The following is a 288358-nucleotide window of genomic DNA, read 5'->3' on the forward strand; positions in this document are numbered from 1 at the left end:
ACAAGTTTACATAGTGTCGTGATGAACTTGGCGGAGTCAGTGTTAATGTCCCTGAACAAGACTCGGTAACCCTAAACCTTCTGGGCCTTCCCAAGAGCTCGCACAACTATCAAGATTTGGTGAATGGGAGGGAGAAACTACCGAGTTGGGAGCACGATTAAATAAGGTGGAATACTAGATATGGGACTTCATCCAAGGGCGAGGATGAAGAAAAAATCGTATTGAATAGAAAGGAAAGGAATGGAAAAGGGAAGAAATCACAATCCAAACCAGAATTCAATCAAGGGGGAAAGAAGAAATATCTGTAAAAAGTAAATGCTTCCATTGTCCTGAATTCAAGCACTATGCCATGAAGTGTCCACACAAGAAGGAAAACAAGAATACCTTAGGAGGAGCAGTAGGTGAAGCTTTGGATTCACAGTTCGAGCTTGACTTTACCCTCATTGCATGCATGGCCAGCACAGTGATGGGGAGCGTGTGGTACTTGGACTCAGGTGCATTGTTCCACATGAAAGGCAATAGATATTTTTTCAGTGACCTGGAGGAGAAATATTTGTAGATGCACATCGATATGGGGGATGAAGAAAGGTGTAGTGCGACTAGGATTGGTATAGTCACCTTTCAGAGGGAGTCGAGCTCCCCCCTCAGGATCAAGGATGTCATGTTCATTCCGGGCCTAAAGAAAAATCTCGTCTCTATTGCATTTTTGGAAGAATATGATTACGATGTGATCTTCAACAAAGGAAAGGCATTCTTGAGACACATAGCCATGGGATAGGTGAAGTAGATCAGGGTTTGTGCGAAGAACATGTACAAGCTAGATGTGGAGGATTGTGTTGCATTAAGGTAAAAGGAGGAGAAGGTGCAGAGCTGCAATGTTAGTGAACTTTGGCATAGAAGACTTGGTCATTTGCATCATGGCGCTTTGAAGATCATGCAATAGATAACCATGGGTCTCCCCAAAGGAGCACTTGAGAAACATGATGTATGCAAAGAATGTACTTTGGGGAAGTACACAAAATCCATATTCCATGAGCGGGACATCAACGTACATGCATTCATTGAAAAGACTCCACTTTGATGTCTATGGACCTTTCTTGACAGCCTCCATTGCCAAGCACACATATTTTGTCATTTTTATTGATGAATTCTCATGGAAGTGTTGGATCTTCTTCATACGGAAGAAGGATGAGACATTCTCCAAGATCATATAATTCAAGGTACTTGTTGAGAAAGAAATGAGCAATAAGGTGAAGGCTCTCATGAGTGATAATGGAGGTGTGTATGTGCCAAATGAATTTAAAAAAAATTGTGCAAAATAATGCATTCGATGAGAGTTGACATCACCCCACAAGCCACAACATAATAGGGTGGCTAAGATAAAGAATCATAACATTGTGGGAGCAGCGAGGGCGATGCTATCAAGGCCTACCTCTGCATTTGTGGGCCAAGGCATGAAACACAACAATCTATTTGCAAAATGAGAGTCCTCATCGGATTCTGGGCATGATTACACCAAAGGAGGCTTTCTTGGGGAGAAAGTCAGATATGTCGCACTTCAGGATTTTTGGAACCTTTTTTTACTACCATGTCTCCAAAGAATCAAGGAAGTAGCTAGAGTCGATAAAAGAATTGGGGGTATTTGTGGGTTACATAGAAACTCCCTAGAACTACCGTGTGTACTTATCATCCATCTGAATGAAATTTGTGTGAAGGGATGTTAAATATGAAGAAGATTAATCCCTATGATGCTCTCTTTAGAGGGAGCTTTATATTCCACCAAAAGAGGAGCTTTTAGCTCCAAAGCAGGAACCTCAAGAAGTTGTGGAGTAGCCACAAGTTGAGCATCAGAGAGTGGAGACAACCACTCAATCAGAACCATCCAGAGAAGGAAGGAAAAGGAAAAGGGAAGCTAAGAGACGCGTGCAGGATGCGAAGGAGAATTTGGGCGCTCCTTCAAATCATCGCAGATAGAGAAGGTCACCATATTGGTACACTAGTTACATGGCTCTAATAACTGAGCTTGTTGATACTATGCCATCCTCTTTCAAGGAAGAAATAGAGCAACATGTGTGGGTTGATGCAATGGTGGAGGAATACAAATCCATTGTAAAGAACAATGTTGGGAAGTGGTACCAAGACCAACAAATAAATCAATTGTGGGTTTGAGATGGATCTTCAAGGTAAATCATGAAATATATGGAAGCATAGAAAAGTACAAGGCCATATTTGTGGCCAAGGGGTACTCTCAAGTTGAGAGGATTGACTACAAGTAGACCTTTGCTCCTGTAGTAAAGTACTCATCCATTAGATCAATTATTTCTCTGGTTGCATATATGGGGTGGAAGATCCACCACATGGATGTAAAAACAACATTCCTCAATGGAGTTATTGAGGAGGAGGTGTATATCGACCAACCAGAAGTCTGTGAGACTTTTGATCAGGATTCTCATGTGTGCAAACTCAAGCGAGCATTGTATGGTATAAAGAAAGCACCCCGTGCTTGGTACACTAGGATCAATAGCTATCTCAACAATGCAAACCTCCATCATATCTTGGTAGAAGGTAAATTGTTTATTATTGTCTTATATTTTGATGACTTAATTTTAACTAGTGATGAACAGTTGATCAAATCTTGCAAAGAGAACCTCGCAAGAGAGTTTGAAATGAAGGACATGGGTCTCATGCACTAATTCCTTAGATTTGAAGTATGGAAAGGTGATGGGAATTGTTTGTCTCTCATGGAAAGTATGTCAACGAGATACTTCAGAGGATGCTACTATTTATCGGCAGTTGGTGGGTTCACTAATATATCTTGTGAACACACAACTAGATATGTGCTATGCAGTAAACAAGTTGATTTAATCTATGTTTAGGCCAACCAAATTATTTTGGAGGGTAGCTAAGCATGTTCTACAGTACCTTAGAGGCACTACCCAATTTGGACTATGGTACATACAAACAAAGGGAGTGAAGTTATGTGGCTTCATAGACGCAGATTGGGCAGGGAGTCCATCATACCAAAAGAGTACATTAGGTGGACTTTTTAGTGTTGGGTCCACAACGGTTTCTTGGTATAGCAGGAAGCAAATATTTGTGGCACTCATCTCGACAGAAGCAAAATACATGGCTTCCAGTCAAGCATCATGTGAGGCGGTCTGGATGAGTAAGTTACTTGTTGGATTGTTTGGTGAGATGATGGATCTAACTATGATCTACTATGATAATCATAGTTTCATCAAGATCTCTGAAAATCCTGTTTTTCACGATCGATCCAAGAATATAGATATCTGGTATCTCCATTTATGGGACTGTGTGCAGAGACAGATAATGTTGTTGGAGTACATTCTGACAGAGGAACAAGATGTTGATATTTTAACAAAGGCCTTATCAAGAGGGAAGTTCGAGTTCCACAAGTGCAGGATAGGGGTGGTTGATAAGCTCTTTATTGCTGAGAGGGAGTGTTAAAAATTGCAACAAAAAATTCTCAATTTGATTTTTCCTTGATTAAACTAAGAAAATTTGAATTTCCTCATTAATAGAAAACCTGGATGATGTTAAATTGTGTGACATGGCTTGTGCTACAAATTAGCAATCACACATGCAAAAATTAACTCTATCTCCTCCAACTCGAATTTACTAAGTAAACTAGGTGACAAATCAAGGTCAGTTATCTCAAGTTGTTTTCAGTTAAACTAGTTCCAACTTTTGGAGGAACTACTGGAAGGTCAGTTAAGCAGTGGGACTTCAGTCAAACTCAGTGATCATCCAGTAAATTTATCAATCAGCCCAAAATAGCCATTGCATGCATAGAAATCGAGTTACCCAATTGAGGTGGATATTCCCAGGCAGTGTAACATTAGTTGTAGACTAGTCTTGAGTGTACAAGTGTTGCATGCAGTCAAATGATCAACCTAAGGAATTGCACAATTCAATTAGAGGAATTTCCTAAATAATAGGGTTTAATTCCTCAAGGAAATAGGAGCTCAAAATGAGGCAAAATTTGACTAAGTCTCGGTCAGAGGCCTTCAGTGAGTAAAGAGATAGGTTGTGCACTTACAGGGTGAGCTCAGTGAGCAAAGCAATTGAAATACATCTCTATTCATTTGATTAATGCAACTAGGCATTGGGGTTTTTAGCAGTTTGATTTCCCTGGGAAAAATAATATTTTCATGTGTGTTATTTCTTCTTGCATGTCTGAGATTTTTGTTCTAAATTGTGAATTTATGTCCGCAAAGCAGTAGTGTAGGTTTGTGTCTTGTGATTTTGATTAAAACTTCATGAGCAGTTGCAAATCTATAACCTAATTTCTACAAAAACCAACCCAGGTGGTCAATCTTTGAGCTGGCACCCATTTTGACTTACCTAACACCCCAACCACAAGCACAACAAGGAAATATTATGATTATAGGCCTCCAACTGCACGCATCGGCTTGCTTCCATGTAGATATGACCTAGTGTCCCCATTTCTGTTCTAGCAGTCCCAAGATCTGAGCCATTTTTCTAGAATAACCTTCAGATCACTGCCCAAAACTTCCTGTAACTTTCCAAAATAATATTTAACATGATGGAAATGCTAAGCATTCAAAATTGAAACCATAACTTGACCTCGACTGCCGAGAACACACTAGACATTTTGTCAAACATATGGTAAACATGTGAGTTACAAGTCATGAATGCATATATGATCTTAAATCTTTGAAATTCAACTGAGAATCACAAAGAAGGTATAATTCTCTCTCAAGTATCTGCCCCAACACTTATTAGCCCATGCATTCATCAACCATTCAATTACTATTAAATCATGAACAAGAGCGAGCCATAACTAGAGCACATCATAGAACCATGCTTCTAACCATAATATTAATCATGACAAAATAATCATCAAATCAACATAATAAAAAGTATAAGTACTCATAGAGTACATTAGGAAAATATATCTTATTAACTTATGCAAAAGCCAACCAAGACCATAGATTGGGATGAACCAAATATTTCTTTCAACCAATTACCCTAGTGTCATATTCCAAGCATGAATGTGGGATCTCATGGGATAAAAAAAGACATAATCAACCAGGGACTCCAGATGTTAAACCACCTCCACACTCAAGTTATCGTGATCTCACGTAAACCAGTCCCGAGATCACAAAACCAAACCAAGATTAGATGCTTCAGGATTTCTTCACCATACCTTGAGGAATTTTCCTGTCTCCACCCACCCGTCGAGGGTTTCCTGGAGAAAACCATCTCCACCCCCAACCCTTGGGAATTTTCTTAAGACCACCTCACCCAGTTCCAAAACCTTTTAGCCATCCGAAGCTCAACCAACAATGAATCCCATCACACCATGGTTATCTAGGAAAAGGAAAGGCAAGACTGTAACCTCTATAAAACTAGGCAAAACCCATGCCAATGACAACAAATGAACTAAATAAACATATGCATGTACCATGCTTTTTCACCTGAGCTAGGAAATCACACATGCAACCTGTTACCTGCAAAATCCTCCTGCTGAAGCTGCTGATCCAACCTTATCCTTACTTCCCTTTACTTTTCCTTTTCTTTCCTTTGCTTGTCCTTTGCTTTCTTTCTCCTCTTGGAGTTCTCTCTTTCTCAAAACTAATCCAAAGCAAAAACTTACCAAAAGTTGTGAACTGGTTCTCTGATGCCTTTTTATCATTAATGTCTCCTTTTTCTTCATTTTCCTTCTAATTTCCTTAACATGCAAACTTTTGTCTCTTCACCTCCCTTTTCTCCTATTTTCCTTTATTTCTCATAAATAAATGCCAACTATTTCCTCTTTGCTTTTTCCAATTTCCATAGCCATTATTAAACCACAAGTGATGCCCACTATAGTGTGTTGCCCAACATTCAGCTTGGAATATGTGTCCCGTGACCTTGGTATTATTTTGCCTATACTATACTTTATTACATGAAACTTTAACCCGGTGTTGTTGCACATAATAATGTGGAAAAATCATAATATGAAGATGTATCTTTTCGTCTTCATATAATACCATTTGATTTTGTTTTTCAAACTTGGGTGACCAAATTCCACATTTTTTTAAGATGGATGAAGTTTAGAATGTTTGGGATGCTTGAATTTGGCCTATATTACATTGGATCAAGATTAGGGGTTGACCCCTGAAATATTTTTTTCAAAACTTTGGTTGTTAAGTCCAAGTCCTTTATTTATCGAAATCTAGAAACCTAGAAATATGGAACTTCTTTAAATTACATTTTTTGAAAAACTGCATCTTGATAATAGAAAGGCAGACTATGTGGGGAACAAATGGGGGTCCATGTAGCAATCCCAACCCTTATAGGTGAGCAATAACTAATGTGACATGTTTTTGCAACATGATGATGTGGCAAGTTGATGTGACATGTTGATGTGGCAAGGAGAACAAATCAAGATGATGTGGTACGTTTTTGTGGCGGTATGACATGGAAAAATTCCAATGTGGCATCTTATGTGGTGTCTATCGTGGCGGGTGACATGTAGAATGGGTGTTTGGAAATCATAGAATTTGGGAAAAGGCCCTTTTAGGTTTTCCAGATGTCGGATATTTTGAATATCCAAAAATCTAGATATTAACATGTGTTCGTGTGTCATTGATGAGATGGCCACAAAAGATGTTATCATTGACATGGAAGGCTAGATGGTAGTTATCATGGAGATGACTAATGGATGTTCCAAATCCAGAATCTAGAAATCCTACATTTTGGTTTAGTCAGACTTTTTGGTTTTTCTATGTAGTAGATTATCTAGATACCTTTGGATTCAAATTTAAGAAATTGACCCGTTGATCAAAGCGGGTACCCAAAAATACTTAATTTCTTTTATTTGGTATTTTTAGAAACATCTAGATTTGGATTTGAATCAATTAACTAAGTGCCTCACATGGATATAAAATCTAGAAAAATTAGAGAATGATCATAAGAGCAAGTAAATGCAAAACCGAGATCCATATATGACTTGCAAAGCTTAGGTTTATAGCTTGCAGATGTGGCACAAAGAAATTATGACACATGGACATGACTACCACATGTCAATTATACAAATATTGGCATGACACAAAATGAAAAACCTTCAAAGGGCCAAAAATTTTTGTCCATAGCTTAGAATGTGATAAAAATTATATTGTTGGAAAGCCCTCGATAAGAAAAAGATGTGGTTGACCTCAAAAGGGAGGTTTGAGATGGTTGAAAGAGGAAGAAGTTTGATATTGATATTTCCTTAAGGTAGCCTAGAGGCTTGAGGATACAACACAAAAATGAGTCTTTGGTAAAGGAATTATGAATAATCTTATATATTTTCCTCTCATTATCTTAATTTATCTTTCTAATTTTGCATATAAATGGGGTATGTTATACTCACCATCTTAATGGGTACAAAATCCATTGAAACACTCTAGGACACATTCAGGTTTTTAATGAAGCCTCAAGCTCTAAAGTTTAGGAAATTGAAACCCAGTTCTAGTGCCTTTCTCGAGTAATTGTTCCTAGGTGGCTAACAAGATAGAATTGGTCCTAGCTTTAGTCCAGCAAGTGTTTGAATGCTTAGGGATATATTTTTCATTTTAGTCCTTACCAAAACTCTTTTTTGACGTTATGATTTCAACGATTTTCAAGAGGGTAGATAAATGGGTTTATCTACCTTTATCCTTGGCAATGAGATTCCAAATCTACTCAAAATTATTTGAACTCCTATCTAGTATTCATCATGTTGCATCCCTTCCCATTGGCCTACTAGTGACTAGAGAAGCTCTTGTGAGACTTCCATTAAGGTTGCTTGCATGGAAAAGTGTTTTTCACTAAGTTAAGTGGAATCTATGTTGCATCCCCAAAGAATGGGGAGGATTATGAATGACTAGCTCTTCTTGCCAACCCATGGTCTATGTCCTAAGTGAATTATCATAACAATGGATGGAAACAAAAAATAGAAGGTTCTATTATGTAATTGTAATCATCAAGGAGCCTCATTAGGAGAAAACACTTGTCAAATATCAATTTCTAATCCATGTTACTTACTCCTATGAAAGGTTCATATCTAGGGTGTTTTTGTGGCCTAGACCACTTGGAAAGCATAAGAAGTCATTAAAGAGTAGCTAAGTTGGAAAGGGGAATCCATTTGCACTAGCCTTTCCTTCATTTAACATTGCCTTTGGTGGTTACCCTTGGTTCTTTTTAAAGGAAAACCCTTAACAAAGTCCTTGTGGTTTTCAATAAAGCAAATTTTCAATAAAGCCATATGTTGTGCTAAATACATGTATGACAACAAGGTTCACTCCCAAAATCCTTGGCTAGTTCTTATAGTTGAATTTAGGCTCATGAAATTTAACAAAGCTATAATTGAAAAAGTGACTTTATTATGGATGACCTATTTTTGAAGTTGGGTATTAGTAACCTAACATTAATGTGCAAGCATTGGAAATGGAATGGCTCTAAGTTTTTTAAGAAATACACAATATGAGCATAGATGGCTTCATCCTCGACATAGATTGAGGATGAAATCACCTTCAATCATAGAGCCTACAGATGATAACACCTTGGATCACATAGTCACAATGAATTGCAAGTGTGATAAGTATAACTTTGTGTATATTTATAATAATTTTTAAATTATTAAATTTGCATTTATTTTGGTAAATAAAAATATCAAAATTCATATTTCTTCATAATATATTTATGAGTATGAGAGATACATTTGTTATCAATAGTCATGACAAGGTTTGGGGTTATTTTTGTAACTCTTTCTTAAAATTAAAATTTACACTTATAAACTTTAGAAGGTATCAAATCTACATTGGTTTAAATAACTTTTCGAGTAAAAAGCAGGAAAAAAAATTACGAACTTTGATGGAAAGTAAGCCAAAGTAAAAAGATTATCACCACCTACTTAAAACAACCAATAAAATCCCTTTGATTAAAAAGTCTATTTCTACTTTTTTAAATTTTTAATAAAAAAAATATCTCAATTTTTTAATAAATATTATAAATTTTAATTAAAATTAAATTTTATTTAAAAAATATTATATCAATAAAATTATATATATAATTAAATTTCCTTAATCACGATTTCTCCGCATCATAGATAGAGAGTCTGAACCATGAGAATTTGTAAAAAAAAAAAGCAAATCCATAGCAAACAAAATATCATAAAAAATAAAAGATTCAAAGCATGGGAACTTTTTTTTATATTCCTAAACTTTATGAGTGCCTTTAGACTTTTTGGTCTTTTATTACTTTAATACTTTTCCGTGCCTTTTAATCTTATTCGGTCGCTATATGTCACGGATCGATAAAGAAAAAAAAATTAAATGTTAACGACTTTGAAGCCAATGTTGTGGAGATTCTTACGTTATCTTAAATAACAATGTTATTTATTTTTTTTTTTTATAAAAAAAATTGAATTGTAAAAAATATAAAATGAAGAGGTTGATGATTTCATAAATTATTTTTAGTTTGGCCGATATTAAAATATTATACTATATATAAAATAAAGTTAATTGAAATTAATTATAGAATATAGTATTTCAATTTTATTTATTATAAAAAGGTGTTTTAAAAATTAATAATATTAAATAAGTTATTTTAGTTTATAAAAGATTTTTGGGCGAAGATCACATGAGACATGCGTTTCGAACTAAATTTAGTGATATTTTTATTAAATTAGACGGATTATATAGTAGTTATTACCTCTTATTTAGTTTAACGAAATAAAAAAATAACAAAGATAAAGATTTCATCATAAAAATAAAACAACTAATGAAATCTTTGCCATCACCAAAAATTAAGGAATATAATTAACTAACTAGTTGTTTTTAGGGAAACTTTTTGGAAGCATTTTCGTGGGTTTTTCCGGTGGAATTTCTTTAAAATATGACAAGAATTTATTGAAATCACAAGTTTGATGGGTAATTCATGCACAATCGAAGCACCTTGGGGGTTTTCAGTGTGTTGAATCCATATATACAATCAAAAAACTAGTTTAAATAACACAAATCAAGATTTCACCTCAATTTTTTTCACCGAATTTCAACACTGGAAAGTCCAAAAAATCGCACTATTGTTTATATTAAAATAAATATATCTATATGTGTGTGTTTTAGTATTATTTATATAAATTTATTAAAATATGTTTTTAATATAATAATAAGTCACCTTAAATTGAAAATATTGTAATTCATAAAAATAGAAATAATAGAAAAAGAAAAAGAAAAAGAAAAAATAAAAAAGAAATAAAACTAAAAACAAAAAATTAGTAACTAGTAGAAATCGAAGTTACTAAACAACTCATAATGAGACCTCAACCAGTCACCTTACAAATAAATGAATTTCAATAATAATAAAAAATAATAAAAATTGAATTCCTAATGTTAAACTATGGATAAGCCTCATAAATTTTTGGTCAAAGACAAACTAATACCCAGTCAAAGGCAAAACCATGAGTGACACTTATAATAATAATAAGTTAATGAAGTATATATGGTAAATCTCATTAGCACAACCAGTTGAGGATGAGTCTTGTCAACAAGGCCACCAAGGATCAAACCTCACAGGGTGGTTGTGTCTTGTATTAGGGGGAGGAGACATGCTAACAAAATCAAATCAGCCCATTCTTCAAGCTAGAAATCAAGCCTAAAAATCATGACAACAAAAAAATGAAATATATATAAAAATAATAGAAAAAAAAAATTGATTAATTTATTTTATATTCCTTCTTTTGAGAATACATATGACAATTTCATTTTTCCATTATAAAAGAATCTTTTTCCATTTCAAGATGAACCAAGAAGGTGGAAGGAGGACTAATTTTCTTGGATTTCTATATAAGGTTGGTAAACCCTAGTTGTTGTAAAGTTTTGGTGGAACTTATTTCAACCTTAAAGGCTTTGCTTTCCTCAAACCTCATGGTATTTTAACTAACTTGCACAACGGGGCCCACTTAACCAAAGACAAAAAAATTTATGCGTTTTGATAAGAAAGGACATGGTCTTCAATGTTGATGTGTCATTAATTAACAAAATTCACGTGTCATTAACTAACAATATCCATGTATGGATGGATGATTTACCGTTGGTATGGTTTAGTAATATTTTAAGCAGATCACGTGTTGATTGATAAATGTTTTTAAAAGATGAAAAAATAAATAAAAATTATTAAAAAAATAAAAAATTTGACTTTATAATTTTTTTTTAATATTTTATATATATATATATTTAGGTGGGAAAATTTATTATAATTTAGTTGTCAAATTAGCATTGAGGACCACTATCTTTAAGTGTTATTCGTGAATGCGGGTTGATTTATCACTAATATTTAAGGAAAATCACGTCAATGGAATAACCCGGTGACTCATCACCAATATTCAAGGAAAACCAAGCCACCTGGTATTACTTGCTAGTGGTCCATAAGCGGGCAGGTTTTTGCTCCTGCCCAATGTCTCTAGGCCTTGGGCCTTAAACTTTTTCATAACCTTCGTAATTTATATATACATTTCAAACACATTATTTGGTTGGTCAATTTTGGGTAAATGTTGAAACTAGAATTTTAAAAAAATGGGCAGAAATTTTGGGTTAAAAAAGTTCAGCGGAAATTTTAGGAAATCAGAGTCAAAATTTTAAATGTTTTAATAGTTGTTGAATTGAGGCTTCTGTGATCCATATCAATTTTATGAGAAATCCTTCGACCTAAACTAATGTAAAACATATTTTATGAGAAATATGTTTTAAAAGTGTTTGATGTACTGAATTTAACAAAAATAAAATTGAACACTTATATTATTAATTTTTTTTTAAATGAACATTTTATAGAATAAAAACAAATACGCCAAATTTTCCACAGTTTATTGTGTCTTCATGAATAATTCAATGTAAAACCATGTTTATTAATAAATCCCTTTCACTCTTTAATAAAACGCCTTTTTAGATTTTAGAATATAATATAATAATGTATTTTTGCTTTTGACTTTGTCAAATAACTAGTTAAGCTCTCTCAAAATTTAACTTTTTCTAACAGATTTATCCTTTTCTTACAAATTAAAGGAGTTTGATGAGAGGACGTGATTGTACGAACAATAACGTGGGGAGTATAGTATAACGATATCGATTTGTAGAATTGAATGGATAGTGGTATAGGAGTTGTATATGATGCGATTTTTTGGAGATTTCGGTGATGGAATCCGGCGGAAGAAATCGAGATTAAATCATGATTTGTTGCAGTTAAAAAACCATTTTAACTGCATATTTGGATTCAGCACCCTGAAAAACCCCTGGGACGCTTTGATTGTGCAGAAACTAGCTATCAAACTTGCGATTCCAATAAATTGCTACCGGATTTTCACCGGAAAAACCCGGTGGAAAAACTTTCAAAAAGTCTAGACAACTGCAGTGGTATAAAGTAGAATATTTTGAAGTTTTTTTGGATTTTTTTTTTAAATAATTTTTTTATTATATGATAAGTTTTTATTATTTAAAAATGTGTTTTTAAATGTATAAATAGATTTATAGTTATTAAAATTTTTTAGGGTATTTAAATTGTGGAAAGTTTATTGTGATTTTAACAAATTTTTATCAAAAATATATTTTAAAAAGTGTAAAACAAATAGACTAGGTGAAAATATAACAAAAGTTCACCACAATTAAGAAAAAAAAACTAAAATCAGAAGTCCAAAGTAAAAAAGCTAAAAATATCAAAATTAAAAATCCCAAAAAAATAAAAAGGTAATAAAAATAAAAAATAAAAAATAAAAAACTTATGGTGAATGATTGATATATATATATATATATATATATATTTACCTATTAGATGATGTAAGATATTTAGCAAATATTTTTTAACCAACTAATCAAAAAATAGATGAATTAAAAAAAAATCATTAATATAAAACTTTGAAGTGTTGTGTAAAATATTTAGTTAATGCACAAATTATTGGAAAGTCAAAGGCAATTTTACTACTATATATTTCTTCTTAGACTAGGTATAACAATGATTTTAAAATAATAAGGAAAATAACGCTTTATATTTTTATTATTCAATAAAGATTTTAAAAACAATGAAATGTTATTTTTCAAGTATAAAGAAATATGTTGAGTGAAACAGGAGCTCTCATCTAAGCAATTGCTATGGTGTGCCTTATAAGGTATCTAAAAAGAATTGAGCAAATGGGAGTAGGTAGATGGTCCAAAGTTATCTTCAATGAAGGCATGAGCGAAAGAAAGAAATCATGGATGAGACAAAGCAAAAATGGATGCAAAAATGGAATATTTACGTAAATGCATGTCCCACAAATAGCAGGAGTTAAAGAATTTTGTTATGGAGAAGTTATGTAAGCATATATGGGGAAAAGAGTTGGTTAGAAAGAAGAAGTATTATGTTCAAGAATTCAACCCCACTTGTTATCTCGAACAAAAAGAGTACATTGGAGTTAGCATTCCGTACTGAGTAAAGATTTTTATTGCTCAATTAAGAGCTAACTCACATCAACTTCGATGTGAAAAGGGATGATGGAAGAGACCTAAAGAAGGTTGGGAAGAATGGGTGTGTACTTTTTGCACTTTTGGGGCAATGGAATCGGAAAAGCATTCCATTTTAGAATGTGATGCTATCACAGACATCAGGGACACTTATGATAGTATGTTAGCATCAATTCCTTGGCATTGTCTTTTCAGTGAGGGGACTGTTAGAAGGTTGGGTCAGCTCATCATAAATTTGAGTAAGAAAATGATTGAATCGCAAAAGGAAAAAAAAAGGAGGTTGGTAGTCCCATAGACTATTTTTATTCTAGTGGACGTTAAAATATCATTCATTCATTAATAAAATTAAATTATTTTGTAAAATATTTGTTTGTGATGGAGATTTGATGTTACAAAAAACATTTGAAAGAATGTGGTAATTGGATGTAGCTTGGGTAACTGGGAGAAATGTTATTATCCTTCCCAATTGGTTTGAATTTTGGCAGGTGACATGTTGAGCTCATAATGAGTATATCCTTGTAATGGCTCTACGCCTTCTCATCCAAGAGGCCCTTGAGTATTGAAACATGTATATTTCTTTATAAGATATAAAGATATTTCTATAGGAAAAAACATTTGCGAAAATGTTTTGTTAATAAATTCAAATTTTAGCAAGCATAAAAATGTAAATAAAGTGTTATTATTACTAATAATATAGATATTTTTTTCCTTAGAACTAGATTTTGATGGATATAAATTGTATTTTAAGAAAAATCATAATTGTGTGTGAGAGAGAGATGCTAAATAGGTTTAATTTGGGAGGAATGATTCTTATCATCTCCATCTAGATTCATTTTTTGCAAGTGACATGTTAAGCTCTTGACTAGTATATTGGCATAATGGTTGAGATCATGTGCCTACTTGTAAGAATTTATAGCTACAAATCTAAACGGGAGTTAGAGTATATACACCTCCATAGACTTTACTAGTCACATTATGCAGAGGCGGGTCACTTGCCTCTCAAACAAGGAGGCCTCATAGGTGTCTAGCTTCCCAATGGTCTTAAAATTAGATTATTAGGGGGTCTCGTACATAGCCTCTCAAACAAGGAGATCCCATAGGTGTCTAGCTTCATGATGGTCTTAAAATTACATTATTAGGGGGCCTCAAACAAGGAGGACTCATAGGTGTCTAGCTTCGCAATGGTCTTAAAATTAGATTATTAGGGGGTCTCATACACAACCTCTCAAACAAGGAGATCTCATAGGTGTCTAGCTTCACGATGGTCTTAAAATTAGATTATTAGAGGGTCTCATACACCAATTTGGTGTCTAGCTTGACAATGGCCTTAAAATTAGATTATTATTTTATTATGAATGACTTTGAGTCCTATTGTTAACTAACCTTGTATCTTAAAGATTTTAGGATCTACGCGAATTGATATCTCAAAAATAGGAGGAAGTGCTCAAGGATTTTCCTCATGCAAGATGAATAATAATAAGAATATGACTTAGATTATTATATCAATAACATAAATTCAAAGTTTAATAAGCATAAAAATTTAAATGTGTGTGTGTGTGTTATTATTTTCATTATAGTTGAGTTAAGAAATTACGTACATAACAACCACATGCTTGTAGTTTTTTGCCAAAAAATGGAGAATTAAAAGTCATACAAAAGAATTTACACATTGCCCACAAAAGAGAATTAAGTTTTGATACTAATCCATAGGATAACCAGGGCAGGTACATAATCCCACAAAACAATACCATCCAAAAGTATATGTATTCAATAGTCTATAAATACCGATAGAGACCATGCATCATTCATAAACCAAACTAAGACTAAGTATAACATCATACAAAGAAAGAAATTGATATCACCCTAAGGAATTGGACACCTATATGTGAACAACATTAGTGTTTGGGCTAGCTGGACTATGGTGCTTTTTGCAGGTGAGGTGCACTTCTAGGTGGATGAGATGAGTCTTCATGGTCATGATGTGAGTGCAAGTGCTTGAATTCTGGATGAATTCTCTTGAGCGTAGAAGCCATCTGAGAGCTCAACTCTCCTCTGCGCCGCATTACTCTGCCAATTAGGGTCTTGGTATGCTAGTAAAGTTAAATTGCTTGAAGGTATTGATTTTGTCTTCCCCTTATGTGACCCACATTTGGAATCCAACCCATAGTAGCTACATTGACATCTGAATCAAAGAGGGAATGATGCTCTTGCATAATTTCTTCTTTACTAGAGTGAATTTTCACCTTAATATAGGGGGAAGTGTTTGTGTTAAAGCTCTTATTCGCTTGCTTGGCTTGAGCAGTCATGCGAGAGTCTATTTCCATAGATCTAGAGATCCCTTTAGCCCCTCAACTTTCAATTCCTCTTCTAAGTATCATTCTATGTTGTAACATAGTATAATGAAAATTCCAAAAACTATGAAATATTATTATTCTCAATAATATAGATCCAAATTTAAATTTTTATAAATTTAAAATAATAGAAAAATAATTAAAACTATTAAGTAAGATCCAAATTGACAAATTTCACCCAACTACAACATTCCATAAACTTTATTTCATTAAAAAAAACACTAACTTAAATTTAAAATTAAGATATTCAAAACATGGAAAACATCTCTATCATTAAAAATACTCTATTCTAACTGGCCATAATAAAGTATATATTCTGACTGATGAAAAAAAAAATCATCTTGATCCTTCTTTACTACCACAAAAATTACCATCCTATCCAGTAACCTAAAAACAAACTTTAACAAATGTAAAGGGTTTATGTATACCCCTTGATAGCCTTTAGAGGCAATCTTAGCCCATTATGATGTGAATGCCACTATTATAACAACCCACTTGCGTAAAGCATCAAATTTCTGCATAACATTCGATGTCAAAGCGTTATATTTCTGCATAACGGTAGGTATCAATTCTAAAGGGGTTTGGTATGGATCCGCTACTTAACAAGTGGAGAAGGGAGAGTATCACGAGCGAAGTTATGGTTTAACAATAAAGTATAAAATTTGAAGAACATGTACTACTCGCAACTAAAGCTTTTGCCATAACCAAATAGATTGGTTAAAGTTAAGTCATTTTATTAATTATTAAACATTTTATATTAATTTATAGGAGTTTACATTCAGAGTATGAGTATGAGTGTATTATTTTTAAATATCATATAAAATATGTGTATAAACAATATATGTGTTTTAATCTGTTACATTATGATGTGAGTAGACTTTAAAATGATCACTTATGGATTCTAGTTATAGATTTAGCAAGGTTTTTAAAAGATAACCACCATATCATATTGTACACAAATTACAAAATATAAAATAACAAACAAAAAGTATTTTGTCCAGAATATTAAAAAATCTCCTAACAATTATTAGGACATCTTCTTCATATTCTTCAATGTAGATAATTCCTGGTTGTATCTCCAATCCCTTCTTAGACAGATCATCCTCCTCATGATTGATCTCCCTATAGATATGCACAAAGGAAATAAAACTGAAGGAATTAACAAGAGCATGGACCCTGTCCTTCAAATGTTCCAAAGAGGAGGCATTTAAAGCACCCTGCTTATTTGCCCATTCTACCACAACCTTTGAATCCCCAAGACATTAAGAGAAGTCGACCTCACATTCTTAGTAAAAGTTAATGTTCCCCAAAGTGCAATTAGCTCGGCTTTCGAATTTGTGCCTCTTCCTCCACCCCAACACAATTTAAAATAATGAGTTCTCTCAAGGAAGATTAGGCCACCGCATCAGGAAGATGAGGCATTTTATCTTATATATCTATTAATGTACATAATGAATCGGTAGAATTGGTAATTAGGATTGTGATATGACTTATAGATATATTAATATGGTCTAGTAATATAACATACATGTATATTAATATGTTATCTCACGTGGCATATATGGTTAATTGGAAGTTTGAACCAATGATGTTATAAGGAATCTTTTAATAATGCACCTTATTGCCAACTAATTCACACCATGGGGGCTTAAGAGAAAGGACACGGGGGGTGGGTTTTGATCCCTTTATGTATGCACAGGTCACGAGATCATGTAAGATTATTTCTCTAGGTGAAACCATACATTCGACCACTAACTCAAGGTGCCTCCATGGCTTCAAGCAACGATCTCATTGGAATTGAACCTTGCCAAACAATGAAAAACTCATCGCTTTCAACCATTGGATCCAGCCCCTTTGGGCCCTCAAAAATAAGTACATGGAGACAATCTTTGATCCACTTATGTGTGTACATGTCATGAGACCATTTTAATATAGTCTCTTTGGGTGCAACCACACATTCAACCACTACCTCAAGGTGCCTTCATGACTTCAAGGCTAAGTTTTCACAAAAATTGAACCTTGTTCAATTATGAAAAACTCCTCATTTTTCAGTATTCAATTTAACCCCTTAAATATTTATTAATTTTATATTGATTTGTTTCTCGAAGAAAAAATTGCAACTTTCTATTAAATAAAAACTTACATTCAGTACATGCATCAAGTGCATTCAACCACTATCCCAAAGGACCATATAAAGAAAAGAACACAATACATACCATGAATCAGGATGATGGTTTAAAACTCAACAACTCATGGAAATAGTTATTAAAGAAAATAAACAATAGTCATAATGAGTTGAATTAAATAAAATGCTCCAGCATATGGCTATTAATAGCTCCAAACACATCATGCTTAAATCATATCAATAGTGATTGTGATCCCTTGATGATGGACTCACATTGAAGTCTGAAACGCTGGGTTAAAAAGCATAAACATGTTTTTTCCACTTTTATCTTAAATAATCTCACATGTATGGACTCTCTCTTTCACGGTATCAAGTCTCACCATGGAAATGACTCTATGGATAATGTAATACAATTTGAGAAGTTAAGACTATCTAGAGCTAGATACCACTCAAATTCTGTGTTCCTAAAACATTGTAGGGATGAAAATCTGACAGCAAAATTTGCTAAGTTTTTCCATCCTCTCTGACACAATCGTAATATCCCTATCTTCAAAAAACTCAGTGAAACCCTAATAAGAAATTAAATTAAAACAACAAGATTTTGATTGCTCAAAACATCTCAAAAGCTATTAAAATTACATCTTCAACTATCATCGACCCTAAGATTCAACTTTTGGCAGATTTTGGACGCACATGCATTCACCAAGGCCAATAGATGGATGGGTGTTCACATAAAAAAGAAAGAAAATAAAATAATGAATTTAAAACACAGGAAGTATGGTATGCAAGCAACAACCAAACGTAATAAGGATAATACGCAGGTAATTTCCAGCTCTATCAATCGTAGCATCAATGAGCATAGTACGCAAGTCTTGAAAAGAATGGATACCAAGGAAACATCATCAACAAAGTCATACATCAAGCTACAAACAATAAGAAAACAAAAAAATCTATAGACATCCCTAAAATTACCCTACCTTACATCAAAGGTACCATTGATAAAATAGCCAAAATTCTTAATAAATATAACATCAACGTTGCTTTCACCCCCCCAAACACCATAAGGAAAATGATTGACTCTGTCAAGGATTCAATTGACCCAAAACAACACAAAGGAGTATATGTCATTTCATGCTCATGCGACAAAGAATACATAGGTGAAACTGGAAGGTCAGTGGTCATCAGACTAAAAAGAACACATGGCAGACATCCTAAGATATAGGACATCAAAATCGGACCTAACATAACATGCATGCTCCTCCTCTCACTATATTTGCATGGAGAACGCTAAACTCATTTAGAAAGAAGATCACTATCTAAAAAGAAGAATAAAAGAAGTTATAGAAATAGAGAAACGAAAAAATACCATGAATCGGGACGATGGTTTAAACTCAAAAACTCATGGAAACCATTATTAAAGAAAATATGCAATAGTCATAATGAGCTGACTTAAATCAAATCCTCCAACATATTACTATTAATAGCTCCAAACACATCATGTTTAAAGCATCTCAATAGTGATTGTGACCCCCTAATGATGGACTCACATTGAAGTATGAAATGTTGGGATAAAAAGCATAAACAAGTTTTTTCAACTTTTATCTTAAATAATCTCACTTGTATGGACTCTCTCTTTCACAAGATCAAGCCGATCAACAAAGATATCAACCAATTGTTAGTAATCAAATTGAAAAGCTAGATTTGATTCTTAGTTCCCAAATGGCTTAAGACATCAAATTCATCATGGTTCTACCTTAATATATACAATTTTTATCTTTTTACATTCATAAGACATGATAAATATCATATATCTTAAGTTGTTCATGTTTCTGATCAATACCATCATGTTGACAAAGGAAAATGACTTGACAACAATCAAGGGGTTCTCTCCAATATGAGGTCCCAATTAGACCTCCCATCATTTGGAATAAAAGACCAATACAAATTATGGGTTGGTAATAATTCTTGGTTTTGAGTGAGTGTTGTGAGATGTGCATGATTGTCACAATGGTGAGCTACAATTATGGAGCTAGCAATTATTTGAAATGCAGAAATGAGGTTATTCTAACCTATCTAAAGGGAAAGAAAAGAAAATGGAAGTAGCAAGCATAAAACAACAAAGATGTATAATCAAGGAAACAATTAGCTAATATCTTGAACAACACTATATGCTTAACTTATTAGAACCAAAAAAAAAAAAAAAATATTCAAATCCTAAACGAATAAGTAATCAGCATAGAAATCAATAGAATTGAAACCACAAGCAAGAAATTACAAAGCAATTCATAGATTAGTCCAAGAACTAGCAGTAATACATATCATGAGTACATACATAGATAAAATGCTTAAGAGTAGTTAGAAACATGAGCACCATGCATGTGAAGTGAAACTTTAGTAGTGGCCTTCAAGGATTCTCTATATTAACTAGCCAAAGAAATACATAACCACTAGATTCCAATCTCTAGTCTACAAATTATATCAACAAAACTTAAAAAATTGCAACATATTTTACAAATATTTTTACAACATTTATAGATTCACTTTGGGGAAAACATTTATGGATTCTGTCAATCACTGCCTCCTATGACTATAATGCTTCTATAAGGTATGTTATAACTCTTTCACTTTCCAAGATTTAAAAATATGATAAAAGGGAAAATATTTTGAAGCTTTCAGGAATGAGGTTGACCTATGTTACACTCTATTTGGATCTCTAATTGAAAACATCACAATGTCTTGGAGTTATACCACCTAGACTTCATAGTGTGAAGTAATCATTTTGTCTCTTCTGGATAGCTAGATTTCCATGCCTATGTGGTATTTTTTTGTACCTTGGGATAACATTAATACATCCTTCTTCAATGAAACCATGGTGAGTTCAAGGAAATGGGATACTTAATAAGATTTTTAGGTTTTCTCTAAAAGTTATATCAATAAAGATATTGGAGGACAACTTCTTTACTTTTAAAAATCTCTTCAAATTCATGGCTCATTTCTTTACTTGGTTTGGCTTCCCATCCTGTATTCTGAATGATGGAAATTATTAATTTTGTTGATGTGTGTCATTATTCCATTTGATTTGCAACATACAATTTTTCTTATAACTAAGGGTTTCACTCCTATGTTAGCTCCCAAAGTGGTCGTTGAAGGCTTGGTTTCAAGGCATGGATACCTATTCAAAAATAACAGGTTATAGTGGTGAGGAAACAATAAAACTGGCAAATTAAACATAGGGCGCATTCTTAACCATAATAGTTAATATATTCGAAACATTGACCTGGATGGCTATGTATTTTCTTATGGAGGGTTTTATTTTAGGGTTTTTGGGTAAGGGAACACTTGTTAATGTTCCCATTCTTGAAGAGATATAGTTGGTCAAGATTCATTCGAATAGATGAGAAAACTTGTTAGTGTGTGCATTCTTGAAGACATATAGTTGGTCAAGATTCATTCCAATAGATGAGCTAAGAACATTGAGATGCCTTTGTGGCATGAAACCCTAGGGGCTATAGTGAGGGGAAACCCGAGACAATTAAGAATGATCGTATCTAAATTTTGTTGGGGCCATGATAATAGGGATTTCATGAGTTTTTAGTTGCATGAATTCATCCTCTCTTTTTATTTGACTTTCACCCTCAATTAGGTCATTGTTACAAAAGGAAGGCCTAAGAAAAGGCATCACAAGTGAGAGAAAAACCTAAGGGAATTATCTTGAATCAATCTTGGAGCTCAAGGAGGTGTTATAGCACTATGTTGATGCTCAGTGCTACACTACAGAGGCATGACTAGAACACAAATTTAAGAAAAGAGTGGAATTTTGACCCTATAATGTTGTGAAGGAGGGAAAGGGGGAGCTATAACATAGTGAATATGGTTAAGGGAGAACTATATTGTAGCCTTATGGCTTATTTTCGTGCTATAACACTGTGAGGATGTCTGGTATAGCAATACAATAGTTGGAAGAGGAAAAATTTGGGGTAAAGACACCCAAAAAAGGCTTGTTTTGAAGTTGTAGTGTTGTAATAAGGGTTAGTGATGTGTTATAGTGTTGGAAAAAGGGTTAGTACTATGTTAAAAAAAGTCCAAAAGCACCAAAAGGTTCAATAAAACTCAATTTAGAACATTCCCTAAGGATTACCTTAGTATGCTAAAAGTTAGAGGGTGTCTTTGTGTTGTTGGACAATCCAAAAAGCCTTAGTTAAACTCATAATTTTTCCTCCATTATTTTAAGTCATTTAAGGGTTGATTATGACTCAAAATTGTTGGGTAGGCTGGGAAATATGACTACTTATTTGAATAGGTGGGTCCCCTAAATTCCCTCAAGGGCTAAGGCAATGAGAGGAATTGAGGAGGGTTGTTGTAGAAGCTACAACAATTGGTGAAACAATGACAAGACCTTGAACCTTTCATATGTATGGGAATATATTCTAGATCACGTAATTAATGTTCCTATAAGATGTATTGTTCTTTCCACAAAGGTACCACTATGGAGAATTGTGGGATGTTGAGTTACATGACTTCCCTTTTCTTGATTTCAATTGCAGCCTAGGGAAAAAACATAAAAGAAACACTCGTAACATGGGCCTACCTCTTCACTTTGGACTCAGATGTTTCAGAGACAATAATCCTTCAAAAGATGAAAAGCTCAAGTAATTAAGAATTAGTTTTTAGTGTTGCCCCATTACCAACATACATCCATAGCCAAAATGGAGTCACTAGAAATCACAAGCATCGCTTCGCTGCCATTGAACGTCTATCTTCCCGATGGAGTCACCATAAATCACAAGAATCACTTCACTACTAGTGAGAATCCATAGACCCAAAAAATATGCTTGTATGTCCGAGCTTCTCAAAAAAATATTATCAAGATTTTTCACCTTTTATTTTCTATTATAGATATTTATTTGTTATACTCTTTTCTCTTTATCTTTTTTTATAGGACCCATTAGCCACAAGGTAGATGAGTGGATCCTGAATGACAATCGACATGATTTCTTTATCAACTATAAAAGATTGCTTGCTATTGAAATGTCTCATTTGCATCATTCGAGGTGAGGCCATCGTTGAGATATTTTATGATACTCGAGGCTCTTCAACCAAATTAGGAGTTAGATCAGGGTACTCTTAGAATTTCCACTACTCACAGAGTGTTCCCCATCTGGTAGTGATTGTATTATCCATAGGCATAATTGTGAATATGATAATTTTTGAAACGGTCTCAAGAATCACACACAAATCCACGGTCTAACATGTTCTCTTCCTTAAAGAAATAGTTGGGTAAAAATATTGCCTATCAGGTAACTACATGGATTTCATCATCAAAACATAATTTATTTTTGTACAAGGAAAAAAGGAACAAGGTTGATTGGGAATAATAGAAATCACAGGAATAAAAGGCATAAATTAAACCTTAAAATGAAAGCAATAAGGCAAGTTTATTATATAAAGATAATAACAATTTTCATTTTCATGCAGGATAAATTTTCAGAATAGGATTAACCACATGGATAAGTTTAGTCATTGCTAACCTTCCTCTCACCAGTGTAAGTGTTAAGCCAAATTTGGTGTGACTACTATTCATTGAGGTAGATGACTTGGTGTTCTAAGTAGAAGTTGTAGATTGCTTAATATTTTGAGAGGAACTAGAATATACCTTGGAAGTGGACTTAGTAACCTTGACAATAGTCTACGGGGGTAGCTCCTGTCTAAGTAAAGGCATGCCTTTGGTAGGTGAGTGATTATCATGTGCTAGAACTTTACTACAAATTTTTTAATTCATTAGGGTTATCAGTGCCCTATGTTTCTCCCACTAAAATTTCCTCAATTTTTTAGGTATATGTATCCATTACCCAATACCACAGGAACATGGCTAACCCTTTAGTTGTTCCTTATTCTATTGTACTAGGTTCAACTTCAGTGTTAACGTATTGTGGACATGCCTTTTAAGAATTGTTGGCCTAATGATACGAGCATAATTTATAACAGCCCTGTGATCCAGGTGGATATTGGTGGCCACTCGCCTATTCCACCTACATCCCCCAGTCATTTTCATCTCTTTCCTTGTTCATTTCAGCATTTACTATTTTTAGTAGTTTTTCAGAACCTGAACTTCTAGAGTAGTTTTTCCCCCCTAAAAGATGTTTTTTTGGGGTCTGCAACAGGCCCGTAGTTGTAGGAAAGAGTTTGTGGTGAAAACTGTAGTACTCAGAGATACATTTCCAACAAGGTATCGTACGCGCCAAATGGAGATAATATGACCAAGTTACAACCCCAGGAAGTTGGCTTCCCAACTAACCCCAACAGGGCCCACAAAATCTTGGTGTTACATCTCTTAGGGTTAGGGTTTTGGTTGTTTAGGGATTTCTCATGTTTTCCAATAATAAATAGGCCCTTGATCCTCATTGTAACACAATTCAGAGGCATGTAGCTGCCACATCTCTTCTTAGAGATAAGCTACCATTGCTCGAGCTATCTTATTTCCATTCTGTTTGTAAGCATAGTTCAATATTTTTCTATTAATGAAATGAAGTGTTTTTTTGATGCATATTTGTGATTATGATTATATATGTAACTTGTTGCATTCCTGTTTAAGTTTGGATTAATGGTATTAGAGCGGTCTGCTCTTTCTCTATTTTTCTTTGCATGTCCCCAAAGAGGTCATGGTATAAGGATTAGGGCTTGATCTGGTTGAACCATTGCAAGATCAACCTCAAAAAACTCGACGAAATCCCATGGCAGAAGAAAATAAAGACATGGGGGCAAGAGATCCTTTCAAAATGTTGCTTGTGGAAGCCCTCGAGCGACAGAGGAACGCAATGATGGATAGCTTTGCCCAGATCCTTCAATGGATACCCACAGGTGATGCATCTTCATCCAACATCCACTCTAGAGGCACCACTCCTTTAAAGGTACAAGTTAACTTCGATATTCCCATATTCGAAGGTTTGATAGATGCATATGCCATAGATAAATGGTTAAATCTATTGGAAGGATATTTTTCAGTCCATGACTTTTCCAATCGGGAAAAGATTACCATTTCACTTCTTATAGCCACCCCACATGTCAAGGATTGGTGGGAAACCTACTGTGAACAAAAGGACGAGAGTGAACCCTCATTTTTTTCAGCCTCACCCACTTGGAATCCTTTCCAAGACACCATCAAGGAACAATATTACCCTATCGGGAGCTATGAAGACAAAAACATAAAATGGACCATGTTATGGCAGGGAAGGGACCAAGATGTGCTAGAGTTCACAAATACTTTCCACACCCTTTGCACGAAGCTAGGTATCAAGGATATTGAGTGGCATTTGGTGCTCAAGTACCACAGTTGTCTACACAAGTAAATCCAAGAAAAGATGGAGTTCTTGGACATTTCCTCGCTCAGCATGGCGTATCGGTATGCTTTCAAGATTGATCGTAAGCTTATAAAGAAGAAGCGAGACTTTGGATTTGCGAATCCAAAGCAAGGAAAAGGCACCCCCAAGCCATAGAAAAAATGACCAAGCTAAGATGGTGCTACCCAGGACATCCCGCTGAAGCCGCAAGAAAAGAACAACACCCTGAAGACGAAGGACATGGGAAAATGGTTTGAGTCCCATAAGAGCTCCACTCATAATACAAGTGAGTGTCAGGCCAAGCAGTCATTGGTGGCCGAGTTGAAGGCTTTTGAATCAGGCACAGGTTTCGAATTTGAATCAGAACCCGATAAGGGAACTGGTAAATGGAAGCAGATCATTGACGTGGAGCCCAGTGCCACCATGGCCACCACCAAGATCTAGAATATTGAGCCTAAATATCTAGAGGAGTGGGAACGCCTCTTCCACTCTCAGATGTGGGTGAAGGGTTCTCTGTTGTAGTTCATTTTCGACAGCGGGAGCCAAAAAACCCTAATTTCAGCAGATGTCATGAAGTGGCTGGGCCTAAATACAATATCACATCCACAACCATACACCATCAGGTGGCTTCACCAAGGATGAGATCTTCATGTCAGCTAGCAGTGTCACCTTCCCTACAACATCAAGCCCTTCATGGATGAGGTATTGTGTGACATTGCTCCTCTTAAAGTTTGTGATGTATTGTTAGGAAAACCATACTTGTTGAAGTGAAATGTTGTATATGAGTCTAGACCTCGCTCTGTGATGATTACTTTGGCTAATAAGTTGTACAAGATACCAGAGGTAGCCCCACATACCGCCATCTCTTTGATCACTACAAAGCAATGCAGTAATATCATTTCCCAGACTAGGAAATTTGTTTTCCTTATGATTCGGCCCCAAGGCAAGAAGAAGGTTGTTTCCATGGCTTCTAGGTAGGGCTCCTCTGCACAGTAGCAGTAGATGGACAAAGTCGTGGAGGAGTAAAAGGATATTTTCGCCTTAACCACAAGGGTACCTCTGCATTGTCATGTCAAAAACTCCATCGATCTGGCCCTGGGCGCACCGCTGCCCAACGGACTGATCTATCGATGCCCTATTCTAGAGAATTATGAGATCAAGAGGTAGATTCAGGAACTATTGCAAAAAGGGAAAATCAATCCAAGTTGATCACCTTCAGGGAGCCTGATTGTATTAGTATAGAAGAAGGATGGGACTTGGAGGCTTTGTATTGACTATCGGGCATTGAACAAGATCACTATCCAAAATATGTACCCAATCCTGTGGATTGATGACCTTCTGGACCAGCTCAAGGGGGCCAAATATTTCAGCAAGATTGACTTGAAGTCAGGTTATCACCCGAACCCTCTGATGTGTGAAAGACTGCCTTCAAATCCAAGAAGGGCCTTTTTGAATGGTTGGTCATACCATTCGGATTGATGAATGCCCCTACAACCTTCATGAGACTGATGGGAGACATCTTGCGAACCTTCACCAATGAATTTGTGGTGGTGAATTTAGATGACATCTTAATCTTCAACCATAGTTGGGAAGAGCACCTCCACCATATTCGATAGGTCCTTCAAAACCTGTGCCAACACAAGTTGTGTGCTAACTTGGAGAAATGCACCTTTGGCCTTACCCGTGTTCAATATATGGGGTACATCATTGATTAGAAGGGTGTACATGTGGACCCATCCAAGATATAAGTCATTCAGGATTGGCTAGCCCCAATTACTCTAACAGAGCTTCGCATGTTTTTGGGTCTTGCCAATTTCTACTGTAGGATCGTGTTGGGGTTCTCTCATTACACTTGGCCTTTAAGTCAAGTCACCAAGGGCGGAGTGAAAGAAAAGATTTTTTGGTCATAAACCCAACAACAAGAGTTCCCCATGTTGAAGAATCGCCTTTGTTATGCACTAGTGCTCACATTACCAGACCTGCAACAACCATTTGAGATTCAGACAGACGCCTCTGACTATTCTATTAGCGCGGTTCTTGCTAAGCATGGGCGTCCAGTGGCTTACCACAGTGAGACACTTCAGACACAGTCTGAAAGTACCCCACTTATGACAAATAAATGTATTCATTGTGTAGGCTTGCTTTCAAAGGAAGCATTACATTCTACGGAAGGAAACGGTCATCCACACAAACCACCGACCTCTATAGTTCATACAGACACAAGGGAAGTTGCAGAACGATCACCATCAGAAATGGTCCACCTATTTTCAACAATTCCATTTGAACATTAAGTATAAGAAGGGAAGCACCAATAATATTGTTGATTGCCTCAGCTGACCACTGGTCATGGCGCTGATCACTGTGCTCGACTCTTGTGGGCACGAGATATCAGGGTGGCTGCATCTTTACAAGAGTGATCCATGTTGGCATTATGATGCATGTGTTGTACTTGATGGAAACCCTCTCATAGAAGAACATCTCACTTATGTATAACTGGATGAATCTTCAGAAGAGATATCAGATGTGACTGATGGAGGATAGCTCAAAGGAATCAGATGATAGTTCTAAGTGTAACAAGTATCAGATGTGACTGATGGAGGACAGCTCAAAGGAATCAGATGATAGTTCTAAGTGTAACAAGTTAGCTTTGCCATCAAGTCCAAAGGGGGAGATTGTTGGCATTATGAGATAAGTGTTGTCCTTGATGGCAAACCACACTGATGACAAATCATAGTGCAGAAGGTCAGCAGCAAGGAATTGATGATCAGACTATAAGAAGAAGAGAAAATTCATATACGCAGGTTCATTAAGCCCAAGTCGCGTATACACGCTGGTTCGCTATATACCAAGTCGCGTATACGCAGGTTCGCTATATACCAAGTAGGGTATACACGCAGGTTAATGAACGGAAAAGAGCGTACGTGTCGGAAAGCTTACTTTTGGTCTGTGGTAGTTAGTCCTCGGTACTTGAGCCTATGTTTTTGGACCAAAGTATCTCGACAGACGTGTTGATCCCTAGTATTGAGTTGATGGTATTGTTTTACTATGGTTTTGGACCGTGGTATTATGAAAGGACTAAACCTATATAAGGAGAAGATCATTAGGCCAAAGTGTGTGAGTGAGAAATGAATATCTAATGAAGTGTGAGATCCAAATGCTGGTTATGGGTTGGTGATCTGAACCATGGTTTCACTCATGTGGAGGATGATGAACTATAGAACGGGATCTCAAGGCTTGGAATGATTATCTTCATATGGTTTGACTGTGGATAGACTAGATCTATTGACGCATGTTTATTATTATGATCTGGGTATGTTTTGATGTCTGATATAGCTGCGGAATTATAAGTTAGGATTTGCAGATCTGTATGCAGGTTGTCTTTGGCAAAAGAGCGTATACACGCAGGTTGGGTTTGTCCAAGTAGCGTATACAATGTGAAGTATGATATTTGAAGATGAAGTTGGATCTGGTTATTGTTATGTTGTCTATGTTGTTGACAGGGTTTCAGTGATTCAGTATTGGGTGATTCAGAGATTGATGATGCAGGTTGTTTTATGGATCCAGTATGAAAATGTATGAAACGTGGTCTCGGGAAGATCGTAGAGTTTAGTAGGCTGGCGCCTACGTACTGGTAAACATATCAGCCAGTACAAGAGCCAGGGGGTTGTAGCTCCCTTCCAGGAGCAGCTGGAGAACGAGTAAAGGTTGGAGCATTCTGTAGGCAGGCACCTACGTACTAGTAAATGGATCGGCTAGTACAAGAGCTAAGAGGGTTGTAGCCCTCTGCAGGTTGTAGCCTGCGTGCTGGTAAAGGACTGCACCAGTACATTGTAAAAGAAGTTTCTTATTAAAGGAAGATAGAAACAAATTGCAGCAGGTGGTTTCACCCACATTGGGTTTCCACCTTATATCATGGTGTTCATGTGTGTGGATTTTGTGTGATGATCTGTTCTGTTATACTGCACCTGTTTACTGTTAATATGGTTAATAATGTTTTGATGCATTTACTGAAGATAAGCTAACTGAATCATAAGATTTCTGGATATACGCTAGTTGCTTTAGACACAGTAGCGTATACACGCGGGTTCACTTAACTGAAGTAGCGTATATGTTTCTGATTATGGAAATGAAAAAGTTTGATTGATCTGATAATACTGATTCACCCCCCCCCCCCTCTCAGTATTATTTCCAACAATTGGTATCAGAGCCAGGTTCTTTGATAGAAGCTTGATCGCTTGAAGGAGATCCGTGGAACAATGGGAAAGAAGCTTAAGAAGAAAGCTCATAAGAAGAAGAAGACATCTCAGAAGGACTATGACAGTGGGAGAATCGATTGGGGATTAGGTATAAGAAGCTCTTCAGATTCAGAATCAGACTCAGAATCATTATCAGGTATGAATGTGTTATCCTCTGATGTTCCAGCTATATTTCCTTGTGAAAGAGATGGAAGTGATAGTGAAACTACTGAACTTGCTTTTATGGGTGAGCAAGAAAAGTATCAAATAGAGGCAGTATTTAGAAGGCTTACAGACAAAATTAAAGATCAACAAGATCTATTGAACAAAAGGGAATGTGCTTTCAAAGAAGAAGTTACCAAACTAAAAGCTCAATCAGAGGAAGGAAACAAGGTAAGAAAGTTACTCAAGGACAAGGAAAATCAATGTCAAAAGTTGCAGGGTGAAGTGACATCATTAAGAGATGAAGTCAACAAAAGAAGCACAACCATCAAGAAACTCAGAGATAGATCCAGTTACTATGAAAGTCTTGAAGCCACGATCCGCTCGCTAAAGAAAGATTTTGAAGAATCAAAGAAGCAGAATAAAGATCTACTCCAAGCTATTGAAAAACAGGTAAACGAAGATATCAGCTTAAAATCTCAACTAGAATGTGCCTCCCGAGTTCGTCAAATGCAGCAGGATCTGAATGAAGAACAAGAAAAGGAGATTCTCAAACTAAGGGAACAAATGGAAGAAGGAAGGAAAGCTGAAGAAGATTTGAAAAAGCAATCTCTTGAAAAGGAAGAACAGCTTCAGGTTGAGGTAAATATCTTGAAAGGTAAACTAGAAGAAAAGGATAAGCTTTTACGATTTCAAGATAGTTCTAAAGTCTTGGATGATATTCTTAGTAGTCAAAGGTCTCCTGCTATAAAGACTGGTCTTGGTTTCCATGAATCTGTTGAAGGTGAATCTAGTTCACAAGGTGAGGCAAGGAACTTTAAAGAGAAATCTAAAATGATCATCAAGGAAATAAGAGGTCAACCCCATCAACATTCAAGGAAAGAGATTCCTCATAGAAAATCTTTCACTCTTCCTATGAATAATGTTGAATGTTATGTATGTCATAACCTTGGACATGTTGCAGCTAGATGTAGAAGAAGAAGAGTTCAAGACCATCATACAAAAAGATCATCACATTCAAGGTACTTTAATGGATATTGCTTTGCTTGCAATATGTTTGGTCACAAAGCTGCTGATTGCTACAGGAGAAATATGAAACATGTAAGATGTTATGCATGTAACAAGCTTGGACATATAGCAAAGGAATGCAGGAACAAAGCACGGACTTCACACCAAAAGGAGAAAACAACATCACACTTGAAGATATGGAAGAAGAAGGAAGTACAGACAGAAAGATGTGGCACAACACAAAATACTCAGGTTCAGCACAACACAGACATAATAAACTCAGAGGGAGCTGAAGGTGTAAAACTTCAGTGTCCTGAAACTCATACGCAAGTTTCATAAATGGAAGTCGCGTATATACGCGAGTTATACACTGCAAAGTCGCGTATATGTCAGTCTGTGGAAAAGCAGTGGGGACAGGCTCAGAAAAGGGGTCTGATATGATTCAATCCAGTATCTGCTCTATTGGTTAACAGTTACAGTCTGCTGAGAATGTCTTGAAATGTCTTGATACTTGTAAGATGCTAGAAGTGTTTTAATCCTAACTTGATGATGATGATGTCTTGATGCTTACTACTGATGTATGCATGTTCAGATCTAACAGCAAACAGATGGCACAGGTTGAGGGGGAGAATATGCCCTTAATATTGCATTGTTGGCATTATGGTTGATAGTCCTTGGTGATGATGCTTATATGGCTAAATGATATATCTCGCTATGATATGGTTATGAGTTGTCCATGATATGATTCTTGTGGTTACATAGTTGATGTTCAGATCAGATTTATGGTTGATTCTTTGATAATGCATATATGGTGCTTACATAGTGATCTTCATAAGGATAAGGAGAAGTACAAAGCTTGAATACACATCTTCCTCACTTGATGATGAGTCACTCTTATGCTATTGTCATCATATGCATAAAGATCATACAGTTATGATGCAGGCACTCATGTGGATAAGGATTGTTGCTGTTGATGATATCAAGAAGTTTTGTCAAAAGAGCTTGAGCTCAAGATACATAGTGCTGATACATGGATGACTACTCAAAAGTTGCCTTGTTGGAGACATGATGATGAGTTCTTATCTATATGATGATAGGTTGATACTTACATATGATGGTTGATGCAGATGTTCCCAAGTAATGATACTTGGAGCATGTAGATCTTGACGTTGATGTAATGACTATAGTGGTGTCACATATAATGTGAATGATTTCATGATGATGTTTAAAAGGAGGAGTTGACTTCTATGTTCAGACATACATTGTTGCAGGACATTTACAGGTTGCTGATATGGAAATAGTTGTACGCGAGTTTCATAAGGCCTATCCGCGTATATACGCTTGTTTATGTGGATGCAGACGCGTATATGGAGTTTTGAAGGAAATCAGCAGGGACAGATGTTGGTTGCAGAGAGTCTGATATGGGTCTGACAGAGACCATCTGGCACAGGTTCAGGGGGAGCTGATAATCTTCCAATGATGCATTGTTGGCATTATCTTAGAAGCTTTTGGTTCTAGTTCACATTTGTTGTTGGTTTCAGGTGGAACAAAGGCGAAAGGAGAACAGAAGGATCTCTTGGTTGCTGCTCTGAATGGTGATTGACAGATGCTGCCAATATCAGTTATTGGTGACATTCATAAGTCTTGCTCTAGATATTTCGTCTCTATGACATATATCTCTTTTGTGGTATCTCTTTCATGGTGTCAAGGTCATGTAACGGCCTATTTTGGTTTCCCCACTATGCCTGGGATGATTGATGCAATGTGATTGGTTGTCATATGTAAACTTTTGATGTATCCCCACTTGGTTGGGTGGATGAGTCAATTTTTTTGTATATCCTCACTTAGTTGAGAGATGGATGTATGTATGAGTCTTTGGTGATAGGAAGGTATTTTATGATGTATAGAGTTATGTTCTTCTTTAAGAACATCTTTTGCAGATCTTGCCTACAGTCAGGAAGAGCATGAACAGCACACTTCAGCAGTACAGAGACTCGACATGTACTCAGGGGGAGCATGGACAGATTGGTACACTTTGGCATATACAAAGGGGGAGATCATTCAAAGATTTTAACAGATACTCAGGGGGAGTATGGACAACGAAATGTTCAGCAAAGGAAGAGAACATCTTGGTCCACCCTTTGCCCTTGATGTCAAAGGGGGAGAGTGATTTGGTGTAGTTGCCATCAAGTCCAAAGGGGGAGATTGTTGGCATTATGATGCATGTGTTGTACTTGATGGCAACCCTCTCATAGAAGAACATCTCACTTATGTATAACTGGATGAATCTTCAGAAGAGATATCAGATGTGACTGATGGAGGATAGCTCAAAGGAATCATATGATAGTTCTAAGTGTAACAAGTATAAGATGTGACTGATGGAGGACAGCTCAAAGGAATCAGATGATAGTTCTAAGTGTAACAAGTTAGCTTTGCCATCAAGTCCAAAGGGGGAGATTGTTGGCATTATGAGATAAGTGTTGTCCTTGATGGCAAACCACACTGATGACAAATCATAGTGCAGAAGGTCAGCAGCAAGGAATTGATGATCAGACTATAAGAAGAAGAGAAAATTCATATACGCAGGTTCATTAAGCCCAAGTCGCGTATACACGCTGGTTCGCTATATACCAAGTCGCTTATACGCAGGTTCGCTATATACCAAGTAGGGTATACATGCAGGTTAATGAACGGAAAAAAAGCGTACGTGTCGGAAAGCTTACTTTTGGTCCGTGGTAGTTAGTCCTCGGTACTTGAGCCTATGTTTTTGGACCAAAGTATCTCGACAGATGTGTTGATCCCTATTATTGAGTTGATGGTATTATTTTACTATGGTTTTGGACCGTGGTATTATGAAAGGACTAAACCTATATAAGGAGAAGATCATTAGGCCAAAGTGTGTGAGTGAGAAATGAATATCTGATGAAGTGTGAGATCCAAATGCTGGTTATGGGTTGGTGATCTGAACCATGGTTTCACTCATGTGGAGGATGATGAACTATAGAACGGGATCTCAAGGCTTGGAATGATTATCTTCATATGGTTTGACTGTGGATAGACTAGATCTATTGACGCATGTTTATTATTATGATCTGGGTATGTTTTGATGTCTGATATAGCTGCGGAATTATAAGTTAGGATTTGCAGATCTGTACGCAGGTTGTCTTTGGCAAAAGAGCGTATACACGCAGGTTGGGTTTGTCCAAGTAGCGTATACAATGTGAAGTATGATATTTGAAGATGAAGTTGGATCTGGTTATTGTTATGTTGTCTATGTTGTTGACAGGGTTTCAGTGATTCAGTATTGGGTGATTCAGAGATTGATGATGCAGGTTGTTTTATGGATCCAGTATGAAAATGTATGAAACGTGGTCTCGGGAAGATCGTAGAGTTCAGTAGGCTGGCGCCTACGTACTGGTAAACATATCAGCCAGTACAAGAGCCAGGGGGTTGTAGCTCCCTTCCAGGAGCAGCTGGAGAACGAGTAAAGGTTGGAGCATTCTGTAGGCAGGCACCTACGTACTAGTAAATGGATCGACTAGTACAAGAGCTAAGAGGGTTGTAGCCCTCTGCAGGTTGTAGCCTGCGTGCTGGTAAAGGACTGCACCAGTACATTGTAAAAGAAGTTTCTTATTAAAGGAAGATAGAAACAAATTGCAGCAGGTGGTTTTCACCCACATTGGGTTTCCACCTTATATCATGGTGTTCATGTGTGTGGCTTTTGTGTGATGATCTGTTCTGTTATACTGCACCTGTTTACTGTTAATATGGTTAATAATGTTCTGATGCATTTACTGAAGATAAGCTAACTGAATCATAAGATTTCTGGATATACGCTAGTTGCTTTAGACACAGTAGCGTATACACGCGGGTTCACTTAACTGAAGTAGCGTATATGTTTCTGATTATGGAAATGAAAAAGTTTGATTGATCTGATAATACTGATTCACCCCCCCCCCCCCCCACCCCCTCTCAGTATTATTTTCAACAATCCAAAATTCGACAGCATGTACCAGACACTCCTGGAAGGGAAGCAAGTTCCAAATTTTACTGTGTTCCTTCAAGTGAGCTTGCCAAGATGATTTTGGAGGCACACTGCAGTCGGGTCGTTGGACATTTCAAAGTAGAGAAAATAGTGGTAGTATTGTAGAAGTATTTTTATTGGCTGAAACTTCGTCAGGATGTTGGGAAATACATTAGATATTGCATTTCCCATGCCATTACCAAACCAACCATAAAGAAGAAAGGCCTATATACTCCTCTACCTACTCATAGTCAGCCTTGGGAATCTGTCTCCATGGATTACATGTTGGGCCTTCCTTCTACTAAGCACAACAATGATTTCATTTTCGTGGTCGTCAACAGATTCTCTAAGATGGACATCATGCCACGCTGCAAGAAGAGTATCACAACAGAGGACACTACTAAGCTCTTCTTTGAGCGAGTATGGGTACACTTTGGTATCCCACATTCCATTGTCTTAGATCAGGACAACAAATTCCTGAGTGCATTTTGGTCAAGTCTCTGGTTGATGCTGGATACAAAACTTACTAAGTCCACGACTTTCCATCCCCAAACTAATGGTCAAACAGAGGTTGTAAGTAGGACGATCGTACACATTATGTGCATGTACAACTTGAAGAATCCACGCATGTGGGATGAAATTCTCCCCTATGTCCAACACAGCTACAACATAGCTCTTCACGGCTCAATGGGCCACAAACCCTTTCAGGTAGGGGTTGGGATTTCAGCCATTATGCCCCATTGATGTGGCCATACCATTTGCAGCCACTCAGGTAGATTTGGTTCACGTTCAGTCCAAAGCAGAAAGGGCTAATAACTTCATTGAGCGCATTCAACACATCCTCCAGTAGGTCCATGATATATTGGATAGAGCCAATGCTAAGTAAAATCAGTGCCATGATTGGCATCGAGTGTCGCACAAGTTCTAGGTGGGCGAAAAGGCTTGGCTACATTTGCAGAAGGATCACCTTGATGGACCTCACCACAAGCTTCACCTGCTCCGATATGGGCCATACACCATCACCAAGGCCGTCGATGACAATGCCTTTGAGCTCAGCATCCTATTGTTCCTTGATATGCACCCAATGTTCAATGTAGATCACCTTCGACCATACTTTCCACCATTGTTGGACACATCTGACATTGCAGAACAATGCACACCAACAGAGCTCAACCTGGACTGCATGGAACAAGCCACAATTGATTAGATCGTGGACACACATATCAAGAACACTCACCAGTAGAGGATACAACTATATCAAGTTGTCAAAGCAAGCCAACTCCTTCACCAGGGCAAGTGGTTCACCAGGGACCAGGTTCAACAAAAGTTTCCTCACCTCATGGAGGCTCTGCACGAAATGGGGACCATTGCTTCCTAAGGGGGGAGGAATGAACCAAGTGGATATTGGTGGCCACCCGCCTATTCAACCTAGACCCCCCAGTTAGTTTGATTTGTTTCCTTGTTCATTTCGACATTTACTTTTTAGCAGTTTTTCGGGTCCTGAATTTCCGGAGCAGTTTTGACCCCCTAAACGACGTTTTTTGGGGTCCGCGGCAAGTCTATAATCATAGGAAAAATCCTATGGAGAAACATGTAGTACTTAGAGAGACCTTTACAACAAGGTATCATACGCACCAAACGGAGATAATATGACCAAGTTACGACCCCGGGAAGTTGACTACCCAACTAACCCCAACAGGGCCCACAAACTCTTGGTGTTACATCTCCTGGAGTTAGGGTTTTGGTTTTTTAGGGTTTTCTCATGTTTTCCAATACTAAATAGGCCCTTGAGCCTCATTTTAACACAACTCATAGGCATGTAGTTGCCACATATCTTCTCAGAGATAAGCTACCATTGCCTGAGCTATCTTATTTCCATTTTGTTTGTAAGCATAATTCAATATTTTTCTATTAATGAAATGAAGTGTTTTTTGTTGCATCTCTGTGTTTATGATTATATCTGTAAGTTGTTGCGTTCCTGTTTAAGTTCGGATCACCCCAGGTTAATACATATATATATATATATATATATATATATATATATATATATATATATATCTATATATATCTATATATAGATATATATATATATATATATCCATATCTATATATAAAGTTAATAAAGTCAAAATAATAACCAAGGTCATGGCACACTTATTTCAAGTTAAATGTTGGGTAAAACATCCTAGTGTGGGTGTTCATTTAGTTTATTATGGATAAGGAAATTGGCAAGGCAATGACAAAGGATTTGGAAAGGTACGAGGCATTAATTGGAATTTTATTTTTGAAAATAAAGGAAATTAGGAGAAAAGGAAGGTGAAAGGTCACATGTTTCATGTGAGGAGGAAATTGAAGGAAAAATAATGGAAATTGAAGAAAATAGAGGCCTCATTAATAAAAAATCTTATGAAGATGAATTCACAACCTTTTTCCAGTTTTAGCATGGATCTCTCTCTCTCATACTCTTGGACACAGAGTATTCTTGGAGCACTCTAGCATTAGAGAAAGGCAAAGGAAGGACAAGAAAGCAAAGGGAAGAAAATATCAAGCAAGGAAGAATGGGATCAAGTAGCTACAATGGGATTAATTGCAGGTATCGAGGTGCATGTATGATTTACTTGCTAGTTTTGGCATGCATGTACATGCATGTGTATATTTGGTTCTCTTGTTGTCATTGGCATGGGTTTTGCTAGGTGTGACAATGGTTTTCAGCCTTTCCTTGCTTGGATAGTCATGGTGTGATGGGGTTTCTCTTATTTGGTTGAAATGGATTTCTGGATGGTTTCAAAATTGAGTGGGGTCATCTCAAGGGAGAAACACAAGGCCTAGGAATCCATGGACTAGTGAAGGTGGGATTGCGGTAAATATTGATTGTGTATACCCTTATTAGTCCTAAGAATCATCGACCGGTGAATGGTGGAATATACAGTAAATCCTAGAGGGTGGAGATGGAAAAATTCCTCATGGTTTAGGTGGAGAGATCCGGAGGCATCCATGCTTGTATAGGCCTAGTGATCATTGGACTGGTATATGGTGGGATTACGGTAAATCCTGGTAGTGTATGTTTCTTGTTTGTGCCTAGGAATCCCTTGGAGAGATTGCGGTAAAGTCTAGTTGTACAAATGAGGGCTTGGGCCTAGGAATCCCTTGGAGGATTATGGTAAAGCATGATGAATCCCTGGTTGTTTTGTTGTAAGTGCCATATTCAGGCTTGGAATATGGCATGGGGGTGACTGGCTAAAAAAAAGATTTGGTTCAACCCAATCTATGGTCGGGTGGTACGTGGAAGTCCCTAACTTGGTTGCATTGTGCATATGTTAATAAGATCTATTTTCCTCTTGCATATTATGTGTAAATGCGTTTGTTATTATGTGGTTATAATAAATGTTCTATCATTGTTATTTTGTTAGTTATATGCTAGTTATAAGCATGGTTTATAACAAACTTGAGTTATGGCTCTCATCATTTTTTGTTTCATAAATTAAATGTCAGTGAATGTATGACCTAATAGATGATCATACAGCTACTATGAAAGGCATCATACCTTCTTGATGATTCTCAGATAAGTATGAAGTCCCTATGCTCAGATGTGTTTATATGACCTGTAGATTACATGTTCATGATGTGTTTGACAGAATGTTTGTCATGGCTAAGACTTGTTAGGTCAGATCATTGTTCAAGTTTTGAATTAGAGGCCTTGTCATCTTATTATTTATCATTTCTGGAAGTTTCATCAATTTCTGGGCAAAAGGATGAGTCCTGGCCCTGAAAAGTGTCTCATAATTCAGGGTCGAGGCGACATAACTTCCTAAAAAAGGCCACAATCACATGGAGGTCTTGTTGTGGGAGTGAATGGAGGGTCTTAGTTGCATGGAGGGCTTGTCATGGGAGTGAATGGGGGTCTATTCTAGTCAAGAAGCAATTTCTCTCAGGGGTTGGAGACTTTGAGGGGTTGGTTGGCTCCTAAAGGTTTTGTAGCTCATGTGGAAGGTCAGTTTGGTTTTGGTTTGTCGATTCCACTTCCTTAAGTGTACTTGTGTAGTTGAATCATATCATAGTAACTCTTCGTCACATGTTTAACCCAGCAGACCAGTTAGCTTAGGTAAATGTGGGAGGAGGGTGTTACAGAGTGGTATTAGAGCATGTTTCACCCCTTGGACTGGATGGGGGGAATATGATTTTCATGCATACATTTTAGTTACATATGTGTTCTTTATACATGTAGTCTATGTGCTTATTGTGTATGCATGGTGATGGTCATTGTTGCGGTTGTGTCACCATGTGGAAGATGATGGTGATTGTTGTTAGATGTGGTCGTTATGAGTGCATGTTGTTTATGAATTTGTTATGCATGTCAATGTTGATATGTCATTATGCATGCATTGTCATGGTAATGGTATAGTCATGAATGGTAACTAGATGATGATTCAAATGATGTTTATACACTGATATGAATATGATTATACATATTATACATGTATTGTGCTAATATGGTTGATCTTGTAGAAGAGATATCCTCCCTGAACTATACTAAGGTATGTTGGTTATGTTTATATTTTGGTTTAGCTGAGATGATATACTTGCAGGAAGAAGATCAAAGATGACTAGAAAGATGGTGGAATATAGGTCACGAGACTCTCCCTATATATCCGATGAGAAACATGTTGATAGGTACTCTCCTAATATAGCAAACACTTTGAGAAGTTTGAAGGAAAAAATAATAAGTTGAAAAGCAGATAATGACATAATCATTTAGGTACAAGAGAAACAAGAGAAGGTCAATGCAGTTAAATAATGAATCCATACAGGTGAGGATGGTTTTAGATAGAGGAGGAATGACCTGTTATAGAGTTTTGTGAACCCAACGTTTCGGACTGCCAAGTGAGTCCATCATCAGGGGATGCGACAATAGATGTTCTTCAACCTTAATGACGTATCCATGAGCTATGTTTAGGGTATATGTATATATATATATATATATATAGGTTATTAAGGAATGATGTGAGAAATTAGGTCGGCCATTTTTTTATTTTTTAATTAATTTATTATTATTATTTTTTATTTTTTTATTATCATATATTATTATTTCTATTAATATTATTATTATTATTAATTAATTAATTATTTTTAATTTATTATTTAATTAATTGATTTATATATTATTGTGTTTAATTAGCTAATTATTAAGTTAGATAGGTAGATTAATTAATTAATTTAATAAATAGGTTAAAGGGATAAATAGATTAATTAATTAGTTTTATATTTTATAGGTTTAATTATTATGTTTACTAATTTATTCATATCTATATATATATATATATATATATATATATATATATATATATAATTATTTTGAATAATGATTTGCTTAATTTATTAATGTGTTTAAATTAATTAATTAATTATTTATTTGTTTTATTTATTTATTTGGTACTGAACATGAGCCTTGTAAGGCTACTGATACTAGAAATTTCTTGACCCAAACGGACCAACAGGATTTTGGACATGTTGGTAATGGACATTGTTTGATCTAGCAGGACCAACAGGGTTTTGAATAACACCAGAAGAAGGTTGGTTCACCCCAACCATGTGAGCATGCAAGCTACTCACATTAGTTGTGCTTGACACCATAAAGACATTCGAATTCTGCCCCCCAAGTGGTGGCACAACTTGTGCACTTACTGGAGGGACCGAAGGACTGATAGAGGTAAGACTCGAGACCGTTGGTTGCACTGGACAGGTGAGTTGGAATGATGAGACAAGAGGGTTCATAATGGTGGGCTGCACCAGTACTGAAGTAACTACAAATATCAGCGTTTGTTGGGGGGTCAGATTCAGAATGAATGGACACGTGGTAAGCATGGCTCCAGACTCCCAAACAGGATTATGATAAAGTGAAGAGGCATTAGGTGTACTTGAGACCAGTTGTGCTAAAATCGCATAATTAGGAGGTAAGTTTCAATAAACACTGATGGGAATGCTTCCCGTGTAGGGGAAAACTTCCGGAGGAAATTGATGTTCTTCCTCTTCAACATTGTGTGGAGTGGAAACCTCTGAGTGACCTGGAGAGGAGACTAGAAATTCGCCTTCGGGTTCCATGGGTGGAAACAAGCGACGACGAATGACCGAAGATGTGCGAGGGGATAATTCCAAAGGAATACCCAATTGATTGTATGGATGTTGCGGTGATATCACAACACGGTCGAACACAGAATTCAAAGGATAAACAACCAGTCCAAGCTGATCATCAGGGGTCAGCTGACTCTCGGGAGTCTGGATAGGATTATCCAAAGATTCCGAGCCAATATCAGAAAGTGACCCAGTATCTGAGGGAGGTGGAGGACGAGATGAAAAAGGTTGAATGCTCAGAACAATTCCAAGTTCAACACCTTGGTCCTCAAGTGACTGCGGTAATTCAGGAAATGGCTCCTCAAACAATCTTTCAGACAGAGGAGAGGAAGAGGAACTAGGTGAACTAGATGGTTCAGCCATGATGGCTTTGCCTCAAATAACAGGAACAAAGAGATAAATTCCAAGGCTTTAAATATACTTTAAAAGGAATACTCACAATTTGGTCTAGAAAAGACTAACAGGGATGTTATGAGATCGTGGGCAACAATTTTTTAAGATGCATAAACAAACTGGTGCTCTTTCATGTTTTAAGAGTCGAGAAAGAAGCAAAGGTGACTCTATCACTTTCGATTTGAAATGAGCTCGAAAGGACAAGTGGTCGGATGATCTTTTAATCTTAATGAGTCAAAAAGATCAAATGACTACTCAGGATGATCTAGGTAAAAAGGATTACCAGGTAACCATGAACTACAGAATACTCCCGGTGAACCAAGAAATATGGGCAGGCAATCTCCCTGAATGATGTGTTCTATGTATCACGTTTACAACACAGCAGAATTGACTTCCTATGGATAAAGGATTGCAGCCTAGTGGGGTCTCCCTTTATATACTCGACGGTATGGGGAGCACAAATCCGTACTAGCATTGTCTAGTGTCGAAGCAAACGACAGCTGCTAGGTTTAAAGACGTCGAAATACGTCTCTAGCCTAGACCTTCTAGATGTGATCGTTAGGTTTCAAATGCACCTTAGGTTAATTGAATTCATTTTAAAGTTTATCTTGAATTATATCTCGGTTTTCGGGCCTTAGCGATGTGACTCGAAAAATCCTGTATGCAACTAAATGATATGCAACTAAATGAGACAAGACTCTTTCAATTCGATGAATTGTTTACACTAGAGAGGGTAGGAAACACAATCAAATGTAGACAACCAAGCAACTGAAAGCAAAATGACTTTTTCACTATTTCACTTTTTGAAAACAAAATAATGAAAAAACTCTTCCCAATTCCTATTTTCCTAACAAGTGAACTTCAAGCAATCCTTTCAAAGGTAAAGAGAATTCTTTTTCTTTTCAAATGCAAATGCAACTCTAGTCTTAAATGATGCTAACTAACGTAACACATTGATGCAGCAAACTATAATTGTGTACTTTTTGTGAAGTGACAAAAATGATTTTTTTGTAAAACACTTCAATGAAAAAGTTTTTGAGACAATCAATCCTAAAACCGATGAAAAGACACAAAAATAAATTCTTCCAAACTAATGATGCAATGACTCTACCAAAAACAATACAAGCAACGTGATTTATGCCAGAAAAGAGAATTTAAACAATCAAATGAAACTTTTCAAACTTGAATGATGGAGATCAAAGCAATAAGAGGACTACAAACGAAATGCAAGGAGTAAATTCACCAACAACTTGACTCACTGAGTTCACAATCAGCGGGATGGATGACAACCTAGATGTCCTAGAGCCACTAACCATCCAAAGACTCAAAAAATCAAGCAAAATAAGGTAAACCAACAAGCACATAAACCAAGCCAAATAAAGCTTTCTAGTTAGGGAGAAATATCCTAAAACAAGCTAAGAAGCAGAAATCAAGAGAGCAAGGCACACTAGTTGAGATCTGGGGTAAACCCTAATCTCTACCTACAGGTATTGGCGTGATTGCCTAACTGACAACAAGTGCCAGAGGGGGGTCGATGCGATTGCCTAACTGACAACGAGTGCCAGAGGGGGGTCGGCATGACTATTTGTGAGAAACTTGATCCGATTGGCATGAATATTTTAGAAAAAACCACGCTAGCCGAGGATTCAAAGGAAAAAAAAAATCCTCAGGTAAAAACTAGACTTGCTATTGTAAATTTTAGACTCAGAGCAGTAAACCAGGCAAAGCAGAGAACACTAGAGGGAAATGGTGATACTAGAAAAGTTCACACAAAACCGTGAAATTACAATCAATCAAACAGAAATATTGGATCCCCAGCAGAGTCGCCAATTTGTGATGCAGGTAAATTCTAAGTGTGGACACAAACAATTCCTCTAGCCCAAGAGAGCGGGTGTAGTCACAAACAAGCAATCTATGGAAGATTTCCTTAGGCTAGAATCAATTAAGAGGGCCTACCTCTTAGAATACTATTCTGCTTGGTGATGATCTTGCTTCCTCACTCCATCTGTCTTTCGTTTCCTTCCTTCACACACTTGAAACAAGAAAACAACAATAGACAACAAACGTAATAGCATACAATATTGTATTCAACCTACTTAATAGGTCAAGAAACATTAAGCCATAAATATGTGAGATGACATTTCATGTAGGGAATCAATCAATAGTTGCATCTATATTAGTTCAAGAAGATAATATAAGATAAGATAATTATATTTATGTCCAACTAATGACCACAAAGTAGGTCAAAGGGACTGTTGAGTACACTGATGTATATACAAAGCGGGAAAACCAAACGGTCCCCTATAAAAGATACAATGCATGAAGTAAATAAAAGATACAATGCATGAAGTAAATCAACATCTGGCCCTAGCGTAGAAGATCCAAGAGCTAATAGTTCTGAGGATCAAACCCATCTCTCCTAACATCTGAGGTTGAATGAATAACACTGAAGAAACTCAACAAACTTTGTTGGCCCGATGAAGAGCCGATGGCAAGTGTAGACTATCCACTAAATCGTATCCTCGGGGGGGTTCACACGCTACTGAATGATAGAGGACCTAGTCTGTCTCCCAAGAACGGATCTGAGATGGAACTGCTATTGAGATCTCGTGTAGCAGGGCGAGGTCCCACTAATCCTCACTGATCTGGAGTCTGGATACGTATTGGTATCAATCGATCTCTTAGTGCCTCTGTCTGAAGGTAGTAGCCTAAAAAATGTTGTGATCCTCTGTGTGGGGTCTGGTTTGATTACAACCGATGTCTTGATATCGTTGTTCTCCTCCGACATATCCGGGTTCCCACACTTTTGCTAGAAATTCATGGACAACCCCAACAATAGAGATTTTAAGGCCTCTTTCCCTCTAGTCTCAAATCACACCCAATCACACTATTATCCCTCAAACATACACTAGAAAACTTCAGAATATAGATGTTTTGTTGATTATTCTAACTCCAAACTAAAAACTACAACTAGGACTCGCTTTTGCTTGGGAAAAAGAGAGGTTTTTATAGCTTGGATGGATGGGAGACGGTTCTTCTTCTCATGGGAGAAGGCCTTATCTCTTGGATTAGTTCCATCTTAATAGGGGAAAGGAGCCCAAACTGACCTTCTCAACTCCATCCAGCCTAACCATTTACCAAACTTTCGTTACGAAGCTTCTAGAGCTAGAAGCTTCAGCTCCATATTTAAAAAACTTTCCAAAAGAGGATTGGTGCAACTAAGAAAGGGCTCATTCGATCCAACCAGCGCTAGGGACAGTTGTAAACCCTGCATATCAGCGTGAGGAGGACATGGGTCATTAGCACCGGTCTTTTAAACTGGGATAAACAAAAGATTTTTGGGAAATGGTGCAAAAGGGAATTGTTATGCTCATGAAGACGGACACAATGGGAGTTTCTTCATGATAAGGAAGCATGTCGGGTACACTATAGAGGTCCTCTAGGATCATGGAATGGGGAGTACAGGGACAGTGACAAAATGATGTGTAACAAGGCCCTAGAATCTTGGCCCCCTATGTGGTCATATGTACACCACGTGATCGAAATTTTTGGGACATGAGGCTTAAAAGGTAAACTAATCATCCTACAATTTTGCTCGTCGGGTGAGATTGTAGGCCAGATTCGCACGCCAGTTCCGGGTTTGGGGCGCTCAAGCCAGGTTTGGGCTGAATTGGAGGATGATTAGCTGGGTAATGGAACAAAAACTGGAAACATGCATAACTTACTCAATTTTTGGCCAAATGAGGTGTAGAAAGAACCAAAATTGGGGTTTTTGATAGTGTTGGATCCATTGGAGACATCAATTTTTCTATTTGAGCTATGTAAAGGCATGTAAACAAACTTTTGATAACTTAATGAAAGAGGCCATGCATTGAAAGCTGGACTAGGAGATGTAGCCCATGAGAGGGGTGAACTCCTTTATCATGTTTTGTGTTATGTGTTTCAAATATACTTATTTTGTCTCTGTTTGGATGTAATTTGTGGTTAAATTCACTTGTTTTATGTGTTTAGTAAATTGATACTCTACCCAAAACACATATAATTTTCACTTGCAAAATTGTTTAAAATCTTCAAGTTTACATATTCAGATCATTTTGGTATTAGAGAAATAGGTTATTGTTAAGGTTTTATTTGTTTTCAAGTGTTTTTTTGATGCTTACAAGTTTGAAGCTCAAAATAGGAGAAGTAGAACATGTGGAGCCAAGATCTAAAATTGTGTCAAGGAGAACAAACACACCTCAAGCTTCAATAGTCATGGCACATGAAGAAGGTCCTGAAGGGATGTTTGAAGATGAAAGAACTTTCATAAAATCATTCTTTGAGATGTCTAAAATCATTAAGGTTCTTTACGAGGAGAGAAATGCAAGGTTGTATGGAGAGAGCTCAAAGCCTCCAAAAGGAGATGGAGGAAAAGGAGACAAACCTCCAAAAGGGAATGGAGGGAATGGTGACAAACCACCACCTTCACCTCCATCATCTTCATCCTCATCTTCTACTTCTTCTACCCTTTCACAAAAACAAACAACTCCAAATTCTCCAAAGGGACATGGTCAAACTCCTTTGTTAAAGCTTAATATTAAGTTTGAATTTCCTATGTACAATGGGGAGGTAGATGCTGAGAAATTAGATAATTGGATTTGTCAGATTGAAGTGTATTGCAGGATACAAAAAATCACGGATGATGAGACCAAAATTCAACTTGCTTCTCTTAGATTGGAAGGTGCAACACTTATTTGGTGGAAAGCCAAAACTCAAGAAGACATGAAGAAATATGGTAAGGTTTTATCCTCTTGGAATGATTTTGTTGTTGCAATAAGAAGGCGGTTTTATCCAACATACATGCAAAAAGCTATTATGGATTGGAAAAACTTTAGGCAAGCTAAGGGGCAAAATGTGTAATCTTATACTCAAGAATTTAGGAAAAGAGATTTGATTTTGGGTATAGATTTGTCCTCTCAATATACTTTTCTCAAATCCATCAGAGGATTGCATAGTTATTTGAGACATGTTTAACCCTACAAAACTAGATGAAGTTTGTGTATAGGCAACTCATTTAGAGGCAAGAGGGAAAAATGTTTCTCAAGAAACTAGTGAGAGGTCATTCAAGTTTGGAGAAAAAGAAAAAGGGAAATTTTAAAGGCAAAGATAAGAAGAATTCTACAATCATGTGGTGTTTAGAGAGATGAAATATGTTATTAAACATGAAGTCCTACCAAAGTAACCTGAGAGGATAGAGTTTTAGCTAAAGGAGGAAGAATCAGACTCTACAACAAAACAAGAATCAGAAGATGAAGAGCCACAAACTCCATCTGTGAGAAGATAAATTCGAGAAAGAAGGCAACCAGAAATGTATAGTCCATATGCTTTTTGTTTAGATTTTTCTTTATCTATTACTGATTATGATCCCAGAACAATTAGGGAGGTAGTAGATTCAAAGGATGGCAAACTCTGGAAAGAAGCCATGGTTGATGAAATGGTATCTTTGGATAAAAATGAGGTTTGGGATATGGTGGACTTTGTTGACACCTAATCCGAAACGGATGAGGTGAAGCTGGACAGTCATCTAGAAGATGAACTGATCCGTTGTGTATATGTATAAATAAATAATTGTCTAATGAATAAATCAGTCAGTTCTGTCTTGCGCTCATTAAATTGCTGGAGTTACCCTGGCCTGACATGGTATCAGAGCTCAGGTCCCAGTCCCTAAAATAGTAGTAACTCCTGTCCTGCTCTGGCGTGATTCCCTGGCTCTGCCTCTGCCTGAATTCGCTGCGCTCTCTGACTGCCAGAGACTGCGCCTTTGGAGACTGCGCCCTCTGGCCATGAGTAACTGATGTACGTTGATGCGTTTTGAGCGTTGATGCGTTTTTGAGCCTGATGCGTTCATGTATTCCCTGGAACGCTGCGTTGAAGCTCTGCTGTCGAACCATGACTGCGTTTTTTAATGGTAACTGCAATGGTGGCTGCGTTGAAAACTGAGGTATCGTTTTTTTAATGGTGACTATGGTATGCTAAGAACTGTGGTTTATTACTGCGTATGGTAGAACAGTTGCTGCGTTGGGTTTATTACTCTACCCCCATCTCACCTGAAATATGACTGTGTATTGCTGCGTTTTTATTATTCGCTCGGTTTTATTGTAAGAATCTTGAATTAAAGGGCTTTCGGGAAGGGAATCGGGGTCTGATGGCGCCCACCGGTTCCTCACATGGTTTTTGAAGTTCACTGCGGCCACCTGTCTAACTTGTTCATCCACCGAAGCCTCCGAAAGAAGCTGCAGAATGGTGATACCATAGCCGGGCCGATCAGACGCCTGCTTCAGAAGCTCTTCTGCATGGCCGAGACTTGTTTTCTCTCGATGGGCAGGGGAGGGTAAAGCCTTATCGTCTCATTTGTTTCAGTTCCTAAACATAACTGCACGCTCATTAATTTTTTTATGTTAACCTGGCCCGAAAGTTGGGATCATGAGGAAAAACTGATGCAATCATCCTGCCTATTCGGTGTCCAAGCCGCGTAGTGAAATTATTTAGTATAAGCTCTGGTTGATGGCTTGTTGGGTTACCATGATTCCTTATATCCTTGCGCAAAACAAGACTAGAGAGATTAAAATGGGCTGTGGGACCATCCGGCAAATTGATAAATAGCATTCCATTTGGCTCCCTGCGATTTGTATGGACAACAACAATAAAGGTGAAATCTTGATTTTTGGCATATTCCACAATCTTTTTTAATTCAAAGGTTCCTCGCTTGTAATAATGCGCATTTGGAATAACAGACAATAGCTCCTCAATAAGTTGGTTTCCTCTAGTGCACCGAAAGCGTGAGGTTGTGATCAGAATTTTTGGTGTTTGTACACGGCTGAAATATGCACTAAATTCATCAGAGCATTGTCAAATATCTGAGCAGAGTATTGTCATCAGTATATACAAATGTTTATACATAATATCTGTTTGATTGGTATATGAGCAAATGTTTATACACAATATCTATTTGATTGGTATATGAGCAGAGTATTGTCATCAGCATATGTAAGCGTTGTATTTTTTATGAGTTGCCGATTTGGCAGCACGAGCTTTTAAATATTACACAACCTCTTTTTGATTGAGCAGTTTTATGCGATGATAACAGTTTTTGGTTGAGCAGTTTTGGGTCTAAAGCATCTGTTGTATTACATGATATATATTGATATATTGAAGTGATATATTAATACATTGAAGTGATGCCTTGCACATTTTTTTTTTCAAAACAATAGTATTGCAGTGATGAAATGCTGATATTTTTTTAGCAAATATTAGAGGGATTTGAAGGCTGTGGCATAAGGATTTTTTTTTCTCAGCAGAAATTTTTTCTATCAACAGAAGTTTTTTTTTTTTATCAGCAGAGATATTTTGTTACAGTATGCATTCAAGAGAAAGAAGAAGATATTTCAGAGGCAGGGGGGGCAGACGCCCTCTAGAAAAAAAGGCAGACTTACATTGCATTCGCTGCAAACAAAAAGGATCTCATGATGCTTCTACATGCAAGCTACCATGGGAAAAGATTGAGCAGAGAAGAAATCAGCAGAAAGGTAAAACTGATGACTCAGACAAAGGTAAAGCACCTGAATCCGCTCACTATATTGAGGCACAATGTAACATTGGAGTAAATGAAGATCTGTTTAATGCTTCACTTACTTCTTCGAAAAATGACTGGTTGCTTGATTCAGGAGCAACCTGTCATATGACTAATAGGAAAGATTTTTTTGAAGATTTCACTGATAATGTTGATGGAGCAGTATACTTTGCAGATCAGTCAAAAATCAAGCCATCAGGGCTTGGCACAGTCAGGCTTAAATTGCCTGGTCTTCCAGACTTTCTTCTGGATCATGTTCTATATCTCTCACAGCTCAAGAGAAACTTGCTGTCCCTGGTCCACATCCGCCAGCAAGGTCACTCCATTCATATGTTTGATGGAAAGCTTGAGGTAAGAAAGGCATCTGACCATTCACTTGTCATGAGGGGTATAGAAGAAGAAAGACTTCTTAAACTGCAAGGAACCTCTGCTCATGCACAACATTTTTCATATATTTCTCATCATGATGAAGGTACACTTCCATCAAGTTTATTATGGCATGCTAGATTTGGACATTTAAACTATGATAGTCTCCGCTTGTTGAAGAAAAATGGTGTTGCTGGTTTGCCTACAATTCCTAGAAAACATAAACAATGTGATGCTTGCATTCTAGGAAAGCATAGCAAACAGTCCTTTCATGATTCACATTCAAGAGCACATAGGAAGCTTGAACTTATTCATTCAGATTTATGTGGTCCAATGCCTGTTCCTTCTGCAAATGGAAATAAATATATCATGACATTTATTGATGATTACACCAGAATGTGTTGGGTTTACTTATTGAAGAACAAATCTGATGCTTTTCAAACATTCAAGAATTTTCATAAGTGGATTGAAAATGATGCACAATATCATATTGGGTCTATTCGCACTGATAATGGAAAAGAATATACATCAAATGAATTTGAACACTATCTTCGCCAACATGGGATTAAACATCAAACAACTGTGCCTTATAATCCTCAACAGAATGGTGTAGCTGAAAGAATGAACAGAACAATTTTGAATATGGTACGATCCATGCTTTTCTTCAAAAATGTAAAGACAATGTTTTGGGCTGATGCTGTTCTATGTGCTGCATATATAAAGAATAGATGTCCATCTAGTGCTATAAGAAACAAGACTCCTTATGAATTGTGGTATGGACATGTTCCTTCGGTAAAACATCTCAGGATATTTGGTTCCACCTGTTATGCTTTAATACCAAAGGTACATAGAAACAAACTTGGTGCTAGAAGTCGTAAGTGTATCTTCCTGGGGTATTCAAACACATCTAAAGCATACCGCCTTTATGATGAAGTAAATAAGAAGTTTGTTTTATCTAGAGATGTCATTTTTCTTGAATCATCCAAATCTGACAGTGTTGTTGAGCGACAACTTGATCGCTTGGATAGATTCACAAAACCGAAATCATTCCAAGAGTTTGATAATCAGATTCCACATCTTGAAGGGGGGATTCCTATACTAGATCAACATGTGGAATCTCCTTCTGAAGAACAATCTCCCCTGCATGACACTCCAACAACGGATGATGCTTTAAGTGATGTAATTGATAGAATTGGGAGACTCAATCTTGATTCAGACCCAACTCAATCAACAGAACAGCCTGGACCATCTCAGAAAGGTCCCCCAAAGTGGCTGACAAAGACACTTGAAAGTGTTCATCCTGATGAAATTGGAAAAACAGGAACCAGAAATACAAACCGACAAGATGGAGGTGATGTAGATAACTCTAATTCACCTGTTGATATGGATGTTACTTATGATTGTGAATTGAACTTGTCTACAGATTTTGAACCAACTTCCTTCAAAGAAGCTGCTTCTCATGATGAATGGAAAGAAGTGATGCAGAAGGAGTATGATGCCCTCATAAAGAATGGCACTTGGAAGCTGGTTGATCCTCCATTTGGAACCAAACCAATTGGCTGCAAGTGGGTCTACAAGAACAAGTACAAAGCTGATGGCTCACTTGACAAGCACAAAGCTAGGCTTGTGGCGAAAGGTTTTGCACAGAAGGAAGGGGTTGATTATGAGGAAACTTTTGCTCCCACAGCAAAATGGGCCACCATCCGGACACTCTTTGCACTAGCTGCTCAGAACGGTTGGAAAGTCCATCAAATGGATGTAAAAACTGCATTCTTGAATGGAGATCTAAAAGAGAATGTTTTTATGTCCCAACCTGAAGGATTTGCTGTGAAAGGACATGAACACAAAGTATGCAAACTTGTGAAGTCCTTGTATGGCCTCAAACAAGCACCACGAGCCTGGTATGAAAAACTAACTGAGCATCTTCTGAAACTCAACTTCAATCATTTTGATCTTGATGATGCAACTTTATTTGTCAAGAAAGTTGGCAAAACAGTTGTATATCTTGTGGTATATGTAGATGATCTTTTAATGACAGGGAACAATGAAAGCTATATTGCATCCATAAAGAAAGAATTAGGAATTTTTTTTGAAATGACTGATTTGGGCTATGTTCATTACTATCTTGGCATTGAAGTAACCCAACATCCAAAGTCCATATTTCTTTCTCAAAAGAAATACATTGGAGATTTGTTATACAGATTTGGCATGACAGAGTGCAATCCCCTTTCTACTCCAATGGAACAAAACTTGAAGCTCACATCTACTGAAGGAAAGGAATTTGAGGATGCAACAAAGTATAGACAGCTTGTAGGAAGTCTCATCTACCTCACTACTACCGGACCAGACATTTCATTTGCTGTTGGAATCCTCTTCAGGTTTATGAAAAGGCCTTGTGAGGGACATTGGTCTGCTGCAAAAAGAGTTCTAAGGTACTTGAAGGGAACTCAAGACCTTGGAATCAAGTATACACAGGTGGACGACTTCAACTTGATTGGATACTCTGATTCAGACTTCGATGGAGACAAAGAAACTGGGGTATCTACTTCAGGATATGCTATGAGTCTTGGATCGGGAGCTGTCTCCTGGAGATCACGCAAACAATCAGAACCAGCAGATTCCACAACAGAAGCAGAAGATGTGGCAGCAGCTGAAGCAACGAAAGAAATTGTGTGGCTCAGGAAAATTCTTGAAGATTTGCAGGTAAAACAAATACAATCAACTCCACTCATGATTGATAACACCTCTGCAATAAAATTGGCCAAGAACCCAAAGTTCCATGATCGTACTAAGCACATCAATACTAAATATCATCTGATCCGACATCATGTTGAGGCCAAAACAATCCATCTCCGTCATTGTTCCACAAACGAGCAAATTGCAGACATCTTCACCAAAGCGCTTGGAAGAGAAAAGCTTGAAAGATTCAGAACGATACTTGGACTCACCAACATCCCTTCAGATTAAGGGGGGGAATGTTGACACCTAATCCGAAACGGATGAGGTGAAGTTGGACAGTCATCTAGAAGATGAACTGATCCGTTGTGTATATGTATAAATAAATAATTGTCTAATGAATAAATCAGTCAGTTCTGTCTTGTGCTCATTAAATTGCTGGAGTTACCCTGGCCTGACAGACTTGTTGGCTGGAAGGAAACCCATTGGAAGAAAATGGGTGTTTAAGAAGAAGATGAATGCAAAAGGCAAGGCGGAGAAACATAAAGCTCGATTGGTAGCACAAGGTTATTCCTAGGTGCTAGCAATTGATTTTGGTGATATTTTTTCTCCTGTTGCCAAGGTAGCTTCTATTAGATTACTTTTATCTATTGTTATTGCGTTTTATTTTGAGCTAGAACAAATGGATGTGAAGACAACATCTCTTCACAAGGATCTATAAGAAGAGATCTATATGAAGCAACCTGAAGGATTTGCGATGAAGGGAAAGAAATAACAGATATGAAGCTTAAAAAATTCTTTGTATGGTTTAAAATAGTCACCAAGGACGTGGTATCATAAATTTGATACATATATACGGATACTTGGCTTCACTAGAAGCAAAGCGGATCACTATGTGTATTTTAAATTAATTGGTGACCATGTTATTTATCTGGTCTTGTATGTGGATGATATGTTGCTGATTGGAAATGACAAAGAAGTTATCCAGGATTTGAAGGCCCAATTGTCTTCTAAATTCGACATGAAGGATCTTGGTGTTGCAAACTATATTTTGGGCATGGAAATTAAATGAGATCGGACAAAGAAGAGGCTCTGGTTAAACCAAAGGAAGTATGTCGAGACAATACTATAGAGGTTTAATATGCAGGATAGCAAAAAGGTGAAGGTTCCTATTCCTGTAGGTGTAAACTTATCTATTGAACAGTGTCCCAAGACACAAGAAGAGGAAGAGTACATGTCCATTTTTCCATAAGCAAGTGTAGTCAGGAGCTTGATGTATGAAATGGTCTATACTAGACCAGACAATGCACATGCAGTGGGATTATCGAGCAGGTTTATGTCAAAACTGGGGAAGGAGCATTGGACAATAGTGAAGCGGGTTTTTAGTTATTTGTGTGGTACTAATGATTATGGTTTGTGTTACCAAGGAAGACCAGGATTGGACACAATTTTGAACATCCATAGCTTTGTTGATGCAAACTGGGCTGGAGATTTGGATCGGAGAATATCTACAAGTGGGTATGTGTTTAACCTATTTGGAGGTGTAGTCATTTGGATGAGAAAGAGACAGTCTGTAGTGGTACTTTCAACTACAGAGGTAGAATACATGACAGCCATTCATGTAAGCAAGGAAGCAGTTTGGTTGTAGAGATTGTGTTCAATTATGGGTTAGTATAGCGAGCTATAAGGATAGATTGTGTTAGCCAAAGTGCAATTTTCTTATCAAAGAACCTTGGTTATCAATCAAAGACAAAGAAAATTGATTTTCAGTGTCACTTTGTGAGGGATATGGTTGAGGACAAAAGGTGTTGCTAGTAAAGGCGAACACTTTGAAGAATTTTTCAAATGCATTGATGAAGTCTGTGAGCACTGAGAAGTTTTCATGGTGTAGATAAGCAATGGACGTTGCAGGGCTAAACTAATGACTATGCTCTCCTGTGACCCCTTGTGTGGGAAAGAAAACAATCGGCGGGAGAATGTTAGGTGTGTGTTATATTCTTTCCACGACTAGTCGCATAGAGGGGGAGATAGCCCCCCATGTTTCTTGCAATGGGCGTAGCAGGGAGGAGGTAGACCCCTTGTATGGGGTCCAAGGCAGTGCCTTGAGAAATTTATTTTGGACCCTATATTAGGTGGGCGGACCTACATATGGTTTTGTGCATGGATTTTGCAGATGGTTTTGGGCATGATGGTTTTCTACCCATGGTATTTTGTAGATCTAATCAAGGGAAATATGGTTATGTTCTAATCCAGGGTTAATATATTGGGGTTTATGAATGCTTCGACGTGTATATGTATATATATATTATAACATTGAAAGGAACATAATGAAAAATCAATCTCGTAGTCCCGGTTTTTTGATCCAGGGAAAATTTCTATGTATTTGTTTATTTTTTGTTTTTTAGTATTCGTCAGCAGATCATTTTTGTATAGGGTTAAAACCTACACTCCTTAGTCTAATGATGAGATGCTAGAGCTAGAGGACGTGTGTTATGTTTCTCCTGGTAGAACAAACCAACCACCTCCTCCTCGACCTTAGAGTTCGCCAAACTGCATTGAGGTAATAGTTGACCACCCATCGTTTTCTATTGCAGACCATCCACCTCCTCCTCCACCTCAAAGTTCAACAAGCATTGAGGTATTAATTGACTATCCATCATCTTCTACTGCAAACCAGGATGACACTACTATGTCTGTTGTATCATATATTTGATTGCAATTATTTTACTTGATGTAGTTATTTAACTATATATATGTGTGTGTGCGCATTTTTTTTGTTCATGTTTACATAATTTATATGTTGGTGTTGATGTGTATATTATTAAGTTATGTTAGAGATGTTCATTTAATGTGCTTGCAGATAGATGCATGTGATAACAATTATTTGACATGAGATGTATATTAATTTGAGAATGTGTGTGGTGATGATGTTAAATTACAAAGTTCGTGTTTTGTTAGATGTGATCATGATAATGATGCCCTGATAGATTATTAGATTTGTGTGCTAGCTAATGATGTTTATATGTGTTAGAGGTGTATATAATTAGTTGATGCTAGTGAATTCAAATGTGTATCTTAGATGATGTTTATGTTTGTTAGATTGTTATCACCATGATGTTTATTTTTATGAAATAATATTTATTATAGATTATGTATTGGTGAACTTATATCAAACTTTTATATATGAAATTGCATGCAAAACGACTTACTTTAAAAAAAAAATGCAAATATATTTTTATAAATTACAAAGTTTAGTATGGTTGAAATAATGATTGTAAAATTAGGATAAATATTTTTCTATTGCTTATATAGTTTATTGATATTCAATCTAACTTAATTAGTAAATATTTCAATACTCAAAAGGAAAAAATAATTAAAGGTAAAATAATTTATTTAGTTATTAATAAGACGAAAATGTGTAACTCATTCAATTTTTAATATAAAATAATAATAATAATAAATTATTCAAAAATACAATTTAAGCAATTCAATATTGGTTTATAAAATTCGATCTATTGTTAAATTAAAAAAACGTAAGCGAGAACTTTTTATAATTAATTTAGATTTAATATAACTTAAAAATTTATATTTTTTATAAAAATTAATTTATTACTAAAGTTATGAAATTTTCAAGCAATTTAAATTTAATATTTATAGCAACTCTTACCAATTTAATTTAGAAATTTCTCTCTAAAGATAAGGATCAATAAATGTAAAATAAGGCTTGTGAAGTTACTTGTAGTTGGAGATTTGTTCTATTGGAAATTCTCCCTTAAAGAAGCAAGTGAAGATTTTTCTAGTAATAAATTTATGACATTTTGGTGCTATTTTAGTTCTTTATTTTCTATTGTACTGGTTTAAATTTAACTCCTTTTAATAATAAATTTGAGTAAAATAATACAAAAATGACACTGTATTAGATTTAAAATTTTGACAAATAATATATTTGACTATTTCTTAAAGAACAACTCAAAAGTTATTTTTTACCACATATTTATCAAGAGAAAGTCACTAAAATTCATGTTTTGACATTTCTCCTAGCTAATATTATAGCATGTTTACAATGATAAATACATGTCTATTTTAAATAATTTACTTATAAATACATAAAAATAGGTATTTATTTTACATAATCTAAATGGAAAATAAAAATGCATCACCAAGTCTATTTAAAAGCCAAACAAATGCCTCCTAATCACCATCACATTATTTATCATTTAATTATTACCCATAAAATATTTATTAATTCGACTTTTATTTATAATTATCAATGAGAAGAAAAGTCAAAATTATTCTATTATCCATGAAGAAAAAATTAAAACCTCTCATGCATCCATTTAAACTCATTTGTTTCTCTTATGGTCCATAAGAATATGTAATCAACATTTTATACATGCATAATACCTCCTTTTAGTTTACATAATGTTGCAAGAACTATAATTTAAATATAGTAAACATGGCTTTACCTCTCATGTCAAGAATTTAATCTAACATATTAATACACAATTTTTTCATTGTTAAAGTCCACATAGAGTTATCACTACATGACGATCTATATTGATTTTGAACTAAGCAAGAAGAAAAACATGTGAACTAATTAATAAACCATTAAGTATCTAAATCGAGACTAAATCTTCAATTTTATTTCCAAATTCATTATTTTCTTCTCATTTTCCTATATGAGAAGGATTGTAACCTTGAATCCTTATTATCATAGATATTGTACACAATTGGAAATACTTATTTTTAAGTCTAAAAATGTTTCCACTCCAAAAAAACATGTAAAAACGTTTGTGAATCTTACCAATTATGTTATAAATTTCCAACAAGACAAATAAAAAAACAATACAATTAGCTAAATAAAGAAAACAAAAACATACAACAATAGTATAAATAATGAAATAACACAAGTACATATCACTCTCCATTGTCATCACTCAAATTATCTTCCTTGCTTGGCATGATAACATTGTTGTTCTCAAAAATATGTTTTGATCTAGGGTTGTGTTTAATACGAACCATCAATCCCCACTAACACATCTGGGTAAAAAACACCTTGTTGCAGTGTTTTGGGAAAACATAAGGATCCCTAGCTTCATGCCACGTCAATCTAGAGTTGTTAGATATCATTCCACTATCGTGAGCTTCTTTTACTTTATTCCAATCAAAGGTATCCCATCACTTGAACCTAAAAATAACACATTGGAATGAAAAGAAATCCACTTGAATTATCTCTTGTATCTTTCCAACGTAACCTAACGTCCCTTGCATTAGGTTTTGATCGTGGTGGCTAGCATGACTAGGATGGTTGAACTTGACTTCCACTCTACATTCTTATGTCATGCATCCATCATCGACATCCTCTGTATGAAAGTGAAGTCCATATTCCCAAATAGATGAGAACAAATGCACCTATAGAAAAGTGAAAAAATCACAGTGTCATGTGTCTAATAACCTGAACATAATTAAAAATATAAAATATATATAGATGTTACAATTCAAAAGTGCAGTATGAAGTTAAAACTGTACAGAAAGAGATTTTAATTATTGAGTTCCTGCACCCAATCCCTATGTTTAGCGCATCCTCTCCAACACGCGGGTAACAACCAAATGCACTGTATTTTTCTCTGACTCGATCAACAACCCAAATTTTAGGTCATGTCATTGGCATAGTTTATTTTAAATGATTAGGATAAGGCACGCTTCTACCATTCAACTGTTTGAATTATTTCTCGTCACTCTCTCATTTCTCCTCTTTTTTCATACAATGCGACCCACAATTGTGTCACTTCCATATCGTAAAGAATGAATTTGTTGATGGCTTCAATTTCTGAATTCACTGATGAAATCAAACCAACACACACACACACACACACACACACACACACAATACATATGAGATTAAAATATGTATTAATATGAAGTTCAATGTCAATATTTATTGTGTAGTAATTTGACAAATGATAAGCCTGCACTTACTCTTTATCATGTGCATCTTTCCATTCATTTCGAGAAATTCCCCTTCTCTTTGTCTTCATCCCTTTCGTCATCCCAAGTTGCCACACCTGGTGTGTTGTCGATATGCTTGATGTACTCATTGGCATAATTTAAAGACTCATAGGATATATAGATCTCTACCATAGACCCCTCGGGTTTTGCCCTTTGTCAATCAAAACCTTTCAATTTATTCATGTACCTCACTAAGAAGAACATCCAATGACAAGAAATCACCCCAACCAATTCAACCTCGTCTACTAGGAAAATTAGAAGATGAACTTGCAAGTCCATGAAACTTGTTGGCAATTCCTTCTCAAACATAAAAACAATCTCAGCTATCTCTTGACGCCATTGTGGAACGCCAGCCATATGAATCTTCTTTGATGTGATACAACATACAAATGCAAATAATTTAGATATGATACATCTTAGGTCTTGGGGGAAGTCATGGTTCACTCACCCATGCATGAGTAGAGGATAATGACACTGCATAGTAAATAATACATTATAAAAAAATTAATTATAAAAGATCCCATTACATAAAAATTAAAAAAATAAAATAAAATCATGTATTGTCATGCGTACTCTTAGAAGGTTTAAATGGACATGCAATTTCAACCCTGACAAATGGTCTTCCACAGTGAAGAATTGTCGTAGTGAAGACCCATATAAGGAGGGCACCCTCACACTCATTATAACTTCCTTTGCCAAAGAAATATCATCTTTCTTTAAAATTCACGGGACATCACTTTTGAAAGACCATGAGGGACCAACCTCTACTCTAGTTTCTTGTCTTGGCCAATGTTTCTTTTTAATTTTTGAAGAAATAAGATCTCTCCTAACAGCCAATTATCACTTTCTTTCGATGATATGTGCCTCCATAAAGAAGAAGAAACATTTTTAAATATATGTATGAGATATAGTAAGTGGGAAATGTTATGATTCTCCCAATATGGGAACTCATAAAAGACAAATTTATTTTTCATCTCAATCGTCAATTTAACAACATAGGTGTCGAAGAATTCTGGATCATCGAACATAAGCTCCCCATTTGAATCAAAATTTTTTGCAAACACCTTCTTCTCTCTCTCATATGCTTTAAGCCATTCAGCTGGTGTCATTATTGCAGGCCTTTGGGTTCTCTTTGGTTTACTGTTGAAAGTTGATGTTTCTCTTCTGTAAGGGTGTTCTTCTGGGTGGAATACCCTAGAGCATTCATACACTAGATTTCATAGGTGGTCAGACCACCTAGCCTTCAAGGAAGGTCCACAACATTTACATCCATGATACCAACCTCTATTTGCTTTCTTCCTGCCAACTTGTGATGAAGAACTACTATTGCCATAGTCATTCCTAATTAGTGAATCTGGACGTAGAGGGAATTGAATAGGTGGTTGATTCGACCATTATTTGTATTCTTCCTCTCTGAGTCTTGCTCTTAATGCAACCTTCTCTTGAGTTGATGTTGTAGTGGGGTGCACTAGAATATGGTAGGTGGGTCGCTCATCATCACTAGAATCCTAATTTTAAAAAAAATTGGATGTCATTAGTACAATATCAATGATATTAGTAAGCACATCAATGCAATTGATTAGTTGACATTACATTATACCAAACAATTATTACCATAGTTGATCCAAGATTGTGGCTGGAAGATGCCATGTCCCAATTGGCAGATTGAAGAGGTTGTCCATTTTCATCTACCAACTACTTGTGATATGTTGCTCCTCATATGAGCTTTTGAAGTTTTTGAAATGGAGGAATATTTTCTGCATCTAAACTCAATTCTGAATTAGGATCCTATAAAATTGGATACTTTTTTATTCAAATTGACATGGAATAAAAAAAAATCAATTAGATAATTGAAATATAAATAAAATTTGAACTTACTAAAGATGGAAAAGGAGAACTCAGTGAAGGACTTCAATCAACAATATGGAATTCACTGGAAGAATTGGGCATTTGATATTATTCATATTTTGCCTATGCATTTGAGAAAAATCAAAAATAAAATTTTGTGTGCAGATCTAAAATTAGTCTCAAAAACTATATAACCAAAATCTGAATTTCAGTATAGTTTTCAAACTAATTTTTAAGAATAAGGTGACTTCAAGCAAAAAATGTATAGTATGAACTATTTTAATTCATGTGGATGTGCCCTAAAGGATGATTTGCGATTAATGCGTCATCTTATGTGAAAACAAAATTTCAGATAACTTTTAAACCCTACCAATGTGCTTATCGGAAAAAATCACACTGATGTGTTTAAATAATACCAACACCAGGGTGTTCAAATAATACTAGCGCTAGTTTTCGACATTTCGAAAAAATATATGTTATCATATTAGTGCTCTTGTATAAAAACGCACCAATGTGTTTCAAAACAAAACAACACCAATACGCACCTATTTCCAGATTTTATAAAATAAAAACAAATTCAACCATCTCAGTGCTCTTATTATAATTACAGTATCGATGCTTTTAAATACAAACCGAATTGTTGTGTTAAAAAAATTAATCACACCATTTTAGGATTTCGAAAAAAAATAAATGTCATGGTGGTGTGTTGAAAAAATTTAGCACACTGACAATGTCGATGCGATTTTCTTATAAACGCACTGGTGCACTTGACTATTGAACACAACAATGTTTGGATAAATTGAAAAAAACAGGATTTTTTTTTTTTTAAATTCAAATACGAGCGACAATTGATTTTCTGAGATCTAATTTCATAAATTCTTTTAAATAGTAAAAAATTATTCGCTATTTCATTATTTTTCCCAACATTTCAAGGGAGTGATTTGTAGGAGAGACATATGAGCATTGTGTAGTAGCGTAATACTTTGGAGAAACATAACTATTTAGAAGATTAAAAGCTGAAAGTTATGGTGATTCACTCAAAACCTGCATAGTAAAAATTATAATTTTTATTGTTTATTTTACTAATAAAAAAATTACAAATTTTGTTAGAGTTTAATTAAAAGAGAGATCATTTGCAAAAGAGACATAATAGGAGCACTGTGGAGCTGAAAAATATTTTAGAACCGCAGAAAAATCAAAATTTGAAAGGTATGGTGATTCACTCAAAACCCTGAATAGCAAAAATTTTAAATTTTATTGTTGATATTTTTTGCAATTTCTGTTAGATTTATTCACAATTCAAGTTAAAAACCATGTATAATAAAAAAATTACTATTGATTTTACTAGTAAAACTTTACAATATCTTTTCCTATTTAAATTTAATTAAAAAAATAAATTAAAAAATTAAAAATAATAATAATAATAATAATAATTAAAAAATTAAAAAATCAATACTTACCTCAAACTCTTGTTTCTTCCTACAAAATTTCACCTTAGGGTTTAACTTCCTCTACCACTTCACAATTATGGTTTTTCATTTTAGCATTTTAGAGTTAATGGGTTTATGTACTTATTATATATAGGGGAATCACTTAATAAATTAGATACAAAGCCCGTTGGTTCTCTCCATTTTTTTAAAAACAAATATATGTTCTACGGTGCGCCCTGTGTAATATAACACACCGATGCACCCTGTGTAATAAAACACACCAATATATTATAACATTTTCGGTTCTATCCAGTTTGTTCATCGTTGCTCCTAGTGTAATGTAACGTACCGACGCGCCTCTGCCAAATAACACCGTTAAATCATTGTGTTGTGTTTATCGTTACAAATCACATCGTCATGGTTTAAAGTAATTTAAAAAAGATAATTTTCCCTAATGGTGTCAAACAATTAAATGTCTAGTGCATTTAATGGAATAAACACACCTATGTGTTTATTTAGATAAATGCAATGGTTACCCAAACTTTTTTTGGCTGAAAATTATTTGATTTATTTATTAAATATATTTAATGACTTCTGTACTTGATGGTATAAGTTGTATATTGATAAACAAAACGAAACTCATTCAACACATAAAACAGGACGATAAAGAAGAAAATGGTTGATTTTGAAGTTTGTAAGTAATTGTTAATATTTCCTTATAACAACTCAATGTTTCCTTTTTGTATATTTTAAATTTTTTTACATCAACTAACATTGAATGTCTTCAAATAGGTGTTAACATACAAAGAAGAGCCATCAAAAGAATTGATTGACCTTGGGTTAAATATGGGTTGTGAGTATATGTTGGCATGTCAAAAATTAACTGTGGAATTTGTAAGTATTTATTTTGTTTTACTTCTCTGAGTTTATAATTAATAGAACCAAAAAGTCATTTATATTAAATCTATGAGTTACAATGGGGTTTAAAACATGCAGGAAACAAAGTATGGAACTATGCCAACAGAAGACTTGTTGCAACAAGGCATGAGACTTGGAATTGAAACCATGTGCGTAGTTTATGAGTCACTTCTTGCTATGATACATTGTTATTTGATTTACATTGATGTATATTATTTATTTCAATTTTCATTATTCTATCAATAAGAATAAGCAAAGCTTCTCTTGTTGATTGCCAATCGATTCTCAGAAGAATTGCCCGTTTTCAACTTTGAAATTCTCCAAAAACGTGGCAGAGAGAAGTCTAAAAGTTCTGCGCTCCTCCAAATGTTCTTTTATCATCGATTATCAAACCTCTGTCCATCCATTTCAATAGCCCGCACATTTAGAAATCAGAATTAGTTTCTTTCTTTCTTTCAAACCGCACTTCACATTCCTTTCGTAGCACTGAGAAGCTTTGAGTTTTTTGTTGATTGAAGAAATTTTAAACGCACTAGACGCTTCCCCGGTTGTTGTGCGGCTTCTTATCAAGGATCTCCTTCTGACTGAGAACGAATGGTGAGTAATTTGGATTCAATAACGTCGCGGTTGGATGCACTATGCTATTAACCACCCTGAACCACAGATTTGGCTATCATTACAGCAATATCAGTGAGAATTTGCATCCTTCACATATGCGTAATAATGACCAGAGTCCTGTGAGTAGCCTGAATGGACAATGGTACCAAAGAGAGTATACTCTGGCCGCACATCCTGACTGTCTCTGCACATATGGCCAGAAAGTGCTAAGCGCTCCTAAAAAATAATGCTGCGATCTATTTTGCCACCATATATGTCCTCAAATCTCTTCAGCTGAATGACTAGAACATTAGGAGCTTGAAAGATTGACATTTGCTTGCGTGCTGTGGACAACTTTTTGCACTTTTCACAGCGGTACTCGTCGTTTCCATCGAGTAGCTCCAACTGAAAATAACAAAAAAAAAGCTTCTTTCAACGAGCTTGCATGCAATATATCAAGGCTGATATCCATAATTTCATCCATCTTGTTCGACTCTGCTTCGCAGGAAAGGCGCTTGACTTGGCTTTGCAATCTAAGGTTGATGGGCTTCATGATTGGAATCTAATATTGCAGCATGCTTCTTTGATTTCTAGTGCGAATTTCAGGTGTGTTTTGTGTGTGGCATTTTTTGGAATAAGAATCATGCAATAAGAGTTGAAAGCTGATGTGGGCATCTTTGAAAATGGTCCCATTGAGCCTAGAAATGTGTTTAAACTAGTGGGTTGCTGATTTTGGTAAGTGGGTATACGATTTTCTTTGTGTTTGAGCTCAATACATGCAATATACTTGATTATTATCTGGGCAATGTATGACCTCAGAGCTTATGGATCATGCCTGCCTACTGTGAAAGGATCTTTGTTGTTGAGGATCGAAGGGCTGATCATTGAACTCAAAAACTACGAACTGTGGCATTGAATATATTTGGTTGCCGCTTATATATATGCAACGTTGAAAACTCCTGCAGCTTACAGCGACTAAGCCTTGGTATGCTATATTTTCTTCTTGAAAATCATATGTATATATAGTGGATCAATAATATACCATGTGATGGGCATATGAGGTATGAATGTGTGGTATTATATGATATGAAAGCATCCTATGCATTGGTCATTTTTCTTGTCGATTCATGCTCCTCCTTATACGGCATTGATTACTTTATGTTATTTCAAATGTGTTGGAATATGATACTTATATAACCAAACACAACTGAAATCGAGAACCATCACTATTTTTAAAGACAAGTGCAATCTTTTGAAGACAAGTGCAATCTGTTGTAAAATCCAATTGTATTGACATATTGCGAGTGAGTGTTGATTTTTCTCTACAAGTTGTGATCAGTTTCAAGTGCAATTTGACAATGAATAAAATAGCCAGAATTGGTGAAGTATTGGAGTTCTTAAAAACTCTGATACATTCCTCTGATCATGGTACAGTAAGAATAAGCAAAGCTTCTCTTGTTGACATTAGAACCTGTTTGCATAATGTACAAGAGAATATTGAGTTTTTGCAGCTTGAGACAAAGCTACAGCAGGAAGAATTACAACAGTTGAGTCATCATTCTGAACCTATTTCTGTTCAGAAGATTGAAACAGACTCCCATAAACAGCAAGTCAATAATGTTACAGCTGGTTCAGATTTAATACCCAATAAAGCAACAGTTGTAAATGCAGATGCAGAAACTCAGTCTGCACTTCCCAAGCCCATCATCAGACCTTGGGAACAACTTGTCCACAACAAGCATAGAACTGGTCTTGGATATGACAAGGACTTGTCCTTTCATATTCCAGACTACGCCAAGCCCATTCAATTTCAGAGTGCCGGATTCATTCATGACAGTTCACCTGCTCCTCATGACAGTTCAGCTTCAGTTGTTCCAGATTCTGCCCCTCTTCCACAGCAACAACAACAACAAAAACAACAGATCGTGAAATGCCAACACTGTGACCGAGTTGGCCATTTGAAAGATCACTGTTTTGATCTTCATCCATGTAAGCACTGTCATAAAACCAGTCATTCTTCACACAGATGCTTCAGAAACAAACGTCCTGCAAGAACAAAGATTCATCTTGGATGGATCGCTTGTTGGCAATGGGCATCAACAGCTAAGAAGATATTCCAAACACATGTCAGAACTTGTTCCAGAATATTGAACAGTGTTGCAGTTGAGTTTCCTCCATCATCTCACCTTGTATCTGACAGGGGGGGAAATGATGGTCATCTACAAGCTTCAAAGTCACATCAAGCGAGCCTGAGCCACAACCTGCCACACCAGTTTCAAAGTTGTAGCCAGAGACAAAGATGCCTGAACATGCCTTCAGTTGGCTATCTGGGACACTTCCTCTAGCAGAAGACTTCAGCTTCTTGCCAGTTTCGGAAGAATTCCAGGAACACAATTGAGAACACTTCCTCTAGCAGAAGACACCAGCTTCTTGCCAGCTTTGGAAGAGTTCCAGGAATCACATTAAGCATTCCAGAGTTTTTGGTCATCCTTAAACCATCACAGGTTGAGACTTCCCTTTTCAGGTTGAAGTTTTGCCATTTATGCGGGGTGAGACCTCCCTTTTATGGTTGAAGGTTTCCCTCTTTAAAACAATAGGATCACTTCCTCTAGCAGAAAACTTCAGTTTCTTGCCAGTTTTGGAAGAGTTCCGGGAACTGCACTAAGCATTCCAGTGTTGGTGGTCATCCTTAAACCACTGCCCTTTATACCAACATTTCATAGAGCACATTCAGCCTAGTGCTGCCATGCATTTTTTGCACATTTTGTATTACAGCTCTCTTCTTGGACTCATACATAACCCTTCGGATTAGGGAATGTTGGACACCTAATCCTAAATGGGTTAGTGTGGAAGCCGAATAGACCAAAGCAGTCCAAGAGACCTTGGGATCTGAAACCCAAGAGTCACGTATTGTACTATAAATGTATATCTCATGTTAATAAAAAATGTATTGCATGTTTTATCTTTCATATGTCTCTTGCTGTCCATGTGTGTTTAACAAATGTAGATACACTCATTACACTTTATTTTTATGTTTGTAGGTGGAACAAAGATCAAGAAGACGAAAAAAATAGATGCAATCAACGAAACAATCCTCCAAATAACCAAAGCCATGGAAGTAGCTTGAGCACTGACAACAATTCCAACAAAGAATGATGATATATTTTGATATCAATGCAACATGTATTTTTTGAAATAATTGTCTATGAAAATCAAACATTATGATTAATGTAATGGGCATAGTGTCCCAATTGAAAGACAATGGGTTACCAATAGCAATCCCATTTTGTATGACAAAGAGCCTCTCATTTATATATAATACAATACATTTTAATTTATTCCATTATGTTATCCAATGTCATTGTAAAATGTTACACTACTGACTAAATATATGGATGGTTAAATATTATAATGAAGAGATGTGAAATCTGATAATATAACAAATTAATCCAAACATCATATACAAATGCACTAATCAAATTTTAATTTATATGAATATTGTTATAGGATATATGTCAAATTTTTATGAATAACGAATTTAAAAATTACAATAATTGCACTGTCATAGTTCGATGTTTCCAAAAAAGAGAAAATCTCATACAAAAAACTGATGTGTTATGCTATATAAAAGCACTGTGACGACATATTTTTGCATGATCAGTATCTTTTTGGAAAACAACAACATCAGGGCGTTTATTTCTTCAAGTACCAATATTGTTTGCAGTTCGATGTTTCCAAAGAAGAGAAAATCTCATACAAAAAACTAGTGTTATGCTATATAAAAGCACCGTGACGACATATTTTTGCATGACCAGTGCCTTTTCGGAAAACAACAACATCAGGGCGCTTATTTCTTCAAGCACCAATATTGTTTGCAATTAACGCCTCGGTGCATTGTAATTCTTAATACACCAATGCTTTTATAGAACTAATACCCCGGTCCTACAAAATATTATTTCCAGCCTCAGTGCATTATGAAAACTAACGGTACTGGTCCTTTTATATAACTAACACACCAGTGTGTTTATACAAACAATATGCATTGATGTGCAAGTTTACACAAAAGCACTAGGACTGCAATTATTTTTTGCGTTCCCTGGTGTCATTCCTTACAAGAACAACCCAGGGATTTTTTTATATATTAGCACCGTTGTGGTATATATTACACACTGATGTTATTTGCATTCAATGCCTCAATGCTTTTAGTTATGTATGCAACCTGGTGTGTTTATATATGTAGCGCACTGGTGCTACTTGTTCCATAAAGCGCACCGCAAAAAAAACATCTGGCCTCCTAGATTATTTTGTCAGTTGTGATGAAGTTCCATTATAATCTCCACTAAAACATCCGTTATCATAGACAAATGTTTTAGCAAATATTTTTTTGACAATTTTATAACACTGAAAACCTCCATTATAATTTCCACTAAAAAATATTCTCCTTATAATCTCTATCAACATAATAACTTAGCAAATTACAACAGCTTAATTTTGATCACAAACTATTCTATATTCAATGATACAAATTTTAACAACAATCTCAATAAAAAAAATTCACTACTTTTAAAAACCTTTGAAGTCACACCATGATTATTATTACACTAAGTTTTAAAAGAATAATGAAGCGTTATTATTACACCAAGTTTTAAAAGAATGACCAAGCTAAGAAATGTCAAGTGATAAGGTGGTCGTAACTTGCTTAATCCTTGTGACAATCGTTTGAAAGTCCACAAACCAAAAGGTTGCCAAGAAAATTATCACTATCAACATGAATGTAAGATATAACCCACAAGTAAAACCCAAAAAACAATTTTGAATTAAAAATTTATTCCTAATTTATATATTTATTTGTAATAATAATTTATATGGATAAAGTTAGCATCAAATTTTCAACATTATTGTTAGTCAATGATTGCTCTATTGGTTAAGATACATTGTGAGTGAGTTTAATGGTTAAGATCATGTGTTTCCTCTTAAAAAATCACATGTTCAAAACCAGAAAGATAGAATATGTAAACCTTTGTAGACTTAACATCCAAATCACTACACATAAATGAGTTCTTTATCTCACATATAAAAAATCTCATTAACTTAATCCTAATCTTAAAATTAAATAATAATAAATATATATATATATTTTTTATATAGAAAATAAAAATTAACCCAAAAAAAACACATAACAACCCATCATCATTCATGGCCGACCATGATCATGGCATCCACGTAACCAACTTTGTCTCCACTCCCTTTTGTGGTCGACTTTACGTACACACTTTATGTGGGGGTTGATGTTGCCACGAATTCAAATAAAACCTCATCATGGCATCTAGCATTTGTATCGAGACTAACGTATAGGAAAACTAGAAAACATTACCCATATTCGTAATAAAATATCTTCCATGAACATTATTCAAGAAATTTTAACAAAATGTTTTAGGAAAAGGTTAAATTTACAAAGCATAGGTCTAAATGGAGGACAGCATGATGGGTACTGGAACTTTCTATTGGTTCTTAGTTTGTTATCTTTCAGCAATTTCATTAGTTTTTATGGATTTGGTGATTCAGTGAATCATATATTTTTTAAAGTTTTATTTTTAATAATGTGTTGGTTTTTAGGAGAATAGAGAATAATATGTACAAATATCTTGCGTTTAAAATCAATATTTTTATTTGATAGTTTAAATATTTGTTTTTAAAGTCAAATTAATGTTTCGGAATTTATTTGGATATTGTTTATCAATTGAGATATGATTGACTACAAATTTTCTAATTAGAAAGCTTAGCATCAATTAACTTATGAAATTTAGTAATGTAATGGGCATTACCTCTTGATGATGATTCCTATTCCCCATTTTAGATTAAGTTGATTGGTACACCCAAACCCTAGTTTTCCCTTCAAGAAAAAGCCTCCACTAATCAACACTCAACCTCAAACTATTCAAACTCCATAGGGTCGCCACAAACACACAATTTGAGATACCTTTAACTTGCAAAAAAACATTGCTATTAGGTTAATTGAATCCACACTTGAAATCTTTATCCCACTGCTCTTGAGCAGACTCGATCCTCCAACCATTACAAACTCAAGCACGTCAAAAGATATAATGAAAACAAAGGGAGTGGGGGGTGATGGATATAATGAGTTCAACACCTTTACTTGGTGATGTAATTCTAATGTCACTTGTCCATCAACTCAATAAGGGTGTTCATACTATTGTTGATTAGTGAAATAATCATGGTATATGATGCAAAAGGATTCTAACCAGCGCTCGCCCTCTCACCCCAAACTTTTTGAAACAATTGATCTTAGTTCAAAAACACACCCCTATTTTCCATGTCATTTGCATCAGAGTTTAGATGACAAAGAACATGATAAAATGTTACTTAATCAAAATGAACCATTATTCTTCAAGTTGTGTCTATTAATTTGGATAAATTGAAGGATTCGAACATTGAGAACTTTCTCATTTGTAAGTTATCATCATGGAATATTCAATAACCATAAGTTTTTAACTTATCTTACATACATCAACATGAGATTTTAAAATAAAATTAAAACTCAAGTTTAATTATTAAATACATCTCTCAACCCTTAGATGTAAGTTAATTCTTGTTATTCTCCAAAATTGCATACAAACCTTTACAGTTACAACCCCTTTAATATTACATTACCATATGAATAAAATAAAAGATAATTACTCAATCATCCCATGTGAAATTGAATAAATAGTCCATACTTTCCCAATCATAAAACATTTATGATACATAATATGATGTGTTCATTCATATACATTATTATGTATGACTAAGGATTCTCTTCTTCTCCTTCTTGTTTTGTAAGCTAATACTCATGGGAGATTCAAACCAATGACCTATTACAAGCCATAATAGTGCAATTATTCATTGTCAATCCAAGGCCTCATGGGCATTCTCTTTGTATTTTTAATTGTTTTATTAATATACTTTTATGAATGCTCATGGGGCATAGAATAGTTGGTGAATGGGTACTATTAATGTATTATTTTGTAATGGTTACCAATACAAAACTTTGTGGATGTCCCACCTGCCTAACCTTTAACTAAAGGCCATAGTGGTAATAGTCAGAGTCAACTCCATGTCACATGAGTACAAGACCAACCTAATTAAAAATTCCACTAATCACTAAAAAAACCAATATACTTTTCTTAATGAAACTATTTCCTCTTTCTATATTCATATACACATTATACCAATTGTTTAAAATCAATCTTATTTTATTTTTAATTAATGTACATTAAATTTAGTTTAATTTTATTTTATTTTAAAATTTAAAATTTCAATTAAAAATATATATTTAATTGATAAAATATAAATTTAATTTTTATAATAATAATAATAATAATATATAAAAAATAATTTTTATTATTATAAATTTAATTTTTATAACCATTTAAAAAATAAAAAAATAGAAAATAACAATTATTTAATTTAAATTTTATGTAAATATGCATTTTAGACTTTTAAAAACAATGAAAAGAAAATCAATATATTTAATTCAATACATAGTAAAAATCTTTCACATACTTTAAATCGCAAATATTTACACAAATTTATTTGTAATACTGGTATTTAGGACGGTTTACTAAAAATATTATCTTATTAATAAAGATTAAAAATTGTTTGGTCAAATGTTTAACCTACCTTCCTAATGAGGAGGTTAACTTTTCCATAAAAATAATATTATTTATAAACGTATTTGCAACTTCAAGTTAGATTTTTTTTTAATTTTAAATTGATCATTAATGGTTAATTGCTAAATCTCTTTAATTTTATTTTAAAATTTTAAAAATATGAAATAGCTCGAAAACTTTTCCTTTTCCTTTAAAATTATTGACTCAAACTATATGTTATACATATTTAAAAAAAAAAAGAAAAAATTAGAGTGGGAAAATCTATCATAACTTAGTTGTCAAACTAGCAGTGAGGACAACCATCTCTGGCTACTAATTGCGAATGCGGGCTAACTCATCACCATTATTCAAGGAAAACTACGCCCCCTGGAATAACTCGCTGGTGGTCAGTAAGGGAGCAGGTTTTCACTCCTGCTAGATGCCTTTGGGTCTTGGGTTGTTAACATGTTTCTTTACATCCAAAGAAAACAGGCTCCTAACCAAACAAAAACAATTTTAAAGCATACTCTAAACCCATACATATCTCATAATTATTTTAAACTTTTACGAATATATGTATATATTAAAACTTTTTTTTCCTTAAACTATACATAACATTAAAACAAATCCTAAAAGAAAAGGAATATAAAGTTTGTTAAATTTCAATTTACTTCACATTTATTCACAATTATTTTAATTTTTTTCCCAAATAAATTAACATATTAAAACATTTTCAAAATTTAAAAAATTATATATAACCATTATATTGAAATATGGTTAGAAAAAGAGAATGCTACAAATTACTCTTACTCTTATTTTATGATGTGTTTTCTATATAATAATAGATGTTTTGTTGGAAATATAACGTTCACTTGTCTTTTGCTTAATGTATTATACTCTTCATTATATTTATTAGTTATTAAACTCTCAAGGTGAGTTGTTGGCTTATATTATTTAAGATATTATTAGTTAGTTGGATTTAAAAGATTTAGTCCAACTAATATAACTCAAATTGGTCTATGATTAAGATAGTCAATCTATCTTGTGACTAAGTTTGATGTATCAATATATGGTATTGTGTAATAATAATGATATACAATTCGAGTGTGTACTAATTTCTATTCTCTATAATTTTATCTTGGTATTAGGGCAAGTCTAAATATAACTCCCTTACAAGAGGGTCTAGGTGCATAATAAAAATGTGAGATTAATCTATTATAGGAGTAGATTAGTGTAGGCAAGGAAGAGTAGATTGTTACAATGTAACAATACTTCTCCATTAAGTTTCACAAGAGATGGAATAGAACTTTCCTAAAGTGGATGTTGGGGCCTATCCAAAGGGAAAACCCCATAGTTGTAGCAACAAATTAGGAAGCCACACCTAAAGAAGAGTAGAGGCCCAAAACTTCTAACAATGGATCGAAAAAGAAGAAGGACCAAAGCTTCAAGCACAAGCCAACATTGCCCTCAAACCATGGATCCAAGTTCAAGATCAGGTCCTTGTCTTTTGCATTATCAAGCTCAACAACAACCCTTCACACAAATGTGGATGAAAATTTCTTGTTTGATCACAAGAAGCCAATTTTTCATGATCCTTTAAGTGTGAAGAATGATGATACTTTTTCAAAGTGAGAAACCCAATTCCTTGTTAGCACCCCTTAGAGTTCCACCTACTTCCTTGAGTTCATAGATGAAGGTAGATATTAACTGCCAATGACAATGGTGACCAACAATTCTATGACTTTAGAGGATCTTATGACTTCCTGAAGTATTATGTTTTAAGGGTTGAAACTTGTCAAACTATAAATACAATGGGAATGGATCCCCCCACCTCCCTTGACATTACAACTTAGCTGAAAGGATTGAACCTTGTGTGTGTGTCAAGAAAAAACCACACAAAATATTCCTTCTTTTATATATGAAAGGAGAGTAATTCAAATACCAACCAAAATAATAGTCATTGACCTATGCTATTGCATAATGGACTCCACTTTGAAATAATGATTGAACTAACCCACAAAGTTCTAAAATTTACAAGGCATGGGAATAAATTTTAGTATGCATATGCACTCAACATGAAACCATTTAATATAATTCCTTCGAATGTGACCATTTTTTAATTATTAAATTCTTTTATATTATATCATATATACTTTATTCCAACAATTTATTAAAAACCCATAAACTATTTATCTCAAATATTTTTGAAATTGTTGATAAAATAAACACATTGGTATATTAACTCAAAAAATCAATGCAACGAAAATAAAATGGAGAGATCAATTGATCTACAACAACAAATATGTGCCCAACAAAATCTTCCTTCGTATTATTAGACTTTGGAAAATTCTAGGTTAGACCATAAAAAAAAATAGAACAAAAACAACTGCTAGGAACTTGGAAACTTTGTGCCATTGGAAAACTCAACCTCAAGAAAATGGACATCTAGAAATCGACCCTCTTTAAGAAACTCGGTTGAGGAGAAACAGACTTGCCTCACCAAAAAAATAAGCCCCCTTTCTTCTCACCTTATATGGTCATTGCTGTTAAATTTTCTTAGGGCTATATTGTTCTTTATTTTGATAATTGCATTTCCTCATTTACATATTAAATTCACTTCACAACATCATATCATTATTCAGATTTTCAACATTATTCAACCACATATGAAACTATATAGAAAGAACAATATCATCATCATTGCAGCATAACATAAAGGAACAATAGAAGAAAAACATTCACACAGAGACACCAGGATTCATAAGAGACTAAGGCAAAATCCACTATGAAGAAAACCCTTTCAAATTCTTCTTATTAATAGATTATCATTGAATAATTCAACAAAAGAGAGTATAATGATCCATATCTTCAACCATATTCCTATCCAACAAAATCAACTAAACAACATCATGAGATGATCCCAGCAATGCCAATAATCAAGACCCCGATTCAAAGGCTTGCAATCAACTATCACTGTCTGCAGTCAACTGTCGAACTCTGTGGTCAACTGATGATATATGCGGACAACTATAAAATTCAAACCCTAAATCTCAACCACATGAAGAGAGTGTCGTGTGTGCGGCTGAAACCCTTCAACCGCATGCATAGGACTGCATGCCTACGGTTATAACCGAAATTTGCCTGTGACAAGCCTGCGGTTGTGAACCAAAACCCTAGACACATGTGCAAGCTTCACACTCTGCAATTTCAGACCTATGTGAGCCAAAACCAAAGAATAAAATAGAATAATGCTTCATGATCATATCCAAATGAGGTTGAATTCACTTGTATTTAAATACTTCCAATAGTGTCCAATTTTCTTTAGGGCCGACCTGATCAAATGTGCACATGTGGGTTTTTCTTCAAAAATACACTTTCCATTGTCCAAATTGAGCGCTTCAATAGTAAAAATTGGTCCTTTCAAAAAGAGGAATCTCATCCCATGGTTGAAATTTGTCACTGAGCTTCCAAATTAACACTCCCTCTCATATAGGGAGAAATTCCAACTGCATCATGTAATCATCGCAAGTATCTTGTTATCAAATCATATCCAATCTCAAGTATCTCGTCATCAAATGTCATCACTGCTCATCTATACTCATTTATGCTTATCCTTTGATTGTCTCTACTCATGTGCTGAACATTCTCAAATATAAAAGAAGAATAATTTGAGATCGGAGGGGAGCCTAAGCTACCACCATATATTCATCAAGGAGCCATTGCTACCACCTGATATCATTGCCAACAAGGAGCCCAATACTACCACCCAGGAAACATTAGAGAGCTTATCATCAGGGAGCCTTTCTCAACTTAAAACCATATCAGGGAGCTTAGTCTCAACCCAAAATTATAATGAGGAAGGTCCTACGAGATTCTCTCACCTCATGTCTATGATTGTGGGGAAGGTCCTATTGGACACTCTCACCCCAAGTCATCTCATAGGGGAGCAAACATCTTCCACCCTATGTTGAGCAATAAGAGTCATTGCATAGGGGAGCACATCTCAACTCATCCTATTTCCCACTGATATTCCCAACAATGACCCTCAAGAGTCATGTGGTAGAACATCTGCATCATAATCATCTTGAGTTGTACACCTCCAAGCACTCTCTCAACCCGTTGGCCAAACGAAGAGCAATATTCCCAACAATCATATTGTGGGTATGATGCTAACTAGGGTATACTCTGCATAGACCAAGATAGAGGAGCTAACATCTCCAATCCTATGGGTGACAAATAGGGGAGAAACATCTATGACCCTATTGTCCATAGATCCTTCAACCCTAGGAGCCCTCCATCTCAATTCCTCACCCTAGGAGCTCAGACAGGGGGGGAGAGTTGGCTCAGTGTTCTTGATCAATCCTACTCTAGGTAGATCAGAATCATATCATCATGCTCATATCCGAATATCAGCTTAATTATCATGTCGCAATAACATCAGTCTCTTGTTCATGTAGGACATCAAATCAAATATTATATTAGAACTAAATATATATCACAAAAAAAAGATAATGTATTCATCCTCCCTCTTACGGAGGTGGAAACCATGAGCCTAGGCTTGTCTCATATGGAAGCATTGTCTCAATATATGAAGAGATATCAGTCCCATCTACATACGAGATTTTCTTCCAATCAGATCCCACTCAATATTATCGCAATGTATTCATTTCATATCCAAAACCTGCTCAAACAACTATCTAAAGAGCTTCTTCAACTTGCCTCAAGTCTAGCCATGCCAACAACATCGTACTCAACCTCAGTCGCGCTTAAATCTATGAACTTCTCATCCAAAAATATCATGGCATATCTTATACTAAGGCAGTACCCATATGTGATCACTTTATCAATAACGATGCTAAACAACATTAGTTCATCCATGTAGTCACATATCATAGGAAGAATATCTCGGACCAAAAATTGATCGTCCCATGCAAAAATCTTGAAGGGTGCTCGATGACAACTCATTGTGTATGAAGCGGCTCAATCATGAATCCACTCAAGTTGTTCTATAAACAACATATATATACGGACAATTGTTCACACGAAACATCAATGTTTCAATCATCTATTGGTTTCCAAGTTAGGTTCAACAATATCTCTTCATAACTTCTTGAAATTCAATCGCAATCCAAAGATTTGCATTTCCACTTTCCAAAAACTCTTCAATAGCTTCACGATATAGATTTTCTTTTTCAAACTTCAGAAAGTAATTAATCATGCCATGACTCTTATTTCAAACTTCAAAGGCCAGCTCCCTTTTATTTTGATTATTAGAGGCTCATTACCTGTCAAGAAAAGACCATCGATATATAAAACCAAAATTAAAGTCATACCTTAGTCCACTTTTGAAGTAAAGGATTGGATTGACACATCTTCTTGGCTTCACCAGATAACTGTCAATGCAAACATCCCAAGCTCAGAAAGATTTCTTCAAATCATACGATGTTATATGTAAACATAACACGCGACCAAACCAATATGCTCAGCCTTACACAAATCAATACTATGTAATCAAATAAACTAACTCAACTTATCAATTCTTAGATGTTAGATCAAAACTAATATCAAAGTCATAAAAAATCCTGCCAATATCCCTATGATAAACTCTTCGTACCAAGTGTCAGGTAGAGCTCACATCCAAATACCAAGTCATGACTTCATCTATACCAAATTGTGATTAAGCAATATTAAATTCCATTAGGCCATCCACATAATCATAATATGGATCATTTCCATTACTAGATGCAAATGCATACACCAAGGACAAGTCATATAAGTTTCTTCAATAAAAAATCACTACATATTGAATCACAACAGTTTATAATTCATCCAATGTGCCAAAGCCAATGATGCCAATACAAAATCACTATTGAATACAAATAATAGTCACTGAATGTCACTATGCCCACATAACATTGTCTTCAAGACAAATCATCAATTATCAAATCAAAACCCTAATTTGATATCACTGTGAGTTCAATCAGTCCATAAGCCAAAACATGTCTATGAACTATCAAGCATCAAGTAAAAATTCCAATGTTTCTCATCAATATTAAGGCATGCCAACTAAGTTAAGTCAATAAACCAAATTTTTTCAAACCCTTGCAATTGTTATGAAATATTTTCATATACTAGTATCAATGATCAAATCAATATGCATATTTTGGTCCCTTGCAAAAACAAGTTTAGTCAATACATTCACATTCTCTATAGTAAGTCAAATATTCAAAAACCCCTACTAATATGACATATTATTGTCTGATCCATGTCTATAGCACTATCATATTCCAGGTGCACTTTTGATTTCATGCATGACGCTTTAGATTTTGTGACCTACAGGCACAACCGCACCCATAGACCTTCTTTCGTGCGGTTGTAAAGCTTATAACCGCACTAATAAGCTTGCTTCCAAGTGGTTAGGACTTAGACTTAGGGAAACCCTCTCTTCTCAGACTAGAACTTGTTGCAGACCAACAATATCAAATATTTGTGTATTTATCTAAAAAATATTACTTCAATAGTAAAGAATGTTCCATATATTTAATGAAGTGATAATAGGTGTAGGGACCATATGGAGAGTTTCTCCATCTGAATGGGAAGCCACTTTAGTCATCATCATTCAAAACATCACCTTGTCTATCAAAACACTATCATGCATTAGCAAAATTATTAGATCAGATTCTAAAACATATATCCATTATGGTCATAACATGTTAGCATCATCGCATATGAACATGACATCAAGAGTTAGAGTCATATGATTAGGGAAACTAATGTTGGAGAAAATGTAGCTAGGTTCAGTGTTCATAAATGTAATTTTGATACTTGTACTTATTCAAGAAAAGAGAAATTATTTTGTATTATTTGTCAATGAGTTTCTTGCTCATTGAAAATAGGTTAAGTATATTTTGAAGTTCTTCTAGAGAGTCAAATTCAAAATGTAATTATGAAAATACACTTTGATGGCATGTTACATCATGTAAGTCATCATACAAGGTCAAGGAAATAACTGCAAGCATGGTCAAATCCTCTCCTAGCACCAAAAAAGTTTACAAGTAGCAAAAACGATGAATAAATGTGAAATCTAATGCAACTGTCAAGTCGGCCTAATGGATAGTCATGTTAGCTTGAGAGAGGAGGGATAGACCTCTATTTATAGAGGTTGTCCACTCCTCATTTGGACACACTTACACTTTGAAATCCTCATACAAGAGAAGGATAAAAGAGACAGAGACAAGAGAAAAATAGGTTTGTTAGGGCAGCAAAGATAGGAGGAAGGACAACGAAGGTACAGGTCTACTTTCTAAGGCATCAACATCCACACGTGCGAAGAGATAAGGTACAGTTTGTGGCCAAAACAGAAATGAAGTGACAAAGGTATATACCTTATAGTTTGGGCTAGTAATTAGGCCTAAAAGGGCCTCATACTCCAGCGTTGAAGGCAACCCTACAAACAAAGAAGAAAAGATTTTCTTTAGGGCATACACACAGTCACACGTGCGAAGGAGTAAGGGCTGCCTGCGACTACAACAAAAGTAAGGTGCAGGGCCTTATATCTCCCTGTTTTTGGGTGCAATCTAGTCCTAGAAGTGTTAGGATATTCCGACATATAGGAAATAGTTAAGTATAACTTGATCTAGTGTAGAGTTAGGCAAAGTGTGTTTCTTTACTATGCACTTTTGTAACTTACAATCCGACGGTCACGATATGTAGTAATCCAACGGTTCATTCTCTCTTCGGTATTACTGACACTTGGTCCGTGGATTAACACTTGATTGGTCAATGATCTCTATTTAAAGAGCATGGAGGGTTATTTGTAGGGTAACCGTTCATGAGAGAAGCTTATGTAAATTTTCATTCTTTTATTAATAAATTGCCTGAAGTGGCCGCGTTGGCTCAGGCCATGGACTGTTTCCCTCTTTGAGGGTTTTAACCATGTCAAGAATACTAGTGCATTGATCTGTGATCTGTTTGTGAGCGGCGTCCTTTGGTGTTCTATCTGGGGAACTTACCATGTAAATTCCTACATGGTATCAGAGCTATTTGAGGGCCGCATCCATTGGTGATCCAAATCTAAAGCCGTACAACTGCATCCGACTGTCGTTTCCTAGATCTACTATTTCTGACTACTTTTGGGCCGGGAGGACTACTCTATTGTGTTAGGAGCATCTGTTCTAGTAGAGAAACCCCTTTTGTTTCACGCGAAAAGGTTTCTGGTAGCCCTAGCTACGTCATATTTAAGATCTGGATGTATACAGTCTTTATTTGCAGTTCTAGCTATTCATCTTTCTGTTTATTTCTGTTTATTCAGCTCTTTGTTTTTTATTACCAGATATATACCTTTCATTTCTGCAATGCTCTTTGCCCCGCGACTCTCTGCGATCTGGGCAAATCAGAAACAATAAAAAAGGATTTTTCTCATGCGTATGCTCTTTTCCGTCGCGCCTTAGTGTGACCTCGGGAAACCAGTAACATTGAGGAAAATATTTAGTTTTCGACTAAAGTTAACTTCAAGCCATAAGGTTTTTTTTTTTTGTATGTCCGTGTTGGGTTTTGTGGTTTTTGTTTTGTAGGCAAAAAAATAGCTTTTTCAAGTAAGCATGCACCCCAAAGCTTCAATGACTAAAAAAAAAAAACCCTTCCTCTTTTCCAAAATTACTAACCTTTCAAACTAGCTCACTTGGTCCAAAGTTACTTTATGAGAATGGAGGTCTTGGGTTCAAGTCTTTCTTTTTGTTGAGCTACTTTTTCAAAAAGCACATGTAACTTATGTTTTAAAGTTACTTTATGTAAAGTGTTCTCACCCATTATAAAAAGTGAGTCACTTATAATTCTAAAGTCTCTTTATCTTTTATTTAAGTTACAATTTAGTGGGTAGCTCATAAAAGTACCATTGTAAAAATGACTTTCACTTATTTATAAAAGTGAGTCACATAATTTTTTTAAAGTGAGCTAATTAGATTAAATTTGAAAAGGGGGAGGGATTTTTTTTAAATATAACATTATCATTCATTTCCACACATTCACGCACTTCGTCGACATCTTCAACAACTTTTCTTCAAAAAGCCATACCTTCTTCATCAGGAAGTCGTTTTCAAAATTAGCCTAATTTTTCGAGATCTTTCCATTGGAACACTTAATTTTAGAATCTACAACGTCAATTTCTGTTAAAACAGAAAGTCCATGCCAAGTTATGCTTGACAGCACCAACTACTTCCAATGGTGGTCCTACATTATGGCTTTACTTAGAAGTAAAAGTCTTTACAGAATAGCCTCAGGCCAAGAAACAAAACCTAAAGATGAAGATAAGGAAGCCAAATGGGAAAATAGGCAAGATCAAGCACATGGATGTCTATTTCTTCAGACCTTAGATTCCATATCGCAGATCTTGATACTCCTAATGAAGCAATGAAACAGCTCACTAAAGTTATTGGAATTAAAAATGAAATTAGAGCCCATCAACTCGAAAATGAGTTGCTTACATTGGACCCCAATAATTTTTCTTCCATTGAAGATTTTTTGTCCAAGTTCAAGACCCTTAGACTTCTCTTGGAAGGTGTTAAGGTTAAGAAAGAAGATGGTAGCCTTATCTATTCCATTCTTACTAGGTTGGGACCAGCGTACTCTGTGTTTGTTTCCACCTTCCATTCTATTAGAGAAGTCTTTATTTCTCATGGACAAGACTACCAGTCCCCCTCTTTTGATGCCTTTTTGATTCTTTAATAAGAGAACAAGAAAAGTTCTTATATCTTGGTCTTTTTAATCTTGGAAACTCTTCTAAGAAATCCTTAGCCACCCAGCAGCAACGAAATTCAAAGAATCCTAAGAAGCAGTATCCTGAAAAGAATGGTCCTAAACCAAACAAGGGTCCTAGGCAATTTCAGTCTCAAAATGAAAAATCATTTCAACAAAATGATAAGGCAAATAAAAACAAAGGGAAGAAGACTGATAGACATTACCACTTTTGTAATAGAGATAGCCACTTAGAATCCAAATTCTTTAAAATGGAAGCCTTGGAAGCCGCAATGAAGAAGCATAACATCCATTTGGAGCACTCTTCAACTTCAACTTCGTCTTCAGGAATAACACTTTCTGCATGTGGTTGTCAAGCATCTCGGTCTGCTTATGAACTAAATGTATCTTCTTCTTTTCATTCTCATGAGTGGCTCATTGATTCTGGAGCTTCTTATCACATGGCCAAAAACAAAGCCATGTTTTCTTCTTTAAATGATTGTAACACCAAAAATATATATGTTGGTGATGATAGATCTCTTAGTGTTGTAGGGACTAGAATTGTTCATCTAGATAATGGTCAATTTAATGATGTATTATGTTAACAATGTAAACTTTGAAACGGAAACTATAAACTCAAAATGGGAACTTTGGCCAAAAAACCCGAAAAAACATCAAAAACAGTGCTAAAAATGAAAAGTGTGTATACTGGAACGATGATTTTTTTTTAAAGGGTCAATTTTGAACATGTTTTAAAAATGGCAGTGAAAACGAAATTTTCATGCAAAAAACAACTTGAAAACGAAAAAGTGATGATACTGGAACGATGATTTTTTTAGGGTCAATTTTCAACATTTTTAAAATATGCTAGTAAAACCGAATTTTTATGTGCCAAACAAAGTTATTTATGAGGAAAAAACACACTAAGGTTTTTGACAGAATAAAATTTTTCTTTCCTAAGTATAAATTCAACATGTTCTCAACCATAAAATGTTAGATACAAAAGAAATTGAAAATTTTTCAACTATAAAATTAAAAAACCATGACATTATGAACAAACTAATCACTAAATGAATTCAAAAGTCATTATTTGTATATTGAATGAAACATTCTCGGAATCGCCCAGCCACTCCCGGGGGGGGCAGGCGAGCCGCCGAGGTGGTGCACAATGGTGCTGCAGCGCAAACCCCGCGCCCCCCCGGCAGCCTGCCTGCCCCCCCGGGGCTGGCTAGGCGATTCTCGAAATCGCCAAACCACCCCCGAGGTCGGGCGGGTCGCCGCGGTGGCGCGGGGTGGGCGCCATAGCACCACCCCGCGCCACCTTGGTGGCCCCCCTGCCCCACGATGGTGGTTGGGCGATTCTGAGAATCGCCCAGCCACCCCCCGGGGGGGGCACCAGGGTGGCGCGGGGTGGGCGCCGCAGCCCCACCCCGCGCCACCCCGGCGGCCCGCCCGCCCCTTGGTGGTGGCTGGGCGATTCCGAGGCTCGGGGTGGGTGCCACAGCCCCACTCCGCGCCACCCCGACGGCTCGCCCACCCCTTGGTGGTGGCTGGGCGATTCCGAGAATCGCCCAGCCACCCCCGGGGGGTGGGCAGGCCGCCGGGGTGGCGCGAGGTGGGCGCCGCAAGCCCACTCCGCACCACCCCGGCAGTCCACCCGCCCCTCGGTGGTGGCTGGGCGATTCTCAGCACCGAGGGGTAGGCAGGCCACTAGGGTGGCGCGGGGTGGTGTTGCGGCGCCCACCCCGTGCCACCGCAGTGGCGCACCTGTGCCCCGTGGGGGTGGCTAGGCGATTCCGAGAATTTCCCAGCCACCACCGGCGGGCGGGTGGGCTGCCGAGGTGGTGTTGCGGTGCCCACCCCGTGCCACCGCGGCGGCCCATCCGCCCCCCGGGGGTGGCTAGGCGATTCCGAGAATTTCGCAGCCACCACCGGGAGGCGGGTTGGCTGCTGTGGTGGCGCTGCGGCGCCCACCCCGCACCACTGCGGCGGCCCGTTGGGCGATTCCGAGAATCGCCCAGCCACCGCCGGGGGGTGGGCGGGCCACCCAGGCGGGGCCCTCCTCGCTCCCCCCCGAGGGTGGCTAAGCGATTCCGAGAATCGCCCAGTCCCCGTGCCACTACAGCGGCCCACCGGGGTGGCACGGGGTGGGGCTGCGGTGCCCACCCCAGGCCACCCCAGCGGCCCACTCGCCCCCAGGGGTCGCTGGGCGATTCTTGGAATCGCTCAACCACCACCAGGGGACGGGCAGGCCGCCGGGGTGGCGGTGGGTGGTGCTGCAGCGCCCACCCCGCTCCACCGCGGCAGCCCGCCTGCCCCCCGAGGGTGGCTGGGCGATCCTCGGAATCGCCCAACTACCACCGGGGGGCAAGCGAGCCACTGGGGTGGCGCGGGGTGGTGCTGCGACGCCCACTCCACGCCACTGCGACGGCCCGCCCAACCCCCCGGGGTGGCTGGATGATTCCGAGAATCGCCCAACCACCACTGGGGGGGCGGGCGAGCTGCCGGGGTGGCACGGGGTGGTGCTGCGGTGCCCACCCCGTGCCACCGCGTCGGCCGGCCCGCCTGCTGCGGTGGCGCGGGTTAGGCGCCGTAGCACCACCCCGACGGCCCGCCCGACCCCTGGTGGTGGCTGGCGCAACACCACCTCGCGCCATTGTGGCGGCCCGCCCACGCCGCAGCACCACACCGCGCCACCCCGGCGGCCCACCCTCCCCTCGGTGGTGGCTGGGCGATTCTCAGAATCCCCGGCAGCCCAATCGCCCTGCCATCCCCGGGGGGCGAGCGGGGTGGGCGCCGCGGCACCACCGGGGAATCGCCCAGCCACCCCCAAGGTGGTGCGGGGTGGGCATCGTAGCACCACCCCGCGCCACCCTAGCCACCCCCGAGGGGCAGGCGGGCCACCGGGGTGGCGGGGGTGGGCGCACAGCACCACCGCGCGCCACCCAAGCGGCCCGCCCGCCCCCTGGAGGTGGCTAGGCAATTCCGAGAATTGCCCAGCCACCCCTGGGGGGCGGGCGAGCCGCTGAGGTGGTGGGGGGTGGGCGTCATACCCCCACCCTGCACCACCCCAGCAGCCCGCTCGCCCCCCAGGGGTGGCTTGTTGATTCCCAGAATCGTCCAGCCACCCCCGGGGGTGGGCGGGACGCCATGGTGGCGCGGGGTGGGTGCCGCAGCACCACATTGGGAGATTTGCAGACATCAAAAATCCATTAGAAGATGAAAATGAGCAAAAATAAGCAGAAAATATTGTAGAAGAAGATAATGATGAAACTCTAGAGGACGAAGAGTTTGGATTACGTGACATTGTTGATTAGATTTAAGTTATGCTTGGAAATCAAGCTCATTTTTTGCAACTATTAATTAGTTATTCTTGTAATGTTTTGACTTTGACATTTTATGAGAAGAATAAGCACTCAATTAAGGTTGTTATGCATTCAATATTTGTATTATGTGATTTTCGCATTAATTTTTATGTTAATCATTATTTTTTTTTTAAAACAGTTATTATTATTATTTTTTTGACACGAAATTCATAAAAAAAAACTATTATTTAACCATTTTTAGTTAAACTTTTCCTACAAAAATTGTGATTTTGACATGTCATCTCTAGCAAAAAATTACAGAAAATTATTAAAATGTGTAGTTTTTTAGTTATATTTATGTTAAAAATGGTTATTTTTATGTCAATTGTTAACAAATATTGTTTTTTTAGAAACAATTATTTCATGTGGATTGAAAAATTAATTAACGTACATAAATATGTAGAATATGGAAAATTCAAAATATCGACCTTTTTCTTTAAATATTAAAAACAATAAAAACCTCATCACAAAAAAATTAAAATTAAAATAAAAACAAGAAAATATGAAGAAAAAGACCACCTCAAAAATTATTAAATTTACAAAATAAATATTTACATTTCATACATTACAAACAAACAAACAAAAAAGCCTTTTAAAAAAAGGGTCTGGTGTATAATTACTACTTTTTAAAATCAGCATAAAAAACACTACTATTCTAAAACGCAATGTACATAAAAAAAATTATAGTGCCAAAAACTATGCTCTAAAAAAAACATGTGTGTTCTGCAAATACCCTTTTCCCAATCGGGTCACTTTTTTGCTATCTCTACAAAATGGGTAATAGTATGAGTTTTCGTTTCAAAGTTTACATTGTTTTTGTTCCAACCTTATCCTGCAACCTTATATCTGTATATCAAATAACTCGTTCAAGTGAAGGTAGAATCATTGAATTTTCACCTCACAATGTTGTGATTAAGGACCTAAGAGATCCTAGACAGATTTTAGCTACTGACATTGCTGATTATTCTACAAGGTTGTATAAGTTTAACAATTTTGGGTCATCAAATTTTCCTTCAGTAGTTGTTGCTCATAATGATGAAAAGAGCAAACTTTGGCATGAGCGATTTGGTCACTTAAACTATCACTCCCTTCAGAATCTATGTAAAGAAAATATGGTGACAGGTCTTCCAATGGTATCTTGTAGAGATGGTGTTTGTTCCGGATTTGTACTCGGAAAACATCGTCGGGATAGTTTTGAAAAACATGCCTCTTGGCACACCTCAGCCCCTTTACAGCTTGTGCATAGTGATTTATGTGGTCCACTTCCTGTTGTTTCATTCTCTGGCTAAAAGTATTTCTTAACTTTCATTGATGATTTCTCCAGACGCACTTGGGTATACTTCTTAAAACTCAACAGTGAAGTATTTAACATGTTCTTGGCCTTTAAGGCCTTTGTTGAAAAACAATCTGGACATCAAATTCTTAAGCTAAGATACGATAATGGCAAAGAATATGTTAACAACAAATTCATCAACTTTTGCACTGGGAATGGAATTCAAATGCAACATATTGTTCCATATACTCCACAACAAAATGGCGTAGCTGAAAGGAAGAATCGCACCTTAAAGGAAATGGCTAATTGTATGCTTCAATCTAAAGGACTTAGCCTTAATTTTTGGGCAGAAGCAATTAACTGTGCAAATTACATAGTAAATCGCACTCCTACTAAGGTTTTAAAGAGTATCACTCCAAAAGAAGCATGGAGCTCAATTAAACCAGATGTAAGTCACTTTCTTGTTTTTGGAAGTGAAGCATGGGCCCATATTCTAGATGAGAAACATAAAGCTTTAGAACCTAACAGTGAAAAATGTATTTTTGTTGGATATTCTAAAGATGTCAAAGGATATAGACTTATTCCACTTAAGTCCAAAAATGTTATCATTAGAAGAGATGTAAAGTTTGCTGGAAATATATCGGCCTACGAGCCTAGTTCGGCAGTTGTGCCACCTCTCTCTATCCCTTCTACTTCTGAAAATATTTCTTCTTCATATGATGACAACGAGGATGACAATCTTCCCCCACCTTCTCAGGATCCTCCTCCTACTCTTCAACTTCAAAAATGGGTCTGTGCTACTCGGGATGCAGCAGGTGCTCTTGTCGGTGATCCTACAGATTAGCGACGTACACGTTCTCAGTTCGATAGAGCCTCTTCTTTATTGGTTCAAGCTTCAGCGAATTATGATCCTGACACCTTTGCAGAAGCTTCAAGCCATCCAAATTGGGATGCAGCTATGAATGAATAATATCGTTCATTATTGGCAAATGATACATGGGATCTTGTTCCTCTTCCAAAGGGATGAAAAGTTGTTAGATGAAAATGGGTTTACAGAACCAAGTATGGACCATATGGAAAAGTTGATAAACATAAAGCTCATCTTGTTTCTAAGGGTTTTTCACAAGTTGAATGCATTGACTATACTGAAACCTTCTCCCCTATTGCAAAAATGAACTCTATCCGCCTTGTTCTTTCCCTTGCTACCTCTTTCAAATGGGAAGTCCATCAGATGGATGTTAAATCTGTCTTCTTACATGGGGACTTGCATGAAGAAATCTATATTGAACAACCTACTGGCTTTATACAAACAGACTCTAGCCTTGTATGTTGGCTTAAGAAATCCCTTTATGGTCTCAAGCAAGCCCCTCGAGCTTGGTATGCCAAAATGGATAGCTTTCTTTTAGAAACTGACTTTTCTAGGTGTCGTTCTGACAATACTGTCTACACCAAGAAAGTGGGCAAGTCTCTTATCATTCTTCTTCTTTATGTTGATGATCTTATCCTTACTGGTAGTGATCCCAACCTTATAAACCATGTGAATTCCAGCCTTAAAAATAAGTTTGAAATGACAGACTTAGGACACTTGCATTATTTTCTTGGTCTTCAAGTCTTGCAATCCAAGGAAGGTATTTCCCTTTCCCAGTCCAAGTATGCATGTGATATTCTACGCCATTTTCACATGGAAGACTGTAAGACAGCCCCTTCTCCCTTTCAGTCTGGAGCCAAACTTTTAGTCACTTGTACTTCCCCTAAGTTGATGCTACCTTATACCGTCAACTTGTAGGAAAAAATTTGTATTTGACCCATACTCGTCCTGACCTTTCCTTTGTTGTTGGCCTTATTGCTCGGTTTATGCAAAACCCACATGAAAGTCATTGGAAAGCAGCTAAAAATAATACTTCGTTATGTTCGAGGTACAGTTCAGTTTGGGATTCATTATAGTGCCGAAGCATCTCCTCTATTGGTTGGTTTCACTAATTCTGATTGGGCTGGTGACCCTGATGATCGAAAGTCTACTGCAAGTTATGTGTTCCCTCTTGGTTCAGGACCTATTACATGGACTTGCAAGAAACAAAGTGCCATTTCTTCATCTTCAACAGAAGCAGAGTATCGTGGTGTTGTAGACGCCAATAAGGAAGCCCTGTGGCTTCGTCAGATCCTGTCAAAGTTTGGCTTTCAGTAGCAGCATCCGACTACACTTTGGTGTGATCATCAAAGTTCCATTCAAATTTGCAAAGATCCAGTCCAACATCAGTGCAGGAAACACATTGAACTGCACATGCACTTCATCAGAAAGCTAATTCATGACCATGTTCTTGAAGTGCAATATTGTTCAATAGATGATCAAGTTGCAAACATCTTTACAAAGGCTCTCACAGAGGCGAAGTTTACTAAACTTCGATTTATGGTTGGAGTTTAGGAAGTTGTCACTAAGGGGGGATAGGCTCTAATGCCTCCTTCCTTCTCCTATTGTGTCATATTTGTACATCCTTCAATCCTATCCCAAGTTGTTCTTAAGGGGGGATGTTAGGATATTCCGACACATAGGAAATAGTTAAGTATAACTTGGTCTAGTGTAGAGTTAGATAAAGTGTGTTTCTTTACTATGTACTTTTGTAACTTATAATCTGATGATCACAATATGTAGTGATCCGACGGTTCATTCTCTCCTCGGTATTACCGACACTTGATCCCTGGCTTAACACCCGATTAGTCCATGATCTCTGTTTAAAAAGCATGGAGGGTCATTTGTAGGGTAACCATTCATGAAAGAATCTTATGTAAATTTTCATTCTTTTATTAATAAATTGTCTGAAGTGGCCACGTTGGCTCAGGCCATGGATTGTTTCCCTCTTTGAGGGTTTTAACCATGTCAAGAATACTGGTGTATTGATCTGTGATTTGTTTGTGGGCAGTGTCCTTTGGTGTTCTGTCTGAGGAACTTACCCTATAAATTCCTACAAGAAGGTCTCCCTCTCTAGTGAAGAAGAAAGGAAAAGAAGACGAGGAAAAGGAGGATTGTTCCAAGGTTCTGTTCACACATGCAACAAGCAAACTTCACAGGTTTGATAGCAGTCAAGGGCAGTAGCATGAGAAGTATCACTTGAATGTACTTTAAGGTCTACAATGTATCTCAAAGGAAGCAAAGAAGGTCCTTCTTATAGCAAAGTAAAGGAGCCCTAATATTCTAGGGTTTCCTAACCTAGGAGACAAAGTGCTGGAAGGAAAAGTGCCGGAAGGTGTGCCGGAAGTGACAGTGAGAAAGAGAAAGGATTTGACTCATGATTGGAGGATATCTTAGTCAGGGGTCTAGGGTTTAGCAGTTGTTCAAATAAGAAGCTTCAATAAGAGAAATCTTACAAAGGGTTTCCCTCTCAAGAGTGGAGAGGGTTTGTCCCTGGCAGAGAGCCAAATTTTGTGTTCTTGTTATTTTGTTTTGATAGCAGTTTGATGAAGCACACACATATGCACTAATAATAAGAAGAAGAAGTATAAGCTAACTAAGAAAAAGTAAAAGGACTTCACAAATTGTTATCAAGTCTCAAAGAATCATCACAACACTACTTTGCCCTAGATTCTCTAACATGGTATCAGAGCGATAGGTGACACATCAAGGAAAGGGAAACTCAAGAACACTCAAGCATCTACAAAGTTGAAGCATCAAGCCTAGAAGTCTCAACCACTTCAAGGACAAGAAGGGTCTACAATCCATCATTCATCAAGGAGGGCTACAAAGCTAGAAGGAGAGCCTTATATAAAAGAAGAAGCAGATCTACATCAAGCTACAAGTCCTCAAGCACACCTCATCACCAAGTAAGTCCACTTGGAGAAGACAACTTGAAGGACATCAAGATCCAAGGAAGACAAGCCATCAAGCTTTCAAGGAGGAAGCAAATCCATCAAATCTCAAAATCTATCAAGTACATGTCCCCTTGTGAATATACATCAATGTCTTTTTGCAAGGAAAGCAATAAATTGGTAAGCACCAATAACTTTCTTGCATGGAAGAAGAGGATTGATCTACTTCTCAAGTAGAATGAGCTCCTAGAATATGTCAAGGGAAACTTCATTGTCCCTGCTAAGGAACAGAGTCAAGCCTTAGCCAAGTACAATAAGGATGAGACAAGAGGTCAAAGGATTTTGATAGAATCAACCAAGTACTCTCTCATTCCCTATGTCTCCAAGTTTGAGACATCAAAAGAAATTTATGATAAGCTAGAAGAGATATTCGCGGTATCCACCACCAGAGAAGAATTATCTCTAAGGAATGAATTATACAAGATGAAGATAACAAAGGAAGGAATAGCTCCCTACTTCATGAAAATCTCTGAGATGAGAGATCAACTTCAAGAGCTTGGGGAAGTCATGTCTAACAGAGAGATGACAATTTTTGTACTCAATGCTCTACCTGAGGAGTGGGGAAAATTCACATCAAGCATTTATGCCAAGAAGGAAGCGACCACTCTCAATGATATGTGGTCTCTATGCAAAATAGAGGAGACTAAAGGCGAAATAAGATGTGGGATCAAAGTAGAAAGCATTGATACCATGGCCAAAAAAAAGGGTAAATTTGGCAAGTTTGGTCTACGAAGAACAAACAACAAAGACATGTCCAAGATCCAATGTTTTTGATGCCAAGAATATCGCCACTACAAAAGGAATTGTCCCAAGCTTAAGAAGGACACCAACAACAAGAGGAAGAGAGAAGAAGCTCATATAACTCAAGAGGTGGAAGAAGAAGAAAAGAAGTAAAAGAAGGAAGATCCTCCAGATCTCTACTATGACTAGGTCAAACTTTTCCCTTCTGGACTTCTTTCAAAGTTTTGAGTAGAATAGGAGCATGTAGGGATAAATTAGATTGCATGGCTAGAATTACCCTCTAGAATCTAGCAGCATGATGTACATGGAGTTTTAGACACTCATGTAGATATAGCATTTATGAGAAGAAGAAAAATTCGTAAGTAGAAATATCTCCTAGAATATAGGAGCATGTGGAAGGAGCATACCTAGAATAGGACCTCATATATGATGGAAGAAAAATTGATCATGGCAAGAATCTTATAAGACCTAAATCATCAAAGGTAACATTTGCAAGGTGAGGATCTTTAAGATCCTATGATGGAATCTTCAAGAGAAGGTTTGTGAACCAAGGAAGATGTCTCATTGGGAATCCCACTCATGGGATTCAAGAAAAGGGATGATATGTAGGCAGGCTAAGATGAAGGAAGAAGGACTACACCAAAGAATGATCAAGGAGGATGAAGATGATGTATGTATGCACCAAAGTTTAATTCATGTCATCATTTGTATATTATTGAGTCACGGGTATAGTTCTATAACATGATCAAGCATGAAAGGATCTCTTTCACCAAGAAGATGCTCAAAGGTTTGTACCACGATGCAATGAAGGTCAGCAAAAGAACATGCTCACATAAGGAGCATAAGCTTGCTGACTAAGAAGCAAGAAGAAATGATGACAAGTCCAGAAAGCAAGGGATGAAGGAATGCTTCCACAAGAAGCATTAGGTGGTTGACCGATCTATCTAAGAAGAAGCAAATGAAGAAAGAGATCAAACATGTGAAGAACACCATGTTCACCACGAATCACTGTATGACAAAATGCCTTGAAAGATATTTCACGAAATAAGGCAGGATAACTCTGATGAAGGAAGAAAGGACCCTTGACACCTATGAAGGCCTCTGAGATCTAAAAGGTGCAGATAATTGATTCTACTCTACGAAGATGTCATGATGAAGAAGTCATCCAACAAAAGGAAAAACAATGTTGAAGCAATATCAAGATGAAGTCATGATGGGCTATCAAGTCAAAGCATATAACCTAGAAAGTATGATGGAGCATCCATGAGGAGAGCATTCTGAAGCATGGACAAGATCACATAAGAGTAGCCAAGATGACTAGAAGAACCTGATAGTCACTTTCCATGAAGCAATGACATGACTATCCAAGAAGGAAAGTGATGGATGGATGGTGCCCTACTGAGAATAAGTTCGATCGAAGACTTCATGACATCAAGAAAGGAAGGAGATGATGCAGCGGAAGGACCCACGAAGAAGAAGTTGTTGATGAAGGAAAGAGTCCCCAATTAAAAGGAAGCTCTGACAAGTCCCTGATCAAGAGGGAGTTTTGAATCACCCATGATTACAAAGGAGTGACTATTGTATTTTCCATGTCACTGGTCATGCAGGACTAACAGCCATAAGTCTAGATGAAGGCCATGAATGGAAATGTAGACACAAGATAAACACAACATTTTTGTCTTCACTTGGGAAGAAATAATGGGAGGATTAAGTAATCATCTGGCATCTGATACTCTTTGAGGATGTGTAGAGCATCCAAGACAAGAGTAGGCAAGAGCACTGATATTCTTTGAGGGATGGGAACCTAAGATAAGAACAGTCCTAGGAGGCCATACTCGAGAACCCCTGGGTGGGTATGTACCTTGAGAGACAATGATGGTGGTGTCTATAAATCATTGGTCTTGCCATCGTTGTGGCTCATGGTCTCGTAAAGAGATGGAGTTGTTAGTCAAGGCCTTGCACTATGACAATGTTGATGAATATGATGCTATAATAGATGGATTGCTAATCCGGTTTCTCTTATGTGAATTCTTCAAGTTTGAGAATTGCCAAACACCTTGTAATGTTGTATGAATACCTCCCTAGTTAAGAGGGAGTATTGGAGAAAATGTAACTAGGTTCGGTCTTCATAAATGTAATTTTGATATTTGTACTTATTCAAGAAAAGAGAAATTATTTTGTATTATTTGTCAATGAGTTTCTTGCTCATTGAAAATAGGTTAAGCACATTTTGAAGTGCTTCTAGAGAGTCAAAGTCAAAATGTAATTATGAAAAGACCCTTTGAGGGCATGTTACATCATGTAAGTCATCATACAAGGTCAAGGAAATAACTCCAAGCATGGTCAAATCCTCTCCTAGCACCAACGAAGTCTACAAGCAGCAAAAACGATGAATAAATGTGAAATATAATGCAACTGTCAAGTCGGCCTAATGGACAGTCATGTCGGCTTGAGAGAGGAGGGACAGACCTCTATTTATAGAGGTTGTCCACTCCTCATTTGGACACACTTACACTCTAAAATCCACATACAAGAGAAGGATAAAAGAGACGAAGACAAGAGGAAAATAAGTCTATTAGGGCAGCGAAGATAGGAGGAAGGACAGTGAAGGTACAGATCTGCTTTCTAGGGCATCAACAGCCACACGTGCGAAGAGATAAGTTATAGTTTGTGGCCAGAACAACAGTGAAGTGACAGAGGTATATATCTTATAGTTTGGGCTAGTAATTAGACCTAAAAAGGGCCTCATACTCCAGTGTTGAAGGCGCCCCTACAATCAAAGAAGAAAAGATTGTCTTTAGGGCATACACATAGTCACATGTGCAAAGGAGTAAGGGTTTCCTGCGGCTCCAACAGCAATAAGGTGCAAGTCCTTATATATCCCTGTTTTTGGGTGAAATCTAGTCCTAGAAGGTCTCTCTCTCCAGCGAATAAGAAAGGAAAAGAAGACGAGGAAAAGGAGGATTGTTCCAAGGTTCTGTTCACACGTGTAGCAAGCAAACTTCATAGGTTGACAGCAGTCAAGGGTAGCAGCATGAGAAGTCTCACTTGAATGTACTTTAAGGTCTACAAGGTATTTCAAAGGAAGCAAAGAAGGTCCTCCTTATAGCGAAGTAAAGGAGCCCTAATATTCTAGGGTTTCCTAACCTAGGAGACAAAGTGATGGAAGACAAAGTGTCGGAAGAAGTGTCAGAAGATGTGCCGGAAGTGACAATGAGAAAGAGGAATGATTTGACTCAGCTTGGAGGAGATCTTATTCAAGGGTCTAGCATTTGGCAATTGTTCAAATAGGAAGCTTCAATAAGAGAAATCTTACAAAGGGTTTCCCTCTCAAGAGTGGAGAGGGTTTGTCCTTGGTAGAGAGCCAAATTTTGTGTTCTTGTTAATTTGTTTTGGTAGCAGTTTGATGAAGCACACACATATGCACTAATAAGAAGAAGAAGTATAAGCTAATTAAGAAAAAGTAAAAAGACTTCACAAACTGTTATCAAGTCCTAGAGAATCATCACAACACTACTTTGCCCTAGATTCTCTAACAACTAACAAGTGTATCATCATACTTCAAAGATTATAATCACTACATCACTTTTTTATCATCAACCATCAAGTCAGGGCATCCAATTTTACCATATGTCATAATTACTAAGCTTATCAAAACTTAAACAAGTTCAACAAGAAGGTCTTGAATATCAAGATCATTGTTACACTTCTATTATCATGATTATCATGCTTATCACAACCATTAATAATAGTATCAAGCTACCATTAGCCAAAGACAATGTATCAAGTATGACAATATATCAAAAATCAATGTTTCTAAGTGGCTTTGCTATGACTTTAATAGAATGTAAGACACTTGTCCAATACTAAGTGAACCATCTCATCATAAGTACCATGAATCAAACTTACTTTCATATGCATGCATGAGACATTTGTGAAGGTGATATTCTCATCATACCTTAGGGCTTACCTTGCCATCTAATATTGAATTTGAAACAATACACCATACACACCTTGTCGTATCAAATACTTGTTCACTTTCTTATTCAACATTGGTAGTTGGAGCACTTTGTCAACACTTCATCAGGTGCCTCCTTTCCAGCACTAGCTCTTCACTTCCTGCACTAGGTCTCTTTTCCTACAATTTAGATGATCCTCAAGAAAGATCTACTTATCACATATCATTTGGAGGTTAGAAGTATTCACATACTCAAATATTCATGCAGGAAGTATAATCAATTATCAAATCAATAAATCTAAACAAAAGTAAAAACAAAGAAGTAACATAAATTGAAAAAGTACTTATCTTCAAGGAGAGGTGCTCAACTCCCTCTTGAACTAGCCTTCAAGAGTCATGATTGTCTATTATCCATGTAACAGTGTTTCTTTCAATATTTCCATTGATTTTATCAGCAACCAAGCCTAATTGAGGCTAGCCCATCTAGGATTATGCTTAAATCTGTCATAAGTTTTAGAACAACATCTCATTAATCATGCTAGAGTTTCTAGATTGCATATCTCAAACCTTTATCATAATCCAGGGTTTCTTCCAAGCTCTAACCTCATAATATCCATCAAACCCTAATAACCAAATTGTCTAGGGTTTCCTTCAAACCCTAGTATTCTTTTAGGTCTCCTCCATCTTCTCTTGCTTCCATCAAAAGTGTCTTCATAGGGGTGATTTTCAATTAGTTTTCTTCAACTCAACTCTAAAACCATGTTAAATTTTCTTAGGGCTATATAGTTCTTTGCTTTGATAATTGCATTTCCTCATTTACATTTTAAGTTCACCTCACATCATATCATTATTTAGATTTTCAACATATGCAACTATATAGAAAGAACAATATCATCATCAATGCAATGAAACACAAAGGAACAATAGAAGAAAATAATTCACACATAGAGACTATGGGGAAAACCCTTTCAAATTCTTCTTTTTACTAGATTGTCATTGAATGATTCAACAAAAGAGAGTACAATTATCTATATCTTCAACCATAATCCTATCCAACAAAATCAACTAAACAACATCATGAGATGAACCCAACAATGCCAATAATCAAGACCCTAATTTAGAGGCCTACGATCAATTGTCATTGTTTGCAATAAACTATCAAACTCTGTGGTCAACTGACAAAATTTGCGGTCAACTGTAAAAATTCAAACCCTAAGTCTCAACCGCATGCAGCGAGTGTTGTGCGTGCAACTGAAAACCTTCAACCACACACATAGGGTTGCGTGCCTACGGTTATAGCTGAAATCTGCCTGTGACAAGCCTGCAGTTGTGAACCAAAACCCTAGACACGTGTGAGCTTCAAACCCTATAATTTCGGACCTGTGCGAGCCAATCTCCGTGAATTGCCTTAGACCTGTGCAAGCCAAAACCAAAGAAGAGAGTAGAAAAATGCTTCGAAACATATCCAAATGAAGTTGAGGTCACTTGTATTTATAGATTTCCAAGAGTGTCCAATTTGCTTTAGCGCCGACCTAATCAAATGCGCACATGTGGGCTTTTCTTCAAAAATGCACTTTCCCTTGTCCAAATTGAACGCTTCACTAGTCAAAATTGGTCTTCTCAAAAAGAAGAATCTCGTCCCATGGTTGGAATTTGTCACTAGAGTTCCAAATTAACACCTACACACTTGAAGAATCGACCTCTCTAGATATTTTGGCCACCTCCACAATTCAATCCTCCTCTTCAACAATTTGGCCTCCTTATTTCCTTAGCGCGGCCTCCCTAAAATTTCATCGAAATTATTTGTTGCACTTCTCTTCAATCTAGTCAAACCTCTCACTCTAGAAAAACCACTTCCTCCACAAATGTGTTTCTTTACCTCTCCCTTGGGCTTATCTTAAAATTTCATTAAGCCAAAACCCCTAACACTAATCTCCTAAGCGATCAATTGCTAGGATTAAATCCTAAGCCTCACTTGAGATCAACAGTTGAGATTATATCTAAGTTACTTAAATAATTCTATTATCTATCCTTAGAACTTTGGCCTAATAGTCCATAATAATTAATTAGATTAATTATTGTACTTTTCCTAGATTAAGCTTAAGAAAGAAATCATAATATCACTTGCTCCACCAAGCAAGCACCTAAAGAAAATCAAATATCTTCTACGTGCTAAGACACCAAATTGATGTATGAGACCTTCCAAGGCCACAAAATCAACACTCCCTCCTAGTAAGGAAGGGATTCTCCACCACCCCTAACGTGTCTTTGTAAAACACAAATTTCACTTTCACTGGAGGCTCGGTGAGAATATTTGTTACTTGCTCCCCTATGGAAATGTACTACAATCATTACAACACCTCTTGAGATCTTGTCTCTGATGAAGTAGTATATGATCTCTATGTGCTTGGACCTATCACTAAATATTGGTTTCTTCGAGAGCTTGATGTAGCTTTGATTATCTTAGTGAATCACCATAAGCCCCATCTCAAGACCAAACAACCCCGAGAGCATCTTTTGAAGCCATGTGGCCTCACAACTTGCTAGACTCACTGCCATGTACTCAACCTCTATTGAGCTAAGTGCCACTAAGTGATACTTCCACCTATACCACGAGATCATAGTTGATCCCAAGTTGAAACAACAACTTGAAATAATCTTCTTGTCCACTACATTCCTTGCCTAGTCTGAATTTGGGCAGCCCTGCATCTCCATTCCACTAACTCTGACATACCTCAATCCATACTCCACTATACCATTAAGATACCTGAGCACATGCTTCGTTTCCACCTAATGAACCCTCTTCGACTCTGCCATGAACTGGTTGAGTGCATTCACACCAAAACAAATATCTAGCCTCATGTTGACTAGATACATCAAGGACCTGGTCAACTAGTTATACAATGTGGAATCCAACAACTCACCCTCAAAAGAACTTAGCTTCCTCAAGTTGGTGATCATAGGTGTAGACATCGATTTGCAATCTGCCATCGTGAATCTCCTCAAAATTACAAGTACATACTTGCCCTGCCCTAGGAAGATTTCTCATAGTTGTTTCCACACCTCTATTCCCAAAAAATAATGCATCAAACCAATGTCCTTCATCTCAAACTCCAAATCAAGGCCCTCCTTGCACATCCCAATGAGCCTCTATGATCCTATCAAGAAGAGAACATCAACATAGAAGACCAAGATGAGCATATCACCATTAAGTATATATTACAAGTTGGAATCCACCTCACTCTTGGTGAATAATAATCCAAATAGGTAACCATCAATCCGAGCAAACCATGCATAAGGTGCCTACTAAACTTTGTATAAGGCCTTCTTCAATATACATACATGAGACTCCCTTGCATGCACATCAAAGACTTGAGGTTGCTCAATATAAACCTCTTTATCAATCATCACATTAAGGAAGTTAGTCATCACATCCATCTGATATATCCTCCACTCCATCTTTGAAGTAATAGAAATGACTGTCATGTTAGATGCATATGTGGTCAAGAGCAAATCTTTCCTTGTAGTTTACTCTGGGAGAACCCTCTTGCCACGAACATTGTTTTATACTTCTTAATACTACCATCTAGTGCAGTTTGATCTTGAAGATCCATCTAGAAGTGACCACTAACTTCCCCTCAAGCCTCAATACTATCTCCCACATACCATTCCTCATGATGGAACTATACTCTTCCATCAGGGCATCCCTCCAAACTTGTTGGTTTCTTGCCTCCTCAAAGGTAGAAGGTTTAAACTCACTAATGCTACTCGTCAAAGCCATATAGCACGAAAATCTAGTTGGTGGTCTACTCTCCGTGAAAATGTTTCTAGGAGCCTCCACATGCTCTTCATCCTTTCTCAATGTCTGCTTGGCACATCTCGGCCTCCTCTTGATAGAGCTCGAAGGAACATCTCACCCCTTCTCCTAATTTGAAGGATGTGTCCTACTTGTTGGTGTCGCTAGTCCTTGCTCAACCTTCAAAACCTCTTGCTCTATATCTTCTACCACTACTAGATCTGTCTCATTTGACCTCTTAAAGGTCCTACCCTCCTCAAATATGACATCCCTCTAGCCACTATGGTCCTTTGTCTAGGAATGTAAACCCTGTAGGTCTTTGAAGTCTCACTTTATCCAACAAAAATGTCCCTCTGCAAAGTGCTTCAATTTAGTGCTTTTCTTTGAAGGAAAACTAGACTACCAAATATACGAAAGTGGCTCAACTTTGGTCTCTCTTGTAAAATCCTCCTCAGGAGTCATGTCCTCCACTGCCCTATGAGGACTCCTATTTTGCAAGTATACAACCGTATTACATGCCTTCACCCATAAGAACATAGGCAAATCATGATCATAGATCGTGGCCTTGGTCGTTGCAACTATATTCCTGTTCTTCCTCTTTGCCACTCTGTTTTGTTGTGGATTATAGAGTATTATTAGCTCTTTCTTGATTCATGCTTCCCTGGAGAAATCCTTAAACCCATTGGAGGTATACTCACCCTCATTATTTGATCTTAGTTCCTTGATCTTCTTCCCAGTCTAGTTCTCTACAAAAGCTTTGAACTCTTGAAATCAATTGTAAGACCTCATCCTTAGCCTTCAGGAAGTAAATCCAGGTCCTCCTAGAAAAGTCATTTATGAATGTCACAAAATCATTGCACCTCTATATAGACTCCACTAACATAGTGTGACATATGTTGGAATGCACCAAATCCAACACCCCCTTGAACCTGAATTCACTACTAGAAAATGTTGCCTTAAACCTACTTGCAAAGCACACATCCCTTGCACCATCATCCTCTGTAATGAACTTAACCAATCACTGTCCCTTGTAATAGTGGTAAAGCCTTATAGTGTAAATTTCTAATTCTCTAGTGTCAATTCTCACTCTAGATATCACTACAATGTACTAGGGTTTTCATTCTCTGCCCTCTTAATAGATACAAGTTAGTCTCCCTGCTGCCTCTAACTTGCCTCACGCTAAGATCAACGCCTTTCGGCCTGACATCCACCTCACCTCCCAAGCTTCACTTTGAGATCAATTGGAAAGATTATATCTAAGTCATTTAAATAATTTTATTATTTATCCTTGAAACTTTGGCCAAATAGTCACAATAATTATTTAGATTAATTATTGTACTTTTTCCCAAGGCTCACTTGAGATCAATTCAAGAGATTATATCTAAGTCATTTAAATAATTTTATTATTTATCCTTGAAACGTTGGTCTATTAGTCCACAATAATTAATTAGATTAATTATTGTACTTCTTAAGTTAGCTTTAGGAAAGAAATCATAATATCACTTACTCCACTAAACAAACACCTAGACGCAATCAAATATCTTCTGCATGCTAAAAAACAAAGCCAATGTAAAAGACCCGTTGAAGCTACAAAATCTACATTAACCACTACCTCAAGTTGTATTTAGCTATTTACAATTCGAGTTGTTGTTAGTGCGAATTTTTGGAAGCTTTTCTGGTCTTATTTCTCTAAAATCCGGTAGGAATTTATTGAAATCACGAGCTTGATGGGTAATCCCTGCACAATCAAAGTGCTTTACAAGCTTTTCAGGTTGTTGAATCCATATTTACAATCAAAAAACCAGTTTAAATAACACAAATCAAGATTTCACCTCAAATTTTTACGTCGGATTCTGGAATCAGAAAGTCCAAAAAGTCGCACTAAAGACAACTCCTTTACAATTTGGACACATATGCCATGAACCATCCCTTGCATAACCATTATCCCTGGTGAATTTTTTTTTTTTTTTACTTAAATTGTGTTTCTTGAATCATACAATTAATCTTACTCTTTTATGCATATAGATACACATCAGACCTAATCTTTTTTATGCATATAGATACACATCAAACCTAATGTTAAGTGGTGCACTTCCAAATTAAAAATGAATAATATGGTCATAATCTCATGTAAGTGGAAGACTCAAGTATTTCTCCAAATACCTTGAAATGTTTATTCAAAACTTGTTGTGACCTCATTACTCCCAATAAATAATATGGTCATGATCTGACGTACGTGTTAGACTCTCAAGTATTTCTCCAAATATCTTGGAATGATATTTGGAATGATTGTTTAAAACTTGTTGTAACCTCATGACTAAAATGTATTTTTCTTATGTGTATATTTATTTATTTATTTTTATTTTTATTTTTTAATTTACTGAAAGTTTCCACTCATTCCAAGGCCCACCGTTTTATCCCATGTTCCTTGTTTCACCATTTCTTTTAAAATTTACGAAGAGCTTCCAACTATTCCAAAATCCCAGTTTACCTATCCCTTGTTCGAGAATCTTCTGCTCAAACATATTTTATCCACATCACCTCTTTCAACAATTTCAATTGTAAAGAAGGAAACCGAGGCGCACGGAACAACTACTTCACACTATTTCTAAATATAGGCCTATAAGAAGATACTCCATGAGAAGGCTGACAAAATTCCATCACAGATCCAAAAAGGTTAGAAAGCCCCACTGACCTAATTTGGTCTTTTGTGGAACATTAGTATAATTTCATGTCAATTCAGCACTTACAATTAAGAAAAAATGAATCATCAATAAATAATATGTGCCCCATTCCCTTTTATATTGAACTAGTTTACATCCTATGGCACCATGGCTCGTCTAAAGCAATATCTTTTGGTTTTCAACTGCACCTTCTTGTAGGCCTTCCTTGGGGAAGTACTCAGAAAATGCACAACAATATCCTTGTGTACTTTTATCCACAAATGGAATTCATTTGGAAATTGCTAGCTGAGCCCTTCCTCTTATCACTGTCTATAAGCTGAATCAAATTCAATTGTTAAACACGAACTGCTTCTCTGCTGTAGTTTTAAAGTAAATCACCATCCGGTTCAATGCCAGATCGCAGCCCACTACGAGCCATCATTTGAGCATAAAACTCAGCATGTTCCTATAAAAGAAAAGGACAATAAAATAATGATCAGAAGACAAACAAATATGAAGTAAAAGACTATCCAAATCAAACTGTCAGCACCTTTACAGGTATTTCTCTACAAATTAGAGGCACAATAACATGATAATCACTGTTCAAATTTACAGCATTCCACTAAGAAAAAATATGCTTGAATGCCAAAAACTTCCATACAAATAACAGGAGAAACCATATCAACCCCACTATTATCTGCAACTTAGGGTGAGTAGTAGATGGTGAGCCTTAATCGTCTACTAAGAAAAATTTCGAAGCAGCAAAAAATAATCCCATAAACAGGTATGTTGTTTGTTTGTCTGCTTGTTAAGATCCTTTGGGAATTACATGGTCAAATAATCCCATAAACAGGTATGTTGTTTGTTTGTCTGCTTGTTAAGATCCTTTGGGAATTACATGGTCTATAGGACTTCTTATCCATAGATCAAATAAGGACCTCTTATCCATAGATCAAATAACAAGGTTGGGAATAATAAAATGGGGTCTTAATTAAAGAATTAATTATGTCGATAAGCATCTCTATTTCAGAATAGTTTTTCCAGAGTTTTAATTTAATTATCAATAATTATTAGGTGGATGATAGAGATTTAGAATATGTCAGAATATTCATAGTAAAATTCACAGATGAAGGGTTAAGATTTATCTCTAAGTTAGTAATGCTCTTTTAATCTCAAATTAGTTAATTAAGGAAAATGTCATATCAACACGTGTCACACTGGGTATGTGGTATTGATAAAGTGGGTTGAATCTCTATGGTTAAGAATACTGTTTAACTCATATATTAATTATTTTCATAATTAATAATACTAATAATTTAAAATAAAGTTATAATTTCGTTAATTTTAATGTTTTTTTTTTGGACAATGTAAGATGTATTGTGGGGTAAGTATTTTGATGCTTTAACATGGATTTTGATGACTATCAGCATTTATCAGACATTTATATGGCTGCACTAGTTAACAATTAGAAATGCCATTTTTTTCGAGTTTAGTAGAGCCTAACATATTTAACAGCTAAGGCTTTTAACACTCACAATAAAGTGTGGATGTAAGTGAGCAACAATTATAACGAATGACAACTATAAATAGTTACTGAACTTAAATTTTTACTTATGTTACTTTAATGTACCATGCAACTTGTTACCCCTTTGTCAATGGGGATACATAGATTTTTTTAGTGCAACATTCACTACCATTGCAAGTCCAAGGTAACAAGTTAAAGCCATTCAAGGCCTTGTAAGGTCACAAGTTAAAGCCATGCAAGGCCCTATATTGGGTATTCTAGAACACTGTCTTGCCTATTTGAGTCTATATCCATTTTTTTTTGGTTGGACCACGTGCTATCACTTGAAAGCTTCACCTAGGCTATCTCATCCCTAATCAGATTGGAGAACCTCAGTGGACTTGTCATGAGAACCCCTGGTTTTATGGGAGCCTGCATTTATATGGGTGATCACCGGTGTATGGGCTAGTCCAACCTGTGTCATGGTGCACCTATGTCATTCCACATGGTTAGTGTCTATAGAGTCTATAAGTGACCTTACCTTTGCTACAATATTACACATGATAGTTCTCACAACATAGCAGCGTCTTGTGACAACTTTCACGTTTCTAAAGGTAGTTCATGATTCCTAATGCAAAATGGTCCAAGTGGTCAAAAAGTCAACCCACTCTCATATTATAGAGCATGATGAGAGCATTCCATGACACATGGAATTTTCCCAATCTGAGCCCCTGGTGGCTAGTTACAACTCAATCAAAACTTGGTCAACAATATGGGAAAAGCTTCTAAGGGTATTCTCAGGCAATGCATTGGGTTGCTGGTGACATGCATGATGTCAAAAGTGGTCTACCCAATGAGAGGAACAAAACCCACATAACATATTTCACAAATCCTCAAAGGCATTTAGAGATCATCCCCTTGGGCATGACGATGTGGCAGTATAGGTCTCCAAGAGGCTTATCAAGGGAACTTGACAGAATTTGACATATAATATGTCAAAATTGGTCTACAGAATGAGAGGAACAAAAATCATGTCTTGATATCCAAATCCCCAAGGGTGTTAGAGTTCCAACAGGGCATGATGACGTGGTAGGAAATTGATGATAGACAAGGTTGGGCAAGACATGATGACCCAAAGATGTCGGAAACATAAACCTTGGGGTTATGTAAATTTGGCACATTCACTTGAGTGGAAGGTGAAAAGCTTCAAGTGAAAGCCAACAATCATGAGAAGTCCAAGAGACCTCTTATAAGATGAAAACCAAGGATCATGCAAAATGTATTTATATGTATATTTTGTGAATAATATGGTATCTCACACTTATCTAATTCTGATTTTTGTAGGAGTTCAACAGTGATATTGGAGCCAGGTTGTTTTTGGCAATCTATCTTCTATTGGCTAGTCCTTTGGTTGTTAGCGACCGTTCATTTGCAATCCTATCCTCTTGTCTACGTTTTCTTCTATGCCAACTCTACTTTTTTTTGCACATGTCATATCCAACGTTACCCTTATTTATATCCGTAAGCATTTGTTTGTGTGCGAACAATTCTAAGCTCATCAGACCTATCTCTTGCCATTTAGTAACACCCCTATCAGTTCTAACCTCTTATCTTTGTCATTGTTGTTGCTCAGACCTATCTGTTATTCTATCAACTCAGTCATCCCCACATCGACTCATTGCATTCGATTTTCTCCTTCATGGTATCCTTCATCTCTCTGATCCCTCTTTAGTTTGAAATTTATCATGGAGCTAGTGTCTTTATGGTTTGCCTCCCTCTATACTTGTCACACATGTATCCTCTAATATTTTGGATTGTTGTTGCGCTGAAGCCATTGGACAAGAAGAGACTATTGGAGTTTGTTGAATCATATTGGAAAGTTGACTTGGTGGAGGAGGAAGGTCTTTTGAGTCTAAGGTCTTGGTCTATCTCAATTTGATTTAATAGTGGAAGAGTTTGACTGGATTTTCCCCTATAAAGGGATTTTAGCCCCGGCTGAGTGCCTACACCTGATGTCCTTGATCTTCATGTTTTGATTTGATGATTGCTTGATGAAACAAAGATAAAAGAAGAACATAAAGAGAAAATAATAAGACTACAAGAATATCACAAGTAATTATCAATATAAGAAAATCTTTTTGCCTTTCTGATTTTCTAACATTTTGTGCATCTGAAGTTATCACACGACCAAGGCGACCGAGTTATATAATTTGAAGACTAAAGTTAATCCTTGACGCCGACAAGAAAGGGACATAGGCCTAGTTGTTTAGAGGCTTTGGAGACCTACTTGAAAAACATGTTATAAAGCTACAACCATCGAAATAGTTATAGATTTCTTGTGAAAGAGGATGTAGTCCTTACACACATATATATAAAGGTTGAGTCTCCACAATATAAAATAACCAACCATAAAGGATAAAAAAAATATTAGTGTTTGCCTATTTTTTAGTGATCAGAGTAGCCCTAACAAAAAGTAAAAGAAGAAGTCTATTTAAGGACCTATAAGAAGTTGAGAAGGAACAATGGAATTGTCTCTTAAAGATCATCCTAGTTTGACTATTTTGAAAAAGACATTGAAGAAATAATTTAGTACAAAGCCTATCATTGAAGAAAGGGCAAGCTTAGCATCTCTGTCTCAAGGAAGGAAGAAGTTTACAACATTTAGAAGAACTTGTTTGTCTTGCACCAGCTTGTGGAAGTAGCTTTGAGGATCGTATCAAAGTCAAGTAAGTATTGTTTTGTTCTTTATGTCTCAATCATCTAACAATATTTCTTCAGTTTACAAGGAGAGCAATAAGTTCAATAAAAGACAGAGGTATGTAATTTTGAGGTATGTATAACGTATTCGTTTGTTAAAAATCCAATGTTTTTAGGGTTTAGTTGTTTGCATGATCCTAGGGTTTGAAAGTTCTCTAGAGATTGTAAATCTTAAATAGAACATATTTGAGGTATGATAACATATTCATTTGTTAAAAATCCAACGTTTTTAGGGTTTAGTTGTTTGTATGATCCTAGGGTTTGAAAGTTCTCTAGAGATTGTAAATCCTAAATAGAACATATGGAAACCCTTAATCATATTTCTCTTATTCCCTCTTAGAAACCATATCTGTTGATATCTAGGGTTTGTATGTATATGTCAATCCTTTGCGAAAATAAAATTGAATAATGTCTAGTTTTTGCTACTTAAGGTTTGTACTCAAAATCCCTAGGATTTCATCCTCTGAAAGGTAATAGTAAACATCACACTATTGTACTTGCATATTTTGGGTGTGCTTGTCAATAAATGCTGCAAATACATAAAGAAATGTTGATCTTATGTAAGAGGGAGCTCTTCAATAAGAAGCCCTACAAGGTTTGTAAAGGAAGCAACTCAAGGTTGAAGTACAAGACTTGTAGTAGGTCTTCTTCATTAAAAAATACAATCATTTTGAAATTTGAGTTGTATTACAATATTACTAACTCTTTCATGTCTAGGGTTTGTTATAGAATCATTAAGATTCTATACTATTAGGGTTGATTAATCTCTAGATTGAATCTACCCTTATCATACTATTGACCTTTTGTTCACTTCAATAAAACCCTGATCTTTAAGGTTCATTATGAAAACCCTAACCTTTTGATGTTTAAGGTTTGGTGATGTTTTGATGAAACCCTAGCCTTTTAAGGTTTGTTGTTGTGTCTAAATTATATGAAGCCCTAGATTTTTAGGGTTTGATGAATTAGGGTTTATGACAAAACCCTTGTAATAGTTAATGAAAGATCCTAAGAATGAAACCCTAGGTGTATGTGCTTTCATATGATTGAAATGCTAGCTTGGTAAAAATTGTTGAATATCTAACATTGAAGTTTTGATGTTTGTATCTAGGGTTTATGGCAAAACCCTAATAGAGATTGATATGAGGTTCTAGGGCATGATAATGAAACCCTAGATGTAAAATGCTTTCACTATGATTGAATTTAGTTGTTAATATCTAAAGTTTTGCTAAAGGAATCTAAGGTTTGTGACAAAACTCTAGCTTAGATTGTTGTGAAAATTTGGGTCATGAAAAGTGTAACCCTTGTTGATTGTAAACCTAACTAGGTTTAGGTTTTGATATCTAAAGTATGATTTATTATGCTCCCATTGTGATGACATGCTAACCCTATATTAATAAAGTTGACTTCATGCTCTATATTTGTACTTGGTTGAACTTGTTGTTGAAGATTTATAGGTACATAGTCTTCAAGATATTGAAAATGCTTACCTACACTTGATGATGATGTTGAGCATGATGAAAAGAGGAGTTGTAAGAGTCTTGGTAACATTGAAGTATACATTGTTGATGACCTTGTTGCCAAGTGAGCATAGAAGGAATGATGTTCCAAAAGGTTGAAGTTCTTCGATGATGTAATCATGCGAAAGAAAGAGTCTGCGTGGCTAAAGTTGATGAATTTGTCCCTTAGTAAAGAAGAAGCTTGGATAAAGAAAGTGTTTCACTCCCCGGTTGAGAAGGAGGGCATATTGTGATATGTTATAGTAAAGACCTTGAAGAAAGAGCAAAAACAAAGAAAGGCTAAAGCACTACAAATAGTTATTTGTGATTGATGAAGTTATGAACAAGAAATTGGATATTTAAGAAAGTGTTGAGATTGACTTTGGTGTTGCTGGAGAAGTTGAGGAAGGAAGCTTTCGTCGAGATGTATTTGGATATTGTGATGACCTAAAGTAGCATCATAATAGTTGAAGACCCTAGAGTTTCATGCTAGCATGCAAGAACATATACTTTGGAAGTTTGAATACTGGTTGGGGTTGTGAAGCTACAATATGTGCCAACAGATGAACAAGTCGCTGATGTGTTGACTAAATCTCTTCCAAACAAGAAGTTAGTTTATTTTAAGAGCATGCTCGGATTGATGGATGTCTCCTATTTGGTTGAAAGGGAGAGATGAAGTACCATAAAACAGCCTATATGATGGTACTTGGGAGGACATCGTGGTCTGGTTAGTATTGAGATCTCAGTGGATGTCTAGATCCTAGAGGGAGGGTATTGTGTGGAGCTCCTATTTAGTGTTGATGATACCTGGATCCCTGTAAGGGTTGGTGTCAGGGCATCGAGGCCTAGGTGGCATCTATATCATGTCGGATGGATACAAGGGTTGTACCCTGATGGTGCCTAAAGTGGAAAATGCCTAGATGACACCTTAGTCCCTGTTGGGAGGATACCTTGATAGTGAGGGTATCCCAAGCACTACGTATGTTGTTCTACTCTTCTTAAGAACTTTTCAAATTGAGGTCAACCTTGTACCGGTTGAACAATTATGAATATCTCCCTAGTTAAGAGAGAGTGTTGAGAAATGTAACTAGTATTGGTCTTCATAATTGTATTTGAGTCATGACGTTATGTATTTGTCAAAAAAAAGGAAAATTATTATAAAAGAAAATTTATTTTTATGAGCATGGATTTCATGCTCTATGTATTTTGTTTCTAGGACAAGCCTCCATTGAAGGCTTCTAGGTTTGTGTCTCGAGGCATTGTCATTGTCATTACATTCTAAACCCTTCTTGGGCTTTGTATGTCAAGAAAGAAATTATAATTAAGTCAAAAGTGTCATTCATACCTCCTCCACCAAGTCGGCCTCATGAAGGGATTCAACCATCTAAAAGAAGACTATATATAGCCATGCATTGAAGCTATAGAAAGATCATCCATCTATCAACTCTATCTACAATTTAAAGTGCAAAGAGGGGTTCAACATGAAGGTTTGAAGGCAAAGAAAAGAAGGACAATACCAACAAAGAAAGGAAGGACATTTTTCTAGAAATAAACCAGAATTTTATGTTACTTTGCCACATGTGCAAAGATGACCAAGGAATATTCCAGGACCGAAGGTACAAAATTGCAGTAAGGGTCGAAGATTCTTGTTGACTTACCTTGAAGAGGTGACTTGGGTTGACTTGTGATGAATTCGGCAAGAGTTTGACTAATCTTCTTAAAATGATGACTTGGTGGATTGGAGGAGTTTATCATCTTGGTCTAAAGGTCAAAGTTGACTTCTAGGTTTTCCCCTAGGAGAGGGGTTTTGCCCTGACTGCGTGCCTACATCTGGTGTTCTTTGTCATGTTTGTGATTTCCATTTTTTGGCATTTGTCTTGATGATAAGAATACAATAATTGGAAAGAAGAACTAATATGAAACATCACAAGAAAGTGTCAAAAAAAGTGAAATCAAATTAATAAAAACCCTTACTATGTTGCCCTATGGATTTCTCAACAGTTATTGCCATTTCCAAATAATTAGAGGAGGATGACTTTGATCTTGTCTAGATATGATAAGTCTTTGAGCATTACTAATCAATTGTTGTTTATTTAGTGCCACTTTGGCTATTGTTTCTTTGAAAAATTGATTACAATTTGGTATAATTATACATTCTCCTTGAGTTTTTACAAAGTTAATTTTATTTCTACTTAGGCATTTGTTGAAAATAGAGTTTTTTAACAATTCAACATTGAACAAATAAGTTGAATTTGCATTGTAAACTGGTGCACTTTCTGTTGAAGCCGACACCCTTTATTTTCTAAGTTTGATTTGTTCAGAAAATGGGCTCAAATTGATGAGTTATTAGAGTTATTGAACACTTTGATGGTTTCTAGTGTTGACAGTGCAGTGAAAATTGACAAAGCCACTCTCTCCAATATTCAATCTTGTTTACAAGATGCACAAGAGAAGCTTGAGTTTCTTTAGCTTGAATCACAACTCCAACAAGATGAACTACAACAAAAAAGTCAACATTATGAATTGGCTTTTGTTCAAAACAACTCTGTATTTGAGAATGATTCCCATCAACAACCAACACATGATCAGATTAGTGATGCCACTTTTGGAGCAAATTTACATGAAGACGCAGAAGTTTAGCTTGCACTTCCCAAACCATCAATAGACCTTGGGAAGAAGTCATCAACAATAAGCATAAATTGGTCTCCAATATAAAAAGGAAGTGACCTTTCACATTCCAGGCTACTCCAAACCAATCAAGTTTTAGAGAGTTGGGTTTCTTCAAGCCAACTCATCTTCACCTGTTCCACTTCCACAACCACTTCAGATTGTCAGATGCTAACATTATGATTGGGTTGGCCATGTGAAAGATCAGTGTTTTGATATTCACCCTTGCGAGCATTGCGGAAAATATAGTCATCATTCAGACAGATGTTTCAGACACAAGACCCCTGCAAGAGCAAAGATTCACTTTGGATGGATCGCCTCTTGGTAATGGTCTTCAACAACTAAGAAGATATATCAATCATACCACAGAGTTCATTCTCGAGTATTAACACATCTTGCAGCGTGTTAAAATTTGGGTATCAGAGGACAAGTGGTTCCCTCAGGCTTTGATCTTTGGCCTAGGGAAAAGTGTCCAAATTTATTTGTACTTTTCTCCTAAAGTGACTTTATAAGTGGTAAAGCCAATTTAATTTAAAAGTGACTTTATAAGTGATAAAGTTACATTCTAATTTAAAAGTGACTTTATAAGTGGTAAAGTTACATTCTAATTTAAAGGCGACTTTATTAAAGTCAATGGAGAATTAGAAAGTGAAAAAGTGACTATGGAAATAAAAGGCCAAGTGGGTTTTTTTTTAAGTGGGTGAGTTAAAAAATAGAAAGTGAGAATTAAATGCACATTTATTCTCATTCCTAGATCTAAATGAATCTTAGCCATTAGATCTTAGGGTAACCCAAAAGGTCATTTAGAGAGTAAAAGGAGAAGAGAAGAGCAAAAGATCAATTCATTCTTTCATGAGCATTTGAGAGAAAGAGAAAACAGAGAGCAAGGAGAAAATTTCTTAGCAGTGAGGAAGTGAAGGAAAGTAATAAGAAGACATTTCAGCAAATTTGGGCAGCAACATTTATTGGCACGCATCCCAAGGAAAACCTTATTGCAAGAAAAAAAAGGCACATAAATCGAGGAAGAGGGACAACAGAAAGGGCACGAATTTCGAGGCAGATTTGGACAAAATTTTTGAGGAAGTTGGACCGCTGAAATCCGTATGGTCTGTACAATCCATACAGCAAGTTCTGGGCACGTTTTTCAAGGCAGGTCGTACAGCATTTAATGTTGTTTTATTGTTGGAAATTTTTTTGTTTTGGTTGTTTGCTGATTGGCATGATTTTCGAGGTGGAGTTCAAGCACGAAAATAGAGATAAGTTGTAATTTGTGGTTGCTAGAATTTTTACTATGTATTTCAGTTTCTCTGTAAAAGTATTTTCAGAAATAAAAAAAGAGCTCTCAAACTGGTTTTCCCCAAGAGTTGTAGGGGGGTTTTCTAGGGTCACATTGACCAAAAATCACTCTGTTATTTTCTGTGTGTGGCTGTCATAATTTTGATGTGTTTTATTTCTGCAATTTCAGTAGTTGTGAACTCTCTAAATTTGTGTTTTCAAAAAAATATTGTCATTTCCAGATTTTAAAATTTTTATCATGCTTTGATTTAAAACTAAATGCATGGAGTGATAAGGAAAACTGATAACCAAAGTGGGGGGTTAAAATTTCTTCACAGCGAAGAGTTTTTCATCCTCTGACCTTGTCTCTAACAAGAGGGAGTTGATATTCAGCTACTAGATTCGAAGTTATATCAAACAAGCCTGAGCCATAGCCTAAATCAGATCTAGCTGCCAAAGCCTAGAGCTAGAGTCAACCAAATCCAGAGTTAGAGTTGTAGTCAAAGATAAACTTATGTTCCATGAGCATGATTTGGTTGGTGGCCAGCCTTAAACCACCATTGGTAGAAGACTTCAGCTTCTACTATCCACTTCATCAAGTTTGTGGTCATCTTTAAACCATCACTAAGGAAAACTTCCACTTTGTCAAAGACTTCAACTTTGAGCCAAATTCAAAAATTGTTCCAAGAACTATTCCGAGCCAAGTTCTAGAGTTGGTACTTGGTAGACAACCTTAAACCACCACCAATAAAAGACTTTGACTTTTTCTACCTCATTTGGTTTGTGGTCTTCCTTAAACCACCATTTCAAAGAGCACATCCAGCCATTGGCTGCCATACTCTTTGTATTTCAGCTCTCTACTTAGACTCATACACACCCCTTAAGATTAAGGGGGGAATGTTGGCAACATAATCCTTGGGGTTATGTAAATTTGGCACATTCACTTGAGAGGAAGGCGAAAATCCTCAAGTGAAAGGCAACAGTTATGAGAAGTCCAATAGTCCTCTTGGAAGATGAAAACCAAAAGTCACACAAAATGTATTTATATGTATATTTTGTGAATAATATGGTATCTCGTGTTTATCTAATTTTGGTCTATTATTTTTGTGTTAGTTCAACATGGGAGATATCTAGTTCAGTTCTAGGCTAGTTTCAACATACCCAGGTGCCAAAATGTTCAGAAAATCAAGGGCAATGGAAATCCAGCTTCCATGTGGCTACTAAAGGGAAAAGTCAAGTCAAAACTACCCATTAAAGAGTCTAATTAGCCATTGGAGACCCAATGGACAATGAATAATAATTTTTTGAAAACTAATAATTTTGGAAAATTTCTAGGTTATTAAACATAACCCAGAAAACTGTAAATCTTTTCGTCTCTATACTTGTTTATTAGCAAAATTTTCGAATTAGAGTTGAATAAAATTTATTTCCTAGCTATTTAAATTGAATAATAATTATTTGAAAAATTTATGTGTTATTAAACATAACCCAGAAAACTGAAAATCACATTCCAACTAGTTGGAAATTATTTTTTCAGCCCAAATTTGATAGAAAGGAGACCCCAAAGCCTCTACAATCACCCTCTAGCCTTTCTACAATGGAGGGTAACTCCCTAAAGGTGTTCTTCACACAGTAGATTGGCTATTGCAGCAAATTAGCATGTTGTCCCTGCGCTTTTACACAAATTTTATAGGCTGCATATAGGACAAGAAGTTAATTTAATTCATAAATCCTTAACCTAACTTCAAAATCAATAAATATTCACGTATTGGGTTAGGATAATTCCAGTAGACCAAAATACATAGGTTACATGCTATATTTTTGAAGCATTTTGGCTATTAATATCTGCTATAGAAATCGACCTTGTTTTTAGCATTGTTTTTATGCGTGACAACAATTCAAGAACATCTCCACCCCATTGACTCCGTAAAAGGCATTGGATATAAACCAAAGTTGTCGAGGATATTTCAGGACTCCTCCCTTGGATGTTTAGGAGGTATTGGACCTAAATAGCGGAGAATTGGGCCGAGGTGGTAGTGGGCCATTGCCCTATGTGTGCCCATCTAGCAAGGTTGTCAAAACCTTAGTGGCCCTACTAAAAAGATCGATAACACAACCCACATTACATTCAAAGCATCTCCATCATTAAATTGAATCATTGAGCACACCTTTACCTTTCAAAACTTTTATTGCTTTTCCATAATTTTGTCGGTGACAAGCTTTACGGGACTATTTCAAATATTTCATGTTCCTTGGCATTGGACTTTGGAACAACACATCTATCAACAATCTTTCTTCTTCCACAAATGAATTTGTCACTTTAAAAAGGCAATATTTTGAATGTCAACAATGCTAATTTTATTTTCTTCTCAATTCAATTCCTTAATAATTTTTCACCCAAGAGGCATAGAACGGTTTGCAATGGAGTATATTGTTAAAGCACTTTTGGTATAAAGGTCATTGGTTCAAACCAATGTTGCACAACTCGTACTCGTATAAGACTCGTCACGGCATTGACTTGTCGACTCGTATAAGACTCAGGAACGACCCTTATAAGACTCATATAAGACTCGTCAAGATACAATAAAAACTTAACATATGGTAAATTTTAAGCACAAAAAAGAAACTAATGACAATTCCAATACTTATAAAAACCACAATATATGCAATAATTCATAACATCAGCTCATATCTATAAAACTACAAAACATATTCGATTTTTGTAAACAAAACATTTAGACACTGAATAAGAAAAGGACTCATGATTCCATAATTAAAAACAAAAATGTCAGCAAGTTCAAAATTCAAATACATATGTCATAAATGATAAATGATTATCTCATAACAATCTTGAGTCTCATAAGTCAGAGAAATGGCGCTCGAAATCAAGGAAGTCTCAGCTCAAGAATCTCTCATGGAGGCCACGGTCGTGGAGGATGCCATGACTCCTAAAACCCTAGGAGATGCACAGGTTTACAATTCCTCCTTGTCGCTGCCCTTCCAGACGGGTCAGAGTCAGCTAGGAGAGGCGGGTGAAGCGCAAGAGGTAGGGCCTGAGCGCGCAGTCTTCACGAAACGAGAGGTCTACCTCACCCCTGGGGGAGAAGTCGCGGAGCAGGTAACCGAATACTCCACCACCGCCACCGTGCAGGTAGGGTTTAACCCGTATTATAATGTTGCTGCTGCCGTGCCAGGGTATGCCCAGATGAACCCTAGCGTGGGTTATGCCGCGCCCGGGTATGACCAGACGAACCCTAGTGCGGATGATGGGGCGCCCGGGATCTCTGTCTCCTCCTCATCCCATCTCCGCGGCCGGAATGCTCCAGATTTCTTCTCTGCCGGAAGCAAGCAGCGAACCTGCTCCTCATTCTCGCCAGATTTGCTTGCAGAGGTTCCTCTCTTGAAACAGCCAGATCTGTCTGAAGAATCACAGGCATTTCAGATCCAAGTCAAACTCTTGGGCAAAACGAGGATGCAATGGGTTCGAGCAACAGATCTCGTGCAGGATCTTTTGCAAAAACTCGAACGCCGGCTGAGGATCCCCTCCTCTTACCTCAAATTGTTATATAAGGGTAAGCAACTTATGAATCCCCTTCCTCTCTCCTTTTACAGCATTCATAAGGATGCTTCTATCAGGGCTTCTTTTCGTTTAAGAGGTGGTTCCTTTGGGCAGACTTCCTCTGCCCCTTCTTTCTCTTATAAAGATGCAGCTCGCAAAGACGCTGCCCAACCTCAGTCCTCTTCGAAAGCAGCCCATCCAAATGAGGCTCCAAAGCCGTTTTTGGTAGACAAATCAGAGAATATTCCTTCCATCAATTGCTCTCATCCTGAGATTGAAAATCGCTTCCAGATATTTGCAGAATCCGCACTCATATGCAGATTTAATGGGCTTTGGCCTCGCACAGCAGATCTATACCAATGGATCCACTCCACTTGGACTAAAAAAAGCAAGATCTACTTATGTTCAAAAGGATTCTTCATTGTGGTTTTTGACTCAAATGAAGATTACCAGAAGGCCCTAATGGGAGGCCCTTGGTTCTGGGGTGCGGCTGGGCTTTTTCTCACCCCTTGGTTTCCAGACTTTGACCCTTCTACAACAGTCATCACCAAGCTTCCCATTTGGGTCAGGCTCCCGAATCTTTCGGCTCATCTATGGCATGTATCTGTTTTCTTAGCCATTGGAAATACTTTAGGACGCTACCTGGCTACAGACTCCTCAAGAAAGGAAAATGGTCTTTACACCTACGACAGACTTTGTGTAGAAATAGATATCAGCAAAGGACTACCGGATCAGATTAATCTCAAGATTGGAGATTTCCACTAGACTCAAACCTTGGATTACGAGAATACAGCCTTCCGATGCTGCCATTGCCATCAAACGGGGCACCTCCAGAGTACTTGTACCCAGTTCCTCGATAAAAAGAAGAATCTGAATCGCAAACCCAAATCCAAGCGCTGGAATCCTTGTGAGCCTCCCCATTCTATGTACGATTTAGATTTCTCTAGTTCGGATGAGGAGGAAACTGAAGCAGTTTTGCAGAATGATGAGGATACTGAAGCAGATATGCAGAATGATGTGATTCCGATGGACGCTCCCTCGGGCGGTCCGGCAGTCCCCTCTGACCCTCAGTTTTCTCAGAAACGTTCTCATTTTTCTTCGTCCTCAGATTCTGATAAGGATATTCCGCCGCCAGTGCAGAATAGTCTACAGCTTGTCATGGCTCAGCCAAACTCCACTGGGTGGGTCAAAGTAAACAAGAAAAAAGGCAAAAAATGTCGTGTGGCAGGAAATGACCCCTCGGGGTAGTTCTCTCAGCTGAGTTCTATCTTTTTGTTTTCCTTTGTTTTCTATGGCCCTTTCATGGATTGTCTCTAAGGAGCGAGGTGGATAGCCTATCACCTGCGGCTCCCTTGCTTTTCTGCTTCGCTTGCATGCAAGCTTGATTGTACTATACTTTTCTTATCTTAATAGAATTAGTCTTTATTCAGACAAAAAAGAACAAAAAAAAAAAGAAAAAAACAATCTTGAGTCTCATCACTCATGGACGACCACACCTACAATAAGCCCTCATGGAGCTAGTGTGAGGCAGGTGTATTTGGAGTCTCCATTTTAGATGGCAAAATAAAGAGATCCTCAATGTCTTCATCAAGCCAACTCAAATCAGGGGCCTCCTCCTCCACAACCCAATCAGACTTTAAATCAATAGTATCCAATAAAATTGGATCTGTATCCTTCGGTTGCACTTGTTTTGTGAGCATTCGAAGGTTGTAGTAGATGAAAAACAACTTCTCCAACCTCTCATGCTCCAACCTGTTTCCCTTTTTGCTGTGGATATGCTCAAACACTGACCAATTGCGCTCACAAGAAGAAGCACTACAGAGTTGACTCAGAACTTTGATGGCGAATTCTTGTAATTGTGGTGCCTCAGTGCCACAATCTATCCACCAATGAGCTATAAAAAAATAACAACAAAGATTATCAGTTTGCAATGCCAAACATATAAAAGAGAACTAGCAAAATTACAAGCTAAGTTCTAACAATTTGCACTTACAAGGCATTTTCTTGTCCTTGAGACGTTGGCTTGAGCTGAATCCAAACATGCCAGATGCTTCCTTGTACATATCTCGTTGTATGTTGATTTTGTCCTGAATATCTTGATCCAGGAACATCTTCTCAATGCATATCATGACACCTCTCATCACCTCGAGATCTCTTTGAATGCTAGACCCCTCATTATAGAATAAGCTCGGATTGAGATATGCTCCTACTACATGCAATGGTCAATGTAGTTGCATGTCCCGCCTAGAATCAATAATTTGCCATATAGGGAGTTATTTAGATTCATTTTCCTTATAGAAAGTCTTGATGGCCTCTTTGGCCCTATCCATGCCCACGTAAATATATCACATTGCAGGTTTCTCTCCATCCATCAATCTCAAGACTTTCAGAAGGGGTTCAGTGAAGCTGACGATCTCAGTGACTTTGTCCCACAAACTATCAGCAAAGTCAAATGTTTTCACAAACATCGCTTCTGGTTTTGTGCTATCTTTCCAAAATACCCATTGTTGGCTACAAAACATTCTTCTCAAAGCTTGGCACTCATACAAAAGGCTTTGGAGGGCCGTTGTGTGGCTGAGAAACTCAGCCACAGGCAGCCCCAAACATAAAAATAAATAAAAAGAATTGCAAACATAAAAAAAAAAAAAAACAAAAAACAAAAATGAATACATGGAAAAAATTCTAACTAGGTTCATGAAGCCTACCTGAAGTTGAGTCTGATCTGATGAATCCTCCTTTAGCCTCCTCCAATAGCTCCTTCAGCCTCCTTTAGCCTCCTCCAATAGCTCCTTCAGCCTCCTTTAGTTTCACTCTCAACACTCACACAAATTAGCCAAACACTCAAATGACAAGTGAATGAGAAATGGAAGAGAGAGAGGTGCTTATAAAGCATTTTTTTCCCTGTAATTTCCCTTTCCCTCCACCACATTTCCAAAAAAAAATCGAAATTCTGGACTGTTTGTGCCTTTTCATGCCCGATGGGTCCTATACGGGTCTGATAAAGGTTTAATGGGCTACAAACGGGTTTGATACGGGTAGCCGGGTCTTATGAAAAACCTGTCGAGTTCGGGTCTAGACAGCAGGTTCTATGCGAGTGACCCAGCCCAGCATAGGACCCATCCTTACCCACGGGTTTTATGCAAGTCGTGCTTCACTGATTCAAACCCCATGGGTCTTAACCAAAAAAAAAAAAAAAATCTTAATGACTTCTCTAAATTTTAAATTTTAGAATATTATATTAGAGGGCCTTCCCCAAAGTTCCCCATATGGTTACGTCATCCATGTTTATGCTCAATTCACCCTCTTCTCCCTACCATATATAGTTCATTCTATCAGCTAGCATGTACATGCACACTGTATGTTTAGTACACTTATGCAAAGCAATAGCTCTTCTCTTATATCCATATTGACTTCTGATGTTGTTGCTTTGTAACACTTTTTATACTACATTCTATATTATGTATGTGTGTGTATGTGTCATGTTGTAGCTAATTTGAATCCATTGAGTTGGCTTTGCAATATTTTCTTTGTTTTGGCATATCTTACAACCATGTTCTCGATTTTGAGCTTTTGGTGGGTATATTAATCCACGCAAAGAGAAACTTAATCAAGCCTTTCAAGGTAATCTCAAAGGTTTAATACTACATAAAGAAAAAGTTCATTATGTTCCTATCCTTAGAAGGAAGGTTTGCCTCTCTCATGTTAAAATTGGCAACTAGGGCCAAACTCCATGTGGGTCATCTTATTTATGGTAGCAAATATTTTTCTTGGCCTCCTCTCATCGAGAAGTGTAGGATTGATCTAAAGATCATCTAATTCTGATAAGTATTCATGGAGATATGAATTTATTTGTGTTATGGGACAATTCGTCAAGGTCGGCCATCGACTAAACTGCCCCCACTTGTGCTCCATGTTTTGGTATAAACCAGTGTTGCAGTACTCGCGATAAAATCACAATTTTATCGTAAAATCGCGGTTTTTTATATCCAATGATAATATCGCCCAATAAATTACAAACCTTTTTTTGGCAATTTTTTCCAAAAAAATCATGATTTGATTGCAAAAAATCGCTAGCTAAGAAAGCAGCGCGTTTATAAGAGCAAAAAACATGATTTTTTGGAAATCATTTGCATAGATAGCGGCGCCGGTAGCGACAGGGTTTTGGAGTGACCTCTTGGTCGTTTGGGAGCTGAATCCACTAATTGGAGGAGAAAAACGGAGTGAGAGCTAAGGAGGAGACGAATTTTCTCCATCAAACCGGTATGGGCACCAAAATTTTGTGTTTTGTAACTTTGTTTTGGTTTTTTTTTATGTTTTTGGTTGGGTTTGGAATCTGGATAACCCATTGTTTATCAAAAGAATTCAATGGGTTATCAAATATTTTTGAATTGATTTGAATCTTGATGGGGTTTTTGTCATTTGATTTTTCATTTTGTTTGTTAAAATTTCTTAAATTGTCAAAAATTCCATGTGTTTTGTTATGTTACTCATGTATGTAATTTTTTTTTAGTTTTTGTAAATTGTAAGTTTGTAACTTGTAAATTGTAATCCTTATTTTGCCATAGGTTCACTGAACCACCATTCAACTTCAAAGTTCAAAGTCAAACATGCCAAGGAAATTGGACCCTCTGTGGGAATTTGGTGAACCTAATGAAGGGTTTGATAGAATAAACTTGTCTTGCAAGTTGTGTGGGCAGCATATGTCAGGGGGAGTTTACAAATTGAAGTATCACCTTGCACAAATCCCTAGATTTGATGTAGGGCCTTGCACAAATACAAATCCTGAAGTCATCCGAAAAGCCATGAGATCATTGAAAAATTTAGAGCACAATAAAGAGGCCAAAGCAGAAATGAAGAAGCAACTAACAAAGTCTGTGTTAGGCTCAGGTGAACAAGGAAGTGGCATTGGTTCTACTTCAGCATCAATATCTACAACCAACCCGGTAGCTGCCTCATCATTTTTTGTTCCTAGAACCACGCTTGGTTCACAGCCATCTATCACTTCAATGCTTAAAAAAACTGAGAAAGAACAAGCTGACAAGTTGTTGGCCAAAATTCTCCTTTGGAGTGATATTCCTTTCAGTGTTGTAAGGAATAATCCATTTTTCCAGCCTGCTGTTAATGCTATTGCAACTGTTGGCCCAGGGTACAAAATCCCTTCTTATGATGAATTTAGAGGCCAGATTCTTCAAAATGAAAAGGTTGACTGCACCAAAAAATTGGAGGAGTTTAGGGCATCTTGGGCACAAACAAGATGCACTGTGATGTCAGATGGTTGGACTGACCAAAAGGGGAGAACCCTTATAAACTTCTTGGTTAGTTGTCCCAAGGGGACTATGTTTATGAAATCTGTTGATGCATCTTCACATATCAAAGATGTAAAAACTTTATGTGATTCGTTGGATGTGTTTATTTTGGAGGTGGGTGCAAAACATGTTGTCCAAGTCATAACAGACAATGCTGCAAATTATGTTGCTCCTGGCAGGATGCTTATGAAGAGGCATCCTACTTTATTTTGGACACCTTGTGCTGCACATTGTATTGATTTGATGTTGGAGGACCTAGGGAAAATTTCCTTTGTCAAAGATATTGTTGAGTCATCAAAAAACATTACAAAATTTATATATAATCATACGTCTGTGCTTAGCTTGATGAGAAAAATCACCAACAATAAAGAGTTGGTGCGCCCCGCCATTACACGGTTTGCCACCAGTTTCATATCTCTTCAATCTCTCTTGAATTCTATGTGGGATGTGAACAGAATGTTTCTTTCAGAGGAGTAGCGTGCTTTGACAATGAGCCACAAACCAGAGAGAGAGGCCATATGCAAACTAGTTTCATACCAGGAAGACTTCTGGGCGGGAGTGCAGGAGGTGTGCACCGTTACTGAACCTTTGGTAAAGGTTTTTCGATTAGTTGATGGTGAGAAGCCCGCAAATGGGCTATTTGTATGAGGCCATGGACAAGGCGAAAGAATCCATTCGGGCTTACTATGATGATAAGGGAGATGAGGGGTTTCAGAGACAACTCCTCCTTTGGGAAGTGATTGATGAACGATAGAACAACACACTCCATCGTCCCATTCATGCTGCAGGGATCTCCCTGAACCTCGCATTTTCTTACCCATGTGGGTTCGTATTTGATGCTAAGATCATGGATCGATTCTTAACCTGTGTTCAGAGGATGGTGCAATCTCCAGTAGAACGTAAAGAAATCTCCAAAGAAATTGAGACATACAGGATGGCAGGTGGCACATTTGGCTTTGACATGACTGTGACTGATAGGACGACTAAAATGCCAGGAAATTTTTTAGCTTGTTTCAAATTTCATTGTCTCTTCAAGTTCATAACTTCATACTTTGATTCAACTTTCAAATTTTGTTTTTTTCTTATGTTTATTTAAAATTTTATTTGTAATTTTGTTGTAGATGCACGATGGAGAATGTATAGTGCCAAGGTACCCCTTCTACAAAAGCTTGCCATTCGAATCCTCAACCAAACATGTAGCTCCTCAGGATGTGAGCACAACTGGAGTGTATTTGAAAAAATACACAACAAGAAGCGCAACAGGTTAACACTTAAAATATTGCAAATTTCCAAATAATTTTTTGAATTCATTAAACAATATTTTTTTTTTTAATTATTATTTCATGATCTTTGTACAGGTTGGAGTCCCAGTGACTTAATGACATGGTCTACGTCTACTACAATCTCCGATTGTGGATGAGGCAACTTGAGAGGACACCTAATATGGAGGCCATCTCATTGGATGGGATTGACACCACTGCTACATGGAGGGTTGAGGCCGAGAGGCCTCTCATGGAGTCTGCTGATGATTGGTTAGTGCAGGAGGTAGTGGAGGGGGTGGAGGAGGAGGAGGAGGCGGAGCAACAGGAGGAGGAGGTGACACCACCTACACGAGCTACCCCTACCATTAGTAGAGGATGTGGTCTACCTCCTATAGCTCCTAGTTCTTCAGCTTCTAGAGCACAGCAGAGTCCACTGCCAACTCCACCGGCATCTACATCTAGAGGGAAAGGGAATAGCATTTTCTCGCAAGAGGGGCAGAGGAAATCAATAGTATTAGACTTTAGTTATTTGGTTCATTTCATTGTATATGACATTATGACTCATGATATGACTCATGAGATACATTATTATACTTTTTGTTGATATTTTGAGGCTGAGTTGGGAGTCATGAGTCAAGGCTTACTATTCAGGACATGATTCATTGTTATGTGTGATATAGCACTAGAAATGATATTAAACATTTTATATATTAATTCTTTTACCATAGTTATGTGTCAATGTATTTATTTTATGTTGTAGATGCTTTAGATATTAACAAAAATTGAAAAAAAATGAATATTTTTGTATGTTACGATTTTTTCCCAATTTTTACCGATTTTTTCCCGATTTTTACGATTTTTTCCAATTTTTTCCACACACCAATAATATCCCGATAATGATTACTGCAACATTGGTATAAATACAACTACCTTGCAAGTCATTTGAACACAGAACTCTCTTGAGATTTCTTCTTCTCCACTTGTTTTGGGTTTTAGTGGAAAGAAGAATCTCTAAGGGAAAAACGCAGGTCTAGAAGGAGACCCTATACGCAGCAAAAGAAGGATGCCCTAGCCGCAGGTCTTGTGAAGGTTTGGCCGCAGTTCAAAGGGAGCTTTGTCCACTGTTTAAGGGAGCTTCAATAGCCCTAGCTGCAGTCTATTCATAGACTAACGCAGTCCTATCATGCCCTAAACATAGGTCATATCAAGCCCTATCTAAACGCAGTCATGCCCTAATCCATACGCTGTTTTGGAAGGGTTTGAGACAGCCCTTAGACGCAGCAAAAAGGGATGCCCTGGCCGCAATAAAAAGGCTCCTATATGCTGCCCCTAACTGCTCCTATATGCTATCCATACCTGCTCCTATACGCTGCCCTAATCTATACACAGCGAGGGAGCCCTAACCACAGCAAGAGAAGAGCCCTAGTGACAGCATGAAGAATGAATGTGTTTGGGTGTTGGCAAGTGTTATTAGTTAGGCATTTGGATGCCACAGCTGTGTTAGGGAGATAGGTAAAGTGTTGGGCCTGAAACTACCTCAAAGGGGCAACATAGAGGGCAGTATCTCTGTGGAAGACAATAGCAGTCATTAAGTGCAATTCTGGGCAAGTTTTGATGGGCTGTTAGGGACTGTGGTTAGTACCCTAACCAGTCCCAGAATTGCAGCAGTGCACAGTAAGTACAGTGGCATAATGATGTGATCGGTGGCAGCATGATGAAGGCAACATTGTGCAGTATGGTGCAGCAATGGGACAGCATGGTAATGATGGACATGCATCAGTATGGACAGCAAGAAGTATGGTGCAGTAGTGGGACAACAATGCTACATGGCGCTGCAATGATAAGCAATGGGACAGCAAAGGCAACTTGGTGAAATATGGTACAACAATGGTCAATGGCATATAGTGCACAACGGGACAGCAATGGTACAATGGTACAACATGGGACAACTAGTATTTAGTGCAACAAATTCATGGTGCTGTTATGGTATGGCAAAGCACAACGGGACAGCCATGACATTGTGCAACAGTGGCACAATGGTACAGCAGCATGCAAGGGACAACAAACTAACATTGGGACAGTTGTATGGTACTTAGCAGCAAGTACACCAAGCATGCAATGGTACAACAAGCATGCAAGGGACAGCAAACAAGCAATGGGACAGCTAACATGGACAACATGGTTCAATCATGACACATGGGACAGTAGTACAACATTAGGTGCAGCAGTCATAAGGTCCAGCATTGTGATGATGGGTGCAGCATGGTGCAGCACGGTGAGGTGCAGCATGATGACAAGATGCAGCACGATGACAGGTGAAGGAGTCACCTTGAAGAATTAGCTGAAGCAACATGTCTTCAACTGATCTCATGTATCATCTTCTTAGAGATTATCTATGCTCTTATCTAGATAAGTCAAAGTGTTGACTTCTGTTGTAAACGTACTATCTCTCTCTCTCTCTGCTAAACTATTGAAGAACATATAAGAAGAATTGATCAAGGGTTTCCCCACATTGGGGTTTGTCCCTGGCTATTGCCACATCTTGTGTCCTCTTGTCTTGGCTTGTCTTCTGCGATTTATGTTTATGTTCTATCTGCAGTTTACTTTAATGCTGATGTCACTGCTAATCTGGAAAAGATATTGAGCTAACTATGAAAATTGAAATAAATTGCTCTAAGCATAGAACATACCTAAAATTAACATGGTATCAGAGTTGAGGTGAAGACAATGCCCAAGCAAGAGTGAAAGAGCAATCACCGAAAACAGTTGGGAAAGGACAAAAGGCTCAATGGATTACTCATCCCTCTTCAAATTCACCAAGGGTGAAGTCGAAGCAGAGAATATTATCAGAATGGCGCAGCGAAAACTTTTGATGGCCTACCTAAAGATCACTTCAATGGGAAGTCCAAATCTAAGGGTGGAAGGAAAGGCAGATGCCTTGTTTGTAATAAGTTCGGCCATCATGCGAAGGAGTCTCTGAATGGCAAGGACACATCACTTGATGATGATAACAGTCATTCCCAGGACATCTTCAATGATCGAAGGAATGACAGGTAATGCAAGTCATCAAGGAAATAGCCGACTCTTCAAACAAAGCAAGGAACCCCAAGTATGAAGAATCAAATGTTGTCACTAATAATATAAAGAAGTGTTATCTTATATTGGCCCTCTCCTTCAAACTCTTTAATAATCTAGCTTATTGATTGTAGTGCTTCAAGGCACTTCATCAGATAGAAGGGTGCTCTCTCTAATTTGGTAGAGATGGAAACAATCATGGGATTATACTTGGAGTCAATACCACCTATCCCGGAAAGGGTGTAGGGAATGTTACCCCTCAATTGAATGAGGGTAACTCGATTCATTTACAAGAATCTCTTTTATGTACCTAATCGCAAGAAGAACCTGGTGTCCATTTCGGCAATGAAAGTCAAAAGTTTCAGGGCGGCGTTCACTGATGGAAAGGTACGTGTTTGAAAATGAAATTTTCAAAGATGCTTTTCAATTCAAGGTTGTATCAAGTTGCAGGAAGTCCATTGGGGACCAGGTCAGTTGTAACATCTCATCTATAGCACCGAAAGTCTACTTTACAGGGCCCTACCCGATGTGATTCAGATGGTGACAGGGATGCCTGAATTCAAAAAGAGCATGAAGGTACATGTCTCAGATGTACCGAAGGAAAATGTTACAAGGGGACCATTCCCCTCATGAAGCAGGTCCATAGGTTTGGAACAACCCAAGGGGTTTGAGATTCATGATCGAGAATCTCATGTATGCAGGTGGAAGAAAGCCCTCTATGGCTTGAAGCAAAACTCCCCGGGCGTAGTATGAGAGGATTGATAGATATCAGATGAAGTTGAGATTCACTAAGAGTGAAGTCGATCCAAACCATTGTTTGAAGGTTGGGGATGATAGACCTCTCATACCAACACCTTCTAAGGACGACCTATTTCAAACAGGTGCAGACCCTCTCACTTGCAGAAGTAACAGGGAGTTGGATTCCGGATGTGGAATGGTAAACAACAAGCTCGTGACTACCTCGAGGATCTTAACTTTCAGGAGTTATATGGTGGTGATGACAGACCAGATTTGGGAAATGCCTCTCAGTTTCATAAACTCCTACTAGCATTGATGAAATTGGTGAGCTCCCGTCCGGATATATGTTTTGCAGTTAGCATGGTGAGCTCATATATGGTTGAGCCTCACTAGATTGGTGCCAAGAATCTTCTGAGATATCTTCGGGGCACAATCTCTCATAGATTGAGATACACTGCTGGAAATATGAAGCTGCATGATTATTCGAATGCTGACTGGGCAAGCAGTGTGGAGGATCGCAAGAGCACTTCTAAGTGCTCGTTCTCTTTGGGTTTTGCTTTGATATGCTGGATGAGCAGGGAGCAGAAGTCGGTTGCTATAAGCACCGTCAAGACCGAATACATAGCTACGAGTATGATCTCGTGTGAAGCTGTCTGGTTGTGGAAGCTCTTCAGTGAGCTGTTTGTACACATGATGAATACCACTGTGTTAATTTTAGGTATGTTCTATGCTAGAGCAATTTATTTAAATTTTCACAGTTAGCAATTGTTAGCGCTCGAATTTGGCCTCAGGCTGAAAAAGACAAAATCCAAGGCAACATCAAACCACTTAGCCTCGTAGCTAGCCCTACGGGGACAGGAGAGGGCTCTCTCCGGGTCTATCTCGGCAAAAGGTCTTCAAAGGGCTGAGATGACCAATAAAGAACACTGATTTTAGGCTAGTAAACTGATAGGGAAAGTTTGATTTCAAATTTTTAGGGTTTTGTTGGAAAACTGAGCACGGCAATTTTGGGTGCGAGGATGAGACACAGTTTTTGCAGAGGTCTTTTTGGGGCAAGGTAGGAGATTGTCTTGATGCCTTTGAGATAAGTGAATGGATAGATATGACCGGTGAGGAGCTAAGGAGAGCAAGAAACCATCAGGAGTTCTCCTTAAACAGATGAAAACATAGATATTAAGCAAACTTAAAAGCAGAGCATAGAAACCATGAATTCTACCTTAACACTTCATTTACTTAAATTGCAGAAGAGAAGAGTAGGAAAATGATACACATAACAAACTTACAAGTACATGAGAGAAACACACCATCAACACAAATCACCATAGGAATCCCAAATAGTGCTGCAAAACCCTGGTCTTTCCTTTGCCAAAATTGTAGAGATACACAGAGTAATACAGTCTAAGCTTATCCCTCAAGAGTCCAACCATGAAAATGACTAAAAAAATACATAATATAGGCAAACTAACACATTCCCTTGCCTCTAGGGGTCGAGCTCATCATCCTAAGAGCTATTTCAACCAATTCTAAACTAAGCACTACAATCTAGGCAATCAAAACAACTTGCCTCTATAAGCTAGGAAACCAATTCATTCATTAATTTTTTGCCATTTTATGAATGAATCTTCTAGAATAGGTAAATAAGTGTCATGTCAACATAAAATTACATTAATTACATCAAGGAGGGTGAAAAATCCCAACCAAAAATCAAAATTGGTCAAATGCTGCGTTTTCCTGCGCTGAAGATGAAAAATTGAGAAAATGTCCTGATGCGTAGCGCGCCATTTCTCAACGCGTAGCGCGCCTTTGAGCCCACTTTTGGGGCACTTCCCAACATCCAAATGAAGCTCAAGTGGGCTTGTTGGAAAGGTCTGGATGTCTACTCTCCAGCCCAAGTGGAATTTCTCAATTTGGTGCCCATTTGCCCCTCCAAAAATGCAATCTCCCAAGACTGCTTCCTGTGTGTCCAAAAAGTGGCAGAAGGTCATTTTTTGCTTGTTTTTTGACCTTTTGGGGGCCCAAACCTCAATGAAATGTCTTGGCAGTGGCTGAGCAAGTGTAATTTGTCATGACAAATCCAAAAATGCAGAGTTTTTGTGAAATGGACCTCCCCATCTTCAGGGTAGCGCGCGGCGCGCTACGCGTTGAGGGCAAAAACCTGTTTTTAGCAAAAAAAATTCAAAATTGACCAAAATTGCTCCAAATTTTCTGAATTTTGAGCTGGGGGTGTATCATTGAGCACCATGCTCCTTCAAGGAGGCTTCAGCCAAAATCTGAAGTGGATCGGGCCTTTTCCTCCGTTTTAGTGCCTTGGCCAATCGTCCTTTGAGTACCTTCATTTTCGCTTTGCACACATGCATGCGGGCCCAATAATGATTCTTCATGTGGCGGAGCATATCTTTGTCCCTGTTTGCCTTGGCTAGCAACTTCTCTAAATGAGTGTTCACCCGAATGAGCATAGACCCTTGCTCAATAGGTGTCAAATCACCGGGTCTCTTGCGAGCCAAGTTCCAGTCTTCTCGGATCCTCCGCAACTCATCAAGAGTGTGTTCATCCTCTAACTGTTTGTTGCGCTGCTCTAAGTATTTGATTGTCCAATTTGCCATTTCCAACTTCTGCTGCAACAAGTGATTTTCAGCCTTTTGTTGCTGAATGATCTCCTTTAGCTCTAAGCTAGGAGAGCTGATATCAAGGTCAATAATATCTATGTCTGGATCACCTGATGGCCCCTCATCAATCATGGGCTGCTTGCCTCTCTCCTGTACCTGTGCTGCTGTCGAAAGCGAGGCCCCTTCCACCTGATGTGGAGATAACATTCGCTGTGCTGATGAAGAAGGCGAGACCCCTTCCACCTGGTGTGGAGATAATACTCGCCGTGCAGATGCAAATAAGGCCCTGTGGCCTCTCTGATATGTAACACATGCTGGAGTGCTGACATGCTCGGGCTCTGGAATGTGAAACTGATGTGAAGGCTCTCCCTCATCATGGACAATCTTAGGAGGTGGCTGTGGCACCATGAAGAAGTCGCGAGAAATGAAATCCTCCCAAGCAATACCCTGCTATGCCAACTGATGCATCACTATGATCTCGATCAGTGCATAATGATATATACTTTTGTGTTGCTGTGCGGGGTTCTTCCTTTGCACTACGGACACCATCCTCTCTATATTTCGGGACATGAAAAATGGAATGTTCATCATTCGTACCCGGGTGAAATGCATCAACAAACGGATATGGTACGAATATAAACGTGAAAATCTGCCTTCACAAGTGAAATAGCGCATAATGAGCCTCATCAAGGGTGCATACTCATCCCTTAGGGATCTGAAAGGAAAAACAGCAGTTAGGTGTCTCATGCATCCGGGTTTGATGTATGGTTGATAATGAAATCTGTCTAGCTGCTTGCGCTTGTTCCACTCCTCCCCAACATTTGGTATCCCGGTGGCTTGAGCAACAATTTCAGGTGATAGGGTGAAATCCACTCCTGCAAGGTTCACATGACCATTGTGCAAATGTAGGACAAACAAGCGGACTAGTTCTCTGTGATGTTGAATTTGTGAGATCCGCTCACAATATCCAAAGCATGATTGATACTGAAAACATGTCATTGCAAGTGGACAAGCTTGCAAATGAGCCAGAGAAGTGGGCTCCTCCCTGACATGCCGACCACCTTTACCACCCTTGTGATGCCTCCTTGGCACTTCTACCTCTGGTGTTGAATCACTGTCATAACTCTGCTGATAATCTGATTCGGTTTCTGACATGGTTTTGAAGGCAAGATGGCTGAAATGTATTGCTGACTTTGCACCCAATTAACTGTTGTTTGACTTTTTCAAATGCTGTCACCAAGGGGACATAAATACAAGGGGATTGTTAGGGAAAGGGGAACATGAGGGAATTAGGGACAATAAACAAAAATAAGGAATTTAGGGAAGGCAACATGGGAAATCATAATATTGTGGGATTTTAAGGTGAAGTAGGGTTTGGGAATTTAGTAGGTTTTAGGGATTTTAGAGAGGAAAATTATGAAATTTTATTGGAAAATTTGAAGGAGAATGTTGATGAAGATGAGGGAAAAGGGGGATCACAAATGGGCAACCTTGGACAGCAAAAAAATTTGAAACCCTAGCACCATTAAGTCTTTAAATCTTCCACAGCAATGTAGGGTTTTGACTTCTCATTTTCATGGCATTTAAACATATTAATTTCTCATTCATCTTGCAAAACCAAATCTAGCCATGGAGGAGAGGCCTACCTGAAATTTGCTTGAGAGAAAAAAGGATTTGATAGCTTGCTGGCAGTTTGTTGGGCAAAAAACCCAACGCGTAGCGCGCCTCGCCCAACGCGTAGCGCGCCTCTGACGCGTAGCGCACGAGCAATTTTGTTCTGAGAAAGGCAGCCTGATGCATAGCGCGCCCCTGACGCGTAGCGCGCCCTCCCTGATGCGTAGCGCGCCTCTGAAACTGCCCAATTTGCTCAATGACTCTTGAAATCGCCTTTGCAAGGATTCACTTAGCTTGTGAGAGGCAAATGAGTTGCTAATGAAGAGTGATGTGCTTTTATAGGCTCCCTTTAGATTTTTATTTGCCCAAAACCCACTTTATAATGTTTGAGTGTTGACACTTTTTTGAATTAATTGGCTCTGACTTCTGGTTTCCTTTCTTTGAAAAATTGGTTGAAATGATGATTTCTTCTGAAAATTTTTGCAGGGATAGCTTCCTAGATGCTTTGGCAAAGGAGACCAAGGCTGCGCTTCAACATTTGGAGAATTTGAAATTTTTACAATTTTTACAAAAACAAGATAATGACCTTTGTTTTTCAAAAACAGAGTTTTGAAAACAAGGTGAAAATTTAGCTGTACAATAGTGAGAATTATTGAAATGATGTTTTATGAAGGACATCCCTCTGGCCTGCTGGTCCTTTATGACCTCTCAAGACAAAAATTGACTCAACCCTAGACCTAAGACCTCGAAATTTAAAACAAGATGAATGACCCTTTGAAGATTTTATTTACTTAAACAAACCTGAACCAGCAGTGCCAAACAGGAGGGGAATAAAAGACACAAACTCCCTCCACCGGGATTATGGCATGCCTAACGGAATGCAACATGATCACACTGATGGGACACCTAATCATGAAATGCAAAGAGCTTTGATCTCTGGTGGAGGGCTACTTGACCGACTCTAACATTGGCTCCAATGGGGATGGTAGCTCCTTGGAGATGCCAAGAACCTCAGACCTCTGGGAGAGCAGACCAGTGTTTTCAACCATTGGGCAATGGAGTCATTATTTACTCATTTGACACAAGCTCTGACAGCTTTAGTGACTGCAGTTTTGACTGAAAATTGGACACAACTTTGACCCAAACTAACTCAATTGTGGACAGAAAATGGACTGATAAAAACACCTTGACAAACCTCAAACCAACCAATCTTCATCTTCAGAATTATAGCCTTCACCACGGGCCCCAGACTGAGGATGAAAGATCAGTACACACATGCGATAAAATAAGAATAAAACGGTATGTACAATGATGGTGACAAGAACAGAAAATGCTCAGACATGATACCTCTTTAGCAGCCGACCATTGATCGACCCTCCGGGATAATCATCTCCGTTCATTTCCTTGAGAAGAAAAGCATTTTGGCCACGATATGCTGCGATCTTGTAGGGACCCTTCCATAAATTGTCAAATTTGCCGTGCTTCCCTTTGTCTTCATTCCGAGCATCCCACCTCAAAACCACATCATCTATTTGGAAGTCATCTGGTTTTGCTTTCCTGTCATAAATATTCTTTATGCGCTCTTGCAACTTGAGAGTAATGTGAAGAACCTCCTCCCATGTCTGCTGTAAATGAATCATTTGATTAATCCGCCTCTGCATGGGATCTTCCTCACTACCAGCTTCTTGAAGCAATTTGACCACCGGAATAGCGAGCGAAGTAGGAAACACTGCGTCTGTCCCATACACCAACTCAAAAGGAGACATGCCAATTGACTTTTTCTGACTTACCCTATTAGCCCACAGTGCATTCACTAACTTTTTATGCCAGCTCTTCTTATTGATTTCCAGCAACTTTTTAATGATATTTACCAAGGACTTATTTGAAGATTCTGCCAACCCATTTCCTTGCGGATGGTAGGCGGTAGAATGCCCTAAGCTGATATTGTATTTGTAGCAAAAGTCAACCATTCTCTTTGATTTGAATGCTGCTGCATTATCTGTAATTAACTTATTTGGACAGCCAAAACGTGACAGTATATTATTTTCAAGGAAAGAAATAATTACCGCATCCGTGGCCTGCCGGGTGGGAATGGCTTCAATCCATTTTGTGAAGTAATCTGTAGCTGTCAATATCCATCTATGCTGTCCTGATGATGCTGGATGAATTTCGCCGATAAAATCCAAGCCCCACTGCTGAAATGGTGCGCTGACTTCAATTGGTTTGAGAGGCAATGGCTGTAATTTCTGTTTCCCTTGAAAAATTTGGCACTCGTGACAATTCTTGACAGCTTTATATACATCTGAAAACAATGAAGGCCAATAAAAACCTGCCCTTAGGATCTTATTTGCTGTAGTCTTCCAAAACAAATGGCCCCCGCAGTCACCTTTATGAAAATCTTCCACAACTGTTTTGGCTTCCTCCTCGATCAAACAATTCAGCAATATTCCACCGGGGTCTTTCCAATATAGTGCAGATTTGAGGATGCAAAACTTAGCTGCTTTCAACTTCAATGTCCTACTTTTATTTCGAGGCATCCCGGGAGGTGAAGACAAATTTTGAAGTACATGTATAATATCAGCATACCAAGGAGAAGAAATAAAGATGTCAGATACCTGTTGTGTTGAATTCTCCTCATCTTCATCGGACATGGCAGCCATCAAATTGATATCTAGGACGTGGAGATTTGTTTCAGCCATCAATTTGGCAAGACCTTGACCTTTGATCAGCTTAGTGGGTTTAATTTCCACATCATACTCTAATAATGTAGCAATCCATCTACCCCGCCTTCCTTCCGGTTCTGCCTGTACTAAAACATCCTTTACTGCTGCGTTAGGAACATATGCAATAATGTGGGAATTCAATATATACACACGGAAATCCTTCAATGCCTTCACAAGCGCAAGCGCTTGTTTTTCGATGATATTATACTTCAATGCTCCGTCCCTTATAATACGGTTGAAGAAAGCAATAGGCTTCTCAACTCCGTCTCTTTTTTGCATTAGTACAGCTGCCAATGTGTGCTCATAAGCAAATGAAAATAAAATAAAATCTTGTGTGTAATCCGGACTGATTAGAGTAGGGGTTGAAGAGAGAACCAACTTTACCAAATTGAAAGATTTTACCGCCTCTTCGGTCCACTTTAGTTGGCTGTCCTTTTTCAGCATGTTTGTGATTTCTCTAAGATGCTCAGCAAGATTCGGAATGAAGCGACGCAGATAATTCAACTTACCATTAAAGGACTGTATTTCTTTTTTGTTCCGAGGCTGCTCGATTTGCTGAATAGCTTCAACACGTGCAGGATCAATACGGATGCCGTCTTTGGAAATGATGTGGCCCAAGAGCTTGCCTTCACTCATGGCGAAAAGACTCTTCTTTGGATTCAACGAAATACCATATTTTCTGCACTTTTGAAAAACCATTTTCAAGTGATATAAATGTTCTTCATCAGATTTCGAAAATACAGTCAAATCATCAAGGTAAACAACTAAAAAGACATCTTTCTCGTTGGCAAAGGCCATATCCATCGCACGTTGAAAAGTGGCACCTGCATTTTTCAAACCAAACGGCATCTTTGCATAATGAAATGTTCCCCATGGAGTAGTGAATGCAGTTTTGTCACGATCATCCTCATTCACCAAAATCTGATTGTACCCGGAATAGCCATCAAGTAGCGACATCCTTGATGCTCCAACTACTCGCTGCAATATATGATCCATCTTGGGCAACGGATAATTGTCTTTTAAAGACACCTTATTCAAATTTCTGAAGTCAATGCATAAACGGATCTCACCGGTCTTCTTTCTTACGGGCACCAAATTGGATATCCAATCGGAAAATCTGATAGGTACTATGATTCCAGACTTGTACAACCTATTCACTTCTTTTTCTATCAATGGCAGCAATTTAGGATTGATTCTCCTCAATTTTTGACGGAAAGGTTTCTGATTTGGCTTTATAGGAATAGTATGCTGAATGATATTAGTGTCATATGTTTTCAGATCTGAATAATCCCATGCAAAGACATTAGAAAACGAAGATAACAATCTGACATACTCCTTCTTTACCTTTGGTGACAACGACTTTGATAGCTTTACCATCTTGGGATTCTCAGCTGCTCCAATGTTTACCTCTTCAACACCTTCTTCAGTTGGTCTCAATGTCGGTTTGCGGGCCACATCATCTTGATCAAACAGCTCTTCCAAAGGAATCAATCCTTTAGGAATAAAATTGTCCTTAAGTTGCAGCACATCCATTTGATTTACTTCATCTGGTTCTATATCTATGGAAATGTCTTTAAACTCACCTTCAATCTGCAAAAAATCTTTAATTTCTTCATCATCCTGGAAGACTTGCCAACATCTTTGATTATCCGGAACTGTGGGGCGGTGTTTCACATAAATCTCAAATTTGTTGCTGGAATTCATTGGAATTTTTAAGTTACTTGCTGCCTTGGCCAGCGCATCCGCAACACCATTTTGTATGCGGGGCACACATGTCAAAGTATGTTCAGAAAATAATTTCAGAATATCTAGGACAGCATTTCGATATGCCCTCATACGAGGATGCTTGGCCTGAAACTCACCTTTAACTTGCTTTATCACCAACTCGGAATCACCATAAACTGCAATCTTCTTTGCTTTCAACTTGCGAAGAATTTTAAGGCCAGCAATGAGAGCCTCATATTCTGCCTCATTATTTGAACAATCGAATGCTAGTTTATAAGAACACACTCTCACCTTGCTTGGGACTTTGTCTCGGGCAGAAAAGGGACTTCGAATCCACACACCAATACCAGCACCATCGCTGCCCACAGCGCCATCAAAATCCATGGTCCAAAGACCATCTTCATCTTCTTCCAACTGCTGAAACTGTGTTGCCTCTGTTTTTTCTGTTTGCTGCCCCTTAGCTTCAGCTGTTTGTTTCATGGCAGCTGGCTTTTCTTCTCTTTCCTTTTGCAGAACTTCTCTAAAATTTTCAGTAATCTCTGGTATATCCTCTGCCTGAACTAACTGACTATCTATCTCATTAAAATTATCAGCAAACAAAACAAACGACTCCAAATCTGTATGTACATAATTTACAGGATGATTTATTGGCTTTTCTTTGCTAGTTATCATGTATTTCATCTTTTGCTCCCGATATAACTTTCTCATTTGACCGAAGACTGGAATTGTAGCATAAGAAAAATCTAGCTGAAGTGTACCTTTCAACTTAGCTCCCCAAGACCTTGAAAGCAACATACCAAAACGCAGAGGAATATCCGCCACAACCACATCCATCAAGACATTCTTAGCTAGAATTTGATCTAGGCTTACCACCAAGTCCTTGATCAATCCGATACACTTTACCCGACTGGAATCAAATGAATACAAATCATGATATTTTCTTGTGATGTCTAATCCCAGCTTTTCCATGATTGCTTTCGGCATCAAATTGTGCGAAGCACCCGAGTCAAACATAGCATTATGTAAAACATACTCGTGCAACCTCAAACTGATATAGAAGGGAGGAACATCACTTTCAGGAGACTCACCATCTAAAGCAGGCCCAAAAATTAATTCCGGCTGATCATCTTCTACATTTACCGTGTCAAGCATTGGATCAATATTCAGAATTTTGGAAATTTGACCTCGGTAGCTGGTGTTTTTCATGATTTCAGTCAATGGAATAGACACTTTTAGCTTTGAAATTTCATTCTCCAAACTAAATGCTGAAACCTTTTCACCTTCTTTGGCCGGAACTTCTCTTCTTTCAACTTTATCCCTCATTGTGCTTGGTGGCTGATTTACCTTATCTGCTGAAGATGATTGACCTGCTGGGGGATCAATTATTTCTTTTCCATTTCTCTGTGGGGAAGCTGAATCATTTTTTGCTGAAGTATCTTTCTTTTTCTGAATGGGATTTATGGGAACAGCTCGATTTCTTAATTGTTTCTGCTGAGCGGACAAAGCATTGAGATATCCTCTTTGGTACTCCTCCGATTCTTCCTCAAGCGCTGCATCATTTGATAAGATATAATTCTCATCCTGATGGATGATGGAGTTTCTCACAAATTCTTCTTCTTCTGTAATATAGGTAGGCAGATCATCAGGAGTGAAAAAATGATTTTCCTCCCCGATAGTATCACCTTCATCCTCGGATTCTTGGCTAACAAAATTCTGCTGAAGAGGAGGTTTTATTTGCTGCTGAGCTCTTAACTCTTGTGCCCTTGTTTCACGCTGCTTAATTCTATATTGTGGCTGCTGCGGACCTCGGAAATTAGGATTGTGAATCTGCGGTTCCGGCTTGTCGAGATGAGCCTTTTCGAGCATCCTTTCTACCTTTTCTACCTTGCGAAGGAGCTGATCCGATGTAGAAGCTTCTTCTTTGATTGTCACTCGTTTTTCGGCTTTCATCCTTGCTCTTTTATCATTCAAATTCGCTTCAACACTAACAGCGATTTTCTGCATATCCTCCAAGGTAGGCGGATCTCTATCTCGCAGTGAATAAGCCATCTCCGGATCAAAGCCATCCGGGAATTTGAGAAGAGCTGATTTTCTAGATGGTCTTAAATCATCTGGAATAGCATTGTAAACTGTGTTAAATCTGATTATGTAATCTTGGACAGACTCACCATGATTTCGTTTGAGATTGTTGTACTCGGCATTGATCTGAAGTGGATCCTTTCTGATTTCCCATCGATCTAGAAACTGCTTCTGAAGTTCATCCAATGTGGGTATGCTTCTAGCTATCAAACCTCTGAACCATTTTCTTACTTCTCCTCCGAATGTTTGCACAAACAAACGCATAGTTACATCTTCTTCATCTATCTCATATAGATCAAAGAAAGTTGCCATTTTGTCTATATGCTGCTGAGCAGAAACACCTTGAGGAATGCCATCAAACATGGGAATTTTACTTTGATAATCAGCTGGCATATCATGCAGATTTTGAGGAAGAGCAAGAGGGGCAAACCAGGCAGCCATTGCTTTAGGTAGATTGGGTCTAGGAGTAGTAGGTGGAGTAGGTGTAGCTGTAATATGAGGGGTATAGGGAGGTGTAGGCGGAGGAGAAGCGATATGTGATGAAGAGGGAGAATTGACTGTAGATTCAGGATGTGTGACTATAGGGGATATAGAAATAAAAGGAGGATTGGTCTGTTCGTGCGGAACAGAAGCCGTGATAGTAGATCCAATATTGACAGATATAGTTTCGAGGAAATCAGCAAGATTAGTGACTTGGATATCTGTCTGAAGGTGTCTTAGGATGAAATTTTCAACCAATTTATTGTGTCTCTCGATTTCAAGGGCAGCAGCAAAATCAGGGTTCGGAACTAGAGAATCAAGTGCACTTTCAGATTTGGTTTTGAACAGGGACAACTCGAAGCTCTCGTCAAAATCAATGTCTTCAAGATACTTAAAAACAGCTGGACATGAGTGAGATTTGAATATATGACTAGAATCTGAAGCCAGCTTGTATATCAAGCAACAAATAGCCAATCAGCCTATGAAAACTCTCAACTTATCATCAAAAGTTCAGAGTTTACAAATGTACTGGGGTAAAATGCAAATGAAGTGTTGTATTCACAAGCTCACGGAGATGGACTGAAGCAGCGTTTATCTACTTCCGCTTATGCAAAGCAAAAGCGTTTCGAAGGCTACCTGGCATAACTTCAGGCTCCGTCTAAGACTTATGAAATAAACACATCAACCCACAAACAAGTTGTTCTCCCCAGTATGGTCGCCAATATGTTAGCGCTCGAATTTGGCCTCAGGCTGAAAAAGACAAAATCCAAGGCAACATCAAACCACTTAGCCTCGTAGCTAGCCCTACAGGGACAGGAGAGGGCTCTCTCGGGGTCTATCTCGGCAAAAGGTCTTCAAAGGGCTGAGATGACCAATAAAGAACACTGATTTTAGGCTAGTAAACTGATAGGGAAAGTTTGATTTCAAATTTTTAGGGTTTTGTTGGAAAACTGAGCACGGCAATTTTGGGTGCGGGGATGAGACACAGTTTTTGCAGAGGTCTTTTTGGGGCAAGGTAGAAGATTGTCTTGATGCCTTTGAGATAAGTGAATGGATAGATATGACCGGTGAGGAGCTAAGGAGAGCAAGAAACCATCAGGAGTTCTCCTTAAACAGATGAAAACATAGATATTAAGCAAACTTAAAGGCAGAGCATAGAAACCATGAATTCTACCTTAACACTTCATTTACTTAAATTGTAGAAGAGAAGAGTAGGAAAATGATACACATAACAAACTTACAAGTACATGAGAGAAACACACCATCAACACAAATCACCACAGGAATCCCAAATAGTGCTGCAAAACCCTGGTCTTTCCTTTGCCAAAATTGCAGAGATACATAGAGTAATACAGTCTAAGCTTATCCCTCAAGAGTCCAACCATGAAAATGACTAAGAAAATACATAATATAGGCAAGCTAACACATTCCCTTGCCTCTAGGGGTCGAGCTCATCATCCTAGGAGCTGTTTCAACCAATTCTAAACTGAGCACTACAATCTAGGCAATCAAAACAACTTGCCTCTATAAGCTAAGAAACCAATTCATTCATTAATTTTTTGCCATTTTATGAATGAATCTTCTAGAATAGGTAAATAAGTGTCATGTCAACATAAAATTACATTAATTACATCAAGGAGGGTGAAAAATCCCACTAAAAATCAAAACTGGTCAAATGCTGCGTTTTCCTGAGCTGAAGATGAAAAATTGAGAAAATGTCCTGATGCGTAGCGCGCCATTTCTCAACGCGTAGCGCGCCTTTGAGCCCACTTTTGGGGCACTTCCCGGCATCCAAATGAAGCTCAAGTGGGCTTGTTGGAAAGGTCTGGATGTCTACTCTCTAGCCCAAGTGGAATTTCTCAATTTGGTGCCCATTTGCCCCTCCAAAAATGCAATCTCCCAAGACTGCTTCTTGTGTGTCCAAAAAGTGGCAGAAGGTCATTTTTTGCTTGTTTTTTGACCTTTTGGGGGCCCAAACCTCAATGAAATGTCTTGGCAGTGGCTGAGCAAGTGTAATTTGTCATGACAAATCCAAAAATGCAGAGTTTTTGTGAAATGGACCTCCCCATCTTCAGGGTAGCGCGCGGCGCGCTACGCGTTGAGGGCAAAAACCTGTTTTTAGCAAAAAAAAAAAATCAAAATTGACCAAAATTGCTCCAAATTTTCTGAATTTTGAGCTGCGGGTGTATCATTGAGCACCATGCTCCTTCAAGGAGGCTTCAGTCAAAATCTGAAGTGGATCGGGCCTTTTCCTCCGTTTTAGTGCCTTGGCCAATCGTCCTTTGAGTACCTTCATTTTCGCTTTGCACACATGCATGCCGGCCCAATAATGATTCTTCATGTGGCGGAGCATATCTTTGTCCCTGTTTGCCTTGGCTAGCAACTTCTCTAAATGAGTGTTCACCCGAATGAGCATAGACCCTTGCTCAATAGGTGTCAAATCACCGGGTCTCTTGCGAGCCAAGTTCTGGTCTTCTCGGATCCTCCGCAACTCATCAAGCGTGTGTTCATCCTCTAACTGTTTGTTGCGCTGCTCTAAGTATTTGATTGTCCAATTTGCCATTTCCAACTTCTGCTGCAACAAATAATTTTCAGCCTTTTGTTGCTGAATGATCTCCTTTAGCTCTAAGCTAGGAGAGCTGATATCAAGGTCAATAATATCTATGTCTGGATCACCTGATGGCCCCTCATCAATCATGGGCTGCTTGCCTCTCTCCTGTACCTGTGCTGTTGTCGAAAGCGAGGCCCCTTCCACCTGATGTGGAGATAACACTCGCTGTGCTGATGAAGAAGGCGAGACCCCTTCCACCTGGTGTGGAGATAATACTCGCCGTGCAAATGCAAATAAGGCCCTGTGGCCTCTCTGATATGTAACACATGCTGGAGTGCTGACATGCTCGGGCTCTGGAATATGAAACTGATGTGAAGGCTCTCCCTCATCATGGACAATCTCAGGAGGTGGCTGTGGCACCATGAAGAAGTCGCGAGAAATGAAATCCTCCCAAGCAATACCCTGCTGTGCCAACTGATGCATCACTATGATCTCGATCAGTGCATAATGATATATACTTTTGTGTTGCTGTGCGGGGTTCTTCCTTTGCACTACTGGCACCATCCTCTCTATATTTCGGCACATGAAAAATGGAATGTTCATCATTCGTACCTGGGTGAAATGCATCAACAAACAGATATGGTACGAATATAAACGTGAAAATCTGCCTTCACAAGTGAAATAGCGCATAATGAGCCTCATCAAGGGTGCATACTCATCCCTTAGGAATCTGAAAGGAAAAACAGCAGTTAGGTGTCTCATGCATCCGGGTTTGATGTATGGTTGATAATGAAATCTGTCTAGCTGCTTGCGCTTGTTCCACTCCTCCCCAACATTTGGTATCCCGGTGGCTTGAGCAACAATTTCAGGTGATAGGGTGAAATCCACTCCTGCAAGGTTCACATGACCATTGTGCAAATGTAGGACAAACAAGCGGACTAGTTCTCTGTGATGTTGAATTTGTGAGATCCGCTCACAATATCCAAAGCATGATTGATGCTGAAAACATGTCATTGCAAGTGGACAAGCTTGCAAATGAGCCAGAGAAGTGGGCTCCTCCCTGACATGCCGACCACCTTTACCACCCTTGTGATGCCTCCTTGGCACTTCTAGCTCTGATGTTGAATCACTGTCATAACTCTGCTGATAATCTGATTCGGTTTCTGACATGGTTTTGAAGGCAAGATGGCTGAAATGTATTGCTGACTTTGCACCCAATTAACTGTTGTTTGACTTTTTTAAATGCTGTCACCAAGGGGACATAAATACAAGGGGATTGTTAGGGAAAGGGGAACATGAGGGAATTAGGGACAATAAACAAAAATAAGGAATTTAGGGAAGGCAACATGGGAAATCATAATATTGTGGGATTTTAAGGTGAAGTAGGGTTTGGGAATTTAGTAGGTTTTAGTGATTTTAGAGAGGAAAATTATGAAATTTTATTGGAAAATTTGAAGGAGAATGTTGATGAAGATGAGGGAAAAGAGGGATCACAAATGGGCAACCTTGGACAGCAAAAAAATTTGAAACCCTAGCACCATTAAGTCTTTAAATCTTCCACAGCAATGTAGGGTTTTGACTTCTCATTTTCATGGCATTTAAACATATTAATTTCTCATTCATCTTGCAAAACCAAATCTAGCCATGGAGGAGAGGCCTACCTGAAATTTGCTTGAGAGAAAAGAGGATTTGATAGCTTGCTGGCAGTTTGTTGGGCAAAAAACCCAATGCGTAGCGCGCCTCGCCCAACGCGTAGCGCCTCGCCCAACGCGTAGCGCCCCTCTGACGCGTAGCGCACGAGCAATTTTGTTCTGAGAAAGACAGCCTGATGCGTAGCGCGCCCCTGACGCGTAGCGCGCCCTCCCTGATGCGTAGCGCGCCTCTGAAACTGCCCAATTTGCTCAATGACTCTTGAAATCGCCTTTGCAAGGATTCACTTAGCTTGTGAGAGGCAAATGAGTTGCTAATGAAGAGTGATGTGCTTTTATAGGCTCCCTTTAGATTTTTATTTGCCCAAAACCCACTTTATAATGTTTGAGTGTTGACACTTTTTTGAATTAATTGGCTCTGACTTCTGGTTTCCTTTCTTTGAAAAATTGGTTGAAATGATGATTTCTTCTGAAAATTTTTGCAGGGATAGCTTCCTAGATGCTTTGGCAAAGGAGACCAAGGCTGCGCTTCAACATTTGGAGAATTTGAAATTTTTACAATTTTTACAAAAACGAGATAATGACCTTTGTTTTTCAAAAACAGAGTTTTGAAAACAAGATGAAAATTTAGCTGTACAATAGTGAGAATTATTGAAATGATGTTTTATGAAGGACATCCCTCTGGCCTGCTGGTCCTTTATGACCTCTCAAGACAAAAATTGACTCAACCCTAGACCTAAGACCTCGAAATTTAAAACAAGATGAATGACCCTTTGAAGATTTTATTTACTTAAACAAACTTGAACCAGCAGTGCCAAACAGGATGGGAATAAAAGACACAAACTCCCTCCACCGGGATTATGGCATGCCTAATGGAATGCAACATGATCACACTGATGGGACACCTAATCATGAAATGCAAAGAGCTTTGATCTCTGGTGGAGGGCTACTTGACCGACTCTAACAGCAATCACATCAGCGTTAAAATAAACTACAATAGAACATAAATATAAATCGCAAAAGACAAGCCAAGACAAGAGGACACAAGATGTGGCACCAGCCAGGGACAAACCCCAATGTGGGGAAACCCTTGATCAATTCTTCTTTTATGTTCTTCAAAGTTCAGCAGAGAAAGTGAGAGAGATAGTACATTTACAACAAAAGTCAACACTTTGACTTATCTAGACATGAGCATAGATCATTTCCTATAATGATGAAATCAGTTGAAGACATTCTGCTTCAACTGATTCTCCAAGGTGACGGCTTCACCTATCGTAGTGCTGCCTCTCGTTCATCATCTTCATGTTGCTCATCATGCTGCATCTTCCATGGTCTTGTTCATCATCAAGCTGCCCATGCTCATGATTACATTCATCATGATGTTGTCCATGCTCCATGCATCATTGTGCTGCCCATGCACATGATCTCATTCATCATGATGTTCATGATCTCATACATCATGCTGCCCATACATCATGCATTATGCCGCTCATATATCATGCTGCCCATATATCATGCATCATGCCGCTCATATATCATGCTGCCCATAGACATCATGCTGCATGTTGCCCATATACATCATGCTACAACTGCGTCCTTATGACTGCACCTAATACGTCCTTTTTGCCTGCATAGATATTTATTGCCATAACCTGCGTATATATACCTTGCCATTGCCTGTGTGTATACATGTTGTCCTGTAGATTTGCTTGCGTGTATGAGCCTCCATTTACCAGCATATGAGTCTTCATACACAGCATATCACTGTCCATTGACCAGCATATACATACACAGCGTATCACTATCATTGACCTGCGTATGTATGTTACATTGAACAGCGAAATATCCTCATGATGAACAGCGTGTATTTTCTCTTCATGAACTGTATATAGGTCTTTATGATTAGCGTATGCAGATAAGGTGACTCCACTACAGCGTGTATATATCTCTATTATATATTGCCATTGCTGCGTTGAAGGAGCCTTCATTGACTGCGTAGATTAGGGCCTGCGTGCTTGTGTATAGGACTTTTGGACAGCGTATTAGGTCTCTGTCTGCTGCCCATCCTCATATGCCTGCGACTTCCTGCGGTTAGGGCATCACCCTTGGGCCAGCATATTTTTTGTTCTCTCCTTCTCCAAAAACCCAAACGTGGAGAGGAGATCACCTCAAGAATACATGTTTTTAAATGACTTCAAATCCTCACCAATTTATACTAAAACGCGAATGATGAATAGACACGTCTATTGGGCTTCTGAGCCTACTCAAGTTGTTGGTCGGCTTGATGATAATTTCATAATCAAAATAAATTCATATCTCCATAAACACTTATCGGAATCGGATGATCTTTAGATCAATCCTACACCTCTCAATGAGAGGGATCCAATAAAAATATCAGCTGCCATAAATAAGCTGACCCACATGGAGTTTGGCCCTAGTTTCCAATTTAACACTCCCTCTCAACTAGGGAGAACTCCATCCACTGATCCATATGTCCAACTGTACTATCTCTGCCATCAGTGCCCTACACTACTCTGCTCAGCTCTGCTGGCTCTGCTCTGCTCAGCTTTGCTGGCTCTGCTCTGCTCTACTCAGCTTTGCTCAGCTCTGCTCGCTCTGCTCTCCTCTACTCAGCTCTACTCAGCTCTGCTGGCTCTGCTCTGCTCAACTTAGCTCCACTGAACTATGAAGAAGAAGAATTGATCGAGAATGTCTCATACCATTCTCCACTGACCCAAAGTCAATCTCAGAGCGCGTACCACTAGTCCCAAACCAATCTCAACCGACCCAAAGTCAGCGTCTTAGTGGGTACCACTCCTACCACTAGTCCCAGACCAATATCATCAGTCTCAGAGTGTGTACCACTGGTCCCAGACCAGTCTCAACCGACCCGAAGTTAGCGTCATAGTATGTACCACTCTCACTGGTCCCAAACCAGTCCTATACTGACCCAAAGTCAGTCTCAGAGTACGTACCACTAGTCCTAGACCAGTCTCAACCGACCCTAAGTCAGCGTCATAGTAGGTACAACTCCTACAATTGGTCCCAGACCAGTATCATTGATCCCAAATCAATGAAGGTCATCCTAGCATAGGGAGTACGGTAGATACAGTGATGCGTCCATGGGTACTATTATGGTCCCTATCCTCATTTCCCTGCTCATTGATCAAATGAGAGGTACTTCCCATGAGTCCCAGACTGCATGGGTAGGATGCCTCAACAAGAGAACTTAATCAATCCTGTCCTCACAGGAGAACTAATCATCCTGCTACACAATCGCCATGGAGAACACATCATCCAGGCCTCACAGGAGAGCTAATCATCCTACTACATAACCGTCATGGAGAACACATCATCCAGACTTCACAGCAGAACTAATCATCCTGCTACATAGTCGTCATGGAGAACACATCATCCAGACCTCACAGAAGAACTAATCATCCTGCTACATAGGAGAGCGAATCATCCTATCCCACAAGAGAGCGAATCATCTTGTCCCAGTGTGCACCACCAGGGGAGGGTGAGTCACCCTGAGGTTGTATGTTGCTCCAGTAAGAACTGCAAGCCCCCAAAGCTCCCAGAGCTCAATGTATGCAACATGCAGGACCCTTGTACAAGGGTCTCTCAACGACTCCAAGTCATTTGGGAAAATAAAAAATTTGATCTTTCCCCGGGGCTCTGACAAAGTGTAGCTACCTGTACATCATCTTAATGCGATGGAGCCTCCTTACTCATCGACTTACCATATCCCAGATAAGGCAGTATTTGATGTCTATCTACTGGAGCAATCATTGAATACGGGATTCCTCAATAATCGAATCCCACCTCTGGTTGTCACAGAGAATCACAGTGGTATTCATCATGTGTACTCACTGAAGAGTTTCCACAATTAGGCAACTTCATACGAGGTCATACTCGTAGTTATGTATCTGGTCTCGGCGGTACTTATAACAACCGACTTCTGCTTCCTGTTCATCCATGATATCGAAGCAGAACTCAAAGAGAACCAACACTGAGAAGTGCTCTAGTGTTCCTCCACACTGCCTGCCCAATCAGCATTCGAATAATCACGCAGTTTTCATATTTCCGGCAGTGTATCTTAATCCATGAGAGATTGTGCCCCGAAGATATCTTAGAAGATTATTGGCATCAATCCAGTGAGGCTCAACCAAATATGAGCTCACCATGCTAACTGCAAAACATATGTCCGAAATCCAACTCCCTCTTACTTCTGCAAATGAGAGGGTCTGCACCTGTCAAAAATAGTTCGTTCGCATAAGGTGCAGGTATGAGAGGTCTATCGTCCACAACCTTCGGGTAATGGTTTGGATTGGTTTCACTCCTAGTGAATCTCAGCTTCATCAAACAGCTATCAGTCCTCTCATACTATGCCTGGGATGTTTTTCTTCAAGCCATAGAGGGCTTTCTTCCACCTGTATACATGAAATTCCCTGTTCATGAATCTCAAACTCCACAAGTTGTTCCAAACCTGTGGACCTGCTACATGAAGGGAATGGTCCCCTTGTAAGATTTTCCTTTGGTACATCTCAGACATGTACCTTCATGCTTTTTTTGAATTCAGGCATCCCGGTCACCATTTGACTCACAGACCTCCGGTGTTGAGTCAATGGTCATGGTCCCCAGTCGACTTGATACAACCCTAAACTCTCAAACATCTTTGAAAAATCTATTTTCAAACACATACCTTTCCATCGATGAGTGCCAATCTGAAACCTTAAACTTCCATTTCCGAGATGGACACCAGGTTCTTCTTGCGATCAGGTACATAAAAGTGATTCTGGGGTTCCTTGCTTTCTTTGAAGAGTCAACCATTTCCTTGATGACCTGCATTACCAGTCATTCCTTTGATCATTGAAGATCTCCCAGGAATGATTGTTATCTTCATCAAGAGATGTGTCTCTGCCATTCAGACGCTCCTTCGCATAATGGCCGAACTTATTGCAACCAAGGCATCTGCCTTTCCTTCCACCCTTAGATCCAAACTTCCCAATGAAGTGATCTTTAGATGGGCCATCAGAAACTTCCGCTACGCCATTCTAATAATATGCTCTGCTTCGACTTCACCCTTTGTGAACTTAGAAGAGAGATGCGGAACCCATTGATCCTTGTCCCTATTGTCTTTGGTGATTGCTCTTTCACTCTTGCTTGGGCATTGTCTTCACCTCAGCTCTAATACCATGTTAATTTTAGGTATGTTCTATGCTAGAGCAATTTATTTAAATTTTCACAGTTAGTAATCACATCAGCATTAAAGTAAACCGCAGATAGAACATAAATATAAATCGCGAAAGACAAGCCAAGACAAGAGGACATAAGATGTGGCACAAACCAAGGACAAACCCCAATGTGGGGAAACCCTTGATCAATTCTTCTTTCATGTTCTTCAAAGTTCAGCAGAGAAAGTGAGAGAGAGTACATTTACAACAGAAGTCAACACTTTGACTTATCTAGATCTGAGCATAGATCATTTCCTATAACAATGAAATCAGCTGAAGACATTCTACTTTAACTGATTCTCCAAGGTGACGACTTCACCTATCGTAGTGCTGCCTCTTGTTCATCATCTTTATGTTGCTCATCATGCTGCATCTTCCATGGTCTTGTTCATCATCAAGCTGCCCATGCTCATGATTACATTCATCATGACGTTGTCCATGCTCCATGGATCATTGTGCTGCCCATGCACATGATCTCATTCATCATGATGCTCATGATCTCATACATCATGCTACCCATACATCATGCATCATGCCGCTCATATATCATGCTGCCCATATATCATGCATCATGCCGCTCATATATCATGTTGCCCATATACATCATGCTACATGCTGCCCATATACATCATGCTACAGCTACGTCCTTATGACTGCACCTAGTACGTCCTTTTTGCCTGCATAGATATTTATTGCCATAGCCTGCGTATATATACCTTGCCATTGATTGTGTGTATATAAGTTGTACTGTAGATTTGCCTGCGTATATGAGCCTCCATTTACCAGCATATGAGTCTTCATACAGCATATCACTGTCCATTGACCAGCATATACATACACAGCGTATCACTCCAGCGTATATATGAACAGCATATCACTTAATCAATGAATGAATTGAATTACAATGAGCAATGAAGCTCACTACATAATACAAAAGTATTTACTAAAAAAGCAAGTTTCTACTAGGAAATAGAAACAACAAGTTTCTAATAAGAAACTGCTAAAAAGATCACAGACGATCTTATCTACATAAATGAGCATTAAATATTAAAATATCATTATTCTAATACCCTCCCTTAATGCTCAATCTATTTACAACACCTATAGACCCTCTGAATTTTACAAACTTATCAGGACCAAGGGGCTTGGGGAAGATCTCTGCTGCCTACTCCGTTGTGGGAACATACAGCAACTGAATGGATCCGTCTTCAACAAGCTGTCGAATGTAGTGACAATGGGTTTCCACATGCTTTGTTCGTTCATGGAAGATTGGATACTTGGCGAGTTTGAGCACTCCCTGATTATCACAGAACAAGGGAGTAGGACCTGCCTGGGAAACATGCATATGCGCAAGCATACGTCGAAGCCAAACTACCTCACAAGATGCCTTAACTGCTCCCCGATACTCTGCTTCTGTCGAGGAGAGAGCCATTGCCTGCTACTTCTTACTAGTCCATGTGACAACACCGGATCCCAGACTAAACACATACCCAGCTGTGGATTTATGGTCATCAACCGAACCTGCCCAGTCGGAATCCGTGTAACCACTGAGTGTAGGATCTGAGTGTACAGAAGTCCATAACCAGGAGTGCCACTCACATAACGCAGCACACGCTTCGCTGCTATCCAATGATCAGCCTTAGGAGCTGTCATGAAACATGAAATGTAGTTCATTGCAAAACTGATATCAGGTCTAGTGGCAGTAAGGTAGATGAGGCTGCCCACTAATTGCCTGAATAAAGATTCATCCACAAGTGGTGAGGATGACTGAGCTGAAAGTTTGAGCCCTGGTTCCATAGGATTCGTGGCAGGTTTGCAATCCTGCATTCTGAACCTGTCCACAAGACTTCTGGCATTCTTGGACTGAGAGAGAAAGATGTTGTTCTCAGTCTGCCAAACTTCAACCCCTAAACAATAATGAAGAAGTCCCAAATCTGTCATATCAAAAGTGCTGCACAAATCATGTTTGATCCCATGGATCAAATGTGCTGAACTGCCAGTAATGATAAGGTCATCCACATAGACAACCACAAACAAAATATCATCACCAGTATGTTTGATACACAAGTTTGCATCAGATGGACTTCACTGAAAGCCATGATCTATTAGGTACTTATCAATTTTCATGTACCAAGCCCAAGGGGCTTGTTTCAGACCATAGAGTGTTTTGACTAATCTACAGACTTTTTGTTCTTGACCGGCGACCTTGAATCCTGGAGGCTGCATCATGTAGACTTCTTCCTGTAAGTCACCATTCAGAAAAACACTCTTTACATCCATCTGATGGACTTTCCAACTGAACTGAGCTGCTAAGGCAAGGACGAGTCGTATGGTACTCATCTTGGCTGTAGGAGCAAAGGTCTCCTCATAGTCTATGCCTTCCTTCTGTGAGAACCCTCGAGCAACAAGGCGAGCCTTATACTTGTCGAGGGTTCCGTCAGCTTTGTATTTCACTTTACACCCATTTGCAACTAATGGGCTTCTTCCCTGCAGGAAGATCAGAAAGGGTCCAAGTGTGATTCTTCTGAAGACTCTGGAATTCAGCTTCCATAGCATGTTCCCACTCAGGTATACCCTTAGCCTCTGAATAGGTTTGAGGCTCAAAAACACTGTGTAAGTTAGCCATAAGAGAAAAATTTACTGTACGCTATTGTTTGCTCTTATTTCTGGAAGTTCTACCTTCAAGGAGCTCATTATCCCGGAGATCACCAATAGTTTTAGCCCACCATTTAGGCCGGAGAGTAGAAGAACCAATATATGGAGTAGGTGGAGGAGGCTCAGGAACAATAGGAGCAGCGAGAGGAGGATTATTTTCTAGAGGAACTTAGGTAGTGCATCATCAAATACTGATGCTGCATCATCCCTCCCACCAGGTGGACCTAACGGAAGAAGAAAATTAGGAGGCTGATCCTCAGAACACTGCTCAAAAGGAGGGGACTGAAAGAACCCTCTGTCTTCATCAAATACTACGTCCCGACTAAAGATAAAAAGATCAGTGTCTAAATCTATCAGCCTATAGGCCTTGTGGTGATCACTGTACCCTGTCATCATGAGTTTCTGGCTTTTGGAATCCAACTTAGAGCGCTTAGCAGCTGGAATCCAAACATATGCAACCAAGCCAAACACTTTGAGGTGACTGATCTTAGGCTTACGGCCAAACCAAACCTCTTCTGGAGTCTTCCCCTTAACAGCCTGAGTAGGTGATCGGTTAAGAAGATAGACAGCAGTAAACACTGCTTCAACCCAAAATTTGTTCAAAACACTCCTGTGTTGTAACATGGAACGAGCCATTTCAACAACCATACGGTTGCGACGTTCAACAACACTTTTCTGCTGAAGAGTGTAGGGTGTAGTTAACTGGCGTTTGATGCCATGGGTATCACAGAAGTTGGAGAAAGCAGAAGAACAAAATTCCCCCCCCCCCGCTATCTGTCCTAAGAGTTATGATATTACAGCCAGACTCTTTTTCAACTAAGGACTTAAACTTCTGAAAGATACTAAATACATCATATTTATGTTTTAGAAAGTACACCCACATCTTTCTACAAAAATCATCTATAATAAGCAAAAAATATTTGCAACCAGTAACTGAAGATGTATTCATAGGACCACAAATTTCAGCATGAATTAACTGGAGTACCTTAGATGCACGCCAAGATTCTCAATCCTTGAATGAAGACTGATGTTGCTTGCCAGCTTGACAGGCGTCGTACAAACCCAACTGCTGAGTCTGAATATCAGGGAACCCTGACACAAGTCCCTCCCAAGATAGCTGAGAGAGATACTAAATGTTTAGATGCCCATATCTCTGATGCCACAGAGTGCTAATGGGAGAAACACGAACTGTTAGAGCCACTTCTGGAGAATCACCAGTGTCAAGAAGCCTGTATAGACCATGATCCTCTAGGCCAACAGCAACCGTAAGACAAGTGTCCCTGTCAATAATGGGGCACTTGTGCGCATTGAACACCACATCGAGCTGAGGAGAGTTCCTCATAATCTGGCTGACAGATAGCAGATTAATTTCCATACCAGGAACATAGTACACATTCAGGGAGATAAGAGTGCACCCATCAGACTGGATCTTAACTGTACCTCTGCCAACCACTGTGTACTCCTCACCTCCTCCGAATACCACAGAATCACTGAAAGATGAGAAGTCAGTAAACCAGTCACCCCTGTGAGAAAAATGACGTGATGCACCAGAGTCAATGTACCAGACAGAAGATGAGGCGTGATCTGAGGACCTCTTAGCCATAAAGGCGTCAAAGGCAGATTCCTTCTGCTCGGAATGTTCTGCAACATTCGCTTTCTGATGAGACCCTCCCTACTGCTTCTGTTCAGAAGCAATCCTCTGTCAACAATCTTTCTTCATGTGGCCGAACTTGTGACAGTAATTACACTGCACATTTTTCTTCTTAGCAGGATCAAAAGGCTGAGAAGAACCTTTCTGCTGAAAGGACTGAGAGGACTGATATTTGGCAGCAAAAGCATTTTCTGAGGAAGTTGATGAAGCACCACTACCAAACTATTGTTTCCAACGATCTTGCTGCAGGAGTTTGGTGCATAACTCCGGAAACTTCAGATCAACATTAGTGGAGGTAATGTTGAGTGTTTCTATGAAGTGCTCATAAGGTTTTGGTAGACTTTTCAAAGTGATGACTACCATATCTTCTTCCTCCATGGTCCGACCAATGGCTTCGAGCTGATCTCGAATGTCTTTAATCTTGTTAAGATGTCATTATAAAGACATACGTTCGTCCATCATGATGGAGAACAACTGATTCTTTAGAAAGAAAGCTCTACTCTTGTCGGATGTCTCATGCAGTTCCTTCAAACATTGCCAGATTTCGGCAGCTATCTTGCTGGAAGGAATTTGTGGTAACTGATCATCAGTCATAGAGAGTTTGAGAAGCATAACAACCTCTCGATTTCGATCATCAAACTTATCTTGATCAGCACCAGTTGTACCAGGATTGAACTCTTTGCCCAAAACGAGCTGGTCAAGACGCCTATATTAAAAAATGGTCAACATTCTTTGTTTCCAGATGTTATAATTGGTGCCATTAAAGCGTTGACTGCCTTCCAACATCAGGTTGGTTAGCGAGGCCATCTGCATGTTTCCCAAGACAGAAAACAACAAAGGAGTCCGCCACGGATTTCAATGCAGATGCCGGCTGATCCGGACAAAATCTGACAGGTGCTCAAATAGTGAAATTTAGCACAAAATCGATGAATTGATATAATATTTCAGAGGAGGAATCTCTCTGGGATACTTTGTAGTACAGCAAGGAGCTTGAAACTCAGCGCTGCTGTTTCTTTTTCAGCAATACCACCCAACACAAGCAAAGGAGAGGTGACAAGTATCCAAATAAGCAAAATAACAAGAATTATTCCAAATGGCAATGCAGTAGTTGCATTGTAAGTTATAGCCACTGTGTTCAAAAAAACAGAAGGTTAAGAACAGAGGTCCACAAAACAGACAACCTGTTGTATGGAGAAAAAACACCAACCAATGCAAGCATAAAAATGAAAATAGCAAGTGCCAATCGCTGAGTGCCAAAACCAAGAACAACAGAAAATAGAGACTTGTGAGGAGAGAAATCTTTGCCGGCGAACGTTTAAGTCCAGCGTCAAACGTTGGCCTCCTGCACCGAATCAATATGGACGAGATCTATTCTCAATACATTTGCCTCCACTAGAAAACCACATTCGCAAGAGCACACGCAGCAGGCAGTAAATTCCGAATCGACTGCCGAAAAATTTTATGTCATTCCATTGAATCTTGTAGACGCAGTGTTTCTATCCAGCAGTTCGCCACCAGGTGCAACAAAAACGAAAAATCCGAGTTCGAACAGCGTCCAACAACATCCTTTAAACGTTAAGCTTCTGGTCCGAGTTCGAGCCTGGCCAGCACGAAGCACAAGGGCAGTGTATCGAATCTCTCGGACGACACCAAAAACCCTCACGAGATCACTGGAGGGCAACTCAAACAGCAAGAAAGCAAGTACTCAGATGAAACAATGGCATTTGCAATGAAACTAGAGATAAGCTCGAAAGTGGTTCTGAAAATCGCATGAAGCCCTGGTCACTGGCCCATGGCTGCACTGTGCGTGACGCGGTCAAACGAAACTCGGGTTCCCTGCTGTTGAATATTCCCGACAATAGACAGACTCGACAGCAGTATGTCGCTTCCGACGAAGAATTATCTAGTTCCCGTCGATTCGATGGGTACTTTCTGTTTCGCCCTCAAGGCCTGTCGAGCTCCAGCGAAAAAACAAACGCGACGCCCAAAAAAAACTTTCTGACTCCAAGAGACCAATTTCGAAATGAAGCACATAATTTTTCAAAAAATAAAAAATTATTTCGAAAAAATACCCGAGCTCTGATACCATAATCAATAAATGAATTGAATTACAATGAGCAATGAAGCTCACTAAATAATACAAAAGTATTTACAGAAACAGCAAGTTTCTACTAGGAAAGAGAAGCAGCAAGTTTCTAATAAGAAACCGCTAATAAGATCACAGACAATCTTATCTACATAAACGAGCATTAAATACTAAAATAGCATTATTCTAATATCACTGTCATTGACATGCGTATGTGAGTTTCATTGAACAGCAGAATATCCTCATGATGAACAGTGTGTATTTTCTCTTCATGAACTGTATATAGGTCTTTATGATTAGCGTATGCGGATAAGGTGACTCCATTACAGCTTGTATATATCTCTATTATATATTGCCATTGTTGCATTGAAGGAGTCTCCATTGACTGCATAGATTAGGGCCTGCGTGCCTGTGTATAGGACTTCTGGACAGTGTATTAGGTCTCTGTCTGCTACTCATCCTCATATGCTTGCGACTTCCTGCGGTTAAGGCATCACCCTTGGGCCAACGTATTTTTTGTTCTCTCCTTCTCCAAAAACCCAGATGTGGAGAGGAGATCACCTCAAGAATACATGTTTTTAAATGACTTCAAATCCTCACCAATTTATACTAAAACGCGGATGATGAATAGACACATCTATTGGGCTTCTGAGCCTACTCAAGTTGTTGGTCGGCTTGATGATAATTTCATAATCAAAATAAATTCATATCTCCATAAATACTTATCGGAATCAAATGATCTTTAGATCAATCCTACACCTCTCGATGAGAGGGATCCAATAAAAATATCAGCTGCCATAAATAAGCTAACCCACATGGAGTTTGGCCCTAGTTGCCAATTTAACTCATTGTGATTCTCTGTGACAACTAGGGGGGGATTCAATTGTTGAGGAATCTCGTATTCGATGATTGCTCCAACAGATAGACATCAGATACTACCTTATCTGGGATATGGTAAGTCGATGAGCGACGAGGCTCCATCGCATTGAGACTGATGTACAGGTCGCAGACATTTTGTCAAAGCCCCAGGAAAGGTCAAATTTGTGACTTTCCCGAACGACTAGGAGTTGTTGAGAGACCTTCATATAAGGGTCCTGCATGTTGCATGCATTGAGCTCTGGGAGCTATGGGGGGCTTGGGGTACTTACTGTTGCAACATACGACCACAGGGCGACTCACCCTCCCCTGGTGATGCACTATGTATAGGATGACAGGTTCAACCTTCCCCTGTGATACCCCATGGCGACTGTGGAACAGGATGATTAACTCTCCTGTGGGCCGGGATGATTAGTTCTCCGTGGCAACTGTGGAACGGGATGATTAGTTCTCTCGTGGCAACTGTGAAACGGGATGATTAGTTCTCCTATGGGCCGGGATGATTAGTTCTCCCATGGCAACTGTGGGGCAGGATGATTCGTTCTCCTGTGGATAGGATGATTAGTTCTGTCGAGGCATCCTACCCATGCAGTCTGGGACTCATGGGAAGTACCTCTCATCTGATCAATGAGCAGGGAAATGGGGTTGGGGACCATAGTAGTACTATCTATGGACGCATCGTTGTATCTACCGTACTACCTATGCTAGGATGACCTCCAACGGTCACGATATGTTGTAGACATGAAGTGATCTGACGGTTCATTCTCTCCTCGGTATTACCGACACTTGATTTGTGGCTTAACACCCGATTGGTCCATGATCTCTATTTAAAGAGCATGGAGGGTCATTTGTAGGGTAACCGTTCATGAGAGAAACTTATGTAAATTTTATTTATTTTATTAATAAATTGCCTGAAGTGGCCGCGTTGGCTCAAGCCGTGGACTGTTTCCCTCTTTGAGGGTTTTAACCACGTCAAGAATACAGGTGTATTGATCTATGATCTGTTTGTGAGCAGTGTCCTTTAGTGTTCTGTCTGAGGAACTTAGCCTGTAAATTCCTACATGGTATCAGAGCTATTTGAGGGCCACATCCATTGATGATCCAAATCCGAAGCCGGTACAACTACATCCGACTGTCGTTTCCTAGATCTATTGTTTCTGATTGCTTTCGGGCCGAGATGACTGCTCTATTGTGTTAGGAGCATATGTTCCAATGAGAAACCCCTTTCGTTTCACACGAAAAGGTTTCCGGTAGCCCTAGTTACATCATTTTTAAGATCTGGAAGTATGCAGTGTTTATTTGCAGTTTTTAGTTATTTTTCTCTGTTTATTTCGGTTTATTTATCTCTCTGTTTTTTATTACCGGATCTATACCTTTCAATTCTGTGTATGCTCTTTTCCCCGCGACTCTGTGCGATTTGGGCAAATCAGAAACAGAAAAGAAGGATTTTTCTCATCTGTATGCTCTTTGCCCCGTGACTCTGTGCGATCTGGGAAAATCAGAAACATTGAGGAAAATATTTAGTTTAAAGCTAACTTCAAACCATAAGGTTTGTTTTTTTTTGTATGTCCGTGTTGGGTTTTGTGGTTTTTGTTTTGTAGGCAAAAAATGAGCTTTTTCAAGTAAGCATGTACCCCAAATCTTCAATGACTTGGAAAAATTTAAATCAAAAAAAAAACCCTCCTTCCTCTTTTCCAAAAATTACTAACCTTTTAAACTAGCTCACTTGGTCCAAAGTTACTTTATGAGAATAGAGGTCTTGGGTTCAAGTCTTTCTTTTTATTGAGTTACTTTTTCAAAAAGCACATGTAGCTTATGTTTTAAAGTTATTTTATGTAAAAGTGTTCTCACCCATTATAAAAAGTGAGTCACTTATAATTCTAAAGTCTCTTTATCTTTTATTCAAGTTACAATTTAGTGGGTAGCTCATAAAGTACCATTGTAAACGTGTTTTACTTATTTATAAAAGTGAGTCACATAAAATCTTTTTTTAAAGTGAGCTAATTAGATTTAAATTTGGAAAGGGGGGTGGGGGGATTTTTTTTAAATATAACATTATCATTCACTTCCACACATTCACGCACTTCGTCGGCATCTTCAATAGTTTTTCTTCAAAAAGCCATAACTTCTTCATCCGGAAGTCGTTTTCATAACCGTTTTGTTAATCAGCCTAATTTTTCGAGATATTTCCATTGGAACACTTAGTTTCAGCTTCTACAGCTTCAGTTTCTGTTAAAATGGAAAGTCCATGCCAAGTTATTCTTGACAACACCAACTACTTCCAATGTTGGTCCTACATTGTGGATTTACTTAGAAGTAAAGGTCTTTACAGAATAGCGTCAGGCCAAGAAACTAAACCTAAAGATGAAGATAAGGCAGCCAAATGGGAAAATAGGCAAGATCAAGCACGTGGGTTGAGAGGGATGTCTATTTCTCTAGACCTTAGATTCCATATCGCAGAACTTGATACCCCTAATGAAGAAATGCAACAACTCACTAAAGTTTTTGGAATTAAAAATGAAATTAGAGCCCATCAACTTGAAAATGAGTTGCTTACATTGGACCCCGATAATTTTTCTACCATTGAAAATTTTCTGTCCAAGTTCAAGACCCTTAGACTTCTCTTGGAAGGTGTTAAGGTTAAGAAAGAAGATGGTAACATTATCTATTCCATTCTTACTAAGTTGGGACCAGCCTACTCTGTGTTTGTTTCCACCTTCCATTCTACTAGAGAAGCCTTTATTTCTCAAGAACAAGACTACAAATCCCCCTCTTTTGATGCCTTTTGTGATTCTTTAATAAGAGAACAAAAAAAGTCTTACATCTTGGTCTTCTTAATCTTCGAAACTCTTATAAGAAAGCTTTAGCCGCCCAACAACAACCAAATTCAAAGAATCTTAAGAAGCAGTATCCTAAAAGGAATGGTCCTAAACCAAACAAGGGTCCTAAGCAATTTCATTCTCAAAATGAAAATCAATTCAACAAAATGATAAGGCAAATAAAAACAAAGGGAAGAAGACTGATAGACATTGCAACTTTTGTAATCGAGATGACCACTTAGAATCTAATTGCTTTAAAAAGATGGAAGCCTTGGAAGCAACAATGAAGAAGCATAACATCCATTTGGAGAACTCTTCAACTTCAATTTCAACTTCATCTTTAGGAATTGCACTTTCTGCATGTGGTTGTCAAGCATCTCGGTCTAGTTATGCACTAAATGTATCTTCTTCTTCTCATTCTCATGAGTGGCTCATTGATTCTGGAGCTTCTTATCACATGGCCAAAAACAAAGCCATGTTTTCTTCTTTAAATGATTGTAACACCAAAAATATATATGTTGGTGATGATAGATCTCTTAGTGTTGTAGGGACTGGAACTGTTCATCTAGACAATGGTCAGTTTAATGATGTATTATGTGTTCCAACCTTATCCTGCAACCTTCTATCTGTATATCAGATAACTCATTCAGGTGAAGGTAAAATCGTTGAATTTTCACCTCATGATGTTGTAATCAAGGACCTAAGAGATCCTAAACAGATTTTAGCTACTGGCATCGCTGATGATTCTACAAGGTTGTATAAGTGTCACAACTTTGGGTCATCAAATCTTCCCTCAGTATTTGTTGCTCATAACGATGAAGTGAGAAAACTTTGGCATGAGCGATTTGGTCACTTAAACTATCGCTCCCTTCAGCATCTATGTAAAGAAAATATGGTGACAGGTCTTCCTATGGTATCTTGCAGAGATGGTGTTTGTTCCAGATGTGTACTCAAAAAACATCATCAGGACAGTTTTGAAAAACGTGCCTCTTGGCACGCCTCAGCCCCTTTACAGCTTGTGCATAGTGATTTATGTGGTCCACTTCCAGTTGTTTCATTCTCTGGCTGCAAATATTTCTTAACTTTCATTGATGATTTCTGCAGACGCACTTGGGTATACTTCTTAAAACTCAAGAGTGAAGTATTTAACATGTACTTGGCCTTTAAGGCCATTGTTGAGAAACAATCTAGACATCAAATTCTTAAGCTAAGATCTGATAATGGCAGAGAATATGTTAACAACAAATTCATCAACTTTTGCACTGAGCATGGAATTCAAATGCAACATATTGTTCCATATACTCCACAACAAAATGGTGTAGCTGAAAGGAAGAATCACACCTTAAAGGAAATGGCTAATTGTATGCTTCAATCTAAAGGAATTAGTCTTAATTTTTGGGCAGAAGCAATTAACTGTGCAAATTACATAGTAAATCGCACTCCTACTAAGGTTTTAAAGAATATCACTCCAGAGTAAGCATGGAGCTCAATTAAACCAGATATAAGTCACTTTCGTGTTTTTGGAAGTGAAGCATGGGCCCATATTCCAGATTGGAAACATAAAGCTTTAGAACCTAAGAGTGAAAAATGTATTTTTGTTGGATATTCTGAAAATGTCAAAGGATATAGACTTATTCCACTTAAGTCCAAAAATGTTATCAATAGAAGAGATGTAAAGTTTGCTGAAAATATATCGGCCTACGAGCCTAGTTTGGCGGATGTGCCACCTCTCTCTATCCCTTCTACTTCTAAAAATATTTCTTCTTCAAATAATGACAACGAGGATGACAATCCTCACCCACCTTCTCAGGATCCTCCTTCAACTCCTCAGCTTCCAAAATGGGTCTGTGCCACTCAAGGTGCAGTAGGTGCTCTTGCAAGTGATCCTATAGATCAGTGACGTACACGTTCTCAGTTTGATAGAGCCTCTTCTTTACTGGCTCAAGCTTCAGCGAATCATGATCCTGACACCTTTGCAGAAGCTTCAGGCCATCCAGATTGGGACGCAGCTATGAATGAAAAATATCGTTCATTATTGGCAAATGATACATGGGATCTTGTTCCTCTTCCAAATGGAAGAAAACTTATTAGATGTAAATGGGTTCACGGAACCAAGTTTGGAATAGATGGAAAAGTTGATAAACATAAAGCTCGTCTTGTTGCTAAGTGCTTTTCACAAGTTGAAGGCATTGACTATACGGAAACCTTCTCCCCTGTTGCCAAAATGAACTCTATCCGCCTTGTTCTTTCCCTTGCTGCCTCTTTCAAATGGGAAGTCCATCAAATGGATGTTAAAGCTACCTTCTTGCATGGGGACTTGCATGAAGAAATCTATATGGAACAACCTACTGGCTTTATACAAACAGACTCCAGCCTTGTATGTCGGCTTAAGAAATCCCTTTATGGTCTCAAGCAAGCCCCTCGGGCTTGGTATGCCAAAATGGATAGCTTTCTTTTAGATACTGGCTTTTCTAGGTGTCATTCTGACAATACTGTCTACACCAAGAAAGTGGGTAAGTCTCTTATCATTCTTGTTCTTTATGTTGATGATCTTATCCTTACTGGTAGTGATCCCAACCTTATAAACCATGTGAAGTCCAACCTTAAAAAGAAGTTTGAAATGACAGACTTAGGACACTTGCATTATTTTCTTGGTCTTCAAGTCTTGCAATCCAAGGAAGGTATTTCCCTTTCCCAATCCAAGTATGCCTATGATCTTCTATGCCACTTTCACATGGAAGACTGTAAGCCAGCCCCTTCTCCCTTTCAGTTTGGAGCCAAACTTTCAGTCACTTGTACTTCCCCTGAAGTTGATGCTACCTTATACCATCAGCTTGTAGGAAAACTTTTGTATCTGACCCATACTCGTCCTGACCTTTCCTTTGTTGTTGGCCTTATTGCTCGGTTTATGCAAAACCCACATGAAAGTCATTGGAAAGTAGCTAAAAGAATACTTCGTTATGTTCGAGGTACAGTTCAATTTGGGATTCATTACAATGCAAAAGCATCTCCTCTATTGGTTGGTTTCACTGATTTCGATTGGACTGGTGACCCTGATGATCGGAAGTCTACTACAAGTTATGTGTTCACTCTTGGTTCTGGACCTATTACATAGGCTTGTAAGAAACAAAGTGCCATTTCTCTTTCTTCTGCAGAAGCAAAGTATCGTGGCATCGTAGAAGCTATTACAGAAACCCTGTGGCTTCGTCAGATCCTGTCAGAGTTTGGCCTTCAGCGACAGCATCTGACTACACTTTGGTGTGATAATCAAAGTGCCATTCAACTATGCAAAGATCCAGTCCATCATCAGCGCAGCAAACACATTGAACTACACATGCACTTCATCAGAAAGCTCATTCATGACCATGTTCTTGAAGTGCAATATTGTTCAACCGATGATCAAGTTGCAGACATCTTTACAAAGGCTCTCACAAAGGCGAAGTTTACTAAACTTCGATTTACGATTGGAATTTAGGAAGTTGTCACTAAGGGGGGATAGGCTCTAATGCCTCCTTCCTTCTCCTATTGTGTCATATTTGTACATCTTTCAATCCTATCCCAAGTTGTTCTTAAGGGGGGATGTTAGGATATTCCAACACACAAGAAATAGTTAAGTATAACTTGGTCTAGTGTAGAGTTAGGTAAAGTGTGTTTCTTTACTATGTAAATTTGTAACTCACAATCCGACGGTCACGATATGTTCTAGACATGAAGTGATCCGACGGTTCATTCTCTCCTCCGTATTACCGACACTTGATCTATGGCTTAACACCCGATTGGTCCATCATCTCTATTTAAAGAGCATGGAGGGTCATTTGTAGGGTAACCATTCATGAGACAAACTTATGTAAATTTTATTTCTTTTATTAATAAATTCCCTGAAGTGGTCGCGTTGGCTCAGGCCGTGGACTGTTTCCCTCTTTGAGGGTTTTAACCACGTCAAGAATACTAGTGTATTGATCTGTGATTTGTTTGTGAGCAGTGTCCTTTGGTGTTCTGTCTGAGGAACTTACCCTGTAATTCCTACAGATTTGTCCTAGGTCAAGAAGTCAAAAGAGTCGTTGTCATAAGTTGAAGATCCCATTGGGCACATTGTAACTTGTAAATAAAATTATTTTTGTCTTTAAAAGCGTCAAAATACCCTTCAAGACCAAGTCAACCTAGCAGCAGTTAGGAGTTGACCTATTTTGAGGAGCCACGTCCACCTTTAGAAGCCTATATAAAGGAGGGAACTCGACCTCCTTGGAACACATTCATCACTCACTCATCCAAGTGAAGAAGAAGAGCAAGAAGGCAGTGAAGAAGGAAGAGGACGAAGAAGACTTGTTTCTAAGCTATTTCTCTCTCACATGTGCGAAGGAAGGCTAGGGTTTTTGTTGTTGGACTAGGGTTTTTCTTCGGCAGGTTTGATCTTGAAGAAAGGGGAGAAAAAAAGAAGGTTAATGTAGGTCACATTAGGTCATCCTCAAGCACCAAAGAAAGATAATGGCAAGCGAAGGTATGAAGAAGCCTTGGGAAGCCAAAATAAGCTCACATGTGTGGCAACAACTGTTGTGGGGGGAGGGGGGTGAAAATTTCAGACTTGCATTAAAGGCCGAAATTCTGAAGCTAGAGGTCGAATTTGTGCTGCTGGAAGAGATTTGACTCGGTTTGACTTGTAAAAGGAAGCACATCATCCGGAATGGTTGGACTTGGTCTTGGAGGGTTTTGGTCTTGGTCTAGAAGTCTTGGAATTCGTCAGTTGAAGAATCTATAAGAAGAGGAGATTTGCGGGTTTTCCTCTCAAGTGGAGAGGTTTTGGCCCTAGTTTGAGCCTACATTTTGTGTTCTTGTGTACTATTGTTCTTCTAGTTTTGGTAGTTGTTTGATGACATACAAACATAATAATAAGTAAAGAAGCTAATAAGTGAGAAAAAGTAAAAAGAGATCAGAAGCAGTTATCAAGAAAAGAGAAATTCTATCTATTGCCCTATAGATTTCTCAACATGGTATCAAAGCTAACGTTGGCTAAGGGCATAATGAAGATCTCTACTACATTGAAGAAGTCCCTAAAGAAGTGTATGAAGGTGGGCGAGTCATCTCAAGAAGAGCATCAAAGAAGTATGGGATCTCCTAGTTTTTTCTAAGAAGGAAGTGACTAAGACATCTACAAAGGATGAAGGATTATTCTCAACACTCACTAGTACATTTCAACATGAGAATATTTGGGTAATAGATAGTGGAGCATAAAGGCATACGACTGGTCAACATAAGCAATTGAAGACATTATCAAAAGGGAAGTCCTCTTACTCCGTAGACATTGGTTATAATAAAAGCTACCCTGTGAGAGGAATTGGATCAACTTTGATTGAGCTGGAAGATGGAGGAAACATTCATCTCAACAATATCTTATTTGTTCCAGGTTTGGACAAGAATTTACTTTCCATTTCATGCTTAGAAGACAAGGGTGATCGAGTTGCATTCATTGATGGAAAGATTTTATTATGGGGTAAACACTCAAGCATAGAAGACGCTAGAATGATTGGGATTCGTGAAGGAAGACTCTACAGATTGATAACTCCCTTCGCTCAAGCTTTGGTTCACAATGAAGTTAGAACATAGAAGATTTGGTCATCTCAGAGTTGCAGGAAGCCCCCCCCCCCCCCCCCCCGGATCCTAGGCCGGAATCGCGTCCCGTACGGAAGCGTTCCGGAAGCGCCAGCAGAAGCGCGATTCCATTTTTGACGAAGCGCGGTTCCGAGTTTTTGGAGCGATTCCTGGTTTTTAGGAAGCGTTGCCCCCGAAGCGCGCTTCGGGCCTCCGGAAGCGCCACGCTTCGGGCCCGGAAGCGCACGCTTCACGAGCACTTCGGAGCGCTTCCGGAAATTTCCGCGCGGGCAAGGAATTAAACTTAAATTTTTTTTAATTTTTTTTAAAAGTTAACTTAACTTGCAATGAGGGGGGGGTGTGAGTTAGGGTGAGTTTAGGTGAGGAATGAAAAGCATAAAGCTCCCATTCATTCCTCATTTTCTCACTTTGAGTTTATGAGAGTTGGAGAAGAGAAGAGAGGAGAGGAGAAGAGAAGAGAGGAAAGGAGAGGAGAAGAGAGGAGAGCTTGGAGGAGTGAAGAAGGAGGAGCTAGGAGAAGGAGGAGGAGCTTGGAGCAAGAGCTTGGAGGACTTCATCTACAAGAGCTAAAGAGGTAAGTTCAAACCCCAAACTCCCTTGTTTTTTTGAAAAAAAAATTGTATTTTTCTCCTCCCTCTCCTACTCTTTCCCATTGTTTCTACTTGCTCCTTTATTTACAGGTTGTCCACCACCTATATCCATATTCCAAGATGGTGTTCTTTTGGCTTCTATGTATCATTCCACTCTTGGTTTTAATGATGGCAAGGGTGAGGAATAGAGGGAAGAGGAAGGGGATGAACTTGGTCCTAATAGTAGTGACTCAATGTATGATGAGGAGGAAGGGTTTGAAGAGGAAGGGGATGAACTTGAAGGGGACACTGAAGCACAAGATGGGAAAGGTACATCAACACCCTTGTGGAATTATGTGACCAAACTTGATGGGGGAAAGGGTGGTGGATCTTACAAATTTGTGTGCCCTCATGGTTGTCATGGAGGAAAACCATATACGGGTTCATATACCCGTCTGAGGAGGCATCTTTGTGGGGTGCTGGACAGTGATGAAAAAAAGGGTTCTGTGGGGGTACAAATTTGCCCAAACATTTCAACTGAAGAAAGAAGAAAATACATCCAAATAGAGATGGCTGCACAACAAAAAAACAAAAAACAAAAAACTCATTCTGAATCAAGTGCAACCTCTAAATTTGGTAGTTTCCCATCTCCTCATGGTACTTCTGCAACCTCTGGAGGTAGAAAAACAATAGGGGATTTCCTTAATGTTGCTGGGAGGGATGATGTGGATGGAAAGATAGTCCGTTTTTTTGTGCTTGCGGTGTACCATTCAATGTGCTTCGCTCTCCCTATTGGCATGACATGGTAAAGGCCATCAATGAAGCCCCAAAAGGATACAAGGCCCCCAACTATGAGAAAGCTAGAACAGTGTTATTAGAAAGAGAAAAAGCTAAGGTTCAAAGAGCTTTGACACGTTTTACACATGAGTGGGTGGATTCTGGGGTATCCATTGTATCAGATGGGTGGACAAATATTAGAAACCAACATTTGATAAATGTTCTTGGTGTTTCTTCTAGTGGTGCAGTATTTATTGCATGTCATGACTCCTCCTCCATCAGTGCAACTGCACAAAACATTGCAGATCTCCTATTGAAATCAATCAAAGATGTTGGTCCGAATAATGTGGTTCAAGTGATCACAGATAATGCAGCAAATTGTAAGGCAGCAGGAAAAATTATTGAGCGTACTCATCCACACATCTTTTGGTCTGGGTGCCTGGTTCACACATTGAACCTTTTGATGCATGATATTGTGAAACACAAAGATTGTGGGTGGATTGCTGAGGTTTACAGGAAAGGGAAGCAGCTCATTAAATTCATCACAGGGCATACAAGGGTAAACTACTTCTATGGCACTTACTCCAAGTTGCAATTGCCTAAAATTGCAAAGACAAGATTTGCTAGTTATTACCTCACCTTTAGGCGGCTAGTGAGGGTGAGACAAGCTTTAACTAATCTGGTGTGTGCTGATTCATGGGATGAAATTAACACTGACACAGATGGTGCTAATGCAGTCAAGGACACTGTTCTTGACAGTTACTTTTGGTCACAGGTTAAATATGTTTTGCAATTCACCAAACCAATTTATTACATGATCAAGTTTGCAGATTCAGATCGACCAGTAATTGGGGAGGTGTATGAGCAAATGGATAGCATGTTGGGGCAGATTAAAGACATTGTTGAGCCTAGAGATACCACCTTGTACAATTATATTCGTGTAGAGGTGCAAAACCGATGGGAAATGCTAAATATTCCATTGCATGCATTAGCATATGTTTTGACACCTAAATACTATCATCCATCATGGCTTTCAACACCAGCACCTGGGGGGGAAGCAGGAAAAAACCACACCAAGATAGAGAGGTTCACGAAAAATATATGGCTGCATTGAGTAAATTAATCCCTGATGAGGAGGAGGCTGCATTGGTACGGAGACAGGTGAGCAACTATACGCTCAACACTGGTCCATTTGGGAGCATGCATGCAATTAAAGATCGAGAGACTTTTTCTGCTCTTGAGTGGTGGAACATGCATGGAGGGGGTACTCCACTTCTACAGAGTTTGGCATTGCGGGTGCTATCACAGGTGGTAAACACTTCTTCTGCAGAGAGGTGTTGGAGCTCTTATTCTTTCATCCACAGTGTTAAAAGGAACAGGTTGAATTTAGACCCGGCAGAGAGCTTGGTTTATGTTCATTACAACTTGCGATTGTTGTCCCATTACTGTGAAGATGCAAAGTCTAATAAAGACTTGTTGATTTGGGACAAGAATCCAGAGGAGCCCAATTTGGAGGATGGAGTGTTGCGACTAGAGCAATTAGAGGATGCTCTTATCCAGGTATGTCCATTGTGGTATGAATTTTCCAATTTTCCCTTATAAAGCATTTCTCTAATTCATGTTTTTAATTTTTTTGTTAACTAGTGTTTTTTTTTTTTGCATGAATTTTTTGAGCGATTCTAGGATGATGATGACCGTGTTGATATGCCACCACCCCCACCCCCATCTGGTCCCTTGGTTCCTAGGTTCCATGGTTCAACACCAACAGCAGGGGGTTCTTCTTCATCAGTTTCAGTGCCACGACTTACACAGGGACCATCTTCTTCATTGCCACCACGTGGAGGCCCGCCATCACGTTCTATTCGTGGTGGAAGGAGGAGAGATTAGTAGATATATTCACAATCTACTACTTTTTGTCATAGATTACTCATTAGACTTGTAGACTTGTGAATTTGAATTTTGAACCTTTTTGGCTTGGCGGTGACCAAGTGACATATTTTGTAAACATTATTATTTGAATTTTGGACATGACAAATGTTGACAGTTGCTCACTTGCTAGATAAATCATAATATGCTCTATGTTTTATGTTTTATAATATGCTTAAATGTTTTATGTTTTATAATATGCTTAAAAATTTGATGTATGTTTGTAATAGCTAGAATATAGATGATTGTTGTACATACTAGTAACTACAATGGAATCATGGATGCCATATCTATCTTGATTTATGCAAAAATATGCATGTTTTCATGTCTTCTACAATTAATTTGGTATTTGGGATGTTTGTTTTGAGTATAAATGCAAAAAAATATAAAAATATATATATATATATAGCAGACGCTTCCGCGGACGCTTCGCTTCCTAGATTTTTGGAAAATGACGCTTCCGCGCTCCCGCTTCCGCTTCCGCTTCGCTCCCGCTTCGTGCAACATTGGGGAGATCTCCACTGCAAAATCTTACCAACCCTAAATACCATAGTAAATGGCATCCCCGAACTAAAAGAAGATCATGAAGAAGTTTGCAAGGGATGTGCATTGGGTAAGAACACCAAGAGACCATTTGGAAGCAGTGCTTCAAGGTCAAAAGAAATCTTGGATCTTATTCATTCCGATGTCTGTGGTCATATGACTCCAAAGTCACTTGGAGGTCATCTATATTATGTCACATTCATAGATGACCATTCAAGGAAAACTTGGGTTTACTTAATGAAATCCAAGGATGAAGTCTTTACCAAATTTCAAGAATTCAAAGCTGAAGTAGAGAACCTTACAAAAAGGAGAATCAAGATATTAAGATCTGATAATGGAGGAGAATATACTTCCAAAGAACTTATAGCCTTCTGTAAGGAGTCTGGGATTAAGAGGGAGTTGATAGTGCCATATAATCTCGAGCAAATGGAGTTGCATAAAGAAAGAATCGATCCATTGAAGAAAGTGTAAAAGCAATGCTACATGATGAAGATTTGTCAAAAATCCTATGGGGTGAAGAAACAAAGACAACTATATACATACAACCACAGGTCACTAGATAACTTTACTCCTGAAGAAGTATTCTCTGGGAAGAAACCAAGCATAGATCATCTCCAAATTTTTGGTTGTCCTGTTTATATTCATATATCAAAGGACAAGAGAAAGCAATTGGATCCATCCGACATGAAGGGAACATTTGTTGGCTACAGTAATTCTTCAAAGGCCTATAAGATCTACATAAAAGAAGGACATCGAATAGAAGTCAGTCGAGATGTGATATTTGATGAAAGTATTGCATTCAAGAAATCAAAAGATCTCCCTATGGACTCTAATGATGAAGAACCTACGGTATTTGAAAAAGAAGTTGCTAGGGAGAAAAAAGAATTGAATCATGAAAGATGAAGGTCCCAGTGAACCCATTCAACTTGTGGTAATCCCTGAGACTAGAAAGAGACCTAATTGGTTGAAATCCACCCTATTAGATGCAGAAGGTCATGGAGAAACTAAAGGCACATTTAGAGAAAGCAAGAAGCCCAAAAGATATTCAGGGTACGCAACATATATGACAAAGTTAATAGAAGCAGAGCCATCCACTTTTGAAGAAGTTGTCAATCATCAAGAATGGAAAAATTCTATGAATGAAAAATACCAATCGATAATGAAGAATGGGGTATGGGAGATCATACCTAGGCCTGAAGACAAGTTTGTGGTAACTTCCAAGTGGCTGTACAAAATTAAACATGTGGCAAATGGAAGTATTGACAAGTATAAGGAAAGATTTGTGGCTAGGGGCTTCTCTCAACAAGAAGGCATCGATTATGAAGAGACATTTGCTCCAACAACAAGGTATACAACTATTCGATCATTGATCTCTTTGGCAGCATTGATGGGATGGAATATACATCAAATGGATGTGAAGACTACATTCTTGAATGGCACAATTGATGAGGAAGTCTATATAGAGCAACCCTTGGGATTTGAAGTCAAAGATAGAGAGGCATATGTTTGCAGGTTAAAGAAGGCATTATATGGCCTTAAGCAGGCACCAAGGGTATGGTATGCAAAGGATGGATGCATACCGTCAAAGATTTGGCTTCACAAAAAGTTTTGTCGATTTGAATCTTTACTTCAAGGTTGTAAAGGGTGAGTCGATAATCATTCTTCTGTATGTGGATGATCTTCTCTTGACAGGTGTGGAAGGTCGAATTGAAGAATGCAAGAAACAACTAGCAGCAGAATTCAATATGAAGCATCTGGCGCTGATGCACTATTATTTGGGCTAGAAGTCTGGCAGGGACCTGATATGATCTACCTAGGTCAAGGGAAGTATGTGATCGAGATGATGAAGAGGTTTGACATGATGGATTGCAAACCAATGACAACCTCGATGATCACAAACTTGAAGAGACTAAGGAGTTTTGAATCTAGCCCAGTGGATCCTACTAGGTTTAGATAATTGATTGGCTCACTAATGTACTTGGTGAATACTCAACCAAACATATGTTTTGCAGTAAATGTTCTCAAACAGTTCCAAGTGGAGCCGAAGCATGATCATTAGATAGCAGCTAAGCACATACTGGGATATCTGCAAGGAACAATCCACTACTGCCTGAAATATGATAAGAGGAATGATGTCCACTTGATTGGATATGCAGATTCTGACTAGGGAGACAGTGAGTAAGCTGGAAGGAGGACTATAGGAGGATGTTTTAGTTTGGGATCCTTTGTGATCTCATGGATGAGCAGAAAGCAAGATACGGTTGCTTTGAGTAGTGCTGAGGCTGGATATTTTGCAACTTGTAAAGTGAGCAAAGAAGCTATTTGGTTGAGGAAGTTGTGGTCCGACTTATTCGAAGGACTAATGGACCCTACAGTGATGCATTGTGATAACACTAGTTGTATAAGATTATCTGAAGACCCAGTGCTTCGTGGAAAGACAAATCATATAAACAACAAGTATCACTACATTTAGAAGCTAGTACAAGATGGTGCGTTGCAGCTACAGTACATCTCCACCGATGAGCAGGTAGCAGACATATTGACAAAATCTCTTCCTAATAAGAAGCTTGTGTATCTGAGAGACAAGCTTGGTTTGATTGATATATCCTCCCTAGTTGAGAGTGAGAGATAGACACATCATTCTTGTCTTCACTTGGGCAGACATAATGGAGAATTGGGTAAGCACCTGGCATCCGATATTCTTTAAGGATGAGGTAGGGCTTCCAAGATAAGAGTAGTCGAGGACCGATATTCTTTGAGAACTAGCTATCCAAGATAAGAATAGTCCAAGGAAGGGCATACTCTGTGAACACCCAGGTGGGGTATGTGCCTTGAGAGACAATGATGATGGTGTCTATAAATCATTGGTCTCGCCAGCATTATGCTCTGATCTTGTGGAGAGATAGAGTTGTTAGTCAAGGCCTTGCTATGTGACAATGTTGGTTGTTATGATGCTAAACAAATGGGTTACCAATCTGACTCTTCTTATGAGATCTCTTCAGATTGAGAATGTCCATGTACCATTTATGAATACCTCCCTAGTTAAGAGGGAGTGTTGAAAATTGTGTAACTAGGTTCAGTCTTCATAAATATGAAATGTACTTTTGACTCTTCTATATTGTAAAATGAAAAAAAATATATTATTATTATTTTTGGAGCATGGGTTTCATGCTCAAGGTCTTTTATTTTAGAGATCAAGCACCCATTGAGTGCTTCTTGGATTTGTCCTAGGTCAAGAACTCAAAAGAGTCATTGTCATAAGTTGAAGACCCCATCGGGCACAATGTAGCTTGTAAAGAAAATTATTTTTGTCTTTAAAAGTATCAAAATACCCTTCAAGACCAAGATGGTCTAGCAGTTGGGAAGTCGACCTATTTTGAGGAGCCACATCCACCTTTAGAAGCCTATATAAAGGAGGGAACTCGACCTCCTTGGAACACATTAATCACTCACTCATCCAAGTGAAGAAGAAGAGGAAGAAGGTAGCGAAGAAGGAAGAGGACAAAGAAGACTTGTTTCTAGGCTATTTCTCTCTCACACATGCGAAGGAAGGCTAAGGTTTCTGTTGTTGGACTAGGGTTTTTCTTTTGCATGTTTGATCTTGAAGAAAGGAGAAAAAAATAAGGTCAATGAAGGCCACATTAGGTCATCCTCAAGCACCAGAAGAAGGAGAAAGCCAGGCGAAGGTCTGAAGAAGCTTTGGGAAGCCAGAATAAGCTCACACATGTGGCAACAACTGCTGCTGGGGGGGTGAAAATTTTAGACCTGTAGTGGAGGCCAAAATTCTAAAGTTGAGGGTCGAAGTTGTGTTGTTGGAATAGATTTGACTGGGTTTGACTTGGAAAAAGGAAGCACATCATCCAGAAGGGTTGGACTTTGTCTTGGAGGGTGTTGGTCTTGGTCTAGAGGTCTTGGAATTCATTAATTGAAGAAGCTATAAGAGAAGAGATTTGCGGGTTTTCCTCTCAAGTGGAGAGGTTTTGGCCCTAGCTTGTAGTCTACATTCTGAGTTCTTGTGTACTATTTTTCTTCTAGTTTTGGTAGTTGTTTGATGATATACATACATAATAATAAGTAAAGAAGCTAATAAGTGAGAAAAAGTAAAAAGAGATCACAAGCAATTATCAAGAAAAGAGAAATCATTCTATCTATTGCCCTATAGATTTCTCAACACTCTAGTCTCTCCAACTCTCTCTTTCACAAGTTCAAATTCTCCTTTCACGATGCACAAGTAAGTAACAAGTGAAGATATGAGACACATATATATAGGAGGAGCAATGAGTTCATGTCATAGAGGAGGAGTAATGTGCATGCCTTGAGGAAGAGTAACATATGCCAATTTAAGGAGAGGTATGAATGCCTTGTAACTCATGCCATAAAGAAGAGAGGTATGCATGCCTTGTAACTCATGCCATAAAAGGAGAGAGGTATGCATGCCTTAAAGGAGAGAGTGTAACATATGCATTGTAGAGTGTGTAAGGAATCTTTTATGACAAATCTTTAATGAGCATATGTTAAATTTAGATAACAATGGTATGTTCTATGCTTAGCACAATTTACTTCACCGTTCCTTTAGCATCCCAACGACAATTTCCAATTATTTCCAGTAGCAATCACATTAACTTAATCACATTGACAGTAAATGCAGATAGAACATAAAAGCCTATGCAGAAGACAAGCCAAGACAAGAGGACACTAGATTTGGCAGATGCCAGGGAAAAACCCCAATGTGGGGAAAACCCTTTGATCAAATCTTATTATTATTATTCAATAGTTTAGCAAAGAGAGAGCGTACATAAAATAAAATTCACTTGCCCAATACACAGACAAAACAACCCTGTCAAATTCTGCAGTCAACTGCAGTCAAACTTCAGCCCTAACCAGAAAGTCGACGCTGGTCAAAACAGCAACGAAACTTCACCAATGCATCTTGGTCTTCCTTGGCCAAACTCAGCCTGAAGAGGAGGTCAAATGCTGCCCAAAACAATTCGGTCAGACTCGGTCAAAAGAGAGAAAATCTATTGTGATTTTCTGCGGTCAAAATAGCAGTCAACCTGAAGTCAACATTGGTCAATATGCTCAGAAAATCTCGGTTTCTATGCCCAAAAATGTGACGTAAAGAGATCGAACTTTTGCCCTCAAAAACACAGTCAAACGTGGTCAATATCCCTTCGATCAACGCTAGTCAACACTGTCCTGAAACCCTGAAAGTTTCGGCCAGCAAACTGTCCCAAAAATTCATCCTTCATCCACATGTGAGAGAGAGAGAGAGAGAGGAGATCACCAAGCTATACAAACCAATCTGATTAGGAGAGAGAAGAATGTCCAAATGAGGTGAGAGGTCACTCCTATTTATACAATTCGATGAGGGTGAAAGGACACATCTATTGGGCTTCTTGAACCTACATTAAGTTGAGGCCGACCTTAGCAATTTGTGCATGTGAGGAAATAAATTCAAAATTTCACTTCTGCTCGTCAGAATGAGATGATCTTTATATCAAACTTGGACCTATCAAAAAGAGGAATCCAATGCAATAATTATCTCCATCATATGAGTTGTCCCAAGATGGAATTTGGCCCTAGTTGCCAATTTTAACAATGTAAGAGAGTGTAAGAGGAGTGCAATAAATCCATTAAGAGAGAGAGAATAACACTTCATTAAGGTGAAAGAGATTTACGAGTGCCATCAAAAAGAGAGATATGCGAAGTGGCATGATTGAGTGCCAAGTAGGAAAGGTGACATGTATTCCTTTTTTATAATAATATTATAGTATCATAAGGATAATAAGAATATTGATGATTAAATAAAAAGTGAACAATTAAGATTGATTAAGGATAAGTTAAGTGATTTTCCATCATCTATGCTTGATTACCAATTGAAGTAAGGTGGATTACTATTTTTTGAATGTCATGTTTGAAATTATCGACGTGTCTTTCTATTTTTTTAAAGTCACTCGAGAATTGTCATAAATGAAATTTTATTCAAGGAAATTCATTCGTTAGCTGCCAATTTTCAAGACCCCCTCTCATCTAGGAAGGAATTTCCTTTTGAAACAAGGATCTCTGCTTTGGAACAATGATGTTACAATCTAATGAAGAAGAATCATCATGGGGAGATTCATCCATCACCCTATATTCACTTGGGGGGATTACCACTTGCCAACACATGACAAGGATCTTGCACAACCCAGTCTGATATTTGCTTGGGGGGATTACCACTCGTCAACACATAACAAGGATCACACACAACCAAGTCGCATCTCTGCTTGGGGGGATTACCACTTGTCAAGGATCACGCGCAACCATTTCTTTGCTTGGGGGGGATTACCACTTGACAAGGATCACGCACAACCAAGTCTCATCCCTACTTGGGGTGATTACCATTTGTCAAGACTCAAGGATCATGCATAACCAAGTCTTTGCTTAAGGGGGATTACCACTTCACAAGGATCACGCACAACCAAGTCTCATCTCTGTTATCCATGACTGCCCCCTCCAGGAAGGGTCACATCCGTCAATCCAAGTTGTGCTCTAAAAACCAAGAACTTGCCTTTCGGCAAAGGCTTGGTAAGTATGTCATCTATTTGATCATTAATCACAATATGATGGAGTCTCACTGCTCCTCTCCACACCATATCCCAGATATAGTGATATTTGATCTCAATGTGCTTGGACTTGTCATAGAAGACAAGATTTTCAGCAAGTCGAATCCCACTCTTATTGTCACAATAAATTGTTGTCGTATCCAATACATGCTGAAACAACTCTCCAAAGAGCTTCCTTAGCCATACTACCTCACAGATAGCCATGCCAGCAATAATGTACTCAACTTCAGTCGTGCTAAGGGCTACAGAATTTTGTTTTCTACTCATCCAAGATATCATGGCAGATCCTAAGATGAAGCAGCACCTAGATGTGCTCTTTCTGTTAATAGAGTTACCAATCAAATCAACATTAGAGTACCCATGTAGTCTTATATCTTCAACAATATATCTCAATCCAAGATTGATGGTCCCATGGAAATATCTCAACACATGCTTTGCAACAATATAGTGTGCATGTGATGGCTTAATCATATATTGGCTCAGAGTATTGACTGCAAAACATATGTCTGGTTTACTGTTCACTAAGAACATCAGTGCCCCAATCAATTCTCAATACTTAGAAGGATTAGCCAGATCAAGTCCTGCAATTTCACCACATAGCTTCTTGAAATTCATCTCCATTGGAGTATTCATGGATTTACATTCTGTCATGAAGCTTTCTAGAAGCTTGACAACATATTTTCCTTGAGAAAGGAAAATGTCACCAGGTCTCTGCCATACATCTAGACCCAAAAAGTAGTGCATCAAATGAAGATCTTTCAATTCAAATTCAGAAGCTAACTCCCTCTTACACTAGAGGATAAGAGGTTCACCATTGGTCAAATAAATCATCAACATATAATACCAAAATCAAAGACATACTTTGGATCATTTTGAAGTAGAGATTTGGATCAACATTGCTTCTAGTAAAACCAAGCTTCATCAAAAATCTATCAATGCACGGGCATACCAAGCTCTTGGAGCTTGCTTCAAACCATAGAGGGCTTTTTTCAACCTACACACATGAATTTTCCGGTCATGTACTTCAAAGCCTTGTGGTTGCTCTACAAATACTTCTTTCTTGAGGAAGCCATGTAGAAAAGTAGTCTTCACATCCATTTGGTTTAAATTCCATCCCTGGTGTTGTGCTCTACAACAACCCCCCATTTCATATCATTTTTATTTTCAAAACTATAATATGAAATGGGCCCCTTTTATTTTAATTGGTATCAACTTAGTATTATTCAAAAAGATCCGAAAACAAAATGAAAACATTACAAAACCTTTTTGAGAAACCAATTAATTGGTCTTATAATATAAATGAGTAATCTTTTATCATTGCGATAAAGCGATCGCCAGATCGCATGTCGCAATGACAAAGGAGGCATAACTTAAAGACCCATTGGTTTTCTCCGACGCGACAACACGCAATAGGCTATCGGATATCGGCAATAACAAGTTATCATGACAAAACTCCCGTTCGCTCCGATGCGATGCGATGCGATAAAGTCCCTTTCGCTCCGATGCGATGCGATATCGCTATCGGCGATCGGAGATGTACCATGCATGCTTTTCAAAGTTCTCAGTTAATACTCCCGATGCGATGCGATATCGCTATCGGCAATCGGGGATTCCAAAAGGAACCAATATAACGATTTAAGTTTTCCTCAACGGCCGATTGCGATAAAGCCAAAAGTGCGAATTTCAAAGAATTGATAAAGCAGGGATATTACGATTAATTCGTATTAAAGGCCTTATCTTCCCAACAGCGATTCACCTGCGCTCAACCGCCAAAACTTCCAAGGCACGCTTAAACGAATCATTCAGCCAATAAACAATATGATGAGCATTTAAAAGATTGACAGGTTTTAACGGCCATTTAATGAAATAGTAAGTCTAAAAAAATCTTTTCACAGATTGTATCCGCGGCCACTTTAAGTTAATCCTTCATCACGCATTGATTAATATATCTCGCTCATATTTGGTTTGCGCTACCGATTCTCTGTATTACGTTCAGTTTCACTCCTGTGCAAAACTCTTCTGAAGCAGTAGATTTAAGCAGAATGGGGAAGAAGTCTAAGAAGACTGCAATAGCCTCCGCTTCGCCAGCCACAGGACAACTCATCGCTGATCCAGGAACTAAAAGAAAAGGATTGATATCCGATACTACATGTCTAGGACTCAGCAAAACTACCTGGCAAAGTACCTATAATTTGATTGAAGCCGAAGAACCCGAGGTGACAATAGTGCAAGCCACAGTAGATACGACTTGAAAATCTGATGCTACTCTAAAGGATTTAGCCGACTCTTTCCTTCATCGGATAGTAGCTCGGGAACAAATTCTCCCATATACGGATGTAGTGAGGTGGGTAATTGAGGAAATCCCAATCACAGACAGAACCTTTTGCACCAGAGATGGGAGAATCTTCGGTTCATTTCAACCTAATGATTTGAGGCAAATGTATCATTTGCCTGTACCGGAAAAGAAGTACAACAAGGCATTCCTGGAGAAATTCCAAGATGAGAACGAAATTGAATCCGAACCCATTCGAGATTGGAGGCAAAATCCGGCAAAACACAAGCTTGAGTCTTCGGGTAAGTACTCTGTTGATTCTCTATGTTCTCCTTATTGTTATGCTGGGATAATGATGTGTAGGTTGTGGGGGTTACATGATTCCGCTAATTTCACTATAGAAATGGTTCCTTTGATGGAAGCGGCATGTAATAGTGAAATAATGGATTGGGCAACTATACTGTCAGATAAGCTAGCAACCGCAGTTCTTGATTTTAGAAGCAAAACCCGCGTCACTGAAAGGCTTATTCCCCCATTCTACTACAGTGCTTATATCCTGGACACCCTGTGTTTTAATTCTGAATTTCCCGTGCTTGGATGGAGGTGGACTCCACAAGACCCCATGCCCATTCACATATACCATCAGAAGTTGTGGAAAACTTACTATAAGCACCATTTATACCAAGTCTGCAATGGCTTTATATTACCCATTCATTAGTCTATTTTTGATAAACCTGCTCCTAAGATTTCCTATCAAGTAGGGGTTGATTTGACATCCATAGGAAGATGGTTCGGAGAGGAAAAATTTACTTATATAAGAATTTTCGGCAGCCAATCTAAACCGCATGTCCTTCCTTTGTACATACCCGATAAACTGTTGGCTAGGGAGATAGCCTATCAGATTATGTCCGAAGGAGTTACACAAACTCTAAAGAAAAATAAGAAGCAGGTTTGGCCCTCTTTTCCTCTGAAATGCGGTGTCTACACTTTGCATGATTTTAAACATGCAGAGAAAGAAGCTGAAAAGATGAAGGCATTAACTCTAGCAACTCTCCCTAATAGGCGATTTGATCCAAACAAAGTCGCCTATAATGCACTTGAACAGGCCAAATTGACAAAGTTTGATCATAAAGAAGATAAGTTCGATGACCTGTTCTCCTCAGCTAAGTCAATTTCCCAAGTTAAATCGCTGGCCAGAATGGAATATAAAGATGACGAGTTAGTTGAATTCAACAGACTTAGAGAACAGAGGTTGTAAACTCTGCCTCTAGATCTGTTAGCAACAACCCCAACAACAGAATCAAGCGAGCCGGAGCAGCGACTCACTAAGGAACCTCCTGTTACATCAAAAGAACAGGAGGAAGTGCATATGAGAAAACAAGAGGAAACCCAGACGAAAGAGCAAGAACAGAGCAGCATAGAGGTGAATGTGGATGCTCAGATTGACCCGAAATTGCTCCAGGAATGGCATCAATTCGACTCAATCATCAGCAATCTTGAGTGCTCTAAGGAAGCCGAGACATCAAAAGCGGCTGACACACAGGAGACAACTTCAAAACAGGTTCCAAGTGGAACCAGCGGCCTACCCAGTTCTAAAGAAGTAGAGATAATCCCAAAGGATCCCTCCGATCAGATTATTTTACAAGTAGAAGAAATTCCTCCCTTAGATGTCTTCTATAGCCCAAGACACAAAGCTGTGGTAAAACGACAGCAGAAAAGGAGGACTGATCAACCTTCCCTATTCCCAGAACAAACAGTGACGGGCAACGTGCTTTGGAAAGAGGAATTTGACCCCTCTAATGACCTGACAAAACTATCCCAATATGCTGGAGCCTATTCGGCAGCGACAATAGACAAGGCATCAGAGGTGAGTAATTTATTAAAAACAAGAGACCAGGAGATATTTTCACTACAAGCACAACTATCGGAGGCACAGCAGAAGGCGGAGCAAGCAGAACGACAATTGTTTACACAACAGCAAATAAATAATCAATTGACTAAGCAATTGCAGGAAGAGAAACAGAGGATTGATTACAATGCAGTTCAAAAGCAGAAAGAGCTTTCTGAGGCATTGGCACAACTAAAAGCAGCGAATGAACAAATGCTGAAGTCGAAAGATGAGCAAATCGCTCAACTATCAGCCCAGCTAGAGAAAACAAAGAATCTTCCACAGCTAGCTGAATTCAGAGCAGAGACATTACAGATAAACAAGGCATTGATAACACAGATAAAGCTTTTATGTCAACAAATCGCCCAGGCGGAACCGTTATGCGATTTGACGACATCAATAAGTGAAAAATCAGAAAAAGCTAGAACAGACTTGGATCAAGCTGATGAAACATTAACTAATTTTCTTGAGTGGCAAGATACCGATCAGGGACAGGCGGCTAATTTACCAAAAATTTTAGAATCACATAAGGAGATATTATTTACGGAATGGCAGTCCCAGTTAATGAAAGCAGAGAGAGCAATTTCAAGATGCAAATTAACCACAAGTAATTTGGTTGAATTGGTTAATAATACTCTCTACTTGTCTAACATGATTTCTCAATGTACTCCAGGTAAATTGACAGCGGCTAAAACATTGGAGCAGTCATGTTATCCGGAATTAGAGAAAAATGGTAGATTAATCGCAGGAATTAACAGTTTGACATGGGACACCTATTGGTTCTTCTTAGTCAAACCATACAGCCAAAGAGCCGCCCTCAAATGCCTCACAGATGCAATCGGGTATATCATTCCCGATATACAGGATGCCACCTACGCCGCCCAACTCAATTCTCGCCTCAACAGACCACCAGAAGTGGAGCCAATGCTTACGATATGCCAGCTCAGGTTCAAAGGCAAACAGCCTAAATGATGATTCATGCCACCGACTGCCAGATTGCCATGAAGGAAATATTCGAAATCAATTGATACCAATTAAGTAGGATTTCAGTTTCATAGGTAGTTAGATTAATTAAGTATTTATAGACCCTTTCATGTATTTAGAAAGGGTCGTAAGTTTTGTATATGACTTAAAACCTGAAGTTACACTACTGTACTTCAGGCATATTCTTTTATAAAACTAGGCCAATCATTCTGATTTTGACAAAGAAACTTTTATACGGATGTGCACTACTGTCTTTGTTTGAAAGTATTGCTGAGTCGGAAGAAGAATTTCAAATAGCGATTGATATTGGGAGTGATTAGCAGCTCATATGGTACTATTATCTATGTCTGAGTTCATTCTTTTTATATGAATTGTCATTTGATCGCTTTTGCTATTATCGGATATATGCATGTGTTTTAAATAGCATTCTTTATTCCTTCCATTATTGGATGTTTACAGTATGCTTTCCTTTTGATCATATATGTATCGATAATATAAATGATAAGTGTAGCAATATTGTGTTAATCACTTTGTTTAACTATTTAAACAAAGTAATCATTGAATGAATAAATGTCTGTGTTTATTAGATAGAGTCATCTATATGCCTGTCAATAAACATAGATCATCAAGCGCTACATTTCAAAGAATAATAGTTCCCGGGATTAGTAGTAGTTCTTTTATTTTTGCTAATAGATTAAGTTATTCACCTATCGTTAGATTAGATAATCAATCGTTCATCCACCCCTTTTATTCATTATTGGGAAACTGGTCCCATTATCCCCAGTTGGAGCCACCATTCCAAACGGAAAAGGAGCTGTATTAAGGTCCGGACTGGGTGGTTATCCCCCAATGTTGATACAACGATTTTCGGGGCATCAACACTTAGCTAGTAGCTAGAGCCACAATAGATCATATGGTAGTATATCAGACAACAGGTGCTAAAATCTCATCATAGTCTATTCCCTCTTTTTGAAAGAAGCCTCTAGCCACAAATCTAGCTTTATATTTTTCAATACCACCATCAGCACCATGTTTAATTTTATACATCCATTTAGAAGATACAACAAACTTACCTTGGGGTCTTGGAACTACATCCCATACATCATTATGAACGATGGACTCATATTCTTCAACCATTGCATCTTTCCACACATGATTTTTCACAACTTCTTCAAAAGTACATGGTTCTTCTTGAATAATGTTGCTCATGTCTACAACACATCTCTGGAACCGACATGGTTTCTTTCTTTCTCCAAAGGTTCCTCTGCAGGCAGCATGTCTATCACCATCTTGTAGAGTGTCACGAAGCCATAATGGTCTCTTTCTAGCGGGAGGATCACATGGAGGAGGATCCAAGGGATCCATGGGTTCATCAACAAGATTAGTTTCAACGTCAAGATTTTATTGTATCCCAAATGCATCATCTTGTCTATCAACATTAGCAGAAGGAAGAGGAGTGTCTCTTTCCTTTCCAAGAGCTGCATCTTCATCAAATGTTACATCCCTACTAAAATCTATAGTTCTTTTACTAGGTACATATATTCTGTAAGCTTTAGAATTCTCACAATAACCAACAAATGTACCTTCCTTACCTAAAGCTTCCAGCTTGTTCCTCTTTTTTTGGGCACATGGAAGTAGACACCACAACTAAAGATCCTCAAAGACCCAACCACAGGATTTTCATCAGTGAAGACTTCTTCGGGAGTCTTGTTGTTTAGGGCATGTTGATGAGATCTATTTTTGGACATAGACAACTGTATTAGCAGCATCTCCCAATAGGAACTTTGGTGATTTTCGATCATGCAACATAGCTTTGACTGCTTCCATGATAATTCTATTCTTTCTTTCGACCACACCATTTTCCTCTGGGTTATATGGTACAATATTTTCTTTCCTGATTTTGGCTTCTTTGTAGCAGTCAATGAAATCATTGGAAGTGAACTCTCCTCCATTGTCAGATCTGAAGAATTTGATCTGCTTTCCAATTTGTTTTTCTACTAGAGCTTTGTAGTCTTTGAACATGTTAAACGCTTGACTTTTATTTTTCAAAAATAAATCCATGTCTACAAGAAAAATTGTCCACAAAGATTATTTAATATAAGTTACCATCACCAAGAGAAGTTACAAGCATAGTTCCACATAAATCAGAAAGTGTAAGATGAAGTACATGACTGGTTCTGCTTTTTCTCGAAGGGAATGGTCCCTTTACTTGCTTTCCACTTGCGCGCCCTTGGAAAACTTCATCATGATCTACTCTAATCTTCGACATTCCAGAAACCATCTTTCTCATATGAGGTAATGCTTTATAGTGCAGATGAACAAACCTTCGATGCCAAAGTTCACTTTGATAATTGTTGTCACGGATCAACACATGGATTGGTCTTCCATTGACTTTATACAGACCTTCACATATTGATCCCAGAGTGAAGGCATCTCTCATGCTAGATTTCATCGACCAAGTGAGAACTTTACCATTTATAAAAACAACTTTCATTCCTTTATCTTCTAAAATAGATATGGATACAAAATTCTTTTTCAAACTAGGTACATACAAAACTTCTTGAAGTGACATAGTTTTACCTTGATCCAGATGGAAAGAAACAAAACCAAATTCCTTTATAGGATATGTAGAGTTATCTCCAAGAATGATTTTCAAATCTATCTCCCTCTCAACAATATTTGAGAGCACTTCTTTATAACCAGTAAAGTACCTTGAGGCACCACTATCAACCAACTCGCTATCACAAGAATCTGTAGGAGAGGAACTAGAAAAAGCAAAAACAAGAAAGGATTTTGATTGTGTTTCAAATGCATTGTTATCGTACCTTGGGTCCCTTGAAGAACGGTAGTTTTCTTTACGAGCAAAAGGAGCTTCTCCTCTTCTATTATCATCAGATTTGTTGGTACGATTGTTGTAGTTGGATCTCAATGCTCTTCTGCTTTTTGGACAGTCACAGGCATAGTGGCCATGCTTATGGCAGTGGTAGCATTAGACTTTTGATAAGTCTTTGTTCAATTTAAAGGAACTGTTGGATCTGAGAGAAGGCTTTCTCGAACAATGATGGCCTCTTCTTCCTTTTTGCTTCTTGCCTTGGACAAGAAAGGTAGTAGGTTCTCCCTCATGCTTGGGAATTCATCGTTGAAACCCTAGTCTTCTTAGGGTTGTTATTAAAGAATCAATAAAGAAAAGTTTACTATTATAATGTTTAGAGTCTTGGTATTGTTATGACAGAGTCCTAGTCTTTTAGGGTTTGTTCTTGTTATCCTCGTTATAAACCAAAACCTTAGATCGTTAAAATTTTGGTAAGTTAAGGTTTGCAAGTCGAAACCCTAGAGTTTAGGGTTTGGTAAATTAGTGTTTATAAGCAAAATCCTTATAAAAGGAGATCCTAGGAATGAAACCCTACGAATGTATGCTTCCACTCAATCAAAACCCTAACTTGATCAAGATTGTTGTGTATCTAACTTTGATGCAGTAATATCTATTTCTAGGGTTTACTTAAGTAAGTATTGATATAAGTTTCAATGATGAAACTCTAGATATACATATGTTAGGGGGATAACTTGATTATCAATAACAAAATCAAAGTCTATCTTGAGAGTATATTATCTAAGGCTTTGAAGTCTATGCTTTATGACAAAACCCTAGCAAGTTGTCAAAGTCTAAAGTATAAAAAGATGTAACCTTTGTTGATTATGAACCTAGCTAGGTTTAGGTAATTAGTGTCTAAAATTTAAATGTTTTGATGCTTCCATTACAATGATATGATTTTGGTATAGTTAACATCATGCTTCTATATATTGTGTTTGGTTGTACTTGCTATTAGAGTTTTGTAGGTACATGATCTTCAAAATGTTGAGGATATTCATGATAAGCATGATGAAGGAAGCCATAAGAATGATGATGATTAAAATGATCTTGTTGACATAAGAAAGAAATAAAGCCTTGAAAGTATGTAAGTCTCTCCTATAAGAGAAGGAAGTCGTTGTGTTGAGAAGGAGCCTGAATAGAAGAAATAGTATGTCTCCCCAGTTGAGAGGGAGGGCACATTATGTCAGTCATAATATCTTCAACAAAAGAATGAAAGTACTACAATTGGATGTAGTGGAAAAAGACTTGAGGAAATCTGAAGATGTATTTGTTGCTGCTGAAGAAGTGAAAGAAGAAGAAAGCTTCCAACAAATTGAATATGAATAACTTGATGATAGTAGCATCAAATGACCTCGAAGGTTTGTGTTTACTTATATTTGAAAGTTCATTATTGATTGGGGTTGTGTTTTTACAGGTAAATCTCTCCATAAAAAGGTTGAACACTTTCGAAGTATGCTTGGACAAATGGATATATCTAGTTTGATAGGGAGAGTTGAAGCATCTAATGGTGGATGCTTGGGAGGACATCTGGCCAGCCTATGTGTTATGTCTAGATCCTAAAGAAAGAGGGTGGCATTGGTCATGGAGCTCCGACCCTAGATACACACCTAGATCCTTGGGTTGATGGTTAGCAAGTCTGATAGTACCTAGAGTGGTTGAAAGCTTAAGTCCATCTTAGTCCCACCCGGATAGATTACCCTGGTCAGGAATCTAGTCCGCAGCACTAAGTGTGCTAGAACTCTTCATAGTTCATTTGAAGATCTTCCATGTACCTCTATATATATGTAATTATGAATACCTCCAAAGTTAAGAGGGAGTGTTGAAAAATGAAACTAGTGTCGGTCTTCATCATTGTACTTGAGTAAAGATGCAAAATATTTGTCAAAATAAAGTTTTGTTATTATTAATTTGACTTATTAAAGCATGGATTTCACGCTTGGGTCAATGGTCATAAGTCAAGCCTCCATTGTAGGCCTCTAGGATTTTTCTGTTGAGTCAAAGTTAAAGTTTGATGTAAGAAACCCTTCTTGGGAACATGATAGAAAAATATTTGAGTGTCAAATTAAAGTCCTACCTCTCCTCCATCATGTCAGTCTTGGTCTCCTTGCAAGTCGGCCTCAAAATTAATCCTCTACAAGTCAGCTCCTCAAATTATTCATGTCAGCCTCAACTACAGACAAGAACAACTATATATAGCCTATTGAACTCGACCAAATGAAGAACAAGTCAAGTAACTCGGAGGATTACAGAACAACGAAGCAAAGAGAATTACTGACAAGCGAAGTTTGGGCTAATAATATATTTCAGATCATTTATAGACAACAAAAGGATTGATTGAGGCATCACTTCATTATAAGACTGTAGTACAACTACAGGTCCGAGGCTACAAGAGGTAACTATAGAACGAAGTATGAGAACTGTGCCTTCATGAGGATCGAGACTCTATCTAATTACAGGAACAAGAACTTATCCAATTAAAGGATCGAGACTATACAAGACTACAGGACTGAAGCTTGAGGACCGAAAATATTTGACTAAGACTTATATATATGACTACAAGAACTAGGTTCCATGAGATGACAGGTCTAAGACTTCATACAACAACAGAACTGAATAGTAAGATGATTGCTATTGCAGGATTGGAGTATAAGAAAGCCAAGATGAGCTACGTGTCATTAACACGTGAAGAAATGGACCAACAGATGTGTGCTACACTGACTTGATGGATGGAAGGTTGTTTCTTGGTCCAAGTGTCAAGAGTCTTGGTTGTCTCACTGTGATTTGAATCTACTAAAGGAAGAGTTCTTAACTGGGTTTTCCCCTACTTAGGGGTTTTTCCCTGGTTGTGTGCCTATATCGTGTGCTCCCTCTTTTTTTGTGATCTTCATGGATTGGCATTAGTCTTAATGATAAGACATAATAAATTGAAAGAAGATATAACAAGTGAAACATCATAAAATAATGTCATAATATAAGAGAAATCAAGTTAATACATGATGCCCTAGATTTCTCAATATGGTATCAGAGCTTGGTTTGATGACATATGGGCAGCAATAAGATCACACAGGCTTCTAAACAAAGAAAAAACACTAGATCTCTAAGACCAATCTCCTAGGAGAAAGGAGAACAAATTTTGGGCACACTATATTAGCCCTTGCCACAGTAACTAGGTTGCAGGCCTAAGCAAGAGCGAGCGGTTTTGAAGAGCATTAAAGCTCCGCTTCAGAAATTCGAGAGGCTATGAAAATAGTCCATTCAAGGCTGAGTCTTTTGAAGAAGAAAGCGAAGTACTGTGCTCAGATGTTAAGGTCTGAAATTACTTCTAAGAAATCTGAACCTTTTGTGAGATCCAAAATTTCAAAGGCTTGTCCAAGAATTATGAGTAACTAAGTTATATATTTGAAGTCTGGAGATGGCTCTTGAAGCCTGCAAAGAATTTACTTGACCATAATCTCATTAAGAAAATACTTCAGTCTCCTCAAGGTCTACAATCATTAAAGAGATCTTCAGCATTAGCTCCATAACCCTGTAAACAAAATATTTAAGGATTGAAGTGATATATATATATATATACATGAAGACCATGACACATAAGTGGCAGAAAAGCCGATCAGAAAATCTCTACTATAAGACCAGTGCATAACAAATCATTAAAAAAGGGAAGAACTAGTCTCAAGGAAGGAAGCCATCTAATTACAAGAAGCCTTGAAGATCAAGTATTGTTATTTTGTGTTTTAGTCATCTACTAATATGTTTTATGTCTCCAAGAAAAGCATCAAGTACTATGGAACACCAATCTTTCAATCGAAAAAGTCTAAGGTATGTCCTACATGTTCATTGTCTAGTATGAAAAGATTATACGGTCTGCAAGTTTCTCTTTGAGATCAAGATTGAATATATATAGAAATACTTGCAGAACCCTAGATGGTCTCTACGCTATTATACTTGTATATTTTGGTTGTGCTTGTAAATTAATATTGCAGGAGTGGTAACTTGATAAATCAAGTGGGATCATTGGGCACAAGATGACTCATGAATCATGAAGACGCTATCATAATTTAGAGGGATCCCCTCAATAATAATAACCCTACAAGGTTTGTAAAAAGAAGCAACTTTAGGTATGTTCAAAGCCACAAATTTGCAGCTAATCTTTTTCATTTTTGCTTGGTATTACCAACTCTCTCATGTCTAGGTTTTCGAATCATAAGGATTCTTGTTAGGGTGATTAATCTCTTGATTGAATCTACCCTCATAATATTATCCACTTCATTTATGAAACCCTAACCTTTAGGGTTCACTATAAAACCCTAACCTAAGGGTATGTCGATGAAACCCTAATCTACTTAGGGTTTGTACAATGAAATCCTTGCTTAGGATATGTTAACCATAATGTTGAAACCCTAGTCTTCTTAGGGTTGTTAGTAAAGAACCAATAAAGAAATGTCTATTATTATAATGTTTAGAGTCTTGGTATTGTTATGGTAGAGTCATAGTCTTTTAGGGTTTGTTGTTGTTATCCTTGTTATAAACCAAAACCTTAGATCGTTAAAATTTTGGTAAGTTAGGGTTTGCAAGTCGAAACCCTAGATTCTTGGGGTTTGGTAAATTAGTGTTTATAAGCAAAACCCTTATAAAAGGAGATCCTAGGAATGTATGCTTCCACTCAATCAAAACCCTAACTTGATCAAGATTGTTGTGTATCTAACTTTGATGCAGTAATATATGTTTCTAGGGTTTACATAAGCATTGATATAAGTTTCAATGATGAAACCCTAGATATACATATGCTAGGGGGATAACTTGATTATCAACAAAAAAATCAAAGTCTATCTTGAGTGTATATTATCTAAGGCTTTGAAGTCTATTATCTGAGAGTATATTATCTAAGGCTTTGAAGTCTATTATCTTGAGACAAAACCCTAGCAAGTTGTCAAAGTCTAAAGTCTAAAAAGATGTAATCTTTGTTGATTATGAACCTAACTAGGTTTAGGTATTTAGTGTCTAAAATTTAAATGTTTCGATGCTTCCATTACAATGATATGATTTTGTTATAGTTAACATCATGCTTCCATATATTTGTGTTTGGTTGTACTTGCTATTAAAGTTTTGCAAGTACATGATCTTCAAAATGTTGAGGATATTCATGATAAGCATGATGAAGGAAGCCATGAGTATGATGATGATCAAGATGATCTTGTTGACATAAGAAAGAAATAAAGCCTTGAAAGTATGTAAGTCTCTCCTATAAGAGAAGGAAGTCGTTGTGTTGAGAAGGAGGGCACATTATGTCAGTCATAATATCTTCAACAAAAGAATGAAAGTACTACAATTAGATGTAATGGAAAAAGACTTGAAGAAATCTGAAGATGTATTTGGTGTTGTTGAAGAAGTGACAGAAGAAGAAAGCTTCCGACAAATTGAATATGAATAACTTGATGATAGTAGCATCAGATGACCCTGAAGGTTTGTGTTTACTTATATTTGAGAGTTTATTATTGATTGGGGTTTTGTTTTTACAGGTAAATCTCTCCATAAAAAGGTTGAACACTCTGGAAGCATGCTTGGACAAATGGATATATCTAATTTGATAGGGAGAGTTGAAGCATCTAATGTTGGATGCTTGGGAGTGGCCAGCCTATGTGTTGATGTCTAGATCCTAAAGAGGGAGGGTGGCGTTGGTCATGGTGCTCCAACCTTGGATACACACCTAGATCCCTGGGTTGATGGTTAGCAAGCTTGATGGTACCTAGAGTGGTTGAAATCTTAAGTCCATCTTAGTCCCACCCGGATAGATTACCCTGGTCAGGAATCTAGTCCGCAACACTGAGTGTGCTAGAACTCTTCGTAGTTCATTTCGAGATCTTCCATGTACCTCTATATATATGTAATTATGAATACCTCCCTAGTTAAGAGGGAGTGTTGAAAAATGTAACTAGTGTCGGTCTTCATAATTGTATTTGAGTCAAGAAGAAATATATTTGTCAAAAGAAATTCTTATTATTATTAATTTGACTTATTAAAGCATGGATTTCATGCTTGGGTCAATGGTCACAGGTCAAGCCTCCATTGTAGGCCTCTAGTATTTTTCTGTTGAGTCAAGTCAAAGTTTGATGTAAGAAACCCTTCTAGGGAACATGATAGAAAAATATTTTAGTGTCAAATTAAAGTCCTACCTCTCCTCCATCAAGTCAGCCTTGGCCTCCTTGCAAGTCGGCCTCAAAATTAGTCCTCTGCAAGTCAACTCCTCAAATTATTCATGTCAGCCTCAACTACAAACATAAACAACTATATATAGCCTACTGAACTCGACCAAATGGAGAACAAGTCAAGTAACTTGAAGGATTACAGAACAACGAAGAAAAGAGCATTGCAGACAAGCAAATTTTGGGCTAATAATATATTTTGGATCATCTGTAGACAACAAAAGGATTGACAGAGGTATCATTTCATTATAAGACTAAAGTACAACTACATGTTCGGGGCTACAAGAGGTAACTACAAAATGAAGTATGAGAACTGTGCCTTCATGAGGATCGAGACTCTATCTAATTATAGGAACAAGACCTTATCCAAATAAAGGACCGAGACTATACAAGACTACAGGACTGAAGCTTGAGGATCAAAAATATTTGATTGAGACTTATATATATGACTACAAGACCGAGGTTCCATGAGATGACAAGTCTAAGACTTCATACAAGTACAGAACTGAAGATTAAGATGACTACTATTGCAGGAGCAAAGTATAATAAAGCCAAGATGAGCTACGTGTCATTAACACATGAAGAAATGGACCAACAAATGTGTGTTATGCTGACTTAATGGATGGAAGGTTGTTTCTTGGTCTAGAGGTCAAGAGTCTTGGTTGTCTCACTGTGCTTTGAATCTATTGAAGGAAGAGTTCTTGACTAGGTTTTGCCCTACTTAAGGGTTTTGCCTTCGTTGTGTGCCTATAACTTGTGTTCCCCCTTAATTTTGGTGATCTTCATGGATTGGCATTCGTCTTAATGGTAAGAACATAACAAATTGAAAGAAGATATAACAAGTGAAACATCATAAGATAATGTCATAATAGGAAAGAAATCAAGTTAAATACATGATGCCCTAGATTTCTCAATTGCATGATTGTTATGTATATTGATGGAATGATATGGATAATGAAAATTTAAATGTCTACATACATTAATCTTCAGCGAAATGCCCCAAAATTGACATGGTTTCAAAGTTGGGCTGAAGGAAACCTGTGAGAAAGGCACCAGTTAAGGATTTGATGGAGTTGCAGGAAACCTAACAGAATCCTAAGGTTTGAAGGAAACCCTAGGAACCCTTGATGATTAAGGTTTTTGAAAGGAAATCTTATGAAGTAGCCTTGATTGGAAATTTGTATTTGAAACCTTTTGAATATGATCAGTGATTAAGTAACCCTAGTTGGGCTTGCCTTCAAGAAAAGGAAAATGGTACAGTGGTTGGACTTGCGAGGATCTATGAAATCATAAGAGCACAGTTGAACCCTTTGATAGCTTCATGGATGATGGACCTCAATATCTCATGACTGAGATGTTTCTTGGACTAAGAGAGATTTGGTATCCTTCTTCAAGATAATTCAGAGGTCTCTATTGGAAGACTATTATGGCACATAGTCCAAGTTCTTGTGGAGGTTCGTTGTGTCTTGTCCAAGGCTACTCTAACATCAAGTTTGGATTATCATGACACTTTGCGGTACCATTAGGTGATTTCTGAAGGCAGTTCAAAACCTAGAATGGCACATATCAGAACCTTATTAATCTCATTTATAAGTTTAATTGTGGACATATCTATGTAAAAAGAAGAGCAGATCTATGTGTGAAGATGTCGGATCACCATAGATTTGTTTAGATCCGCGTGTTAAAATGTTGGATCAACAAAGATTTGGCATAGAAAAAGGCATTTAGCAAAGTGATGGATGTGGTCGTGTGAAAACGATTGAGTTGTTATGAGGCATTGGCATGGGTTTGTATTTCTTTGCATTAATGTATGTGCCCAACAAATCAGCTATGAATAGTGCGTGGTCAAATTCCAAAGGAGAAATTGCTGGAAAAAAGAATGTGATTTGGACGAAAACGTTAGAGTGTTTATGCGGACGCGATGCAAAATAGATTCCAAGTCAGCAGAAGGACAAAATAGAGTGGAATCCATGAATTGGGTTGTGCAAGCAACCCACTTGCCCTGCTGAAAATGTTTTCTACCATTTGTTTTGAGACGCCCTGGATCTGTTTTGTCGCCTCTAACAAAGCCATGTGCTTCAGAGGTCTAATTGGCCATGGTTGTGTCTGCTTCAATTTCAAATCAGTATAATATAATGGTCATCGATTTTTAACCCACTTGGGACTTCATATTCAAATATTCAGCTTGGTGGATGTATGATTGTTGTTAGATACGAATATTCTGTTGGAATAAGGAATTGTTGAGAGCGTGGGTGAATCTGTAATTTAAGAAACTGTTACTTTCTTTTCTTATTGTACATTGAGTTCCTTCTTACGTTCATTCTTATATGAGAGCATTCATTCATGAACCAGTAAATTACTAAACTTTTAGATACACAAACTCAAACAACAATCTCATGTAAAGCATACATTTGACACAGTGTTTTCACGTGGAAACCCAGAGGGAAAAAACCACCAATTTGTTGTTTGTTTTATGATGTAATTTAAGCACCAACTTAATTACATTTGTTTGTTTGTGAGCACCCACTCACTGGAGGCACCAACCCCCTTTGTTTCAGCAAGCACCAACTTGCCAAGAGGCACCAACCCCTTAAGTATTCAGGCACCAACCTGTCACTGCCACTGTTCTACTTTTTCATACAATTTTCAAATTGAAAACAAAGGCATATAATATTACAAGTAAAATACCATCTAATGGTTGTTTGCAGATACAATTTCTACATTTTGCTTTCTGAACACTTGTGGCAGTCCTCCTCTTATTGCTTTCTCTGTGTTCTGCAATCTCTGCTCAGGGCTCTCCACTGTTTTCAACACAACACTACCCTTGCAACACTTCTGCACCAATGTCTTAGCCCACAACTTTTCTCTTACTTACTCTCACATCTGCTCACTCTCCCCATTAGCTCAATGGAGGTTCACAGTTTTGTTCATGTGCTGCTCTTGGCTCGATGTACTCACTGTCATCATCAAATCTGCCCAAATGTGTACTACTGGCATGGCTCCCCATCCTTTTGCTGAAACACACTTCCCTTGTGTTGTCGCTGCATTCAGGATCAGAGGAATGGGCGATGATCACTTCTTTGTCTCATTGCAAGCACTCCATGTTGTGTATTAAATCTCAGCTCTCCTTACATATTTCACAGAGGCTCCCCATGATCATTTATGGCTCGCATTAAATCTCAGTTCTCCTTACACATTTCATAGAAGCTCCCCATGATCATTTATGGCTCGCAGAGACTTAGCTGGACATTCTCATGGCACCTTTGTTCTTCATTTATCTTTACAATGTGTGCACGGGAGTTCTTCAGCCATCAACCTTACTAAACTACATTCAAAGCCACAATTGTTGATTCATACATCTTTAATACACCTTTGTACTGTTGTTATATCGACGGATTTGCACTATAGAACACTATCGGAGCCTTTTCCATATCAGCATTTTTACGCATAAAAGCCATACAAAACAACAAACTCTAATAGTCCTCAGCCCCTTATGTATAAGCCCCTCTTTGTGTTTTCCTCCATAGAACCGAGGGCTATGACCGAGGGCTCATCCTTAAGGTGCTAAGGCCTCCAGACCCTCGACAGGGGCTATATTTCCTTTGTTGGCCCCTTACACATTTGTTTCATAAAACCGACGCTTTATACCCCAGGAGGCCATTTATCAGAGAATTCTTTATGTTGCAACTATGCCAGCCACCAAGGATCGTTGATTGCCAAAGTGATGTCATCACATGCCACGTGGCGTCTTCCGACCAGTGACACGTGTCACCCGGATATGGCCCATTAGGCCATCCAAAACCCCGAAACAACCTGCCACGTGTCCCTCCGTATCGTGATGTCATGCTGACGTCAGTAGCCACCTGGCATTATCGGAACCAATCAAACGTTGCCATGTGTCCTCATCGGAGCTTCTCTAATGCTGTCATCTGTCCTTATCGAAGCCAACCAAACACCTCCATGTGTCCTCCTGGAGGAGAGAGAAAAAAAGCCTGCCATGCTTGGTTTTGCAGCGAATTCCTTTGTAAAAATGTTTTTGGCTCTCCCAGCAATTTAACACTAGAGGCCTCAATCCCGACGTCACTTTTGAAACGTCAATCGTCGATGCACCACTATGTGCCGATACAGCACTATGCCGACCTTCGATATTGTGATTGTCAATATCGTTAATCGCATATCACATATTGCTGTTGCGCTTCACAACAAAACCTTCGATCTCCGATTGCGATTTGTCGGGACATCCGATATGTGATATCGCAAATCGCTAATCGGCGGTTCACTTCCTCCATGCACTGAGCCTTGAACCCCCCGATCGCCAATTGTCAGGACCTCCGATCTTCGATATTCATCACTGCATAAGGCTATATCACCCTGAACTCCAGCAGGCCATATCTTTCGAACTGCCAGTCCATTTCTGGACTTTCGCATACCGTTGGAGAGCACTTTCCAATGCAAGGAGTCTGATTAGCCACTGAGCCCATCTGCTGCCTCATAAGATGGCTCCAAAGATCACAACCACCAAGGCATGAAGCCCCATCATCAAGCTGAGCCTTGTTTGACATCAATGCCAACAATTGCACAGCCAGCCACCTTCATACCATCAAATGTCCAACATATTCATATTATAAACTAGGCCAGGACTGCAGAAAGGTGGGCATCTCATTTTTATAGAATTTTTTTGAAAGAGATATCGAGGAAGGACGAGTTGCCATGCACCACGACATCACAAATGGATCTTAGCAACCTAGCAACTAGCTCTTGCCGAGCATATTAGGTTAAAAAAAAACTTTCTTAGTTTGGTTTTGGATACAATTTCCATGGAGGTCGGTTGTACTGTCTCATTGGCACTAGCTTGAGAAGACAATTAGAGATCAAGGATGAATTGTGGAAGGTGAATTCCAACATGAGCGGCCTGATCGAGCTGTGAGATTAGATCCAACACAACACGTGATTGTAGAGATCCATCCATTTTCTTCAGTGTATTCCTCGAAGAGGAGAAGGTAATTGTGTTTGGACAGATTTGTAAACAGAACCCTCAAATTTCTTTGTGAGGCAGGTGTTGTATGCTTGCCCCAAAATGAACAAGGAGACGAGCGAATACAGTCAAATTTGGCGGAAGACTTGCTGCGTGAGAGGGAAATTCAACAGCAAATTGAATGGGTTGCAAAAACTGGGGGTCAAACCCTCAACTTCTTTATATCTACAGAAGATGGACTAAACTTTAATGTTCAAGACGTAAGAGTTGTGACAATAATCGAGCAATTTGTTCGCAGCCCGAGCATGCAAAAGGAAGAGAATGTGCATGGTGAATGTGCAGCAACAGTAATCACTAAGGAGGATATGCGCATGTAAATTAATTAAAATTGACAAACCATGTACCTGAAAAGAACTCCTAGAGGACTAGCGGTTATAGCAGCTGGTGACCCATGTAATCCGATAGATGGGTTCTTTTTGTATGGACATCAATGTTAGTATGCAGCGCAAGGAGAAAGGCAAGGCAAGAGAGTGAAAGAAGCAATGAACCAAGAAATATGATAAGACCAGATCAAGATAAACTAAAATCTGATGAATTGTTACTGTGACAGGACCAAGGATGTCTGGATTACTACAGTATGCAAACTTTGTAGACCTCCATACACTGAAAACTTATCGTCATTACCATGCTTAGAAGTTACAGTTTGCCCTGGATAGTGGACTAGATCACTATGTTACAGTTAGTTGATGAACTAAGATAGTGTATACAGTGTGATCCTGCATTGATTGGAACGACAGGTATACCAGATAGATGAATTGGTTCAAATTTTCATTGAGAAGGATGTATTTGAAGTCTCCCTGGTTGATGAAGAGGCTCCAAAGAAAAGATAAGATCCTTGAATGAATTGTTGATTTTTATAATTAAGAAGTGTTAAATTTAGGTATGTTCTATGCTTAGAACAATTTATTTCAATTTTCATAGTTAGCTCAATATCTTTTCTAGATTAGCAATCACATCAGCATTAAAGTAAACTGCAGATAGAACATAAACATAAATCGCAGAAGACGAGCCAAGACAAGAGAACACAAGATATGGCACTAGCCAGGGACAAACCCCAATGTGGGGAAACCCTTCGTCAATTCTTCTTATATGTTCTTCAATAGTTCAGCAGAGAGAGAGAGTACATTTACGACAGAAGTCAACACTTCGACTTTCTAGATAAGCGAATAGATCATCTCTACATGAGATCAGTTGAAGACATGCTACTTCAATTGATTCTCCAAGGTGACTCCTTCACTTATCTTTGTGTTGCATCTCATCCACATGCTGCACCTCACTGTGCTACTCCAATCACTAAGCTGCTCTCATCACGGATCTGCACTCAATGCTACACTCATCATCACAATGCTAGACCTCATGTTGTTGTTGTCACAATGTCTAGCACTGATGTACATAGTGCCACTGCTGCACCATGCTTACTGTGCTACTGCTACTCCTATGTACAACTGCAACACCAATTGCCATTGCAGTTATGACTTGTAGTCTTCCACACAATCAGGAGATAAGTCTTTTTAGGACTGTAGTTTACCTTGGAGAGCTTTCTATCATGCCACGCTGCCCTTTGAAGGTGCTGCCCACCCTTGACAGTCTTTAACACAACCTCAGTTGTGCACTATGGCTTGCAGCCTAGCACAACAGCTAGCTGTAACTTTTGACCTTCCCAAATGATACCCAAACAGTCTCAAACAGTAGCATTGCTTTCCTCATGAACATGGCCAAGCTGACAACACTTACCTGCACTCAAACGCATACTTCTAACCCTTGCCAATGGCTTTGTCCATCTCTTATTACAATAGCATTATATAGCCCTTAGAATAGGTCTAAGGCAGCCTTTCTAGAGGACTGTTCCATCCTATATGAGCTCTCAAATAGCTCCCTCTATCCTCTGCCTTCTATCAAGATACACGGCCTCCTTTTCAGCCCTTCAGTCTTCCTTTATCACACAGTCACCTATAATAAACACACTGTCCATTCATGTATCTTAGTGTTGTGTTAAGACACTTTCTTGCTACGTTCTAGGGCTACCTGTGCTGCGTCTTAGGGTCTTTACATAGTCGAGTATTAGGGCTCCATTGACAGTAGCTTTATGCTTCTTTGACTGCGAATATAGAGCTTCTTAGGACAGCGGATTTAGGGCCTCTTGGGACAGCAAATTAGGGCTCCCTGTTTGCTGCGTATTGGAGCTTTCTTGACAGCAAGTAGGACCACCCTTGACAGCATCCTAGTCTCCTTTATGACTGAGGATTAGGGACTCCCTTTAGCTGTGTTTTGGAGCTCTCTTTACAACGGATTAGGGCCTCTCTTTAAGTGTAGATTAAGGCACCTTTGACCTGCGGCTAGGGCACTTTAGGACTGCGCATTAGGGCTTCTCCTTCAACTGTGTATAGGCCTCCTTCACTGTGGCTAGATCTCCCTATTTGGACAGCGGCTAGGCTTCCTCCTTGAGCTGCGAATATGACTCCCTCTTGACAGCGTATAGGGGTTTCTTTGAGCTGCGTATAGGTCTCCTCTTACCTGCGAATAGATCTCCTCATAAGACTGCGGCTAGGGCTCTTTAGTTGACTGCGTCTAGGGCTCTCTTAGAAGACCCTTTCCACTACGTCCTCCTTGAGAGAGGACAACCCAAACAAGTGGAGAGGAGAGATCAAGAGAGATGAGTGTGTGAGGAATGACTCTCAAGTCATCTCCTTTTATACTAAAACGTTGAGCACTTGTGGGGTTTATTTGGTTGCTGGCCGACCTTGACGAATTGTCCCATAACACAAATAAATTCATATCTTCATGAATACTTATCGGAATCGGATGATATTTAGATCAATCATACACCTCTTGATGAGAGGGATCCAAGAAAAAATATCAATTGCCATTAATAAGATGACCCACATGGAGTTTGGCCCTAGTTGCCAATTTTAACACTCCCTCTCAACTAGGGAGAACTCCATCTGCTGATCCATATGTCCGACTGTACTATCTCTGCCATCAGTGCCTTGCACTGCTCTGCTCTGCTGAACCATGAAGAAGAAGAATTGATCGAGAATGTCTCATACCATTCTCTACTGACCCGAAGTCAATTTCATATGAGGAGAGTGTGTCATACCACTCTTACTGACCCGAAGTCAGTTTCATTGATCCAAGATCAATATCACAAGAGAGTGTCTCAAACCACTCATATTGATCCCAGATCAATAGAGGTCATCCTAGCATAGGGAGTATAGTAGATACAACGATGTGTCCATCGATAGTACTACTAATGGTCCCTAACCCCATTTCCCTACTCATTGATCAGATGAGAGATACTTCCCATGAGTCCCAGATTGCATGGGTAGGATGCCTCGATAGGAGAACTAATCATCCTGTCCCACAGGAGAACGAATCATCCTGTCCAACAGTCGCCACAAGAGAACTAATCATCTTGGCCCACAGGAGAAGTAACCATCCTGTCCAAAGTCGCTATGGGGTACCACAGGGGAAGATTGAACCTTTCACCTTGTACATAGCGCACCACCAAGGGAGGGTGAGTCGCCTTGTGGTCGTTTGTCGCTCCAGTAAGTACCCCAAGCCCCCCATAGCTCCCAAAGCTCAATGCATGCAACATGCAGGACCCTTATAAGAAGGTCTCTCAACGACTCCAAATCATTCGGGAAAGTCACAGATTTGACCTTTCCCCGGGGCTTTGACAAAATGTTTGCAACCTGTACATCAGTCTCAATGCAAAGGAGCCTCCTCGCTCATCGACTTACCATATCCCAGATAAGGTAGTATCTAATGTCTATCTGTTGGAGCAATCATCGAATACGAGATTCCTCAACAATCGAATCCCCCCTAGTTGTCACAAAGGATCACGGTGGTATTCATCAGATGTACAAACAGCTCACTGAAGAGCTTCCACAACCAAGCAGCTTCATACGAGATCATACTTGTAGCTATGTATTCGGTCTCGGCGGTGCTTATGGCAACCGACTTCTGCTTCCTACTCATCCATGATATCGAAGCAGAACCCAAAGAGAATCAGCACTGAGAAGTGCTCTAGTGATCCTCCACACTGCCTGCCCAGTCAGCATTCGAATAATCATGCAACTTCATATTTCCGGCAGTGTATCTCAATCCATGAGAGATTGTGCCTCGAAGATATCTCAGAAGATTCTTGGCACCAATGCAGTGAGGCTCAACCAAATATGAGCTCACCATGATAATTGCAAAACATATGTCCGGACTGAAGTTCACCAAGAACATCAATGCAAATGAGTTTATGAAACTCAGAGGCATTTCTCAAATCTAGTCCGGCATCATCACCATATAACTTCTGAAAGTTAAGATCCTCGAGGTAGTCACGAGTTTGCAATTTACCATTCCACATCCGAAATCCAACTCCCTCTTACTTCTGCAAGTGAGAGGGTCTGCACCTGTCTGAAATAGGTCGTCCTCAGAAGGGGCCGGTATGAGAGGTATATCATCCACAACCTTCAAACAATGGTTTGGATCGACTTCACTCTTAGTGAATCTCAGCTTCATCTGACAGCTATCAATCCTCTCATATCAAACCCGAGGTGATTTGCTTCAAGCCATAGAGGGCTTTCTTCCACCGGCACACATGAGCTTCCTGATCATGAATCTCAAACCCCTCGGGTTGTTCCAAACCTGTGGACCTGCTACATAAGGGGAATGGTCCCCTTGTAAGATTTTCCCTTCGGTACATCTCATACATGTACCTTCATGCTCCTTTTGAATTCAAGCATCCCTGTCATCATTTGACTTATAGACCTTCGGTGCTATGTGTCAACTGACATGGTCCCCAATGGACTTCCTGCCAATCCTGAACTCAAAGATAAAAGCATCTTTGAAAATTCTATTTCCAAACACGTACCTTTCCATTGATGAATGTCACCCTGAAACCTTTTGACTTCCATTGCCGAAATGGACACCAGGTTCCCCTTGCGATCATGTACATAAAAGAGATTCTTGTAAATGAATAAAGTTACCCACATTCAATTGAGGGGTAACATTCCCTACACCCTTTCCGGGATAGGTGGCATCGACTCCAAGTATAATCCCACAGTTGTTTCCATCTCTACCAAATTCAAGAGAGCACCCTTCTATCCGATGAGGTGCCTTGAAGCACTACAATCACTAAGCAAGATTCCCAAAGAATCTGAAGGAGAGGGCCAATACAAGATAACAACATTTGATTCTTCATACCTAGGGTTCCTTGCTTTCTCTGAAGAGTCGATCGTTTCCTTGATGACCTACATTACCTGTCATTCCTCTGATCATTGAAGATGTCCCTAGAATGATCTTTATCATCATCAAGTGATATGTCCCTGCAATTCGGACACTCCTTCGCATAATGGCTGAACTTATTGCAACCAAGGCATCTGCCTTTCCCTCCACCCTTAGATCCGGACTTCCCAATGGAGTGATCTTTAGGTAGGCCATCACAAGCTTTCACTGCGTTATTCTGATAATATTCTCTACTTCGATTTCACCCTAGGTGAATTTGAAGAGGGATAAGGAATCCACTGATCCTTTTGTCCTTTTCCAACTGTCTTCGGTGATTGCTCTTCTACTCTTGCTTGGGCTTTGTCTTCACCTCAGCTCTGATACCATGTTAAATTTAGGTATGTTCTATGCTTAGAGCAATTTATTTCAATTTTCATAGTTAGCTCAATATCTTTTCCAGATTAGCAATCACGTCAGCATTAAAGTAGACTGTAGATAGAACATAAACATAAATCGCAAAAGACAAGCCAAGACAAGAGAACACAAGATATGGTGCTAGCCGGGGACAAACCCCAATGTTGGGAAACCCTTCGTCAATTCTTCTTATATGTTCTTCAATAGTTCAACAAAGAGAGAGAGATAGTACATTTACAACAGAAGTCAACACTTCGACTTTCTAGATAAGAGAATAGATCATCTCTACATGAGATTAGTTGAAGACATGTTGCTTCAACTGATTCTCCAAGGTGAGTCCTTCACCTATCCTTGTGCTGCATCTCGTCCACATGCTGCATCTCATCATCCTGCTCCAGTCAGTGAGCTGCTCTCATCACAGATCTGCACTCAATGTTGCACTCATCATCACAATGTTGGACCTCATGTTGTTGTTGTCACAGTGTCTAGCACTATTGTACATAGTGCCACTATTGCACCATGCTTACTGTGCTACTGCTGCTCCTGTGACAACTGCTACACCAATTGCCATTGTTGTTATGACTTGCAGTCTTCCACACAGTCTGGAGACAAGTCTTTTTAGGATTGTAGTTTACCTTGGAGAGCTTTCTCTCATGCCACACTGCCCTTTGAAGGTGTTGCCCACCCTTGACAGTCTTTAACACAACCTCGGTTGTGTGCTATGGCTTGCAGCCTAGCACAACAGCTAGTTGTAACTTTGACCTTCCCAAATGATACCTAAACAGTCTCAAACAGTAGCATTGCCTTCCTCATGAACACGACCAAGCTGACAACACTTACCTGCACTGAAACGCATACTTCTAACCCTTGACAATGGCTCTATCCATCTCTTATTACAGTAGCATTATACAGCCCTTAGAACAGGTCTGAAGCAGCCTTTTTGGAGGACTGTTCCATCCTATATGAGCTCTCAAACAGCTCCCTCTATCCTCTGCCTTCTAGCAAGATACACGGCCTCCTTTTCAGCCCTTCAGTCTTCCTTTATCACAGTCACCTACAACAAACACATTGTCCATTCATATATCTTAGTGTTGTGTTAAGACACTTTCTTGTTGCGTTCTAGGGCTACGTGTGCTGCATCTTAGGGTCTTTACATAGCTGAGTATTAGGGCTCCATTGATGGTGGCTTTAGGCTTCTTTGACTGCGAATATAGAGCTTCTTAGGACAGCGGATTTAGGGCCTCTTGGGATAGTGAATTAGGGCTTCCTATTCGTTGTGTATTGGAGCTTTCTTGACAGCAAGTAGGACCACCCTTGACAGCATCCTAGTCTCCTTTATGACTGAGGATTAGGGACTCCCTTTAGCTGTGTTTTGGAGCTCTCTTTACAACGAATTAGGGCCCCTCTTTAAGTGTAGATTAAGACCTCCTTCACTGTGGCTAGATCCCCTATTTGGCCAGCGGCTAGGCTTTCTCCTTGAGCTGCAAATATGACTCCCTCTTGACAACGTATAGGGGTTTCTTTGAGCTGCGTATAGGTCTCCTCTTACCTGCAAATAGATCTCCTCATAAGACTACAGCTAGGGCTCTTTAGTTGACTACGTCTAGGGATCTCTTAGAAGACCCTTTCCACTACATCCTCCTTGAGAGAGGACAACCCAAACAAGTGGAGAGGAGAGATCAAGAGAGATGAGTGTGTGAGGAATGACTCTCAAGTAATCTCCTTTTATACTAAAACGTTGAGCACTTGAGGGGTTTATTTGGTTGTTGGCCGACCTTGACAAATTGTCCCATAACACAAATAAATTCATATCTTCATGAATACTTATCGGAATCAGATGATCTTTAAATCAATCCTACACCTCTCGATGAGAGGGATCCAAGAAAAATATCAGTTGCCATTAATAAGATGACCCACATGGAGTTTGGCCCTAGTTGCCAATTTTAACAAGAAGCGCATATTGTGAAGCTACCTTCAGGTCTTGAAAAAAATGTTAGGACTCATGGTTACAAATTGGAGTAGGTATCTTGAACCTAATCTAATGAACATCCAATGAAGTAAAGGTATGTCTATGGCATTTGGCTCTATGAGTAGTTTATCTCTGGTAGGAATGTTTTATCTCATCAATCTCAGAGGGAGTTGTTCGTTGAACTCTCCCAGTAATTATAGCAAAGGACTTCCATATGGAAGTGAACTATCACAAGCATGACAAGCTGGTTGGAAATTCTTCACATTAATGGATACCATGATGAGCAAGCTATTACAACATGCAACTTAAACCAGAGAGAGTCTAGTCGTATGAAAGAAAATTGTGCAAATCAGGCACTGGGGCACCTTCATAAATTAGACAAGCTTAGGTCTCCCTGAGTAAGAGGAAGTAAGGTTAGTTAAATAGTTTCTTTAACATGATTTTGATTTGGTATCCTGGATGTACAGGAAACAGAGGATTTCTAAGTGTTGCTGCTAGAATGGTTGGTTGTAAGACCATGTGTTTTGAAGAAGCTCTTTGGTGAGTTGTGTACCATCATCTATATGCTGTTGGGAGGAGCAACGAGGCTCCCATGGACGAATAGCCTGTCAGTATTGTCATGAAGAATAGGTCTTGATTCTCAAAGAGCAACATTCCCTATATGGAGGGATCTTGGTTGGGTTGAACATGAAGCTCTGGGAACTCCTGGGGGCTTGGGGTACTTCTTGGAGCTATTTGTGACCATAGGGTAAGCGGTTTACCTTCCCCTATAGGTATGTTGTGTACAAGGTAAGTGGTTCACCTTCCCCTATGATAACCCATGGTGATATATGTGAGCATAAGGTGAGTGGTTCGCCTTCCCCTATGGCTAATGATCTATGCATAGGATGAGTGGTTCACCTCCTATGGCATATGAGCAGGATGAGTGGTTCACCTTCACTTATGGATGCCCCAGTATACATCCTACCCTTGCAATCTGGGACTCTTGGAAGGTACCTCTCATTTGGCCAAAGAGTTGGGAAAAGTGGTTAGGGACCATAGCATTATAGATGAACGCATCATGTACTGTCGTACTCCCTATGTCTAGGATGCATGATGTTCTTGATCACTAAGGATCAAGCCTAGTAGGGGATCTACCCCCTGTACATGAGGGCTTGCCTCTGTCATACTGGTTGAGGGTTGAGATTGACTCCCCTATATTTCGGGTTCAGCTGGGCTCCCCGATGTGGTTCTAGGTTGAGCAGGGCTCCCTAATGTTGTTCCGGCTTGAGCTAAGCTCTCTGATGTTGTTATGGGTTAAGTCGGGCTCTCCTATGATATCAGATTCTTCTTCTTCTTTAGATTCGAGATTGTTCAACAGATGGAGATGAGCTAAAGATATGGCTTGATTATTAGATAGGATGCTTCTCTATGATGATTCTTTTTCTTGTACAGCTGATGATCAAGTTATGTTGAGATATGGCATGATGGATGCCTTATTGATATAGCTGTGATTCTTGTTCGAGACTTGTACGGTACCAATGGTTATGAATGCCTCTTATTTTATGTGACTATATGAGATAGGTCTTTCCTTATGATTGAGAGATGTTCATTCGAGTTTTGTCACAATGCTGCTATAATGGATATCCTAGATGAAGCTTATGATGTTGATGGTAATTCCTCTCATGCTGAGAGGGAGTGTTAATTTTGGCAGCTAGGGAGAAATCCCCTAGCCCGCATTTAAATTATGAAATTTAAATTAAATAAAAGAAATTACATTAAGGTCATCAAGTTGGCTTCAGTTTACATGGAGGGGAAAATGTTAATTTGAAAAATCAAATTTATAGAAGTCGGCCTCAAATGTTTAAGTCGGCTCTACCAAGAGTCATGAATCAAGTATAAATACCCTGTTGGGTTTAACTCAAATAGCAATTTTCGCATGGCGTTGTTCTGAGGTTCGATGGCATAAGTTCTGATATTCGATATATTTCTGTTGTCACTCTCACAATTCTGGCTCAGAGAACTCACTCAAGTCTTGCTCTTAGTTACAGTGCAGAAGTGCGAATTCTATTTTTGTTTAGGTGAGAATGATGGTGTGGACTATGTCTCTCTGTAGTATGGTGATTCAGTGGCATATAGTCATATGTATCTCTGTATCTCTGCAATGGTTCTTTACGATGACTCTCTATATCTCTATTCTGAAGTTGTACTGTTTAAGTGGCAACCACAGTTGTATTGTAAGTATGGCTCTTCAGGTAGCATCACCATTTGGATCATAGTTTGACTTTGTTATATTTGTGGCATCGTTGAATATCAGTCCAATTCAATATATATTCAATGTATGGCATCATTGTGGCATTGCTGATTCAATGACACCTCTGTATATAGCATCATGGCTCTCTCTCTCTCTCTCTCTCTCTCTCTCTCTCTATATATATATATATACATGGCATCACATCATCATCACATATATGGCATCCCAGCGTTACAGTATGCATGGCAATCATTGGTATCACAGTTTTATATATATATGGTAACATTGCAATTTATGATAAAGTTATGATGACAATAGATGTATTATCGATACAAACTTGTTCACAAAAAATGTTGTCAACAAACCTTATAATATTTTTACCTTGTACCTCTCTATTGAACTTTCGATGACAATCTAATAGAAGAAGAAGAACATGGATGGGTTTTCCCCTTTTTGGGGTTTTGCCCTGGACTCTAACCTAATTACTGGTGTCCTTATTCTCTGCTTTTCTTCTATTTAGTCCTTTCTGTTACATTGCATGATTGTTATGTATATTGATGGAATGATATGGATAATGAAAATTTAAATGTCTGCATACATTAATCTTCAGCTAAATGCCCCAAAATTAACAAAGGTGGATTACTATTTTTGGAAAGTCATGCTTGAAATGATAGGCATGACTTTCTATTTTTAGAAAGTCACTCTAGAATTGTTAGAAATGAAATTTTATTCAAGTAAATTCATCCCTTAGCTGCCAATTTCAACATATTGTTGTTATTATGTGATCTTTCTGTGTGTAAATGTTTTGTATAACTGCTCACAATACCCAAAAATTGATATTAGAGATTTGGTGAGAAGAAATGAGAAATTGAGCATGAATTGTCCATTGTTGTTGAAAGTGAAATTGTAGAAACTGCTCGATGTTTATTGTAGATGTCACTACGAGAGGGTATCAAAGGAGAAAGCCACATCCATTGAGTTGATTAGCTGAAATAAAAAACAACGGCCATTACCATGAAGCAAAGGAGCCATTGTAATCAAAGACAGCCACCCGTGATCAAATTCAAAGGCCTCCAAGAACTAGCCGATATCTTCTCCGTACAACCGCGTGTACTCGCCACTTTGCTTACCTGTGCTAAATTCTTGGCCCAAGATCGAGTCATTGGAGGTTATTCACAAAGTATGTTTTTTTGGCTCTGCAACAATAGCGATTGAAAGACTTCCGGTTTTTTGTGTACGTCCAAAAAATGAAGGCCTAGGTTAAGAATGTCAAACAAGTAATGAAGCTATCCAAGTTTTGAAAGCGAAAACATTGACAATAGGTGAACCATATACAATTTGTAGCACAACAAATCAAGTGCAGAAGCAAGAATGACTTCACAGTCAATGTGGCAGAAATGGACATCTACAAGCTAAATATTGGAGCCTACATCCCTGTAGTGTTTGTGGTCTTACAAAAACATGATCATTACAAGTGTTGGAATAGAGAAATATCAAAGCCTCATGTATAGGTACAATCTGGTTGGATAGATATGAATGGATGGTAGAAAGCTAGCTTCATGTCGAAAATATTTTATAGGGTCAACTTTTCAAATGTCCAACAATATCTCCCATATAAATTTCATGAATTAGTTGGTCCTCAAAAAGTAAAACATGTTTAGGAAAGAGATTTTCGTTTACTGAGCTATTTCTCAAGGCAAGTGAATCAGCATGCGTGTGGTAAACCAAAAACCACTATGTAATGGCATATGGAGGTTTGTGGTCAGCTGAAACTACTGGATGTAATGATTGGTTCATGGTAAGTTAAACTGCTTTGAGGTTAAGGGTGAGTCCAGAAAACCCTGAGTATGATGTAATGGTTAAAGGGTAATCCACAAAAAACCCATGGGAAGTTCAGGGGTAAGCTAAAAAAATCCTTGATCTGAAGATGATGCAGTTTATATGATTGACTCAAGATCCAGAATTATCAAAGAATGATGCAGCACATGTTGATACAGAAAGACAATGACAACTGAAGATACAAATGAAGATGATGTAAAGTGCAAAAAACTAAAAATGAATACAACTCAAGACATTCAAATTGAATGATAAGTATTCATTAAGGGGGAGTGTGAAGGAAAAATTCAAATTATGATTTGATGAAATTATTAATAATGACAGTAGACTTATTCTAGAAGTCTATGTATGATCAAAGATGAAGACAATGAAAGAAGTTACGAGTGGATATCACAAAGAATCAACTGAGAGATTTGTGGAGATATTCATGTAAATATTGTGGAGATAGTTATGGAAGTGGTTAAACCAATTTGTCATATTAGAAAATTTGTTATGGGAACCTTAATGCTATATTACAAGGCCTCATGTATTGTATTGTAGAGAGTGAAGGTGTAATGTATCATTATTGGAAATTGATACAATGTGATATTTTATGAATATTGTTGTTATTATGTGATCTTTTAGTGTGTAAATGTTTCGTAAAGCCGATAATACCAACACAACCAACTAGCTCATTGGAAATTTATAATAAGGTCTTCTAACCAAAAGCAATATAAGATTTAGTATTCATCCATGGTACTTTTTTGTAGGAAAATCAAAAGAGTGTTAGGATATTCCGACACATAGGAAATAGTTAAGTACAACTTGGTCTAGTATAGAGTTAGGTAAAGTGTGTTTCTTTACCTTGTACATTTTGTAACTTACAATCCGACGGTCATGATATGTAGTGATCTGACGGTTCATTCTCTCCTCGGTATTACCGACACTTGATCCGTGGCTTAACACCCGATTGGTCCATGATTTCTATTTAAAGCGCATGGAGGGTCATTTGTAGTGTAATCCGTCTATGAGAGAAGCTTATGTAAATTTTCATTCTTTTATTAATAAATTGCCTGAAGTGGCCGCGTTGGCTCAGGCCGTGGACTGTTTCCCTCTTTCAGGGTTTTAACCACGTCAAAAATACTGGTGTATTGATCTGCGATCTGGTTGTGAGCGGTGTTCTGTCTGAGGAACTTACCCTGTAAATTCCTACATGGTATCAGAGCTATTTGAGGGCCGCGTCCGTTGGTGATCCAAATCTGAAGCCGGTAGAACTGCATCCGACTGCCGTTTCCTAGATCTACTGTTTCCGACTGCTTTTCGGCCAAGAGGACTGCTCTGTTGTGTTGGGAGCATCTGTTCCAGTGAGGAACCCCTTTCGTTTCACGCGAAAAGGTTTCTGGTAGCCCTAGCTACGTCATTTTTAGGATCTGGAGGTATACAGTGTCTATTTGCAGTTTACAGTTATTTTCTCTCTGTTTATTTCGGTTTCGGTTTATTTAGCCTTTTTTATTACCGGATCTATACCTTTCATTTCTGCATATGCTCTTTGCCCTGCGATTCTGTGCGATCTGGGCAAATCAGAAACAGAAAGAAAGGATTTTTCTCATGCGTATGCTCTTTTCCGCTGCGCCTTAGTGTGATCTTGGAAAATCAGAAACATTGAGGAAAATATTTAGTTTCCGGCTAAAGCTAACTTTGAGCCGCAAGGATCATTTTTGAAAATATTTAGTTTTTCAGCTAAAGCTAACTTCGAGCCGCAAGGTTCGTTTTTTTGTATATCCGTGTTGGGTTTTGTGTTTTTTGTTTTGTAGGGAAAAAGAGCTTTCTCAAAGCAAGCACGTAACCCAAAGCATCAACCCCCCCACCCCCCCCTCTCTCTCTCAAATTTTTTGTATAGCTCAACTGGTTCAAAGCTATTTTAAGAGAGTAGAGGTCTTGGGTTCAAAACTCCTTTTTGTGAGGACGGATTTTTCATTTCCGCACATTCTCGCACTTCGTCGACATCTTCAACAACTGTTTTTCAAAAAGCCATAACTTCTTCATCCGAAAGCCATTTTCAGAGCCGTTTTTTTTAAACCAACCTAATTTTTCGAGATCTATCCATTGGAACACTTAGTTTCAGCATCTTTAGCTTCAATTTCCGTTGAAATGGAAAGTCAATACCAAGTTACCCTTGACAGCACCAACTACTTCCAATGGTTGTCCTACATTGAGGATTTACTTAGAAGTAAAGGTCTCTACAGAATAGCCTCAGGCCAAGAAAAGAAACCGAAGGATGAAGATAAGGCTGCTAAATGGGAAAATAGGCAAGATCAAGCACGTGGATTGATAGGGATGTCTATTTCTCCAGATCTTAGATTCCATATTGCAGAACTTGATACTCCTGATGAAGCAATGAAACAAATCAATAAAGTTTTTGGGATGAAAAATGAACTTAGAGCCCATCAACTTGAAAATGAGTTGCTTACATTGGACCCTAATAATTTTTCTTGCATTGAAGATTTCTTGTCCAAGTTCAAGACCCTTAGATATCTCTTGGAAGGTGTTAAGGTTAAGAAAGAAAATAGTAACCTTATCTATTCCATTCTTACTAAGTTGGGACCAGCCTACTCTGTGTTTGTTTCCACCTTCCATTCTACAAGAGAAGCCTTCATTTCTCAAGGAACAGACTACAAGTCCCCTTCCTTTGACTCTTTTTGTGATTCTTTAATAAGAGAACAAGAAAAAATCTTACACCTTGGTCTTCTTAATCTTGGAAACTCTTCCAAGAAAGCGTTAGCCGCCCAGCAGCAACCAAATTCAAAGAATCCTAAGAAGTCATATCCTAAAAAGAATGGTCCTAAACCAAACAAGGGTCCTAAGCAATTTTCAGCCTCAAAATGAAAAATCATTTCAACAAAATGATAAGACAAATAAAAACAAAGGGAAGAAGACTGATAGACATTGCAACTTTTGTAATCGAGATGGCCACTTAGAATCCAAATGCTTTAAGAAGATGGAAGCCTTAAAAGCAGCAATGAAGAAGCATAACATCCATTTGGAGCAATCTTCAACTTCAACTTCATCTTCAGGAATGGCACTTTTTGCATGTGGTTGTCAAGCATCTCGGTCTGGCTATGCACTAAATGTATCTTCTTCTTCTCATTCTCATGAGTGGCTCATTGATTCTGGAGCTTCTTATCACATGGCCAAAAACAAAGCCATGTTTTCTTCTTTAAATGATTGTAACACCAAAAATATATATGTTGGTGATGATAGATCTCTTAGTGTTGTAGGGACTGGAACTGTTCATCTAGACAATGGTCAGTTTAATGATGTATTATGTGTTCCAACCTTATCCTGCAACCTTCTATCTGTATATCAGATAACTCATTCAGGTGAAGGTAAAATCGTTGAATTTTCACCTCATGATGTTGTAATCAAGGACCTAAGAGATCCTAAACAAATTTTAGCTACTGGCATTGCTGATGATTCTACAAGGTTGTATAAGTTTCACAACTTTGGGTCATCAAATCTTCCCTCAGTATTTGTTGCTCATAACGATGAAGTGAGAAAACTTTGGCATGAGCGATTTGGTCACTTAAACTATCGCTCCCTTCAGCATCTATGTAAAGAAAATATGGTGACAGGTCTTCCTATGGTATCTTGCAGAGATGGTGTTTGTTCCGGATGTGTACTCGGAAAACATCATCAGGACAGTTTTGAAAAACGTGCCTCTTGGCACGCCTCAGCCCCTTTACAGCTTGTGCATAGTGATTTATGTGATCCACTTCCAGTTGTTTCATTCTCTGGCTGCAAGTATTTCTTAACTTTCATTGATGATTTCTCCAGACGCACTTGGGTATACTTCTTAAAACTCAAGAGTGAAGTATTTAACACATTTTTGGCCTTCACGGCCTTTGTTGAAAAACAATCTGGACATCAAATTCTTAAGCTAAGATCTGATAATGGCGGAGAATATGTTAAAAACACATTCATCAACTTTTGCACTGAGAATGGAATTCAAATGCAACATACTGTTCCATATACTCCACAACAAAATGGTGTAGCTGAAAGGAAGAATCGCACCTTAAAGGAAATGGCTAATTGTATGCTACAATCTAAAGGACTTGGTCTTAGTTTTTGGGCAGAAGCAATTAACTGTGCAAATTACATAATAAATCGCACTCCTACTAAGGCTTTAAAGAATATCACTCCAGAAGAAGCATGGAGCTCAATCAAACCAGATGTAAGTCACTTTCGTGTTTATGGAAGTGAAGCGTGGGCCCATATTCCAGATGAAAAGCATAAAGCTTTAGAACCTAAGAGTGAAAAATGTACTTTTGTTGGATATTCTGAAGATGTCAAAGGCTATAGACTTATTCCATTTAAGTCCAAAAATGTTATCATTAGAAGAGATGTAAAATTTGATGAAAATATATCGGCCTGCGATCCTAGTCCGGCGGATGTGCCACCTCTCCCTATCTCTTCTACTTTTGAAAACATTTCTTCTTCAAATGATGAAAGTGAGGATGACAATCCTCCCCCACCATCTCAGGATCCTCCTTCAACTCCTCAGCTTCCAAAATGGGTTCGTGCTACTCAAGATGCAGTAGGTGATCTTGCCGGTGATCCTACAGATTAGCGACGCACACGTTCTCAGTTTGACAGAGCCTCTTCTTTACTGGCTCAAGCTCTAGTAAATTATGATCCTGACACCTTTGCAGAAGCTTCAGGCCATCCAGATTGGGAAGCAGCTATGAATGAAGAATATCATTCATTATTGGCAAATGATACATGGGATCTTGTTCCTCTACCAAAGGGACGAAAACTTGTTAGATGCAAATGGATTTACAGAACCAAGTATGGACCAGATGGGAAAGTTGATAAACATAAAGCTCGTCTTGTTGCTAAAGGTTTTTCACAGGTTGAAGGCATTGACTACACTGAAACCTTCTCCCCTGTTGCCAAAATGAACTCTATCCGCCTTGTTCTTTCCCTTGCTGCCTCGTTCAAATGGGAAGTCCCTCAGATGGATGTTAAATCTGCCTTCTTGCATGGGGACTTGCATGAAGAAATCTACATGGAACAACCCATTGGCTTCATAAAAACAGACTCCAGCGTTGTATGTCAGCTTAAGAAATCCCTTTATGGTCTCAAGCAAGCTCCTCGAGCTTGGTATGCCAAAATGGATAGCTTTCTTTTAGAATCTGGCTTTTCTAGGTGTCATTCTGACAATACTGTCTACACCAAGAAAGTGGGCAAGTCTCTTATCATTCTTGTTCTTTATGTTGATGATCTTATCCTTACCGGTAGTGATCCCAACCTTATAAACCATGTGAAGTCCAGCCTTAAAAAGAAATTTGAAATGACAGACTTAGGACACTTACATTATTTTCTCGGTCTTCAAGTCTTGCAATCCAAGGAGGGTATTTCCCTTTCCCAGTCCAAGTAAGCCTGTGATATTCTTCGCCATTTTCACATGGAAGACTGTAAGCCAACCCCTTCTCCCTTCCAGTCTGGAGTCAAACTTTCAGTCACTTGTACTTCTCCTGAAGTTGATGCTACCTTATACCGTCAACTTGTAGGAAAACTTTTGTATCTAACCCATACTCGTCCTGACCTTTCCTTTGCTGTTGGCCTTGTTGCTCGGTTTATGCAAAAACCACGTGAAAGTCATTGGAAAGCAGCTAAAAGAATACTTCGTTATGTTCGAGGTACAGTTCAGTTTGGGATTCATTATAGTGCCGAAGCAGCTCCTCTATTGGTTGGTTTCACTGATTCTGATTGGGCTGGTGACCCTGATGATCGGAAGTCTACTGTCGGTTATGTGTTCACTCTTGGTTCAGGACCTATTACATGGGCTTGCAAGAAACAAGGTGCCATTTCTCTTTCATCAGCAGAAGCAGAGTATCGTGGTGCCGTAGAAGCTAGTAAGGAAGCCTTGTGGCTTCGTCAAATCCTGTCAGAGTTTGGCTTTCAGCAGCAGCATCCGACTACACTTTGGTGTGATAATCAAAGTGCCATTCAACTATGCAAAGATCCAGTCCAACATCAGCGCAGCAAACAGATTGAACTGCACATGCACTTCATCAGAAAGCTCATTCACGACCATGTTCTTGAAGTGCAATATTGTTCAACAGATGATCAAGTTGCAGACATCTTCACAAAGGCTCTCACAGAGGCGAAGTTCACTAAACTTCGATTTATGGTTGGAGTTCAGGAAGTTGTCACTAAGGGGGGATAGGCTCTAGTGCCTCCTTCCTTCTCCTATTGTGTCATATTTGTAAATCCTTCAATCCTATCCCAAGTTGTTCTTAAGGGGGGATGTTAGGATATTCCGACACATAGGAAATAGTTAAGTACAACTTGGTCTAGTATAGAGTTAGGTATAGAGTTAGGTAAAGTGTGTTTCTTTACCTTGTACATTTTGTAACTTACAATCCGACAGTCACGATATGTAGTGATCCGACGGTTCATTCTCTCCTCGGTATTACCGACACTTGATCCGTGGCTTAACACCCGATTGGTCCATGATTTCTATTTAAAGCGCATGGAGGGTCATTTGTAGTGTAATCCACTATGAGAGAAGCTTATGTAAATTTTCATTCTTTTATTAATAAATTGCCTGAAGTGGCCGCGTTGGCTCAGGCCGTGGACTGTTTCCCTCTTTGAGGGTTTTAACCACGTCAAAAATACTGGTGTATTGATCTGCAATCTGGTTGTGAGCGGTGTCCTTTGGTGTTTTGTATGAGGAACTTACCCTGTAAATTCCTACAAAGAGGACATATGTCCTTGGAACAATTTAGACTTTCCTCTTTCCTAATGATGGATAAAATGCTAATATACTATTCTGCAATTTTGTTGAGAAAAATAGGATCCCTCATATAAGGTTCATACACTCAGTAACTGGATCTACAAGTTAGTCAAATAAAATACATATTGATAATGACTGTGTTCAAGACCCATAATAATTAATTAGTATTTCGAGATGTTGATCGCTCCCTAATTAAGACATCAAGGATCAACTTCTTTCCATTAATTCATACCTCAATAGTGTTAAGTTATGGTATGTTCTATGCTTATAACAGTTTACTTCTTTTTCTTATTATATTCCACCGATTAGCAATCACATGTACATAAAGTAAAGTGCAGATAGAACATTAAACGATCGACAGAAAACATGCCAAGACAAGAGACACAAGATGTGGCGGCTAGCCAGGGACAAACCCCACAATGTGTGGGGAAACCCTTTGATCAAATCTTCTTTTATCTTCAATAATTCAGCAGAGAGAAATAGTACAATAAATCTGATTCATATCAGCAGTAGCAAACCCTAGATCAGTAGCATCAGCATTAGCGGCTTCATTATCAAACTAGGGCAGACCATATCTCACAAACCGACAGTCGGATTGACTTCATTCCACCACCAAAGGTTTCGGCTTCCAGAGGAGGTTCAGATGAACCTACAGCGCAGTTCAGATGAGGAGATCTTCTAGGCCACGCAAGTCAATCTTTACTTCTGCAGTTGCAGCTTCAGTTTCAGCAGTTTCCGGCTTCAAACTAGGGCAGTCGATATCTTGCAAACCGTTCGTCGGATTGACTTCATTCCACCACCAAAAGTTGCGGCTTTCAGAGGAGGTTCAGATGAACCTACAGCGTAGTTCCAAAGAGGAGATCTTCTAGGCCACGCAAGTCAATCTTTACTTCTGCAGTTGCAGCTTCAAATTCAACAGCTTCCGGCGTCACATGTGTGAGAGAGAGAGACCCATTTCAGCGCAGTAGAGAAGAGACTCATATCTGCGCAGTAGAGAGAGAGATGTGATGAGATGAGTGAGTCTAAATGAGGAAAAGTCCTCTTATATTTATACACAACGTTGGTGGGTGAATAGATGCGACTGTTGGGCTTCTGAGCCTACATGAGTTGTAGGTCGGCTTGATAATAATTCCATAATCAAAATAAATTCATATCTCCATGAATACTTATCGGAATTGGATGATCTTTATATCAATCCTACACCTCTCGACGAGAGGAATCTAATAAAAATATTATCAGCCATGAATAAGATGACCCACATGAAGTTTTGCCCTGGTTGCCAATTTTAACACTCCCTCTCAACCATGGAGAACTTCATCTGCAATCTGTCTATCGGTCGTTACTATTCATCCATCAAATGCACTGCCTTGTACAGCCTGACCCTTGCCCTGCTCTGCTCTATTTGCCTGTTCTGCTTTGTCTTGTTCTGCCCTGCACTGATCTGTACTGTTTTGCTCTGTTCTGCTCTGCTCTTGCATTGTTCTGTTCTGCTCTGCTTTTGTCCGAATTATGAAGAAGAAGAAATGATCGAGGATGTATCATACTGACTCAAAGTCAGTCTCAGAGTATGTACCACTGGTCCCAGACCAGTCTCAACCAACCCAAAGTCAGCGTCATAGTGAGTACAACTCCAATGGTCCCAGATCAATATCATCCTCCACTGACTCAAAGTCAGTCTCAGAGTATGTACCACTGATCCCAAACCAGTCTCAACCGACCCGAAGTTAGCGTCATAGTATGGTACACCTCCTACCACTGGTCCCAGACCAGTATCATTGATCCCAGATCAATGGAGGTCATCCTAGCGTAGGGAGTACGGTAGTTACAACGATTCGTCCATCGGTACTACTATGGTCCCTAACTTCATTTCCCTGCTCATTGATCAGATGAGAGGTACTTCCCATGAGTCCCAGACTGCATGGGTAGGATGCCTCGACAGGAGAACTAATCAATCCTGTCCTCACAGGAGAACACATCAATCCTGTTACAATTGCCATGGAGAACACATCAATCCAGGCCTCACAGGAGAACACATCAATCCTGCTACAATTGCCATGGAGAACACATCAATCGAGGCCTCACAGGAGAACACATCAATCCTACTACAATTGCCATGGAGAACACATCAATCCAGGCTACCATGGAGAACACATCAATCCAAGCCTCACAGGAGAACTAATCATCCTGCTACACAGGAGAGCGAATCATCCTGTTCCACAAGAGAGCGAATCATCTTGTCCCACAAGAGAGCGAATCATCTTGTTCCAGTGTGCACCACCAGGGGAGGGTGAGTCACCCTGTGGTCATATGTTGCTCCAATAGGAACCGCAAGCCCTCAGAGCTCCCAGAGCTCAATGTATGCAACATGCAGGACCCTTGTACAAGGGTTTCTTGCCGACTCCAAGTCGTTTGGGAAAATCACAGATTAGATCTTTCCTCGGGGCTTTGACAAGGTGTATCAACCTGTACATCATCTTAATGTGATGGAGCTTCCTTGCTCATCGACTTACCATATCCCAGATGATGTCTTTCTGCTGGAGCAATTGACGAATACGGGATTCCTCAATAATCGAATCCCACCTCTGGTTGTTACAGAGAATAACAGTGGTATCCAATGTAAATCCAAACAGCTCACTGAAGAGCTTTCGCAACCAGACTGCCTCACACGAGGTTATGCTAGCAACAATATATCCTGCTTCGGCGGTGCTCAAAGCCACCGACTTCTGCTTCCTGCTCATCCAGGATATCAAAGCAGATCCCAAGGAGAAACAACACCCGGAAGTGCTCTTACGGTCCTCCACATTGCCTGCCCAGTCAGCATCTGTGTATCCAAATAGTCTCACATCTCTGGCAATGTATCTTAACCCATAAGTGATAGTGCCACGAAGATATCTCAGCAGATTCTTGGCACCAATCCAGTGTATGTGGTGGGGTTCAACCATATGCTGGTTCAACGTGTTGACTGCAAAGCATATATCTGGACAGGAGTTCACTAAGAACATTAATGCTCCGACGAGTTGCCGATACTCGGTAGCATTTCGTAAAACAGGTCCAGCAGCACTACCGCTTAACTTCTTGAAGTCAAGCTCCATCAGAGTAGTTACAGGCTTGCAGTCCACCATTCCGAATCTTTCCAATATCTTCACCACATATTTTCCTTGAGATAGGAAAATTTCTCCTGGCTTTTGCCACACTTCAAGTCCTAGGAAGTAGTGCATCAGTCCTAGGTCTTTCATTTCAAATTCAGAGGCCAGCTCCCTCTTACATTTGTGAATAAGAAGGTCTGCACCTGTTAGAAAGAGGTCATCCACATACAACACCAGTATGAGAGGCTTGTCATCTTCAACCTTAAAGTAAAGGTTAGGATCGGCTTCACTCCTAGTGAATCCCAGCTTCATCAAGTAGCTATCGATCCTCTCATACCATGCTCGGGGTGCTTGCTTCAGCCCATAGAGAGCTTTCTTCAACCTGCATACATGAGATTTTCGATCATAAATCTCAAATCCTTCGGGTTGCTCCACGTAGACCTCTTCTTTGATCAAGCCATGCAAGAACGCAGTCTTGACATCCATCTGATGTAGGTTCCATCCTTGTGAAGCGGCAAGAGCTATGATCGAGCGGATGGTCGTATATCGGGCAACAGGTGCAAATATCTCATCATAGTCTATACCTTCCTTTTGGGAGAAACCTCGAGCAACAAAACGAGCCTTATACTTTTCCGTGCTTCCATCTGCTCCATGCTTTATCTTGTAAAGCCATTTGGAAGTAACAACAGTCTTGTCCTGGGGTCTGGGAACTACTTCCCAAACATCATTCTTTATGATAGACTCATATTCTTTGGTCATAGCATCCTTCCATACTTGATGCTTGAAGGCATCTGAGAATGACGAAGGCTCATTTTGTATGATCATGCTCATGATGGTCAGGTATCCTTGATGCCTATTAGGTTTCTTACTTTCACGAAAGGTTCCTCGGGGTGCAGCATGTCCTTCAGCATCATCAAGTAACCCCTTAAGCCATGAAGGCCTCTTCCTAGAAGAGGAAGGCTCATATGGATGAGGATCAATCGGATCCATGGGTTCTTCTACATCAGGCATTGATTCATCATCCTTTTCTTTCGGTTCCCTGGTGTCGGCTTCTTGAGAGCTACTCAAAGTCAGTAGATTGTCCACCTTGCTGAGAGCCATATCTTCGTCAAAGGTGACATCATGACTAATTATGACTTCCCTTTGACCGACTACATAGATTCTATAGCCTTTAGTATTTTCACCATAGCCCACGAAAATTCCCTTCTTTCCAGATGCTCCCAATTTATTTCTTTTCTCTTTCGGCACATGAAAGTATACAGGGCTTCCAAAAATTTTAAAATGAGAAACATCAGGTTTCTTACCGGAGAATTTTTCTTCAGGAGTCTTGGAACCCAATGCTTGATGAGGGCATCGATTTTGTACATATACGGCAGTGTTTGCAGCTTCAGCCCATAGAAACTTAGGAAGACTTTGATCATGTAGCATGGCCCGGACAGCTTCCATAATTGTGCGGTTCTTCCTTTCCACCACACCATTCTGCTCAGGAGTATGTGGTGTAGTAGTCTCCCTCTTAATGCCAACCTCAGGTATGCCTGAGTAAACCAATTGTAATATATCGGAGGTCTTGCTTTGGCTTGAGGGGAATGGTCCCCTTTTTGAGCTTTCCTTCGGCACATCCCGGACATACACCTTCTTTCTCTACTTGGAATTCAGGCATCCCTGTTACCATCTGTCTTACATCGGGTAGAGCTTTGTAATGAAGGTGGGCAAACCTCCGATGCCAAAGTTCGGACTAAAGAGATGTGTCACAAGACATGACACCTAGCGGACTTCCATCGACCTGATATAATGAATCAACACTAAACCCAAGAGTGAAAGCATCTTTAACATTATTTTTCCATATGCGTACCTTACCATCGCTGAAAGTTACCTTATAGCCTTTGTCTTCCATTGCCGAGATGGATACCAAGTTTTTTTTGAGATCAGGTACATATAATACATCTTGTAAGTGAATCGTATTACCTTGATTCAGTTTAAGAGAAACATTGCCTACACCTTTCACTGGGTATTTCATGTCATCTCCAAGGACAATTTCTAGGTTAGTTTCTTTCTCTACCAGATTATAGAGTACTTCTTTGTAACCAGTGAAGTGTCTTGAGGTACCACTATCAATGAGCCAAATTCCCATTGAGTCCGAAGGAGCGGAGGTAGATAGAGCAGCTGGTAGATAATATTCAGCCTGCTTATCGTCAACAGTGTTAGATTCATACCTGGAATTTCTAGCCTTCTTGAATGGTTGCCCTCTTCCTTGATTTCCCGCATTCCTTTTTCCTTTGTTGTTGAATTTTCCATTCCTTCGATTACCATGAGAGGGATTTTGATCATCGTCACGGTGAGAGTCCTTTCTATCAGGGCATTCCCTTGCATAGTGACCTGCTTTATTGCAAATGAAACATCATCCTTTTCTTCCACCCTTAAATCCAGCCTTTCTTTTCGATTTAGACCCAGAATTATTTATTTTCTTAGCATGAGAAGAAAAAGCAGCAGGAGGACCTTTAGGCAAGGGCATTTCCTGCTCTTCTACCCTTGTTTGTTCTTGAATGCATCTAGCCATTAATTCCTCGAAACTAGGAATTACATTATTGTTCAGAAGAGTAGTCCTGAACACATACCATTCAGATGGTAATCCTCCGAGAGTTGTGAGTGCCATTTCTCTGTCAGTAATGGTTTCCCCAATAGATAGGAGATCGTTCTTGATCTCGGTGATTCTTAAGAAGTATGCTTGCATACTTTCATCTTTACCCTTCTTGAATTCCCTCAACTTATTTCTAAGAAACAAAACTTGATTTGCATCATTAACTTTAAATAAACTCACCAGTCTGTCGTAGATTTCCTTGGAGGTGTCTAGATCAGAGATGTAGGCCACCAAGCGCTTGTTGATAAAGTCCCGGATGATCTTCTTTGTTTTGACTTCTCCATTTTTCCATTTGTTCCAGGCAGCAGCAGATGCATTTGATGAAGGCTCAACAATATTGCCTCTTACATGGTCCAGCACTCCTTGATCTTCAAGGGTTAGATCGATAGACATCTTCCATCCGTGATAGTCAGCGTTCTCACGGAGCTTGTCTTCGGCAGGAAAGAGTGTTGAGGACCCCATAGTTCTTTTAGGATAGCCTTGCCAATCTTCTCTTCAATGATTGCTCTTGCTCTTGCTCGGGCTTTGTCTTCACCTCAGCTCAGTCTATCGTAGATTTCCTTGGAGGTGTCCAGTTTAGAGATGTAGGCCACCAAGTGCTTGTCGATAGAGTCCCAGATGATCTTGTCTTGTTTTGACTTCTCCATTTTTTCATTTGTTCCAGGCAGCAGCAGATGCATTTGATGGAGGCTCAACAATATTGCCTCTCACATGATCCAACACTCCTTGATTCTCAAGGGTTAGATCGATAGACATCTTCCATCCGTGATAGTCAGCTTTCTCACGGAGCTTGTCTTCAACAGGAAAGAGTGTTGAGGACCCCATAGTTCTTTTAGGATAGCCTTGCCAATATTCTCTTCGATGATTGCTCTTGCTCTTGCTTGGGCTTTGTCTTCACCTCAACTCCGATACCATGTTAAGTTATGGTATGTTCTATGCTTATAACAGTTTACTTCTTTTTCTTATTATATTCCACCGATTAGCAATCACATGTACATAAAGTAAAGTGCAGATAGAACATTAAACGATCGACAGAAAACAAGCCAAGACAAGAGACACAAGATGTGGCGGCTAGCCAAGGACAAACCCCACAATGTGTGGGGAAACCCTTTGATCAAATCTTCTTTTATCTTCAATAATTCAGCAGAGAGAAATAGTACAATAAATCTGATTCATATCAGCAGTAGCAAACCCTAGATCAGTAGCATCAGCATTAGCGGCTTCATTATCAAACTAAGGCAGACCATATCTCACAAACCGATAGTCGGATTAACTTCATTCCACCACCAAAGGTTTCGGCTTCCAGAGGAGGTTCAGATGAACCTACATCGCAGTTCAGATGAGGAGATCTTCTAGGCCACGCAAGTCAATCTTTACTTCTGCAGTTGCAGCTTCAGTTTCCGCAGTTTCCGGCTTCAAACTAGGGCAGTCGATATCTTGCAAACCGTTCGTCGGATTGACTTCATTCCACCACCAAAAGTTGCGGCTTTCAGAGGAGGTTCAGATGAACCTACAGCGTAGTTCCAAAGAGGAGATCTTCTAGGCCACGCAAGTCAATCTTTACTTCTGCAGTTGCAGCTTCAAATTCAACAGCTTCGCATGTGTGAGAGAGAGAGACTCATTTCAGCGCAGTAGAAAAGAGACTCATATCTACGCAGTAGAGAGAGAGAGATGTGATGAGATGAGTGAGTCTAAATGAGGAAAAGTCCTCTTATATTTATACACAACGTTGGTGGGTGAATAGATGCGACTGTTGGGCTTCTGAGCCTACATGAGTTGTAGGTCGGCTTGATAATAATTCCATAATCAAAATAAATTCATATCTCCATGAATACTTATCGGAATTGGATGATCTTTATATCAATCCTACACCTCTCGACGAGAGGAATCTAATAAAAATATTATCAGCCATGAATAAGATGACCCACATGAAGTTTTGCCCTGGTTGCCAATTTTAACAAATAGACTCTATTCCTAGGCGAAGAATGCTTGATTCCTTATCCCTTCAACCATAACATATATATTGGTTATAGATTGAATAAGTATAGGCATAGTGTTGATAACATGGTTGATTTTTCGGCCCAAAAAAATCACAATTTTCTCTTAAAAGTAAACATCATGCAGTTTACTTAAAAATCACGATTTTTTTTCGATATTAGCATGGTTTTCTAAAAAATTGTGGGCTTGAGTAATAATGCTTTGTTTTCATGTCATTTCATTGAGCAAGTTGGAGCTATGAGGCAGCCTAGAATGTAGTTGAGGGTTATTGCTTAGCGAGTGATTTCAAGCGTCGGACAAGTGGATTTGTCCAAGCCCTACTAATGCTATGTAATTAATAGTAATGTTAAATTCTTAAAGTAAAAGGATGAAAATGAAAGATAAAGGTTTACTTAAATTTTTAACATTGCCATTAATTGTCTCAAGATGTTTTGAGAGTGGGTTTGAAGTTTGACCCAACCCTCTATATGCCTCAATCTCGGTAGCAGTGATTGTTGAACTCCCCTATCATGACACTAATAAAAATCTACCCATGACTCGAACAAAATCTCAATTTGGCATGTTGAGCTTTTTTTAATCTTATTTTAATGGTTAGAGGGTAATATTGACGATAAAGATCCCAATATAGGCAATGATTTTGATGATATGTAGTTATATGTTGTAGCATGATTTTTTTTGGACTCTAGAGGTCGTTTAGAGCCTCTGTGTTGAATTTCCACGATACTAGAGAATCTAGGTTAGGGTCTTACAATCTCTGACACAACCAACTCAAATGCCACAACAAGACTACTTTGCATAGCGAAATAAACACAACAGTAAATCAACTAGTGCACAATAGACAACTTTTTACAATTTTTCAACCCAACTTCGTTATATTAACAAACTTTAATACAACTGTCTAGGGCTCCCATACCAAGGATCATGGCCCTCATACAATCACCAATACAAGGAATACAACTAGGGCTTGGTGTTAGTCCTTCGATAATCAATCTACCTTAAACAAGATACCAATTGACCTACTCGTTGATATTGTTGGCCTCAACTCCTTTCGGTCCACGTACCCTGAACACAACTACTAGTTCTTTTGCTCCCAATATGTAGCTCCACCAATCTACCTCTACCAATGAATCCTGCTCCATTAGGTCACTTAACATGGCTCATGAACTGATCTGCCCTCTAGCTGATCATTTGTCTATCAATGAGTCAACACATAGGGTCTTCATCAACTGCCCACTTGCTACTCATTAGTCCTTCAAGTACACAACACTTTGGGACTTCTTCCCACTTCTACCTTCCTCTGCTACTATATGAAGATAGACTTAGGGCATGGAGGTTGCCCTTCTTCTACTGCAAAATGTCCCCCTTCACATAGTAAACTAGGGCCTGATTACTTTCCCACTTGGTTGGTCCTTACTCCTGGTATCAACGCTTAAGGCTTCTCTTCTTCTACCCTTCTAACAATTGCTCTTTGTCCTTCAAGAGGTTGTACTTAGGGTTTTGGAACAAGCCACTAAACCACTCCAAAACTACTCTTTGAATACTCCAAATACTGTCCAAAACTTGGACCCCAATCTTGCACTTGTTCTCCTTGAAGATGTCCTTTCTACTCTCCCAAAACACCTCGGATCTGAGCAAGACTTCTTTGAGTAACTCAACCTTGTCTAGGGCATCCTGCAGCTGCACAAAACACAGAATTACCTCCCCCACAGACCCTTATCCTCTGCACTCTTGCTGAAGAAGAATGCAACCTAGTCTAGGCAACTTCCTACACTACTCGACCTCCCAAAACAGGGCTTCCTTCCACTCTTAGCACTGTTTTTTATGCTTGGAATTACCCTCAAATACTTTGTCCTGTTTTCCTAAAAAACCTCCTCTCCTTCGCTGCCTTAACCTACCCAAACGAAATCCAAAACAGTCACAAGAACAAAACCCCAAAACTCTCCTTCACTTAGGCTTCCAGGGTTGCAGCTATCTCAGGAAACTCGGCATCTTTTGCTTGTCTTCACATGAGGAACAAATGCCTTGATTGGATGCCAAATGAGGTCTCACATCACTTGTATTTATATGATCTTGAGTGGCAACGTCTAGCCCTCTCTTGGCCCCCATAAAGTCAAGCCGACCTTATTCTTTGTGCCACTTTTCCCACACATATAAATAAAAATTCCTTTTGCTCATTTGGCAAGGCTTCTCTTGGGTTTCTTTGTAGCTCCTTGCTCCACTAAGGGTGCCAAACATTCCCCAATGATCAAATCAACAAAACCATGCATGTTTCCACACCCACAAGCTTGGGCGCAAAACCCACCTCTTGGGTTCTTAGCCCACAAAGTCTTTTTGTGGTGCCAATTCCTCCACAACCCTGTACCCTAGGGTTTGGAGTACCTCCCAAGCTACAAATCTCAACACTCCCTCTTAGCAAGGGAGGTACTTCCAAGACTAGGAAGTATCTCGTCAGAACTTGAAGATCTCAAACCTCCATAGAGCTGCTCCCTTTGAAGCTAGACTCCCTTTGAGTCTACACAATCTCCACTGGCTCAACCTGCTATTGATCTCATGTCCTACAAGGTCATTCCGAGTTGTGGTCAAACATGAGCCATCATCACCGCAACTCAACTCTACAAGCACTCATCCTCCTAGGTCAAACATAACACGTGCACATGCCTCCAATCTCGGATGCACAACATCACTGCCCAATGAAGAAACTAGCCTACCAACATCCTGTCGATCACATGAAGCAATCTCAATCATGCTAATCTCATCCATGCCAAAGCAACCCTCGAGTAGTCCCAATAATCTATGACAAGTCATAGGAAGTCCATGATCAACAACCTACCCTACAACAAATTGTTGTTTACCACCAAAGCACCAAAACTCCCAGCCTATCTCGTTGCTAAGCTAGTCAAGACCACATCTCCACATCTTCAGTTGAATCCTCTGCTCCATGATCTAGACAATCTCAACTCCCTCAGAATTTCTTCACTATGCACACTCTGATTCACTAGCCCTTCAAAGTAGCTCTAATACCATGTTGATTTCCATGGCACTAGAGGATCTAGGTTAGGGTGTTACAATCTCTGACACAACCAACTCAAATGTCACAATAAAACTACTTTTCACAACGGAATAAACACTACAGTAAATCAACTAGTGCACAATAGACAACTTTTTACAAATTTTCAACCCAACTTCATTATATTAACAAACTTTAATACAACTCTCTAGGGCTCTTGTACCAGGGATCATGGCCCTTGTACAATCACTAATACAAGGAATAGAACTAGGGCTTGGTGTCAATCCTTTGACAACCAATCTACCCTAAACAAGATACCAACTGACCTACTCATTGATATAGTCGGCCTCAGCACCCTTCGGTCTACGTACCCTGAACACAACTATAGGTCCTTTTGGTCCTAATCTACAACTCCATCAATCTGCCTCTATCAATGAATCCTGCTCCTTTAGGTCACTGAACATGACTCACCAACTAATTTTCCCTCTAGCTGATCATTTGTCTATCAACAAGTCAACACATAGGGTCTTCATCAACTGCCCACTTGATGCTCCTTAGTCCTTCAAGAATACAAGACTTTGGGATTTGTTCCCACTTCTGCCTTCCTCTACTGCTATATGAAGAAAAACTTAGGTCATGTAGGCTACCCTTCTTCTACCGCAGAATATCCGTCATCACAACATAAGCTAGGGCCTTTTTACTTTCCCGCTTGGCTAGTCCTTACTCCTTCAAGAATCAGCCCTTAGGGCTTCTCTTCTTCTTCCCTTCTAACATCTGCTCTTTGTCCTTCAAGAGGTTGTACCTAGGGCTTTGGAACAAGCCACTACAACCCTCCAAAAATGCTCTTTGACTGCGCCAAATACTATCCAAAACTTAGCCCCTAATCTTACACTTGTTCTCCTTGAAGATGTGCTTTTTGCTCTCCCAAAACACCTCGAATCTGAGCAGGACTTCTTCAAGGAACTCGATCCTGTCTAGGGCAGCCTGCACCTGCACAAAACCCAAAAATTCCTCACCCACAGACCCTTAGGGCAGCCTGCACTCTTGCTGCAGAAGAATGCGACCTAGTCTAGGAAACCTCCTAGACTACTCCGCCTCCCAAAACAGGGCTTCCTTCCACCTGCAATCACAACAGAAAGTCTCAGCTTGTTTGAGAGAGATTATCACTGTTTTTTATGTCCAAAATTACCCTCAAATACTTTGGCCTGTTTTCCTACAAAACCTCCTCTCCTTCGTTGCCTTAACCTGCTCAAACAAAACCCAAAACTGTCACAAGAACAAAACCCCAAAACTCATCCAATTCTCTCCTTCGCTTAGGCTTCTAGGGTTGTGACTATCTCAGGATACTCGGCGTCTTTTGCTTGTCTTCACCTGAGGAACAGATTCCTTGATTGGATGCCATACGAGGTCTCACATCATTTTCATTTATATGATCTTGAGTGGCAACATCTAGCCCTCTCTTGGTGTTAATTTTAGGTAACAATGGTATGTTCTATGCTTTAGAGCAATTTTACTAATTTCTTTATTAGCCCAGTATCAATATTCAGATTAGCAATCACATCAACAGGACAATAAAATGCAGATAGAACATAAACATAAATAGTAGAAGACAAGCTAAGACAAGAGGACACAAGATGTGCCACCAGCCAAGGACAAACCCTAATGTGGGGAAACCCTTGATCAAATCTTCTTTTAGTCTTCAATAGTTCAGCAAAGAGAGAGTACAATTTACAAATCTGATCATTTATAACAACAACAAAAGAGCCTTAACTAGAAAAGTCAACACTGGTCAACAAGGCAAATTTGACCCTCAACAAATCAGTTAACTTCAGCCTCCAAACAGCAAGATAAAATAATCAAATTCAACCTAGTCAAAGTTTGGTCAAACAGCCCACTAGCAGTCAACCCTAGCTGTAGTCAACGCTGGTCAACAGTCAACGTTTAGCCTTGATTTTTGTGCCCAGAAATGCAGCCTACCCAAACAGAGATATCCCTCACAAAAGCGTAGTCAAAGGAGGTCAACACATGCTGGTCAACGCTTGGTCAAACTATCAAGAAATTCGGTCTCCTGAAATTTCGGCCTCCTGAAATTTCACACTCCTGAAATTTCGGCCTCCTGATATTTCGCTCTCCTGAAATTTCGGCCTCCTGAAATTTCAGCCACCTGATATTTTGCTCTCCTGAAATTTCAGCCTCCTAAATTTTCTCTCCTGAAATTTCGGACGTGTGGAGAGAGAGGCCCAGAAATCCGTACCCAATCAATGAGGAGAGAGAGAGAGAAGTGTGAAGATGAGTATGTCCAAATGAGGCTAAGTCACCTTCTATTTATATGCAACGTTGAGGATGAATAGACGTCACTGTTGGGCTTCTGAGCTGACATAAGTTTGCTGACCGACCTTGACAATTTGACCATAATCAAAATAAATTCATAACTTCATTTTTACATGTCAAAATCGGATGATCTCTAGATCAATCCTACACCTCTCGGAGAGAGGAATCCAAGAAAAATATCAACTGTCATAAATAAGATGACCCGTGTGGATTTTGGCCCTAGTTGCCAATTTTAACACTCCCTCTCAACTAGGGAGAACTCCATCTGCTAATCCATCTGCCAATTTGTACTATCTCTGCCGTCAATGCATTGCTCTACGCTGATTTGCTCTGCTCTGCTGAACTATGAAGAAGAAGAAGTGATCGAGTATGTATCATACTATTCTCTACTGACCAGAAGTCAGTCCTAATCAAAAGAGAGTGTCGCATACCACTCTTACTCCCGAAGTCAATTCCAATCAAAAGAGTGTCTCATACCACTCTTACTGACCCGAAGTCAGTTCCAATTGATCCCAAATCAATATCTGTAATCCTAACATAGGGAGTACGATAGTACACGATGTGTCCATCGGTAGTACTATGGTCCCTATCCTCATTTCCCTACTCATTGGCCAGATGAGAGGTACTTCCCATGAGTCCCAGACTGCATGGGTAGGATGTCACAGTAGGAGAAGGATGAACCACTCGTCTTGCCTACATGCCGCCAAGGGGTATCACAAGGGAAGGATGAACAACTCACCCTATACACAGCAAACCACTAGGGGAAGGCTGAACCACTCCCCCTATGGTTGCTCATCGCTCCAAGAAGTACCCTAAGTCCCCCGGAGCTCCCAGAGTTCAATGTCCATCTCATAGAGGACCCTCACAAGAAGGTCTCTCCACGACTCCAAGCTGTTCTCGAAAGGCTAAGAATTTGACCTTCCCTAGGGGCATTGTCAGAATATCGGCGACCTGCTCATCAGTCCTAATGTGATGGAGCCTTATTGCTCCTAGTTGTACCATATCCTGGATAAAGTGGTACCTGATATTTATATGCTTGGAGCAATCATGAAACACGAGATTCTCTGATAATCGAATCCCACTCTGGTTGTCGCAGAAAATCACGGTGGTATCCAGCACATGTCCAAACAGCTCACTGAAGAGCTTCCTCAACCAAACAGCTTCACAGGAGGCCATACTAGCAGCTATGTATTCGGCCTCAGCAGTGCTCAAGGCAATTGATTTCTGCTTCCTGCTCATCCAGGATATTGAAGCAAAACCCAAAGAAAAACAACATCCAGAAGTGCTCTTGCGATCCACCACACTGTCAGCCCAATCAGCATCAAAATAACCATGCAGCCTCACATTTCCGGCAGTGTATCTCAGCCCATGAGTGATTGTGCCCCAAAGATATCTCAAAAGATTCTTGGCGGCAATCCAATGTATATGATGAGGCTCAACCATGTATTGGCTCAATGTGTTAACTACAAAACATACGTCCGGACGGGAGTTCACCAAGAACATTAGTGCTCCTATTAGTTGACGATACTCAAAAGAATTTCCCAATTCAGGTCAGCAGCACTACCACATAACTTCTTAAAGTTAAGTTCCATCAGAGTAGTCACGGGCTTGCAATCCACCATTCCAAATCTTTCCAATATCTTCACAACATATTTTCCTTGAGAGAGGAAAATTTCACCTGGCTTTTGCCAGACCTCCAACCATAGGAAATAGTGCATCGGTCCTAGGTCCTTCATCTCAAATTTAGAAGCCAACTCCCTCTTACATTTGTGTATGAGAAGGTCTGCACCTGTCAAAAAGAGGTCGTCCACATAAAGTACCAGAATGAGAGGTTTATCATTTTCAACTTTAAAGTAAAGGTTCGGATCGACTTCACTTCTAGTGAATCCCAACTTCAGATAGCTATCGATCCTCTCATACCAAGCCTAGGGTGCTTGCTTCAATCCATAGAGAGTTTTCTTCAACCTGCATACATGAGATTCCCGATCATGAACTTCAAACCCCTCGGGTTTTTCCACACTAACTTCCTCTTTGATTGAACCATGCAAGAAGGCAGTCTTGACATCCATCTGATGTAGGTTACATCCTTGCGAGGCAGCAAGGGCTATGATCGAGCGGATGGTGGTGTATCAAGCAACAGGTTGCAAATATCTCATCGTAATGTACACCTTCCTTTTGAGAGAAGCCTTGAGCAATAAAGCGAGCCTTGAACTTTTATGCACTTCCATCAGCTCCATGCTTGATTTTGTAGAGCCACTTAGAGGTGACAACCGATTTGTCCTGGGGTCTAGGGACCACATCCCAGACATCATTCTTCATAATTGACTCGTATTTTTTATTCATAGCATCCTTACATACTTGATGCTTCACAGCTTGTTCGGATGATGAAGGCTCATTTTGAATGATAATGCTCATGGCGGTCAAATATCCTTGATACCTATTCGGCTTATTGCTTCCACGGAAAGTCCCCCTTGGTGCAATGTGTCTCTCGGCATCCTCGAGAGTCTCCCTAAGCCATGAGGGTCTCCTTTTGGAGGAGGAGGGCTCATGAGGAGGAGGATCAATAGGATCCATAGGTTCATCAACATCAGGCATCGTTTTGTCCTCTTTTTCACCCTGATTTCCAATGTCAGCTCCTTTGTCCTTCCTTAAGATGGGAAGATTGTTGATCTTCCTAAGGGCCATATCTTCGTCGAAGGTGACATCATGACTTACCTCAACTTCCTTTTGACCAGCCACATAAATTTTGTATCCCTTAGAATTTTCACTATAGCCCACAAAGATTCTTTTCTTCCCAAATGCACCCAATTTGCTTCTTTTCTCTTTCGGCACATGAAAATATACGGGACTTCCAAAAATTCTAAAATGAGAGACATCGGGTTTCTTACCAGTGAACATTTCTTCAGGAGTCTTGGAGTCCAATGCTTGATGGGCATCCATTTTGAACATACACAGCGGTATTTGCAGCTTCAGCCCATAGGAACTTCGGAAGGCCTTGATCATGAAGCATGGCACGAACAGCTTCTACAATAGAATGATTCTTCCTTTCATCCACACCATTCTGCTCGGGAGTGTATGGCGTTGTAGTCTCCCTCTTAATGCCCGCTTCTCTGCAATAATCTTGGAATTCATTGAATTCGTACTCGGTCCCATTATCAATCCTCAATATCTTGATTTTCTTCTCGAATTGGTTTTGGATCAAGGCTTTGAAGTGTCGGAACAAGGTGAGCACTTCATCCTTCTTCTTCAAGAAGTAGATGCAAGTCTTGTGAGAATAAACATCTGTAAAGGTTTGATAATATAAGTATCCTCCCAAAGAGTTTACGGGCATCATACTAGATATGTCGGAGTGGATCAATTGCAATATATTTGTGGTCTTGCTATTACTTGAGGGGAATGGTCCCCTTGTAAGTTTTCCTTCGACACATCCCGGACATATACCTTGATGCTCTACTTTGAACTCGGGCATACTTGTCACCATCTGTCTCACATCAGGAAGGGCCTTATAATGAAGATGGGCAAACCTTCGGTGCCATAGTTCAGATTGTAGAGATGTGTCGCGTGACATGGCTCCGAATGGACTTCCTCCAACTTGATACAAAGTGTCCACCCTAAACCCAAGAGTAAAAGCATCTTTAAAATTTCTTCATACCTAGAGTGCTTTGATTTCTTGGAGGGTCCACCATTTCCTTGATGTTCTGCATTCCTTTTTCCTTTTCCATTTGACCTGCCATTCCTTTGATTGTTGTTGTTGAAGTTTCCCCTGGAGTTGTTATGATAGTCATCATCTCGAGGTGTATCCCTTCTATTAGGACATTCCCTTGCATAGTGGCCAAACCTATTGCAAACAAAGCATCTTCCCTTCCTTCCATTTTTGAATCCCGGTCTTCCTTGACTTTGCTTCTTTGAACCTACATTGTTGTTCCTCTTGGCATGAGCTGAGAATGCAGTGGGGTTGCTTCTATTACAAGGCATTTCTTGCTCCACCATTCTTGTTTCTTCTTGAATGCATCTCGACATCAATTCTTCAAACCCTCGAATTCGATCATTGTTGAGTACGGTGGTTCTAAATATATACCATTCGGGTGGGAGTCCTCCAATGGTGGTGAGAGTAAGTTCCCTATCAAGAATGACTTCTCCAATCGAGAGTAGATCATTCTTGATCTCAGTAATCCTCAAGAAATAGGATTGAATATCCTCGTCCTTGCCCTTCTTAACATCCTTCAACTTATTCTTGAGAAATAGAATTTGATTAACATTATTAAACTTGAACATGCTGACCAACCTGTTGTAGATCTCCTTGGAGGTCTTAAATTCGAAGATGTAGGCCACCAGATGCTTGTCAATGGAATCCCTGATATTCTTCTTTGCTTTGATTTCAGCCCTATTGTACTTGGTCTTCACAGTAGCTGGTGCATTTGAAGGAGGTTCAGGTATTTTACCCTGCACATAGTCCATCACTTCTTTTTCTTCCAAGGTCAAATCAATAGACATCTTCCATCCATGATAGTCAAATTTATCATGGAGTTTGTCTTCAGTTGGGAAGTAGGATGAGGAACCCATTGAACCTTTTGTCCTTGTCCAACTGTCTTTGGTGATTTCTCTTTCACTCTTGCTTAGGCTTTGTCTTCACCTCAGCTCCGATACCATGTTAATTTTAGACAACAATAGTATGTTCTATGCTTTAGAGCAATTTTACTTCAATTTCTTTATTAGCCCAGTATCAATATTCAGATTAGCAATCACATCACATGATAGTAAAATGCGGATAGAACATAAACATAAACAGTAGAAGACAAGCCAAGACAAGAGGACACAAGATGTGGCACCAGCCAAGGACAAACCCCAATGTGGGGAAACCCTTAATCAAATCTTCTTTTAGTCTTCAATAGTTCAACAGAGAGAGATAGTACAATTTACAAATCTGATCATTTATAACAGTAACAAAAGATCCCTAACCAGAAAAGTCAACGCTGGTCAATAGGGTAGATTTGACCCTCAACAAATTGGTCAACTTCAGCCTCCAAACAGCAAGATAAAACAACCCTCAAAATAGTCAAATTCAGTCCAATCAAAGTCTGGTCAAACAGCGCACCTGTAGTCAGCCCTAGCTGCAGTCAACGCTGGTCAACAGTCAACGTTTAGCCTTGATTTTTGTGCCCATAAATGCAGCCTACCCAAACAGAGATATCCCTCACAAAAGCGCAGTCAAAGGAGGTCAACGCATGCTGGTCAACGCTTGGTCAAACTATCAAGAAATTCGATCTCCTAAAATTTCGGCCTCCTGAAATTTCGACCTCCTCATATTTCGCTCTACTGAAGTTTCGACCTCTTGAATTTTCGCTCTCCTGAAATTTCGGACGTGTGGAGAGAGAGGCCCAAAAATCCGTACCCAATCAATGAGGAAAGAGAGAGAGGTGTGAAGATGAATATGTCCAAATGAGGCTAAGTCACCTTCTATTTATATGCAACGTTGAGGATGAATAGACGTGACTGTTGGGCTTCTGAGCCTACATAAGTTTGTTGACCGACCTTGACAATTTGACCATACTCAAAATAAATTCATAACTTCATTTTTACATGTCAAAGTCGGATGATCTCTAGATCAATCCTACACCTCTCGGAGAGAGGAATCCAAGAAAAATATCAGTTGTCATAAATAAGATGACCCATGTGGAGTTTGGCCCTAGTTGCCAATTTTAACACTTAGGCCTCCATAAAGTCAAGCCGACCTTATTCTTTGTGCCACTTTGCCCACACATATAAATACAAATTATTTTTTCTCATTTAGCAATGCTTCTCTTGGGTTTCTTTGTAGCCCCTTACTCCACTAAGGGAGCCACACATTCTCCAAGGATCAAATCAACAAAACCATGCATGGTTTCACACCCACAAGCTTGGGCACAAAACCCACCTCTTGGGTTCTTAGCCCACAAAGCCTTTTTGTGGTGCCAATTCCTCCACAACCCTGTACCCTAGGGTACCTCCCAAGCTACAAATCTCAACACTTTGTTCATGTACTCTTTGTTCAGAGATGGATTGCACTTGGTGCTATTTGGTTATATGCACTAGCTGTATGATTGAATTCGTATCATCATCATGTAAAATTGTAAATGTTTAGTTTCTAAATTCGAAAGAGATTGAATCTGTCTATATTTCACTTTTGTATGTGTAATAATTCACTAATTTGTTATATATATATATATATATATATATATACACACACACATACAATGTCATGTTTCTGAAGTTGTTGTGCTCCATGTCGAACACTTGTATTTCCATGTCCTCCATGTCTTGTGTCATCGTGTCAGATGACTTAGGTTTTAAGGTGATATTGACATAGACAAGGCTTTAATTCCAAATTATTGCGATAATGACTGAAATTATTGTGATAATTTCAAAACCTCAAATTATCACGATATATACAAGCAATAATATCACCATGTCTAATTTGGCGGTACTATCGCAATATGTGTAAGATTGGCTAAGAGTCTTGAATAATAATTGAGTTAAGATACTAGATAGACTATATACGATATTGTTAAGTGTTGGGAATGTTAAAAAATGATGTTCATCCTCAACCACCTTTATATCATAAATTTCACAAATTCATCGATCCTCCCACAAAATACGAAGAGAATAGAAAAGCAAGGAAAAGAGAAAAAATTGACAACTATGGTTCGATTCTCCACTTGAGTCCTTGATTGGAGAACTATCAGGGTTCAGGATTCAGTGTCGACTTTGATTATTTTTTGTTTAATTGGCATCCTCCACATCATATATATTAGTGTTTTCTCCATATTTATGATGTGCCAATGAGTTCATCTGAAGTTATTGTTGCTTTATATCATTAAAATTTTGAAAAAAAAAAAACATATTTTGTATTTTTTAATGTTTGTCATGGTTTGCTGATGTTTCAGAGAAAATGTTTTCTAGATTCTCACTGATTTTTTGCCAATGCTGATGTTATCAACACTGACAAGCAATGCCTAAAAATGTATGAAGGATACATGTCAAATTTAATAACCCTGTTCTTAGGTTAAGAGAGCTTAATTCCATCCTGTCCTCACCTCCACCCTTCACAGGGTGCTTGTATTAACATAGCCATGTGCATGAAGTCACAGACTTAAAATACAAGGCCTAACAGGACATCTACACCTAAAAGGCAATGCCATTGCAAAATTAACGACTTCCAACAAAATACTCTATGTTTGCATAGAGGTACTGCATGCCAGAGCCCATCATTAAATTGACAGTTTGACCCCTGTGCTCGCCTTATCTGGCAATTCAATCCATTAAAAGTTCTTAACTTATGACAGTTATTGCTTCTACATTTATTTATCCTGCTCTATTGATTGGCTATTTAGTTAGTCCCTCTTCTGTTTTACATTTTTTTCTTTTAATAGAACAGGAGTAAGAGATGCTTTCCCACTCTGACTCTCTTGTATATATGCTGGTTGTACTTTTCAGTCCCATTGACCTACATTTGTGGTCATTAGTTGGACAATAATAAAATAACCATTTCTTATCAACAATGAACATGCAATTTGAGAAGCTAGTAATCACAAGACAATCTCTTAAACACGGTCAAGTCTCAATTACCTTCACAGTAACTGTTACAAGGCCAGCTCCTGTTTGTCTTGATTCATGGAAGCACTTCCTTGCTTCCTCGGGAGTAACTGATGGTACCACTTTAGGCAAAACTGCTGCCACTGCACAAAGGCATAAAATTGGAATTCAGTTCCAAAAGGGAGACATTACAAAGAATTTGACTCAATTAACGAACAACAAAACCATTCTCTACAGGAAATAAATGTTAGTCAACAATATTGGTATATTGGAATAGCAAACTAAGGATATTAACATTTTTCTATATCCTATGGTTTTCTATTTTACCAATACTAAATAGTAATTGAAAGGCAACATTTATCCTTGGCAATTATTTGGGGAAAAACACACTTATTATATATAACAGTTCAAGTAATCTATTTTATGCAAAACACTTGGTTTGATTATGACAGGAATCTTTCAAATCTCCACGTACACAATCTTCTAAAAGGCCAAAACTATAAATTTGTTGATCATGAGAGTAGTCATACACTCTCCTAAGCCATGACAGAAAAGCGTTGACTAACACCAATTCTTGGATCAATTTTAAACAGCATAAAGTAAGACTGGATCCTCAAGGCATGCCAAGGTATATTTAACTCTGTTTACAAGAGATATTTTAAGGATACGAGCCAATATTGCAAAAACTTTGTACTGCAGTAACTCGTCAAGGGTCTAAAAAGTAAATTCAGGCGCTAAAAAACACCAAGCAATTAAAAAAAAAAAATTCTTAATCTGCAATTCTGCTAACATTGATTCAAAAAGATGAAAACTTTAAAGACAGTACAATTGGCAAGGATACCATGACCCTTGCACAGAGGAATGCTGCACAAAATTATACATCTTCTTTGGAGAGTTTCAACAAATGAAATTGCTAAAGAATAAAAAATGAACATAACCAGGACAAGGAAATCATATGCTTGCCCTCTGCAGTAGTCAATTATCATGAAGGGAGTTACTTGTCTGGTGTAAAGACTTCCGAGACTTGCCACAAATACAGCATGTCTAGGGCTAGAAAGTTTTTATGTAAATCCCTATGATCTTTAAGAATGGAATTGATTCATTGGCTACTTGCACATGCATGAAACAAGGTGTCTTTCAGCTTTTGTGATTTCTCATTACAAACACCATCTACCATCTTCGTTTTACTTCATGTACTAGAAAAACAGTTAAATTAAATTTCAACATACATACACATCGCAGCCCACGAGACAAACTATGCAATCATAAATGAATCATCTTTGTTCACTTTGAATCTCTTCAGTCACTTTTCTTACAGACAACCAGGAAATCCATTTAAAATTATCCGGCTAATTCATTTAAATTACCTTGAGATTCAGTATGTCGCTCGTGGTCAAGTAAAAGAACCTTGTACCTATCACCACCTCCGGTACCTCGTTTTTCCCTTACTTTACCAATTTCTCCACCTGTAAGAATTGCAGGATATTAGTAACTTCTATGACACTATTCGACAATTCATAAAGCATCCTCAAAGGGGCCATTGTTGTTATCGAAGTCTGAACTTATCAACTCTAACAAAAGGAAAATAAGAAAAACAGCAATAACAAGAAGCATGCACCATATTCGCTGCCTTACAAGGCTAAAGATAACTCCAAATGCATAAATCAAATCATTGGGCCATGCCATGTTCTGTCTGTATTCATAGGCCTTCCACTGAACAGACGCAAATCCTCTGTTTATGGAATTCGACATCTCTGATAATTAGAACACACTTTAAAAATTGGAATCTACGTCTACAAGTTTTATTCTTCTAGTTCTAGCAAGTATGCTTTCCTTGCATACATCCATTGTGAAGTTATATTTTGCATACAATTAAGCACCATTTCCTGGCAATTATTTGCCATGAATTTATAGTATATACCAGAGTTTGTGCTGTGCGTAAGTTTTCTTTTGTCAAATTTGCCTATAACTTACACTTAGCCTAGTCTATTGATATACACCACATCAGTGGGCCATCTAAGTCACCAGGACTTTTACCTCGTCTCAGATGTGGTAGTTAACCTTTTTTCCCCATTTTGCCAAATTTTTCCAGGGCTTACACTTAGATTCATCAGTTGAGATACGCAACATCTGCGGGCCATCTATGTTGCCACGACTTCCATCTGTTCTTGGATTGTGTAGTTAACTCTGTTGGCTGCATTAGTACAGCAACTTGTCTAAAGGGGGTTTGGAAATTGGGTTTGACTCTTGAGCACTAAAAGTTGCTCTGATTTAATCACTTTACCACAACCCATTTGACATGGTGTGTGTGTGCGATGAGTTACCCATTTGCCCCTTACAAGTTACAACTATTTGATCCAGTCCTCTATGTAGGAACTGCTAGCGGTAATATATCATTATAAGATGACGACACTGAAATTTTGAAAATTATAAGAAACACATGAATTAGTAATATAACATGATATTTAAAAAAAAACAGCTGTGTAATTATGATCATCAGTCAACTAACTGACTGAGCATTATAAATACACAAGATGCTTCACATTCACTGCAATATATTAGTTCTAGAAATAAAGAAGCGTTTGAATGCATGAATTGTTCAACTATCTATAGTATTGCTACATAAACCCTTACATCTGGCTCCCACAGAAAACTTAAAACCCAATCTTTCAATATAAAAATTATAGGGAGCCGAATACATCAGCTACTGTAAATTGCATAATAATGAAATCCGAGAAAGACAATCAACCCTAAACAGAGAAACCATAATTACTTAGCAAAAGTGAGAAGCTGGAAAAAGAAAAGTAGCATCGCAAAAATCAGTACAAACTCACACAACCTACTCAATGAATCGTGATGGTAGACACAATCCAAATCACCCTGAAAGAAAGAACCAGTACAATCTATATAACACAAGCCATAGAAGACAAAAAAACACTTCCTCCTAGACATCACAGCCTATAAACCCATTAGAGAAAAATGTTAATGTATCTGTAATAATAACTCTCTCCAAGATGTTTTGACCCGCAAGAACCAAAACGAACTCTGGAACGAAATCATAAAACCCCATAGCCCTTAATCAGACCTCTAAGTAAATTAGGATAAACTCACTATCCTACAGGGCGGTAGACACAACCCCAAACCCCCTGGAGTTAGAGAACCTGTACACTCTGTATAGCACTAGCCATACAAGAAGAAAAACCTTCTCCTCACCCTACCCCAGCTTGCAATTCCATCAGAAATAGATACAAAACTATTTGCAATTCTAATTCTCTACAAAGCATTTTATCCAACCACAACTTACATGAACTACGAAAATCAATAGCGGGAATTCTCTACTACAGAAACGAAATCTTAAAATCCTGACACGTTAGATCAAATTTCCGATAAATTAGAACAAGCCCATACAACGCGAAACAGAGCAGTGGCGAGAACATCCCAGAAAATCCTGGATAAGAAGAACCTGTACAATCTGGAATCACACAAGCCATGAAAGACAAAAACATTTCCCCTAGACAGCAGAAGGCTATAAACCTATTAAAATCAAAAAGAACTACGAAATTTCAAATTTCTCATTACGACAAGCTCAGACCACCTACAGGACGGGACAGGAAAAGTAGACACAAGCAAAATTCCCTCAGAAGTAAGAACTTGCAATCTGCTCAGTGAAACAACCCCATTAGAACCAAATGAACTAGGAAATTTCAAAGTTGTCATTAAATTACGACAAGCTCACACCATTTAGACAGCCAAACAAAGTGAAAGAATCTATGGCTTGATCTCTGATTCATGATGATATAAAATATTGATGACGCAACAGGAAAAATAGGAAGATGGTAGACAAGCTCAAAATTCCCTCAAACGCAAGAACATGTGCAATCTGAATCAGACAAACCATAAAAAGTGATACAGAAAAACACTTTTTCATTAAATTACCCATTGCCTATTAGGCATAAATACAACAATAATGTAATTAAAATTCTGTCCAAGGTAACATATATATTATATCTGGAATTAAACTGAAACAGGAAAATCCATCACAAAGCTTATCAACCACAGGAAAGATACCTCAGAAATCCAACATCCTTAAACAAGAAATCCCAGAACAAAGCTAGTCCGCTACAGAAACTATACCTTAAAAATACAACATGCTTAATCAACTCTACGATTGAAATTGATTTTCCGTTTTGACTCTTCACGTTCTTTTTCCACAGAATTCTTACGGTAGAGGCAGAGAGAGAAAGAGACCTCTATCTATCTATAATATAGACCAGGTGGGTTTAAAATATAAACACAAACAGAGACAGACATATGTAAATATAAAAAGATACATAGAGTTTACCTTGTTCCGCAGTCATAGGAGAGTCAAATTGAGACTGATCAAATCCAGGGCGCTCAAGAACACCAGCCCCCCCTCCTCCTCCAATACCAGGGCGCTCAAGTACACCAGCCCCACGTTCTCCTGCAAATCTTCCGCTCACATTTCTAACCATAAAATTTCCTGTAAATTTCTCATGTTTACGCTGCGTCCGAGGAGAGAAGGAAATGAAAGATAAGCGGCTGGGTACGTGACCAACATTTGAGACCTGGGGAGTCTTGGCATTTGTGGGGATTAATGGCGTCATACCCAACTGTGTGAGGTGAACAGAAGTGGCCATTTCTGTTGATGAGTGTCTCAAGGTCCTCAGAGCACCCAAGAGCTTATAGTTGATAAAGTACTGTTATCTTCAGAGTGCTTTTGAGAAAACTTGATGCCCTCAGATGGTAGGTGGTAGGCAATGTGTTTGACAATATGTGCAGAGAAGGTGGTTGGATTGAAATGCTACAGGAATGGTTATTAATACACTGGAACTCGTTCCAGAAACGTCTCGACAACAGTTCATGTGTGTAATGCTTAAATAGCTCGGGAAGTTATCGCTTCATTGCCATTTTATCTTAATTAAAAGGAAATTTTATCAAGAATGGGTATTGCCACGTGGTAACATGAAATCCTTAGCTTCAGTTTTCGTTATGGTTTTCTTTAATATATTATGTGTTATGGCAACAAAGTCAGCGCTTTGTTTTCGTTATGGTTTTCTTTAATATATAATATGTTAGCACATTTAGCACAACAAAGTCAGCTCTGTGTGACTTTGAGAAACATGATTTATAATTAGAATGCGGTGTATTCAAAAATATCATGGAAAGTTATCAGAACATGTTAGTGTTAGTTTTTTAGAATTGTTTTTTAGCGAGGGGATTATTGGAAGGTTGGATAAGTTCATCATCAATTTGAATTGGAAAAGCACTGAATTGCAAAGAGCAAAAAACAGGGAACTAATAGTCTCATAGCCTATTTTTAGTCTCGTGAACCTTGAAATATCATTTCATTTCATTTCACTAGTTAGATGTACATTTAAAATATCATTTCATTTCATTTCACTAGTTAGATGTACATTTATAACTAGTTAGATGTACTGAAAAACATTATGTTTACATTTTATTTTTATTTTTTGTTTTTTTAATATTTAGAAGAATTAGTAATTAGGTTGGTCTTGTATTAGTTTGATATTTGACAAAGGTTGATATTTTAATTATTATCACTATAATTTTTAGATATTTATATTTGTTTTTTTAAGCAGAATCAATGAATAAATAAATAATTTTAATGATGTCCATTAAGTTGAACAACTTAAGAAACCAAGAAAATAACAATTTTAACTCATTTTCATATTCTTTTCTATGTATGAGTATTGACTAGAAAGCTAGCAATCTGATTGATCTATCTTATTTTCCTCAAATAGATGGTGCATGTTGTCAATTTTTAGATTGTTTTCATAGTGATTACAGAGATATTCATAGGCTGCACACTCCATGACAAAGTGTCATTCCGTTTCCACTACACATTTATCGCAGAAAATGCAAGTTCTCTCTTCCAAACTTCTCTAAGAATTCAAAATTTTAATTTTCAAACCTTCTCACACATAACACTTCATTTTAATAATATAAACAATTAAACTATCCAAAACTTATTAAAATTTATGTTTTAAATTAATAAAAAATAAAATTTAAATATGAAATTTATGTTTTAAAATAAAAAATAAATTTTAAAAAATTTATTAATAAAAAAATATAATTTAAATACTCATTCATATTTATTAGTATATCATTTTTAACCTAATTTGTAACATTTTCAACCAAGAATATTGTGCAATTAATACATTTACAATTTCATATTCCAAACAATTTTGGAATTTTGTAAGACTTTCCGAACCAAACAAAATTTTCAAATTTTCCCCAAGATTCCAAACCAAACCTAAAACATAATCGGGTAAGAGGAAAGTATATACGTTGGTCTGACAAGGAATGACTTGTGAGGGGAAGAAAGCGATACTAAGTTTGTATATTGTTTGCTTAGTGGGCATTCTTAGCATACCATGGTTTGTTAGGCAGAAAAAAGACATTCTTTAGTTTGTGAGGGAGAAGATAGTAATATTTTTAGTTTGTATATTGTTTGTTTAGTGGGTAATTTTATTCTCTTTTGCACATTTTATGATGTTTTCTTGGCCATGTTTTCTTGTCTTTTTTATTCTTTTTTTTTCACATTTTATGATGAAGTTTAGAATTTTTTTTACATTTTATGATGGAGTGGAGTTTAGAATAAATGTGTATAAGTTTGAAATTTAATATTAAAATAAGAATGCGTATATGAAATAAAATAAAATAAAATAATATGATTTTTATGTTATTAATCATAATGTGTATATGTTTTTTTTAAACAACAAAATTTATCATAATTTAATTGGTAATTAACATGGAAGAGAATAATCATTGATTATTATTATGAATGTGAATTATTTTATTATTATTATTTTAAGAAAATCAAGTCCCTTAAATCGGGTGGTAGTCGATAAGGGGTAGACTTTGACTTTTACTTTTGAGAGATACATTTGACCTTGGCCATGAATTTGTGTCGCCATATTCACGAAGATGCATATCTTAATCAATAAAGGCAATTTTAGATTTACCTCAAGACCAAAAAGCAATTTGAGTATTCACAAGAGAGCTAGTTTCCACCATATAAATGTGTGTTTTAAACTTTATTTTTTATTCAAATTTATCAAATTTATTTATGATAATTTAAAATTAAGTTAATTATTACTTAAAAATTTAAAAATATCTTATATATTTTAAAAATATATAATGAAAAAATAATAGTAATTTGGAACTAAATATTAACATGGGAACATTCCAATTTAATGGTAATGTGTTGTGATAATATATACGTAATAACAAGAAGTTAGTTGTAAACTAGGTTTATTTTGAGTGGTGGGGAGAAATAATTAGTATCCTCCACAAGGAGTTTTAATTCTCACCAGTGATATGTCAATGTCAAAATCAATTGAAAATGTTATTGTAAAAATTTAGAAAGTTAGTCGATGAAATCAACATTAATAATAATAATAATAATTACAATAAGATAATAATAATAATTACAATAAGCATTTGCCCCTTAAATTAATTTTGAATTATCTATAAATTTGAGTTAATAACAATATGATACCAGAGCTAATAACAATAAAAAGAAAAAATTATATTTCAAATTATTTTTGTGATAGAAGAATAACTTTAACTTTCAAGTACAACAAGAACCTATTCTGTTACAGGAGGATTTGGAGGACCTCAAAGCAGAGATAGACACTAAGGAGCTCATCAAGGTTAAGGATTTTTGGGATCAAAGCAATAGTTCAGGGAAATGGAGAAACTGGAGGAAATTTGATCTCAAAAATGACAGTCCCCTAAAAACTAAGGCCGAAAGACTGATGAAAATGTTAGAACAAAGGAAAATTCTAGTTTCAAGGGGGCATGACCAGCTGAGATGGGGCAACAATAATGAGGGGACCTTTAATCTCAAGGAAGCTAAACTCATAATCCTTGAACTAGATTCCCATGCTCCAAACAGGATTTGGCAAAACCTATGGAAGCATCAGGGTTGGATGAAAATTAAAGTTTTTTGTGGCTGGTGTTGCACAGGAAAATCCTGACCTCGGATAACATTAGGAAGAGGGATGTCCTGAGGCCTTCTAGATGCCAGCTCTGTGAAGCTCAAGAGGAGACAATGGAGCACCTTCTCAACAATTGCATTTTCACTTCCAGATTATGGGATTCTTACGCCTCTATCTTCCAACAATCTGACAGAGACATTGGAAGTCTTTTCAATACCCTCACCAAATGGAGAAGGAACTTTTCGGATAATGAAGTTTTGAGTTCAGCTTGGGCACTTACACCAAGCTTCATTATTTGGAATGTCTGGAAAGAAAGGAACAATAGAATCTTCAAGAATGTTAAGAAATCTTCCCAGTGTCTCTATGATCTGATCCTAAAATAGATTAAGGAAACGGTTGGCACTATAGTTCGAAATCTCCCTACGAATCCCCCTTCTGCTACAGATTGGAGGATTCTCTGTAAGCTAGAGTTTCAGGGACTCGTTCCTCAGGGCTTAGTCAGGAAATTTTTAATTTTGGATCCTGAGCTAGATTTTTGGCATCCTCCCCCTAAGGGCTTCCTAAAATTCAACATTGACGGTGCTTCTAAAGGTAATCCGGGCAAGGCCGACCATGGAGGGGTGTTAAGGGATGATAATGGAAGTATTATGTTTATCTTCCATGGTCACTTAGGAAATGCCACCAACAACATGGCAGAGCTAATGGCCATGGAACAATGTCTTGAGTTCCTGGTTCAGGAAAATCGCCAAAATACAATCCTTGAAGCTGATTCTGGGTTAATCATTAACTCGGTCAAGAGAATAAGCTGTGGAATGAAACCCGAAAAAGCCTCAAAAAACTAGAGGCTAATCCAAGTCTTTCAACGGATTCACAGTCACCTACAAAGCCTAAGAACAGTCAGTTTTGCACATGTCCGAAGAAAGGCCAATAAACTAGCAAATTTGCTTGCCAATCAAGGAGTGATCTGCACAGATAATAGGGTGGCGATGAACTGGCAAGAGCTCCCTCTAAACAGATTAAAAATGGAGTTTCAAAACCAAGCAGATGAAGATAAGACAGTGTTCCTTAAAAGAGCCATGGAGGTGGGTACAGCTAACTAGCAGTTGTTCGTTTAGAGGTTTTCTCACAATTGGGTCTGTTAAGAGCGAATTGCAATGGTCAACCGGCAAATCCTAGGCTAATTTGTTCACTGAAGTCTCTAGTTGCAACAGTGAGGACGAACGGGTTTCATGGATAACAGGAAGGATGGCGGCGACATCAATACACATCGGGTCAAGGAGGGTCGACGTTGCGAATGGTCGGGAGCCGGGGACATTCAGAGGCCGTGAAACCAGAGATCTTTCTGTTTGGCTCACTTTACCGCGACCTGAGCGGTTTTCAGGTGATCGCGGCCCTCACAAGTGGGAAGCAGTATTTCCTTTTCGCGAGTGATCCCACTCAGTGTGCTCCACGTGGCGGTGGGGTCGGGAGGAATACCGCCCTCATCGCACGCTAATGTCCATGAATGTAGGCGTGTGCGATATCAATCTCCATCGTTGGATCTCACAAAGCAGATCAACGGATAAGATTGATTGTGCAGGTTTGCGGGCCCTTGCGGTAAATGGTGAGCAGCTTATCATAGCGATTTTGACCATAGCTGTTGGATCGAACGGAAAGGTTCAACGGTCGAGATTAAAGAGGCATGTTAGGTTTTGGCGAGAAACGTGTATCCTTGGGGTCAAGAGACAACTGATTCACAGGATAAGAAGTCGGGCGGCTGTGTTACCTTTATATTTTGGCAACTATTTTTTCTTTTAGGGTCCGAGTCCAAACTCTTATATTTTTCTTTTGAGAGGTGTAAGGTTTGGTGGTAGGGAGGGGGGCTTGTGCTTTGAGCCCGGTTTCAAGTTTTGATGGGGTCTCTCCATGGTCAATGAACATGCAAGAATTGATGTATTTTATCTACTTTATTTTACGATTAGTGAATTGGAAGGTCCGACTCTTGCATTAGCAGGATTAACTTTCAAGTAAAAATTGAACTTTCCTTAAAATGAGGATATTTATTTTAAAATAATATTTTATATTTTTATGTATTATTTTTTTTTATATTATTTTTTATAAACATTTTTTCAATAACTAAGTAATTATTTATCTTTTTGATAAGATGCTTTGCACTCTACCATTTTATGACATGTTAATAATGCTACAAAACATGTTTCTTTATTATGATTGATTTTCATCATTAAAAAAGAAACAAAACAAAACAAAATAAAAAAACTCATTGAAAAATATCACAAGAAGAATGTCTTTTACTAAGCTATTAACAACACACTTTATAATGAAGTTGCTACTTTGTATGATACTAATGGCAATCATCATGTTGAAGGTGGTTCTACTAGATGTTACTGTTCAAGTACAAAATGTTAAACGTTTTTTACAATAAAAAGTTAATATGCAATGTCATGATGAAGAAAAAGGTGGGAGGACTTTAGTATCCAATTCCACACAAAGTTTGTTTTAGTTTAAAATAACAATGTGAGAGTCTTTGAGGTAGCAAGACATGAAGAATGATCGTCATCACTTGTTTCAACAATAAAACAATTGGTTGAAAAATATAAATCCCTCTATATTAGGTACAAACTCAATCATAACCGTGTAGAAAACATGGATTGAAAGGTATTAAAGGAAAATTTGAGTTTGACTTAGTAGAATAAAAAAATATTTTGAAACAGATTCTAGTTTTGTTATTTATTATTATGACAAAATGTTGGAGTTGTGAAATTTTCTTAATTGAACTAAGTGGAATTTAATCTTCTATTTACTTGAGATTATTTGTCTTTGGAAATTTAATTATAGCAAATAAAAATTAATTCACTACTACAATCTTCACAAATAAATACATGAACTGAGAAATAATGCACAAACACAAAATATTTGACAATGGTATTTATGGACAAATTGTCCCTGGGAAAACACCAATGTGGGGAAAGCAATCCTATAGATGAGGGTTTATATTATTATTCTTCAACAAAATTGAGAAATATAATCAACTTGTCTCTCACTAGCAAAGCTCAGGAAATTATTTTCTCCATTGGCAAAATCAATCTGGAAACCCAAGCTTCCTTCTGCAACACAAATCAACCTCCTTAGTGCAATTCACACTCCATGCTTGCTACTTGCACTGGCTGAACTGGAAATGCATGTGGCCCTCTTTGGAACTCTCATTGCCTCTGAAAATCAGGTATGACAATGATCTTTGCCTCCTACAAATCTACTAAGCACTTGCACCTCCTCTAACAATTGTCTTTGACAATTGGAAATCAATTTGCACAGTAGCTAATTCGCACAGCCCGGTACAACCTCTCTGCAGAATAATTCAACCTCCCTTCTTCTCTCGGAATGTTGGAATCTTTGTGGAGGGTTTCTCTAGAAATTATATTCCCAATATCTATGTTGAAACCCTGTTGCTAGTGTCTCCCTTTGAGCCTTTGTTATCACTACAAGTCACTATCTCTAAGTGATCTTCAATGCCCCATCACCTTGCTCTTATAATCTCTCATTGAGCAACCAACAACCACAATCCAATAACAATCGATGGGTAAAGATCACATTGACCCCATCAAATGACTTTTCTGGAAGTCTCTAGGGCACAATCGATTTACCTCAATTAATCTGATTTAATTAACCAATTTTCCTAAGTTAGACTTAGGAAAATAATTAATAATTGGTTAATTAATCTAATAGAGGTATTTTCCTTGAAAACTTTTTATGGGTGTTGGAGATAATTATCCTCTTGTGTTCCTTAGCCTATTAGACACCATAGAGACTAGAACACATGTTTATTGTTGCCAAAAACTAACACTTCCTATTAGCGAGGAAGGTGTTCTCCACTGTTGAGAATTTAAGGGCATTTTATTTATTACTAATTCTCTTACTTTATTACTACTTGTGTACATCTTCTTTTATTATCTTAGATCCTTATTATTGTGTGTGTTCAGGACATCAAATAGCAACCAAAATAATAAGACAATGACACAATGTTTAGGCTTTCAAGCCAGAGCTAAAACCTCTCCTCTTGAGAGGAAAACCCTTCAATCTCTTCTTATAGATATTTAGTCGATGAATACCAAGACTCTTTATAAACTCTGACCCAAGATTACCTCCAAGATGCTTGGCACTATCCCCTACACTATTCGGCCTTCAGTCCACAGTCTATTATCTTTATGTCACTGCACTCCTTCAGATTTCGGTCTCCTTATACCTTCGTTGTCTTGACATAGTCCTCGACTTCTATTCTTTGGTTCCCACGGTTCTTCGCTTTACTATGAATAAGTTATGACACATTCTTAAGACACTGTGTTATATTCTTTGCTATACTGATGATGTTGGAATAGACTTCCACCAAGAGATGATAGGTGTATATACAAGCTTCACCAAGGACTATACGATGTGTATCCAGACTTCATCGAGAGTTTTTCTGATATATATATATATAAGAGACAAACTTCACCAAGACTTCTTGAGATATGTATCACTTTCGTTCACTGTGTATTGCGTTACTACTTCTTCGTTGTCTTGTTCAAAGATGATTTGAAGTCTCCTTGGTGTAATGCAATGTCACTTCTTATATATAGAGGTCAGCGTTGGTATATTAGGACGACATGAGTGCCTTAAGCTAGGTCGACGTATCATACAAGGAGATCATTGTCTTTACCTAGCCGACTTGCAAGGGGATAGTGACACTCGTTATTAGAGCATAGATATTTTACAACATGACTTCTATAATACTTATGTTAAGACATAAAATCCTAAATACTTCAAGAAGAAGTCTTTGGCCTATGGTAAACAGATCTTGCTCATGAAACCCATGATGCAAGGAATAATAATAACTTGTTTCTTCTTTTACATAATATTATAATTACAAGTCATAATGAAAACCGAACCTAGTTACATTTTCCTCAACACTCCCTCTTAACTAGGGAGGTATTCATAAAATGGTACAAGGCTATTCAACACCAAATAGATCTCATAAGAAGAGTCAGACTAGTAATCCATCTGTATAAAATCATTATAACCAACATTGTCACATATCAAGGCCTTGACTAACAGCTCTATCTCTTAATAGATCATAGCACAATGTTGGTGAGATCAATGATGGTAGACACCTCCATCACTATCTCTTAAGGTACATACCCACCTGGGTGTTCACTGAGTATGACCTTCTAGGACTATTCTTATCTTGGGTTCCCAAACCTCAAAGAATAGGTCATATTTCCTACTCTCATCTTGGATGCCCTACACATCCTCAAAGAGCATTGGATGCCAGATGATTACCTAATCCTCCGTTCTTTCTTCCCAGGTGAAGACAAGGACGTTGTGTCTATCATGTGTCTAAATTTCCATTCATGGCCTTCACTAAGACTTACAGATATTAGTCCTGGTCTAGTGCATGACACATGAAATGAAAAAACACATCTATCACTCCCTTTTAATCAAGAGTGACTCAATCCAGGCTAACTCTTAATTAGGGATTTGTCAAAACTCCCTCTTAACAAGGGACTCTTATATACATCAACAACTTCTTCTCCGTGGGTCCTTCAGCTGCTTGATCAACTTCTCTCCTTGATGTCATGAAAATTAGTTGAGCTTCTTCCTTGTAGGGCAACAGTCATCGATCACTTTCCTCCTTAGTTCATCATGTCATTCCTTTCTTCATGGAAAGTGACCTTCTTTATATCTGGAACCTTCGTCATATGACTACTTCTTTCTCGTCATGCTTCTTCCATTCATCACATGAATGCTAGTTGTACTTGTAAGTAGCACTGCATGAACTTATCCAGATATTATTCAAGAAATCAAAATATCATTAAATCAAATTGTACCTTACTAGGTGGCTCTTCATCATGACATCTTTATGTAGATATCAACATCATGTATTCATGTTGACACATCTTCCCAAAGATATATGTTGTCAAGGGTTTCTATCTTTTCCAGACTTCCATCAAAGTCTTCATATCTTTTCGGGAGATTTCCTAGTCAACTCTTCTTGGTCTTTGGATGTTGATTGCTTTCATCATGGTTTCATAACTCACGATCTCTTCCTTTCTCACACATTTCATTCTTCGGGGTTTCTAATCAGAGTTCTGTAATCATAGTCATCCACCTCATACTTTATATGAGGACATATTATGTTGATTTCATCTAGTGTGACTTATGTCTTTCTGCATCCTTTCATAGGAGGAGATCATTTTCCCACGATCATGCTTCTTAAGATAGAAGTAACGATCCACATTATCTGCAACCATACGACATGACATTATAAAATTTAAACATAAGTATGCATACCTTATTTTACCATCAGGTCATCTAGGCTCCTTCCAGCAACTTCCTTGATCAAAGTGACTTCAACCCCTTGATCTACTTCTGCTTCTTTTCTTATGTCACCATGACATCATCCATGAATTCCATGAGTTGGGGTTCTTGATGAAACACTTTCTTTCTTTCTAGATTAGTGATTCCTCTGATTAGGATTCTATCAGAGAATCTTAAGGATCTTGTATATCCTCATCTAGCAGATGTTTCCTTTTGACTTGATGTATGATGAGACTTGTCCTGGATGACTTCTTTCTTTCCTTCAATGTGTTATGAAACCAGCTCAAGAAAAGATAGAAAAGATAGATCAACGCCTTAGAATTCAGCCTCTTCGAGGGGGCAACCTCCTTTACATTACATAAATGAACAATTCTTGGATGATTCAAATGACAAAACCTCCTTTCTATATATAGGAGTCTAAGGAGTCACAATATAATCCAGCCGACCTAAAAATAATAATATAAAGCCACAAAAATAATAATAGAGGGATTCTATGGGGCACAGTAGTAACAATATGGGGGCGATAGGGGCACAACAATGTTAATAAGGGGTATAACTACAATAGTATTGGGGTAATCACTAGTATTATAGGGACCCAACATGCCCCTTTCCTTCAAAAAAGTGTTGTCCTCAACGCTTGAGTAGTTCTGGATACTTCTGCATAAAATTCTCATCCTCCCATGTGGAATCTTCAGCGGATAAGTTCTTCCACTTGATAAGATACTCTGAAATTGAACGATTTCGTAGCTGTCGAGTTCTTGTTTCTGTGACTGCTTCCGGTTCCAATATAATTTTTCCTTCCTCATCAATTTCTGGCAATATTGTTTGAACTGGGAGCTTGTCGCCTATAACCTTCTTTAAACATGAAACATGGAAAACTGGGTGCAATCGAGAAGCTGCAGGAAGCTCCAATTTGTATGCCATAGTACCAATCTTTTGCAACACCTTGTACGGACCATAATACTTTGGTGATAATTTATTATCCTTCTTAGCTTGCTTGAGGGACATTTGCTTATATGGTTGTAGCCGTAGGAATACCCAATCACCTACATCAAAACTTCTTTCACTGCAATGTTGATCTGCCTGTTGTTTCATTCTATTCTGTGCCAACACGAGGTTATCCTTTAAGAGTTGGAGGACTTGTTGTTGATGTTCGATGTGATGTTCCACTGCCTGAACCTTAGAATTTTCTCTTAAATATGATGTGATGGATGGTGGTTGATACCCATAAAGTGCCATAAATGGGGTCATTTTTGTTGCTGTATGGAAGGAAGTGTTATACCACCATTCAGCGAGAGGCAACCATTTGACCCATTGTGTCTGTTTATCAGATACAAAGCAACGAAGATATCCTTCCAAACATTTGTTTACTATCTCAGTTTGCCCATCAGATTGAGGATGATAAGATGAGCTATGAGCTAACTGAGTACCAAGACAGGAAAATAATTCTGTCCAAAAATTTCCAGTGAAAATGGGATCTCTGTCACTTACAATAATCTTTGGGTTTCCATGTAGCTTTTGAATTGTTTCCATAAATGCAGTAGAAACTGTACTGGCTTTAAATGGATGTGATAATGCACAAAAGTGTGCATACTTGGTAAGTCTGTCAACTACCACCATGATGACACTTTTTCCCTCAGACTTGGGTAAACCTGTGATAAAATCCATTGAAACCTCCTCCCAACGTTGGCTTGGAATGGGTAAAGGTTGTAATAGACCTGGTGTCTTAATTGTTTCAACTTTATTTTGTTGGCAAACCAAACATTCCGCCACAAACTTTTGAATATCTGATTTAAGGCCATCCCAAAAAAATTCCTTCTTAACCCTGTGGTAAGTTTTTAAAAATCCTGAGTGCCCTCCTAAGGGAGAAGTGTGCAATTCCATAAGAATCTTTTGTTTTAGCTGGGAATTCTTACAGAGGTATAAGCGATCTTTGTACCATAACGAATCATTTTGCCAGCTAAATGTATCAGACGTACTGGAATCTTGTTGTAGCTTTCGAATAAGTGCCCACACTTCTTCGTCATTCTTCCATTCCTCCCTTGCTTCGTTTATCCAATCTGGTTGGATAATAGAAATGGCACACAACAATGCTTCCACATCCTCATCCTTTCTTGAGAGTGCATCTGCCACCACATTTTGCTTTCCTTTTTTGTAGATGATTTCAAAGTCATAACCCAACATCTTTGTGACCCACTTTTGTTGCTCTTCAGAGGATAATCTTTGTTCTAAAAAGTATTTAAGGCTATCATGATCCGTTTTTACCTTGAAGTGTCTTCCCATTAGGTAGGGTCGCCATTTCTTAAGTGCATGGAGTATTGCCAACATTTCCTTCTCATAAATAGCTTTTCTTAAAAACTTTCCCTTGATTGGACGACTTTCAAAAGCAATGGGTCTTTCATCTTGCATTAGAACAGCACCAATTCCATTTCCTGAAGCATCACATTCCACAATAAAGGTTTTTGTGAAGTCTGGTGTAGCTAAGACCGGTGCTTGGCACATTGCCTCTTTAAGATGTTCAAAGGCCTTTGTTGCTTCCGGAGTCCATGAAAATGCATCTTTCTTCAATAATGTTGTTAGAGGTGCTGCTATTCTCCCATAATTCTTAACAAACTTGCGATAATACCCTGTCAACCCAAGAAATCCTCGCAGATGCTTTATGGATGTGGGGATTTTCCATTCCTTAATGGCTTTAATTTTGCTAGGGTCTACCTTAACTCCTTCATGAGATACAATATGACCCAAATATTCCACCTCCTGGACTCCAAAGAAACATTTGGATCTTTTTGCATATAATTGTTTCTCCTCCAATAGTTGTAGCACCCTGTCAACATGTTCAACATGATCCTTCCAAGACTTGCTGTAGATTAGTATATCATCAAAAAATACTAACACAAATTTTCTAAGGAATGGTTTGAAAATTGAATTCATCAAACCTTGAAATGTTGAAGGTGCATTGGTAAGGCCAAAAGGCATGACCAAAAATTCATAATGACCCTCATGAGTTCTAAATGCTGTTTTCGGAATGTCTTCAATCTTCATTCTGATTTGATGATATCCTGAACGAAGATCCAACTTGGTGAAGTAAATTGATCCATGCAATTCATCCAGTAATTCATCAATGACAGGAATGGGGAACTTATCTTTAATAGTGAGCTTGTTGAGCTCCCTATAATCCGAACACATGTGCCATGATCCATCCTTCTTGTGCACCAATACTACTGGAGCAGAGAAAGAACTTTGACTCGGTTGAATTATACCAGCCTCTAGCATTTCTGCAACCATACGTTCAATTTCACTCTTTTGGACATAGGGATATCTGTACGGCCTGATGTTTGGAGGAACACTTCCTGGAATCAGATGAATAGCATGATCATGATCACGCATAGGTGGGAGACCTTTGGGGGTCTCAAATACCTTGGAATGATTGTCCAGGACTTTTTGGAGATCTGGAGAAATAGATGATTCCGATGTGGAAACATCTAGTGAACATAATTGTGCAATTACACCTCTTTGCTCCTTTTTTAGAAGCTTTGTCATACCATTAGAGCTGATTATCTTTCCTGGTTTCCCTGCAATACCCCTTAATTCAACTTCCTTTCCTTCCGCGGAAAATTTGATGAAAAGTTCTTGAAAATTAAAAGCTATTGTACCCAAGGATTGTAGCCATTGGACTCCTAGTACAACATCAGCACCTCCCATTGGAATGGAAAGCATTGGGCTAGTCAATACATATTCTCCCATGGATAGCTTGATATTATGGCACTTTCCAGAGCAATTTATTGTTCCTCCATTTGCAATCATCACTTGACACTCTGGTGCTGGATATAGGAAGCAATTCAATTCTTTTGCTACCCTACAATGAATAAAATTGTGGGTGCTTCCTGAATCAATCAACACTATTACCTTTTTCTTCTTGATTTGTCCTTCTATCTTGATGGTTTGAGGAGTGGTAATTCCCGCCAATGCATTACAAGATATGGTCGGATTTATTTGTTCTTCATCTAGGCTTTGTTCTTGGAGTATATCCTCTTTCTTTGACCTTTCTTGCTCCTTTTCTTCTTCCTCTTCACAATCTATGTAGAATAATTTCTTCTCAGCACACTTATGACCTTTAGTGTATTTGCTATCACAACTGTAACAAAGCCCTTTTGCTCTTTTTTCTTCCAATTGTTGTGGTGTCAACCTTATAGGTTGTGGAAGACTAGGGGCAACAACACTTCCGTCTTTATAGTTGTGAGTGGTATGCTTCCTGGTTGCCATAATTTTGCTTTCCATTTTTCTTGCTAACCTGAATGCCTTCTCTAATGAATCAGGTTCCCAAAGGCGAACATCATGTTGGATATTATCCTTTAAAGACCCTATGAACACATCAATCCTATGCTCTTCTGGAATATCTTTTACCCTTATGTTCAATTTTTGGAACTCCTCAATGTGCTCCATTATTGAACCCTTTTGTTTGAGACTTATCAATTGGCTAAAAAAAGTGTTGCTTTTTGTATCCTCATAATGTGCTATCAATTCTTCCGTAAAAATTGCCCAAGTGATAAATGGTTTACGAGAGCAAAGCCATTGATACCATACAAACTGATTTGGTTCCAAATATAAAGTTGCCATACGTACCTTTTGTGTGTTTTGCACATTATTGAGATCGAAGAATTGCTCCATCTGTAATATCCATGTGGCAGGATCCTTGCCATCAAACTTCCTCATATCGATTTTTGGAATATGGTGAGTCTTCGATCCCACATTAGCATCTATGGAATCATGATTAACATTTCTTTTGTTCTCATCATGAGTTTCCTTTAGTACCCTTTCACCCTTAGGGACCATTTCTTGTAGCAACTTATTCATATTTATCTTCAATTCGTCCATGTTTGTCTTCAAATCTATCTTCAAATCATCCATCTTAGCTTCTACGCCTTTCTTTAAACAGTCCATCTTAGCTTCCACACCTTTCTTTAAACCATCCATCTTAGCTTCTACATCTTTCTTTAAACCATCCATCTTAGATTCTGTTCCTTTTTGTGCAAGGGACAATTGTTGCACTTGGTCTTGTAATTTTGATATATCATGTTGCATTTCTTCCTCTTCTTCATGAGTCATGCTAGAGCTTTCAGGTTCCTTACTAGGTGTTTGCATTTTCTTTCCTCGGGGCATCAGTTACTGATAATAATGCTCTACTATGCCCTTTGAATTCCTTCAAAATAAATTTTCAAACCAAGCTTAAGCAAAAATTTAAGAAAATCTACACACCTTTTTTCACTTTGTAGGAGCTCGATATTGCCTCTGATGTATCTCTGTACTTTCCAATCATCTAGTTCTGAATTTGTGAGCTGTAGTAGCCCTCTGTGTCCTCTTTCCAATGCCACAAGTCTGACCCAAATTGGATTCTCCAAGGAAGAGTTATGTGAAATCTCCCACAGTGACTTGCTTATAGACTAGTTCAGTAGAGCGAACTTGTACGACGTGCCACGTGTCACTGTTTTGACCTTTGGATCTGAATCATGCATACAAGAAACTACAGTCCGTCCTATTTCTGTACCTTCTTACGAAATTTCAATCCGATCCCCAGAGAGAACGTTATGGCGATTTTCCCCAGGTCACCTGTTTTGAATGTAATTCAGGAGTCTGCAAAAAGACCAACTTCCTCAGATCATATCTCCGCAAATATCGCGCAAAAAACTCTGAAATTCGGACCCAAGGTTCAGCGTGATTTCTTCTCAAATGGGTTTTTTTTGCGAATTCTGAAACGTCACAGAAAAAAAAGTTATAGCGAAAATTCCACGATGACCTGTTTGGAGCAGCGAAACCCTAGAATCCAAAGCTCTGATACCAAATGTTATGAAACCAGCTCAAGAAAAGATAGAAAAGATAGATCAACGCCTTAGAATTCATCCTCTTCGAGGGGGCAACCTCCTTTACATTACATAAATGAACAATTCTTGGATGATTCAAATGACAAAACCTCCTTTCTATATATAGGAGTCTAAGGAGTCACAATATAATCCAGCCGACCTAAAAATAATAATATAAAGCCACAAAAATAATAATAGAGGGATTCTATGGGGCACAGTAGTAACAATATGGGGGCAATAGGGGCACAACAATGTTAATAAGGGGTATAACTACAATAGTATTGGGGTAATCACTAGTATTATAGGGACCCAACACAATGTCTAATGATGTTTCCAAGAGTTATGTTCTTCATGTTTGATTGTCATGGATTTTTTTCTTCATGATTCCCATGGTGATGCCACGACCTCTTGCTCCTAATACTTTCATGATGCTATGATGCATCTTAATCTTATGGTCATATCTAAAGATTTAGGAACTTATGGTAGGACCTCTTTTTGTGAGAGATTTGTTGCTCCCTCTTTCTTTGGCCCTTTTCTTCATCTTCCTCGATCTTTCCGGCGACATGAGATTCTATTCGTATTCTTTCCGTAGCATTGAATCTTATATTGTCTTTCTCTATCTAGCATAGAGACCACAGATTATTGAATGAGATACCCTTCTTCTTATCATATTTCCTAGATCTCCCAATTGAGATATCATGAAGATATTCATTTGTTCTTAGATACCATTGCTTTCGTGTAGGTCTAAGTGATGTGACCTTCTTTACTATAATTTCAGAGAATATATCTTCTAGCATTTCATATATTTATGTATGTCTCCTCCTCTTCTGCATATGCATGGGAGGACCTTTGAGTGGTTTCATATGAATCCTATGAGCCTCTTGATGCATTCAAGCATTGCTTGGCCTTCAAAGACATTTCCATAGACATCAATGACTTCTCTTTTCTATGAGGATTATGAAAATCCTCCTTATTCTATGCAAGGACCTTTTCCATGAGGACTATGACTTTCCTCCAGTATTTCTATTTTCTTGCAAAACAAAGTCATTAAACCAAAAATTGATTAAACATGAAATATACTTACTTGGCATGTGAAGAGGAGATCTTCACCTTGATGCTTCCTTTGCTTGAGTTGCCCATCACTAGTATCCTTTTATCAAGACTTCCTTGGAGACCTTCTAGCACCATGACATTAGTGATCTTGACATTACTGAAACTGCTTCGTGATCTTGAGATCATTTTGACTCCTAATTCATCTTTAAGGTATTTGAGCATATTTTTTACATGCTAGTGATACTACTATCCCATAAGTGGAATTTATCACACTCAGTAGTCCTCAGAGTGCATCAACAAACACCTACATCGAGCACCATCCAAACTATGATAGTGATGTAGGGAGACTTATGTTCTGATATGAGCATCATGTTGTTCAAGATCTAAGACTGTGACACATATATTGTTATGACATTGTACTGAGACAATGATGTCTTTGTGTAGAGAGGCAATGTATAGAGAGACTGTCTGCCTTCTTTTCCCGAGTTTCTGAAAATATAATTTATGCCGAGACAGAGAAGAAATGTCTCCTTGTATCGAGGACTTGTATGGAGTTACCCAAACGATGGCATTTTCCCCGAGATCCTCAATAATTAAGCATCGTGAGTAGTATTGAGATCACCATGCTTATGTAATACTTCATCGAACTATATTTCATTATGGAGAATATTTGAATAACCATTTCATCAAACTGTGGATATAGTTTTGCTGAGTAGACATCTTTGTAAGTGAGGATATGTGCATAAGTCGAGATAGAGTGAAACCTTTGTTAGGTTTGTACTAAGATATGTCATCCAATTATAAAGGTCCACATTGTAGTCACGAGATCATGTAGTTTTGTTGAGATTGTCAGACCAAGAGCTTCACTATAATCTTGAAATAGTGTCAGGAGGGAGATTGTGATTTCACAACGAGATCATATCACTTTAATTAACACCAAATTCCTTTCGATGACTTGATCCAAGAGGGTTGATCGTCTTTGTGAAATGTATGCCGAGATGATAATGCTATAAGAGGACTGATCTTTACGTCAGGTGTCCTAATATCACTGTATTGACTGCCCTTGACTGAACCATAGCTCTAATTCCATGTTGAGAATTTAAGGGCATTTTATTTATTATTATTTCTCTTGATTACTACTTGTGTACATCTTATTTTATTATCTTAGATCCTTATTATTGTGTGTGTTTAGTACATCAAATAGCAACAAAAACAATAAGACAGTGACACAATGTTTAGGCTTTCAAACCGGGGCTAAAACCTCTCCTCTTGAGAGGAAAAACCTTCAATCTCTTCTTATAGATATTTAATTGATGAATACCAAGACCCTTGACAAAAATTGACTCGAGATTACCTCCAAGATGCTTGTCACTATCCCCTACACTATTAGGCCTTCAATCCATAGTCTATTATCTTTATATCACTGCACTCCTTCAGATTTCGGTCTCCTTATTCCTTCGTTGTCTTGACATATTCCTCGGCTTCTATTCTTCGGTTGCCATAGTTCTTTTCTTTACTATGAGTAAGTTATGACATAGTCTTGAGATAATGCGTTATATTCTTCACTATATTGATGATGTTGGGACAGACTTCCACTGAGAGATGATAGGTATATATACAGGGTTCACCAAGGGCTATACAATGTGTATCCAGACTTCATTGAGAGATTTTCAAATATATATATATATATCTATAGATATATATATGTATAGATATATCCATGTATATATATCTATATATCTATATATATATATATATATATATATATATATATATATATATATATATATATATACATGGATATATCTATACATATATATATATATGTATATGTATATATATATATATATATATATAAGAGATTCACTTCACTGAGACTTCTTGAGATATGTATCACTTTCATTCACTATGTATTGTGTTACTACTTCTTCGTTGTCTTGTTTAGAGATGATCCGAAGTCTCCTTGGTGTAATGCAACGTCACTTCTTATATATAGAGGTTAGCGTTGGTATATTAGGCCAACATGAGAACCTTAAGGTAGGCCAACGTATGATATAAGGAGATCATTGTCTTTACTTAGCCAACTTGCAAGGGGATAGTGACACTCGTTATTGGGGCGTAGATCTTTTACAACATGACCTCTATAATACTTATGTTAAGACATAAAATCCTAAATACATCAAGAAGAAGTCTTTGACCTATGGTAAACACATCTTGCTCATGAAACCCATGATGCAAGGAATAATAATAATTTGTTTCTTCTTTTACATAATATTATAATTACAAGTTATAATGAAAACTGAACCTAGTTACATTCTCTTCAACATCCACTACTCCGGGCTTATCCCTAAAGTAGACAAACTTTTCCTTACCCAAGGCCTTCATGAGAATATCTGCAATATGTTGATCTATGGGAACATACCATAGCATAATTGATCCATGTTGTACACAATCTCTGATGAAGTGGTATTTGATGTTGATATGCTTTGACCTATCATGAAAGACTGGATTCTCATAGAGCTTGATGCAACTCTAATTATCACATTAGATATTGGTCGAATCTAACTGTTGAAAAAATAGTCCCACTAAAAACTTTTGAAGCCAAATAGCTCCACACGTGGCCATGCTCGCTTCCATGTATTCTGCCTTTGCAAAACTCAGTTCCATAAAATCCTGCTTCATGTTGCACCAAGAGACAACCCATGATCCAATACTGAAGCAACACCCCAAGGTGATTTTTTGATCCATTGAACTGTCTGCCTAGTTTGCATCTGTATATCCCATCAAACTGACACCATCACTTGGAGAGCCATTTGCAGCATAATTGATATTGTAGATCCATCGAGAGCCAACTACAAACACGTCCACTAGTCTAGGCACGACCTCCCATACATCATTGATCATGATGGAGTTATACTCCACCATTGCATCTTGCCACACCTAATGTTGTGTAGCCTCCTGATAATTGGAAGGCTCTTTGTCAACAACCTCTGTCACCAACACCTTGTACCTGTCTGGTTTTCTGTGCTCTCTAGTGCTCGCCCTAGGAGCTCCCACAAACACCTGTGCATCCTTTAGTTTATGAAGCACCTCTCTAATCCTTCCGCTAGTGGTGGTTGGAGGTTCATTCTCCTCATCCTTCCCTTGTTGCTCCATTTATTGTGAACTCACTAGACCTCCTACACTTGTGTTAGTGTTCGTACTAGTAATAGTACTCATGCTATGTTGTCCCTGCGGTTGCTACTCAACCCTTGGAGCTTCTTCTAGCAACTTGCGAGATCTCCTAAAGTGCTCCATGATGCAAGTGTCCCATCTTCCTATGCCAAAACTCTCCCAAATCTCTACCACTGTTATTGTTGTTGTTAATCAGTTTCTTCAAAGAATCGAACTACAACTTGTATAACTTGTTGCTTCGAACCCCAATCTGTTTGAACTTCTTCCATCTTTGGTGCTTAATGTACACCTTCTGCCCCATGAAGTAGACATCGTACCCATTATCCTGTAGTGCAGAAATTGAAATCATGTTCATGCCTAAACTTGGCACATGCAACATATATGTAACATTGTTTCTCTTGCCTGAGTCCCTCTGAGTGTTGATGGTACCTCTCCCAACTAGAGTGCACTTCCTCTTGTTTCCCATATGTATCTGGAATTCCATCTCCTCTTCCTTGCAAATGGAGAAATAGTCTCTAACCCTTGTCATATGTGCTAATGCTCCACTGTCGATATACCAGATGGTGTGGATGTGGAGCTAGAGAGGAAATCTATGAGAGTGTATTCATCTTCTATACTAGAAGACACATCTTTAATGTATGTTGAAGTTGTTGTTTGCTTCCCCTTCTTTTCCTTCATTCGGTTAGGAGATTGGCTGACATAATGTTCTTGTTGACTACAACCGAAGCACTTGATTTTACTTAATTCCTTCTTCTTCTAATCTTCTTTTGATCCTTGTCCCTTACTGGTGTTGAAGAATGTAACTAGTATCGATCTTCATAATTATATTTGAATCACGATGCAATGTATTTGTCAAGAGGAAGAAAAAGAAAATTACAATAAAATAAATTTTATTTTATGAGCATGGGTTTCATGCTCTATGTATTTTGTTTCTAGGTCAAGCCTCCATTGAAGGCTTCTAGGTTTGTGTTAAGAGTCAAAGTCAAAATGTATTAGACCCTTCTTGGGTTCTTTATGTTAAGAAAGGAAATTTATTTTTATGTGTCTTTTACTCCTCCACCAAGTCGGCTTCCACACCTTTCAAGTCCGCCTCAAACAAGTTGTCAAGTTTACCTCATATTAGAGTATTGAACCACTATATATAAGGTAGTTATTTGACCTATTGTGAAGATCATCCACTGGAATCATTCAATCTACAACTTGAAGTAAGAAAGAAGTACGAACCACATGAGGGAGAGACTATTCTATAACAAGATGAAAAGAATGCCAAGAAAGAAGAGAAAGGAAGTCTGCAAAGGGTCACATCCTGTCACACGTGCTAAGAAATTGAAGAAAATTGTAGGGTCGAAGTTGGAAAGTCAAGCTTAAAGACTACAGAAGGGACCGATATTTTTGAAGGACTAGTTCATGTTGACCTTTGAAAAATCTAATTGAAGTTTGATCTGATCAGATGGAAGGTTGATTTAATGGATGGAGGGAGTCTATGTTTTTTTATCAAAAGGTCTAGGTTGTCTCAATTTGATTTGAATCTACTAGTGGAAGAGTTTGACTGGTTTTTCCCCTTCATAGGGGTTTTTCCTTGGCCGAGTGCCTACATCTAGTGTTCATTTTCTATTTTTGACATTTATTTGATGATAAGAACACTAATATAATGAAAAAAAGAAAAACAGAATATCATAGGAAAATGTCAAGTCAGAGAAATCAAGAATAAGTTTCCCTAATGCCGCCCTAATGGATTTCTCAACATGGTATTATAGCTTAGGACATTGGCATAAGGGCAGTTAGAATTCACAATTGTGCTAGAGGGCTTCAAGACAAGTAAATGGAGTTAATTCTTTAAGACCGAGCTCCTATAAGAATGATCAAAGTAAAGGTATATTTTTCGGCCTATCTTTGTAAATAGGCCGTAGACCTAAATCAAGGGGAGCAAAGAGGTCTAGAGGCATTATTCTTATGGACCATGGGGCTAGATAAAATAGCCTAGTCAAGGTCGAGATTCTTAAGAGGAAAAGCAAAATTTTGTGCATGAAATTAAGGGTCTGAAATCACCTCAAAAGTTTGAACTGTATAAGGTTTTGTGCATAATTATAGATGTGATCAAATGATATATTGTGGGAATAATGGTATCCATTTTAGCCAAGTAAATACCTCACTTATTAGAGAAACCAGGACTAAACTATATAGAGCCTTTGTAGTCCTATTTGAATGGTTTGTTGTGTAACTACAGTCACCATAGAAGGAGCCGAAATTCTTGTAAAAGAGGACACAGACCTGGGCACTTTTATATAGGTAGGTCGAGCCTTATAGTGACATAAAAGCCAACCTTGAAGGATTAGAAGAATATCTAGTTTTTGTAAGGCATATTGGAGGTATACTTCAGTGATTTGGTGAAGCCCTAATCAAAGGGTCACCCTCATAAATATACATCAGTCTTTGACAAGATCAGCAAAAGCCTTTCGTGGTATCACACAAATTGTGGCACACTGAAGAAAGATCAAAATCACATCATTTGGAAGAGTTCTGGAAGATTTTAAAAAGTCGGTTATGTGATTGAGGAAGCCCTAGACTAAGGGTTGACTCTAGGCTACAAGTATCCTATTAAAAATAGTGAAAAGAGAAGAGCTTGTAATCATATCACCTTAGAAGCATCTACTACAAATAGTGATAGAAGAAGCTTATGCATCTCTGTTTATAACAGTAAGAAAAAATGTCTTAATGAGGATCTGTAGCAGCTCTTGGAAGCATCTACTATTGTCAAGAAAAAGGCATCCAACTTTTTAGGAAACAACTCAAAGCCTTCATTTAAATCAAGTAGATATTGTTACTGCTCTTCATGTTTTTAGTCATCTAACAATGTGTTTTCAGTTTGCTAGAAAGAGAAACAAGCTCATTGGAACATCAAAGACAAATGTATGTAATCTTGAGGTATGTATGGCATGTTTATTTAAGAAATTAACATAAAATGTTTAGTTTCTTAGATTGGAAAGCTCTTATTGTGTTAAAGGTTGTGAATATCTAGGATTGTAAAACCTAGATAGTATATATATGAAAAGCTCATTTGTTTGTTTCGAAACCCTATCTCATAATGCCTAGGGCTTATAAAGGTTTATAACAATTCCTTGCAAAAAAAGAATTGAATGGCGTTTAGTTTTCTTAACATATTTCTCTTTAGACCTAGTAAGGGTTTGTGCTTAAGATCCCTTGAAATCCATTCTGCAAAAGGATAATGTACTTGTATATTTTGGTTTTGCTTGTCAATATTACAGGTAGACTTGTCAATCTTAAGAATTAAGACTTGGTAAATCGAGTTAAATCCTTGGACACTCTAATTTAAGTAGACTCATATGGCAATGAACCATAAAGAAGCTAAGAAGGAGCCCTTCGATCAAATTCCTACAAGGTTTGTAAAGGAAGAATCTCAAGGCATGTATAAAGATTTGTAGTAGGTCTTCTTCATATTACAAGGTATAGTCATTTTGAAATTTGTTTTTATATTACTAACTCTCCCATGTCTAGGGTTTTTAATCATAAAGATTCTTGTTAGGGTGATTAATCTCTAGATTGAATCTACCCTTGTCATTTTATCTTTTTCCATTTGTTCATTTTTGTCAAACACTAGCCTTTAGGGTCTGCTACAAAACCCTAGCCTTTTGATGCTTAAGGTATGTCAACAATGAAACCATAGCTTTTAGGGTTTGTTGTTGATGTCTAGGTTATATGACGAAACCCTAGATATTTAGGGTTTCTTGAATTAGGGTTTATGAGAAAACCCTTGTAAATTTAATATAAGATCTTAGGAATGAAACCCTAGGGGAATATGCTTTTGTTTGATTGAAACCATGGCTTGGTCAAACTGTGTATATCTAGCATTAGAGTTTTGATGTTTGTATCTAGGTTTTACGATAAATCCCCTAGGAGAAATTAATATGAGGTTCTAGGGCATGAAACCCTAGATGAAAATTGCTTTCTCTATGATTGAATTTAATTGCTAATCTCTAAAGTTTAGTTTTGAAATCTAGGGTTTGTGACAAAACCCTAGCATAGATTGTTGTGAAAGTCTAAAGCGTGAAAGGTGTAACCCTTGTTGAATGTAAACCTAACTAGGTTTATGTTTCGATATCTAAAGCCTTATTTATTATGCTCCCATTATGATGACATGCTAACCCTATTTTGATAAAGTTGAATTCATGCTCTATATTTGCACTTGGTTGAACTTGTTGTTAAAGATACTTACCTACATGATACTTGATGATGACTTAATGATAATGTTGAGCATGATGAAAAGAGGGAGCTACAAGAGTCTTGGTAACATTGAAGTATACATTGTTGACAACCTTGTTGCCAAGTGAGGATAGAAGGAATGATGTTCCAGATGGTTGAAGTTCCCCGATGATGTGATAATGTGAAAGAAAGAGCATGTGAAGAAGCTTGGATAAAGAAAAAGTAAATCTCCCTAGTTGAGAGGGAGCTTGGTTGAAGAAAAGTAAAACTCCTCCATAGTTGAAAACATGATGTGAAGGCCATGAAGATATTTGAGATCAAAGAATAGATGAAGCACTACAGATGGTTGTTCATGATTAATGAAGTTATAAACAAGATTTAGATATTCTGAAAGAAACGTTGAGGCTGAGTTTTGTGTTGTTGGAGAAGTTGACGAAGAAAGCTTTCATGAAAATATGTCTGGATATTATGATTACTTGAGCAACATCAGAATGATTGAATACCCTGAAGGTTTGTGCTAACTTATATATATTTGAAAGTTTGTTACTAATTAGGGTTGTGATTTTACATGCATATCTCTCCATAAGAAGGTTGAACATTTTTGAAGAATGCTTGGACTGGTGGATATATCTAGTTTAATTTATAGGGACAGATGAAGCATCTTCGGTTGCATGCCTGTATGATGCTTTGGAGGAGATATGGATGACCTGTGATGATGTCTAGATCCCGAATTAGGGAGGATATCATTGGTCTTGTGGATCTCTAACCTTGGATATGATACCTAGATCCCTGGGTTGGTGTTAAATTTGAATCATGACGGTACCTATAGCGGTTGAAGCTTGGAACACACCTTATTCCCACCCAGTTAGATACCTTGGTCAAGTATCTAATCTGTAGCATTGTGTGCGTTGTGAATCTTCATAGATCATATCATTTTGATTTCATATATATATATATATATATATAAGAGGGAGTGTTGAAGAATATAACTAGTATCGGTCTTCATAATTATATTGGGGAAGTTGATGAAGAAAGCTTTCATGAAAATATGTCTAGATATTGTGATTACTTGAGCAACATCAGAATGATTGAATACCTTGAAGGTGTGTGCTAACTTATATATATTTGAAAGTTTGTTACTAATTGGGGTTGTGATTTTACATGCATATCTCTCCATAAGAAGGTTGAACATTTTTGAAGAATGCTTGGACTGGTGGATATATCTAGTTTAATTTATAGGGACAGATGAAGCATCTTCGGTTGCGTGCCTGTATGATGCTTTGGAGGAGATATGGACGACCTGTGATGATGTCTAGATCCCGAATTAGGGAGGATATCATTGGTCTTGTGGATCTCTAACCTTGGATATGATACCTAGATCCTTGGGTTGGTGTTAAAGTTGAATCATGATGGTACCTATAGTGGTTGAAGCTTGGAACACACCTTATTCCCACCCAGTTAGATACCTTGGTCAAGTATCTAATCTGTAGCATTGTGTGCATTGTGAATCTTCATAGATCATATCATTTTGATTTCATATATATATATATATATATATATATATATATATATATTTGAAGAATATAAGTAATATCGGTCTTCATAATTATATTGGAGAAGTTGATGAAGAAAGCTTTCATGAAAATATGTCTGGATATTGTGATTACTTAAGTAACATCAGAATGATTGAATACTCTGAAGGTTTGTGCTAACTTATATATATTTGAAAGTTTGTTACTAATTGGGGTTGTGATTTTACACGCATATCTCTCCATAAGAAGGTTGAACATTTTTGAAGAATGCTTGGACTGGTGGATATATCTAGTTTAATTTATAGGGACAGATGAAGCATCTTCGGTTGCGTGCCTGTATGATGCTTTGGAGGAGATATGGACGACCTGTGATGATGTCTAGATCCCGAATTAGGGAGGATACCATTGGTCTTGTGGATCTCTAACCTTGGATATGATACCTAGATCCTTGGGTTGGTGTTAAAGTTGAATCATGATGGTACCTATAGTGGTTGAAGCTTGGAACACACCTTATTCCCACCCAGTTAGATACCTTGGTCAAGTATCTAATCTGTAGCATTGTGTGCGTTGTGAATCTTCATAGATCATATCATTTTGATTTCATATATATATATATATATAAGAGGGAGTGTTGAAGAATATAACTAATATTGGTCTTCATAATTATATTTGAGTCATGATGTAATGTATTTTTCAAGAGGAAGAAAAATAAAATTACTATAAAATAAATCTATTTTATGAGCATGGGTTTCATGCTCTCTGTATTTTGTTTCTAGGTCAAGCCTCCATTGAAGGTTTCTCTGTTCTGTTGATTTTGGGTAGCATCGGATGTGATCTAGCTCAGAAATTTTGTGGAGGGGCTAGAATACATGAGATCTCCAAAACCCAAAAATAGTTTGGTGAAATTCCACCTAGTTTGTATTTTATTAAAATAATTAATATTTTTAATAGAGTTCCTAAGTCTAAACTTAGGAAAATAAAAATATTAATGGGTATTAATGAAAATATGGGTGAGAAGCTTCTAAGTGATGAAGAGAAAATCTAATTTAATCTTAGACATTGATTAGGGACTTCATCTCGGCCATTGATTCATTTGGAGATACACCAAGTTGATCAATCAGTTCGATTTTTCTGGGGCATGGTTTGCTGAGAAATCCGAACAAGTGAATTGAGTTGCAGTGAGAGGGGCAAAAGCAGAGATTTGGATTAGAGAGGAAGTTCTGAGCCAAAGAGTACATATCATAGAGGCAACTTGAGCTACAAGAAGGAATCACAAAGGCCTACGCAACCAAGGAGGGGCTCAAGCGGAGCTGACACAGGCTAGGAGGGTCTCTTGCAGTGGCAGTGCAGAGTATTTGTCAGTAGTATGAGAATTTGCTGGAGAAGCGAGGTTATAAGATGGGAGAGATGAACAACAGTCTTCATCCAACAAATTGATCCAACAGAAGGGGTGACGTAGTTCTCGAGAGGCAAGACGCTGGCCCACACAGTGATTGCGTAGGGACTTTGCAGTGTTTGTCGGGAGGAGCTAGTTCGCTCATTGGATCAGTTGTGACTTGAGGAACGAGGTAAACCCTCATATGTATTTCTCGTTGCAGTGATTTCTCTAAAAGGTTAGACGATGTGAGAGGCAATATGTTGTACTTAGATTTAGATTGCTTAATAATACAAACCCTCTATCTGTTACATCGGTTTTCCCGCATTGGGTTTTTCCGGGGACGTGTTGTCCAAAAATAACGATGTCCCTTGTGTGTTTGTCTCATATATTGTTTCAGTTTATGATTTGTATATTAGTGTAGTCTGTACTATTGTTTTTCATCACTTTTTATAAATTAAATAACTTGCTGAATGAGATAACAAGTAGGAGATGCTAAACCAATGACTGCAATAGGATTTATGTTTGTAAAGATTCAGAAATGTTCACATGGTATCAGAGCATTGCAGATCATAGGATACTGAAGCCATCAGCTGGGAGATCCAACAAATCTGTTGCAAAAAGGCAAATGTACCGAGTGACATCATTGTTCCAAATCCATAGAACGTAGAGGAAGGGTGACATAGTCCAGAAAAGGTGACGCAGAGGCTCACGCAGTGCCTGCTTCAACATTCTGAGCCAGGAGAGGGTGACACAATAGCTGGGAGGAGCCACACAGTGATTGTGTCAGCTTTCTAGGCCAGTGCAGAAGCAAAGAGGGGCAGATCAGGCTCACACAGAGCCACGTCATCTTTCTGGACCAAGAAGGAATGACGTAGTGGCTAGAAGGAGCTGATCTAGCTCACGCAATGACTGCGCATAGCTGGAGGAGCTCAGATTCTTCAGTTGTTGGGGCAGAAGGAGCAGCGCAAATCTAAACTGAGGTGCTGGTGGGATGTTGTTGCTATTGTTGTAGAACATTGTCTATGGAGATGAAACCGAGGTAGGCGGAGCCACTGCCTTAACAGATTTCCTGCCAAAGAAATCTAGATCTCGGTTGCTAAGTAACAACAAAGGAGGATCGGGAAGGGGTGATTCGACATTATTTGGCGGGAAGATTTCGATGAAGGAAATCAAGACTCAGAGGGTCGAGAAGGAACTTGTTCCTTAGAGGATTTTTAGCGCCAAAGAAATCCAGATTCGAGTCTTGTTGGGGCAACAACGAGAGAGGAAGAAGAGAACCTGTTCGATACTCATTTGAGCAGAGATGGAAGTTAATGGACTGAGGGATCATGACAGATTAGATGGAGCATCCAACTTTGTCATCTGGAAGGCTAGGATCTTGGTAGCCTTGGACAAGAATCGCATCAAGGATTATGCCTTGAAGACGATTGTTGTTCCGATCGATGTTGATCCTCTCAAGAAATATGAGGAGGCTCAAGAAAAGGCAAAGTGCATGATTTTGGATGGGGTCAAGTGATCATGTGCTCAAGTTTATGCTCAAAAATAAAAGTGTTAGAATATTGTTAAACTTATCTTCAGATCAAAGAGTTCGTCATTCTGAATCCAACAATGCGAACGACACTCAAATCCAAGCTCGTATGCATAAGTTAGAGCAAGTCAAAGTTTAAGTTTGACTTGTCTACATGGTAGGATTGGGATGATGTGGCAAGGTCTTCAGAGAATGAGGAGGTACCAAGTGGCAGGATTCCATTGCCCCCTGCATATCACAAATCACAGTCGTAGAGGGAAAAGGTGTTACAAATTGGCCCTGGCAGGTTCAGGGTTGCGATGCAATCACATATCGCAAATAGGTCAGAATCAACCCTGGCAAGTACCAAGTTGCGATGCGATGGATTGTAGATTGCAATCGCATATCGCAGGTAAACACAAGTCCCGCTTAAGACTATCGTTGATTCTTTGCTGACTTCTAAATGCGATAAGTCCCAGACGCGAGATGTTATGAGCCACAATTTAATATATCGTTGGGTTGCAATATCGCAGTCACAATATCGCCACTGCGTTAACAAGACCTTCAACCCGCTAAACTTTGTCGATTGTGATTTGGGATATGACCGATAGGTTATGGCCCACAGCGGGATGAAATATTCGCTCGGTTAGCAGATTTTGGAGAGGAAATGAGGGTTTCTGTCGGTTTTGGAGCAATTTGTGGAACAAATAGTGGGAGAACTAGGAGAAGTCATAACTTCTTCAGTTCTTATCCAAATTGGATGAAAAAAGAGGCTAGATAGCCATTTATGGAGTATTCTGAACTCATTGAGACAGGTTGCAAAGGAATTTGAACATTGTAAACACACTTTTGTTGTAATTTTGATCATAATAGAGATGCCCTAGCATTGGAAGTTGGACCAAGGAGATGTAGCCCAGGAGGGGTGAACTCCTCATCAAATCTCTATGTTGCGTGTTGTATTTTGAGGTTCTTTGTTGTTATTTTGCTACCGTCGAGCATATGTTTATGTTAAATTGTTTATAACATTTACATAAGAACCTCTCATGGGAATCACTTAACTAAGAAAAAAATAGTGAATCCTTAAGCACTTGATAAGAAAATGATAAGCATCTTGGGTTTTAATCTGAATGGGGAATTAGCACAACATTACTAATATGCTCCATTTCAGATCAAGTTGGTATCAGAGCACTGGTTTTTGCTTACTAGATTTACTTGTGCAAAGAATGATTTAATTGTTTGCTAGTTCTATGTCATGCTAACAAGGTTAAAACTCAACAGAGGAGAAGGAAAGCTGGTTGGAAGCCCTGAAGCTGGGTCAAGTGGAAGAAGAACAAGGTTGCAAAAGTCTTGTACACCAGTACATCCTCAAGTTGCAGAAGTTACAATTGAGTCTTCAGAGACCATATCTCATGAAGGAGAACCTACAAACATGACATAAGATGAGAAGACCTTCAGAAAGGCTTTCTTTGATATGACAGAGATGGTGAAGGTCCTCTATGAAGAGAGGAATAGCAGATTGCAAGGAGAAAGTTCCAAACCTCCCAAAGGAGAAGGCTCTTCAGGAGGAGGTAATGGAAAAGGAGGTAATGGGAATGGAGACAAGCCTCCACCCTCTCCACCATCTTCTTCGTTGTCTTCTTCGCAAGCATTTTCACACTCTTCCACTAATACAACCCTTACTCATACTCATCATCATTCGTCAAAAGGAGCTGGAAAATCAACTCTACTTAAACTTGATGTTAAATTCGAGTTGCCCATGTATAATGGTGAAGTGAATGCAGAGAAGCTTGATAATTGGATTTGTCAGTTGGAGGTCTACTATAGAATTCAGAACCTTCAAGAGGATGATATTAAAATTCAGTTGGCTTCATTGAGAATGGAGGGTGCAACACTCATTTGGTGGGAAGCAAGGACTCAAGACGAGATCAAAAAACATGGTAAGATCTCTATTACTTGGTCTGATTTCATTGCTGCTATAAAAAGACAATTCTACCCTTTATCCCATATGCAAAAAGCTATCATGAATTAGCAAGATTTCAAACAGTTAAAAGGTCAAAATGTGCAAGAGTATACTCAAGAGTTTAGGAGAAGATCTCTTATGCTAGGAGTAGACTTGCTGTCACAAGATACTTTGTTGAAATATATAGGAGGTTTGCATAGCTATCTTCGATACATCATTCTTATGTTTAATCCCATGAATCTTGATGAGGTTTGTGTTCAAGCTACACAGCTCAAAGCAGGAGGGAAAAATGTACAAGAAGAAGGTAATAAGAAGCCATTCCAGAGTGGTGAAAAAGGAAAGAATTTTAAAGGAAAGCAAAAGAAAAATGCCTTTGTTAAGAAAGAAGGGGAGAAACCTGTGTGCAAGAATTGTTCCAAAGAGGGCCATGATGAAGCGCATCATTGGAAGCTTCATCCTGAATTATGACCAAAGAAATTTAACAACAAAGGAAAACATAAGACTAATGCTGATGTACAACAAGACTTGGGTTCTGGCTCAGGTGATGAAACCAAGATTGTAGCCACATTTACTAAGGGAAAAACCATGGAAAAAGTAAACAAAGAGGAAGCCATGGCAAGCACCAGTGTAGTAAATAACTCCAACAATGTTTCAAATGAGGAAAATAGAATTGAGTTGTTCCACATCCGAGTTATTTCCAAACACACCAAGATTGATATGATGTTTGATAGTGGATCCCAGGAAAATTTAATTTTTATAGATTTGGTCAAGAAATTGAATCTGGAAACCGTGCCTTATCATAAAATGTATCCATTGGGTTGAAAAACCAAGGATTCCAATCTTTAGGTCACACAAAAATGTGTTTTCAGGTTTGCAATTACTGCCAATTTCGTTGATGAAGTCGAATTAGATGTGGTGCCGTAGGATATTTCTGGAATTGTGTTAGGAAGCCCGTATCTGTATGACAGGAAAGACGTTTTCCATAGATTTGAGAAAAAATATCATTTGTCCAAAGACGGATGGAGTATATTGTGAAAGCCCATCATAGGAAGCTTAATCTATCTTTGGCAAGCGCAGGGCAAATGAAGCGACTGGTCAATTCCAGCAAGAGTCTCGTGCTCCTTATGATCAAGCAGAAGAATGACCCGGAGCATGGATCCTTTGTAGATTGTGACGTGAAGTTGAAAGTTGAATTGGTTGATGTGGTCAATCAATATGGATATATGTTTCAAGAACCAAAGGGATTTCCACCAAAAAGGGGAATTTAGCATGAAATTCAACTACAACAACATTGTCCACTCCCAAACATCGGTATGTATCGAATGTCAATTCTGGAAAGCTTAGAAATTAAGAAACAAGTCTAGGAATGTTAGATAAAGGTGTAATTCGTCCCTTTACTTCGCCATGTGGTTCACCAATTGTTTTGGTACCCAAGAAAGATGGAACCTGGCGCATGTGTGTACATTATCGATCTTTGAACAAAACTACCATAAAGAATCGATACCCACTGCCCAGAATAGATGATTTGCTAGATCAACTGAAGAAATCAAAATATTTCACTAAATTAGACTTGAGAAGTGGATATCATCAAGTTAGAATAGCTAAGGAGGATATTTGGAAGACTTCTTTTAAAACCAAGCAGGGATTGTTTAAGTGGTTTGTTATGCCTTTCGGTCTTTGCAATGCTCCAACTACATTCATGAGAGTTATGAATGATGTTTTAAGATCCTTTCTTGATGAGTTTGTATTGTCTATTTAGATGATATTTTGATATTCAGTAAATCACGAGAAGAGCATGTCAAGCACGTGAGAAAAGTGTTGGATGTCTTGATGATGCAGGAGCATTCAGTTCATAAGAATCATTGTATTTTAGTAGACATAGGGGGGTCTTATGTTTTAAGGAAGTTGGTTTCCTAAGTGCTGAATTAATGTAATTACTTAGGTTTTGAGTGATTTTAATGAAAATAGGAATTAATTAAGTATTGTGAGGCATATTGTAAATGTTCTCGAATAAAGGGGAACATGAGAGAATCATGATAGGTGAGAGTTCATAGGAATTGATAGCTTTGGAAATTAATTGTAGATCTTGAATTAGGAATTAGTTCATGATTTATAGGAATTTAGTTGAAATTATTAAGGATCTGAACCAGAAATTGGTTATAGACTCCTTTTGTATAAATGTAAGCCTAAAAGGCATAGTCAGGGGTTAGCTAGTTAGTCAAGTCAAGTTAACAATTAGAGGTTTGATTGTAAGCCTACGGGTAGATTGTGAAACAGAGGCCACTGATATTGGAAATCAGGCCTGAGAGAAGAAACTGTGTAAATACATGTTCATTAATACAAACAACTCAATTTTGAGTGTATGTGTGTGTATGGAGTAATTTAATTGCAATCTGTGTGTGAATTAGAGGTCATGCATCGTATATGTATGTAGGTGGTGTTCGGGTAGAATACAGAAGAAGTGAGGATGAAGGATCGTGTCATTGAATTTGATTGAAGGATCAAAGTAAAGTTCAGGAGCGACAGTGGTTAAGGAATACGGAGAGTCAAGCTTAAGAGAGAGTTATGTGGCAGAACAACGAAGGACCAGAACCTTGAATAAAGTTGAAACCATAGAGGAACATTGAAGGAACGACATAAACCCAAAGTAAAGAGAAGGACAAAGAAATGAGGTAATGATGCACAGGAATCGTTGGATCTAAAGATCAATGAACAAGGTTGAAGGCGATGGGCGACCAAGATTAAGTCGTGCCACATAAGTAAAAGAAATGAACGACGAAGATTCAATCCAAGTACTTGCGGAAGGTGAAAGGCGGGAATCGATCTGGGCCATCAGATTGACATGGTAGATTGACGGTGATTAGTAACCGCGGTGGGGGTAGAGAGCACGGGATGCCGTGATTGCAGTTGAAGGCCCACAGTTGTTCTTAGTTATCGATTGTAAATTCAGATGCTTACGTCACAATAAACTACGACATTAGACCTGTAATTAACCTACGTGTTAGTTGAAGGGCTGCAGACCGTAGGATTTAATGGCCTTCATCATCCAACATATATCGGGCCATAAAGAAATTGGACTTTAACTTCAAGGGTGGACCCGAACATTTATAGATTAAGGTTGTATACTCCTTATTGGCTCTGTAAGGTAGTTAAATGTCGTGCAAGTGGTCTGTACGATATCATTGTGGACCGTCAGATCAAATGGGTTTTGATCTACGACGCAGGATCACCAAGCAACTCTGTTGATCTAGAAAGACATCAATCATCGGATTCAAGACAAGATCGACGGTGGAGATTGAGTGATAAGATTTATGGAGAGCGGACCTGAGAAGGTTATAGGTGCGGTTTTAATTTATTTGGAGTCTGGTTGTGTTATCGCATATCACATGCGAGAGGCAATGAAGTCACATGTTGGTGTGATGCGATATTGCGATAGCCGTTGATCTAATGGACGAAATCAACGGTGGAAAGGGAAATCGCATATCGCAAATCAGAATCCTGAGTGCACATTCTATTAAGTCCTTTGAACTTTGCGATTGCGATAAAGGATGAGCTGGCACGTAGAGTGGGGTTTGGTTGATATGCGCGGGTATAGAATTAACCAGAGTTGTATTAAAGGTTGAAGGGTTGATATATAAGGTTCCGCACCAAAGGATTATATAAGGGTCAGACTAGGGTTAGTTATTAAATCGTTCCGCATGAGGATTTGATTAAGGGGCCTTAAACCTTAAGTAATGAAGGTTTGACTAGGCAAGTAATTGAAATTCCCGGGATAAACGAGATTATGCATTTTATATGCATACTGTGGGTATCGCAGGTTATTCTTGCGTCAAAGTGGTATCAGAGCTGAATTGTGATTGAAACATTTGATATTAAGGCAGCACAAAGAAATTCTGTGTGAAAATTTCTGTGAAAAGAATTTAGAACAAAGTTATGTTTTGAAGGTGTGTATATAGGTGAATGGTGATGAAAGCAGGCAAGAGGAGATCAGATTCTAATCTGACAAACAGTAAGCACACAGAGATAAAGTGTAACAGAATATTGGGAGAATTGCAGATGCAGGTGAATGGTAGAACAAGATCATGCAGATATATTGAAGGTGAGATGGTATGTTTTTATTTTAATTTGATTTGAAGATTGAAGTGTGTGGTCCTTATATTGATACACAGGTAACAACAAAAGAAGGTGAGAAGATTGTAGCAACCTAGAGCAAGGAGTGCTCAATTGGTTTTAGAGGAAAGAACCAGAGAGATGCTAAAAGACTGAGCTCAGAGGAGAGAAGCTTAATGAGGCATATGTAGCAAGAAGGAGACTTGTTACTACAGAGGTATTGTTGCAGCTCACAAAGGAAATTCCATAGAGGACGTGGGTAGAATTGGTAAGTAATGAAGGAAGCTGATAAGACTTTCTAAGTGAAAGAAGAAGTGGATAGAACCAAGTATTTCATTGTGATTGAAATACAAGAGGACAATTATGTTCTTAGAAGATGTAGATGAATTGAAGCCTATAAGGACTACAGAGAAGTGCTCAAAAGAGGTTCTAGAGATAGAGAACCAAGGGCTTGCCAAAAGACCAAGTACAAAGGAAAGCTTGGTGAGGTGAGTGGCAGCAGGGAGGACTTGCTGTTGCAGAGGCTTTAATGTAGCTCATAGTGAGTGAGTGAGGAACTCATAGAGATGGGGGAGAAAATGACTACTGATAGTCATAGTGGAGGTTCTAAAGAAGACCACAACAGAAAAAAAGTGAGGAAAGAGAATACTAAGGTAAATGGAAAGAGAATGAGTCAAGAGGAGCTTGACAAGGAAATTGTAGAGATAAAAGAACAACTCGATGCATTAAGGAGGATATTGGAGGAAAGCCAGAGATTAGGTTGGGTATTAAAGAAGAAGCCAATAAAGTGGCATAAATTATAGAAAAGGCTACATCAGAGGCAAGTAAAGTGGCTGATGGGAAAACTCAGAGACGCTGAGTTGGAAATGGAAGTTTCCATTTGTGAACCAGAGCAGGGTGAAGTTCTTGGTGAAGATGACTTGAAGACTGAAACTTCAAGTGAGACCAAAGGATCACATGATTTTAAATCTGATAATTTGTGTATGTTTGTAGGTGAAACATGTGAAGAAGGACAATTTATTGATATTGACATAAAGGAGGAAGAAGACAGGTAGAATCTAAATTCTGTTCTGAAAGAAGATGAGATAGATAGGTCTCATGTAAATACCTGTACACAGTTGGGAAAAGGGTTTACTTTTCAGCATATTGCAAGGACTGAAAGTAGAGGAAGTTGGACTCATAAGGATGGCCAAAAGCAAGAAGAAGTAGAGAAGGATATCAAGCAATCAAGTGAAGGACTTGATGAGATTGAAGAGAAGACCATTGAAATATTTATGAGTCATGTAAAGAACTTGGAACAACAGGAAGACTTGGTGATTGAATCATCAAATGAGATCATGAGGTCTTGTGGTTTTACAACTGACAAGTTGTGTGTGAATGCAGGTATTACAGAAGACAAACCATTTTATGGAACTGTCTTGAATGAAGCTGAAATTTGCCAAGTAAAGTATGATGATGACTGTCTTTCAAATGAAGATCAAGTTGAGTTATTATAGCAGAAGGAGTTCATAAATTCCTTGCTTAGTGGAGGAGATATCTTTAGTAGAGATGAGATAGTTATGTCTTATGATAAGGAATTTGCTATTGATGAGGACAAAGAGGAATTGATTTTCTTAAATGGCCAAAGGGAGAGTGATGGACAGACATCTAAAACTATCACAGAGATGGAGGATCAGAATTTTATTCTAATCAAGAATGAAGAAGTAGTGTCAACAAGAAGTTATAAGTGTGATAGAGAAGAAGATAATGAGGATTGTACAGAGCTTTTAGGAGAAATTCCAAGTGAGATGGCAAATTTATGGCATGAGTTAAGTCTTTTGGAGAAAAGGCTAGAAAACCAAAAAGTAAGTGTTCAGGTTGTAAAATCAGAACTGAATGAGAATGAAGAAGTTCACTATAGTGGACAAGGACAGGAAGACATCATTGAAATAGATGGTGTGGAGGAGAGACTAGCTGACAGTCTCATGAATTCTGTTGAGAATTCAAATCAGCATACTGATGTGCTAATAGAGGAGGAATAATTAGAGCAACATACTAATGTGTTGCCAAAGGAAGAAAAGGCACATAAGCCTTATGATTTTTATTTTTATAATTGTTTGGTGAGTGCAGGTTTAGTTGTAGATGCTGGAGAAAATTTGGCACAGATGAGTAGCCAAATAAAAATGAATGAGGAAGATTCTATAGAAGTATTTAATCCGTGGAACAGAGATGTTCAATTGCTGGAAATAATGTTGGAAAGTCAGGATTCAATACAAAAAGAGATTATCATGAAAGAGGGTAAGGATGAAAGGGAGACAGAACAAGTAAGAATAAACGAAGAAAAAGTAAGCGTAAGAAAAAGAGTAAGTGATAGAATTTGACAACTTCAAAGAGGAGAACAACAGTTTGAAGAGTTAGTAGACAACAACAACAACTTGAAACAAAGAGAAAGAGGTAATAGGAAGAGGCGGAGTATGGACCAACCCAAGGATGTGCTGGAAATGGAGATTGAAGAACTATGGCAGTTGATGATGAAACAGTTCAGGCCGAGGAAAATGATGGCAAGAAGTATGATCAATCAAAACTTGAACCTGATTGACATGGAGAGGAAGATGAAACAGAAGACAACAGACCTACAACAACAGCAAAGGTGCAAGGCATTTGGGTAGTTACAAACTAAAGTTTGGGACCCTGGAGGTTTTTTATCAACATATGAAAGCACATGATGAGGAGATCATGAATGTTTTCTACTTTGGGAGTCTGATGCAGGAGCATTCAGCTCAGAAGAATCATTGTATTTTAGTAGACATAGGGGGGTCTTATGTTTTAAGGAAGTTGGTTTCCTAAGTGTTGAATTAATGTAATTACTTAGGTTTTGAGTGATTTTAATGAAAATATGAATTAATTAAGTATTGTGAGGCATATTGTAAATGTCCTCGAATAAAGGGGAACATGAGAGAATCATGATAATTGAGAGTTCATAGGAATTGATAGCTTTGGAAATTAATTGTAGATCTTGAATTAAGAATTAGTTCATGATTTATAGGATTGAGAGGATTCTTAGGTTTTAGTTGAAATTATTAAGGATTTGAACTAGAAATTGGTTATAGACTCCTTTTGTATAAATGTAAGCCTAAAAGGCATAGTCAGGGTTAGCTAGTTAGTCAAGTCAAGTTAGTAATTAGAGGTTTGATTGTAAGCCTACGGGTAGATTGTGAAACAGAGGCCACTGATATTGGAAATTAGGCCTAAGAGAAGAAATTGTGTAAATACCTGTTCATTAATACAAACAACTCAATTCTGAGTGTGTGTGTGTGTGTATAAAGTAATTTAATTGCAATCTGTGTATGAATTAGAGGTTCTGCATCATATATGTATGCAGGTGGAGTTCAGGTAGAATACAGAAGAAGTGAGGATGAAGGATCGTGTCGTTGAATCTGATTGAAGGATCAAAGTAAAGTTCAGGAGCGACAGTGGTTAAGGAATACGCAGAGTCAAGCTCAGGAGAGAGTTATGTGGCAGAACAGCGAAGGACCAGAACCCTAAAGAAAGCCAAAACCACAAAGGAACATTGAAGGAACGACATAAACCCAAAGTAAAGAGAAGGACAAAGAAACGAGGTAACGATGTACAAGAGTCGTTGGATCTAAAGATCAACGAACGAGGCTGAAGGCGATGGGCGACCAAGATTAAGTCGTGCCACATAAGTAAAAGAAATGAATGACAGAGATTCAATCCAAGTACTTGCGGAAGGTGAAAGGCGGGAATCAATCTGGACTGTCAAATCGACATGGTAGATCGATAGTGATTAGTAACCGCAGTGGGGGTAGAGAGCACGAGATGCCTTGATCGCAATTGAAGGCCCGTAGTTGTTCTTAGCTGTCGATTGTAAATTCAGATGCTTACGTCGCAGTCAACTACGACATTAGACCTATAATTAACCTGTGTGTTAGTTGAAGGGCTGTAGACCGTAGGATTTAATGGCCTCCGTCATCCAACGGATATCGGGCCATAAGGAGATCGGACTTTAACTTCAAGGGCGGACCCGAACATTTATAGATTAAGGTTGTATAATCCTTATCGACTCTGTAAGGAGGTTAAACGTCGTGTAAGTGGTCTGTGCGATATCATTGTGGACCGTTGGATCAAATGGGTTTTGATCTACGACGCAGGATCACCGAGCAACTCTGTTGATCGGGAAAGACATCAACCGTCGGATTCAAGACAAGATCAACAATGGAGATTGAGCAATAAGATTTATGGAGAGCAGACCCGAGAAGGTTATAGGCGTGGTTTTAATTTATTTGGAGTTCGGTTGTGTTATCGCATATCGCATGCGAGAGGTGATGAAGTCACATGTTGGTGTGATACGATATTGCGACAACTGTTGATCTGATGGACGAAATCAGCGGTGGAAAGGGCAATCACATATTGCAAATCAGAATCCTAAGTGCACATTCTATTAAGTCCTTTAAACTTCACGATTGCAATAAAGGATGAGTTAGCACGTAGAGTGGGGTTTGGTTGATATGCGCAGGTATCGAATTAACCAGAGTTGTATTAAAGGTTGAAGGGTTGAGATATAAGGTTTCGCACCAAAGGATTACATAAGGGTCAGACTGGGGTTAGTTATTAACTCGTTCCGCATGAGGATTTGATTAAGGGGCCTTAAACCTTAAGTAATGAAGGTTTGACTAGGCATGTCATTGAAATTCCTGGGATAAACGAGATTATACATTTTATATGCATAGTGTGGGTAGAAAAGAACAATTATTTTTGAAGATGTCTAAATGTGAATTCGGGAAAACTTCCTTAGTATATTGGGGCCACATAGTTGGAGGAGGTGAGCTGAAGATTGACCCCTCTAAATTTTTGGTCATTGTGAATTAGCCAATACCCAAATTAGTCACAGAAGTAAGGAGTTTTTTGGGAGCAGCGCAGTATTGGAGGAAGTTCATCGCCAATTTCTCTTCCATAGCAGCTCCACTACATGCTTTGACCAGCATGAAGGTTGTCTTCCAGTGGGGAGGCAAACAGAAAAAAGAATTTGATTCTTTAAAACAAAAGATTAGTTGAGCCCTAGTTTTAGCATTGCTAGATTTGAAACAACCATTTGAAATACAAATAGATGCAAGTGACTACACCATGGGTGCAATTATTTTACATCATGGTAAGCCCATTTCATTTCATTCTGAGATTTTTAATGGTGTTGTTATTAATTATCCTACATATGATAAAGAGATTTACGTATTGGTGCAAATTTTGAAGAAATGGAAGAATTACTTGATGGGAAAAGAAACCATTATTCGAACCGATCATCAACCTTTGCAATATTTTCAATCTCAAACAAAATTGCAACAATCAAGGCACTTTCGTTGGATGGGATTCTTACAACAATTCCACTTGGCAATCAGGTATAAGAAAGGTATTTATAATATAGTTTCTGATATGCTTTCTATATCGGTTGTTAGTGTAGCCATTTTACTCAAGAATAATTCTGTTTTGCCTAAAAGTTATGTTGAACAATACGTAAATGGCGCTGGCTTTCAAGAGGTATATTCAAACTTGAGTTAAGGCCACCAAGTTGAGGAATTAGAATACCATGTACATGATAATCTGTTGTATCATTTGGGAAAACTTTGTGTTCCACAGGGAGAGAGAGTAAATGTCACAAGGGAAGCTCACACTTCTCTTATTGCTGGACATTTCAGTGTAAGTAAAGTAGTGGCAAATTTTCAGAGGTTTTTTTACTGGCCTCGTATGCTTGAAAGTGTGTCACACTTTATCAGAGGTTGTTCATTGTGTGTAGTTATTAAGCCTAATGATAGGAAACTAGGATTGTACACACCACTTCCAGTTCCTTCACGCCCATGGGAGAGCGTTTCTATGGATTTTCTAGAAGGTATTCCTTTATCAAGAAAAGGTCATGATTATTTATATTTAGTTGTGGATAGGTTCAGCAAGATGTGCATATTAATGCCTTGTAAAAAACAAATTACAGCTGAACAAACAACTCAACTTTTCTTTCAAAATGTATGGGTTCATTTTGGATTACCTACTTCTATTGTAAGTGATCGTGATTCCCGATTTGTTGGGAATTTTTGGTCAAGTTTATGGAACTTGATGGACACCAAGTTGAAGAAAAGTACAGCCTTCCATCCGCAAATAGATGGTCAAACTGAAGTGGTTAATAAGATAATTATTCATTTGCTAAGAGGATATTGCAGCAAACATCCTAAGTTGTGGGATGAACAGTTGCATTATATTCAACATGCTTACAACCGAGCAAAACACTCTTCTACTCTAACTTCGCCTTTTGAGGCATGTCTTGGTTATTTTCCTAAATCACCTTTGGATTTCATCTTTGAGAAAGATGTAGTTGTAGATGGACATAGTGACATAGACAGAGCAAAGAAATTCATTGAGAAAATTCAGTTGATTCACCAAATAGTTCAAGAACAACTAGAAAAGAGTCAAGGCAAGTATAAGGCAAGGCATGATAAGCATCGTGTGGATCATCAGTTTCAAGTAGGTGATGAATTTTGGCTTTACATTATCAAGGAAAGGCTTCAAGGTGAAGGTAAAAAGTTGAAACCAATCCGTTATGGTCCATTTAAAATTCTGTAAATGGTTGGTAATAATGCTTTCAAGCTTGATTTTCCTTCATATATGCAAATTTATTCCATTGTTAATGTTGAAAATTTGAGATTGTATGAGACTCCTTTGATTGAAGATCAAGGAGAAAGTGTACAAAATCCATCAACTGAATATTTTTCTCTAGAATTCCTTGATGTGCTTCAACAAGACACTATACTTGACAGAAGAACAAGGACAACAAAAAGGGGAAATATTGATTATCTTCAAGTGGGTCTCAAAGGTACAAATCCAACAAAGGCCAAATGGATTGAAGAGGGAAAGGTGAGGAAATAATACCCTCATCTGTTCAATAACTAAATGTAATCTTTTGGGGTCCAAAAGGATTCCAGTGTGGAGAAGTGATTAGGTGCTCAAGTTTATGCTAAAAAATCAAAGTGTTAGAATCTTGTGAAACTCAGCTTTATATCGAAGATTTCATTATTATGAATCCAACGGTGCGAACGACACTCAAATCCGAGCTCGTATGTAGAAGTTAGAGCAAGTCAAAGTTCAAGTTTGACTTGTCTACATGGTAGGATTGGGATGATGTGGCAAGGTCTTCAACGAATGAGGAGGCACTAAGTGGCAGGTTTCCATTGGCCCCCGCATATCGTAAATCGCAGTTGCAGAAGGAAAAGGTGTTAAAAATCGGCCTCGACAGGTTCAGGGTTGCGATTACTGCCAATTTCGTTGATGAAGTCGAATTAGATGTGGCGCCACTAGATATTTATGGAATTGTGTTGGGAAGCTTGTATCTGTATGACAGGAAGGCCGTTTTCCATATATTTGAGAACAAATATCATTTGTTCAAATATGAAGTGGAGTATATTGTGAGATCCCATCGTAGGAAGCTTAATATGTCTTTGGCAAGCGCAGGGCAAATGAAGCGACTGGTCAATTCCAACAAGAGTCTCGTGCTCCTTATGATCAAGCAGAAGAATCACGACTAATCTTCTCCATTTATGAAAAGTTGAGTTGTTTGTTCAACTGTAACTTGTTTTTTACAAGGCATTAATATGCACATCTTGTTGAACCTATCCACAACTACATACAAATAATCATGACCTTTTCTTGATAAAGGAAGACCTCCTACAAAATCCATAGAAACACTCTCCCATGGGTGTGAAGGCACTGAAAGTGGTGTGTACAATCCTAGTTTCCTATTACTAGGCTTACTGATTGCACACAATGAACAACCTTTGATAAAACGTGACTCACTTTCAAGCATATGAGGCCAGTAAAAATACCTCTTAAGATTTGCCATTGTTTTACTTACACCGAAATGTCCAGCAATAAGAGAAGTGTGAGCTTCCCTTGTGACATTTACTCTCTCTCCTTGTGGAACACCAATTGCTTTGGTACCCAAGAAAGATGGAACCTGGTGCATGTGTGTAGATTATCGAGCTCTGATACCAACTTGATCTGAAATGGAGCAGATTAGTAATGTTGTGCTAATTCCCCATTCAGATTAAAACCCAAGATGCTTATCATTTTCTTATCAAGTTCTTAAGGATTCACTATTTTTCTTAGTTAACCAATTCCCATGAGAGGTTCTTATGTAAATGTTATAAACAACTTAACATAAAACATATGCTAGACAACAGTAAAATAACAGCAAATAACATCAAAATACAACGCACAACACAAAGATTTGATGAGGATTTCACCCCTCCTCGACTACATCTCCTTGGTCCATCTTCCAATGTTGGGGCCTCTCTATTATGCTCAAAATTACAACAAAAGTGTGTTTACAATGCTCAAATGCCTATGCAACTTGTCTCAATGCACTCAAAATACTAAAAAATGGCTATCTAGCCTCTTTTTTCATGAAGTAATGCTTCCATTTCTTCACACTTTGAACCAATGCGTAAAGCTCTTTATCATATGTAGGATAATTAATAACAACACCATTAAAAATATCAGAATGAAATGAACAAAATTACCATAAAGAATTGATACCCACTACCAGAATAGATGATTTGCTAGATCAGTTGAAGAATGCAAAATATTTCACTAAATTAGACTTGAGAAGTGGATATCATCAAGTTAGAATAGCTGAGGAGGATATTTGGAAGACTGCTTTTAAAACCAAACAGGGATTGTTTGAGTGGATGGTTATGCCTTTCGGTCTTTGTGAAAAAAAAAGCTACATTCATGAGAGTTATGAATGATGTTTTAAGATCCTTTCTTGATGAAGGAATACCTCCTACAAAATCCATAAAAACACTCTCCCATGGGCGTGAAGGCACTGAAAGTGGTGTGTACAATCCTAGTTTCCTATTACTAGGCTTACTGATTGCACGCAATGAACAACCTTTGATACCAACTTAGTTTGAAATGGATCAGATTAGTAAGGTTGTGCTAATTCCCCATTCAGATTAAAACCCAAGATGCTTATCATTTGCTTATCAAGTGCTTAAGGATTCACTATATTTGCTTAGTTAACTGATTCCCATGAGAGGTTCTTATGTAAATGTTATAAACAATTTAACATATAACATATGCCGGACAACAACAAAATAATAGCAAAGAACATCAAAATACAACACACAACACAAAGATTTGATGAAGAGTTCACCCCTCCCGGGCTACGTCTCCTTCGTCCAGCTTCCAATGCTAGGGCCTCTCTATTATGCTCAAAATTACAACAAAAATGTGTTTACAATGCTCAAATGCCTCTAGAACCTATCTCAATGAGTTCAGAATACTCAAAAATGGCTATCTAGCCTCTTTTTTCATCCAAGTTGGATAAGAAATGAAGAAGTTATGACTTCTCCTATTTCTCCCACAATTTGTTCCACAAATTGCTCCAAAATGGGCAGAAACCCTCATTTTTGCTCCAAAATCCGCTAATCGACCAAATATTTCGCCGCGCCGCGGACCATAACCTGTCGGGTGTATCGCAAATCACAATCAGTGAAGTTTGGCGGGCTGAAGGTCTTGTTAACACAACGACGATATTGGGATTGCGATATCGCAGACCCGATGGTATATTAAACTGCGGCTCATAACATCTCACGTCCGGGACTTATTGCATTTCGCAATTGGCGGAGAACCAATGACACTCAAATCCGAGCTCGTATGCAGAAGTTAGAGCAAGTTAAAGTTCAAGTTTGACTTGTCTACATGGCAGGATTGGGATGATGTAACAAGGTCTTCAGTGAATGAGGAGGTGCCAAATGGCAGGCTGCCATTGCCCCCCGCATATCGTAAATCACAAATTGCTGTCACATTACTAATATGATCCATTTTAGATTATCAAGGATCATGTGGTCCCACATATTGCTGAAAAGGACACAACAAGGGAGATGCGGGAGGCCTTGACCACCTTGTATGAGGGAACTTCCGTTCAATGGAAGATGTTGCTTGAGAACTAGCTGAGACAGTATCAGATGCAGAAGAGAGAAGAAATCGATCCCTTCCTTCTCAGGTTGCAAGGGATTTGAGACCAGCTAAGTTCCGTGGGGTCTACACCAAATCCTGAGTTCATGGTCAGGATTGCCATGAATGCAGTCACTGAAGACTGGGAGACCTTTGTCCAGAGCATCTTGGGTAGGGCTTCTCTCCCCATTTGGGAGGAGATGTGGGCAACTCTTCGACAGGAAGAGCTCAAACGGTTAACCAAAGAAGGAAGTAGAGGCAAAGGAGTCAAAGCCAAGAAGGAGGAAGAGGAGGATGCGGCTCTTGCATCAGCGGGACAACAAGGGAAACAAAATAGGAAGAAGAATGACATATCCAAGGTCAGATGCTTCAGATGTGGGGAACTGGGACATTTCCCCACTCAATGCCCTCGGAAGAAGGGCAAGGAAGAGAATTCTGACTCAAAGACTGCTCTAGCGAAATCTGACAAGGAGGATGATGATGACGATTATGCCATGAGTGCTCATGCACCTTTAGAGAAGAGATGGGGCGACATTGAGTTGTAGTTGAGAGGACTACAGGATAAGGGTAGGATTCTTAAGGTGCCCAAACTCTTGGATCACATACGGCTACAGGAACCCTTAATGGCAGTAGCAGAATGACGAGATTCAGTTGGTGAGAGGGATGATGGAGCAACAATGGCAGAGCTAAAGTGCCAAAGTCTGAAGCAACATAGTGAAGTGTTGCAGTAGTGCACAAGGCACAAAGCAGATACAACAACAATGCAGTAGCATCAGAGGGTCAGCACATATTAGTAGCAGAGGTAGCTTTAGTGTCCAGAGACATACAAACTGACCAACATGTTAGCTTTTGGATGGTTTTTCAGTTGATTACCTCTCAGCATTTGAGTTGCATTGCAACAGTTAGTAGTGGTAGTGCTATGGGCAACATGATGCATCATATTGAGAGGGATTTGCAGTACAGATGTAGCAGCGACAGTGGCAATGTCATCGGTAGCAATACAGGTTGCAGCAGCGTGGTGGATGAAGGTAGCGGTCCGAGCATCAACAATGTAGAGGACCGATGTTGTGGATCAATGTGATACTTTTGTTGGGAAGTATTGCTAGAGCACATTCCTCGCTAAGAGAGAGTGTTGATTTTGGGTAGCATTGGATGTGATCTAGCTCCAAAATTTTGTGGAGAGACTAAAATACATGAGATCTCCAAAACCCAGAAATTGTTCGGTGAAATTCCACCTAATTTGTGTTTTATTAAAATAATTAATATTTTTAATGGGGTTCCTAAGTCTAAACATAGGAAAATAAAAATATTAATGGGTATTAATAAAATATGGGTGAGAAGCTTCTAAGTGACGAAGATCAAGTATAATTTAATATTAGCCATTGATTAGGGACTTAATCTCAGTCGTTGATTCATCAACAGGAAAATTATAAGAGGAGGCTTGAGGGTTAGGTGGAGATACACCAAGTTGATCAGTCAATTTGATTTTTCTGGGGCGTGGTTTGCTGAAAAAATCGAACAAGTGATCTGAGTTGCAGTTAGAGGGGCATAAGAAGAGATTTGGATTGGAGATGGAGTTCCGAGCCAAAGAGTACATATCAGAAAGGCAACTTGAGTATCAGGAAGGAAACACAGAGGCCTACGCAGCCCAAGAGGGCTCATGCAGATTTGACGCAGGCTAGGAGGGTCTCTTGTAGTGGCAATGTAGAGTATTCGTCAGTAGTCTGAGATTTTGCTAGAGAAGCGAGGTTCTGAGATGGGAGGGCTGAACAACAGTCTTCATCCAGCAAATCGATCCAACAGAAGGGGTGACACAGTTCTCTATAGGCAAGATGCTGGCCCACGCAGTGATTGCTTAGGGACTTTGCAATGTTTGTCGGGAGGAGCTAGATCACTCATTGGATCAGCTGTGACTTGAGGAATGAGGTAAACACTTGTATGTATCTCTTGCTGCAGTGATTTCTCTGAAAGGTTAGCCGATGTGAGAGGGAACCTATTGTACTCAGATTTTGCTTGCTTAGTAATACAAACCCTCTATCTGTTGCATCGATTTTCTCGCATTGGGTTTTTCCGGGGACATGTTGTCCAAAAATAACGGTGTCCCTTGTGTGTTTGTCTCATCTATTGTTTCAGTTTATGATCTGTATGTCAGTGTAGTCTGCAGTAGTGTTTTTCATCACTGTTTATAAATTAAATAACTTGTTGAATGAAATAAAAAGTAGGAGACGCTAAACCAGTGACTACAGTAGGATTTCTGTTTGTAAAGATTCAGAAATTTTCACAGGTTTTTGTCAAGAGTCAAAGTAAAAATGTATTAGACCCTCCTTGGACTCCTTAAGTTAAGAAAAGAAAGTTATTTTTATGTGTCTTATACTACTCCACCAAGTCGGCTTCCACACCCTTCAAGTCGACCTCAAACAAGTTGCTAAGTCGGCCTCATATTAGAGTATTGAACCACTATATATAAGGGAGTTATTTAACCTATTATGAATAGCATCCATTGAAATCATTCACTCCGCAACTTGCAGTAAGGAAGAACTACGAACCACGTGAGGGAGAGACTATTCTATAACAAGATGAAAAGAATGCCAAGAAATAAGAAAAAGGAAGTTTGAAATGGGTCACATTTTATCACATGTGCTAAGAAACTGAAGAAAATTATAGGGCCGAAGTTGGAAAGTCAAGCTTTTGGACTACAAAAGGGTCCGATATTTTTGAAGGATTGGTTCATGTTGACCTTTGAAGATTCTAACTGAAGTTTGATCTTATTAGATGGAAGGATGACTTGGTGGATGGAGGGAGTCTATGTTTTTGCTCAAAAGGTCCATGTTGTCTCAATTTGATTCGAATCTACTAGTGGAAGAGTTTGATTATGTTTTCCCCTTCATAGGGGTTTTTCCTTATCTTAGTGCCTATATCAAATGTTCATTTTGTATTTTGACATTTATTTGATAATAAGAACACTAATATATTCAACAAAAGAAAATATAATATCACAGGTAAATGTCAAGTCAGAGAAATCAAGAATAAGTTTCGCTAATGCCGACCTAATGGATTTCTCAACCACTGGAAACTTTCTTTGCCTTCCCTTTCCTTGCAAGGGTTACATTTTCTTGCTCCTTCTCTACCTTCGAAGTCTTGCTACTGCTACTAGTGTCATTGACCAAGCTGAGCCTAAGCTCCTCCTGAGTTAAGTCACTCCATAGGCGATCCCAACCTGGAAGTGTATCTTGCCCATAAATCACTTGGACAAACATACTCCATTAATTGGAAAACCCATTTAGTGTTATTCACACCAGCTCGTCGTCACTTGGCTTGTCACCAACTGCATCCAATTCAACTCTGGCAAGTCAATCTATGGTGAGATAGGATACAACGTCCTCACCTTATGCATCTTGATGGTCCTCATCTTCTCTGAGAGAATCAACTTCCTTTTCTCTGTAGGGTTCTGCTACAAATTTATTATAGCTTCCCACATATGCTTCGTTGTGTCCTTCTCTGCGATATGTGAAACAATTTGGTCCTTGAAACCATCAAGAATAATCCTCTTTGCTTTGACATTCACCTTTTGTTCGTGGCCAGTTGTTGTGGATTTGTCAGTATGACAATAATTTTCTCTGCATACTCCAAATCAAACTCGTACAATAGAAACGAAATTCTATCTTTCTACACACAAAATTGGAGGCTCCATCTAATCTATCTTGATCTCTCAAGCCTGCTATGGCCATATTTGAAAATATGGAAATATGGTGAAACCCAAAATAAATCTGGAGAAAAATAATATAGGTTATAAACCCTCAACATTTATCTTCTTGTGCTCTACATTTATTTACTCCTGCAAACCCTCTACACTTAGATATGCTCTAATACCATGTGAAATTTCCTTAATTGCAATAATTGGAATTTAATCTTCTATCTACTGGAGATTATTTGTCTTCAAATATTTAATTACGAAAAATAATGATTAATCCACTACTACAGTCTTCACAATTAAATATAAGAACTGAGAAATAATGCACATACAAAATATTTGACACTGATATTTTTGGATAAATTGTACTTGGAAAAACCCTAATGCGGGGAAAACCAATTTTGAATACGAGGTTTTATATTATTATTCTTCAACAAAATTGAGAAATACAATCAACTTGCCTCTCACTGGAAAAGCTCCAGAAATTATTTTCTCCACTAGCAAAATCAATCTAGAAACCTAGCTCTCCTTTTGCAACACAAATCGACCTCCTCAGTGCAATTCACACTCCCTGCTTGCTACTCGCACTGGCTGAATTTGAAATGTGTGGCCCTCTCTAGAACTCACACTGCCTCTGAAAATCATCTTCGACAATGATCTCTGCCTCTTGCAAATCTACTGAGCAACTCATAGCTCCTCTAACACCTATCTCTGGCAACTGGAAATCGATTTATTGCCCAGATCTGCACACTGGCTAATTCGCACTGCTTAGTATGGCCAATCTACAGAATGATTCGACCTCCCTTCCTCTCCTGAAATGTTGGAATCTCTGAGGAGAATTTTCTGGAAATTCTCTTCCCAATCTCTCTGCTGAAACCCCGTTGTCAGTGTCTCCCTCTGCGCCCTTCTTATCACTGCAATTCATTATCTCTAAGTGATCTCCAATACCCCATCGACTTGCTCTTATAATCTCTTATTGAGAAACCATCGGCCATGATCTAATCACAATTGATGGTTAACATCATCTTGACCCCATCAAGTTACTTTTCCAAAAGTCTCTAGAGCAAAATCAATTTATCTCAATTAATCTAATTTAATTAACTAGTTTTTCTAAGTCAAACTTAGGAAAATAATTAATAATTGGATAATTAATCTAATAGAGGTATTTTCCTTGGAATCTTTTTCCAGGCCTTGGAGATAATTATCCTCCCGTGTTCCTTAGCCTCCTAGACACCATAGAGACTAGAACACATGTCCGTTGTTACCAAAAACTACAGGAGCTAATACCATCCTTGACAAACCAAGTTGACCCTACACACTAACTTTTCATAACAACAAGTTTGAGCCCACTTGATCTTAGATATTGAAGTATTACAAAAAAAATGGGAATAATTCCATAGAATGTTTCTATTTAACCCTAATCTTCAATGGTTGTGAGGAAGAATTGTCAACATAATTCCCATTAATCGTTAGCCCAACATCAAATTTGGGCAAATAGATACCTTAGATAAGACCTTGGACCTTTTTATTGTGTAGAAGATACCCTAAATCCCCAACACTCATGACACACATATCTTGGAAAATCAAGGATATTATATTAGGGTTTGATTCTCCTTTCTTGATAATTACTTGTGAGTGTGTTGGCTTCTTTTAATTCTTTATTATCTTATCTTTCATCAAGCAATTATACATATATGAAGATCACAAAACAAGAGACACAAGATATAGGCACATGCCAAGGAAAAAAACCCCCTTGAGTGGAAAACCAAGTCAAGATAATTCTTCCTTTCAATAGTTTTCTTTGAGACTCTTTACCCTAGACCAAGACCAAACTCCCCCCCCCCCCACACCATGTCAGCCTCCAAGATCTTCGACCCTTTCCAACAACTTCGACTAGGCAATAGCTTCCGACAACATTGGGCTTACGACAACAAATAAATATTAGGAGACTTTGATCTCCCAACCCATAACATGAAATAGAGAGATAGAGGCACTGAAAGTTGGATTTTCTTCTTCTCTAGAGACTCTCCAGCCTCACACTTCCTTCGTCCTCCTGGCAATAGACTTCACACTTGCTTGAGAGTGGGTTCTTCAAGTGACTTCGACCTCCAATATATAGGCTTCTAGTGGGTCGAATGGGGGTCCCTAGGACGGCATGATGTGGAGGACACATAATTCATATTTGACTTGATACAAAACCTTTTTACATGATTCGAAAGCCCAAGAAGGGTCTCTTTGAATATACAATGACTCTATAAACTCAATATTAATCCTAGGAGTCCACAATGGGGAATTTGACTAATATAATGATGACCCAAGCATGAAACCCATGCTTTAATAAGTCACTGTTACAATAATAAGAATGATTTTCTTTATTCTTTTGACAAGTACATTAAATAATGACTCAAGTACGTTATTGAAGACCGAACATAGTTGCTCTTTCCAACGCTCCCTCTTAACTAGGGAGGTATTCATAATGTAAAAATACAATGGAAGATATCAAACTATATGAAAACATGAAGAACCTTTAGGCACCACAATGCCATGAACTAGATTCCTGACCAGGGCAATCTATCCAACTAGTCAGTCAATAATTTAGGCACTGCAATGCCATTGACTAGATCCTTGACCAGGGAAATTTATCCAAGTGGGACTAAGGTGTACTCAAGATTTTAGCCCCTCTAGCTATCATCATGCTTACTTGCTAACCACCAACACAAACATATAGGTGTGTATCGAAAACAAAGCTTAATAAACAACACCACCTCTTCAATTCCGGGATTCCAGACATCAACACAGAGTGTCATCCTGATGTCTTGCCAGGCAATGCTTCACTCACAAAGCCTCAACAAATATCTTCCATTTCTTTATCATCAATACAATCACCAATATCTACCAAACCCAACAAGTTCCTTAGATATTCAAACTTCTTATTAGGAATAACCTTTTTCAGTATGTCTACTACATGTTCATCTATCAAAACATACTCTAACTTCATGATCCCATCGTTCACCAAGTTCCTAATAAAGTGGAACTTATTATTGATATGTTTCATCCTCGAATGAAACACAGGATCTCCATACATATTGATACAACTTTGATTATCACAATTAATCACAGTATGACCCAAAGACTTCTCGAACAAATCTGTCAAAAGCTACCTTAACCAAACAACCTCTTTTCCTACTTCACATGCAGCCACATATTCTGCCTCGACACTACTCAATGCAATGGGATCTTGCTTCTATTCATCCATGAGATCATAGTAGCTCCCAGACTAAAGTATCCTGCGGTAGTGCTCCTTCCATCAGTCTCACTGCCACCCTAATCAAAGTCTGTGAAGCCAATTAGCTTGACTTCCTTACTATCATACTTTAGGCAATGATGTATAGTGCCACGAAGGTATCTCAATATATGTTTGGCAGCTATCCAATTATCATGATGAGGCTCCAACTGAAACTGACTAAGAATGCTCACTGCAAAACCTATATCTAGTCTAGTATCTACCAGATACATTATGGAACCCACCAACTAACGATATGAGGTAGGATCCACGAGACTCGAGTTGGAGCTCCTCAACTTCTTTAGGTTGGTGATCATAGGAGTAACCATCGGCTTGGAATCCATCATCCCATATTTCAGCAATAACCTCATGATGTACTTTCCTTACCCCAAATATACCTCCCCAGGTCTCTGCCATACTTCCAGAACTAGGTAGTAATGCATCAGTCCTAGATCCTTCATCTCAAATTCAGCTGCCAACATCTTCTTGCATTCTTGAATTCTTCGTTCTACACCAGTGATGAATAGATCATCCACATATAGTAGAATAATGACGGGCTCATTATTCACGACCTTGATATATAGATTCAGATCAATAATACTCTTCACAAACCCAATCCTAAGAAGATATGCATCCATTATTTCATACCATGCCCTTGGTGCTTGTTTCAAGCCATATAGGGCCTTCTTGAGTTTGCAAACACGAGAGTCCCTTCTATTCACTTTATATCCTTCAGGTTGTTCGATGTACACTTCCTCATTAATGGTCCCATTCAGAAATGAGGTCTTAACATCCATTTGATGGATATTCCACCCCATTATAGCAGCCAATGAAACCAACGATCTAATTGTAGTGTACCTTGCAGTAGGTGCAAATGTTTCTTCATAGTCAATGCCTTCCTTTTTAGAGAAACCCCTTGCAACGAACCTTGCTTTGTACTTGTCTATACTTCCATCAACAACATGTTTAAAATTATAAATCAACTTCGATGTGACAATTGATTTGTCACTAGGTCTAGGAACGATTTCCCAAACCCCATTCTTTATGATGGATTTATATTCTTCCTGCATAAATTTCTTCCAAACCTCTTCATGCTCAACTTCTTGGAATGTAGATGGTTCGGCTTCAATCAATTTTGTCATACATGCAACATAACCAGAATATCTTTTCGGTTTCTTACTTTCCCTGGAGGACCCTTTCGCAGCTTCATGTCCTTCAACATCTTCTAATGTAGCTTTCAACCAATTTGGCCTCTTCCTTGTGGTTGGGATAATCACTGATTGAATAGGCTCACTTGGTCCTTCTTATTCATCATTTGCAGTAGAGTTATCATGAATTTCATCTTCTTCAAAAATGAGAACTTCTTCGTCATCAAAACCAATAGGAATATCCTTTGATTTCTTGTAAGCTTGATTCTCATCAAATATGACATCCCTTCTTACTTCAATGTATCTTCCCTCCTTTATGTAGATTCTATATGCTTTTCAGGAGAGACTATAACCAACGAATATTCCCTTGATGCTTGTCGAGTCCAACTTCTTTCACTTGTATTTCAAACCACGGACATATGATGGACTTCCAAATATGCGGAAATGATCCACACTCAACTTCTTTCCAGTGAATACTTCTTCGGGTGTAGTATTATCAAGAATCTTATGAGGACTTATATTTTGAATGTACACGACAGTCATCATTGCTTCACCCAATAAGAACTTCGGTAGATCTTGATTGAGGATCATAGTTTGAATGCCTTCTTTGATTGACCTATTCTTCCTTTCGACCAATCCATTTTGTTCGGGATAGTAGGGAACAATGAGCTCCCTCTTAATACCTGCATCCTTACAATATGCAATTAACTCTTTACAGGTGTATTCCCCACCATTGTCAGACCTTAGAGTCTTTATCTTCTTTTCGGTTAGGGTTTCCACCTCAACCTTAAACTCCTTGAACTTATCAAATACTTCATATTTGGTTTTGAGTAGGTAGAGCCATGTATTCCTTGAATGGTCATCAATGAATGTTACATAGTAGAGATGACCTCCAAGTGTTTGGTCAAACATGGGCCCGCATACATTGGAATGGATGAGATCTAATATTTCTTTAGAACTAGATTCACTATGATGAAATGGCTTTCTAGTATGCTTCCCCAAAGAACATCCCTTACACACACCTTCATGGTCTAACTTCATATCAGGAATACCATGAACCAATTGACTAAGAGTAGGGATGACCCTATAATGAAGATGGCCATACCTTCGATTCCATACTTCAATGGGACTTATTTCCATATGAAATAGACCTTGAGGATATTGTTATGCAACCAACTCACAAAAAGATAGAAAAGATAGATCAATGACTTCAAAATCAGCCTCTTCGAGGGGTCAACCTCCTTTACATTACACAAATGAACAATTATTGGATAATTAAAATGAAAAAACCTCCTTTCTATATATAGGAGTCTAAGGGATCATAATATAATCAGAGCTGACATAACAATAATAATGTAAGGGAACAACAATAACAATAGTGGGCTTCTATGGGGCACAATAATAACAATATGGGGACAACATGGGCACAAAAATAATAATAAGGGCTACAATGTCAATAATAATGGGGGAATACACTAGTATTATAGGAACCTAACATGCCCCTCTCCTTCAAAAAAGCGTTGTCCTCAATGCTTGAGTAGTTTTGGATGTTTTTGTATAAAATTCTCATCCTCCCATGTGGAATCTTCCGCGAGTAAGTTCTTCCACTTGATGAGATACTCTGAAATTGATCGATTTCGTAGTTGTCGAGTTCTTGCTTCTGTGACTGCTTCAGGTTCCAATATGATTTTTCCTTCCTCATCAAGTTCTAGCAATATTGTTTGAACTCTGAGCTTGTCACCTATAACCTTCTTTAAGCATGAAACATGGAAAAATGGGTGCACTCGAGAAGATGTAGGAAGCTCCAATATGTATGCCATAGTACCAATCTTTTGCAACACCTTGTACGAACCATAATACTTTGGTGATAATTTATTATCGTTCTTAGCTTGCTTGAGGGACATTTGTTTGTATGGTTGTACTCATAGAAATACCCAGTCACCTACATCAAAACTTCTTTCACTGTGACGCTGATCTGCCTGTTGTTTCATTCTATTTTGTGCGAAAGTGAGGTTATCCTTTAAGAGTCGAAGAACTTGTTGTTGATGCTCGATGTGATCTTCCACTGCTTGAACCTTAGAATTTTCTCTTAAATACGATGTAATGGACGATGGATGATATCCAAAAAGTGCCATAAATGGGGTCATTTTTTTTGCAGTATGGAAGGAAGTGTTATACCTCCATTCAGCCAAAGGCAATCACTCGAACCATTGTGTCTATTTATCAGTTACAAAGCAACGAAGATATACTTCCAACATTTGTTCACTATCTCAGTTTTCCCATCAGATTGAGGATGATAAGATGAGTTATGAGCTAACTGAGTATCCAAACAAGAAAATAATTCCGTCCAAAAATTTCCAATGAAAATGGGATCTCTGTCGCTTACAATAATTTTTGGGTTTCCATGTAGTTTTTGTATTGTTTCCATAAATGCAGTAGAAAATGTACTAGCGTTAAATGGATGAGATAATGCAAAAAAGTGTGCATAATTGGTAAGTCTATCAACTACCACCATGATGACACTCTTTCCTTCAGACCTGGGTAGACCTGTGATAAAATCCATTGAAACCTCCTCCCAACATTGACTTGGAATGGATAAAGGTTGTAACAGACCCGGGGTCGTAA

General features: G+C 38.4%; 1 protein-coding gene across 2 annotated transcripts; it reads right to left on the reverse strand.

The window, feature by feature from the left end:
* Positions 1-99704: 99704 nt before the first annotated feature.
* On the reverse strand, positions 99705-233396 carry LOC149225676 (ATP-dependent Clp protease adapter protein CLPS2, chloroplastic-like). 2 transcript variants are annotated; one of them, XM_089377261.1, is made up of 4 exons: positions 232829-233390; positions 229854-229952; positions 228520-228629; positions 99705-100202 (listed from the first exon to the last, which is right to left on the reverse strand). In XM_089377261.1, exons 1-4 carry the CDS (start codon positions 233142-233144, stop codon positions 100122-100124), a joined length of 606 nt encoding a protein of 201 aa, XP_089233387.1. In that variant the 5' UTR covers positions 233145-233390; the 3' UTR covers positions 99705-100121. The 2 variants fall into 2 exon arrangements, with proteins under 2 accessions (XP_089233387.1, XP_089233388.1); XM_089377262.1 differs by lacking the exon at positions 99705-100202 and adding an exon at positions 228302-228397 and having other exon boundaries at positions 232829-233396.
* Between the last annotated feature and the right edge of the window lie 54962 nt (positions 233397-288358).

This window comes from Pinus tabuliformis, chromosome J (assembly GCF_031772625.1).
Source record: "Pinus tabuliformis cultivar Carrire ecotype Pingquan chromosome J, CPIR1, whole genome shotgun sequence".
Lineage (NCBI taxonomy): Eukaryota > Viridiplantae > Streptophyta > Pinopsida > Pinales > Pinaceae > Pinus > Pinus tabuliformis.

Coding starts and splice junctions, on each gene's coding strand:
- LOC149225676 (XM_089377261.1), bottom strand. CDS start 233,144: ATGGCCACTTCTGTTCACCTCACACAGTTGGGTATGACGCCATTAATC. Junction 228,630..229,853: donor GCGACATACTGAATCTCAAG/GTAATTTAAATG, acceptor GCCTTTGTGCAG/TGGCAGCAGTTTTGCCTAAA. Junction 100,203..228,519: donor TTGTAACAGTTACTGTGAAG/GTAATTGAGACT, acceptor TTTCTTTTATAG/GAACATGCTGAGTTTTATGC.